Consider the following 288,358-nt stretch of genomic DNA (forward strand, 5'->3'; position numbering starts at 1 on the left):
TAATGGCTTTTTACCTGACGTTTATCAAATATGGGATGAAGTTACATGGCTAACTCCTGAAAAAGGACGTTTAATATCTACTGCCTTTATATGCTGGGAACAAACAGAGCCGTCCCCAAAAGTTAGCCAACAACTTAATTACAATGATTGGAAACAAATGGGATATTTGTCTCAGGAAACATGCAATGTAATCATTCCTGTGTTTTCCAATCCCAGTTCCGGTTCTCCCTTTGTCTGGCCAGGCACGAATTGGGACTGGATATCTCAGTCGCGCTGGCTTGCTCCAAACGGGACTTATTGGATATGTGGCTCTTACCTATGGGCATGGCTCTTACCTATGGGCATGGCTCCCCCCTGGTTGGATAGGGAGGTGCACCCTGGGTCTAGCCTTTACTCATGGCTTTATATTTTCAGAGCTTCCAGAAAAGCCTGCTAATTTACCCCACCTTAGAACTCGGTGGGCAAGGTCTGTATTTCATTGGTATGATTATTTGGCTGCAGCGTTTGTTCCCTCTTTGGGAACTACAGATGTTATGTTACGAGTGGATGCTTTGACTAATTTTACTCAACAGGCATTACAGGATTCTCAAAAGGCTATTTCAGCTCTTAATGCTGAACAAGCACAAATTAGAAAGGTGGTTTTACAAAACAGATTGGCTCTAGATATTCTGACAGCTGCACGAGGAACTTGTGCCATTATTCATACCCAATGCTGTACATATATACCTGATATGAGCACGAATGTTACTCATTTTACTAACCACATGAACACGATGATTAGGGCCATGGACACTCCTGAAGCCTCAATTGCTTCACTTTGGAAAACGTTAACTAATTCCCCATGGTGGACAACTATCTTAATTACAATAATTCTGGTTGTTTTGTTCTTGCTGTTTGCTCCCTGCATCTGTAATTGTATAACTGGATTTGTTTCTAGCCGCATGAAAGCTTTTAAGTTACAAATGGTTGCTCAAACTCCTGCTACTGCTGTAGCTTCCTCCAGCTACTATTTGGGGCCCCTGGAACAGATATCCTCAATATGAGGATTAGGAGAATATGTTGCCTCACCAATTTAGGGACAGCGCCCCTTATCAGCTTGGAAGCAGTTATGGAACGAGAACAACGCCCCTTTTCCCTAGGCAACATAATTCTCCTAAAAGAAAAGGGGGGAATGAGAGAGTCATTTCCTAGGCAGGTTGATAGGGAGTCTAGGGGTCCCCAAAGAGAAAGGGGTCTGGAATTCTCAAGGAGGAAAAAAAGGACAAACTTTTTTTCTTTCTCCACATTCCTTAGGATTATATACCAATAATGTATCCTGCCTAAGGACAGTCTTTGGATTCAACCTTCTGTTATTTTAAAAAGTTAATTATGGGAGTATACCTGGTCTTTACAAGGATGTATCTTGCCTGAGGACAGTGTTATCTTAAAATGTAAATTATGGGAGTAGGTCGGAGGAGGTCTTTACAACCTCCAGACATTCTTTGGATTATATAACCTCATTATTAACACTAGCAAGCGGGTACTCTTTCTGCCCCCTTCTGATGCCTATGTCAGAAGCTTTCTCTATCTCCTTTATACTTTAATAAAACTTTACTACACAAAAGCTCTGAGCGATCAAGCCTCGTCTCTGGCCCCGGATTGAATTCTTCTCCTCCGGGGGCCAAGAATCCCGGTGTATTCGCGTGATTCAACAACAACCTTTCAAACGTTGACATTCTAGCAATCAGTGAACTAAAATGGACTGGAATGGGTGAATTTAACTTAGATGACCATTATATCTACTACTGCAGGAATCCCTTAGAAGAAATGGAGTAGCCATCATGGTCAACAAAAGAGTCCAAATACAGTACTTGGATGCAATCTCAAAAACGACAGAATGATCTCTGTTCGTTTCCAAGGCAAACCATTCAATATCACAGTAATCCAAGTCTATGCCCCAACCAGAAATGCTGAAGAAGCTGAAGTTGAACGGTTCTATGAAGACCTACAAGACCTTTTAGAACTAACACCCAAAAAAGATGTCCTTTTCATTATAGGGGACTGGAATGCAAAAGTAGGAAGTCAGGAAACACCTGGAGTAACAGGCAAATTTGGCCTTGGAATACGGAATGAAGCAGGGGAAAGACTAATAGAGTTTTGCCAAGAAAATGCACTGGTCATAGCAAACACCCTCTTCCAACAACACAAGAGAAGACTCAACACATGGCCATCACAAGATGGTCAACACCAAAATCAGATTGATTATATGATTATATTCTTTGCAGCCAAAGATGGAAAAGCTCTATACAGTCAACAAAAACATGACCAGGAGCTGACTGTGGCTTAGATCATGAACTCCTTATTGCCAAATTTAGACTTAAATTGAAGAAAGTAGGGGAAACCACTAGGTCATTCAGGTATGACCTAAATCAAATGGGACCTAATTACCCTTAAAAGCATTGTAACAGCAGAGGAGACCATAAACAAAACAAAAAGACAACCCTCAAAATGCAACTAATATTTGCAAACAAAGACACACATGAGGAATTTATCTCCAAAACACACAAACAGCTTATGCACCTCAATATCAAAGAAACCACCCAATCAAACAGGGGCACAAGATTTAAATGGACATTTCTCCAAAGAAGACATAGAGGTGGCCAGGAAGCACATGAAAAGATGCTCAGCACCTGTATTAGAGAACTGTAAATCAGAAATACAATGTGGTATTGCCTCACATGGAGAAGGCGATGGCACCCCACTCTTGCCTGGAAAATCCCATGGATGGAGGAGCCTGGTAGGTTGCAGTCCATGGGGTCGCTAAGAGCTGGACACGACTGAGCAATTTCACTTTCACCTTTAACTTTCATGCATTGGAGAAGGAAATGGCAACCCACTCCAGTACTCTTGCCTGGAGAATCCCAGGGACGGGGGAGCCTGGTGGGCTGCCGTCTATGGGGTCGCACAAAGTTGGACACGACTGAAGCAACTTAGCAGCAGCAGCAGCAGCAGCATTGCCTTACGTAGGTCAGAATGGTCAGCATCAAAAAATCTACAACAATAAATGCTGGAGAGGATACAGAGGAAAAAGAAACTTCCTCCCTGTTGATGGGAATGAAAATAAGAAATTCACAAAGGAGATCAGACCAAAGGTTCGTTAAAAAAAAAAACCCTAACCCTCTTACACTGTTGGTGGGAATGTGAACTAGTACAGCCACTATGGAGAACAGTGTGGAGATTCCTTAAAAAACTGGAAATAAAACTGCCATATGACCCAGCAATCCCACTGCTTGGCATACATACCAAGGAAACCAAAATTGAAAGAGACATGTGTACCCCAAATGTTCATCGCAGCACTGTTTACAATAGACGGGACATGGAAGCAACCTAGATGTCTATCGGCAGACGAATGGATAAGAAAGCTGTGGTACATATACACAATGGAATATTACTTAGCTATTAAAAAGAATGCATTTGAATCAGTTCTAATGAGGTAGATGAAACTGGAGCCTATTATACAGAGTGAAGTAAGCCAGAAAGAAAAACACCAATACAGTATATTAACGCATATTTATGGAATTTAGAAAGATGGTAACGATGACCCTATATGCGAGACAGCAAAAGAGACACAGATGTAAAGAACAGACTTTTGGACTCAGTGGGAGAAGGCAAGGGTGGGATGATTAGAGAGAATAGCATTGAAACATGTATATTATCATATGTGAAATAGATTGCCAGTCCAGGTTTGATGCATGAGACAGGGTGCTCAGGGCTGGTGCACTGAGATGACCCTGAGGGATGGGATGGGGAGGGAGTTCAGGATGGGGAACACATGTACACCCATGGCTGATTTATGTCAATATATGGCAAAAACCACTACAATATAGTAAAGTAATTAGCCTCCAATTAAAATAAATTAATTTAAAAAAAAGAATGAGCATTGAAAAAAAAAAAAAAACTGAACAGAGAAGTACCATAGGACCAGCAATTCCATTCCTGGGCATAGATCCAGAGAAAACCATAATTTTAAAAGACAGGTGCACCCCAATGTTCATGGCAGCACTATGTACAGTATTCAAAACATGGAAGCAAACTAAGTGGATAAGGATAGATGAATGGGTAAGCAAGATGAGGTAATGCACACAGTGCCATATTACTCAGCCATAAAAGGATGACATCATGCCATGTCCAGCAACAAGGAAGGAAGTAGAGATGATCATACAAAGTGAAGTGAGACAAAGAAAGACAAGTATCATATGATATCACTTAGTGGTAAATTCTAAAAATGGATACAAATGAACTTTTCCAAACAGAAATGGCCTCACAACATAGCAAAACACCTTATGGTTACCAAAAGGGAAAAGTGGTGGGCAATGAGAAATGAGAAGGTGTTGATGAACATATACACACTACTCTTTAAAATAATCAACAAGGACCCCTACTCAATACTGCATAATAAACTATATGGGAAGAGAACCCAAGAAAGGACATGTACACATCTATGCATAAGTGAATCATGTTGTTCACCTAAAACAAAAAAACATACAAACACACTCTACAACATTGCAAGTCACCAACACCAATACAAAAGACAAAATACAAAAAGAGAATGTTGGCTCTATTCCCCTCAGGCCTTGGTGACCTGGGCTGATGTCACATCCCCGAAGCCTGGGCAGGCTTGGTTCCCAAGGATGGACTGTCATGGGGCTGACAGAGCTGGGGAGGGTGTGCCAGCCAATGAGCCCTGCTCCATGGATCTGGTGAGCCTGCTCCCCTCTGCACGGGCCCACCACCTCCAGATGCAGTGAAACTGGGAGGGAAGAGCTTTGAAAAGCCCTGTGGGCTTCCTTTCTCCTGGTGGTGGGGTTCCCACCACCTTAGGGTCTCCCCATCTACGGATGAAAGCACTCTCCACAGAGTGGTGTTTCAGGAATTGGGATTTGTCCAAGGGATAGGGGTAAAGAAGAAAGAAGGAATGGGACATAAGCCTTAAGTGTTTCTTCTGGCACATTCCACTCTAATTGACAATCCAGGAACACGACTTACCCCAAGGCTCTCTTTCCCTCAGTAACCAGAGTTCGGCATAAAGACATGCTGCCACCTTGTGGCCATTTCCCATAACACCAACTTTGAAACCAATGCTCATGGGCACTTAACATTCATTCACAAGACCTGAGGGGCTTAAGTGAAAAAACACCTGCCCTCAAAAAATGTCCTAGGGGAGGTCATCGGAAAAATATTAAAACAGAGAAGTCATTCAAGAAGCCTATTTGAATAAGTAAGTTTAACTCACACTGTTTTAAAAAATCACATGTAAAGACGTCAACATCACTAAATATGAGAGAAATGCAAATCAAAGCTTCAACAAGGCATCACCGCACACCAGTCAGAAAGGCCATAGACATAAATGCTACAAACAATAAATGCTGGAGAGGGTATACAGCAAAGGGAACCTTCCTACACTGATGCTGGGAATGGATATTGGGAGCAGCCACTTGGAGGACATTGGGCAGGTTCCTTAGCATGAAAATGAGAATGAAATTAAACTACTCCCTAACACCAAACATAAAAATATATAGCAAGTAGATTAAAGGTCTAAATAAAAGGACAGATACAATGGAACTCTTGAGTAAAAAAAGCAGAACACAATTTGACATAAAATGCAGCAAGATCTTTTTTGATCCACCTCTAAGAATCAGTACAAATAAAAGAAAAATAAACAAATGGGACATAATAGACATTAAAAGCATTTGCACAACACAGGAAACTATCAGTGAAAGAAAAATACAATCAGAATAGAAAAAAATTCATGCAAAAGAAAATAGCCACAGGAAAATTATCTCTACATATACAAACAACTCATAAAGCTCAATTTTAAAAAAATCCAGTAAAAAATTGGCCCAAGATCTAAATGCACATTTCTCCACAGAAGGCATAGAGATGGCTATGAAGCACAAGAAAAGATTTTGAGCATCACTAGTTCTTAGAGAAAGGCAAATCAATTGTCCAATGAATCAGAATGATCATTTCAAAAATGATATTCTGCAGAGAGAAGAAAACCCTCCCACCGTGGGTTGGAATATAAATGGGTACATCCACTAGGGAGAACACTATGGAAGTTCTCTAAAAAACTAAACATAAAAAAACCTAAGCACAAAAGTACCAAGTAACCCAGCAATTCATACCTAGGCATAGACGAGAGAAACCAAAATTTTAAAAGATACCTGTACCCCAACGATTACAGCAACACTAGGTACAATAGCAAAGATGGGGAAGCAACTTAATGTACAAGGACAGATGAATGGATACAGAAGATGTGGATACACACAATGCAATATTACTCAAATAAAGAGGGATGGATGAGATGACGCCATTTCCAGTTACAGGGAAGAAGCTAGAGATGAGCATACTAAGTGAACTAAGTGAGACAGGGAAAGACAGGTATCACAGGATATCATTTCTGGTGGAACCTAAAAATGGATACAAATGAACTTTTTACAAGAGAATCAGCCTCAGAGACTTAAAAAAGAAACTTATGGTTACCAAAGAAGAAAGTTGAAGGGGGCAGAGAGAAATTAGCTGGTTCAGATAAATATATATAACCATAAAAAATGTGCTGAAGGAATCTTAAGAGTCACAAGTCTGACAGGGCTGTAAACGGACACCCACCCTCAAGAAATGTCTTGGGGGAAATCATCGGAAAAGAATTCCAAACAGGGCCAACTTTCAGGAAAGCAGATTCAAGAGGTAAATTGTGCTCACAAGGTGTAAAATAACACAAGTACATGGAAACATACTTCACATCAGTAATTATTAAATCAATGCCAATCAAAGCTACAATGAAGTATCACTTCACACTGGTCACAATGGCCATCATGGAAAAGATCTGCAAAGAATAAATACTTCAGAGAAAGTACAAAAAAGGGAGTCCTCCCACCATCTTGGTGGGAATGTAAATGGTGAATGAAGACACTATTGAAAACAGCAAGAGTTTCCTTGAACACTAAACATACAGGTATCATATGATCCTGAAATCCCACTCCCAGGTTTAGATCTGGAGAAATTCATCACTCAAAATGACATGTGCACCCCAATTTTCAGGGTAGCACTATTTACAACAGCCAAGACATAGAATCCACCAAAATGTCCACTGACAGAAAAATGAAGACTATGTAGTATATCTATACACTGGAATACTACTCAGTCATTAAACAGGATGAAATAATGATATTGGCCACAGCATGGATGGACTGAGAAATTTTCATACCAAGTGAAGTAAGTCAGAGAAAAAGAAAAATATCCTAAGATATTATGTACAGGTGCAATCTATAAATTCATACCAATGAACTAATGTACAAAACAGAAATGGACTCACAGATTGTGAAAACCAAATTCTGATTATCAAAAGAAAGTTAAAAAGGAGGGATAAATGAAGAGTTTTGATTAATATATAAACACTGCTGCTACTGCTACTGCTGCTAAGTCGCTTCAGTCATGTCCGACTCTGTGCGACCCCAGAGATGGCAGCCCACCAGGCTCCCCGTCCCTGGGATTCTCCAGGCAAGAACACTGGAGTGGGTTGCCATTTCCTTCTTCAATGCATGAAAGTAAAAAGTGAAAGTGAAGTCGCTCAGTCGTGTCTGACTCTTAGCGACCCAATGGACTGCAGCCTACCAGGCTCCTCCGTCCATGGATTTTCCAGGCAAGAGTACTGGAGTGGGCTGCCATTGCCTTCTCTGATATAAACACTAATATTTATCAAATTGATAATCTAATAGGACCTACTGAATAGAGAAGGGAACTCTATTGAAAAAACTGTAATAGCTTATATGAGGAAAAAAATGGAAAAAAAAGAATAGATATACTTCTATATAAAATCGAATCAAGTTCCTATACACATAAAACCAAAGAAACAATGGAAATCAACTCTAGTCCACTATAAAATAAAAATTAAATTACAAAGTAAATTATCTGAGCTTGGTGAAGGGGAAATCATATAGTAGTGACACTATGAATTAGACATGTGATATGCTATTATATTAATATGACACCTCCAAAGGTTTTCACTCAGCAGAACACACAGCAGCAACCCACTAAGGTGCCTGACCTCATATGAATGCAACAAGATGAAGAAAAAGGACCACAGGTTAATCAGGGCAACACCTTCAATTCAGATGTTGGGAATCTCAGAGTGGACAGGACACACTGCAGGTAAAGACCAGATATGTGGTCTCAAGGTACAGGATCTTATCCCATGTGGAGGGGGTTGCTGCTGCTGCTGCTGCTGCTAAGTCACTTCAGTTGTGTCCGACTCTATGTGACCCTGTAGATGGCAGCCCACCAGGCTCCCCTGTCCCTGGGATTCTCCAGGCAAGAACACTGGAGTGGGTTGCCGTTTCCTTCTCCAATGCAGGAAAGTGAAAAGTGAAAGTGAAGTCGCTCAGTCATGTCTGACTCTTAGCGACCCCATGGACTGCAGCCTTCCAGGCTCCTCCATCCATGGGATTTTCCAGGCAGGAGTACTGGAGTGGGGTGCCATTGCCTTCTCTGTGGAGGGGGTGAGACCACACAATCCCCTGACTCTGCACCTGGGGTCCCACAACCCTTGGTTAGGACACCAGGACTCTGCTGGTTGGGCCCCTAAGGTGAAAACAAGTGGGCTCCTGTAACCTCCTGGGAAGGTGTAAAGTAGTGTAGAGTCAATCTCCTCTCCCCACATTTGTCCCAGGGAAGACCTCCTCTTTTCCCTTTGGTTCTATGTGATATTAACTGTTTTTATGGCTGTCATGATAATGTTGAACACACTACTTTGTTTCTGGCAGGCTCAGTCCTTTCTTGTTCTACTGAGGTGTTGAGAAGACAAACACGAGGTGCAGGGCTGGAAGACGAGGGGTAAGTCTGGTCTCTGCTGAGTAGGGATGGCCGATTGGAAGGAAATCACAGCAGCAACCTCACCTGCTGCCCATTGACTTTTTGCCTGATCCGTGTGCCCTGCAATCAATTCACCAGGTAAGCCTACCTCCCCGCCATGCTCATCCTGGTGAATTGGAGTAATTACCAGGTAGACATCTGAGGAAGCTCCAGGAGCCCCAGGGAGGGTGAACCTTGCAGGGGTAAAGAGACAAACAGGCACAGGCCTGTATAAAGTGAATACTGTAAAGCATGAATTCCTAAACACCAGTGAAGCTCTCGTGTATTCTTCCTTTTTCTTAGTTGTGTGTGTGTGGTCTCCCCATACATATAATCCTGACCCATGCAAATGGAATGAGGCTCACACAGTGCCTAGTCCCCAACCTGGGGTCACACATCCCCTTGGTTAGGACACCATGGCTGTGGTCAGTGGACCCCTAATGTGTAAACAAGCCAGGTCTCTGGGGCCTCCTAGGACCCTAGAAAGAAGTGTAGGGACCATCTCCTCTCCCCTCAATTGTCCCTGAGAAGTCAGGCCCCTCCTGTTTTCACTTTGGTTCTGTGTGATTTTTTGCTGGTTTGAATGCTCATGCTAGAGGTGAACACAGTACCTCGGTTCTGGCAGGCTCTTTCTTGTCCCGCTGAGGTGCTGAGAAAATAGGAGATCTGGGCTGAAAAACGTGGGGCAGCTCTGTTCTCTTCAGAGTAGAGAGTCAACTGGAAGGAGATCACAGCAGCAACCTCACCTGCTGCCCATTGGCTTTTTGGCCAATCCCTGTGCCCTGGAATCAATTCGCCAGGTGAATCTGCCTCCCTACTGAACTTGAATGTGCTGGAAAATTGAAATGATTACCAGGTAGCCCACCTGAGGGGTCTCCAGGAGCCCCAGGGAAATGAACCTGGCAGGGGACAGACTAGGAGCCTGACCGCAGCACTGACCCCCGGGAGGGCCAGGGAGGCCCACTCAGAGGAGAGCACGGTTCCCAGAGAGGCCCACCCTGGCCGCAGACCCCAGACATCTGAGCACTGACGCTCAGATGCAGGCGTGGAGTTTCCAGACAGAGGCCAGGCCAGGCCTCCACCTGGGTCTCCATGTCCCAGCACACAAAGAACAGTCAGGATTAAATGTCCTCATTGTAAAAAGTGCATGGTCAAGTCTCAACATCGTCAGTGTAGACTTAGAGAGGTCTAAATCTACCATGTAGATGGAACTTGGTCAGGTTCAAACTAGTTTAGGGCTGGTCTCCCAGGAGGCACAGGTCACACACATGCAGGGTCTCTCATCGTTGGACGGGGGATCACCCTCATGTGGGAGCTAGGATGTACATTTCTTGAAGAAGAAATCATCACTCGGCTCCACACTTCACCCACATCAGGAAACTGAAAGAATCTTGTCATTAAACATCTCAATAGGCAAAACAACATTACCAATTTCTCTAGCCACATGATGGTCAGAATCCAGGGGAGATCCAGGAATTTCTTAGAGTGCAGCCCAGTGTCCTGTAAAGACAGACAGGAAGTGACCTGATTCCAGCATCCCAGGCTTCCAGTAGGAGGCGACCACACTAGAAGCCTCTGGAAAAGTATATTCTTCGTCAGAATAAAAATATATTGTTGAAATTGCAAACATCAGTTCAGTTCAGTTGCTCAGTCGTGTCCGACTCTTGGCGACCCCATGAATTGCAGCACGCCAGGCCTCCCTGTCCATCACCAACTCCCGGAGTTCACTCAGACTCACGTCCATCGAGTCAGTGATGCCATCCAGCCATCTCATCCTCTGTCGTCCCCTTCTCCTCCTGCCCCCAATCCCTCCCAGCATCAGAGTCTTTTCCAATGAGTCAATTCTTCACATGAGGTGGCCAAAGTACTGGAGTTTCAGCTTTAGCATCATTCCTTCCAAAGAAATCCCAGGGCTGATCTCCTTCAGAATGGACTGGTTGGATCTCCTTGCAGTCCAAGGGATTCTTAAGAGTCTTCTCCAACATCACAGTTCAAAAGCATCAGTTCTTCAGCGCTCAGCCTTCTTCACAGTCCAACTCTCACATCCATACATGACCACAGAGAAAACCATAGCCTTGACTAGATGGACCTTTGTTGGCAAAGTAATGTCTCTGCTTTTGAATATGTTGTCTAGGTTGGTCATAACTTTCCTTCCAAGGAGTAAGCGTCTTTTAATTTCATGGCTGCAATCACCATCTGCAGTGATTTTGGAGCCCCCCAAAATAAAGTCTGACACTGTTTCCACTGTTTACCCATCTATTTCCCATGAAGTGATGGGACTAGATGCCATGATCTTCGTTTTCTGAATGTTGAGCTTTAAGCCAACTTTTTCACTCTCCTCTTTCACTTTCATCAAGAGGCTTTTTAGTTCCCCTTCACTTTCTGCCATAAGGGTGGTGTCATCTGCATATCTGAGGTTATTGATATTTCTCCCGGCAATCTTGATTCCAGCTTGTGTTTCTTCCAGTCCAGTGTTTCTCATGATGTACTCTGCATATAAGTTAAATAAGCAGGGTGACAATATACAGCCTTGACGAACTCCTTTTCCTCTTTGGAACCAGTCTGTTGTTCCATGTCCAGTTCTAACTGTTGCTTCCTGACCTACATACAAATTTCTCAAGAGGCAGATCAGGTGGTCTGGTATTCCCATCTCTTTCAGAATTTTCCACAGTTTATTGTGATCCACATAGTCAAAGGCTTTGGCATAGTCAATAAAACAGAAATAGATGTTTTTCTGGAACTCTCTTGCTTTTTCCATGATCCAGCAGATATTGGCAATTTGATCTCTGCTTCCTCTGCCTTTTCTAAAACCAGCTTGAACATCAGGAAGTTCACGGTTCACATAGTGCTGAAGCCTGGCTTGGAGAATTTTGAGCATTACTTTACTAGCGTGTGAGATGAGTGCAATTGTGCGGTAGTTTGAGCATTCTTTGGCATTGCCTTTCTTTGGGATTGGAATGAAAACTGACCTTTTCCAGTCCTGTGGCCACTGCTGAGTTTTCCAAATTTGCTGGCATATTGAGTGCAGCACTTTCACAGCATCATCTTTCAGGATTTGAAATAGCTCAACTGGAATTCCATCACCTCCATTAGCTTGGTTCATAGTGATGCTTTCCAAGGCCCACTTGACTTCACATTCCAGGATGTCTGGCTCTAGGTCAGTGATCACACCATTGTGATTATCTGAGTCGTGAAGATCTTTTTTGTACAGTTCTGTGTATTCTTTCCAGCTCTTCTTAATATCTTCTGCTTCTGTTAGGTCCATACCATTTCTGTCCTTTATCGAGCCCATCTTTGCATGAAATGTTCCCTTGGTATCTCTAATTTTCTTGAAGAGATCTCTAGTCTTTCCCATTCTGTTGTTTTCCTCTATTTCTTTACATTGATCACTGAGGAAGGCTTTCTTATCTCTTCTTGCTATTCTTTGGAACTCTGCATTCAGATGTTTATATCTTTCCTTTTCTCCTTTGCTTTTCACTTCTCTTCTTTTCACAGCTATTTGTAAGGCCTCCTCGGACAGCCATTTTGCTTTTTTGCATTTCTTTTCCACAGGGGTGGTCTTGATCCCTGTCTCCTGTACAATGTCATGAACCTCATTCCATAGTTCATCAGGTACTCTATCTATCAGATCTAGGCCCTTAAATCTATTTCTCACTTCCACTGTATAATCATAAGGGATTTGATTTAGGTCATACCTGAATGGTCTAGTGGTTTTCCCTACTTTCTTCAATTTAAGTCTGAATTTGGCAATAAGGAGTTCATGATCTGAGCCACAGTCTTGTTTTTGCTGACTATATAGAGCTTCTCCATCTTTGGCTGCAAAGAATATAATCAATCTGATTTTGGTGTTGACTATCTGGTGATGTCCATGTGTAGAGTCTTCTCTTGTGTTGTTGGAAGAGGGTGTTTGCTATGACTAGTGCGTTCTCTTGGCAAAACTCTATTATTCTTTGCCCTGCTTCATTCCGTATTCCAAGGCCAAATTTGCCTGTTACTCCAGGTGTTTCTTGACTTCCTACTTTTGCATTCCAATCCCCTATAATGAAAAGGACATCTTTTTTGGGTGTTAGTTCTAAAGGTCTTGTAGGTCTTCATAGAACCGTTCAACTTCAGCTTTTTCAGCGTTACTGGTTGGGGCATAGACTTGGATTACTGTGATATTGAATGGTTTGCCTTGGAAATGAACAGAGATCATTCTGTTGTTTTTGAGATTGCATCCAAGTACTGCATTTCGGACTTTTTGTTGACCATGATGGCTACTCCATTTCTTCTGAGGGATTCCTGCCCACAGTAGTAGATATAATGGTCATTTGAGTTAAATTCACCCATTCCAGTCCATTTTAGTTCACTGATTCCTATAATGTCGACATTCACTCTTGCCATCTCTTGTTTGACCATTTCCAATTTGTCTTGATTCATGGACCTGACATTCCAGGTTCCTATGCAATATTGCTCTTTATAGCATTGGACCTTGCTTCTATCACCAGTCACATCCACAGCTGGGTATTGTTTTTGCTTTGGCTCCATCCCTTCATTCTTTCTGGAGTTATTTCTCCACTGATCTCCAGTAGCATATTGGGCACCTACCGACCTGGGGAGTTCCTCTTTCAGTATCCTATCATTTTGCCTTTTCATACTGTTCATGATTTGCAAACCTAAAAGATTCTTAAAAGCTTGGCCCTAATCATTGCACTTCTCATTGGTTCCTTTGTATTCAGATTTTTTGGGTAGAAACAAGCCATCATTTGAAATTAGTTTCTTCTAATTCTGTTATTTGTTGTTATATGAATGAAAGGTCACATTTAAAAAAAAATAAGAATTTTTCTGCAAAAAATACTGACTCAAAGAGCCCATAAGCTGCATGTACTTTGCGTTCTAATAGTTTCATTTTCCTCCCTGAAGAAACCTGAACAAATATGCCTCCTGATTTTGTTAAATTTTATTTATTTTTTAATTGATGGATAATTGCCGTACAGAATTTCGTTGTTTTCTGTCAACTATCAACATGAATCAGCCATAGGTACTCAGATGTCCCCTCCCTCTTTTTTTTTTTTAATTTTATTTAATTTTTAAACTTTACATAATTGTATTAGTTTTGCCAAATATCAAAATGAATCCACCACAGGTATACATGTGTTCCCCATCCTGAACCCTCCTCCCTCCTCCCTCCCCATACCATCCCTCTGGGTCATCCCAGTGCACTAACCCCAAGCATCCAGTATCGTGCATCGAACCTGGACTGGCATCTCGTTTCATACATGATATTTTACATGTTTCAATGCCATTCTCCCAAATCTTCCCACCCTCTCCCTCTCCCACAGAGTCCATAAGACTGTTCTATACATCACTGTCTCTTTTGCTGTCTCGTACACAGGGTTATTGTTACCATCTTTCTAAATTCCATATATATGCGTTAGTATACTGTATTGGTGTTTTTCCTTCTGGCTTACTTCACTCTGTATAATAGGCTCCAGTTTCATCCACCTCATTAGAACTGACTCACATGTATTCTTTTTAATGGCTGAGTAATACTCCATTGTGTATATGTACCACAGCTTTCTTATCCATTCATCTGCTGATGGACATCTAGGTTGCTTCCATGTCCTGGCTATTATAAACAGTGCTGCGATATCACCTCCCTCTTGAACCTCCCTCCTACCTCCCTCTGCATCCCACCCCTCTAGGTTGTTAGAAAGACCCTGTTTGAGTTCCCTGAATCACACAGCAATTTCTCATTGGCTGTTTTACATATGGTATTGTAAGTTTCCATGTTATTCTCTTCATACATCTCACCCCTGATATTTTTGCTTCTCTGTTCAAACTGAGCTAAAATGAAATTGACATTCCTATCAACAAGAGTTTTTTAGTTTTGAGATGTCATACCAGGGTAACAGGGACTGGAGAAAATGGAACGTTCCTACGCTACTGGTAGGCAAACCACATCGTTAAAATAAACCTTTGGGTGTTGGTTCGAGTACATGCCAGAATATTGTCTGAAGTGTTAGTTGCTTAGTCGTGTCCAACTCTTTGTGACTCCCATGGACTGTAGCCCTCCAGGTTCATCTGTCCATGGGATTCTCCAAGCAGGAATCTTGGAGTGGGTAGCCATTCCCTTCTCCAGGGGATCTTCCAGACTCAGAGATTAAGCCCAGGTCTCCTGCATTCCAGGCATATTCTTTACTGTCTGAGCCACCAGAGAAGCCCAGAATATTGTGCAGACCCCAATTAAAACTGTCTAAAATTTTCACTGGCAGGGTCACCACCTTTGGGCATAAGGATGTCCTGCAGTCTTCTGACAGTTCCCCACAGCAGCAACCTTAAAGGTTTCACTTCTGAATACTTAATATTCACAAAAATTGCTGGGCTTTAAATGACACTTGATATCAAGAAGTCTCCAGAGCTAAAGAATAAAAGATGCAAAAAAAAGGTCAAACTATCAGAAGAAAATACCAAGAGGTAAATACAGTCTCTAAGTTTTTCTTAAGAAAGCACAGGAAAAGGTTCTCAGGTGAATAATTAGACACAGGACAATCAAAATGACAACAATGTATGGCCATAGAGAAGTCCAAAAGATCACTCTCAAAAATTTTAGAGACAAAGAATGCGAGAGTCCGGTGAAGAAAAAAGACCCTTAGATAGTGCTGGTGAATGTATATTGGTAATGTTCATTGGAGGACATATGTAGATGTGCATTTTTAACAGCTGAGACAGACAGACCCTATAATCTGGCAGTCCAACTGCTGAGAGTGTATGAGGAGAAAACCAGATTTTAGAAAACTCGTGCACATAAGCACACACTGCAGCAGTTCACAAAACAGCCCAGATATGGAAGTAAGCAAATGTACATGGACAGATGAATGGATAAAGAAAAAGGAATACATACATGCAAAGAAATATGGTTCTGACTTTAAAAAATGAGATAATGCCAACTGCAGGGACACAGATAAATCTAGAGGTAATATCATTAGGTAAAGTCAGTTAGATGGAGAGAGAGAATTATTATATGATATCATGTACTGGGAATAGGTACTCATAGCATGCGTGCATGCTAAGGCACTTCAGTACTATGTGCTTATTGACGTGTGAAATAAGAAACAGTCTTAGGCAATAAACTTATGGTAACCCATGGGGAATGGTGGGAAAAAAGGCATAAATTAGGAGGGAGGAAATAACTCATACCCACAAATACATAAAAAATAAGTGATCAACATGGGCCTACTTGAGAAAGTGTGTTGGACTAAACACACTGTAATAACCTACATGATAAAAAACACAAAAGATGAATAGATACAGAAATAAGTATAACTGAACAAGATTTTGTACATCTATAACATAATCTTGTAAGTCATTTTTAGTCCAATTAAAAATACATATTAGGGGAAACAAAAGTATTAAAGAGACCCAAGTTTGGGTGGCTTCTTCTCACATATTCCACTCTAGTTTACAACTGGGCTCTAAGACTATAACTCCGGCCTTGGATCCCATAGTAACAAAACTTGGGCATGAAGGTGTTCCTCTGCCTTGTGTCCATTTTTCAAAACAGCAACCTAAAACTACTGCTCTAAGTTACTTCATACTCACAAGCAGTGCTGGGATCTAAATGATCAGATCAGATCAGATCAGATCAGTCGCTCAGTCATGTCCGACTCTTTGTGACCCCATGAATTGCAGCACCCCAGGCCTCCCTGTCCATCACCAACTCCTGGAGTTCACTGAGACTCACATCCATCGAGTCAGTGATGCCATCCAGCCATCTCATCCTCTGTCGTCCCCTTCTCCTCCTGCCCCCATTCCCTCCCAGCATCAGAGTCTTTTCCAATGAGTCAACTCTTCACATGAGGTGGCCAAAGTACTGGAGTTTCACCTTTAGCATCATTCCCTCCAAAGGAATCCCAGGGCTGATCTCCTTCAGAATGGACTGGTTGGATCTCCTAGCAGTCCAAGGGATTCTTAAGAGTCTTCTCCAACACCACAGTTCAAAAGCATCAATTCTTCGGCACTCAGCCTTCTTCACAGTCCTACTCTCACATCCATACATGACCACAGAAAAAACCATAGCCTTGACTAGATGAACCTTTGCTGGCAAAGTGATGTCTCTGCTTTTGAATATGCTATCTTAGGTTGGTCATAACTTTCCTTCCAAGGAGTAAGCGTCTTTTACATGACCTTAAAAAATTTTCAAGGGAATCCCATCAAAACAAGTTAAAAGTTGGCAGACTTTCAAGAAAAATACTTTCAACTGTAAATTCTCGTCACACTGTTTTAAAAAAAAAACCCAAGTTGCTGAACATCGTGATCTATGAGAGATGTGTGAGTCAAGAGTATAATGAGGGATCACTCTGCACCAATGTGAAAGGCCATTGTGAACATTCTGCAGAGAAGAAACAGTGAAAATGCAGAGACAATGGAACCCATTTATGTTGCTTGTAGCAGGTAAAAGATAAAAATAGTACAGAGATGAAAATGGAACTGCCTTAAAAAAATAAAAATAAAGCTACTATAAGATCCTGCAGAAGCACTCCAAGGAATATTTGAAAAGAAGACAACATTTTGAAACGCACATGCAACCGAGTTTGCACTGGACTACACTTTACAATAGCCAAAAAATGGAAGTAAACATATTGTCAGTGGGGAGATAAATGGATAAAGAAAAAGAGACCCATGTACACAATGGAATATAACTCTGCCAGAAGAAAATTAAATAATGTAATTTTCAGGAACACTGAGTTTGCTCAGACTCATGTCCACTGAGTCGGTGATGCTCTCTAACCATCTCTTCTACAGTCGCCCCTTCTCTTTTCGCCTTTGATATTTCCCAGCATCAGGGTCTTTTCCAATGAGTTGGCTCTTCACATCAGGTGGCCAAAGTAATGGAACTTCAGCTTCAGCAACAGTCCTTCCAGTGAATGTTCAGGTTTGATCTCCTTGCTGTCCAAGGGACTCTCAAGAGTCTTCTCCAGAACCACAATTCAAAAACATCAGTTCTTCAGTGCTCTGCCTTCTTTATTGTCTAGTTCTCACATCTGTACATGACTACTGGAAATACCATAGCCTTAACTATACAGACCTTTGTTGGTAAAGTGATGTCTTTGTTTTTTAACACACTGTCTAGGTTTGTCATCGCTTTCCTGCCAAGAAGCAATAGGCTTCTAATTTCATGGCTGCAGTCACCATCCACAGAGATTTCAGAGCCCAACAAGAGGAAATCTGTCACTGCTTACACCTTTTCCCCTTCTATTTGCCATGAAGTGATGGGACTGGATACCATGGTCTTAGTGTTTTTAATGTTGAGTTTTAAGCCGGCTTTTTCACTGTCCTCCTTTGCCCTCATCAGGAGGGTCTTTAGTTCCTCTTCGCTTCCTGCCATTAGAGTGGTATCATCCACATACCTGAAGTTGTTGAAATTTTTCCTGGCAATCTTGATTTCAGCTTATAACTCATCCAGCCTTGCATTTCTCATGATGTGCTCTGCACATAAGTTAAATAAACAGGGCGACAACAAAAACAGCCTTGCCGTACTCCTTTCTCAGTCCTGAACCAGTCAGTTGTTTCATACAAGGTTCTAACTGTTGGCTCTTGACCCGCATACAGGTTTCTCTGTATGTGGAGACAGGTAAGATAGTCTGGTATTCCCATCTCTTTAAATAAGAGTTTTCCACAGTTTGTTGTGATCCACACAGTCAAAGGCTTTAGCATAGTCAATGAAACATAAGTAGACGTTTTTCTGGAATTCCCTTGCTTTCTCTATGATCCAGCGAATGTTGGCAATTTGATCTCTGGTTCCTCTGCCTTTTCTAAATCTAGCTTGAATATTTGGATGTTCTTCACATAATGCTGAAGCCTAGTTTGGAGGGTTTTGAGCATAACCTTACTAGCATGGGAGATGAGTACAATTGTCTGGTGGTTTTGAACATTCTTTAGTACTGACCTTCTTGGGGACTGGGATGAGGATTAACCTTTCCCAATCCTGTGGCCACTGCCACGTTTTCCAAATTTGCTGACATTTTGAGTGCAGTACTTTAATAGCATGCTTTAGGATTCTAAATAACTGCTGGAATTTCATCCCCTCCACTAAGCTTTATTGGCTAAAAATAAAGTGCTTAGTGCTTCCTAAGGCCCACTTGTCGACTTTACAATCCAGGATGACTGGCTCTGAATTCACAATCTAGGATGACTGGTTCTGAGTGAGAGACTACACCATTGTGGTTATCGGGGGTCATTAAGATCTTTTTTGTACAGTTCTTCAGTGTATTCTTTCTATCTCTTCTTGATCTCTTCTGCTTCTATTAGGTCATTATCACTTCTGTACTTTACTGTGCCCATCTTTGGATGAAATATTCCTTTGATATTTCTAATTTTCTATGTCTACTGACTAAAAAAAAAAATCACCTATCTATGTACCCACTAGATTAGGCACCAAGTTTGCCACAAAACTTCCTGTTTATAATCTAGCACTAGCCCCCAAAATAAAGAGCCTGTGAACATGCACTGCTACAGAAGAACAAAAATTCTGAGGTCAACACTTTATCCTTAAACAGTTTGCTCTAAAAAAATTCTCTAAAACATCCTTAGAAAGCCCTTTGTCCCAGATATATAGCCATGTGGCTGTCAGGTGTTCTCTATGCCTCCATCCTGCCCCTCTTTACACACAGCAGACACACTGTACTCAACCCCATTTCAGAACAGGAATAATTTATTTCTCTGAATATGACTTTAATAATATTCCAGAAGTATTCAGTAGTCAAAGTTTTCTCCAAATCAAGAAAAAAGAATCCAACATAATCAGCAAATATTTTGTGTGTGTATCCATGTATATACACACATGTAATTTAAAAAATCTCTTTCTGTAATTTAGTTCTGACTTCTAAGTGACAGAAGCAGTGAAAGACTCGATGTTGGAGCACCCTGTGATAAGGCTTTTTCAGGGTGATCAGTTTCTTGTGAATTATTCATTAGGCTTGCTCCAATTCCACAAGGACTCCACCACAGTCACTAGGATGGAGAAAGATCACTGGTTTTCCATGTGCTCCTATTTTGGCCTCTTCACTTAAAATACGAATCTTCTTTTCTTTCAAATCCATCACAGCCACATTTATATTATCCACCTTGAGAAAAGGAAATAAACAAGAACACATCTGAGATCATAAAAATACCAAACTATAGTATCGTAAGACATAGAAGAAACTTTGCAAACGTGTGTCTAACTCCTCTGCCTTTGGGCAGAACCATTCTTTAACCATCACAAAAATGAGAGTTTGCTAAATTTTCCTAGGTGAGCAACCATAGTGCTTAAGCATTTTCTCCATTAGTAAACATTTCTCCTTAGGACCTAAATGATGTCTGCTTCACTTCATGGCATGTTCTTGTTGCAGCACTATTGATGATTCTTCACAAGTTATTTTTCCTAAGAGTCTTGGCTTCCTCATTTACAAGAGAGAGATGAGGTCCACCATATATATAGCTAAGAGTTCAAAATGAGATAACAGATGAGAAGCTCTGAGCACAGTTTGTAGAAGGTACTCAACAGATATGAGTGCCTCCCTGATCTCCAAACCGCCCATCTGCCAAACTGTCTGATTATTACTTTTATTTTGGCCATGCAGTATGACATGTGGGATTTTAGTCCCATGACCAGGGATCAAACCTGTGCCCCTTGCACTGGAAGTGTGGATTCTTAACCACTGGACTACCAAGGAAATAACCGGTTATTACTTTTGAGATCAGAACTTCATATACATGAAAATCACTATTAAACTGTCACCAAAATATCTTTCACCATTCTTGAAAAATCCAGACATGTATAATTTTGCAAATCTCTTCTAAGCCATTTCTATTTTCTTCATATTTATTGGTAGTCTAGAAAGGATCAAATGTGTTTCTGAATACTTGATGGAAGAGTGGTTTTTCTCATTTCTGAGGGCTTCTCAGGTGGTGTTAGCATAAAGAACCCACCTGCCAATGCAGGAGACATAAGAGACACAGGTTTGATCCTTGCGTCCAGGAAGATCCCCTGGAGAAGGACATGACAACCTACTCCAGCATTCTTGCCTGGAGAATGTCATGGACAGAGGGTCCTGGAGGACTACAGTCCATAGGGTCACAAAGAGTCAGGTGCAATTGAGCGACTTAACACGTACCTGTCTTAGAAAGTCATCCTCCTAGACTGGGAACCCAGTAAGTAGATAGAAAAGGATAGTAAGAATCCCTACATTCTGAGGCAGTTCTACATCACCCTGGAGTTTAATGATCTAACAGCTTCACAAACAATTAAAAAAAATACAAAGCCCCAGAGAGGATAACATCCATGTAAACAAATATAGACTTAACAAATTTCACATTTATACAGACTTATTTTCAAAGAGCCAAGGATTACATACTGCCTTTTAAAACTGGTTGAACAATGGATGAGGATACCAAATGTTACTAAAAATAAACTATAATTTCTTCAAACAGAGTACATTCTTTCTGAACACAAGCACTCGGTGGAGGATATGCAGTAGGTTCTCTAATATGTTTGCAATGTGAACTGAATAAATACTTGTGTTCACGCTGGAATCCAAACCCCCTCTTTCCTGGACTGAGAATGAAGCCTAACTATTAATTATGTCATTTTTAAAATCAAGAGACCTATCCTACCAAAATAATGTAAATCAAAGCATAATTAATACTGCTGATATTCCAAAAGCAAGTTTTCAGAACATGAACATTTATGGATAAAGCCTCTCTAAAGAGACTGTTCTTGTCTAACATTTTTTTTCCCCAGAAATTGTTAGCAGATGCAACTGAGAAGATGTGAGAAATCACAGTCGGTAATTGAATATGTATTGCCTTTGTAATACAGGTCAAGTTATTAAAATTTTAAAGGTAGAAAATAATTATAATACTTAGCATGTATATGGAAATTCTTACTTTATAAAGTCTTGTCACTTGCTTCTTCTAATTGCCTTGTGACAAGGAAAACAGTGTATTCCTACTGCACAGAAGGTGCACATGATCAGTAAATACCATAGCAAGAACGCAAACCTGTTTTGGCCAACTTCAGTGGATGCTGCTGCTGCTGCTAAGTCGCTTCAGTCGTGTCCGACTCTGTGCGACCCCATAGACAGCAGCCCACCAGGCTCCCCCGTCCCTGGGATTCTCCAGGCAAGAACACTAGAGTGGGCTGCCATTTCCTTCTCCAATGCATGAAAGTGAAAAGTGGAAGTGAAGTCGCTCAGTCGTGTCTGACTCTTCGAGACCTCGTGGACTGCAGCCCACCAGGCTCCTCCATCCATGGGATTTTCCAGGCAAGAGTACTGGAGTGGGGTGCCATCGCCTTCTCCAACTTCAGTGGATAGTGACAGTTAAATCCAAACTTCAGTGAGACATATTTTCATTATGATTTGCAGTCTTCTAGAGGGAAAGAGACTATATCTATCGATCCATCTTTGAAGAGGACCAATATTACTATGATTTTTTCCAGTAGTCATGTACAGACATGAGAGTTGGACCATAAAGAAGGCTGAATGCTGAAGAATTGATGCATTCGAACCTGGATGCTAGAAAAGACTCTTGAGAGTCCCATGGACTGCAAGGAGATCAAACCAAATTGAAGAAATTTAAAAAACATAAAAGACATTTTAAAAGAGAAATTTACAACACCAAGGATTAAAGTAACTAAATACCTCAATGCAGACATGGTGCATCCCTCCAGCCTTGTTTTTCTTTAGGAATCCTGCAATTGGACTGTCACTTCCCAGTGGGTGCAGCAGCTCCATCTTGGTGTTTCCCAGGTTGACAAAAACGACGGACACTCCATGCTCTGGAAGAGGGACCGGCTCACCCACCTCAGCCCCCAGAACATTTTTGTAAAATGCTCTGGCCTTTTCCAAGTCTGGCACTGCGACTGCAACATGGTTGAGTCGACCCAGGTTCCATACAGGGCCAGCCCCTGGGTGTGAGGACAGTGACGCGGAAGTTCTTACTGTTGAAACTGGAGTCCGAAGTCTGGGGAAAAGCCCTGAAAAATTGAACTGCCATTGACATCCCTCTTTTGAGAATTGATGTTTTTCTAAAATTAATTTTTAAAAATACATGTAAAAATTATTTACTCATTCTTTTTAATTAGGGAAATTAAATCAGAGGAGATAAATGAAAAACGTACATCAGAATTATTCATCTTGCTCTGAAATAACTGTCTGGAATTAAAAGGCTAATTCTGAACTTTTTATTCACTGTTGCTTTGTTTTTGGCTGCACCATGTGGCTTTTGGGATCTTAGTTCCCTAACTGGGGACTGAACTCACAGTCTTGGCAGTGAAAGCACAGAGTCCTAACCACTGGGACACCAGGGAATTCCCTTCTGTGCTTTTTAGATTCAGGACAAAGGGTGACATTTTTCATAATAATTTATATTTACCAATAACACTTAAAGGAAAGCTGCATATCACAAACATTCATTTGTTACTCTCTGTATTTCATAAAGCATAAGTTTGAATGTAACAGTGAAATGACATGCATTTAACGATGAGAGCAAGGAATTTTCTTCTCTACCTACAACCAATTTTTTTGTCTTATATTCTGGAGTAAGTTAATGAAAGTCATAACTATAAGTACCTTTTAATGTGTACTTTATTTGGATGATTATCAACTAAAGAAAATATCTCATTAGGGGAAAAAACAGGCAAAGATCAAGAGGGTACTTAAATCTATGAGAACTTTCTCTGAGTCAGTTTAATTGTTCTTTTTATAATTTTGAAAGACTAGAAGCAGAAATGCCTCTAAATGTGAAGAAAATTTGCATCTGGAAATAGAAGCAGCCTGCAATGTGTTCTTCCCCAAACACTAGACTTAAAGAGCTGGACTCCCCACAAGAATGAAAATCACATGTAAGTATGAGGTCTAAATATAATCTTGCAAAACTATACCACTTAATAAACAAGTATGAAATAGCAAATTGAAGAACACGCATTTTATTTTTATTTATTAGGCTGCACCAGGTCTTAGTTATAGCATGCGGGACCTTTCATAGTTGCAGCATGTGAGATCTAGTTCCCAGACCAGGGTTCAAACCTGAGCTCTTTGCATTGGAAGCTTGGAGTCTTAGCCACTGGACCACCAGGGAAATCCCAAGAACACATAACTTAAACAAAGAGTTGTTAGTTTTTAATGAAAAACACTTTAAATAGTACCTAGTATCACAGAGCTTCGGCTAACCTAAAATTATTAATAATTTCCCTTTACTAAAATTTTTGATTAACAGGGAAATTAAAGTGGCACCATTTGATTTGATTGAGGACTGTATGGTCTTTCTTGTCGGGAAGGCAGTCTCCTCAGCCTCAAGGGGAGGGGCCTGGGCCTGGAATGCTTCACCAAGTGACACAGAGCCCACAGCCTGAGTCACTCTTATCACCTTGTGCGGCCTCTCCCTCACTCAGGATCAATGACTACTCCTTTGTTTCTGCTTAAAGTGTGACAGTCACACCTGTCCTCCGCAGGGAGGGGACAAGGTTCCTTGTACTGTGGCACTGTGGCAAAGGGGAGTGTGTACAGGCAAAGTGTTCTGCCCTAGCCACAGGGAGATAGACCTGCTGGCCATGGGGGACAGACATCCACTACTGACGTCATCTTGCTCTGTGTCTTCTCCACACACTGTCCCAACTGGTGCTCGTGTTCTCCTTGGAGACTCCAGTTCTTTGGACTCAGTGTATCACCATGAAATTCAATTGTGCTCCAAGCCAGTACACACATAAATATACCATTTAAAGCAAATTTCATAAAAAGAATACCTAATCCTTACTAGATGGGATGTGTTCTAATCTTTTCTCTTTTATTTTAGTTTAAAAAAAAATACTGGTCCTACCTGCTAAATATCTGCCTTGCTAGTGTCTTGTAAAAATTAGGTATTTGATGTAAATATACTACTAGCGCAAGACATATATAACTGGCAAACAATAAATTTGGCCATTCTTATTGTTAATGACACACAGTGACTGCTGGTTCAGTGGCAAGCAGGGTTCTGTGGAGACCAAGGAGCCATATGAAGGGCACAGTGAATTTTAAAAATGCTAACAACCAAGAAAATCATTGGTCAGAGTGCAGAAATGGCCCAGTCTCTACGCCTTCTCCACACCGCTGGGATCTTTCACCCGGACAGATCCCATGGTTTAACACCTCGCTGATTTGACCTTTCTCCCAATAAAGACCTACAGGTTATCTTAACATTAGAGTTATGCAACAATACTACCACACAATCTTGCCTAAGCAAATGGTGATCACAAATTCTGAAACAGGAGTGCACCGTGAGGTGGTCCAGATCTGCCTATTAGTTTTGATGGCCATAAATTAGAGAGAATAGTCATAGTTCAAGAGAGTACTTTAATAATCTTCCCACTTAGAGGGGGAGAAAAAAAAAAAAAACTGGTCTGATTTTCTTCCAGGTCACCCTGAGTGGCAAAGCTGGGTCTCAAGTCCAGGTCTGTCTGACAACAAAGTTGATATTGTTCAACCATGATGTTTAATTTTCCCATTCTACTAACATTATGTACCATTTTTTTTAGCTGAGCTGTGTGGCATGTGGGATGCTAGTTCCCCAACTAGGAATCAAACTCATGACCCGTGCATTGGGAGCATGAAGACTTAACCACTGGACTACCAGGGAAGTCCTTCTTTACCATTCTTTGATTCTCAGTTTCTAATATTGTTAGGGTAAATCCTATGAATAATATCTATTTTCTAAGAAATAGCTTTCTAAGAGATGAGATGACTGTTTTGTAAGTATTTTTTCATGTATATATCACCTCTTTAAACTGATCCAGGGGAGAAGGCAATGGCAACCCACTCCGGTATTCTTGCCTGGAGAATCCCACGGACAGAGGAGCCTGGCGGGCCCCATGGGGTCGCAAAGAGTCAGACACAATTTAGCAACAAGCATGCACACACATCCTTTAGGCCCAACGTGTGCAGTTTGGCTCATCTCATTAAAGATGCTTGATGTCATCATTGGTTAATTTCCTTTTATTTTCCCATAGACTTTTTCATAGATGCTATTTTTCAAAATCTGTATGGCTTTTTTTTTTCCTGCTTGTTTTGTTCTGCTATGAATTGCTTTGCTTTAGTGAACTTGTGCTAGTATACTTAGCTCACAGACGTTCAAGCCATTGTGAATTTTCCTCATCTCCATAAATAGTTCATCTGTGCTTCTCCCTAATGACGTTTTATTTTTACCCCCATAAGCAACTAAGGTAGAAAAATAAAATGTTTACCATGGAAAAAAAAAAAATAAACTGATCCAGGGCTGAAACAGTTACAACTATTACGGTGCACTTTGTATAGGGCTCATCTCTTAGATTTGGTGACTTGCAATGATAGATGTGTAAGACATTTTCTGACTGTAAGAAAGACTATGTTGTTGTTGTTTAGACGCTAAGTAAGTCGTGTCCGACTCTTTGCAACCCCATAGACTGCAGCCCGCCAGGCTCCTCTGTCCACAGAATTCTCCAGGCAAGAATACTGGAGCGGGTTGCCCTTTTCTTCTCCAGGGGATCTTCCGAACCCAGGGATGGAATCTGCGTCTCCTGCTTGGCAGGCAGATTCTTCACCACTGAGCCACCTGGGAGCCAAAAACAGTGATCAATAAAGTACTTGTTCAGTTAGAGACGGGGCTTTAAAGGACTTCAACTGTAAGTTTCAAGACAGCATTTTCTACGAGAGAAACCTAACATTATTTAGGGTTCATGCCCTTGAACACTTTTTGAAGGTGCTCAGCTTAAGTATTTGTCACGTATGTTCAGGAGTAACTCTGAGATATCACCACTTGGTAACTCGTTCCCATCAGGGAATTTCAGATTAAGAGAAATAGCTACCCCTGATGAAGGATGAAGAAAAAAAAAAAGAGGAGAAAGTAGATGAACTGGGATGTCAGAGAACTTGAGAGGTTTTGTTTCTTTTTTAATGGTGGTATAGAGAACTCAAGAAACCTTCCACATTCGTCTGCTGCTTTCTTCCCTGGCTTTAAACAAGATCGCGAATATCTTAGGGTACGTGGGAAGAAGGCACACACCTTCCATATTCTTTACACAACTGACCTTCCAGAGTGGACCGGGAGTTCAGCCTGCGTTTTCAGTGCTTCTTCTGGTTCCTCCCCCGTCTCTCACTGTCCCTCTGCCATTTACCACATTTTCGTCTGGCTCGGCCTGGCTGTCCCTTAGCCGGACGACCCCGCCTCCGGGACCACACAGAGAATTGCTGACCGTCAAACGCAAAGTTTGAAAGAAAGTGAAAGTGAAGTCGCTCAGTCGTGTCCGACTCTTTGCGACCCCGTGCACTGTAGCCCACCAGGCTCCTCTGTCCATGGGATTCTCCAGGCAAGGATACTGTAGTGGGTTGCCATTTCCTTCTCCAGGGGATCTTCCTGACCCAGGGATTGAACCCAGGTCTCCCGCATTGCAGGCGGACACTTTAACCTCTGAGCCACCAGGGAAGCAAACACAGAAGGAAATCCCCAGGCTAACCCGACGCGTCCCTGGGAAGCTCTAAAGGCGCTGACAGCAGCCAAGGAACGTGCCTCGGGGGCAGACCGCAGCAGACCCAGGTGTGCTGACCACACGCGGCCTTTTCACGCCCCGGCCTCCCTTCCCGCGAGCCCCCCCTCCTCGGACAGCCCCGATCCCGGAGTATTCACCTGCGGCGCTCGCGGCCGCCACCTTCAGCACTCGTGCCATCTTGGGAAGCATCTGCTAATTCCAGACTTGCAGTTCCGTGGGAGGGGCGACTGTGCGGCAGGGGGCTGGACACTCGTGTTAGGGGCGGTGCGAGAGGCCGAAAGGGCGGAGCAAACGAGGCTAGGGGCGGGGTGAGAGCCCGGAAGGGCGGGACAACCTGGCTAGGGGCGGGGCGGGAGACTGAAAGGGCGGAGTAGACGAGACTAAGAGCCGAACAAAAGCTCCGAGGGGCGGGGCAAAAGAAGCTCTGGTCTGGCGAGTGTGCGGCGTGTGTGTGTGTGCGGCGTGTGTGTGTGCGTGTGTGTGTGTGTGTGTGTGTGTGTGTGCGGCGTGTGTGTGTGCGTGTGTGTGTGTGTGTGTGTGTGTGTGCGCGCGCGCGCGCGCGCGCAGGGGAGCAGGCCCTCTGTTTTACAGCACAGCGTACTGAAGTCACCGAGTGTTTCTAAAGCAGAAACTTAAAAGGAGGACGCGACACCTCCTGTGGGCCCCTCAGGAATACAAAACAAAAAGTTTGGAGAAATTTCATCGAGCTGACCAAAGGCGACTTTCGGTTTCCAGCCCCGCCCCTCTACGCAATCCGGTTAAAGTTCTCGGGCCGTCATTGGCTGAGGCTGGAGGTGGGTCCGGAACCTGTGTGCCGCGGAACCTTCGTTTCCTGGCTTCAGCCGCGCGGAGGCGAATCTTTGCGGCCTGGTTTCCGGGCGGTGGCTCACTTCCTTTGCATGCGGCGCTGTGTACCGAGCGGCAGTTAGCCATGGCCCGGCCAGCCTGGCGTCGGCGGACCCTGGAGCGGTGCCTGAGGGAGGTCGGTAAAGCCACCGACAGCCCAGAGTGCTTCCTCACGTAAGTGCCCAGATTCCGGGCTCTGGTGCGGCGCAGGACTCCCGTGGGCGCGGGCTGCGGGCTCCCGGCAAGCTCCAGATTAGGAGAAGGGGAGAGCTCTTTTCCTTACGATTCAGGTAGTTTGCGCTCCCCTGGCCTGTCACACTTCTTTAGATAGTTAAGAGCTATGTTCTGTGGGTCTCCCACAGAACCACAGTTCTGTGCTGCTGAACTCAAACTAACCTGGGTTATTACAGTCTCGAGGTCTTCATGCTCTCACCCTTCACACAGACACACCGGGTGGCGTGCTCTTTCTTCCATCTGTTCCCAGAGCACCCAGTGCTTACTTACTCAACATCAGACTTTATTGAAAGTACTAACTTGCTTATCTATCCAACCCCCGACTGAGCCTGTTGAAAATTAGAATTGTCTTTAATCTCTCTTCCCAGCACGAGCTCTTGGTGTTTTTGTTCGAAGACTATATAGAGATCTTGTATTTCAAGCCCGACCTTTCCCTTGAACTCCAGGCTCACAGCCAACTAAAGCCGTACATTGAGCATCTTAGATTCAGTCTGTCCAAAATGAACTGTTGCTCTGTTTGCTTCCTATCCTCTGCCTTCCCTGAGATCCTTTCCCCATCCTCTCCACCTGCCTTCCCTATCACATTGTATCTTTACAGGTTTTCAGACGCAAACCAAGCCGCTTCCTCAGTGTTTTCCTTTTTCTCAATTCTACATCCAGTTCATTAGTAAATCCTGTCAGTTACATCTCCAAACAGTATTCCGAATTTGACTATTTCTCACCATTTCTGCAGCTCTGATCCTAGCACAGTTGTGCATCCTTTGTCTGCGTCAGCCTCCTGATCACCTTCATTTCATTCCTTCTTCTTGGCAGGCCATCTTTCCAAGCATAAGTCAGGTCATTTTGCTTCTCTGCTTTAAAATCTTTACTTTTTTTTTAAGATTTTAAAATATTTGTACTGTTTCATTTATTTACTTTTAATATTTACTTGTTTATTTGGCTGCACCAGGTCTTAGTTGCAGCACTCGGGATCTTTAGTTGCTACATGTGAATTCTTAGTTGCAGCATGTGGGATCAGTTCTCTGACCAGGGATCAAACCCAGGCCCTGTATATTGGAAATGTGGAGTCTTAACAAATGGACCACCAGGGAAGTACCCAAAACCTTCACTTATGAAAATGACAGCCTCTTATCTCTGAGGCCTGCATGATCTGGCTCCCACCCAGCTCTCTAACCTTCCCTTCTGCCTCCTTCACCACACTCAAGCCAAGCTGGCCTTTCTGCTCCTCAGATTCACCAGCTTCATTTCTGTCTTAGGAAATTTGTTCTTGCTGTTTCTTCTACCTGAAATATGTGTCTCCAGATTTTTTGTCAGACTGTCATCTTACAGATAGGTATCAGCTCAGATGTCACAGCTATTCTGTGACCACTCTTGCCACAGCAGGTGGACTGACTGAATGGAGTGGCCTGTGATATAGCAGAGTTGAGCATTTAAGGCTAAGATACACTCCATGCATGCTCAGTCGTATCTGACTCTTTTATGACTCTATGGACTGTAACCCGCCAGTTACATGGGAGTCCATGGGACTCCAGGCAAGAGTACTGGAGTGGGTTGCCATTTCCTCATCCAGAAGATTCACTCTTTATCTCTAGGCAAAGAGGTCTGTAATGGGTTCCCTGCCTGAAATCTAACAGATTCAGAGATACTGGGTTGTCACCTTTTATATACTAATGCAATTCTTGGGCAAGACAGTACGCTCTTGGGGGCCAGAATCTATATTTAAAATGAAGATTTCATCCTGCCATGTGCCGCAGCCTGGAAGGACCTAGAGAATATTATGCCTGTTGCAGTCAGTCATAAAAAGACAAATGCTGTATGTTATCATTTACATGTGGAATTTTTAAAGAAATATAGATGACTGTATATAGCAGAACAGAAACAGACTCACAAATATACAGAACCAAAAAGTGGTTGCTGGGGGCGGGGGGGCAGGGCGGAAGATGAAATAGGAGTGTGGGATTAAGAGATACCAACTACCATGTGTAAACTAGATGAGCAACAAGGATATATTGTATGGCAATGGAACAATGTTGGCCATTAGCTTCTAATAACTTAATGGAGTATAATTAATAAAAATACTGAATCACTGAAACTAATATAATATTGTAAAGCAGTACTTCAACTTTTTAAAAATTTGATTTTGCACAAGAGTTGGCCTTTTTTTTTCGTTTCATTTCTGAGTGCTGTGAACTTGTTAACTATAATTATAAATCTCATTTAACGCCTTCTCCCTGCCTCTTAACAGCATTCAAGATGAACTGGCATCAAAGTTTACTTCTTTAACAAAAGTACTTTATGACTTTAATAAAGTACTAGAGAATGACAGGAAACATGGGAGTCCTTTAAAAAAATTGATGATAAATAATTTCGATGATGAGCAGATTTGGCAACAGTTGGAACTGCAAAATGAACCAATTTTACAGCACTTCCAGAGTGCAGTTAGTGAAACCATTGAAGATGAAGACATCAGTCTTCTCCCAGAGAGTGAAGAGCAGGAGTGTGAAGAGGATGTGATGGAGCTGGAGGCTGCTGGCCAGGAGGACCTGGAACAAGATTTAGAGGAGGAAGAGGTGGAGGAAGCAGAGGAGGTGGAAGTGTCAGACCTGAGTGCTGATGATCCTGAAGCAGATGAGAGAGCCAAAAACTCAAGCAAATTGGATCTGAGGAAAAGCCCAGATTTCAGCGATGAGGACTCTGATCTTGATTTTGATATCAGCAAACTAGAACGTCAGAGCAAGGTGCAAAGCAGAGTGCCTAGGAAACCAACAGAAAAGTCCATAGTAGATGATAAATTCTTCAAGCTCTCTGAGATGGAGACCTTTTTGGAAAACATGGAAAAAGAAGAGGAACAAAGAGATGACCAAGAGGAAGATGATATTGATTTTTTTGAAGATGTGGATTCCGATGAAGATGAAGGAGGACTGTTTGGAGGCCAGGATCTTAAGGTAAAATTTGCGGAGAGGACAGAGTGTTCTTTCTGCCTCATCACATGAGATGGGTTTCTGTTTCTCCAGAAGAGGGTTGCTGCTAAGTCACTTCAGTCATGTCTGACTCTGTGCAACCCCATAGACAGCAGCCCAGCAGGCTCCCCTGTCCCTGGGATTCTCCAGGCAAGAACACTGGAGTGGGTTGCCATTTCCTTCTCCAGTGCATGAAAGTGAAAAGTGAAAGTGAAGTCCCTCAATTGTGTCCGACCCCATGGACTGCAGCCCACCAGGCTCCTCCATCCATGGGATTTTCCAGGCAAGAGTACTGGAGTGGGGTGCCATTGCCTTCTCCAGAAGAGGGTTAAATACTTCAAAATTCACCAGGGGATCAGTGAAATATTTAGATCAGTTTTTTAAAAAAAAGAAAGGGACTGGAGAAATTAAACCAAAGCCATCATTTCCTTATCATGAAACACTCCTTTGTAGCTTCAGAACCACAGTCACACATGTTACGAAGATTCAGAATTTTCCCTCAAACATGGATGTTCACCAAGCACTAAGAATAAGAATGAAAGAAGATATTTGTATACTTTATATAGTCAGGGATGTTTTGGAAATACTTGTAGTTAGAAGATTTGGAGAGAAGAATGTGGTGCTCTGTCCTACCAGTTATAAATGAATCTGTGCTTCTGTTCAGTTTGCTGTGGTCCAATAGTTTTAGGGTTTTGTAGTAGTGTTATTAGTTGCCGACTTCCCCTACACAGTATGCATACACATTTATGTGTGATTTAATGTATTTTTCTATCCTTGATTTAAGGTTTTAAAAGTATTTTTGTTTTAGTCAGGTAAAAGTTCCAGAAACCTGAAATACAAAGATTTCTTTGATCCAGTTGAAAGTGATGAAGACGTAGCAAGTGTCCAGGATGATGGGAATGAACTGGCTTCAAATGAAGAGGAAGAGATTGCTGAAGGAGAAGAAAGCATTTCTGAGACGTGAGTATTTTGAGTCCTTTACACTGTAAGCTGGAGCTGCCGATTCATCTGTGTACTACTAGTCATCAGATGTGATTGTCCTAAGAAGTGGGATTCTCTAAAGTCAGACAGTCTCAGAATAGCCAGAGGAAGTCACCAAATTTGAAGGGACGTCAGAAACGACCTAGTGTAAATCAGTGTGACTGGCAGTAGCAGGCAGACCTTCCTTACCAGGAGCTCTGATATGTTTTCTGTGCCAATAAAAATACCCTGTTGTTACTTAGGTGAGATAAGTCTGTATCATAGATTGATGAATAATTTGTTTTCTATATATTGGACACTTTGTTCTATTTTACCTAAATACTGGAAGTTCTGAATATTTAATTGCATTGTCTACAAAAAAGTTTATCTGCTAAGCTTGTTTCTTTTTGATTTTCTAATGAAAACTGGTATGTTTCCTTTCATAAATGTTTTGGTCTCATAGGGATGAAGATGATGACCTTGAAGAAAGTGGAGACAGTAAACAACATAAAGAAACCTTGAAAAGAGTGACCTTTGCTCTGCCCAATGATGAGGACACTGAAGATACAAATATCTTAAATGTACAGAAAGACTCTGATGAAGTCAAATCCTCTTTTGAAAAAAGACAAGAAAAGGTAATAATTAGAAAATTTAAGGGATTTTTAAATTATGTTTAACAGTGACTGTCAAACTCAGACTACTAACGCATGTGCCCTGGTTTTGTGTGTGTGTGTGTATGGCAGGAGGCCTTTTTTTTTTTTTTTTGATGGTACACCTAATTATCCTTTAAAAAAAAAAATCTTGTTGCTCTCTGTGGCAGTGCATAGAAATAACCGTGTGGGAAGCAGGCAATTTACAAAATTCAGTGCTGCATTTCCCAACCTGTGGCTTTCAGTATGGAGTCCATGTGTAAAACTTGTTTCTCTGTCCTTGCTGTCTTTATATCTGAGACAGGTTTTTTCCTAACTGGCTGTCCTATGAGCCTCTCCTGGTAATCGCTTCAACTGCTTATATCTGTGAGGTGCCGTTGGAGAAGGCAATGGCAACTCACTCCAGTACTCTTCCCTAGAAAATCCCATGGATGGAAGAGCCTGGTAGGCTGCAGTCCATTAGGTCGCACAGAGTCAGACACGACTGACGTGACTTATCAGCAGCAGCAGCAGTGAGGTGCCATGCAGCCGGAATTCTAATTAATACATTCAAACACATTTTCCAAAGTTGATAAAAATTATTTCCTTATGACATGCTGTCAGACAAACAAAATGTTGTTTGAAAATAATAGATATAGCCTGGCTCCAGACATTGGGCTTTATCTTAAAATGTCTTAAAATTATATCACACAACTTGAAATGAGAATAAGTAAATAACCAAAGATACCAAGGATATCAAGAGCATTATTTTAAAAAGAAAATCTGAGTTAAATGTATTATTATCGCATTGTTCCCTGAAGAGAAAGTCTTTAAGGAAAAAAAAGTGAAAGAAAATAAGAAACTTGTCCTTGGGTTAGTGACCTTCCCTCCCTACATTGCAAGTGGGTTTAGTTTACTGGGGAATTGTATCAGGCCTTCAGGAAGTGTATAATTTAGTACTGTTTGATCAGTTCCCACATCAGTTCCCACATATGAAGAGTAAAGCTTCCAAATTGTCTTCTTGTGAAGACACGAATGATTACACGAATACCCCAACCTGACAGGTAACATTGAAACATGCATAGTCTCACTTGTGAATAGTGATGTGGAAATGCAAAATAGTGCAGTGAAAGAGTAACGCTACCACAGCTGTGTAGGCCTCATCCTCTTGATTCAGGATTAGGAAATCAAGTTAGGTTAAGGAGAAAAATCACATAGTCACCTCCATATACATTTAGTAAAATTCAATATTCATTCCTAATTTTTTTTTCATTTCTAGCGAAATATAAGCGTATCTAGCCAAAATCTGCCATCCTGCTTAATGGTAGAATTCTAGAAACATCCCTTTAAAATCAAGAATAAGACTTATTTCCATTACCACTATTACTATTTCCACTGTTACTTAAGATTCTTATAGAAGTGTTACTCAGCCAGGGCAACTATGAAAGAAAACACTAATAAGAGATGAGAAAACTGAAATGAAAGCTTTCATATTTGGAGAGAGAACTAGAAAAACCAAACAGGTGAACTGGAAAGCTATTAGGAAAAATAATTTGGTAAGGTTGCTGAAAATACTGTCATCTTATACACCATGAAGTCATTATAGATGCCACCTCTTTAGACATTAGAGATAATTTGGATTGTGGGTGTGGATCAAGGGGGTAGTATATATGTGCTCAGTCGTGTGTGACTCTTTTGCCATCCCATGGACTGCAGCCCGCCAGGCTCCTCTGTTCATGGCATTTCCCAGGCAAGAATGGTGGAGTGGGTTACCATTTCCTTCTCCAGGGGATCTTCTCAACTCAGGGACTGACAGGTGGATTCTTTACCACTGAGCCACCTGGGAAGCCTGGAGTCAAGCGTTAGGCTCCATCAGATACTGATGCCCTAATAAAAAATTACTTAGTCTTGGAATGCTTAATAATTAAGTTGATAGTGGTTTGTGAATAAATAAAATAGGTCAGTTTCACTAGAACAGAGCCCAGAAATACACCCAAATGCTTCTGGGAGAAGTGAGTAAATAGTAAACATAACATTTCAAACGAGTGTGGGAAAGAGGTCATTTACAGCTCCTTATCCTACCTCCAGATAGGAGTAGAAGTCACAACTGCCATCCTTAAAAACATGCAAAGACAAAGCGGGATTTTATTCAGGAACAATGCATTTCTTGCTCTCCCCCTAGTAAAAGTATTAGTTGCTTTTACTCACCTGTATGTCTTAATTCTATTTCCAAACGTGTGGTAACTCTTTCTGTCTCTTGCTCAGATGAATGAAAAAATTGCATCTTTGGAAAAAGAGTTGTTGGAGAAGAAACCTTGGCAGCTTCAAGGAGAAGTGACAGCGCAGAAGCGGCCCGAGAACAGCCTCCTGGAAGAGACCCTGCACTTCGACCACGCCGTGCGCATGGGTGCGTGTGCCCACTGGGCTTCCACGGGTGTTCACGTACCCTTTTCGGTGGTTTTCATAGATTAGGAGTAATATTTCTTCCCCCCAAACTTTTTATTTTAAAAACTTGCAAACATACAGAAAAGTTGAAAACTAGTACGGTGGACAAATGTGTGCCATTCTCCTGGGTCTGCCGATTGTTAACCTTTGGCCGTGTTTGCTTTCTCCCCCTGTTCATGTGTGGCTGTGTGTGTGTGTGCTTTTTTCCCCCCGAGTCATTTGAAAGTAAGTACCCAGGATCATGACACTTTGGTCCCGAGTACTTTTACTATTTTCTGAGAACTAGAACATTCTCCTGTACAGCCACAACGCCACTGATCCATCCAAGAATTACTACTGTACTGGTAATGCCGAATGTGTCACCCATAATTAGAGTCCTGCTGCTGATCTGTTTACAGTGCCTGCTGTTACTGTCCAGTGATTAAATTGTCACTCCAGCCAAAATCTTTGACCATCTCATTGAATTCTTTCTTGTACCCATTATGTCAGAATGAATTTTCATTGTATTTAGTGCAAAAAGGAGTGCATCCCCAGGTGCACAGGTTAAAAGTGTTAGCACTTATCACTGTGTGTACTTTGTAGCTTTGTGGTTCTCAAATTGCAGGGAGCAATTGCAGAAAGGTTAGCTAACACACACATTAGTGTCCCTTTCCCCCATTTCTGATACGGGAGGTGTGGGGTGGCCCAAGAATTCACAAAACTATGGGTTCATTTCTATCTACCTAACAGTACACGTTCTGTATCCTTTAGCACCTGTGATCACAGAGGAAACCACTCTCCAACTAGAGGATATCATTAAGCAGAGGATAAAAGATCAGGTCAGTAAGAATGAAATTTAACTTAAAAGTTCACTGACATTTTTAGAAATAGAATATTTTGGGAGTAGGAATAGCACTCTCTTTTCCTAGAATATTTGTTCCTATCAAGTTTTTGTTTAAAAGCCCTAAGTCTACCTCAAAGGTATCCTTGACCTTTGTTGTATGAGATACTGTCCTTGCTAGCACCCCAGAAAGAAGGGTGTCCTTCCTGAGGAGAACAAAGTAGCCAGAGCCCCTGCCATCCCCCGCAACCTCCCATCCTTGCTAACCTTTCGTGTGGTGTGGGATGAAGCTCTGGAGGGTGACTGGGGTCGGGCTTGACATGCTCACACCCAGGACCCTTGGTCCAGGCACCGTGTCTAGTGTGACATATGAAGGGTCTAGGTTTCAAGTGTGTAAAACCTACCAAAGAGTTTTTGTTTAAAAACTGATCTTATTTTGTAAACTTAGAGTAAAATTTGGGCATGAGGCATGTATAGCAAGAGATGACTTTGTAAGATGTGTATGCTTAAAATAGGAAGGGTTTGAGGGATGGGTATGATACACAGAGGATCTTTTCCTTTGAAATGAAGCAAACTCTTGTCTTGACTGTTGGACAAACCACCATGGGGAGCTGTGGAATTCAAATTGGTAACCAGCATTTAAAACAAAAAAGGACACTTGAGTGATGCACTCTCTGCTTTGAGAAAACGCCTTTCTTTTGGCTGCAGTTTGCTTACTCTGTAATGATAATCGGTATTCCAGAGGAAGAGGCCTAAGGGACCCTAGAAAGAAGTTACAGATTTTGTCAGTCAATTTATGTTCCATGTGCCTTTCCTGTTTCAGGCTTGGGATGATGTCGTACGCAAAGAAAAGCCTAAAGAGGATGCATTTGAGTATAAAAAGCGTTTAACACTGGACCACGAAAAGAGTAAATTGAGCCTTGCTGAAATTTACGAACAGGAGTACATCAAACTCAACCAGGTGAGGAGGCCACTATGGCAAAGCCATTGCCATTCAGGGAGGAGATGTAGAGAACGAGTTCTGTGGGTTCTACCTACTGCTCGAGAGGTGTGAGAGACAGAAGTCCTGAGCTGGGGTGACATTGTGTAGTGTGAGGCAGCGTGGCTGTAAGAGCAGAAGGGCTGTAGTGCTCCCATGGAGTATCACTGGCTAGGGGTGGTTTGCAGTCACTCTTGGTCCCCTGGTACTCTCACAGCTAATTATTAACTTTCCAGCAATTATTACAGCTGAATAATACTCTGTTGTATGTGTGCCACAATTTATGGATCCAGTTTCAACAGTTGATGAGTATTTGGGCTGTTTCTGCCTCTCGTGAATAGTGTGTCCGTGGACATACATGTATATGTACTTAAATAAGTGTATGAGTACCTCCTTTAATTCTTTTGGGCATATACATAAACGTGGGGCTGCCAGGTCCTATGGTGATGCTCTGTTTAACTTTTGGAGGCACAGCCAGACATCTTCCTACTGTGATTGCACCATTTTACATTCCCACCAACAATGCCTAACTATTAAGGGCACAAAATTGTAAGTTCTAAATGTTAGCAGTTCGGTTGCAACAGTGACCTTACCTTGAGAAGTGTCTTTGGAGCTGAAGCCTGACGATGAGAAACTGGTGATGCCTTGAGTGTTCTGTCCTGTGTCGCCGCTTTAGTCTGATGATGTTGAACTGATTTCCTCAGCAAAAAACAGCAGAGGAAGAAAATCCAGAGCATGTAGAAATCCAGAAGATGATGGACTCCCTCTTCTTAAAGTTGGATGCGCTCTCAAACTTCCACTTCATCCCCAAGCCAGTAAGTGTGTGACATCTCAGGGAGTAGGTGACAGATGAGAGACGGGCTGTTTGTTTGGGTTCAGATGCACACCTGCAGGGTTTCCCATGAACCACAGGTTGGGCCTCCCATGGGGAAGGCTCGTGTCTGGTCCCAGGACGGATTTGGACCCCCCCAGCTGGTCCAGTCTGACTTCCATCTCCTTGGCGGTCCCTACCAGACCCTCAGTCTTAGCCACAGGCTCTCTTCCTCTCCCACCCTTCTCCCTGTCTGGTCTCTGGTTGTGTTTTCACTGTGTGATGGACTTGGGGGTGTGGGTGGTGTCTGTACCTGGCATTCATCAGTGCCTGCTACCTGTCGGGTTAGATCCTTCATGTCCACTAGCTCAACCAACAGACCTCACATCTCACATTTTAAATAATCTCCGTGAAGTATGTTATACTTCTTTAGGTTCACGATTTAAGTGTTTTACATGAGGACCACTTCTGACTTCCTATCAAACATGTTGTCTCTTTTCTAGCCTGTTCCAGAAATTAAAGTGGTATCAAATCTGCCTGCTGTCACCATGGAGGAGGTTGCCCCCGTGAGTGTCAGTGACGCAGCCCTCCTGGCCCCAGAGGAGGTCAAGGTAAGAAGCCAGTGTCGAAGTGTCTGTTTATAAATTGGTCGTTTATAGTCAGATCTCCATTTAAATAGTTTTCTTTGAGCTTGTAGTGTTTATTCTGACATATCTCAGCAGTTCCCACCTATAATCAAATTAGTAATATTATAGAATATTCAAATACGAGTTTTCTATAATCATGTATTATTATGAGATGTAGGTTTGAGAAATATTGTAAATGCTGATTACAAATATCTAGCATCAGTATCTTGTTATAATTCAGGTTGAATATTAGAAGTTTGAGGTTGTTAGATGTTAGCTAAGATGTTAGACTTGAAACAAACTGCATGTATTTAGCAGTGCTTTGATATTAGCATTTCTCCCTTTTGTTGTATCCATGTGAGGCTTATCAGTCCTGGAACCATGGTCTAGAACAGAGTGTGTGGGTCTAGGAAGAGCTAGACATACCCACCACACACAGGACACCCCTGCCTTGTGTACTTGGGAGCCCTCGCCTGGCGCGGGGGTGATGGTTTCTGCCAGGTGGACTGATTTCTGGCAGGGCCTCATCTCCCCAGCAGCCTGGCAGCAGAGCCCTCCATTTTTGTGCTTACTTGCTTTGCTCCACCCACACCCACCCTTCAGAGCCTCTGCCTCCTACCCTAGGCTGGGCTGGAGTAGAGGAGAAAAGGGAGGAAGTGGACCTTCACCAGCTAGATTTCCTGCCCTCAACGGCTCAGAGCTGGGCAGCCGTAGGCAGGTCCCTGGAACCCAGGATGGGGTCTGCCTGCTTCTCCAAGAGGGGAAGGCTGACACTCATGCTCTCCAGGCCACCTTTGTGAAGGAGTATGCAGAGCACACGTCGCGGGTCTTACAGTGCTTCCCGGGTCTTACAGTGCTTCCCGGGTCTTATAGTGCTTCCCAGGTCTTACATCGCTGAGTGGTCAGAGCCCCTCAGCCTGGGTCGGGTCAGGCTGCTTCTCACACGTGGGCCACAGTTCATGCAGTTGCTTCTCTTACAGTTTCCGAAGTCATTAGATTAGATTAATGAGTGTGTTGTTGGTGGTTTTTCAATAGGAGAAAAATAAAGCTGGAGATATAAAAACAGCTGCTGAGAAAACAGCTACAGACAAGAAACGAGAAAGGAGGAAAAAGAAATATCAAAAGCATTTGAAAATAAAGGAGAAAGAAAAGCGGAGAAGACTTCTTGAAAAGAATAACCCAGACCAGGCAGGGAGATACACCAAAGCAGTAGCCTCTGAGAAGCTGAAACAGCTGACCAAGACAGGAAAAGCCTCTCTGCTCAAGGTGAGGACGGGGAGGAGAGGTGTCAGGGGGCTTGAATACAGGGCCAGTGGCACACTTTAGGTGACCTGGGCATCTAGTGACCAAGCTCACCCACAGAGGGAAAGGGATGGGAGGGGAGGGAAGAGGCCTCTGTGGGCACTGGCTGTGTTACAGCCCAAACCTTGGATTTCAAGTGCAGGGGCTCATGGTCACCTGACGTTGTGAGACCACTGTAGTTGTATAAAATGTGTATAATACTTCTGCTCTAATTGGCGCAGGCTCTCATAATTCTGTCTAGTTCTTTTCCACATTTACACTGTGATGCCCTGTTGTAGTCATTTGTTTTTGTTCATCTTTAAGCATAATACCTTACAGCATGACCTTATGTTATTTCTAATTGCAGGATGAAGGTAAAGACAAAGCCTTAAAATCATCTCAGGCATTCTTTTCTAAATTACAAGATCAAGTGAAAATGCAAATCAGCAATGCAAAGAAAACCGAGAAGAAAAAGAAGAAAAACCAGGATATATCGGTTCATAAATTAAAGCTGTAATATATTTTGCATATAATGTAAATACTATTTACATGTGTAAGCTTATATTCTGTCATGGTTCAGTTTTGTAATAAAATTTTTGAGAACTTTTCTTCACACAGACTACAGATGTTTGAGAATAGCAAGCCTTCCTCTGGGTGTGTGGGGGGACCTCTCTGCCCAGCACCGTGTCACAGCCAGCTACCCACAGCAGAGGTCCTCACGTGTCTTGAGGGGGCCTTGGTTTTCTCCCACTGCCCTGCCATCCTTCCACAGGACAGTGGGGTTTCCATGAATGTATCTTACATCCTTCTCCTTGGGAAGTGATCTCATGTTGCGTGAGCAGAGGCTTGTGAAGGCTGGGGAGTCCCATCCCCATTCAGGTGGGAGGAGGCCAGTGATGTGGCTAGGAGAGAAGTGAGTGTGTTGGGAGGGCAGACCGGTGGCCACTGGAGCCTTCCATGACCACCATGCTGCTCCCTGTCTTGACCTCCTATCCAAGGAAGACTGTCTTTCATCTGTTAGGGCCTCACATTACCCTTTTGGAAGTAGAGAATGAGAACAAAGCTGACGCTGACGCAGCAATGAGCAGTGTAGGAGGGTTCCTTTTTCTCCATACCCTCTCCAGCATTTATTTAGTAACAACACTCTTAACCCTCAGTTCTGCCTCTCCTCTCTGCTCTTCATGACTAAACCTCTTGGAAGAGCCATCTAGAGTTTTTGCTGTAGAGGAAAAACTTTACCCTCATAGGTTTAATCCCTGAGGGCTGTGAATTAAACTGTCAATAGAAGACAGATTAACAGGAGAAAGTATTCATGTATTGTAGTTTTACAAAAGAAGCAGCTGGGTAAATGGTTAGAGATTTATACACCTAACTTGTCAGGGAAAAGAAAAGCAGGTAGGTGTCTAGAAGAACAAATGGGAGATAAGTTTGTGATAATGTTTGCAAATTCAGCTGCCAGGGGTCTTCGCATCTTCATAGCCATAAAATGCCCCCAGAGAGGGAATTTATGGGAGGTTTACTCTTGGTCTCCTTCCTGGTAGGAAAAGCTGCACTAAAGAGGGAATTCCTGCCTCCTTCCCCTCTGACAACTGTTGCCTGTTAGAGGTCAAGGCATAATTACATACGGTTTTGAGACACAGATCTGTACATTAAATGCTGTATTATTGACAGTTTACACATCTAGATTTATGAATGAGAGGGAAGTGGGTCATGGACCATCATGATTGAAAAGGAAGCTTATCTCCTAAGGACTTGTGACCCTTGATAAGATTAAAAAGGAGGTCTGATTAATGCTGATACAGAACACACAACACTAATGCAGAAGCCCAAACTGGGAAAGACATGTTTAAATTTTTCTCATCTTGCCAGAAAACAGGAATTTCATTTAATCTGTACTTGCCTTTTAAACTCTAATTTATGTATATTTTTGTTTTTTCCCTATCTTCCTTCATCAGAATGTATTTGCCACAAAGGCAGGATTTCCCCCCCCCCCCTCATTTCTGCATTCTTTGTTCTGTTCACAGCACCAAGGACTTTACCAGGCATGAGGTTGGCACTCAATGCCATTCAATTTGTCAGTGAATTCCCTGTTCAAGTCCCTTTTCTCTTTGTACATTTATTCATGCATTCATTCAGCACACATTTATGGAGTAATCACACAGTGCTGGCTGCTGCTGTAGGCAGTGGTAAGGGACCACAGACAGGCACCCCATCCTCAGAAAGTTTCCATTTGGGTCCCTTGGGGTATTGGAACCAGCTGATATCAGCACTCAGTTCAGTTCAGTTCAGTCACTCAGTTGTGTCCGACTCTTTGCGACCCCATAAATCGCAGCACGCCAGACCTCCCTGTCTATTACCAACTGCCAGAGTCTACCCAAACCCATGTCCATTGAGTCAGTGATGCCATCCAACCATCTCATCCTCTGTTGTCCCCTTCTCCTGCCCTCAATCTTTCCCAGCATCAGGGTCTTTTCAAATGAGTCAGCTCTTCGCATCAGATGGCCAAAGTACTTGAGTTTCGGCTTCAACATCAGTCCTTCCAATGAACACCCAGGACTGATCTCCTTTAGGATGGACTGGTTGGATCTCCTTGCAGTCCAAGGGACTCTCAAGAGTCTTCTCCAACACCACAGTTCAAAAGCAGTTCAAAAACAGTTCGGCGCTCAGCTTTCTTCACAGTCCAACTCTCACATCCATACACGACTTCTGGAAAAAGCATAGCCTTGACTAGATGGACCTTTGTTGGCAATGTCTCTACTTTTTAATATGCTGTCTAGGTTGGTCATAACTTTCCTTCCAAGGAGTAAGCGTCTTTTAATTTCATGGCTGCAATCACCATCTGCAGTGATTTTGGAGCCCCCCAAAATAAAGTCAGCCACTGTTTCCCCATCTATTTGCCATGAATTGATGGGACTGGATGCCATGATCTTAGTTTTCTGAATGTTGAGCTTTAAGCCAATTTTTTCACTCTCCTCTTTCACTTTCATCAAGAGGCTCTTTAGTTCTTCTTCACTTTCTGCCATAAGGATATCTGCACTCAAGGGCTGGCTGATAAACTTTCAGTAATTTTGTTGTTGTTACACATAGCCATTATGTTAAATTAAGTAATCTCATTATATTAAACTATTAGGACAAAGAAGAACTACATTTACAAACTACATTTTAATGTAAAAAATATGCAAACTCACCATTCCCTATTACCTATCAACACATTTATTCTTTTACCTTTTTTAATTGAAGTATAGTTGATTTACAATATTTCAGGTGAAGAGCAAAGTGATTTATAGATACAGATATATGTGTGTGCGTGTATTGTAGGGTATCTCAAGATATTAAATATAGTTCCCCGTGCTACACAGTAGGTCCTTGTTGATCTACTATTTTGCTCTTGATGAGATGGGGTGCGTTCAGTTCAAGATGGTATGGCCCTGGACTCCTGTGCTCCTGAGGTTTTGGCATCTCTTGCATCCGGCAGCAAACAGCATCTCTTCCAGGAACCTCAGCACACGCTTGCTGGCCAAGTGGACTCTTCGCCTGTGTTTCCTCCCAGGAGGCGGCTTCCTAGGTCACCGCATGCTCTAAGAACAGCAATTTACCCACCTTCCAGCCTGCCCGCCTCCGCCAGGTTGTGAAAGACAGGAGGGCGGACCTCCTCTGGCTCAGCCTCCCTGAACCGTTGGATGCCTTGAAGGTGAGACGGAAGGCCGATTGATTGCTCGAACCTCCGCTGGCCTAGTCTGTGACGGCCGAGCCCTCGGGAATCGGCAGGGAATGCCTGGCGCGCGTAACCCGTAGGAGGCGCGTGGCTGTAGGGCCTGGGTTGCGGGCTGTAAGAGGAGCGTTGGCTGCTGGCGCCGGCAGGAGACAGAAGGGAGGGAGGGAGGAGGGCGGCCGGGCTGGCGGCGGAGCCCCAGGTGCACCTCCCAGGTGCGTATCCCAGGTGCGCACACGATCCCAGGGGAGGGCTGGCCTGGCAGAGCTTTAGCCTCAGGAGGTTCGGCGGCCGGAGCTGCGGGATCGCGGGGAGGCGGGGCGGAGGGTGGACAGATGCCCGCGACTCCCGGCGGCCCTTCTCATTACAGGCCTGTGCGGTAGGGATAGGCGTGCTCTGCCCCGGAGAAGTTACTCGTGCGGCGTTTTTAAACGAAGACCTCGCGTAGTTAGATGTCCCTTTTTAGGGTGGCTGATTTAGATCTTACAGAGGAGTCTTAGAACTTATCCCCGCGGCTGAGGGACACCTTGGGGTCGCATGGACAGCCGGAGGATGGCCTTGGGCTTTTCTTTCCAAGGCCAGAATCTATTCAAGGCCCCATCCCGTGAGATACTATCGTTGATCGTTTCTCGCCTCTGTTGTTGAATTCATAAATATGTTCTTAATCCACATGTTTTGTTTCATAGGAAGAAGAAACTAAATGAATAAAATGAAGTCCAATAGGATCCCATTTTTTATGATTTCGAATCAGGGAAGTAAAAGTAAACCACTGGTATCTTTCCCAGGTCTTACTTTGTGTTTTACTACTTGAAACAAACACTCAGCTTTGCTTTTTTTTTTCCTTGGCTGCCCATCGGGGCATGCAGGGGCTCCCAGTTCCCAGACCAGGGATCGAACCTGGGCCCCTTGCAGTGCAAGTACAGAATCCAAACCACTGGACACCAGGGAAGTCCCCACCCAGCTTTCCTAACAATACTCATGATGTCTGTAGGCAAATCCTCCAAAAAAAGGCCTCGTACAAGTTTATCAAGCAGCAAAACTAAAAAAAATGAATCTAACTCTATTATTTCGTTTTTTAACAATGCACCCCCTGCTAAACTTGCCTGCCCTGTTTGTAGTAAGATGGTGCCAAGATATGACCTGAACCGGCACCTTGATGAAATGTGTGCTGACCACGATGACGTGACTCCAGGTGGCCCCAGGCACGTCAGCTTAAGTTCAAACGTGCCCACCATAGATTTGACCAATATTGCCTTAGAAGATATAACGCCGGAGAGGTCGTCACCATCAACGATAAATTTAACCCCTGGCCAAAGTGATTCAGCAAAAATGGGCAAAAAACAGCAGACCAGCCCCTACTTTAAAAGTAAAGGTGACTCGGTGTGCAGAAATCAAGACGAGCTGAGACATCATAATGTGAAAGTCATTTCTCTGGGAAGCCTGTCCTCTAAATTGTCCAGAAGATACATAAAGGCTAAAAGATCCCTGAATCAGAATGAGGAGTTCACTAATCAGAGTCTACAGAGGTCCTCATGCACAAGGGTTAAGAGCCTGGTTGATCAGCATTTGGAGGTGGAGGGCCAGGATGCACTTTTGGAGAACAGCTCTCAAAAGGAGAATGTGTTTACTGGTGATTCTCAGGAGGAGCTGAGTGCTCCAGCACATACAGTGGAAGGCACTAAGGTGGAGGAAGCTGAAGGCCAGACAGCTGCCCAGGAATGTGAGCAATCAGCCCTAACCCCCACCTGCACAGGTGATGCGCCTCTGTTGTTTTCATCAGATTTAATTCTCGGGCATAGAAAGCCTGCTTCTGAGGACCATCTTGCGAAGCAGGAGAGTATCAAAGGAGTAGATGGTGAAGTTACTGAAAAATGTGAGACAGGTCATTCTGAAGAGGTGAAAATGACTATTGTTTCAGAAGTGACAAATCAGGGCTCACATCGGGAGGCAAAACCTCCGAGTTCCACACTTGGTGCTTCTATACAGACCAACAGCCAAACTCTTCCTTCAGAACCTGACAGTGGCTTAGAGGATGAAATCACTCATCAGATGCCTTTGGAGAAGAGGTCAAGCTGTGATGTGTCCTGGGTCACAAGTCCAGAACTGCCAGACCATCCTTACTACCTTCGGAGTTTCCTGGTGGTACTGAAAGCCGTGTTCGAGAATGAAGAAGACAGGATGCTCTTTGATGAACATGAGAAGGGCATTGTAACTAAATTTCATCAGTTATCAGGTATCTTGAGCCTGTTTGCTTTCGAGGCTTTGTTTGCCATTTGCTGCCCTGAGTTGGTCTGGGATGTGATAGGCAGAAACCTGATGACACTGAGGAATAGTGGTTTGGGGAGCCCCCTGGGAGTACTCAGGGGACTCAGAGCCAGTGATGGTGTTCAGCTCAACAACAATGTGCCTTTAAAAAGAGATAAGATTTGGGGCCAGGTGATGCCTGCTTCTGCACTGTCATCCTTATAAACTGTACTTGGCTTGTAATGGAAGCAGTTGTTTGTCATTTATATGTATATTTGATGGTTGTAAAACAGCGTTTCCCAGATTAGGGGGAAAAGAATAGTGTGACTTAGAAAAGCATACCTTGCATTTCAGGCATGTAATCAAGCTTGCTGCTGTATTTGGTGGATTTGTTGTTTTTGCGGGCCATTTCCTCAAAAATGAAAATAAAATACAGGCAAATGAACAAACCAAGGGATACTGAGGCATATTTTTTTTCTCCAATAACATTTTAGTTGCCTGGACTCTGCCTTTTAAAGTAAAGGTTTGCAGGAAATGGTAGCTTTCAAGCTAAATTGGTACATTAATTTTTTTGCTTTTTTAATTTTATAAATTGGTACGTTTAAAAACATACATAAATTCCTTGGCAGCCAGCTATGTGGCTCAAAGCAAATAGCACAGGTTTAGAGCAAGAGCTCCGCACTCCCCACTGCCCCATCTCCACCCGCCATCAGCTGCTCATCCAAAGGACCTTGATGGCTATGTGCACGAGTCCCTCTCAAGCAGGAAAAGCTTCCTTGGGGGCCATGCTGACCACTAGTAATAGTAGTAGGTCTGACTCCCTGTCCAGTTACAAAAAAGAAATCCTGAACGTTACCAATAACGGGTAAAAGAAGAAATTCAGTTTTACGTTCACAGTGTAACTGTGGCCCTGCTTGTGTGAGTGACACCCCATCGACTCTTGTGTCCAGGGTGGTCACAGATCTTTGGTTGGTGTACGAGTGTTTATTGAAGTAGTTAGTAACCCTGGGCTGTGGTGTGATTGAGAAGTAGGAACAGTTTCCTAGTGTAAGCTCTGCAGATTCTTACGGGCTGCCCTCCACAGAGAATCATCTTTAGTGTCTCTGTTGTGAAAATAGCTACTGTGAATCAATTTTGCCTCTTTCAAGAGAAAAGGGAAATAACTGTAGAAAATTTAATAAATAAGGTCATATCATTTTATTTTCTAAATTTTTGGCCATACCATGCAGCATACAGGATGTTAGTTCCCTGACTAAAGATGGAATCAGTGCCTCCTGCATTGGGAGAGCAGATTCCTAACCACTGGATGGCCAGGGACGTCCCAAGACCACTCTAGAGTTGGAAACTGAAAGATAATTTGGGTAATAGGAAAACTTGAGACCAGGTTAATTAAATAGCTTGGTGGAGATCACTGAGTTAGAAATGGCCATTCTACCAAAGCCAGACTTTTTTGAAAAATCCTTTTTAGATGATTTTCAGCCTAAAATAGAATATTGCATATGAAACCAAAAGCAGAGAACAGAATAACTGGAACTCTCAGTGAGGGGGGCGGGGTGTGTTTCTCTTGAGGGACTAGAAATGTTGGTTAGAAAGTGGGGAGCCTGGATCTTACACTTTTATTTTTCATTATTTTTTAAGATATATATATATTTAAATAGATGGTATTATTTCATGTTTAATTTTATTTATTTAATTTTGGCCGTACCACACAAGCATGTGGGATCTTAGTTCCTTGACTAGGGACCCTGCAGTGGATGGGCAGATTCTTAACCACTGGACCACCAAGGAAGTCCTTTAGGTTTTTAAATGGCTAGTTATTATTACCAACTTGGAATGGTTTATACACTCATCTCTTTAATCTTTTCACTGGCTTTGGGAGGATGGTGTTACTGGCCCTCACTCCCACTTTTCATAACAGAAGAGAAGAGGGAACCTTACTTCCAAAGACTGTCACAAAGGCTGTGTGTCCTCTTGCTCCTCCTGTCCTGCACGCAGGCCAAGGAGACATTCCTATGGGACTTTGTATTTGAAATAAGTTCTGTCTTCCAAAGGAAGAAAATTATATTCTTGGAAGATCAGTTGAGTCAGCCTATGTGTATTTGTAACAGCATGTTTTACTCACTTTGGTTTACAAAAGGGAGTAATAGCGTATGTGGTTTTCGAGAAGAAATAGAATGTTTTTCACTGATGATCTTAACTTTGTCACAGCCAATGGTCAGAAGTTATACGTAAGACTTTTTCAACGTAAATTCAGCTGGATTAAGGTGAACAAACTGGACTATGAAGAGATCTCTGCTGACTTAACCCCCGTGGTTGGAGAGCTGACACATGCAGGCTTCCTGCAGACAGGTACGGTTTGTCCAGGGGAACCAAAGTGGAAACACGGTGAAGGGAGTTTCTGGAAAATAAGGGTGGTGCTAGTTTCATGTCATCTCCTGATTGGTGCCTGAGAAATAGTGACTGTGTGCATCTTTTAAATTGGTTTTTTTGGTTGTTTTTTAAAAAATTTATTTGGCTGTGTTGGGTCTTTGTTGTGGCATGTAAGATCTTTGTTCCCTGATGAGGGATCAAACCCAGGCCACCTGCACTGGGAGCTCAGAGTTAACCACTGAACCACCAGGGAAATCCCTAAATTGAGTTGTTAATCTTAGGACAACAAATAAGCTTTCTTCTTAAAGTATCAATAAAAACTGGAAAATAATAAACTTATTTAAAGTACTTTTTTTTTTTTTTAATATTTCAGAATCTGAGTTGCAGGAGCTCCCTGAGGTGCTGGAGCTTCTTTCTGCTCCAGAACTGAAAGCCCTGGCAAAGACCTTCCACCTGGCGAGTGCCCATGGGCAGAAGCAGCAGCTGGTGGACGCGTTCCTCAGATTAGCCAAGCAGCCTTCAGTCTGTACTTGGGGCCGGAACCAGCCTGGCATTGGCACAGTGATCCTGAAAAGGTTTTGTGGCTCTTTTTTAAAAATCATTTTATTTATTTATTTATTAACACCAAAAACATTTTGCATTGGGGTGTGGTCAGTTAACAATGTTGTGGTAGTTTCAGGTGAACAGCGAAGGAACTTGTTACAGTAAGAACATTTGAGTTGTTGGTTGGGCTTCTGTAGTGGCTCAGTGGTAAAGAATCTGCCTGCAATGCAAGAGGCCTGGGTTCCATCCCTGGGTCAGGAAGATCCTCTGGAAAAAGAAGTGGCAAATCACTCTGGTATTCATACCTGGAGAATTCCATGGTAGAGGAGCCTACAGGCTACAGTACATGGGGGTCACAAAGAGCTGGACATGACTGAACGACTAACACACACACACACACACACACACACACACACACACACAGCACATATTAAGGTCTTAAAACGGATGGTACGTGTTTCCAGATTGTGATTGTTTTTCAATTGCTGCCAGACTGAAAAGGCAGAGAACCTTAATGATCAGGTCTGGATTCTTTCTTGGGTTAGCTTTTGTAATTCTTGTCATACCACACTGATTTCAAGGACAAGAAAAACCAAGAGGCAAGAGGTTAGAGGCACTAGGCCCTTGGCATATTCTAGTATTTTATTACTCAAGAAAAATGCAGTTTTAACTACTCTCCTTAACAAGAGTTAAACATGAACTGTCCAGCCAAATTTTAATTTCAGTAGACTTTTTATTGAAACATAATCTGTCAGCAATAATATGCAATTTCTCTTGAGTTGAAACATAAAAATTTACCAGAAGCTGTGGATGGTTTCTTTTGTCCTTATAAAAGCTCCTGAACAGTTTCAGGTTGGGAAAGATCATAAAAATCTCAGAATTTATTTCTTATGCCCATGTTATGTCTAAAGTATAACCATATCAACCTTAGTCTGGGAATCCATTTTTCAGAGTTGTTGAAAATGAGATGAGATAGTGCTTTTGGCAAACAGTTTAAAGCAACATCATTGTTATTTTATATAATATGTGTGTGTGTGTAACTTTGAGCTGTTAACGTGCCAAGAGCCCATCCTTATTGGGAAGATACTACAAATATTAATCTTAGTAAAACACAGGTATAAATAAGGCATACATTATTAAGAAAAATGTGACTGTCAACACTTCAAAAAGTTTATACTGTAGATTTTCCAAAAGTATTTAACTAGATTATGTATTTATAGTTAATTGACTTATGGGTATAAGATCCTCATCCCTGTGGTTAAATGTCTTCTAAGTCTTTAATTCTATTTCTTAAGTATTTCATGGTATTCATGTATATAATATTTTAAAAAGTAAGTGAATACTAAATTAGCTGTTTCTTAGTGTAAGCACTGAGCATGTAGGAACAGAAATGGAAGAATTAAGATGAACATTTTTTATCACTGACATGAGAATTATAGAAAAATGAGAATCTTAGGACTATTTTTTAATATATATAACTTTATTTATTTATTTACTTTCGGCTGTGCTGGGTCTTCACTGCTGTGCAGACTTCTCTCCAGCTGCGGTGAGCAGGGCTGCTCTGATTGTGGTGTGAGGGCTCCTCATTGCAGTGGCTTCTCTTGCTGTGGAGCACGGGCTTCAGTAGTTGCAGCTCCCAGGCTCTAGAGCACAGGCTCAGTTAATGGCGGATGGGCTTAGCTGCTCGGTGGCATGTAGGATCTTCCTGGAGCAGGGATCAAACCTGTGTCTCCTTCATTGGCAGGCGGATTCTTAACCACTGAGCCACCAGGGAAGCCCGTTAAGACTATTTTAGTTTTTTACTAAAATCACTATCCTTTAAAAGCTTTTTTAATTGAAGTATAGTTGACATATTAGTTTCAGCTGTGCAGCATAGTGATTCAGTATTTGTACAGATTATACTCCCTTCAAGTTTATTACAAAATGATGACTGTATTTCCCTGTGCTGTGCAGTATGTCCTTGTTGCTTATCTATTTCATATAGGGTAGTTCATCTCTCTTACTCTTCTGTCTGTGTCACCTCTCCCTGCTTCCTTCTCCTTGCTGATAACCACTAGTTTATTTTTTCTAGCTGTGAATTTATTTCTCTTTTGTTATATACATTCATTTGTTTTGTTTTTGAGAGTCCACAAAGAAGTGATAACATGTCGTATTTGTCTTTGACTTGTTTTACTAAGGGTAAAACTCTCTAGATCCCTCCACATTGTTAAAAATGGAAGAATTCTTTTTTTATGGCTAATACTCCATTACATAGCACACCTTTATCACTTTGTCTATTGACGGACAGTGTCCTTTATTTCTTCATTAAGCTGTGGAGCCCAGGAGTGGAACCTGAGTCTCTGATGGCTCCACATGAAGGTAATACCTGGTTACCTTCCTCTGCAGAAAAAGCATCCTTATTTGCACTCTCTGAATCCTTCTGGATAGTGGCTATGTGTTTAGTCACACTGAATGTTTCCTTCTGCAACTTGGAGTCCCAGTCCACTGGACATGCTCGAGACTCTGCGTGGGGTGGAAGGCTGGGGGTGCTGTCAGGCTCTGTGGCTGTGTGGTCCTCATGTAGATGGTGGTGAGGTGGGAACCCTATCCCTGTGTCTTTGAAACTGTGCTGGGGGCATTGATCTCTGGACACCCCAGGGAGCCAGCTTAGTTTTTGGTTTCATAGCTTCTGGGCTGGTTAGGAAGGGTGAGGTCCTCCACTAGACTCCAGCTCTCACTGGGGGACCTTGACCTCCAGGCATGCCTGGCATCATCTGGAGGCATTCTTGTTGTGACTGAGGTGGGTAGTAGGTGCCACTGACATTTAGTGAGTAGAGGCTAGGAACACAGCTGAGCATCATCTAATGCACAGAATGGGCACCTTGCCCCTACCTCAGCCCCCAGAAAAGAATTCACGGCCCAGATGTCAATAGAGAAACCCTGTTGTGCATGGTGTCCAGGTTGTTAGAGCCAGAAAGCCTTGATTGTGACCTGCTGCCTGACCAAGAGCCTTTGATAATGACATTCTAAATAAATACCTGTGGGGCTTCCCTGGTGGCTCAGTGGTAAAAAATCCATCTGCCAATGTAGGAGATGTGGTTTCAATCCCTGGTCTGGGAGGATCCCACATGCTGCCGGCAACTAAGCCTGTGTGCCACAACTGAGCCTGTGCTCTAGAGCCCAGGGCTGCAACTACTGAGCCCACTCACCCTAGAGCCTGTGCCCTGCAACAAGAGAAACCACTGTAATGAGAAGCCTGCGCAGCACAACTAGAGTGTAGTGCCCACTTGCTGCAACTAGAGAAAAGCCTGCACACAGCAACAAAGACCCAGCACTGCCATAAATAAAGAAATCAAGTTATTTTAAATAAATAAATATCTGTTATTTAATCTAAATTGTCCCTGGAGTCAAGAATTGAGAGTTGCTAATGTCAAACAGGTAACACTTTGTGTTTCTCTGGTATTTCACGTGTTTGGGACCAGCGTAAACCTTACCCTGCTCTTTTATTGAGGCAAACACTATGTGAAGTCATCTGCAGGTTTAATTTCATTGAATCTTCACCGTGTTCCAAGGTGGGGCTCTGAGCTCCAGAGAGGTTAACTAATGCTTTAACATCACACAGCCGGAGGCCAGAGGTTTGCTTCAGGCTTGGAATAATGAATGCTGTTTAGCTTGAAATAATCTATAAAATCTGATGTCCAAATGCTTACAGACCAGCAAGTCTCTTCTATACTGTGTATTTTTCAGAGCTAAAGATGTGGCGGGACGTTCCCTGAGAGTCTCTCGAGGCCCTCGGGCGGTATTTTCCCGGGCCCTGCTGCTCTTCTCATTGAGCGACATGGTGGAAGATGAGGAGGCCGCCTGTGGGGGCCAGGGTCAGCTCTCCACTGTGCTGCTGGTCAACCTGGGCCGCTTGGAGTTCCCCAGGTACACCGTCAATCGAAAGACCCCGATCTTCCAGGACAGGGATGATCTCATTAGGTAAGAGAGTGGTTGCTCACTGTAACATCTGTGTATTTTTAAATTTATGCAGAAGGATCTATTATTGTTTTTTGCCATCCACAAGAGAAACATTGCTCAAAACCATTTTTTAAGTTTTTGCTTCCTGTTTAGTTTTTTACTCACTTGTATACTTTTCTAGGACTGTGAGGAGAATGTAGAAATGCAGTTTGATTAAGGCTGCCAAAACTCATGAGTTTTGAGTTAGAGCTACACAGTTTTCCCCTGGTTTATATTCCCAAATAGCTTTAGCAGGGGGAGCATTTTTTAAATATAGACATTTGAACAAACCTGCCTTGTGAGTATGTTGTTGGCATGAACAAGGCTGAATATCTTCCTGGTAATGATGCTTAAAATAAAGCTAATAACTAACTTGTGGACCATATACCAGAATCATGCAGACAATAGAAGTTTTCATGAATCTGTCTTGATCCATGGATTTAGCCAGTGCTAAGCAAAAGTGGATTTTGATTAAAAAAAAAATTGCATAGATGTTGCAGGTTTATGATTCAAAGTTAGCTGAAATGGTTTCTGATATTTGATTTTAGGAAAGATGTTTAAGTGTTGTCTAGTATGTGCTTTAAAAAATAAGCTATTGAAATGATTGGATCAAAATAGAGTCAATATAAACTGATTTTAGCCCATTTTGCCTTAGTTATTAGGAAGGTCAATATCTTATTTGTATTCAGTAGGAATAACTTTTTCAGTCAGATCTTCTAATTAGAATGTTTTCTCCAATTCCACTTTTCATTGCCTTAGAGCTGTCCAGTTGAGTATTAAAAGAGAGCTAGATGGAAGCGTGTATGAGCAAATCTTTACACTTAGAGGATTCTGTTTTTCGCTTATTTGACAGTTTCTGCACACAGTGCTAGAGTGTGCTTTTCTCTCAAGGGTGAGTCCAGAGCACAGTGACTGTGCACTCGGTGTTACAGAACTATGGGGCCCATGTCTTTGTTTTGATATCTAAAGACACGCCGAGAAGCTGTCTGTCTTCAGTTACATAAGTTCAGAACATTTCAGCATCGCCATCTCCCAGATACTGTCCCTGAAGTTGTTTTTGAAAATCCCAAATAATTCTCTTAGCTTGGGCAGTATCCCTCTGGCCATCTCTGACTTAGTGAGTAAATGACCAAACCTACACTTCCGTATAATCCTGAGATTGGTTACATGTTGTCATAGTTGCTCCCAGATTGTTGAATGGATGACTGAGTGAGTAGGCACCAGAGGTCAGGGAGGAAGAGCTGGTCAGTGTTGCATCATGTAATGGGACATGTGATGTGATGGTAAGGTTGTGTGTCTTCATCTTTCTGGCTGGGAGGCCTGTATGAACACTTCTAGGCTATTCGTGGAGTAATAGTCAAATGAATCCTGAGATAAAACGTAACCCTTGTGTTTTCAAAAGCAGATCTGAATGTGTTGGGTGGGATGTGGGGATGTGAGGTTCTGTACGTCAGTGCTCATCCCACCCTGAAACCTGAATGTCGTGGTTTCCCGCCTGTCCCCCCTCAGGTATGCGGTGGCCGCGCACACGCTGAATGACATCTCCACGGCGATGGCCAGCGGGGCCTGGGAGGAGGCTAGGGAGCTCGCTCGGTGTGCAAAGCAGGACTGGGATGGACTGAAAGACCACCCGTCCCTGAGGTGAGGTGGTTCTCTGGTGCCTGTGAGGGTTACCGACTGACCTAGTTGTTCTAACTGCGTAAGATCATCTTTTTCATGAGGAACATGCTCCTTTTGTTCCGTGGTGAGGCCAGCGTGTGTAGTTGAACTTCCTCCTCACTTTGCATGGAGTCAAAAGTATTGGGTGAGTAGCAGGGAGTGTCTGAAAGTTTGGGGTGATTTTTATACCCCCAGTCTGTCTGTGGCAGACAATGGCTTGCCACCTGCAGGGGCACTGGCCCATCTGGGGTTTGGTCAGCTGAATTACAACCCTGGGGGAAGCCTGGCCGCAGGACAGAAGCTGTCTTCTGGTGGAAATTCCAGGAGCTGTTGTTTTGAACAAGAAAATGAATCATACCTTAAAAAAAAAAAAAAGAAAATTAAATTGAACATTTACTTCAAGAGTTCAGAGTACACAGCACATGATCCTTCATTCTTTTTGGTTTAATAAATGTTCAACGTGTTTCATAGGGTTAAGAAACTTTTTCCTTCCTTAGTACAAAGTGATAAGAAAAATTAGTAGTATTGGATATCTCTTTCAGAAAAACATTTAGGACAAAAGTCTACACAGAAATAATACAAACTTAAAAACCATAGCTAAGAAAATAGCCTTTACTGTTAAGAAAAACAACTGAATATTTTCTCTGTGTTTTGTTTGGGAGTAATTTAGATAGAGTGAGGCATTTACTTACAGGCCTTTGTAGGAAGCAGACAACTAGTGTGTACAATGAGTGTTAGCCCGTGATGTGCATGGACCCTGGGGGATTTTCTTAAGTAATTGGGCAAATGTGTAAACATTTCTCAGACTAAACAGGAAAACAAATGGTTAAAACAAGTTAATGGATGATTTTCTTGGTTTAAAAAAAAAGATAAGACCTCATGGCCGGGAAGTTGGGTTCCTGTAAGACAGAGGTCAGTAGCCTCTTGCGTGGAGGCCCAGTGGGGCAGCGGTCAGGCTCGCCAGTGAATGGGCAGGACTGGCCCAGTGCAGGTGTGTTCTCCGACACCAAAATGTGTGTTTCTTGTAATTTTCACGTGCCACATGGTTTTTCTCCTTTTGACTTCTTTTAGCTATTTATAAACATGGAAACCACACTGGACTTGTATTAAAATCAGGTGGAGGCCCTGAGTCTGGCCTGGGGGCTGGCGTCTGCTGACCTCTGGCTCTCATTTCACATTGCCATCTGGTGACTTCAAGCAGGTGGCCATGAGAACATATATTTGTGGTGTAAAAAACTGCACACGACAGGCAGTGTTCAGAATGTATCTTCTTAGAATAAAGAAATTCAGTCTGCTTTGTCACCTCTTCAGTTCAGTTCAGTTCAGTCGCTCAACCGTGTCTGACTCTTTGCAACCCCATGGACTGCAGCACACCAGGCTTCCCTGTCCATCACCAACTCCAGGAGCTTGCTCAAACTCATGTCCATTGAGTCAGCGATGCCATCCAACCATCTCAGTCTCTGTTGTCCCCTTCTCCTTTTGCTTTCAATCTTGCCCAGCATCAGGGTCTTTTCCACTGAGTCAGTTCTTCCTATCAGGTGGCCAAAGTATTGGAGCTTCAGCTTCAGCATCAGTCCTTCCGATGAATATTCAGGACTGATTTCCTTTAAGATTGACTGGTTGGATCTCCTTGCAGTCCAAGGGACTCTCAAGAGTCTTCTCCAACACCACAGTTCAAAAGCATTGAATCTTCAGCACTCAGCTTTCTTTATGATCCAACTCTCACACCCACACATGACTACTGGAAGAACCATAGCTTTGACTAGACAGACCTTTGTTGGGAAAGTAATGTCTCCGCTTTTTAATATGCTGCCTAGGTTGGTCATAGCTTTTCTTCCAAAGAGCAAGTGTCCTTTAATTTCATGGCTGCAGTCACCATCTGCAGTGGTTTTGGAACCCAAGAAAATAAAGTCTCTCACTGTTTCCATTGTTTCCCCATCTATTTGCCATGAAGTGATGGAACCAGATGCCATGATCTTCGTTCTTTGAATGTTGAGCTTTAAGCCAACTTTTTCACTCTCCTCTTTCAGTTTCATCAAGAGGTTCTTTAGTTCTTCTTCACTTTCTGCCATAAGGGTGATGTCATCTGTGTATCTGAGATTATTGATATTTCTCATGGCAGTCTTGATTCCAACTTCTGCTTCATCCAGCCCAGCATTTCACATGATGTACTCTGCATATAAGTTAAATAAGCAGGGTGACAATATACAGGCTTGACGTACTCCTTTCACAATTTGGAACTAGTCTGTTGTTCCACATCTGGTTCTAACTGTTGCTTCTTGACCTGCATACAGATTTCTCAAGAGGCAGGTAAGGTGGTCTGGTATTCCCATCTATTAAGAATTTTCCACAGTTTGTTGTGATCCACACAGTCAATGTAGCAAAAGTGTAGTCAATGAAGCAAAAGTAGATGTTTTTCTGGAATTCCCTTGCTTTTTCTATGGTCCAGCGGATGTTGGCAATTTGATCTCTGGTTCCTCTGCCTTTTCTAAATTACCTCTTAGGATTGTCTTACAGTAAACACACCGAACCGCTAAACTGCTGGTGGACATCTTCGTTTTAGGTACCACGAGAATTTACCACTCTTCCTCCGGTGTTTTACTGTTGGGTGGGTTTACACGAGGATTTTGTCCCGAAACGTTGAAATACTGCAGAGACTTCACCTGTACGAGGTGAGTGCACCAGCCCTCTGCCCCTGGCTCTTGACTTCTCCCACTAATGTGGTCTGCTGAACTGAGCTGCTGTCAGAGCCCCTGTGTGATGGGGAGGGTCTCCCCACATCCCTGAGGTGAAAGCCTCACCTCTGCTCAAGTTCCCAGGACAGCAGTCACGGACAGTAACCTACAACCTAAGTCTGGAAATAACCTACAATCAGGAGTGAGGGCTCTGGTCATGCCCCTGCTCATACTCAGAGCTGTGAGGTTGCTGGGCTCAGCTTCTGCTGTGCAGACACTTCTGTATTGAAACTCAGTGTCTTACAAAGAGGCTGTGCTAGAGCTGGGCTTCCTCACCTGGGTCCATGGACCCTGGGCAGCTCCGTGGGACTGGCTTCAGCAGAGTCTGTGGACCTGCAGGTGCATCTCGGGTTTGTGCATTTTTCTCAGGAGAATCATTAGATTCTTCAAAGAGATTCAGGAACCACAAAAGATGAGCATGAGACATGAGCTATGAACATGGACCACAAAGTCCGCCTGTTGAGGTGGGGTCTTTGGGTGGAGACCCTGCCTCATAACTGTCCAGCCCCCTCCCCGATTCCTCGCACCTTTGGCCGTGTGGCCAGCTGGGTTCCCAGGAGCATGTGGACCTGCAGCCCAGCTGCTGCTCCTGCCTAGAGCCTGGCCCCGTGTGGCCTGTGCTGCTGACCTGGTGCACAGAGAGTGCCATGTGGTGTCACAGCTGCATCCACATGAGGTGGCAGGGGCCCTGCTGAGAAGTGGGCATGCCTCTGGAGCTCAGGCCACTCTCGGGGGATGTCCCAGGGCCCCCTCCTGGCAGTCTCAGGTCCTGGGCCTTATTTTAGAGTGCCAAGGATGCTGATATCCTTTGCCAGTTTTCCTGGCAACTCAGTGTAACAGCGGCCTTAGCGTGCAGGAGTCTAATGCACTTCCCTTCTTGTTGCCGGTGTAGGAAGCTGTGAAGGAGCTTGAAAATCTGTTGTCCCAGGACGTGTACTGTTCCGACAGCAGGGGCCGGTGGTGGGACCGGCTGGCCCTTAACTTACACCAGCACCTGAAGCGCCTGGAGCCAGTACGTAGCTGCTAAGGCCACCAACCTTTCTTCAGCTTCGCATACATTTAAACAGTAAAGCAAACTGTTAATACCTTAAGAGTCTAAATGTTGTTAGGGCGTTGATTTCTTTCTTTCTTTTTAAGTTTATATTTTATATTGGACTATAGTTGATTTAAAGCATTGATTTCTTACATATCCCTCTTTCTCTGTGTTCTGCCAACCCCACAAATAGGGGTGTGAGCACAGGGTGACCGTGGGTTCAGCAGGTGGATCATGTCAGGAGCTGGAGAGTTAGGTGTCCCTCACCTCACACAGGTGCGCTCTCTGGTTTGGAAACAGTGATTTTATTCACTCACTGCCCAGGGCCTCCTGGTAGAAAGACGGGTGAAGACGTGGCGTCTGGCTCTACAGGGTGGCCACCATCCCGTCTGGGCGCTGCCCTCTCTGGTAGGGACTTTGAGTCTGAGAACACTGTCGGCTGCCATCCACTGTGGCCAGCAGGGCAGGGCCTCACGAGGCAGCAACAGTAGCCCTCTGTGTGGCCGCCTGTGGTCCCCTGTCCCACTTACCCCGTGTCTCTGTCCAGTGGAGGGCACTGCTGCCCTGGGAGTTTTTATTCTTCTAGTGGCAGGTCACATGAATCCAGTGATAGAGGGTTGGAAAAGTTGACTCTGGGCCTGGACGATGACACGCTCCATTTACTCCCTGAAACTAAAAGGCGCCTTGTCCCCTCAAGTGTTTCAAGCCAGAGAAAACTGTTCTTCTCCTGGAGGTGGGCATGGTGCTCCCTGCCCAGCGTCAGGAGAGGCCCCTGCTGGCCCCCACCTAGTGTGGACAGAGGGCGTGTGCACACTGCCTCTCTCTCTCCCTGAAATAAAACTTCAGAGGAGTTTATAGACTTTCCCGTCATTCAGGTCTGCTGAGAGGACTATTCATTAATGCTCAGAGGTTATTTTTGACGTTGATAGAGCGTTGTTTTTTTTTTTTAGCCTTTTCCTAGAGGTCTTCCTGGCCACTCATAACCTGTGATTTTGTCACCATTCCTTCCCTCTGTATGTCAGTTTCCAGGGCAGGCAACAGCCAGCCTAGCAGAGGCTCATGTCCGCAGTTACCCAGCAGTCAGTCTGGCCAGGCTGAGCCCAAGGCTACCCCTCCCTACAGCCAGCCCGGCTCCGTTAGGGCTGCAGGGCAGCCAGCAGGGCCTCATTCTCTCTGCTGGATTCCTCTGGGCCGCTACACTCTGATGGTCTGATCTTCACTGACTTCTGGGCTTTTTTGTTCTTGTTACTTTTTATTTATTGCAGTAATTATATATAACAACAACAAAAAAAAACCTTGCGATTTTAATCACCTCTAGGTATATAGTTCAGTGGCATTAATTATATAGCTGATCCTAGACTAACTCAGAGGTTAGAGGTTCTGACCACCCCCCCACCCCCAAATGGTCAAAAATCCACATATAATTTTGCAGTTGGCCTGAGCACCCCTTGGGGCCCCGAGCATCCCTACCCCAGGTCTCTATCCCCAGTCTCCTCTGTCTCCTGAGGCAGTGTGTCCACACGTGTGACCAGGACGTGGTGTTGGGAACATGACTGCTCCTGCCCCACACCTTTGCCTCAGGGTCTGTGCTCCATCTATGCGTTGAAGGTGTCTGTGTGAGATGTACAGGAATAATGTCCTTGTCCCTGGAGGGTGGCTCTGTCTACTGCTAATTAGCAAAAGGAATGATTAATTGATGGTGGGGTTTCCATCCCATGAAATGGGGGTGCCGCTGCCTGGGCCTTACTAACACTGACAGTGCCATGCTCTCCACAGGCTGTCCAGTGCATCGCTGCAGGCCTGGCGGATCCTCATGTCCGGACAGGCCACCGCCTGGCACTGTACCAAAGGGCCGCACGCCTGCGTGCCTCTCCCAGCGGCCAGAAGTACATGCATCTCCTCCGCCAGCTCCCAGAGGTCACCGTGGAGGACGTCAGACATGTGCGTGAATATCCTGGGGGCACTGTGGGTGCATTTCAGGGGTTTTTCCTGAATGCAGCCTTAGAGCGGTTTCCAGCACACATTTCTCATAGACTCAGAAAGCCCTCTGGTTTGCTGTGGGCAGTGACCCAGCCTTGTTCCGACCTCAGCCTGGCATCGAGGTGTCAAAGAGGCCTGGTCAGCAGGGGCTGTGACTCTACCCCTGAGTCAGCAGCTCACAACCCTGCCAGGCCTCCTGCCCGCAGCCCAGTCAGGACCCTGAAGAGCAGCTCAGAGCAGCGCTCCTGGGCACCAGGCGATGACCTGCCCACATCTTCAAGACCAACCCGGTGCTGCACTAAGGACAGGTGGCCTTTCGAGGGCAGAGGAGAGTTTGTTTGGGGCTTCAGGGCTGGAGCAGGAGTGGGGCTAACAGCTGTTCCTCACCCCCCACCCACCCAGGTGACCGTCACAGGCCGGCTGTGCCCACAGCGTGGATCAGGGAAGTCTGTCTTCGTGCTGGAGGCTGGGGGGGCCTCCCCTGCCACTGTCCTGTGCTCCGTGGAGGAGCTGGCACTGGCCCATTATAGACACTGCGGCTTTGACCAGGGTAACTGGGCCATGTGGCCACGCTGGGGGGTGTCGTCACTCTATCCTGTCCCTGTGGGAGGCCCTAGAGGGCACAGGAGAGAATTTTATCACCCCAGTTCATCAGGGCCATGTGCTTCCTCATGTCCAGTGTTCACACCTGCCACCATGAGGGTGGTGTGTTCTGGTAGGGACATGAGGAGCAAGGGTGGCTGGATTGCTCTTAGAGATCTTGGGTCAGGCAGGTGGACAGGATTGGAGAGGACCACAAGATGCTGCCCATAGCCAGCCGCTCAGAGGTACTGCAGTGTGTGGAGGAGCACCGGGGTCTCGGGTGGGGGCATCAGGTGTGCCAAAGGGCCATGAGGGGCCCACTGGGAGCGGCCCCAGCCCTGGCGACCCTGCTTCACTGTTCACACGGCCTGGAACTGGGCTGGGCCTCTCTGAGGTCACCACCCCATCTTATAGTCTGGATGTGGGGTGGGGATAGGGGGTCTGGACTGGGTGGTCTCTGATGTGGAAGTTTTCTGTAAAACCCCGAGTCCTAAACCCCGGCACTGTGTGGTGTCCAGGTCGAGGCAGAGGAGTGCTGTGGAAGGAGGCGAATGGGGTCAGAGGCAAAGGCTCCTGGGCGCCCACCCTCCCCCGTCAGACCTCCTGTTTGTTTTTAAACATGTCCCTTAGGTTTTTCCACTCTGAAACATGCATTTGAATTTTGTCATAATTACTAAGACTTTCATCCTTAAGCAAGGCTTCTGTATATAAGCAATCTAATGTTAAGAAGATGAGCAGGGAATGGCATGAAAACAGCCTTTGCCTTTGAATCTAAAATATTTTTGCTAGTTTCTTCAACTTGAGCTGGCAGTAGGATATGGTGGTGTCTTTGGAGAGCAGAAGAGATGGATTTTTCTCGTGTGTGCCTTGTCTCAGGGATCCATGGGGAGGGGTCCACCTTCAGCACCCTGTTTGGCCTCCTGCTGTGGGACATCATCTTCATGGACGGGGTGCCAGATGCCTTCAGAAATGCCTATCAGGTAACGCTGGCCACGTTCAGACTGCAGAGCCTCTGCACACACACGTGAGTCACTCCCACCCTGGGACCCTGAGGTTGCTGCCCCGGAAACCTGCCCCCAGTTATACTCTTCTGGATCCTAGTGCTAATTTCACTCTAAGAATGGCTTTTAATTTTTAAATCTGATTCATAGAATTTAAAATGTAAGCTACTTTACTGGAATCATTCCTCTTGAAACTTTTCGTGTCAGTGTCTTCGGCTTCACCCTGGTGGGGCCCATGTACACTCATGTGCTTTGTCATACATGTCTGCTAAGAGCTCCACTGTGTGTGCATGTTCAGTCGCTCAGTCCTGTCCGACTCTCTGCGTCCCCATCGACTGTAACCTGCCATGGAATTTTCCAGGCAAGAATACTGGCATCTATTGCCATTCTTTCCTTCCGGGGATCTTCCTGACCCAGGGATTGAACCTGTGTTTCCTGCATTGGCAGGTGGATTCTTTACTACGGCACCACCTGGAAAGTCCAAGAGCTCCACCAGTTTAACCTAAGAACTCTTTTAGCAAATTGTACTTGTCTTTGCAAATTAGTTCTCTAAAAAATCAGTGTCATAAATTGCTTTTATATCAGGTTACTTGGGTGATTTTTATATATCTTTTGAGAAAAAGCCTGAGTCCACTTCATCAGAGTGGTCAGTTTCCAGATTTGATGGGCATTGGCTCCTCTGATGACCCCAGCCTCCCAGGCTTAGTGTGAGCTGGTTCTCCCTGCACACAGGCGGCCCCGCTGGACCTCTGCACAGACAGTTTCTTCGAGAGCAGGGCATCAGCCATGGAAGCCCGGCTGCAGCAGATCCACAGCGCCCCCGAGGAGAGCTTGCGGGCCTGGGTGGCAGCTGTGTGGCAGGCCCAGGAAGGCAGGGTGTCCTCCCTGGTCAGCTGGGATCGCTTCTCTTCTCTGCAGCAAGCCCAGGTGAGAGTCTGCAGCGGGGGTTCGCTCAGGAAGTGCCTCCAATGTGGGTTTCCTTTTGGCAGTTGTAACAAAAGACAAGTATGCACACATTCACATATATGTGTGCCTGTATGTATGCACACACCCATGTACCTGTGTGTATGTTATACCTGTTCATGTATATATGCAAGTACACGCATACATGTGTGTCTGTGCATGTGCTTGTCGTACCCCTGCCCACAGGCCTCTGTTCCTGAAGGGACAGTCCCAAGTGTGAACAAGCCCCAGTTATGCCTTCGGCCTGTTTGGTTGGCAGCCCCCTTGGCCTGGCCTGTGGCCCCTGGAGGGAGGACACTCTCCCTGTCCTGTGACCAGTGGCCTCCATGGGCCGCTGTTGCATCCTAAGTGCTCACCCCAAATCCTCTCTTCTTAGCTGCTCCTTGGATGTTCCTGACTGGGTGAAAGCTTGGTAACTGACCATGGAGAACGCATCCCCAGAGGCTGGGGTGCCAGCACCAGGGGCAGAAGGGCGCTTGGTGTCCTAGGACCCCATATCTACTGAATTGACACATGGGGTCTCCCCCGTCTCAGCATCACTGGGGGCTCCAGGGTCTCCATCCCAGGGGAGGGCTGACCGTCCCTGTATCTTCTGTCCAGGATCTTGTGTCCTGCCTGGGGGGCTCCATCCTCAGTGGCGTGTGCCGCCGCCTGGCCATGGACTTCCGGCACTGCCGAGGGGGCCTCCCTGACCTGGTTGTGTGGAGCTCCCAGAGTCATCACGTCAAGGTCAGTTGAGCTAGAGCAGAAAGTCATGTTTGTAATTTTATGATCAACTTAAAGGCCACAATCCAGGCATTTCTTGCTTGGTGATTGACAAGATTGAATCCCTCAAGAGCTGCTGGACTGAGGGCTAGGATTGTTCGGTGGCTGCTGGTAGAGGCGTCCACGGTGCTGACACCTGGGCCTCTCCCCATGCGGCAGCCTATTTGATCCGAGCAGGTGTGGGAGAAGGGCCAGGCTGTAAGCAGGACGGAAGTCAGTCTCTTTTTATCAGCTGAGCTGGCAGCGACAAACCATTGCTTGCGCTGTGTCCACTGTTGGAAGCAGGGCAAGGGCAGGGACTCTGCAGGTGTGAGCACCAAGGGGCCGGGATGGCTGGGGGTGATTTTTCTAAGCTCCGAGAGTGAGTGCCTGCTTACGTGCTGTAGGCTGGCCGCCACCCTTTCCTTACCTGGTCTCATCCTGCCTGTCACAGGCTAGTGGTTTTCTTAAACTACTGAATTTTGAGATGAAAAGAAAAATTATGGTACAGGTTCTTTATCAGATACATTTCATTCAGTGTGTGACTTGACTTTTCATTGTCTAAATAGTGTATTGAACAGTTGAAGTATTAAGTTTTGATAAAGTCCAGCTCATCTGTTCTCTCTGGGTCATGTTTCTGGTGTCATGTGACACTTCTGACTACAGTTGTGGATTTGGGTATTTTTCCTTTCGGTTTTGTCAATGTCTGCTTTATATATATTGTGAGGCTTTATTATTCAACATATAAACTTAGGATTTTCATGTCTCTAAACTTGTTTTTATATGAGTTTCTTATATTCTGTAGGAAGCATATATATGGGTCTTACTTTTAATCTAATCTGACAGCCTGTGCTCTTAATTTGTTAGTATTTGGAATATTACATTTAATGTGATTATTCATATCTGGCTTTAAACCTTTCATTTGTTTTTTGTCTCAGTTCTTCATTTTGTCTGAGGTTGCATTTTATCCTCTGTTGGCTTGTTAGCTCTGACTCTTCATGTGTTTTAAGTGGTTGGAGTTGTGTTTACAGTGTGTACTTAAACTTACCTACTTTCAAGTGATGTTGTACCAGTCCACATAGAATATAAAGAACCCTACAACAGTTTATCTCCTCTCTCAGCCCTTGTGCTGTGTTCATACATTATGCCTTGACATGTTATAAACCCTAGAACACATTATTTTGCTTTCTACAGTGGACTAATGAGCCTTTATAGTTACTCATATAGATACAAATTCTAATGGTTATTCCTTTATATAGATTCAGATTTCCATGTACTATCATTCTCTTCCTGACAGAACTTCCTTTCACATTTCTTGCAATGGAAGTGTGCTAATAATGAATTATTTAGGTTTTATATATTTTAAGACTTTAAGTTTTCATTTTTGAAAGATAGTTTTTCCTAGGCAAAGAATTGGCACCCCACTCCAGTACTTGTGCCTGGAAAATTCCATGGACAGAGGAGCCTGGTAGGCTGCAGTCCTTCACTTTCACTATTCACTTTCATGCACTGGAGAAGGAAATGGCAACCCACTCCAGTGTTCTTGCCTGGAGAATCCCAGGGACGGGGGCGCCTGGTGGGCTGCCGTCTATGGGGTCGCACAGAGTCGGACACGACTGAAGCGACTTAGCAGCAGCAGCAGCAGGCAAAGGATTCTTTTTTCAATGCCTTAAAATATTTGTCCACTGTCATCTAGCTTGTATTGTTTCTAGTGAGAAGTCTGTAGTCTCTCCCCTCTGGCTTTTGACAATTCTGGCTGCTTTATTAGATCCCCCTGCCCTGCCTTTTTTTTTTTTTTTCCAAACTTATATGCAATTTATGTTTCTTAGAGTCGTGTTCTTTAGGGGTCTGTACTTGGGAGTTCACCGAGCTTCTTGGATCTTTGGGTTTAAAATTTCCATCAACTTTGAAAAATTTTTTAGCCATTATCTCTTCAAATATTTTTTTCTCTCTGTTCTGCCCTTTGGGATCTCTATTAAGATCTCTCTAACTCCTGTTAGGCTGTGGAAATGCTTTATTAATTAAAAAAAAAAAACTTTTGTAGTTCATGTTGGTAGTCTCCATCGCTGTGTTTTGAATTTTGGTGCTCTGTGGTAGACAACACTGACGCAGTTCTGGTTCCATGGAGCTGATGTGTGGTGAGCAGTTTTATCTTACGACACACATCGTAAACAAGTGCACAGGAAAGGGAAGGACCCTTCTAGAAATGAATCTGAGCTGAGCATTGAGGGGGAAGGTGTCAGACACGTGAAGAGCAGGGAGACATGTCCTAGGTGGTAGGACTGGCAAGCATGGGCAAGGGCCCTGGCTTGCACGGGGAAGACACCAGGCCACACGGTTTTGTGGGTCCTGGCAAGGAGCTTGGGTCTAATCGCAGACACAACAAAAAAGTGATTGAGGGGTGCTGAGCAGGAGAGTAACAGTGCTGTGTGTGCTGGAAAACTATTTCAGCTGCCATATTACGTATGAACCCATTTCCTAATTCTCTGTGGAGGACAGTCTGGTTTCTAAGAATAGGGGACTTTCTCACTGAATTCATATGTACATGTTTAGTTGTTACAGACATGTAAGTACAGCAGTGCAGCTGGGCAAGCCTTCTAAATAAATGGTCGTTAGTGGGAACTGCCACAGCCCACCTGAATAGCCCTTCTGTCTCCCAGCTGGTGGAAGTGAAGGGACCCCATGACCGGCTGTCGCAGAAGCAGATGATCTGGCTGGATGAGCTGCGCCGGCTGGGGGCGGATGTGGAGGTTTGCCACGTGGCTGCAGTCGGGGCCAGGAGCAGGGGTCCCGACTGAGAGCCGAGGGCTCGGAGGCATCTAAGACCATTAGAGCGTAGAATGTCACTACATCCTATTTAATTTTGGTTTTGTTATTGTCATAATAAACCTGGCACCTTAAGGATTCATCATCGTACAGTGTCTGTATCACCAACCTCAGTGATTGGCTTCAGGACACTTACCAATCCCACACATTAGTAAAGAACTTCCAAAAAGGTCAGAACCTTCGTGGCTATTTCAGGAGCTGGATGCATTATGTTATTAAGTTATCTTTACAGAAAACTGGAAAACTGCAAAACAAGATGATTCACAGCTTTCAGTCTTTTATGAAAGCAGCATACACAATGTTTCTTTCTAAAAAATATATTAGATTCTTGAATTTATATATGTTTTCTGATTTCTCTGATTTCTTTAAGAATTAAGAAACACATTGTCATCAAGTGCCTTTTGGGCCTATCACCATGGAGAGGGACACTTGCTACCAAAGGCATTTAGCTGTCCCTTTCTGTCTTGACCCTTGGGTATGTCCCCGATGACTGAGGCAGTCTCCCACACTGGCAGAACTTGCTTTAATGTGAGAACACGCTGGCAGAACGCGCTTTAGCACTACTGTTTAGTGCAGATGCAAGGTCTGGAGCAGCCCTGGGTCGAGCAGGTCTGTCAGCACCATCCTTCCAGCAGTGCTCACTTTGGGTCTCAGTCGCATTCCAGTGATTCTCACAGATTTCAGACTTCTCTGTTATTATATTTGTTATGGTTTGACTTGCAGAAGGTTCAGATGATGGTTAGTATATTTCAGCAGCAAAGTATTTTAAAATATTTAAAGGTTTGTACACTTCTAGATATAATGCACGTTTAACAGACTATAGTGTACTGGAAGCATTACTTTTACATGTACTCAGAAACCAGAAAATTCACATGACTTGCAGACTGTGATGACACTCACTTTACTGTGGTTATGTGGAACCAACCTGCAGTGTCTCCAAGGTGTGCAGAGCCCTGGGCAGGGTGGGGAGGGGATGGACACAGGAAGGGACTGGTCAGGATGGGAGGCCTGGGCAGCTTGGCCAGGATCCTGCTCCCACAGACCTGATCCCTGATCTTCTTAAGGAAATATCACTCACCGGCTTTTTAATGTATACAGTGCAAGGCCGAGTTAGGGCCTGGTCCATGAACCCCCATGGCTGTGATGACAGCCCAGTTGTGAACTGAGGTTTAGAGCAGGCAGAGCAGCAGGGATGAGACACAAGCACAGCTAGAAGAGAACATCCCACCTCTCACATCAATAACAAAGGCAACCATTTCTATGGACATTTTATTAGCACTCAGCACTTCCTTCACATTCATCACTGCTGGAAAACAGAATCTCTCACATTCCTGCCCATCCTACTTTAATGCAAGTCACAATCAATTTTAGGCACAAAGGTTTTCATTTTCTTTCAAAATCAAGTTTCAGCTACTTGAGGTTACTGCTATAGCAAGAAGAGTTTGTTGAAGTACGTGTTGAACAGTTTTCACCCTCTGTTAGCACAAATTAATATACTTTCTTAAATAAAGTTAGACACTTTTGGTTTTAAAGTTGGTTTCCATCACGAACAACAGTAAGACACTTTACACCTTGAAGTCCGATCCGAGAGTCTGCCCGCGTGGCCCTGTCAGCAGAAGCTGGGCATCCATGTCCGGTGCTGCCCTCAGACCGTGTCCCCACATCCTCGGCCAGCAACGGGGCCGGTGGCTCTGCAGGGGCCAGGACTTAATGCTAGGATAGTTGTTGTTCATATTATGCACGATAAACTGTGGCACAATAATCATGATATAACAACTGTTCAGCAAAAATAAAATACTGTATTTTACATTTGATTATCATACAAAAATATGCATATTTTCTACTTTAAAACAGCATTAAGAGTACCTAATCATTTTAAAACTTGCAAGTTAAAAACATTTACTACAACGGTTGAAATAAATGTGATAGGGAAGAAAGCTATAGAGAAATAAATGCTCAACCCGAAAAAACAGTAACAAATTAGGACAATTTGTAATAATTAAAAAGCAGCCTAATGAAAAATGGGGAAGAACTGTTACACTTTCAGTGGCAAGATGGGATTTGGGGTTTTCAGGGGGCTGGAGCTGGTTCCAGTCAAGGACTATAAAAGTCCTTGTGGCAACAGTGCTACTTATATAAACTTATATAACTAAAAAAGCCCTTATTTTCTAGGCAGGTTGGGAGAAACACTGGGTTTATCCACAAGATGGACTTCCTTAGACACTGCACAGGAACTTCCATCCTTTTAAATCCAGAGACATTATCCAACAATTTTTTAAAGGCAAGTAATTCAAACAGAAATACCTGTTTGTTACATATGAAGGTAAAGCACTGTTTTGAAAAAAACCTGTTTTAGAAAAGGACATAATCTAACTGCACACTTTAAAACATTTTTTGAAAAGCGTAAGATGGCAGTTTAAGACAAAAGACAACGATATGACAGCTATATTTCAAACATCCATCTTTTCCCAAAAGTGAAGGCTGTGGTGGCTCTAACCGGCATAGCACCTGCCATCAGGAGCTCAGACAAGAGCACACCTGTCTTCGTCTGGCTCCTCAGCACTGCTGTCACAGGCAGGGCAGGGCAAGCGCTCTTGGTTACAATGGCAATACCCTGAGAGAAGTCCACCTCTACTCACCTGCCCTTCCTCCCCAAGTGCCAGGCACTCTGTCCTTCCCTGCAGGTGACCTGACTCGGGAGCTCACCACCCCTTTCCATGGGCAGGTGCCCAGAGTGGCTGGGTCTCAGTAATACTGCCAGTGCTGGCTCTGCTCCCCTCCGACCCCCAGACCTGGGGTGTCCAGGTGACTCTAGCTGGAGGCTTCATGACTAGCCTCCTTCTGATGTGTGATGGGACTCTGATATCCTAACTCAAATTGTTTTACTCTGTGCTATTCATATCTTAATAGTTAATAATCAAAGGCACTTCTAAGTTTAATTATATTATCTACAGCAAATGCTTTTGAAGTCAACAGTGCACATCATTTTAAAGTTAGCCCTAAGCAAACTCATGATTTTAAAACACAGTGATCTACGGTCCCAGACAGCAATCTAAAATAAATTACAGTGTGGGAACACACAACTCTCAGGTGAGTTCAACTAGAGATAATGAAAGTGACCAGAAAAATGCACGTATACCCATGACTACCCACTGGGGTCTTCTGGATGCTTCTTGAAAATACACCAGACACTAGTTCTTGACTCCCCTGATGGTTGCTGCTTGGGCTGCTAATCCGACCAAGGATCAGGGAAGCTTTAGTAGGTGGTTAGAAAGACAGATGCCACACACAAAACCTGATTAGTCTGATCACAGTAATAAAATCATGGGAATGTCTGCCTGCAAATGACCTAAAAACGAGCCTGACCCAGCATGACAGAGAGAGAACATAAATAACAAAAGTTAGGCCTGTCTTTTAAAAAACTGTGAAGAAAACATAATTCAACATGTTTTTAAGAATTAGTGCAAATTTCAGTTGTTACAGATAAATGATGAGTGTGTCCGACCTGTAGGGCAGCAGTTCTGCTCACCCCTCAGGACGTGCAGGAAGACCCCCTTGGTCTCCACGTTTGAGGGTCTCAGTGGACAGCCATATCTTGGCCCCACATGGGTCGGCAGTCCCGCTCGTCCCTCAGGATGGTCAGTCTTCATTGGCGAGGGTCTCAGTGGATAGCCATATCTTGGCCCCACTGAGAAACTTGCTCAGCGGTGTCCCCGAAATGCTCCGCCTGCACAGATTGCCCACCGGGGAGAAGGGGAAGGAGGACGAGAGGAAGTCCGGCGTGCCTGGGGCATCGTGTGGGCCGCCGGCACAGAAGTACAGCCTGCTTGGGGCCAGCTCGGGGCCGGGGGCTGGCATGGGGCCACCCCGGGGCTGTCGCAGCGCTCTGCTCAAGACATCCACCTCATCGGCCAGCAGTGAGAGCTTGTGGAAGGCCGTAATGAAGCCCCCGTGCTGGATCTGGGCCTCGGGGACCCAGCGGAAGTAGCAGAGTTTCCACAGCTTGATGTGCGCACCTGAGAGATGTGGCAGGATGGTCCCATGCAGGTCGGCCGGCCTGGAGGCCCGTTCTTGGAAGAACCGCTCCGCGCCCCAGTCCTGGCTGTCCCTCGTTTCTAGAGGCGCTGGCTTCACCTGCAGGATTAGTGAGTTTCTTCTTGGCCGTAACTCCTCCTCACTGATGATGCCGTTCTTTAAGGAGGCTGGCATTCCTCTCAGTGTGGAGCTGTAGCTTTTCTGTACAGAGAGATTCTAGCATTATTCTCCTGGAGCTTCCCCTTTCAGAGAGATGATAAAAGTGTGATGGTGAACATACACTCAGGTAGAATTTCAACCTTAAAGGACATTTTGTCCCTCCCTTGGTAATACTTGCTCCAGTCCTCCTCCACTGGAGTTGGACACTTGGGCCTTGACTTTGCCAGGCTGTGGCCTGTATGAGGGTGGAGCTGATATATTCTCTCCGTCATAGGCAGACCTCTGGGAGACAGTGGATTCGCGATAAAGCAAGTCACACCAGGTTTTTGGTTTCCCGGCACATATAAGTTATGTTTCCAGTATATGGTAATTTATTAAGTGTGCAACAGCATTATGTCTAAAAAGACAAAATGTGTACACCTTAAATACTTTACTGCTAAAAATGCTAACCCTCATCTGAGACCTAAGCGAGTTGTAATCTTTCTGCAATAGTGACATCAGAGATCACTGGTCACAGATCACCATCACAAATATAATGATAATGAAAAAAACTTTGGCTAAGACTCCTCCCACTCATTGCCAAGGGTACAGGTTCAATCCCTGGTTAGGGAACTAAGATCTCCTGAGCTGCACGGCACAGCCATAAAAGAAACAAAGCAAATGACCCCTCAAACCTGCATTAGCAATGCTGTCATGGGACGTGCCTGGACTTTTAATACCCTGTTCTGAAAAAGATGTTTTTGGTTATGTGTGTGCAAACACCAGGTTTCCACCATTAGTGCGTTTTTGTAGTTTACCTTTGTCCTTTTAAAGGACTTCACAGAACCATTCTGCACACAGGGCGTGCTCTTTCCAATGTAGAAGGGGTTGTGGAAAAGGGTACGATCCTTTGGTGTAAACTGGAGAGACCAGTCCCAAACGGAGGGGAATTTTAAACCCTTCTCATCACCCAGCTGGATATTTTTGCTTATAGCAAATTCCTGCAAAATAAAATATTTGAACATTTGTGAAAAATGCCAAACTCAAGATTTTCTCGTGGTAACTTCCTTTTTGATGAATTGTTCATCGTTATACGAGTGAAATTTTCTGAATGAGGGCGATTCCCACCCCTCTGGAGCAGCACACTCTGCTCCCCAGACGTTGCTGGCACCCGGCACGAGGAGGGCATGGCCCTTGCATGAGGAGGAGGGGGCCCCTGGGCAGTGAGCATGTTCATGAGTGTGAACTCGTGGAGGGAGCTCACCCTGGAGCAGTGGCCTGAACAAACCCTCCCCTTACATGCTCACACCCAGTCTTGAATAGCATGCGTCTTCAGGACGCTCAGCTGCTGATTTGAGGCAGCAGCTTCACAGATGAGGAACTCAAGACTCAGCAGAGTCCCAGCCCTGGCTATGACCACAGCTCACTGTGAAGGCAGCCCCTCTTGCAGTCTTTCCTGAAGACCCATGAGAGCGTCCTTCTGGGCACTGCAGCCTCTGTGGCTACACCCACTGCTCCAGACATGGATAAGACAGAACTCGTGGTTCCAGAAGGCTCCACCAGGGCAACCAGAAGCTGGTTTCAAGTCCCTCCCTAGTCATGGTTCTTCCTCTGGGTTAAGAGCTGGGACTGGAAGCTGACAGGCCTACGTAAAAGTGACTTGCCCCATGGCATCAGGGTCTGAGGACACTCGGGAAGCAGTGCCCAGTGAGAGTTCCAGTCTTGCATCATGCCTATGTTTCCTCTCAAATTCCTTCCCCATAGAATTCCCAAAGAAAAGTCATTTGCTTTATACCCCTTTTATTCTACTGTCCTAGGAAATAAATGTTTTCAAACAGGATCTTACCAATTACCCATTCAGACAGCTCAAATGTGAACGTATAAATACAAAAGTATATTTACGGTGGTTAAAATAAGCTGCATCTTTCAATAAATGTCAGAGAAAAAGACCTAGAATGCGCACTCATACAAATGCAACAGGTTCAAGTTCCTGGACTGTTATTCATCTGAAATTACAGCTTAAAATGGTATTCATAACTGAGACAGTTTAATAGGAACACAGCTACAGCACGTTGCCATGGTGGGTGCTCACCGTGCTCTGTTGCACACGCTGGTGTGGAGAGTTGAACAGGAAGGTGCCAAACAGGGCCACACGGGTGCTGTCGTGCAGCACCGCCAGGTAAGTCTCAGAGAACTCGAAGGCCGCCGGGCACTGCTCCAGCAGCTGCCACGTGGTGTCCAGGAAGAGCAGGAACACAGGAGCCTGGCATACACACAAGGAAATGAGATTACCCGCAGGGCCCATGTCTACCCCCAAACTTCTCACTGACATGATGGAGAGATTAGTAGACAGTGAGGCCTGTGTGCGTGGCCCCAAAGCTGAGCTCAGCGTACATGAGTAGACTAGACGGCCATGGCACCCTAAAACCAAGGCTGGCCTGGGACATGTCTCAGCACCTCTCTGCCCAACAAGTCCACCACGCTGAAGTGGTGAACTAGAAAGAGAGGCAGGGAATCGCCCTGTGAAGGGGGAACAGGGAAATAAGTGTTTAAGCCAAACCTGGAAACAGTTCTTCAGAACATTTAAAACGAAAAACATCCAAACCAAAAAGCAGCTTCTGTAACAACTTTTGGCTGACCCTGCAGTCAGCATCCAGAGACATTCCTGGGTTTCAGAGACTGGCTCGTGTGGCCTTGGGGTCCTGGGGCACACCCTCAATGCAGCAGCTGGCAGCAGCCCCAGCACCCACCCAGTGTGTCTTGATGAGTCAGAGTCAACACGGGAAGCATTCACTGCTGGGGCTTCCTCAGATGGCAGGGACTGTTACACGGGACAGCGAGTCAGCAGTGCTCTTAGGAGCCTCCCTGACATGGGACACTGCAGGGCTCACAGTCCCACAAGGACTCGAGGCCGTGCCAGCCTCGCAGCTCTTACATGTGCCCCCCAGCCTCTCTCCCTTAACACATGTACCCCATTTTAAGAAATTATAATACTCCAAAGCTGGTTTTCCAAAATACCTAACATGCCTATTGTCTGCTTACAGAAGACCTGCCATATTATTGGTATTTCTTCAAGCAGTTTTCAACTAAGAGAAACTCAACAGATTAATTTTTAGAGTGTTGCCTATCATACAGTTACGATAGTCTTCATAAACACCTCAACTTGAACTCTAATCCATGGGTCAGTCTTGGACTAAGAAGCTAGGATGTAGTGAAGGCAATGTTTTAAAAGCCTCCTTGTCCCCTTCTGCACAGAATCTCTCTCCCCATGATGACGGGGTTTTACCCTGTGCACGCTGAAGGACTGATGATAAGCATGAAGGCTTTGTTACCTCCTTCTCCGATCTCTTCAGGTGGTTGCATCTGTCCAGGAATGGATATCCGGCCATGACCCACTCTTTCTGTATCAGACTCTGAAACCCAGTGATGGTCCTGAAATAGGGGTCCAGCATCACTTGGACCAGAGAAGCTATGATGCAGCTCAGGTCTCTTCCCTCCTCCTCTGTCAGTGAAACGGAAAGACAACACTCAGTACACAGCAGAATGCTCAGAGAAGGACGGAATGGGAGGTAGAGCATACACTTCGGTGTTCTGTATGCGGCGGCCTTCGAGATCATCCTTGTTAGGACATTTCATTCAGGCCAGCAACTCTAAATATTACCTACAGATCATTTACACTCATGTTTAATGGAGAGATGGACTTTTACATATGAATGTTTTCTAGATATCAGAAGTGTAGCCCTCACTCTTTTTACATTTCAATGATCTGTGGTAAAAATCTCCCAAGAGTCCATTCTATTCCTGTTTTGGCAACAGTATTAAATATCCCACAATCTTTCCACTGATAGCTCGACAGGGTGACTCAGAGGTGAACGAGAGAAAGGGAACTATCCACCATCATCTGACAAGATGGCAAATGCTTCGCTCCCATCTTTCATATCTGATGTACTTTAATAATAAGACCAGGAATACTCTGATATCAAAGTCAGCCACAAAAATCAGAAGAAAACTATCATATAGTATCCATTATATGTAACGTCATCAACAAAGTATTAACAAACCAAATTATCTCAGGAATGCAAGAATTTATCCTAGAAATGCAAGGTTGGTTTAACACCCGACAAAGTAACACACCATAATAAAAAATTAAAGGACAAAAATTACGTGATCATCTCATTAGATATAAAAAAGCATCTGTCTGATTAAAATTCAACATTTATTCTGGATAAAAACTCTCAGCAATCTAAGAAGAGATTCAACCTGACAAGTGGAATCCACAAAAACCTACAACTAAATCACTCTTGCCAGTGAAATCCTGGACACTTTCCTCCTAAGATGGGCAGCAGGACAAGGATGTCTGTTCTGTCACTTCTACTGTATAGTGTCCGGGAAGCTCTACACAGAGAAGTCAGGCAAGAGAGAGGAATCCAAGGCATTTCAAACTAGAGAGGAACAAGCTATAACTGTATTTGCAGACAATGAGTGTTCATATGTAAAATAAAACCCCTGAAGAATCCATAAACCACTACTAAAACTAATGAATTAATTTAGTAAGGTTGTAGGGATTTTATACACAATGAGTACACAATACATCTGAAAATGAAATTTAAAAAGCAACTATTCACAACAGCATCAAAAATAAAACAGATTTAACTAAATAAGTTCTAGGGTTCTACACTAAAAACTATAAAGCTGACATGACATGAGAGAAAACCCACATAAATGGAGAGACATTCATTTCCTGGATCGGTAGATTCCATGTTAAGACAGTATTCTCCCAGTCTCTGGTTCAACATAGTCCTATCCAAAACCCAGTAGGCTTTTTGCTGATCCTAAAAGTTACACAGAAATGCAAAGGACCTAGAATAACCAAGACAATTTTGGTAACAAGGTTGGAGGACTTACATGTCTTAATTTCAAAGTGTACCCTAAAGCTACAGCACCCAAGATACTGTGGCCCAGAGACCACAGTGGCCAGAAGTGGTTACCTTGCAGCACTACAGACAGACGCTTGCTCTCTAGCACATACACGAGTTCTGCTGCATGTTTAAGAAATGCCCTGGAAACAGAAAGGGAAACACAATGTTAAAAACTAAACTTCCATTACAGATATATTGTTTAAAGTACTTGATGTCAAGCAAATCTAATCTCTCACCATACCCATTTGTAGTCTCTGTAACCTTTCTGAGTTTCTTCAGTATTTATATGAATACAGTTTGGTTTTTGAATCAGGGAATTCATTAACCTTTGCTGATTTACATGACCTTCTTGAAATCACCCAACTACAGAGACGAAGAAGAGATGAGTGGCTCCCAGGGGGCAGGGGTGGAGCTGTAGGGGATGGGGGCGCAGCCCTCCAGGGGTGGCAGGAGGGAGATGTAGTGATGGGGCAGTCTGCATCCTGACTCTGTTGGTGGTCACGTGGGTCTACAAATGTGATGAAACCACACATAAACACACGAGAACACCTGATTATAAATGCTGAACAGGGCCTAGCTTACACCACTGTCAGCTTCTCGGCTCCACAACCATCATCCAGTTATGTGAGCTGTTACCACTGGGAAGCAGGTGAGGAGTGCATGGCTCTGTAATATTTTTGCACCTCCTGCAGATATATAATTATTTCAAAATAAAGAGTTAGGAGAAAAAGAAAGCAGTTGTACAAACCTTACATATTCCAACCACCGTGTATTCTCCAGTGAAGACAGCCATTTCTCTTCAGTTTCTTCAAACGGTTCTGCAATTAATATAATTACATATGTAATTCTATATGTAACTCGTATATATATTCAATATACTACTTCCGGGCTTCTTAACATGATCAATTGAGAGTTAGATGATACATCACAGTTTCTAATACTTAAAAGTTGGCTTCAAGAAGTGTAATACATTTGCATTTAATGATAAAAACATTTAAGAGGTCGCACTACAGTTCTATAAGGAATGGAACCAAGCACTCCCCAGGCCTCCGTCTCCTCTCTGACTCTTTCGGGGAAATCTCGGAGACTCCAACCACCTCTGCCTCCTAGAGCTGCTGACCTGGCCTTCCCTGACTCTGGCCTTCCCTCCCCAGCCTCCTCACCACCGGCCTGGCCCTCCCTGCCTCCCACCCCTCCCTGCTGCCAGTGCCTGGCTGACATGGCCTTGGTGGCAACCCCTGCAGGGAAGGGGGCAGCTTCCTGGCAGGGCCTGTCCTGGCTCATCTCAAGCCCCTCGGCTCACAAACCCCATCCCTAGCCACCCCGAGGACTGGACGGCTGAAAGATACAGTTGCTGTGTTTCCAAACACACACTCCCACCCCAGCTCGCCTTCCAGTCCTGCTGCCTCTCCACACCCAGTGACGAGGGGTTCTCTGCGCACCCTTCACACCAAGGGCCCTTTCCTGTGAGTCAGCCATCCAGGGGCACATCGAAGCACCCCGTGAGCATGTGCTCCAGCAAACATACGTGAACTCTGAGGCTGCACACATTCTCATGTGGCTCAAAACATAACTCAGCACATTAGGGTCTTTGTTTGTTTGTGAGGTTACACACTGTTCTACTAGCAGACACTTTTCCTCCAAAACTAAACGCAGCTTAAACTTCATTTTCTAAGAGCTTCTGACATTCTCATATAATATTAATTTGTACAGGTATCTCAATGAGCCTTTACTTATTAACTATTTCTAAATTTTTAGGTAATGTCATTTTTCCTGACATGCCTCATAGAATCACCCAGTCACTGTTTACATATGCATATATATAATAAAAATAAAATTACCATTAACACACAGTTGTTTAAGTTTTACAAAAGCCACCTGAATATCTTGGATGTTGGGTAAGGTCTTGTCCAAATCTGACTTGTAGACATCATTTCTCTGTGGATGACTTTTAGTTATTGCATTACAAATCCTAATAAAGACAAAACCTTTGAGTCACTATTCATTCTTTTATTCAACATATATGTTTTGAGCACCTACTATGAGCTAACTATGCCACCATCTTGGTGTGACTTGATAAACCTAGGCGCATTGAACTATAAGAAAAACTTGATTCATTCTGCAGTGTCTTGCCTGGGAATCACTGCACTCTGAAAGTTCTTTAGAGGCAACACTACAGCAAGATGTCAGCAACAAAAGATCCTTGTATGCCAAAGAACTAAACTACGTTTAGTATAACCTGAGAGTTAATTTTAATACGTTCATATCCTCTCCACAGTGGTAATGCTTGTATGAAGTACATGGTGCTTTCTGACTCTAGCTAGAATGACAAAGATACCCCAAGCTCTGAGGGTGGTGGCCCACTTACCTCTGCTCAATCTTCCTCTGCTGCAGCACATCTCTTATGAGGGCTGTGCGCACGAGGGCACTGCCATTCGAGTGGCTCCAGCACCAGAACTAGGAGAGAAGCAGGGTCTTTACTTAACCGGCTGGAAAGTGGAACACAGTATTGGAGAGACCCAGCAGGCCTCACTTACTGGCATCCGTCTTCCAACAAAAGAATGGGAGAAGACCTTCAGGTCTTGATCTGCTAGCGAGCTCGGCACCACGAAGTACTCTGGAAGGCTGCAGATGAAAACACAAATCATGATGTGAGAGCTTGGCTTCCAGTGGGACAAGCATGCTCTGCAGACCCCACTTTAACTAATGTGCACCCCACCTGGTGAGCACTGTGGGTACACTGATGAGCCTAGACACAGTCGAAAACAGATGTGACGTGGTCAGTTATCCCAAAAGCTATATTATAGCAGAGAAAGAATCCAAAGGAAGCATTTGAAATATTGTCTAGAATGACTACTAATCAAACATGTATGCAATTTCTTAAAAAAAAAAAAACAAAATCTACCCTGGTCCTCTCAACAGGCTATGGGATAGGAAACACCAGTCACACCAACCCAACCTGACCCTCAAGTCTACCGAGAAGCATCAACTCCTTCTCTCTCCCTCTTGTCTGTTTCCCATCCAGTTACCAATGACGGTAGAGTCTGACAACTACCCCTAAAAGCGCCCCGGCAGTGAGCACCCTGCCAGAGCGAACTCACCACGTGGAGATCATGTAGCCCTCGTTGATGGAGCAGACCCTCCAGCCCGAGGCACCTGTCCTCTTCACCTCCCTGTCCCAGTCTGAGTACGTCTCGAACAGTGGCGTCTTCTGGCTGCCGCCGCCCCCAGCTCCCAAGGGTGCTCCATTAGCTTTGCTGGCTACAAGAAAAAGCAACAGTATTAAGCCAGCTCTGAATCCCCTCCTGCCTCCTGTCGCCAACACACTGTGATGTAGCATCCCTGTTTGTCTCCAGTCTCTCCAAGACCACCTCACCTGTCCTGGCCTGTCCTCACCTGTCCTGGCCAAGAGGCAGACCCTCCTCTCAGGACAGCCCCCACGTCCATTCCTGCAGCACCTCCATGCCCTGTCCACCCACTGGCTCTGCCTGCAGTGCCTTCCGGCACTAGAGAAGGCTCTCACATGGCCACCTGGACCACTCTCACTCTACATCACACACTGCCCGTTACATTCACTGACTACCTTCTCAGGGCATGAACAATGCTGCTTCCACATTTCCTCTCCAGTCATCACCTCCTCAACTTTCAACTGTTTGTGGTCACTCTTAACCCCTTGCCCCAGTCTGAAGCATGAACCCAGGTCACTGCTGGTTTTGCCTAGAGAGAGAATGCATCCACCAGCGCCTGCACTCTTGAGCCGTCCGGACCTTTCATCTCCCGGCTACTGACTTCTCAGCCCTTTCCTACTGTGACTCACTGTGACACTCTTGGTCTCTACTCAGCTTTCCTCTGATGATAAGCTCATGTGGACTCCTCACACTCCACTAGAGGGCCAGTGCAATGGAGGGTTAGAGAGGCCAGGACCTGACCTTCCCAAGCAAGGAATCTTTCCACTTGAGAAGTGCTGCAACCTGCTAGGAGCATGTGCATAGCCTCAGGAGGGCCTCAGAGGGACCAGAGGGAAAGAAGGGTCCACTCTGGGTGACACAGGGCACCCCTCTCAGCCTGGGCTCTCCCTACTTGAGCTGGACTCAGCCCAGCCAATTGCTGCCACAAGACACGCTTCCTGAGAAACAGGCTTTCAGGATGCTGCCCTTGCCCCAACATCTCCAACTGCATTCTCTTGAAGTGCCCTCGCAGGCCTGCCCTGACCCTTGTTGCCGAGTGCTCTCCAACTCCCATCCCCCTGTAGTTGTGAAGACCCTTCTCCATCCAGTGAACATGACATGCCCGTTCCCATGGACTACTTACTAAACCTGCTGTAAAACAGGTATTTTCTGAGATGTGACCACAGGCTAAGGCCTGAAAATGGAAAAACAAGTAAGGTTTCACCCCTACTTCAAGGTGCTTGTCAGTGCACTGGGTGGACGTGAGTGATGAGAAACAGGAAGCCCTGCGCTGTTGCTGGGGCCACAGGGTGGGTGGGGCAGGAAGGCTTCTGACCCGAGATGCTCTGAGCAGAGTCCTAAGGAACCAGCCAAAGCAAGCGCTGCCCAGTGGCTGATGAAAAGGAGAGGGGCATGCTGGGCAGAGCTGGACTTAAGAAATGTGGCCAATTTGTACACCATTGAGTACTGAACTACCTTAAGTGCAGTAAGGGTGCCAGAGGTGGCGGCAGGGAGGTTGGAGAATGCCCAGATGCACAGGTATGCTGTACCAAAGAGCAAGCACCAGCCACACATGCTCTTTACATTTCAACTGAAATTTAAGTTTAACCTAGATTTTAAATTCAGTTCCTCAGCTGCATTAGGCACATTCCAGTGCTCAACAGCCACATACGGCCAGTGACTTCACTACTAGACAATGCAGGGCACAGGACACGCCACCACTGGACAGCACTCATGACTCTAGATCAGGAAGGGTCTCAGGTGCCAGAATAGGAATTTCGGATTTTATCTTTTAAGTGGCATCAGAATTATGATGATCATGATTCTAGCAGAGCTTGTTAAAAGTTAAAATGTTCCTTCTAAGCCCACATCCTGGCATGCTGCTCCGTCTCAGCACCTGCTCTTAAGAGTGACAGCCACAGGAACATGCTGGGACCCATGACTGCTCTAGAACTCAGAACCCACATGGAACTCCCAGGCAATTCCCGCTTTACTCAGTGTTCCAAAACACCAAAACCCACAACAAGCTAGCCAATGTTAGAAAACCTAAGAATTTCATCATATGACCAAATTAAAGGGGGGAAAACCCTTCCAAGAACAGAAAAACATTTGACAGAGTTCGACACATGCTCGTGATTTTAAAAATAGCAAATTTTAGCAAATTAGGAATAAAAGGGGATTTCCTTAACTCGATAAAGGCTATTTATCAGAAACAAACACCAAACATCATCCACATTCAAACCAAGAAAAGAAATGCTGCCTTTACCACCACCGCACAGAGGTCCCCGCCAAGCACTGAGACCACCACCACAGAGTAGCTAAAAGAATACCGTGGACTTTCGCCAGGAGCTTGTAAATACTATAGCAGCTCTGCCCTAGCGGGGAGCCAGGACTGCATGCTTCTCAGTGTCCTGAGGTCGAAGACTAGGAAGCTGGGCTGAGAACACACTCACTGTCCACGTCTCAGCCGCCAGGATCAGGGATCTTGGACACTCGACATCTTCTCCAGCGAGAGCTTATTATGGGATGTGCAGCAGGTACTCTGTCACTAGCGAGTCTGGCAATTTTTATGCTTTCCAGGAAGTCCCAAGGCCCGAAGCCCATGCCTGTGTACAGGTGCCCAGGGAAGGCTGGCTGGGTTGGTCCTCTAGAAGAGCCAGCCACCCTGACGTTGCTGACTTAGGTCTCAGGATAGCCGTCCTCAGCCAGCTGACAGGGACAGGACAGGGAGCAATCCTGACCTTCACTAGCTCCTGTGACACCGTTCACAGGTCTTATCCCAGACTCTAGTCCTACAGAGTTTCCATGTAACCAGCCCCTCCATAGTTAGAATGGCCTCAAGCAACAGTAAAGACCATAAAGCAGTCAACACAGGAAAACAAAGCCCATCACTTCATTGACACTGCAGAAATCAGGGTCACACAGAGGGCGAGGAAGGGAAGAACAGAACCATGATCATGAAGAAGTTCCAGAGAGCTGAGTCAACAAAGTGGTTCGGATGCAACATTCAGACCTCATGGGCTGGGTGGCGCCAGTGTTACTGTCTTTTAAAAGCTCTCCCAAAAGGGATTCTGGTGTATAGGCTGACGCATTCCTACTGCAGAGACAGAGTACCAGTCACAACCATTCACAGCTACATGTGAATGTTGGAAGAACTGACAAACAACAAACTAAAACTTTCTACAGTTTTGAATGGAGTTCGTTCTCTGGCAAGTGGTTTTTCAATAAGCACCTAAAGGAACATCCAATGCTTATAAAAGGAGGATAAGATTGCAAAACAAAACGACGTCACAGACTTGACTTTCTTGCAGAGTTTACACTGCACCCCGAGATGTTCTTGTCCCATCTGTAAGCAGGGGTCTATCACAGGGTGGAACTGCTGATCCTGGGCCTGTCAGGAACCCGGGGTTCTCAATCTTTAGTCCAGAAGCACAATCTGACCTCTTGTCAATTTCATAACAAAGACGGACCTGTATCTTTTGGACGTTATTTGTCCAATTATACACTGACTGGTGAAAACAGCATCCTTGTGGTTGCTTTCAGGTTAGAAGAGGAAAAACAGAACTACTGTTTCTGTTTGTGCCTATGCCTCCCACGGTGTCAGCGTGGGGGTTGTCCCAAGGGATGTCCCACCCGCAGGTGCCGGGCATCTTCCCAAATATCAGAATTCTCCCAGAAGTATTCAAGTGATGCTGAACACAAGAGAAAACCTCAGAACGACTAAGGCCAGCTAAAAGGCTTTTAGATAACTGCTGGGCACATCCTCCTGCTGCTCGTCCCGGCTGTGAGAACAGCTTTGTTGCCTGCCTGCCTGTAGTAACAGCTTCTTTAATCCAGCTGCTGAATCAAGGTGTCATCCTGAAGGTCAAGGGTGGGTTACTGGGTATTCCACTCACAGTTTAATGGATTCTGACTGCAGTGTGTGGAAATTTCAGGCCTCCTTTGATCTTACAGATGCAGTGTACCTTCTGCAACAGCAGGGAGGGTATGAAAGGATGTTACCCTAAGAGGAATCTTCCTAGAACTCTGGCTGAGCACTACATGTATGAAGTGCCTGCCAAGGAGGAGGAGTCTGAAGGATGCAATATAAAGTGCTCCTAGATATTTTACAGGTTAACCGTCAATCATTACTTTCTCGACAAGTGAGAAGATACAGAAGTGATGGATGGGAATAAGGAAACCCAGTGGTAGAAGGGCTATGGACTGAATAAACTATTTAAAATATTAACATCCCAAACATGCCCACAAGGAGTGGATGGATACAACCGTGAGCAGTCAGGGAATCAGGCCTCAGGTCACCAAATGCATCAGACAGTTCACTGTCCTGGCTGAGTTCCAGGCATCACACTGTGCAGAACTTGCAGGTCCCTACATTGGACTCGTTCCTACCAGAAAAAAGGCAGCTGGTCTGTATCATGAACCGTAGGAATCAAAGGCCCTCCTAGGAGAGGTGAGAGTGTGATTGGGGCTAACCCTGAGGATCGCATCTGCAGCCTGATGATGGGTCAGAGGGCCATCTGTCTACCTCCTAGTGCAGACTTATAGCACCTCATCTTCAGACAATAAGTGGATTTTCTTTATGTTAAGAAAAGAAAAAATTATTTGTATTGTTCAAGCCTAAGTTAAAAACAGTTATATTTTGATACAAAAAATTAAGTTACAAACATTTTGTTATCCGATTTCTTCTAGTACAGTACCATAAGACAAAAACTATGACTTCCACCTGTCATCTCTGCAGTGTTTAGGAGCATCGTCTAAAGCAGTGAAGTACACTGACACCACATGCATCTGTGGGTGCTACGTGCTGCTCCTGCGTCTTAATGCAGTTACAACATGATACTGGAATACACTTTTATTACACACATTACTTAGATTACTATACATGTTCTAACAAAATGTAAAAGGCCAGTAAAATTAGTAACTTACAAGCTCCCCATCAGGACCATGCTGGCTAGGTGAAGGGACCTTTCACTACAAACATGCAGCTGAGTCTTCCTGCTCCCTTAAAGACAGGGCAAGCATGAGACTCAGCAAGCAATAGACAGATGGTCACTAACCTACGACGGGATGAAGTAACACATGACCTCATTGATTTTCCTCTAGCCTTTTATGAGGTTAAAAAAAGGAAACCGGTTGATCAAAATTACATTTGTATATAAAAGAACTCAGAATTATATGATCACTTACAATTTTCTTTGGTGGTGTCATCACTGACATCTATGTGAACAGAACTATTCACTTTTGTAAAAATGGTTTAAAATACACTGCTTTTTGTCCTTTGGATGAATGCTCATCTTCCTTTCATGAATCTTATTCATAATTATAAAGTCAATATTATGACTTAATGAAGTCCATTAAAGAGTTCAGCCACTTCAGCTTTTGCATGAAATCACCTTTCCAAAAAAGATTATGAATTTCAGATGTGGTTTAATTTCCTCCAGTTTTCTTAAAAGATTACTTTAACTCAAGCTACCAATTAATGGTGGAGAGGGAGAGTCATCTTCCTTCATCATAAAACACAAGCCACTGACTGCAGGTAAAACACTTGACACGCTTCCCATAAGCCTTCGTTACAGTTGCTTATAGGTTCTTCACTTTTAAAGGAAATAATCTGACAAATATTATCTCTTTTAGCACAGAGCACTTAATTCTCTTATAGTTATGAAGGTAATAATTCAACAATCATTAAGGCTCAGGTACTTGGAGGCTTCTCATAAAACATAAGAATAAAATTTAAGACAATGTAAAGTTAGTCACAGTAGTTAATATTTTCATATTTACCTGAATTGTGGTATTTTTTCCCAACATATTCAAATGCAAAGAGTAGCTGGAGGTCTGTTGGCTGGGAATAATGAGCTATTGCAAGGCATACCTAGGAAAAATTCTACATTTAGAATTGATTTCAACACACGTGGTTAAATGAAACGTACAACGAGGCCTTGGGTGTGGGGAGCATCATCTGAGGCAAGGTCTATGGACACATGTTTCCATGTTTTCCTGCTGACCCAGAGCTGGAATGGGCTCTCTCAGGCCAGGGACCTCATTCACTGCTGTGCCCCCAGACACTGTTCAATCTTCAGTGACTACACGCTAAGTGTTCAGTACGTGTTTGCTGAGCTGAATTTTAACAGGGAAATAATTTTACTCAGATAAACAAAACTTGGAAAGTAAATGAAGCATTCTCAAAAAAGGCAGTGACATATCCACGCCTAAAAAAAAGAGAAATTTTCATTTTTTATGGACAATAATTATTTAATACCAGCAATTCGGAAGGCTCAGTATAAGGGATGCCTTTTAATGTTCATACTCATTTTAGATTTCATAAAAATCTAAAAACAGAAAAGCTACAATTTTTTTCTTACAAAAAATAAAAATTAGTAAGAAACCCAAAAGTTCATGGGTGGTTAAAAGAGATACATTAAAAAAAAAAAACAAACAACTGTGTAAGTAAAATGGTTGAGACTCTGCCTGTGCTGGGAAAAGCATGGTCTTTGTAACCCAATGCTCAGGGCTTGAACCCAGCCCCACCAAGCACCTGCCAGGAACCTGTGTGAAGTCAACTCATTGCCTGGAGCCTCAGTCTGGGCATGTGAACCATGAAGATGAAATCGAGGCTGCACTGAGGATGGGTAACTCGAGCACATGCCCAACCTCAGGAGCAGCTGCACACGGGGGATATGGCTGCGATCAACCTCAACTGCTGCTGGACTGAAGGATGGTATTCCAGCTTACAGAATAAGCTCACAGAGCCCTGGACTAGTGACGGGAGATGGGAGAATACAATCTCACATGAGCAGACAGAGGAAAATGAAGACAGACGCAAGGAGAGAACAACAGACCATCTTACTTAAAAAGTTATCCTTTAGAAGAAAAAGCATTAAGCCAGAATGATATGCTTTTGACAGTGAGCAAGCAAGAAGTTTAGTTAATTGTTAGTCCTTGTCAAATTAGCCATGTCTGCGGTGGGCTGATGCAGATTCTATTCACTGGTAAGTATGTGTCAGTTGTTAGAAATATATTTTAGCAGACTTCTACAGAATAAATGCTTCCTGTCTTACTAAATTAAAACATAAAACTAGGAGAATGGTTATCATTAGTTTCAGTTTTGACAAAAAACGACAATAATAATGGCTCCTTCAAACTTACGAAATACCTTGCTGTTCTTAACACCTGTGGGAGAGCCTTTTCTGAGAGTCCATCCCACTTGGGAAGTTTAGGAGACAATGACCTGCATTTCCATCCCCTGCCTGCTCACCAGTCCTTAGAGCACTTCTTCTAGGAGCAAACTACAGAATCTACACGTTGAAAAAGTCCTTGTCACTTCCTACTCCTCTGGACACCGTGTTTAGTTTATAAGCTTTGTTGCACTTTTCTCAAGATTCTTTTTGCATTTTCGTCCCATTTTTCAGCACTACCAGAGCTACAATCTTAAGCCATACCTGCCTTATGGCATCTCTGTGGGCTTCCCTATATTCTAAAAAAAATTAAATAACACTTAAGGATTCTCTTCTAAAGATGAACTTTTGAGCAACAACTCTGTTCTCTGGATTATCTGCTGCAGTTACCAGATACCTGCATGCTGAATTAAATCTCACCCATCAGGCAGGCTCTACCAGCCCTCCTGTACCTACCCCCACCTCCCACCCCATCCCTCAGTAGTCTCTGGTCTGGAAGCACCTGTCTGAATATGGTCCGTCTGACTCAGTCCCAGCCACCTCCTTCTCCACACTTTGTTCAAGAAGCCCTTCCCCACTGATCAACCAACCACTCTTTCTCTGAAGCTGTCATCTCTGGTCAGTGCTCTGTAGTTAACTGAGCTTGCTCTGTAGTTAAAGAAGTGGTCCTTTCCAGGGCTTCACATACTAGTCATGAGCATGAATAAGGAGGAGGATACCGGGTTCTCTGTTTTACTTCTACTATGAAGTTCAATTCCTCCAGGGCAAACACCATGTCTCCTTCCTTCAACAGGTACTGTCGGAGCAGCCACCTGTCCTAAGCCCTGGGGACTCAGAATGAACAAAACAAACACAAACCCTGTGCTCACCCTGAGCTTACATTCTAGCGGGGAAGACAGACACTGAACCAGATCAACAGGAAAGTCTATAGTAAGAGAGACAAGTGTGAGTGCTAAAGGGGAAAGTAAAACGAGCAGGGAAGAGGATGTGAGGTGATAGAGTGAGGGAAGGAGAAAGCACGTTAGTTCTTTAGTAAAGACCAGGCAAGGCCTCCGCGCACATCTGAGGAAGCCCAGGAGACTCCACACTTCTGCCATCTCCTTAGTACTTTCTGGGGGCACTCTGCACTTCAGAACAGCTGCACTGAAAATACTAGTTTACAGAATGAGTTCCTAATGTAGTCAGGAAGTACTCCAAGCCCATCATACTAGTTATCACTTTGTCTGAGACCTTTAGAAAGCAGTCAGGGGCCGTGTTTACACAAAAGAAATCCACAGATCACTGATGATGGAATATGTTTTTTATGGCCACCAAGCCTATCTGCTAGGCAAAACCCAGCGCAGCCCATTTCTAAAAAGCCCTTAAAAATAGCACATCACATTTACAAAGGTTAAGAAACAAGCCTTTAAAAGCATTCGCATTTAAAGAAGACTACAAAAATAATACTGTGACACTGACTCAGTTTAATCTCCTGCTCTACAGTTGATTCTGGGGGAAGGAGACACAGCTGGATCTAAGCTGTTGGTGAGCAGTGTAACCACAAGTGCACATGACTCTGCTCAGGTAACCTCAGTCCGGGCTACCTTTGGGAACCCAGACAAAGGCACACACAACTGTGTCACACTCCCACTGTCACTGCAGGACACTCTGAGAAGAGCAGGAAAGCCAGGAGTCCTCTTCCTTCAGCCTTTCCACACACACTACCTAAAAAGCCTACGTCCATGTTCCTAGGCTCTATCACTAAGAGTGTAATAAGAGACTCAAAAAAGTAGGTCTCATTTTCATGTACAATTATTCCAATCTTAGGAATAATGTACAATGTACTCCCTAAGTATTAAAAAATTTTCAGAAAAACTCTACACCTTTGAAAACTGCTTCTGAAATAGTTCATTTGCCCTGGCTATTGTAGGAAATTGTAATTTTTTGTAATACTATTGACTGATATTTAGGCAATAACAAATAGACTACCAGAAGGCTTTGGAGCAATATTTAACAATATGTGAACCAATTTAACATTTCAAGATTTTGTAATTCAAACAGAAATATAACTGCTGTATTTCCAAAAATTATCAATGGTTCACACATCAGAGAACTGTGAACACGCATTTGGTCATTTTAAAACAATTTACAAAAATCAGAGTACTTCCAGAGAAAACAGTATTCAAAGTTTCCAGGAGGTAGAATCAAGCTGTAACTTCCCAACTGTGACCTAGTTTCAAACGAAAATTTTCACATGAAATAAAAGAGTATACTAGAATTTTTGTTTTAAATTCATGAAGACATTAAGCTTTGGCAGCCATACATGATTTAACCTCTGTGTTTGAAGATATGTAAATCAGGGAAAAAATTCTCCACTTGTATTCTTTTCTTCTGGCCGTACCACATAGCATGTGAGTCCCTGACCAGGGATGAACCTGAGTCCCCTGCAGTGGAAGTGCGGACTCTTAACCACTGGACTGCTAGGGAAGTCCCTCCATTTATATTCTTAATGCCTATGTTTCTTTCCTGTATTTCCCCTCTTATGATTATACAAAGACAAAAACAGTATTTCTTTTGTGTGTGAGGTAACTGCTTTTTATATTTTAAGACAGTGGGGAAAGGATTTTTGCCAGCAATCTGGTCTGCAGAAAGGGCATAAAAAACTGGAGCCGCCTGGTCAGTTTTGTGTAGATTATTCAGTGAGGCCCCTGAAGCACTTGCAAGCAGCAACAACAGATAAGGGATATTCTGAATTTCTGTTTCATTCATTTGGAAACTAATCATTTATGTGGAAATATGTTTCATGCTTCTACTTTGTACTGTTAAATTTAATTTTAATTTGTTCATGCTTTATTGCCTCAATTATACTTAGCAACAAGTATCCTAGATGGTGCAAGAAGAAGTCAGATAATTATGATTTTCAATGACTGACACAGTGTCATCTGAAACACAGAATAGAGGATGGGAGAAACGTAAACTTCCTGGAAGACTGTTGGGCCACTGTATCAATTTCTTACTTAAAAAAAAAAAATCCTGTTGTAACTCCATTCCCTCAGTTCCAATGGTGTCCCTACTCTTGACATGCTATACATCCTGAAGGTAATGTTTCCATAAGCAGATTCCTGGTGCTTTGATTAAACAACAACTATAGAGGAATTTTAAAAATTAACATGGTTCAACTATTTTATATGCAATCTACCACCTAATTAATTCTGAGGTCTTTCTACATAAGAACAGGTACCTCAAACTAGTAAAATGCCAAAATCACAAACTGCAGAACTGAATGGCTAACAGCAGCCATAAAAGTTATCTGGCTGAATTTCCCATCCTGCAGCATGCAGAAAGATGGTCTTAACACACTCTCTCTGAAAACTGGTCAGCCACAGACCCACCACCACTTCTGCTACCTAATCGAGCTGCAATGGCCAGGCATCTTCAGATATTCATTTCATGTTTGCCCTCCTGTAAAGAATCTGTTGACTCTGGTTCTAAAAATAAACTTATCACCTCCCCACCAAAGTACATGAAGACAGCTGCCATAAGATTCTTCCGATAGCCTCACTGATATCAACAGAAAATTAACTGCATTAAGTTTACTGACCATGGAGAACAAATGCACCCATTTCTTGTGGCCCAAAACTCCCTCATCACTCCTCTATTCTCAGTACACGAGAGCAAGGCTCCCCTGGAGATTCTGTTAGTAGATCCTACACTTGCTGCACCACAGACTAGCTGAGGTGGGAGGTTGCTTAGGACCAGCTTCACTCCTCTACTAAAGCCAAAATATGGACTCAAAGAAGGAATTTCTGCCCTTGAATCTCACTCCATGAGTTTGCAGTAAACATTTCCTGGAAGGCAGGGGAAAAACAAGGCAATTAAAAAGCCCTTAGCTTTTAGTTGCCCCTGTGGAATATCATTTAAATTCATTAAAATTTCTTTATTGTACTAATATTAGACCCCTCTACAACTACATATTTACCTAACCTTATGTAACCTCAGTCAAGCTTTTAGTTTGATAATAAAGCTCTGAGGTTCTGAATTAAAAGTCTTACCAAACCTCAATTACAATACAGCATACAGCATCATCTTTTCAATCTTTTTAACGAGAAAAAAACCAGATGGCAATGATCTTAATGTAAAAGGTACATGAAAGTTTTTTGTATTTTAGAAGTTGATTAAAAAAATTATGTAGAATAGCTTAGAAGTGAAAGGAAGTGAAGTCGCTCAGTCGTGTCCAACTCTTTGCGACCCCATGGACTGTAGCTTACAAGGCTCCTCTGTCCATGGAATTTTCCAGGCAAGAGTACAGGAATGGGTTGCCATTTCCTTCTCCAGAGAATAGCTTAAAGTAGCCATAAACTAGTCCAAGGAAACAGTTCTAGAAACATTCCTGACTTTCACTTTAACATAAGGAGACATCTAATAACTTCCTTTAAAAAAAAAAAAAAAAAAACTGAGCAGCTGAGAAATGAGAACTTCCATAAGGAACTGCAACTGGTGAACACAGTGCAAAAGTCGTGACAGAACTTAACAGGATTACCTTTTTGGCACTTTCAGGACCGGATTCATCAAAGCGAAATCTGACAATTCTGAAATCTTTACAGTAAATAATTAACTCTGTTGGATTAAATTTCAGCTTCTGGTTTGGACCCAGAACTTTCTGCTTCCTCTTGTGGTCATTTACTGAAAAGGAAAAAAATTTCTTTCTTGATACTTACTCTTTAGTATACTTTAACAAACTCTTGCTGAGAACAACTGAAAGATCACCCACCACTTGGGTACTGCTTCTCTGGAATCTTTCCTGTTCAAATATGATTCTGAGAACTTTGGGGGGTCAGTTTTAACCCTGCTTCTGATGATACCAAAGATATCTCTTTACACAAAATCTCTACCATTTATACTTAATGATTAAGGTTTTAATTAAAAAGAGGACAAATACCAGAAAATATAAAAAGCCATATATTTTATATCTCTATTTTAAAATAATTTACGGATTACTTTTTAATTAATTTTCCTGGGACCCAAAAAATAAAAATAAAAAAGGAAAAAACCTACAGAAATAAAATTCCAACCAAAGTACTTGAGGGATATAATTCTTCAAGTGAGAATTTAGCAACTGAGTGAAGAATAATACATACATGTGACTATTTGCTCAATACACGTTAAAGGCACATCATGTTCGCCAAGTAGGAGGTTTCTGTAATGGAATTTCTGAAATAAAAAAGTACGTTCATGTTAATTCTGTTAGCAATCACTTCCCAATGGTAATAACAAGCCTTACTGTTAGGTGTGATAAGCTCCAAGGACGCTCTCTGAAAAGAACAGAAAGCTCTTGCCTGTGTGTAGCTATGACAGTTGGAGAAGGCAATGGCACCCCACTCCAGTACTCTTGCCTGGAAAATCCCATGGATGGAGAGACCTGGTAGGCTGCAAGTCCATGGGGTCGGTAGGAGTCGGAACGACTGAGTGACTTCACTTTCACTTTTCACTTTCATGCATTGGAGAAGGAAATGGCAACCCACTCCAGTATTCTTGCCTGGAGAATCCCAGGGATGGGGAAGCCTGGTGGGCTGCCATCTATGGGGTAGCACAGAGTCGGACACGACTGAAGCGACTTAGCAGCAGCAGCAGCAGCAGCAGCAGCTATGACAGTGCTGGCACTGTGGCAGCACAGAACGTGTTCTAGTAGGAGTCAGGGGAGGAAGAGAGACATGACATGCCTGCTTCGATCACATTCTCTCCACCTTTCTCCCACGCTTTAAACAATAAAATTAGGGCAGATTACACACTACAGTGTCACTGTAACTTATAGGATATGTCACAGTATCCTGTCAATCACTTCACAGCAAACACATGCATGTCTAGTTCAGGTAAAACTGTCACTAAAATAGTAAAGAAGTGGGCCTTCAAAGTCATCAGATTTTAATGGGTCAAGTCATAGCCTGATTTTCACAATGGAGATTTTAGAGCAGAAGGTCTACCAGAAATAAAAATCTTTAGTCAAACTACTGCTTGTTTGTTAAACTTACTTTTTAAACACACTTTCAAACTAAGGGCATAGCTGATGCGATTAACCTTCTGTTGGTGGGGCACTGGCTAATTTTTTTCTGTGAGTGGTACTGGATTTAAGCTCTTCCAGGTATATTGGTCTCATTTACAGTGAAATCTGGGGCCAAAGATAGAAATAAAGCTAAAAACAAAAGGAAAAACCCAAGTTTACAGTCTAATAAGCTAGTGTCTCTACATAGTAGGTATCTCTAAATGCCTTAAATTTAAATATACCTACACACTGCAATAGACTGAAATATACTTATCCATAGTTACACACTTCAGTCAAAAGTTTAGAATTACATCCAAATACAACTATCACAAATAAAGGTCTAGGGGGTAAAGTATATAACACTTTAAAAATCAAAATAGAAAATGAGAATTGAGGAAAAGTCCAGAATTATTAAGTTAGTCAAATGACTGAACTTTTGAGAACTCAAATTATATGGAGCTACTCTTATCCAGTTAGAAAATAAAATAGCAAGAGGTTATTAAGGAAAAACTTTATCAATATTTTTCTTCATTCTTACTAGAAATTTGAAATAAGAATTTGACTTTTGAAAAATGCCAGTTAAAGATACTATGAAATACATAAAACATGCAGCATTTATGAGATTATTTGCTGTATACTTTTTTCTCTTTATGACCAGTCAAAAAGGATCTCTCTGTTTTTATATGTAGGTTAAAAGATTTAGAAGGAAATAATAGCTCCCTTATTAAAAAGGTTACATAAGCAAAGATCACAGAGGATAAATATAGCAATGTGACTTAAAACCATTTCACTAATTGCACTCGTCTCAACATTCTCCTTAAACTTTACTTTGAATTTTAATGTAATACATTCCTAACCTTACATTCAGTTCAGTTCAGTTCATCTCAGTCGTGTCTGACTCTTTGCAACTCCATGGACTGCAGCACACCAGGCTTCCCTGTCCATCACCAACCCCTGGAGCTTGCTCAAACTCATGTCCATTGAGTGAGTTGGTGACACCATCCAACCATCTCATCCTCTGTCATCCCCTTCTCCTCCTGCCTTCAATCTTTCCCAGAATCAGGGTCTTTTCCAATGAGTTGGTTCTTCACATCAGGTGGCCAAAGTATTGGAGTTTCAGCTTCAGCATCAGTCCTTCCAATGAATATTCAAGACTGATTTTCTTTAGGACGGATTGGTTGGATCTCCTTGTAGCCCAAGAGACTCTCAAGAGTCGGAGTCTCCAACACCACAGTTCAAAAGCATCAATTCTTCGGTGCTCAGCTTTCTTTTATGGATGTAAGAGTTGGACTCTAAAGAAAGCTGAGCGACGAATTGATCCTTTTGAACTGTGGTGTTGGAGAAGACTCTTGAAAGTCACTTGAACTGCAAGGAGATCCAACCTTACATTACTCACTTAATAATTTTATTGTAGTTTTTCCATATCTGTGCTTTGTGTAAGAATATGTATTGCTTAAGAGTATAAAAGTGAAGTCACTCAGTCGTGCCTGACTTTTTGTGACTCCATGGACTGTAGCTTACCAGGTTCCTCCGTCCACAGGATTTTCCAGGCAAGAATATTGGAGTGGGTTGCCATTTCCTTCTCCAGGTATAAGGTATAAGAGTATAAAGCCTTGATACAATTAAACAGCATACAAATCAAACGCACCTGTAATGGCATTGGATCATCCGTAATGAAGGAAATTTTGAAGTTACTGCATATCAGTTTTCCCCACAAATCGTACTGGCTTGTGTCCGACGCGATGCATTTTCTCACAAAATTGACTTCATTTACAACAATTTCTCCTTTACAAAAAGAAACATATCATTGTGCAAACTACAAACACACCATAAAATGTCAACAGTTGCTGTGTAACCTAGAAGGAAAATTTCCTGATGACACTAAGAAACACTGAGCCAGGACTCCACAACAGTAACAGCCGCAGTGGGGCGCTGTGCTACATTTGTGAGATACAGAACCTGAGGCACAAAGACCTTGGGGTCTGAGATGTTCCACCAGAGGGGCTGAGCTGGAGTCTGCACTGTCTACTGTGCTACACTGCCTCTCATTATTTATTGAAAGGCGTCCCAGAGAAGAAATGACCTCCCCAGTCTCCTGCAGAGTATTACTTGATGGGATAGTTGTGTTCTATTAACATGTGACTTGATCTCCAAGGCCCATGTCTTCGATTCCTTTCATAAGGGATGAGAAACAGTTCAGTGTTAATCTCAAGATTAAGAATGCAATCTATTTATCCTAAAATGTTAGTTGCTCAGTCATGTCCAACTCTGCGACCTCATGGGCTGTAGCCTGCCAAGCTCCTCTGTCCATAGGTTTCTCCAGGCAAGAATACTGGAGTGGGTTGCCATTTCCTTCTCCAGGGGATCTTCTAGACCCAGGGATCAAACCTGGGTCTCCTGCATGGCAGGCAGATTCTATACTGCTTGAGCCAGCAGGGAAGCCCATTTAACCTAAAATAAACCCACAAAGCCAAATCGAGTTTCCCTCTGCACTCACATGATAACTTAGTTGGCAACAAAACTTTAAAATATACTTTTGAATTAAAAGAGTTAAAAGAAATTAAGAAACCAAAACAAAAGTTATAACGTTCTTTGAAAAGAGTGATTTTCTGTAACTGATTTAAACCATGGTCATCATTAATCCTTCAAGTTCTAAAATACAATCAGACCCAGGGATATGTTTAAGTAATCCGCGTCTAGAGTCCTTGGTGAAAAGGTTAGGGTGCTGATCCATTTTGCCTGTTAAACCCTCTAACAATGATGGACAGAACTGTTTGCTGACAAGACCCAAACACCCACCAATTCACAAAGCACAACTTGTCTCAAAACAATCTTCTCTCTTAAATAAATTTGAATTGCAAAGACAACTTTCAAAATTCTTAAAATGCACAAGGCAAGTTTTAAGAACAGAACCCTAACATTTACTTGAGGATTAAATTTAAATGTGCTCATGTCCAATTCTTGGCTTGGACCAGTGGAGTAACTGTTCCTTCTAAGCAGATAAGCCTCTTCCATGTGGCCTGCCAGGCCCCTCGTGCCCCCACATTGTTCTCACACCCTCCCTCCTCTCCAGCCTCAGTGGGCTTCTAGTCACTCTCAGGGGCTGGACTACTTTCACCCATGGGGTCTTCGTACCCTGTGCCCATTCCCTGGAATACTCTTTCCTTCTCCATCAGTCCAATCGCTTTCTCAGGAATGCCTGAGAAAAACCTCTACAGAGATTAACTCCCTCAATCACAGCATCATCTACTTGTAATTCTCAGCCCTGATCACAGCTACTGCACAATGATGTACACTTTACATAAAGTCAGTCAGTGCCTGTCCCACCCTCAGGACCACATGCCCCTGGAGGCAGAGCACAGATTGATTTTTCTCCACTGCTGACAGTGTAGTTGTGAGCTGAAGACTGAGCACGGTGCTGGGGCCCAGTCAATGAGTGCTAACACAAGTGAATGAACCATTTCACTGCTCCGGGTTCACCAGACCAGCACCACCAATGGGGTAGGCATGGTTCCAACCAGACAGAAACCAGTGATGTAATAGGGCCATGTGCCAAGAGGGTCAGGAGATAAGTGCTAGCAGTAACCACAAATTTGGAAAACTGCCCCAGGCCATCCTGCTCGCCTACCACACCACAGAGAGCTGCAAAATCCTCTGGTGGGAGGTTCACAATGTTTTCCTATGTGGTTCTCTCAGCAACTCATCAGCTGAGAGAGTCAGATGAGTGACCTGGACCAAGAGAGAGACCAAGATCTTAAGTAAGCAGTATACCTGGAACTTACAAACAAGTGTTCTGATTTCAACTTGTTTCTTTATGAAAAGTATTAGTTGCTCATTCATGTCTGACTCTTTGCAACCCCATGGACTACAGACTGCCAGGCTCCTCTGTCCACAGAATTCTCCAGGCAAGAATATTGGAGTGGGTAGCTGCTCCCTTCTCTAAGAAGATCTCCCCAACCCGGGGATCAAACCCAGGTGTCCTGCATTGCAGGCTGATTCTTTACTGTCTGACACAGAATTATATGCTCTGTATCGAGACATAGCAGGAGGCACCAAACAGAACTACAGATTCAAAGTGCTAGCCATCAATATACACTGATTCTCACCAAATAACTCAAATACATAAAATTTAAATCTTCCATAACCCCCTGGACACAATGTTTACCAAATGCCATATCAGAATCTAGCAAAGGAACGCTCAACCTTTTCTCTCCACTAGAAAATCATAGCTACCAATCATAAGAGGGCAGTTAACCTGGAGGGGAAAAAAACCCCCAAAACTACAAGAGTCATTTCCTATGTGATTCTCTCAGCAACTCATCAGCTGAGAGAGTCAGATGAGTGACCTGGACCAAGAGAGAGCTCAGACAGTTTGAGGTGGCACTCCTGTAACACTGAGCTCTTTACACAAACTCCTGGCTCACTAAGCAGAGCCCACACCACTTCATGCTCTACCACTTTCCTCAAGGAGCCAATTCACTCAGAGTCTCAAAACAATGCTACAAAAACACACCTGGTTAACACACATAATTCATACACATTTTGGGGGTATGTTATACTCAGATAAAAGTTTGCTTTAAAAAAAAAAAGCCTCACCACAGGATTTCAAGATCCTGGGAAGTAGAGCAGGGATGATCACGGAAAGGAAGAGATGGTGGGCCTGTGGGACAGGACACATGACCACAGTAGTGCTGCTAGCCAACCGTGCTGATGACACCTGCACTCTCCTACCATGGGCACAAATACAATAGACGCAGTTCACCAAGGCACCAAAAATGAGACAAACATGAAAGGAGCAGAAGGCCTTTAATGGGTTCAAGGTGGGCCAACCCAGAAGGCAGCCCCCGGTTTTTGTAAATAAAGTTTTATTGAAATGTAGCCATGTTCATTCATGTGTGTACTATCAGGACTGCTTCCACAGGACAAAGGCAGAGCTAAGTACTTGCAACCAGAGACCTCATGGCTTGCAAAGTCTCAAACACTGACTGGGACTTCACAGAAGATGCTTGCCCAGCTCTGTGCTAGAAGATAGTCACTTAAGTGACAACTCTTAACATTAGTGAAATGAGGCTTGGAAAAAGCACCTGGGCACGTCCCGTCAGAAGACAGGCACTTTGAACCTGCAATGGTGCAGTGACCTCAGGGGACTCAGGAGGCCCACTAAGCAGTGCTGAAGATTCACAACTTCCCTTGGATGTGTCTGCCACAGCTGGGGGGTGGGGTGGAGGTGGGGGGTGGGCAGGGAACAGAGAGAGGGAGAGAAAGAGGGGGAGAGAGAAGGAGAAGAAGGAGGCGAGGATATTTCAAAAGGACATAGGAGCCAAGATGAAAGAATTCATGATCCATCAGTAAAGATGGAGAAATGGTCACAGACTGAAGCTAGGGAGCCAGGATAAACCAAGTGTACTATGGTGTCCTGACTAGAACTCTAAAACAGATAATAGCCATTAGTGGGGGAAAAAAAAAAAAAAAACTAGGGAAATGTGAATAAAACTAGCAGCTTAGTTAATAGTGCTGTTAATTTCTTGTTGTTTAGTTGCTAAGTCATGTCCAACTCTTTGCAATCCCATGGACTATAGCCTGCAAGGCTCCTCTGTCCAAGGGATTTCCCAGGGCAGAATAATGGAGTGGGTTGCCATTTCCTTCTCTAAGGGATCTTCCTGACCCAGGGATCAAACCTGCGTCTCTCTCATTGCAGGCAGATTCTTTACCACTGAGTCACCTGGCTGACTAATTAGCTTAATTTCTTAGTTCAGCTAAATTTATTGAAGTTATAAGATTAGGGGATGCTGGGTGAAGACTATGTGTTAACTATCTGTACGCTTTTACAACGTTTACTTTAAAATAAAACTATCAAAGAAAAGAAAATGGACAAGAAATACACAATACAAGCCAAAAAAAAAACAAACAAAATAAACTAGGGATCTGCTGGGCTGTGGTCCTTCAAGGAAAACTGTCCCACAACTTTTCAAGCGTGGAGTGGAAACGAGCCCCTGGCAGAAAAGGCAAGAGGGCAGGAGGGAGGTAGAAGAACAGGAGGGCACTTTCATGGGGAGATGCAGAGTAGGAGCTTCTTCTTGTGAGCACGTCATAAAATAAGCGCCAAGTTAACCTGGCTGGAGGCTTAGCTGATAACACTAAGTTCTGTTCACATAGAACCAAGCTTTATAGTACAAGGATCACACAGCCAGCTCTCTGCTCGCAGAATAGTCTTCTGCTCACACTTTATAAACAAGAGGGGACCCTGGATAGGAGCTATCCTCAGAGGCTGCCAGCCCTGTCCTGCAGTTGTAGGCCAGGAAACCAGCTCACAGACAGGAGAGAAATAGGGAACACAAAGCCCTCTTCCCAGAGGGGTCAGATACAGACACACAAGAGCCACCTGACTGTTCTTGCTACATTTTAAATTAGTGACCTTGAAGAGGAAACTCACAACAAAAGCTTCAAAGCTCCTGAGAACCTCAATGGTTTCCCAGAGACTGTCCTCCTGGGCTTTCCCTGAGGAGGGAGGCCGGAGTGCTGCCAGCCATGTGGGAGGATCCTCGGCCTCAGGCACTTGCCAGCACACCACGGGCAGGAAGCTACAGGGGCCGCAGGACAGGGGCCGCAGGAAAGAAAAAGTAGGAAATGAGCTTCGGTGCAGTATGTGAAAAGCACCAAAGAAAAATCCGAACCAGAAGATGACAGGCCAAGACGTTCTACTACAACCTGGTAAGGGATCAAGAAATCATCAAAGTTTGTTTTCTCAAGACCTTTTCATCTGTAAAGATAAATAAGGAAATATAATTAAAATTAGTAAGTCTCCAAATGGTACAGCTAGGAAAGCTTTTAACTCCGAGAACCAAAAAATCGTATCACATTATCTTTCATAATATCTTACAGGTTTAGAAAGTCAATACATATTTGATGAATTAAAATAATTTTCCCATAAATTTTAGTTTGAAAAATAGCTTATGACAAAGCCTCACTATACACAGAAGCTAATTAACCTATGGAATGTGCAGAGGCCCAAGGCAAAACTCCAGTCCATGGCCTTACATCTGGTGAGTGACTGTTCCAGATGGCCTGGGGCTGAGGATCCCTGGGTGTGGGACTTTGAACACTAAAGCCAGGACCTGAGGGTCCTGAGCCGCAGAGAAATTCAGGTCCTGGAATTAAACTGGCCTACCAGTTACAAAGGAAAGCTGAAACTCTGCACCAGCCATCTGAGGCTGCCCCTGGTTCTCACAGGGTCACACACGACACAAACAAGCACAGAATCAAGCACCAAACCCAGCAAGCGCTGCCCATGATGGGGGTTGGAGAAGGGCAGCAGGGCAGGCCTCAGGAAGAGGCAAATCTTGACGGCAGATGACAGTCAAGACAGAGAGAACATGTGATCACAGTCACCAAGGACTGGATAAGGAAAAAGTCATCTGGGTTGGAGAGAGACAGGTATCAATATTGGGAAGCAGAGCAGAGGTCAGCAAATTACAGAGATTAAAGACTTGGGATGGTCTCCTGCTTGAGCAGGACTTTTCTTGTGGAAGTTCATGAAGAGTTTCTGAGCGGGAGCCGCAGGGTCAGGAATGCCAAGGTGGCCTGAGGTCCTGCAGCAGGAGCCAAGGAGTGGCCGGCTCCAAATCCTCAGGAGGCTGTCCCAGTGAGGAACAGACCCAACAGGAGACACCGCAGCTCATTACGCTGCTCATGGTTCCGAGGAACAAGTAAAGGTCTTTGTCTCTCAAGAGCAGGGTATCTAAAAATTAAAATACTATGAAATTCAGTCTACAGTGAACTCTAAATCCTAGCTACAACAAAACAAAACAAACGACACCTGAAACTGACAGTCTTTGTTTTAAGGGATTCACAATTCGATAGAGGAAATAATACCTATAGTGAGGCAAAGAACAGCAATACATGAACGGTCCAAGCAGTGAATATGTTTTAAAAAAAAAAGCAAGTAAACCAGACAGCTGTCCAACAATGGCTATTTTCATTTCCGGATGGCCCAAGGTTGTACCCTTTTCTGATCTGATTATAAAGGACTCTGACAATCCACGCATTCATTATCGATCTACTGGTTAATCTTCTAGTGGAAGTGCTGCTGGCACTGCAGAGAGAAGGGGTAGTGGAGCTGATCCCTGGCCTGTGCACAGAGCACGTGCTCTCCAAAGCCCAGGCCTCCCCAGTCCAGCTCAGGTGCCCTTCCTCTGAGCCCCCACCACCTCCACTCCCTCCACTGAAGCCCCTCCTCAGTGGAATGAGGCTCAGGGAAGGACCCCCTCTCTGCTTGGTCCTCCTCTATAGGGAGCACACATGCAGCACCGGCTCCACAGTTCACTCCCTGCTGAGGGCCACACACTTCAGGCTTTCCTTGTTCCCAGTCTGCAGATCCTTAACAAGACCACATCTCAGACACAGAGGAGAGAGAACTCACCAGGCCCCACTCCTTTCAATCACCCCCCACGATGAAACCGATGGTGATTCACCAGCCTCAGCTCAGCTGGGCCAGCAACAGGAAGCCCACTGACTCCCCAGGCATCCCCTTTACTGGCAGCTGAAACCATCTGAAAGCTGCTTGTCAAAGTGGCTCAAAATCAGTTATGCCAGCAAGGGCAGAGCTGAGGATAGAACTCTTTATACCTCACCAGAGCACTCCCCCTAGGATAACATCCAAGCCTAGAGCATAAATCTGGAACTTGGTGTCAGCAGCTCAGTCGGACAGGTCCCGCTGCTTAGTGGTTATGGCACAGCCTGGAGTCCGGCTCATCACCCTGACCTTATTCTTGCTGGCATCACTGGGCAAGTTACTTATCCTCCACAACTTGCGGAGTTTTCTCATCAGTCGAAGGAAGAGAAGTTGGCGCCTTTTTGACGGGGTGGCTCTGAAGAGCAACCTGCAGGCTACATCATGTATGAGTTAAGGATCTTAATCCAAACTGTCAGAAACACGCATGGAACTGGCTTGGCAAGAAGAATTCTGTCTCTGGTGTCGGCTGGACTTCAAGGAGAAGGGAACCACCAGACTGCCCCCCTCCCCCACCTTGGTGCTCTGCCTCTGGAGTTCTCGATGTGACATCACTCTTTTGCGCAGGTCCTCTGGAGCCTCAGCTACAGGCAGCACGACCAAAAGGGAGCTCTTCCCGAAGTGCCCATCTGAAGATACCCAGAGGCAAACCTGTGCTCCTGCCAGCCAGTCTAGGGTTGGGGTATCACCCTCACTGGCCACACAAGAACGCCAGGCTGCGTGGAGTTGTGGAAGGAGAATTTGTCAAAAGAGAAAAGGTATGTTTTTCAGAAAATAGTGGAAAGACTCCAGGCAGACAAAGTAAGAGATGTTCTTTGGGTGAAAGGGAAGTCGCTCAGTCGTGTCCAACTCTTCGCGACCCCATAGACTGCAGCCTACCAGGCTCCAGCATCCATGGGATTTTCCAGGCACGAGTACTGGAGTGGGGTGCCATTGCCTTTGGGTGGGTGCTCATTAAACTGCACGTTTAACATAACAATAATTTTACAGAATGATCTCCAGCTCAAATTCCACAAAACAGGTACACTACAAAAATAATTTGGGGAAGTGACACAAGAGCTTACTTAAAAACTCAAAAAAATTAAAGTGACAGCTGCTAACAGAAGAACATATCTACACCAAAGAAGCTGGAAAGACATAATCTCAGAATAAAGGACAATCCTTTTAATCACATCAATTTAGCTTTATGGAAAAAAGCCCCATTTTCCCTCATTATCTCAGTTTGACCAGGGGCGGATAAAAACTCCATCCAGATATGATGCCAGTCAGGCCCTGAGGAGAATCTGGGAATCACTGGCCCAGGTCATCTTCGGCCTTGTCCACAGGCTGTGTGGAACTCACCCCAGCCCTGCTGCAATTCATGCCTCTCCTCCCCTATCATTGCAGCCTGGGTGCCTGGCTCCCAGGAGGAGCTCAGAGAGGGCATCCGCCAGCCCAGCAGCTAACAAACAGACACAACTTATATACGCTGGAACACACACACACATACACACACACACACACACATACACAAGCACACATGCAGTTTAAAATTCATACTCTCCCTGTTTTCAAAAGATTGGCGTGATTTTACACACACAATACAGTCATTAAGGATGCTGCTGCTGCTGCTGCTAAGTCCCTTCAGTCGTGTCCAACTCTGTGCGACCCCATAGACAGCAGCCCACCAGGCTCCCCCATGCCTGGGATTCTCCAGGCAAGAACACTACAGTGGGTTGCCATTGCCTTCTCCGCATTAAGGATGAGATTCAGGTAATGATGAATCTGGACATCGGGGCCACAAAGCTGAATTAGGTACAATCTTCACCTCAAGGAGTTTCATAAACTGGGCAAGCTGGGAATTATTTACATAAACCACCATCTAAAATTAAATTTCTAGTCAGTTTCTTCTGTTTCCTATGCTTAATAAAAGCTGAAGATCATTTTAGTATAGCCTCATTAAGTTCAACAGAGCACTCGGTAACTACACACAAATAAACAATTGATTGTGTGTTCCAATTTTCATCTGCTTATTGAATTAAAAGTTCAAACTTTGGGCAGCTGAAGTAGGATATCCTTGAACCCAAGGCACCACGCCAAAGCGTAATGTCCAATACTACATCTCTGAACAATTACTTCCTTGTTTCTTGTGCCTATGCAAAGCCACAGGTGACTTGGCCAAGTTTCCTCTTTTAAACTATAGTGAAGGCTAGAACTGTATTATTAAGCTCTCTTAGTAAAAGCCCTAAGCTAGCCCAGGTCTTTAGATTACCAATGCTGCAGTTACTTTCCATGTGTCTCCCAGGATTCACAGGTGGAGGGCAGGGCGGCCAGAAACAGAGCCGCAGAGGTTCTAGCGGGAGTCAGAGATGCAACCTGAGAGGTGAAGCAGGGTGGGGTAGCTAGTGAGGTGTGGGAAGGCCAGGAGAAGGTATGAACAGGAAGGGGAAGGAGGGCGAAAGACATGCTAATTTAGGACTAAGTGTTCTGTGAAGAACAGGTTAGGTGCGGACAGAAGGCTGGGTGTCAAGCCATCATGTGTGCACACACAGAGCCAAAGAAAAAAACGCTACCATGGCTAAGAGGATCCAGATTGAGCTGCGATCTCTAAGACAAGTAAACCACTGACAGTTAGGAAACAGGTTTCCATCTTCCCCATAAAACTCTGACTTTTTAACAGGAAGGTAAGTCTCTTGGACTACAAGGAGATTAAATCACTCAATCCTAAAGGAAATCAACCCTGAATATTCACTGGATGGACTGATGCTGGCTGAAGCTCCAATACTATGGCCACCTGATGCAAAGAGCCAACTCATTGGAAAAGACCCTGATTCTGGGAAAGACTGAGGGCAGGAGAAGGGGACAACAGAGGATGAGATGGTTGGATGGCATCACCAACTCAACGGACATGAGTTTGAGCACGCTCCAGGAGTTGGTGATGGACAGGGAAGCCTGGTGTGCTGCAGTCCATAGGGTCGTAAAGAGTTGGACAAGACTTAGTGCCTGAACCAGTTTTTAGTTGAACTCAGCTGGTAAAGAATCCTCCTGCAATGCAGGAGACCCCAGTTCGATTCCTAGGTTGGGAAGTTCCCCTGGAGGAGGGATAGGCTACCCACTCCAGTATTCTTGGCCTTCCCTGGTGGCTCAGACAGTAAAGAATCTGCCTGAAATGCGGGAGACCTGGGTTTGATGCCTGGGTTGGGAAGATTTCCTGGAGGACAGCATGGCAACCCACTCCAATATTCTTGCCTGGAAAATGCCCATGGACAGAGGAGCCTGGCAGGCTACAGTCCATGGGGTCACAAAGAGTTGCTCACGACTGAGTGACTAAGCACACAAAGTTCTTAGAGCTTACTGATATGTATCAACACATTCACAAGCATATCTTAAACACATAAGTTAATTACTGAAAATCAAGCTCTATCATTTGTAGCTAAGACCATGTGGTTTATTAGTGTCAAATCAAATCAAGTATTGGAAGCAGGGAATCAAAGAACAGGGCCTGCTCAGTCAGAGCAAAAGGAGCCAAAGTTCAGTAGCTCACAGGCTCTCATTCAGGATGAGCACTGCTTGCTGCAGGGACATTTAAAAGACCAGAGTGACTAAACCCAAAACAGATCACGCACAAGGAGCAAAGAATACTTATTAATTCTATTCTTCACTCTGGGGACAAGTGCAAAGGATTATTTAGTACATGCAGTTTGGCTAAAAAGCATTAACAAAATAAAGAGAAAATATTTAAAACTAACTTCCATAATTAAGTTGAAACAATTTTAAAAGTTAACATCTGTAACATGTTACCAAAGGTTGATGTTTTAAAGTTGTTTGTTCTACTTAACATTGTGGCTCAGCTGGTAAAGAATCCGCCTGCAACGTGGGAGATCTGCGTTCAATCCCTAGGTTGGGAAGATCACCTGGAGAAGGGAAAGGCTACCCACTCCAGTATTCTGGCCTGGAGAATTCCATGGACTATATAGTCCATGGGGTTGCAAAGAGTTGGACACGACTGAGCAACTTTCACTTTTCACTTAACATTTAAAATTTTACAGCACAAAATTTAAAGTTTCCGTATTTGTTCAGTTACTACTTATAGAGCTCTAGTCATTTTACCAGATTTAGCATTAAGTAATGACTGAGATTTTAAAATGTTGATAGTAGCCACACAGACTGGTATTTGATTGCATTTCAGGTTTAAAATGGGCTTTTCTGGTTACTTTCCCCAATAATCGAGTTAAACAACTGACTTTTCCTAACTATCATATAATGACTATACACTTCAAACTACCAATCAGATAAATATCTTATATGCGTTAAAACTAAAGCGTATAACAATTTACCATCAATTCTTAGTGATACCTCTAAGGTCATTTAAGGTCAATTTTGCTCTACACCAGTGCTTCTCCAAAGGGAGAAAGTTTTGCACTAAGAGCTCCCCTGACAAAACAGTTTGGCAAGACATTCTGGTTCTCACAAAAGGTAGAGGAGGGGGTGCTCCTAGCATCTGGGGGTAAAGGCCAGGGATGATGCTGAATACGCATCACGCAATGCACAAGACAACCCTAAAACAAAGAATGACCAGGCCCAAAATGTCTGGAGTGTCTCTGTTGGGAAACTCCATTCTAAATTGAAACAAGGAGATTTGCAAACACAGCCAGCTGACACCTTCAAAAAAACAATTGCCAAGTAAGTGATTCAAAGTGCACTAAGCTTTGTTATTAGTACAGAGACTCAGACATAATAAAAGTTGCTTTTCATTCTATTGAAATGACCTGACTATTAACCACAAACGCATGAAGTTGCAGATGGGTATGAAGGGCAGTGCCCTCTCACTACCTAAGCAATTCATGAGTGCTTAAAAAAAGAACATTTCAGGAGACAAAAAGAAAATGAGGTAATGACATTCTTGACAGTTTTCTATGATGCTTCAATTTTCAAGGACAAACATCAATTAATCATTACTTTTTGTTGCTGTCCTTTAGTTCTAACCAACTTTTCCCCCCTCCACAGTTGTTAGATGTTTAACTCGCTAAAGTTTAAAGTAAATGAGTAAAGTTAACCACATGATACTAGTTGGTAAAATAATCTTAGGCCAGTATCTGTCAAATAAAGTATCTGCCAGAACTCTCATGCTTACCTGGCAAAAGAACGGGCTCCAGTTTTTTAATTTTCGGTTCCGAATTAATCTTATCGTCAGTCTGAAACACATTAGCAAAAACAAATCAAAATAAAAATTCCGCCCCCACTCCGTGAGAGAAGGCAAATTTTTTTCCTAAGTGATGACACACGCGACAGGCACGTATCCCCCCACTTAAATTCTTTCATATTTTTACTGAACTCCTGTTCGTGAAGGTATTGGGAGTCGGACCTAAAAAGCACTATTGTACAACCCCCTGAGGCGCCTCCAGGTGTTCACATTTACAACAGGTAGGTGACCCCTCCCTCCAGAAGCCCGCAGGCGATGCAATCTCGCCGGCGGTCACAGCGTGGACAGCCGCTGGGCAAAGGGCTATATAAATCCCGGTTCGATCGCTCCCTGGGGTTCCGTCTCCGAGCAGACAACGGCTGCGGCGGAGTTTTGCAAGTTTCCACCGAGCCGGCGGGGCTCGCTGGAAGGTGGCTTCCCCGCAACGGAATCCGGGGCCGGGGTCCGGAGTCCGGGACAGCCTCCCGGGCCGGCCCGCGCGCGGCTCCCCGGAAGCGCGATGAGAGGGCGGCAGTGGGGAGACGGCTGTTTACCTGGGGCGGCGGCAGGAGGTAGGACCTGAAGGTGGGTCTGGGCGGCTTGAGCGAGAACATGATGCGGCCGCCTGCTCGGTCCGGCCCGGTCGCGGCCCGGGACCCGCCTCCCGACGCCCGCGGGCTGAGAGCTCCCGGTGCGACTGCCCGGGCTCGGTCTGCAGCCAGCCGGGCCGGGCGGGCTGACGGGCGGGGACACGGCGGAGCGCCCGCCCGAGCGGGGAGGAGCCCGGGCCCATCCCCGGAAGGGGCCCGGCGCCGCGCCCCGCCCCGCCCCGCGAGACGGCGCGCGCAGGGCCGGCGGCCGGCCGCTCCCGGCCTCTAGGCTGCGCGGGCGCCGGAATGCGAGGCTTGTGCCGAGCGCCGCTGCCCTGCCCTCAGTGAGTGCGCCGGTGGGGAGTGAGGCCCGGGAGCCATCTTGAGAGCGCGGCCCGGGCGGGGCTGGGGGCGCTCCTACGGCGGCCGGCAGGGTCCACGGAAGCCAGGGGGACGTACGGCGGCCGCCTGGGGTCACGGGGGCGACCCGCGGGGGTCACGGCGGCTCGCGGGGACGTACGGCGGCCGGCATGTGTCACGGACGCCATCCGTGGGGGTCACGGGGACGTACGGAGGCCGGCGGGGGTCACGACAGGTCCCTGGACGCCGCTCGCTACTTCCCCAGCTCGCGCGATCGGTGTTTGCCGTAGTCAGGAGGATCCCAGAGCGAGGAAAGGGGATCCTGTAGCCCGAGATCTACCGGTCACGCCGTCTGCGGCCAGCCTGTGAGGATCGGGCACCGGGGAGGCGGCCCGGGGCAGCGGGCAGTGACCGGGATCAGACGGTCAGCGCAATGCCTTCAAGGTGCACAGTGGGGGAGATCATCTCCCATCACCCAGTGTGTCTGTCCGTGCACGGAGCCATGAGCCTTAGGTGTCCTGCTGAATTGCGTGGGATGCTGAGGCTGTTGACAGAGGACGTTGCCAGGCAACCTGAACGCCTCCGTTTACTTTAACTTCTACCCTCTTTATCAAACTCCATATTAAGCAAGTTACCTTCCTTTCTTTTCTTGGCTATCCTCACGTGTAAAAATAACAGTGAGCAGATAAATGATCAAAAAGCCCAGCGAGAGGCAGACCTTAACTGTTTGGACCAAATAGGCTATGGACCCAATAACTGCAAAGAATCAGCTACCTTCAGCTTATGAAGCCCAGGGCATTTCTGAACTCTAGCATGTTTCCGAACTGGAGCCGCCTTGGGTGGAAGGCGACTGGTGATGTTACATTTTGATAAATTATTAATTGAAACTAGGTTTTTCTTATGTTTTAAAGAATAAATCCCTAATCTAGCATTTTATAATTAATGCCATAGGGAAGCTCCAATGAGGCCATCTGAGTCACAATCATTCTGACAAGTGTCCCTAATGGAAATACTAAAAAATTTAAGGGGCTTCCCTTGTGGCTCAAATGTCTGTATATTAAAAGCTATGGTTTTTACAATAGTCATGTACTGGATGTGAGAGTTGGACCATAAAAAAGGCTGAGCGTGAAGAATTGATGCTTTCAAGTTTTGGTGCAGGAGAAGACTCTTGAGAGTCACTTGAACAGCAAATCAGTCAATCCTAAAGGAAATCAACCCAGAATATTCACTGGAGGGACTGATGCTGAAGCTGAAGTTCTAATACTTTGGCTCCCTGATGGGAAAAGACAACTTATTGGAAAAGACCCTGATGCTGGAAAAGATTGAGGACAAGAGGAGAAGGTGATGACAGGATGTGATGGTTGGATGGCATCACCGACTTCATAGACATTAGTTTGAGCAAACTCAGGGAGATAATGCAGAACAGGGAAGTCTGGTATGGCAAAGAGTTGGGCATGACTTAGCAACTGAACAACAACCTGGTGGGTCAGTAGTAAAGAATCCATCTGTGATGCAGGAAATGTGGGTTCAATCCCTGGGTCGGGACAATCCCCTGGAGAAGAAAGTGCTACCTATTCTGATATTCTTACCTGGGAAATCCCATGGAGAGAGGAGCCTGATGGGGCACAGTCCATGGAGTCGAAAGGAACTGGACAGACTTATCGACTAAACAACAAAATTTAAATAAGACTTCAAAATTTACCTTTTTTAAAAAAAAAATTTATCTTGGATCCAGAACCCCAGTGATCTTTCTGGTTAACTTGTTTAAGTGACATACGATTCCATTTTGCTTGGGTACTACAACTGTACTTTAAAATATCAAGTCCATTGAATTATAGGTATTACAGATACTGCTGTACACATACATTTAACACCTTTTTATGAATTATCTGTGATTCATCTGCATTAAATAGATTAAAAAAAAAAACTAAACTCAGAAAAAAGAGATCATATTTGCGGTTCCCAGAGGCAGGAGGTGGGAGAGGAACTGGAGAGAGGTGGTTAAAAGCTGCAAACTTCCAGTTATAAGAAAAGTAAGTACTAGGGAAATAATATAATACTGCTGTATGTTATCAGAGAAGGCAATGGCACCCCACTCCAGTACTCTTGCCTGGAAAATCCCATGGATGGAGGAGCCTGGTAGGCTACAGTCCATGGGGTTGCTAAGAGTCGGACACGACTGAGCGACTTCACTTTCACTTTTCACTTTCATGCGTTGGAGAAGGAAATGGCAACCCACTCCAGTGTTCTTGCCTGGAGAATCCCAGGGACGGGGGAGCCTGGTGGGCTACCGTCTATGGGGTCACACAGAGTCGGACACGACTAAAGTGACTTAGCGTAGCGTATGTTATATGGGAAAGTTAAGGGAGTAAATCCTAAGAGTTCTCATCACATGGGGAAAAAATGTTTTTTTCTCTCTCTTTACTGTATTCATATAAGATGATGAATGCCAATTAAATTCACTGCAGTAATCATTCTACAATATATGCGAGTCAAATCATTAGACTGTACACCTTAAACTTGTGCAGTGATATATATCAATTATACTTTAATAAAACTGGACAAAATGGATTGTTTTCCCACACACGCTCTGCAAGGAATGTATGGATCTTTCTTTATGCTGAAATGGCTTACTGTGACTTGGACCTTGCCATACAAGTTTTAGGATCTACAACTCTATTAAGTGACCATACAATTAAAAAACTGAAAAACTGATTTCCAGATTTTTCTTGACCTACCCTAAATGTTAGGACCTTTTCAGATACCTAATTGTGTTAGTGTGTTTGGGTTGCCCTACGAAAACATCACAGACTAGGCGGCTTAAACAGCAATTTATTTCTCACAGTTCTGGAGGCTGGGAAGCCCAAGATCAAGTAGGAAAGATGGAATTCTGGTGAGAGCACTCTGGGCTTGCAGACAATGAAGAGAGCTGAGTGGTGGGAGGTGGGTGGTGGGTGGGTGCAGGGTGTCAGAACTCACTCTGGTGCCTCTTCTTTATTCAAGTTAATTTTTTATTGGGGGGTATAGTTGCTTTACAGTGTGTTAGTTTCTGCTGCACATGAATCAAATCAGCCATATGTTTACATATATCCCCTCCCTGTTGAGGTGGGCCTCCCTCCCACCTTCCCCATCCTACCCCCTAAGTCATCACAGAGCACTGAGTTGAGCTCCCTGTGCTACACACCAGCTTCCCACTAGCTATCTGTTTTACACATTGTAGTATAAATGTGTCAGTGCTACCCTCGCAATGCAGCCCACCCCTCCATTGTGTCCACATGTCCATTTTCAATGTCTGCGTCTCTATTCCTGCCCTGCAATGGGTTCATCTGTACCTTCTTTCTAGATTCCACATATAGGCATTAATATACAATGTTTGTTTTTCTGACTTACTTCACTCTATAACAGACCCTAAGTCCATCCATGTCTGCAAATGACCTAATTTTGTTCCTGGTGCCTCATCTTATAGGGACATTCATTAATCCTGTTGGATTAGGATCCCAGCCTTTATGAACTCATTTAACATTAATTACCTCGCAAAGATGTATCTCCTGCCTCCAAATACACTCATTGAATTTCAGCTTTAGTGTCTGAATTTTGGGAGAATCAGTGCAATTCCAAGCACTAGTCTTGGTCTCCTTGATACTCCGTACCTTTGAAATAGCTGCCTATCTCCTTCTTTGTCTCTAATGTCACTCTTTGTCCTCCTGTTTTTCTGACTCTGTTTCTTGTATTGGTTCTTCTATTGTGCAGGATAGGAAGATAGAGGGCAGGAAAAGAGGGTGACAGTGGATGAGAAGGTTGGATGGCATCATTGACTCAATGGACTTGAATTTGAGCAAATTCCAGAAGATAGTGAAAGACAGAGAAGCCTGGCATGCTGCAGTCTATGGGGTCGCAAAGAGTTGAATATGACTGAGTGACTGAACAGAAATGGTGGGGGATAGTGGTATTCCCTACAGACCATTTCCTTTTCCCTGTGAAGAGGGGAAGAAAAAAGCACTTAACACTTTTTGAATACCTATTATGTACTAGGTAATTTATATATTCATTCAGTCAGTTACCAAATTTGTATTGATTGCTACATGTGTATGCGCTTTATTCACTCAGTCATGTCTGATTCTTTTTGACCCCATGGACTGTAGCCCACCAGACTTCTCTGTCTGTGGGATTTCCCAGGCAAGTGGGGTGCCACTCCCTTCTCCAGGGGATCTTCCCGACCCAGGGATCAAACCTGGGTCTCCTGCATTGGCTGGCAGATTGTCTACCATCTGAGCTACCAAGGAAGCCCTATTGATTGCTAACTCTGTGTTAAAAACTACTTGGGTCACTAAGAAGACAGTTTCTACTTTCCTGGCACTTTCATTACAGGTGAAAAGATACACAAAATTAATGTATAACAAGTGCCATGAATTGAAAAATATGGAAAGAGGATGAGGGCTTTTTTTTCAATGGGAGATGGAGTGTGATCAGGGAAGCCTTTCTGATCAGATGACATTTGAGCAGACAGAAACTGAAGGGAGTGAAGGAGCAAGCCAGGTGGAAATCAGAAGGAAGAGGAGAGAGTCATGCAAATGCCCGGGGTTGAGATCCTGCCTGGTGTGTTCAGAGCAGCCTAATCCAGTGGGAGAAGAGGTCAGAGAAAATCAACGAGCCAGATCACATAGGTTCTGAAAGTTTAGGTGCTTTTGTGATGCTTTGAGTTGAGAATGACTTGATCTAACACTTTAAAATAATCACACACACACACACACCCTACTGTAGAGGTACATAATGGTAGAAGCTGTGAGACTGAATAGAAAAGGACCCTACATTGCTTCTCCCCGACCTCCCATGCCCTAAACCTGCCTCTTTCCTGTAGAAAAACTTGAGTCAAAGAATATATTTAATCAGAGAAGTGAGAAAATTCAGAAGCAAAGGAAAACAGTCAAACAGGACAAAATAATAACAGTTTAGTCATTAAGCTCAGTCAAAGACCTTTAGTTCATCCTCAGGGGCTATAGGTAATACTCTGAGCCATATCCTGTGAACTGTCTTCAGTCAGTCAGTTCAGTCACTCAGTCGTGTCTGACTCTTTGTGACCCCATGGACTGCAGCACGCCAGGCTTCCCTGTCCATCACTAACTCCTAGAGCTTGCTCAAATGCTTTAACTGTCTTACAGGTACTAAAACCCCCACGAGGCGGAAGAGGTTAACTATCAATACATGACAACCAGACTGTGTTCATGACCTAAGTTGCCACAATTCTGAGAACTGGGAACAAACCAACTCCAGGACTGAAGATTAATTGTACCCAAAATGATCAAGATGACACTGGTCAGACCACTGATGACCAATTTCAAGATGACTGTCAGAGCTGCCTGTGCTATTTCTGCATGAAGCTCCCTCCTTCTGCCTAGAAAAGCCCTTGCCTACTGATTGTCAGTGGTGGGAGTCAGCCATTGAACAGGAGTCTCCTCTCCCCCTGACCCCCTGCAATGTTGCCAGCTTCTGAAATAAAGCAAACTTCCCACCAACCTTGCCCCTTTACTGACTTTAGAGCAGCCAGCAGCCAGACCCCACTTTCAGTAACAATGCTAGTTGGGGACGGTTAAAAGAGTCCAGATAACAGAAAGTGATGGTGGAAGCAGTCGGGGAGAGATAGTGTATGGTGGTTATGTACAAGGAAATGACAACACACCCCAGTATTCTTGCCTGGGAAATCCCATGGGCAGAGGAGCCTGGTGGGCTATAGTCCATGGGGTCGCAAAGAGTCGAAAAACGACTGAGCAACTAAACAACGTCTACAAAACTATGCCATTACCTGAGTATATGGCCCTTGAAGATAACTATTAAGTCATTTAAAACATCTTTTTCCTGAGGGGGAATTCTGGGAAGATGACAACAGCAGCATAATTTTTCAGTTTCCCCAGGAAAACAGACAAAGGAACTATAAAGCAAAACCGAAGCCCCATGGACAACATTCACCACAAATCTAAGTGAACTGGTTTCCCCAAGATTTCCAAAATATAGGTAAGTAGGAGTAAACCACAGCACTTAGAAGATTTTTGTGATATCAGCAAAGGGAATCAATGAGGCATCTGGAGAATTCCCAAATAGCCAGAAGGTATTTACTGGCCTGGCCAGTCAAGTGGAGAAGAGCAAGTGAAGTAGAGAATGGTGTTTGGGAGTGCAGGGGCTCCTGGTGGTCTGAGGGGTAGAACTTTTGAAACTGCTAGAGGAACTCTTGAAACTGACCTACCTGGGCTTCCTTTAAAGAAAGGGAGCCACACCAAGGACAGACTGCTGGGCATGGAAACAAAACGAGCCAAGTCAAGACAAAAGAAAGGGAAGGTCCAAATAAAGATGGAGGACCAAGAATCTCTGAAAATAAGCCGACTTTACAATTTTTATGTTGTTTGCAGGGCATGTGGGAATCTTAGTTCCCTGACCAAGGACTGAACCTGTGCCCTGTGCAGTGGAAGCATGGACTCTTAACCACTGGCCCAAGGGGGAAGTCCCCTGGCTTTTACAAAATTTTAATGCCAGACTGTAAAAATAAAGAAGGTTCTCTTGTGAAGTTAGAAAAGCTATCCTGACAACTGCCGTCTTCAAAAAGTTTGAGAAAACCTATTTCACATAACAATAATCAAGGGAAAGCATGGAAGTTAAATCCCATAGACAAGTATTGTAATAAAAAAGAAGATCAGAATAGCATTCCTACAGACAGTAAAAGCACACCAGGAAGACACACCCTCCATACAGATCAAAAACAACACCCAGCATTTCATGGAGCTAAAAGACACAAAGAAGATCATAGGAAACATGAATAAATTAGGTAAACCAGAATTAGACATATTGCTTTCCAGGTGGCTCAGATGGTAAAGAATCCACCTGTAATGTGGGAGACCTGGGTTCAATCCCTGGGTCAGGAAGATCCTTAGAGAAGGGAATAGCTACCCATTCCAGTATGTCAACAGGAGACTCAGTGAGACTCCTGGGGATAGATTCAGGCCCCTCATCTGAAGCAAGGTAGGAGGGACCAAGAAAGGGGGGCTGTGTAATGAGTGGACAGGTGGAGAATTCTGATGAGAAGCTTTGCCTTCTTCAAACCTGTTCTCTAGTGCTGTCAGAGGTTCTCCAGCTTATTCTGAGAAATACTTTTTTTTAGGGTGTGGCAAAGGGCTTAAGAATTGATGCTTTGGAACTATGGTGTTGGAGAAGACTCTTGAGAGTCCCTTGGACTGCAAGGAGATCCAACCAATCCATACTAAAGGAAATCAGTCCTGAATATTCATTTGAAGGACTGATGCTGAAGCTGAAACTCCAACACTGGAGACTGAACTGAACTGAACTGAACTGAAAGGGCTGAAAGTTTTCTGGGCATCCAAAGCAAAGAATTAGGAATGAGGCCAAATAGAATGGGTTTATCCTTGGGTCAAATAACACAGGGAACAGGATTGATTGAACAGTCTTGATGTAGCAATAGATAAGCAGTTGTTTTATTTATTAAATAAATGTTATCATTTATCAAATAAATGTTATCATTTATTAAATGTCAAAGTCCCATCATCCATGCAATGGTGTAGCAGTGCTTTCTGGTAAATCCAGCCCAGTTCAGGGATTCTGATCTGCACATGAACCTCTTTAGCCTCCAGAGTCTCTCTGATCAGTATTTTTAGCACAACGGCACTGTGTCTCTCTCTCTACCTCTCTCCCCAACTCTTTGCCACTTTATGGCAATGTTATGTCTGAAATTCCAAATTGAGCCTCACCTTTTGTTTTTAGCTGTGACTCATCTTTGACACTCTTGAGAACTCCCACCTCGAACATGGATCCTTTAGATTTTAGCCACAGCTTTACACAGACCATTGCAATAGACAGAAGTACAATTAATTTGTATTTGGCATCCAGGACTATATGACAACAAGAAGATTCATATGGGACACAATTTTTACACATTAACAAAACTATTGGTCACCTTACCCTATTACAGTGTGACCTCTGATATAATCGTGGCCTTTTTTTCTTATTGTGTAATTTTAAAACATGAAAACATAAAACAAAAACCCATAAAGAAGATATGATACTTAAGTCCCCTTTCCAGTCCTCCCTTCTTGCACCTCTTAGTTTGTTTTCTCTTCCACCCTTCCTTTTCTCATGTTTGCTTTTTCTTTCATTTCCCTTTCTCACATAGCTGCTTACTCCCTTAAATAAACTATTGGTGACACCCAAAAGCATGTCTTTGGCTGTTTTTGGTCCTCAGAAACAGAGATTGTTGTAATTGCTGTTTAGGCGCTATGTCATGTTGGACTCTTTTGTGACCCCCGAGGACTGCAGCCCCCAGGCTCCTCTGTCCATGGGATTTCCCAGGCAGGAATACAGGAGTGGGTTGTCATTTCCTTCTCCGGGGGATCTTCCCGGCCCATGGATTGAATCTGGGTCTCCTACAGTGGCAGGTGGATTCTTTACCTCTGAGCCACCTGGGAAGCCCCAAAGAGATCATAGGCTCTTGCCTATTGATTAAGCAATTGGAGTCTTCACTTTTCTTGACCCTACTCCAACTTAAAAAAGAACTAAGTTTACTAACATATGCTACCAAACTATTACTTAAAGTTTAGTGCCTTTACATTTTAAATTAATCAAAATGTAAATTAAATTAATGGTCAAAGATCTCTAATGAAAATGTTTTCAGAAACTGATGATGTTTAGATGACCAAGATGGAACTCATCTGTGGTTCTGATGTAAAAACCAAAGAAACAAAACACATTAGCACTCTGTTTCTGAGGAAGTCTTCTCTTGCTGAACCTTGGGGTCTTCCATTGTAATTCCAGACACAACTACTAAGTTACTTACACTGCTGGCATGTCCAGGTCTGTGTAAGTTGCCCTGGAGGGCTTTCACACTCCTAGGACGGCCATGTAAACTTTTTGACCTTGAAGATGGGAATCCCAAAGTTTGGTGTGTTTTCACAGACAGTAAGTTTTCCTTGTCAGTTCTGTCAGTAACAGACAAGCGAGAGATCTGAGGGGCTGTTTTAAAAACACAGTTTTCATCTTCCTTGTCTGTGAAATGTCCACAATGCTCAGCCTGCAGTGCAGCTTCGGATGCAAAGGAAGGTATTTCCGTGCTCCGAGATCGCATAATCTTTTGAACTTCATACTTCCATTCCGTGGTCCACTGCTGAACAGTTGAGGGGCATGTTGGGTCCCCGGCTGTACCCCAGTTGTTAGCCCCACCAACCACCTTTCTTCCCCGGGAATACACAAAGCTTCTGGACTTTAGAGTTTCACAAGCGCTGAACGTCTCATCAGGGTAATAGTGGCTTGTCTTTGTTTCTTCCAAGGGATAAGAAATGGTGCTTTCTACCTTTGTGGTTTCCACTGTCAGCTGAGTGCTTTTTTGAAAATCCGACTTGTCTTCTCCATGTATAGCATCTGTTTGACTTAAATTTGGGGAAGTCATTTCTTCTTTTTTAGTGTCTACCTGCCTTTCATCATTTTCAGCTGAAATCCCAGTATCTGGACCTGACTTCGGTTCCGAGCTGCTCTTGCAGTTGTCGGAGGCAAGCTGACCTCGGTCTGGGGATGCTGGCGCGCCAGTACTGGGTGGCAAGCGAAGGCTGCCCTGGCGCTCTGGGGCCAGGTACGTCCTTTGGTCCTTCTCTTCCTTCCCACGGAAGGAACCGGCTTTTTTCCTGGACGCTGCCCCTGGCGGCATGCAGAAGGAAGTATCCTCATACAACAGCTCGTCCCCGTTAAAATGGTACCTATACAGGCTGTAGCCATCGGCGCTGCTGATGCTGCTCCGCCTGAGAAGGAACGTGGCATCACACTCCGAGGAGGCCCGGGACCGCGTCTGTATCAGGTCAGACTTGTCGATTCCCGCCAGGTTTTCCAGCGCATTCACCATTCTGTTAGATAGTTCTTCCAGTTGGGAGAGGCGAAGGTCCACAGTCTGTAGGGAAGTTTTCATAAAGTTTTCTCTTTCGTTGATTTCCTCCAACCTCATTGACATGTTTTCAACTCTAGTGAATACAAAGGGAAAGGTGTATTACACCGAGATGAACTAAAGATTAAAACCAAAAATTAACGTTATTGTTGTTGTATGATTTTTTCAGGCTTTGGGGAATCATGGGACTCAGGCATATTTTTAAACGTCACACACTCCTAATATAACCACCTAAAATTACCCTGAGGAACATCAGGAAACAACAGAAGTACAGTTAACACATACGGTGCTCTTTACCATTCATCACACCAAGTACCTTATATATGTATTAATACATACTCACCAAGGTCCTACTCTAGGCTTGTTTAATCTCACAGCAGCCCTATGAGGCAGGCAGTCTTTTCAACACCCCCATTTTATTGATGGGGCTTCCCAGGTGGCTCAGTGGTAAAGAACCTGCCTGACAGTGTAGAAAGACACAGATTGGATCTTTGGGTTGGGAAGATTCCATGGAGAAGGAAATGGCAACCCACACTAGTATTCTTATCTGGGAAATCCCATGGACAGAGGAGTCTAGCAGCTGCAGTCCATTGGGTCACTGAAGTGTTAGTGACTGAAGAACAACATTTTACCCATGAGGAAATAGAGTCAAGGAGAGGGTAAGTAATCTGCCTAAGGATGCACAGCGGGCAAACACTGGGGCTCCAGCATGAGCTCCAGCTCTGCTGTCTAAGCTGGCACATCACACTGCCTCTGATGATAAAGGAAGACACTAGCACTTAGGTTCGTGAGATTTGAGTATAGCTGTCAGCAAGGAATGGTTACAATGACAAAATAAATACATTCAAATCCTTATTTGAAATTCAGGGGATTCAGAAAATACATTGTTAATAGTTAAGTTTAGGTTCATCACAAATTATTAGAGGAATGCAAATCAAAACTACAATGAGCTATCTATCACCTTACACCAGACAGAATATCCCTCATCAAAAAGTATACAAATAACAAATGCTGTAGAGGGGTGTGGAGAAAAGGAAACTTCCTACACTGTCAATGGGAATGTAAGTTGGTGCAGCCACTATGGAAAAGAGTATGGAGGTTCCTTAAGAAACTAAAACTAGAGTTGCAATATAACCCGGCAATCCCACTCCTGGGCATATATCCAGAGAAAACCATAATTCGAAAATATATAGGAACTCCTGTGTTTATAACAGCACTAAAATAGCTAGGACATGAAAGCAACCTAAGTGTCCATCAACAGATGAATGGATAAAGAAGATGAATTACTCAGCCATAAAAGAGAATGAAATAATGGCATTTGCAGCAACGTGGATGGACTTAGAGAATATCAGACTAAGTGAACTGAGTCATATGGAGAAAGACAAATACCAAATGATATCACTTATATGTGTCATCTAAAATATGACACAAATGAACCTATCTATGAAATGGAAACAGACTCATAGACTTAGCAGATCTCGTGGATGCCAAGGGGGAAGGAGAGTGGGAGGGAAGGTTTGGGAGTTTCTGATTAACAGATGCAAACTAGTATATGTAGAATGTATAATTAAGGTCCTACTGTATAGCACGGAGAATTATATTCAATATCCTGGGTAAGCCATAATGGAAAAGAATATGAAAAATAATATATATATGTATATAAGTAAATCACTTTGAAGCAGAAATTAATACAATATTATAAATCAGTTATACTTCAATGAAATAATTTTTTAATGCAAAAATAATTAAGTTCAGATTATCAGATATTTTACTTCAGGGACAAGTAGTCATTTAGCTATCTGAGAAATACCAATGAACTTAAATTGTTAACTATATTTAATAATTGGTATTCCCTTATGGGATTGTAAGGAAGATCATGGCAGATTATAAATATCTGCTTTTGAATTTTCTTTTAATTCTTAGATGATCAGGCAATAGCCTGTGTTTAGTTCATAATGTTGCCTGAACTAAAACCTGCTAAGGTTCTACTTCTGTTGGCTGCATTGAACAGCTGTGCTCTCATGTGTGGGAGGGTCCTTGGATTCTATTCTTAATTCTTTTCATAGGGAGAGGACTATTTTTATGCCCCTTAGGAAACCACATCGTTTGAACAGGAAGGATCTGGCTTCCTGGAAGTTTGCCACCAGGAGGACCAATTTCACCAAATTCACCATGTATGAGGAGATGTGACTTCCTCCTTTAGAAGCTTCCCTACGGGGATTAACATACACACACTAGTGTATATGAAATAGATGATCAAGATAGACCTACTGTGTAACACCAGGAACTCTACTCAATACTTTGTAATAATCTCTATAGGAAAAGAATCTGAATATATATATATATATATATATATACACATATATAGCTGAATCGTTTTTGCTGTACACTTGAAACTAACACAACATTGTGAATCAACTATGGTTCAATAAATAAATAAATCAACAAATAAATATTAAAAAAAAAACCAACCAAGCTTCCCTACCATTGGGCCTCCCTGGTGACTCAGTGGTAAAGAACCCACCTGCCAAGCAGGAGACGTGGGTTCCATCCCTGGGTCAGAAAGATCCCCTAGAGAAGAAAATGGCTACTCACTTCAGTATTCTTGCCTGGGAAATCCCATGGACAGAGGAGCCTGGTGGGCTACAATCCATGAGGTGGCAAAGAGTTGGACACAACTTAGTGACTAAACAACTACAACAACCATAGGGAACCCAACTACAGTTTCTAAGGGTTCTCTCTCCTCCTGCATTTCAGGGACCAATAAGAACTTTTCACTCCTAATTTTCCATGACTTCAAGTCCAACTTAATTGTCTCTGTTAAATGTCATGTCTTCTCACGCCCTTCAAATCCATTGCCACGAGGATTCATTCTTTTTGTGTTAGAAACCATATTGCTTCTGGAACAGACTTGAGGTCCTTGAACAAACACAGAGTTTTGAGATAAAGCAGCTGTGCAAACTTTTAAAAATAAATAAGCTGGTAAAATAGAGATAAGTATCTTCTCAAATCTTTTCTAATTCTCTGCCTGACTTATCCCTTGTGTGACCTAATCCAGAAGACAGCATCATCAGCCACTTAGAAAAAGGAGACCTCAGACTCATCTGATTCTGTCACCTGACATCTCCCTAACCATCCCTCCTCCCCTGTGATGAATAGATAACCCCGCTGTGTGTAGGACGCCTCTTTAGGTGTCTCAGAAATGCCCCATCCCTACTGTAGCCACTCCCTTAACTGAAGCTGTGGAGGAAACAAAGCTTCAAGATGTGATTTAAGTTAAGAATATTATTTCAAAATAGATAACTGTCAAGAACCTACTGTACAGCTCAGGGCACTCTACTCAGGCTCTGCAGTGACCTAAATGGGAAGGAAATCCAGAAAAGAGGTGATATGTGTATACATATAGCTGATGCACTTTTCTGTACAGCAGAAACTAATGCAATGTTGTATAGCAACTATACTCCAATAAAAAAGTAACTAAATAGAATGTTATTTCAAGCTCATTTTTAAATAGCTACAGTATGGAGATGGCACATTTTATGCCAAATCAAGGGAAGTTGTATTGAGTTTTTAGAGCATGTGTGAAAGAAGGAAGAAAGAACCAGGTGACATTCACTTCTCTCTGAGATGATTTAACAGAAAGGACACTTGGAAAACTATTTCCCCTTCCAGCCTTGACTTGTAACTTTTGTAACATGATGACTTAAGTGTGTTTCACAAATCTTGACATCCATGTATGGAAATCAAGGGAGGGGTTTCCATTTCAGGAGGGGAAAGAGAAGGGATGGAGGAAATCACTGGGAAAGGGTCCCGTCTCTACACACTGAATGGCAGGAAAACATATAAGAAAAATCCATCGTTTATAACAGAACTCACAGTGAGATACGGACTTTCCTGACTTTTGACATCTTAATTGTTTTCTTTTCAGCACAGAACAAAAAACTGTTCTAGGTCCATGGCCTACCCAAGAAATAAAGTCAATTTCCTCTCGAAGACATATTTCCAATAATGTCATATTTCTAAGGTCATGTTTTCTGTTTAAAGCTATCATACAGTTAGTTGACTACTTTTTCTTTTGGTGTACAGTTCTTTTTTTTTTTTTAATGTTTATTTATTTATTTGGCTGCACCAGGTCTTGTTTGTGGCATGCAAGATCCCTGCACCCCCTGCATTAGAATTGTGGTTTCTTAACCACTGGACTACCAGGGAAGTTGCTGACCCATTTTTCACTGGATCATTTCCCCCTTATTATTGAGTTTTGAGAGTTCTTTAGATATCCTGTACACTAGCCCTACAGCAGATATGTGATTTGCATGTGTTTTCTCCCAGTCTGTGCCTCGTTTTTCATTGTCATAGCAGTGTCTTTGTAGAGCAAAAGTTTTTTCTTTTGATGAAATCCAGTCTATCACTTTTTCTTTTCTTTTATAGATGCTTTCTGTGAGTTGTACTTTCAGTTTAGTTTTAAAAACTTTCAATGAAAGGATTCCCTGAACTCTAGGTGCTGAACAGGTATAGAATGACATGACCATATGGGTAGAGGTGGTTCAGTTCAGTTCAGTTCAGTTCAATTCAGTCGCTCAGTCGTGTCCGACTCTTTGCAACCCCATGAATCGCAGCACTCCAGGCCTCCCAATCCATCACCAACTCCCGGAGTTCACTCAAATTCACATCCATCTATTCGGTGATGCCATCCAGCCATCTCATCCTCTGTTGTCCCCTTCTCCTCCTGCCCCCAATCCTTCCCAGCATTAGGGTCTTTTCCAGTGAGTCAGCACTTCACATCAGGTGGCCAAAGTATTGGAGTTTCAGCTTCAACATCAGTCCTTCCAGTGAACACCCAGGACTGATCTCCTTTAGGATGGATTGATTGGATCTCCTTGCAGTCCAAGGGACTCTCAAGAGTCTTCTCCAACACCACAGTTCAAAAGCATCAATTCTTCGGCGCTCAGCTTTCTTCACCGTCCAACTCTCACATCCATACATGACTACTGGAAAAACCATAGCCTTGAGTAGACGGACCTTTGTTGGCAAAGTAATGTCTCTGCTTTTAAATATGCTATCTAGGTTGGTCATAATGGTTACAGATCTTCAAATATTTTTGTCCGTATCTCAGTATATCTAATACCTAGAGGATTTAAATTTGAATCTTATACCACTAAACCTGAAAGCAGTTTAACCAAAATGCATTTTTGTTAAGGTTCTGTGAATAATGTTTTCCATTCCATTCACATAATAGGCACAACAATCTATAAATCAGTGGAACTTTTGCAGTAACTTGGGCTTCCCAGGTGGCACTAGTGGTAAAGAATCCACCTGCCAATGCAAGAGACATAAGAGATGCAGGTTCAATCCCTGGGTCAAGATCCCCTGGAGAAGGAAACGGCAACCCATTCCAGTATTCATGCCTGGAGAATCCCATGGACAGAGGAGCCTGGAGGGCTACAGTCCGTGGGGTCAAAAAGAGTCAGACTTGACTGAAACGACTTAGCATGCACCAACAGAATATATACCTAAGTAGGGCATAACTATTGACTTTCATAGACTCTTATCTATTAAATATAATGTCCAGGCTAGTGAGAAGCAGCTGTATAGCACAGGGAGTTCAGCCTGGTGCTCTGTGATGGCCTAGTTGGGTGGGATGGGAGGTGGGAGGGAGGCTCAAGAGGGAGGGGATATATGTTTACTTATAACTGATTCACTTTGCTCTACAGCAGAAACCAGCACAACATTGTAAAGCAATTATCCTCCAATTAAAAATAAAAATAAATTAAAAAATATGAGGTCCAAATTCATGTTCTCATGGTAAGAGTCCTGTGTGTCTTTGCAAAGGACAGAACACAGACATTGGGAGCTCTGTAGTAAGCCAGTTATTAAAACTCATTTTCTGTACAGTCATTTTTTTATGTGAAACAATCACCCTTTACCTGCAAGGCATCTCACAAATTATATGGGTATGTTTCCTTAATGATAGAGTTAAAAGGTAACATAAAAATATAATGTTAGTGGAGCAACCAGGTCCGGTTCCTACTTGACAAGACCCATGTTTCAAGATTGCATGGTCATCTATGTTGAGTTCTAAGACTATTCCTACACTGTCATTTCATTCCAGGTCTATAGATCATAGAGTTGTCTCATCCAGGCGAAATTCAGCTATTTTAATTCCCATCTGCTTCTTCGTATGGGGCTGCCTTTTAAGTTTAGTAATTGTAGGGAGAACACCCAGGGTGGCACCTGGTTGTGCTTACTTATGGAGTTTTTATATGTGAAAGACTAAACAAAGAACAATACTTGAGTCTTCAATCTTCTGTATTCATTCTTTTCAGTCAGCAAAAGACTTAGTAATCGCTGAAGAATATTAAGTTCTCTGGGATTCTGCCTCCGTGCCACATCATTTATACACAGCAACTTGGCCAGGCAGACCTCAAAGCTCCTTGGATTCTAGAATTCAGGTCATCTAAATCATTAACCTTTCCTGACTCTGTTCTCTGCTCTGGCCAGACTCTGGTCAGGCCCTCATTGAAGCTCTTATTGATATCCTAGGTTTTCTCTCCCTTACTTCCAACATAGCAGTGACAGTCCCTAAGCCTTCATCCATCATGACCAGGACTCCAGGGCTGGGCAGGGATAAACAGGGCTGGAGGTGATGTAATATGTTTTGCTGCCATTTGTGAACCCTGACATCACCATGGTACCCGCACTGACTGGTTCTCAGCAGCCCAGGCCCCCATCGGCCTCCCTTTTGCTGTACCTCAAGCATCATTCACTTTCTGCATCCTTGCCATCAGGTTGAGAGGCATGGAGCCACACTGACTTGACACAATAAAGAGTCACAACTGGGTTGTCATTATTGCCACCAGGAAATCTCTTGGTTTTATTGGCAGGAATATGGCATTCCTACCGTATTTCCCCTCAAGATGAACTCGGATCTTCCCTCTGGCTTCAAGTCTTTAATGTTGCTGGGTCATTCTTTCTCCCCATTCCTACTGCTGCTTTCTTACATGTCTGAATTTTCCATTCATATAAAACTCTTGGCCTCTCTCTAGCCTTTCATTTACTCTTGACAAAAACTGATTTTCTGGAGTGGGGACAAGGACATGAGTGTGCTTCTTTCTCTCTCTCTCTCTTTGGGAGCCCGCTGCCTGCGGGATTGTGGGTTCTCATTTTGTCAGAGTCATGGAGTAAGCTTAGCAGGGGAGAAGGCAGCGGGGGCTATGGGCTCCTGGAGCTGCCTGTGCCTGGGTGGGGACAGGAGTGTGTATTTGGCAAGACCTGATCCACATCCTCTAGCACAAAATGTATTACTAATAAAGCTGATGTTTTTAATCTCAGTCCAATGTCTACAATGACCTCTGATTTGGCTTTCAAAGTCACATAAGGAGTGAGATTGTCATTTACCAGGCACACTGAAACTCCACCACTTCATCCCACCCCTCTTCTATCATCTAAGCATCCTTGACTCTTATGAATTTATAAGATTAAGACTTTCAGGTAAGCTCTTCCCCCACCTTCCCCACTCCTATGTGGACAGCATACTCTCCATCAGAGGAATCACCACCTCTTTTCTAAGACTGATCATTCTTTCAGGTCTTTTTGCAGTTACTGTCTTGTTTCTCTTTGTTATGTCTTTATTAGAAGCATCTTTCTTACCAGCATCTTCTTTTCCTGGTACTTGGGAAGAGGATACCAAAAGATCAATTGCTAATTTCCTGTTAAGCCTACAGGAAACCCAAGACCTTCACAGAGATCCTCTCCCCACCCAATGCTCCCCAGTCCTGGTTAAGGGTGAAGGAAAGCCACTTTCTCCTGGACCCCCTCCTCTTTCTGTCTCTGGCGTCTACCTGTGATTCAGCCAAGAAAGCGTCAACAAAGGGAAGTGGAGGGGCAGGAATGTGCTCCCGTCACCCTGAGAACACAGCCAAGGGAAATGGAAAGCATTGTGTTTTTACTATCTCCCCACCCCCTGCCACCAGCCCCAGCACACTTTCATTCCTCTTACGTGTGCGAGGAGCCCCAGGAGGAAAACGCAATTTGGCAGCAACCTGATAATCACATTCCTGGAGCCTTGATCCAAGAATGGTAAAAATCCAAACAATGCTGGGAAAGGGAGAGGGGGCCAGGCAGGGTGAAAGAGCACTGTTTCCATGGTAAATCACTGCCTGTGATTACAGTCAAGTTAATGTATAACTAAAACGTGGAAATTAGGTTATAAGATGAGGCACCTTATCCTTCTCATACAGAAACCATTTTTTATAATCTTGAAAGGTTAGTAATTACCAGTAAAACAGCAAAGAAGTGTCTCAAAGTTTTATTGAAAAGTATGAAGGCCAAAAGTTGGTGTAGATAACCCTTGAGTTTGGCTGGTAGAATTATTAATACAAGGTGACTAGGTGTATGAGTCGGGAGGGGACAGAGCCCTGCAGCTGCCTGGGGCACCATCCCTCCTGTGGCCTGGGGCAGAGTCGGTGGCCTAAACACACACCAGGAAGACTTCATTGTGTATCATGTATTCTCTTGTAATTGCTAGGGCCCCTGATTGGGAACTATGTGCTGACATATTCTTTTGACATTGTACCATGTTTTTAAGTTTCTTGGTATACACATGTATATCAGACATGAAATACATGGTTTCAGAAAACTTAAATGCTCAAGACTCCAGGGTGAAGGGGACTTCCCCAGTGGTCCAGTGGCTAAAACTCTGCACTCACAATGAAAGGGGCCCAGGTTTGATCCCTCGTCAGGGAACTAGATCCCACGTGCCTTGATTAAGAGTTCTCGTGCTGCAGCTAAAGATCCTGCATGCTGCAATGAAGATCGAAGCTCCCCAGTGCTGCAACTAAGACCTGTTACAGCCAAAATAAAATAAATAAGTAAAATTTAAAAAGAATGATGCTCCAGAATCCCCTTAGGCATGGCTCCCTCGCTATGCTCATCCTTCTACGGACATTGTCCATTAAAGTCTTTGGAACAATGTCTTGTCAATTCTCATGCACTTTAACAAGCTTCAGTTGCTTTTATGAAGTGATCAAGGTTCTCAAAGACTATAAAATGCGAGAAAAAAAAAAAGTCCGTAGTGTGGGTTGATTGTTCTTGTCCACCTTTGCTAGTTGCTCTGTGGTGTGCAGCTGCAGGAAACGCAATGCTACAAAGCATGGAACAAGTCCCTCTCTGTCCCTCCCAGACCTGCCTTCCTCTGCTAATTGACTGACTCCCAAGCACAGGCAATCAGTTCATGTAGCTTGTAAGCAATGATGGTGATCTCGATGGGTAGCCAGGACAGATGACTTTGCCCTTCCTGTACCTCTGTTCCCTGAGGGTGGAAAGGTGATGGGAAGGAGCAAGGAGGGCACTAGTCAGGATGAGGAGGTCAAGCTGGGGACAGACCACCCTTGGCACATATGTCAAGGGCGGGGAGAAACGTCCCCAGCAGTTACACGGCACTGCAGCTGATGGTTCTCCCCATGTATTGCATTGTAAAGGCACCCGCTTTGAGGTTGGGGAACTGTCACAGTTTTGTTTGTTTTGGTTTGGTTTTGGCCTGGGATATTTGCGATAAATGTCATCGTTCACTTCTTATACAATGTATAAGCATCATTTGAAACATTCACACTATTTCAGGGAGGGAAACGCATTCAAAAGCCAAAGTTGGGTCAACAGGAGAACTGCAAGTGAATGTTAAATTGAACTTGATGTCCCCCTCTGCCCTGATGCCCCGCTCCCCCGGTGGCCACACCCCAGGTGCACCTCTCGCAGGTTACACGGATGCGTTCCTCGCTGGAAGACTGCTGCTCGTCCTCCTTCTCCTGGAAGTGCTCCCGGACGCACTGCTCCTCAAACTCGTGCAGCCTCTTCAGCTCCTCGTCGCTGAGAAACAGCTCTAGCATAAGCAGAAGAGGTTACCACGTGAGACATCAGCCAGGTAGGTGCGTCCTTGTGAATTTCACAGGCCACCTTTAATCAAGCTCATTTCCCTATCCCTTGCAGGCAGCACCCTACCTCCTGAACTGGTTATCACACAAAGACTCTTTGTAATATCAGTGATCATCTTTCCATTGGAGATGAACGGCTCACTTTTAATAAAAATTTTTATTGAGGTACGCATGCTAAGTCACTTTAGTCGTGTCTGACTCTTTGTGATCCTATGGACTGTAACCTGCCAGCTTCCTCTGTCCGGGGAATTCTCCCGGCAAGAATATTGGAGTGGGTTGCCATGCCCTCCTCCAGCGTATTGAGGTATAGTTGATTTATAATACTGTGTTAATTTCTGCTGTACAGCAGAGTAACTCAGTTATACACACATTTTTTTTCATATTCTTTTCTATTATGGTTTATCACAGGGTATTAAATATAGTTTCCTGTGCTCTATAGTAGGATCTTATTGTTTTTTCTATCCTATATATACCAGTTTGCATCTGCTAATCCCAAGCTCCCAACTGGTTCCTTTCACTGGAAGTTCAAATTTCAAGCACAGAGTGTCTGGCTGGGTCTGCTGGGTTGCATGACACCTAAACAGCTCACTTTTTAACACAACTCAAATTGCTGCTATTTGGAACGTGAAACCAAGCATGATTTTCTGAGAAATGTTTTCCATATATTTTATGGATAGAGGCAAGGTGGCAGGAATATTTTCCCATTCTCCTTAAGTGTAACACAGTAAAACATTTGGAAAGGAACAATGGGTTTATAGAGAAAAGTTATTTTCAAGAACTCTCTCAATTTTTCATCCCCTCAGGAGTGGACTTTCAGTGATATTAATTAGTAATAAACTAACAGGTATCCAACTGTAACTCTCTTTAGAAACTCGCCCAGGATAGAAACAGAAGAATGCTGCACATACTCAATCCACGATCCTGTTCGTCTTGGTCCCCTTCTCGTTTCTTCCTGCAGCTACGGCTGAGACGCATGATGATAATATAGATGTGGCTTAAAATGATCATTGGTGGAGGCAGGACAGGCCGGTCATGAAATGTCATAATTAGCTGATAACGCTGGAATTTCCACACTTGGTTAGATATTGACTTCACTTCAAAGAAGGTATTGCTTTAAAAAGAATACAGGTTTAGTTAGCTATATTACTTAAAAAAGAATTTTATCGTGACAAAAGTCATATAATATAATCATATTGGACCTAGAGTGTGTCATACAGAATAAAATAAGTCAGGAAGAAAAACAAATACTGTGTATTTATGCATATATGTAGAATCTAGAAAAATGGTACAGAGGAACCTATTTGCAAAGTTGTATTACTTTTTTTAGCACTAGAATAATTATTTTAATTTTAAAAATTGGAGTATAATTGCTTTACAATGTTATGTATACATGTAGCTGATTCACATTGCTGTCTAGCGGAAAATAACACAAAGTTGTAAAGCAGTTGTATTACTTTTGATTGTGATTTCTCAGAACAATTAGAGTTACTCACACTGAATTGAAAATATGCAATAAAATGGCCTTTTGGTTCCATTCTAGGAATTAGGGCTGACTTCTAGATGACCTGCCTTTTGGTTTATCTATCAGTGTGGCTTGTCTACATTGAAGGGCATTTTACTTGTATAAATAATTAAGAATGAAGGGTATTGAGATTGTTATCTCCTACTCTGTTGAAAAACCACACCATAGTCTACTGACTGCTCAGGACATTTTATTTCATATAGTTAAAGATATGAGCCATTCAACTAAGCATTTTGAAGTATTTAAACTTTCAATTCAGTCATAAAACTAGTTGACTACAGTTTTTTGGAACTGAGTTCATTAATTATTGAACATTTTGATTGAAGGTGCATTATTTTGGATATTAGGTTGGTACAATCTTTGTCTTCTTTTAGCTTCCAGCAGAAGGCAGTAAGCCTAGAATTGTTGGAATCCTGATCAAGTGTGTGGTCTACACGGGGTCCTTAGAAAACCCAGTTAACCTCTGTCAACCTTCATTTTCTCATCTGTCAAGTCAGGAGTGTAACCATGTTCTCTCCAGTGCCTTGGTCAGCTCTGAGAGTCTCTATTTCTGTGAGGGATTTTTGTCTCATATTTTTCATCTTAGAAGCTAAAATAGTTTTTTTCAACATTTATTAAACATGGTCACATCCTTAATGCATCATGCCAACAGGGGCAAGTTTTACAAGAAACTGGACTGTGAATTTTAAGCCATTTCTTTCCTAGGTCACTTTATCTTCTATTCAGTAAATGATAAGAAAAATATTTCATGTAAAAAAATTGTACAATAATTGTCATGGTTGTTCATTGGCTAAGTCATGTCTGACTCTTTGTGACCCCATGGACTGCAGCACTCCAGGTTTCCCTGTCCTCCACTATTTTCTGGAGTTTGCTCAGGTTAGTATCCAATGATTGCCACAGCCTATAAAATCAGCTTTGCTTTTGTGCCTCTGACCATGAATTCAAGACTCAACTTGATAAATCTTTCTATCTCAAGAGACTTTCATCTGAGGAAATACTTTCATTAGATTAAAATTCATGCCAAAGTGTTAAAATACAAACTAAGATTGAATTTAAATATATTTAGGTGTCAACTCTTTATTTAGGAATGCATGAAGTCTGATTGTGGTTGAACAAAAAAGACTGCAAAAAAAAAATTTGTATGCATTTGAAAGCCCTAGTGGATTCCATGTAAACGCCAGGCAGCCTCAGAGGTTTCTGAGATTAGACTGAAAATCTGTAAAGTAGTAAATAGTAAGCACATGGTCATCAGCTGTGACACGCACTTGAAAACGGCGATGAGCAGGTTCACAAGCAGGATGTTGGCCACCAGCAGGTAGCAGGCCATGATGGCAGGCGTGAGCCAGGCACCCGGGATGCAAGGGGGGAGCCGCTTGCCTTCCTCATCGTACTGGTTGTCACCACAAGGAGCTGAAATGAGAGTTTGTCTTTTTGTGCTTGATTTTCACATAGAATGGAAAGATTAATAACTGACCTATGCTATTAAAGGACCTATTTCTTTTTTACTGTGATTATTTTTTTCTGATTTCCTAAGCAGTAATTTTCCATGTGAAAGATATCAACTCATACAAAGGAGATAAGAAACTCATTTCTGCACTCAGAGTGAGTCATTCTTAACCTGTCATATTTATAAATATTTTCTCATTTCTGCATTATGTTTTTCAATCTACAGTGAAAATGTATAATGAAAAAATGTGTTCTTCATCTTTAAGCAGACACATCTGTCTTTATGTTTTGTTTTGTTTTGTTTTTACTGTTAACCATTAGAAAGTGATTGGGTCTTCTAATTATGTAATATTAACTTATGTTGTCTTCTTGATCATGAACTTTGAAAATGATTTTATTATGAGGTAGGAGGTAAGTATCCTCTCTAGGCTCAAGTTCATTAATTGACTATTCTGTGCTCTGTTTGAAAAAGAATCTTTTTTCTCTCTGCTCATTTGAAATGCTACTTTGATCCTATAGGACTTATTTTCTGAAGAAAAAGATACTGCTACTGCTGCTAGGTCACTTCAGTCGTGTCCGACTCTGTGCTACCCCATAGACGGCAGCCCATCAGGCTCCCCGTCCCTGGGATTCTCCAGGCAAGAACACTGGAGTGGGTTGCCATTTCCTTCTCCAATGCATGAAAGTGAAAAGTGAAAGTGAAATCGCTCAGTCGTGTCCGACTCTTTGCGACTCCATGGACTGCAGCCTTCCAGGCTCCTCTGTCCATGGGATTTTCCAGGCAAGAGTACTGGAGTGGGTGCCACTGCCTTCTCTGAAGAAAAAGATAGGATGATCCTAATAGTCAATGAAGTAATATCCATGAATTCACAGTCTACTTATTTTTCACTTCCTATTTAAAAAAAAACAACACTGATACCAGGAAACAAGTATTTGAAACCAGCATACAACTCTGGGTAATTAGCTGAGGAAGAGATTAATTAATACACACATTCCATAGACTAGAGTCATCAATTATGTGTAAACTTACGATTAATTTCCATGGCGTAGACTATAGAGTGATTGGATAGCAGCATTTTATTTTTTTAGTTTTGACAGGAAGGAAGAAAAGAAAATAAGACAGTTGAGAGAAATGTCAAACAAATGATGAGTAATATAAGAATTGTTTTGCTGTCAAGAAATGCAAAGTATTCAAGGGAATTACACATTTACACTTGGAAACAGTGATCTACTTAGGAGAATTGTGCACGTTATTAGTTCTAGGAAATATATGTATATATATTTCATGAATATTTATTTTATGATGTCATAAGCAATAGCTAAAGCTCACTAGTTAAAAAGACTTTGAAAAAGACATGAGGCTACTGACAGATGATCATTTTAACGTATAGGTTGACCAATCAAACATCCCCTGTATGCCAACCCAAATACCTTGTCAGCACAAATAAATGCAAAATTACTATGAAGTAATGAGATCAAGAATTGAAAATCTACATTTCCCACTGTTACTGAAAATAACCTCAAGTTTGCCTCTTCATTTTCTGTTTCTACCCAATTTAATTAAAAAATATTACAACTTATGTCTAGATCCAGGGACTTTTTCCACATTTATGTATGTTTACTGAAGCTAATATTCTTTTGAAACCAAATTAGATTTTCATGTTCTGGTTTACCAAGCTACAAACACATCCACTAATTGACTCTGAGATAATCATGATAAAAATGTGGTCTGAATCACATGACAAGATGCAGTAGATGGAAGGCATTTGTGTGAACTGGTTATCAGTCTCACCTAATGAAGATACACTGAACAACCCTGCATCTCCTACAATGCAAAGATGTTCAAAACCTTCTATTCTAAAGAAGCTTCTGCTTCTACTGGAAGTAGTAGCCATGGTACTGTACCTGGCACTTTTTGACAGAACACAATATGCAAATTGAAATATGTGGTGCGAATATGAATATGGGTCTGAAGATACTTGTTCACTGGTAATGCAGTAACTGTCCAGGTGAAATCATGTAAGCTCATTTGAACTTCACTTCCCTACAACACAAGAGACACTGTGACCTACCAACTCAGCTTGGGCAGAGCTGGGGCCTGCATTCCCCAGAAATCCATGTAAGATTGCAGCTCATCTCCTCTGCTAACATCCATATTACTGTTGATAATACAAAACTAGCACCTCAGGAGTGAGGAGGAGATGCACAGCTACATGGACAAGGAGTTGTGAAGCCTGAAGAACGGGATGACACAAGGCACTAGTCACCTTCATGCTCACTGTCTCATTTGGCTGAAATAACACCACAAGCTCTATCTCAGGGCAGAAAGAGATTTAGGTTGAAGAAAAATTAGAATGTTGGCATTGGGACCACATTCATGTGTAGAATGTGCTCAAGGGATGTGAGTCTCAGAATTCCAGGGAATGGTTCTCAGAGTAGAAGATTGGCATCTCAAAAAATTTGTATTTCATAATCTGCACTGATTTCTTCATAAAATAATTGGATGCCTATGACAGAATAAAAAATACTTTACTCCCAAATTAACACAGGCTCTTCCATTAATTTGGAACTGATCATCTGCCTTGGGAAGCAGGGAAGAGAATCTTACTATGAATTCTATTCTTACGGTCTATCTGGTCTGCAAACACCTCCCCGTAGATCATCCAGTAGGGCATGTAGAAGATGTTCCGGGCCAGTTTCCAAGAAGGCTCCTCGTCTGGATGCAAGATGGCTTGACGGGCTACTCCAAAACTCATCAGCACCACTAGCATGATGACCACGAAATACAGCATGTCAATCATCTGAGGAGAGAGGAAATGGGCCAGGTCCACCTGGTTCATTACTGTGTGCTCCCCTCAGAGACTTCATGAGTGCTTAATTAGGATGGAGGAAGCTTCTTTCCCCCTCTCCCTCCCCTCCATGGGCTACTAGTTCTTGTATTCCATGCAACACATACACCTTATTCTAGAATATTGCGATTCCCATCTCCTGCTCTCAATCTTTCTTCTCCTCTCTTGTGTGTGTGTTAGTTGCTCAGTCATTTCTGACTGTTTGCGACCCCAAAGACTGGACCCCACCAGCCTTTTCTGTCCATGGAATTCTTCAGGCAAGAATACTTGAATGGGTAGCCATTCCCTTCTCCAGAGGATCTTCCCAACACACAGGGATCGAACTCAGGTCTCTAGCATTGCAGGCGGCTTCTCTACCATCTGAGCCACCAGTGAAGCCCCTCCTCTCTTTTTACCCATAAACAAATTCCTCTAGTAACTACAACTGCAAGTAGAGAAAGGGAACCATTATGGGAAAACAGGAATTTGTAAGAGAAACTCAGGGGTAAGAAGAGGAGATGTCTAAGGGGATAACAAGATGGTGAGTTGAGAGTGTGTACTAATGTTCATTCATTATACAAATGGTGAGTCATTACAGTGAGTAATGCTCTGGTTACTATGGATACTGGCTTTGTGTAATTCTTAATTTTGAACATCCCTGAAGATGAGAGCCCTGACTGGGACTGCCTAGACTATATGTCCCTTCCCTCAAAACCACTTGCCATACAGAGTTATTCCTAAGCTTGAAAGATGTCCTGTCTTTTAGGACCAGTCCTAACACTGAGACTATTTTAAGTGATGTAAGGATGGTTCATTCTTAGTTTCATATTTTATAGCCTCTTCTGGATAAATGTTGCCATGGATTTGTCTTGACCTCATCACCTGCATTGCCTGTGTCCACTCAATGAAGAATCTGCCTACAATGCAGGAGATGCGGAATGCAGGAGATGCAGATTCAATCCCTGGGTTGAGAAGATACCCTGGAGAAGGAAATGGCCACCCACTCCAGTATTCTTGCCTGGAAAATTCCACAGACAGAGGAGCCTGGTGGGCTACAGTCCATGGTATTTCAGTCAACCAGGACTGAGCACTGAGCAAGTTATAGGTTACTCCAGTCTAGAGTGTGTGATCTGAAAACTGTCTGGAGCTGCGGTGGGGGAGTGACTGGACCCACTTGTTTGTCTCTGGCTTCTACAACATGTTAGGAGATTAACCATTGGGTTATTGACAGAAATATATATACATACAGTAGGCCCTTAACTCTTGTTTGTCAACTGGATTTAATTAAGTGATCATATATGTAGAAGAGCTTAAAGCAAAGAACATTTCCTGTAAGAAACCAATTGCTGGGGAAAGATCAAATGAAACATCACAGAGTCATGCCTGAGGCCTGGCCCCAGGTCCTAACCAACAGCCTCTGTGCTTGCATTTCTTCATGAGCCATCAGCACTAACCATCTTTCCGATCATCATCACGTAGGGTCCCAGGTACTTGTTGACACCAAAGATGTCCAGGACACGGATGTACCAGAAGATGATGTCCACGCAGTAGATCACGCGGCCGTAGCCCATGTAAGGCTGCTTCTGGAGGCGAAGGATGGCTCCGATCATGAACATGGAAATGGCCACAAGGTCTGTGATGTTCCAATACTCCTGCAGCCAAACTTTTATTTTCTGGCTTAGTTTACCCGGTTCTGACATGAGGATCTGAAAAGAAATGCCAAACAATGACAACAACAACAACAACAACAACAAAAGCAGGGAGAGTGGTTTTAGAAGCTTCACCTTAGAATCCTGGGTATGGAGGGCTGGAGCAGCATTCCAGGGGCTTCCCCTGAACCGTAGTGGCTCAGACAGTAAAGAATCTGCCTGCAATGTGGGTGAACTGGGTTCGATCCCTGGGTTGGGAAGATCCCCTGGAGGAGGGCATGGAAATCTGCTCCAGTATTCTTGCCTGGAGAATCCCACAGACAGAAGAGCCTGGTGGGCTACAGTCCATGGGGTCACAAAGAGTCAAACATGACTGAGCACCTAAGCACAGCACAGCAGCATTCCAGGGCATCTGGTCCCCTTTCCTGCTCGAGATTTCTAAGTACTCATCTTCTTAGGCAGATAAAATATCTAGAAAGGGAAATTCCACAAGACTCCTTTGGATTCCTAGTTTCACAAACTCTCAGGAAATGCCTTCTGAGTTATGTCCCTCTGGTCGTAATGAAAGCAGCTGCCTTTTGACCCCTTTTCCAATTCTCTGGACATGTGCCGGTGAGCCCGTGTTCCAGAGTTAGTCCAGGAGGAAAACCCTAGAGCAGAGATAAACCTATGTGGTCCCACAGAGGGGCGTCCACCCACAGGAGATGGAGGGACTGGGATAGAATGGGTAACTCAGCCCAGATTCCTTTGTAACTCGGAGATGAGAAGTCAGGGGAAAGCTGAGCTTCATTTTCTCCTGCTTGAGATCTTACCCTTTCAAAGTTACCGCAGCTTAAAAGAACACTTTCTCAGAGGCTTTCCTAGTGGCCCAAAGGGTAAGAATATGCCTGCAATGCAGGAGACACAGGTTCAATCCCTGGGTTGGGAAGATCCCCTGGAGAAAGGAATGGCAACCCACTCTAGTACGCTTGCCTGGAGAATTCCATGGACAGGGGAGCCTGGTAGGCTACAGTCCATGGGGTCATAAAGAGTTGGACATGACTAAGTGACTAACACACACACACCTTTGTCAGCAAAGTGATGTCTCTCCTCTAGTAAAACTGAAAATATTTAACAAGCAGCATGCAGGGGCACACACAAAGCAAACATAGGTGCAGCTGCGGTGTGCAGCAGGGTGGGGTCTTTAAAGGTGGCGCCCCTTTAGTTATGGAGTTTCTTGGTAGGTCCTGGGGACCCCAAGGGTGGAATGGGGTGGTGGCTATTCATAAGCCAACTCAGAAGGCATTCACTAATTTAAAAACTCATGTGCTCTGACTTATGCCTGCTGCTCTCTTTCCTATAACTGAGGGTGGGGGGCAAGGACAGTGGGCTCTTTGCAGTAAAGAACAGTGTCTTAGCATAGGGCTGGTGCTCAGTGAGCTCACAGTGGCACTAGAGATGGCACGCAGGCCACTTGGGAAGTCCCTGTTGTAGCATGCGCAGAGTTTGAATGAAGCCCAGCCAGAAAAAAAAAGAAGTTGTAACATTTTAGACCTGGCACTTTTCATTTGGGGCTGTCATCAGACTGACAGCATCTAATTAGCTCTCCTGGGAAGAAGTTGCCAGTAATAATTTTTCAGTTCAGTGAAAGGGTCAATACAAAAAAATATATTGCAAAATAAATAATACTGTTTCTCTATCAGTGGGAGAAAGAATACGAAATCTGCTGTGTGTTACCTCAAGTTCATTTCTTCTTGGGTGTATTGTTGCTATTTAGTCGTGCAGTTGTGCCCAACTCCTTGCGACCCCATGGACTGTAGCCTGCCAGGCTCCTCTGTCCATGGAATTTCCCAGGCAAGAATACTGGAGTGGGTTGCCATTTCCTTGGATGTAAGCTTTCCCTTTATAAGCTGATATAATGAGCTGAAACCTGTAGGTGATATTAGAAAGAAAAGGACCTGGCCCACACTTTTTCTGCCACCTGCAAAGGCTGCCCTCTCAGATACGTGAGTTTCAAGTCCCCGTGATATGAATCGTGCATGAACTGGTGTCTGTCCTTTTCCAACACTTAGTTGAAAACCCTGTTTCCTGGGTTTGCAGCAGATGTGCTGGAAGCCTACCCAGAGGTGCTGGAGGCTTCCTCTGGGTGGAGGTGCCCAGCCCCCACCTGCTGCAAGGGCCACTGTTCCCTCCCACCTGCCCCCTTGGGCAATGGGAGCCCTTACCCAGAGGCCCCGCTGGCTGACTCATGTGGGTATGAAACTCAGGTCCCTTTGGTCAAGATGGAACAGACTCTACAGTACTGAATACACTCAGAGTCCCCTGCCAATGAGGCCAGGGACAGATTCCACTGAAGCCACACCTCCCTCAGCCCTGTCCCCTCTCCGGCCTGACCACCCTGCTCCTTCTCCCCTCTCTCCTGAAAGCTCTCCTTTAATAAACCACTTGCACAAGAATCCCCACCTCAGATGGAGGGAGACCCAGCTAGGAGAGGGTGGTTCAAAGTCCTAAGTTACAAGAAAAATGTCATCTCCTACATCTCCCTGTCTACGTTCAACTCCCAGAAAATGGAGCCCCAATTTGTACCCAGTTGGAGTCAGGTGTTTATCTCAGGTACCTGGCAGAATTCCTGCTGCTTTTACAGGCCCTCAGACTTGTTTTTATCACTAAACACCATCTACTCTGCTTTGTGTTCTGATTTCCAAGTTCAGTTTCAGTTTGAAACAGAAGGCATATAAATCTGCAAGGGAACAGAATCAACTTGGGATTGTGACACCCGGAAAGAAAACATCCAGGGCACTTGGGATTTACATGACTCATTTTTGCAATAAGAAGCAATATCTGAGGACTTCTCTGGTGATCCAGCAGTTAGGACACTGTATTCCCATTGTAGGGGGCACAAGTTCAATCCCTGTTGGGTAACTAAAATCCTGCATGCCTTGTGGCCAAAAAGAATTCAAATAAATAAATAAAGAATCTACATCTGAATTGAAGTCATTGGTGGGTGGGGCTGGGACAGGTCTTCAGAGCATCACCTCGCGAATTTTCTCCAAGGCCAGGCTCAGGATGTAGGAGATGACGATCCACTCCTGGAGGCAAGGCCAGCGCTCCATCCGCACCAGGATGACGTAGTTGAACAGCAGTAGGTACCCCAGGTAGGATATCTGAAAGACAGAGATCGACAGCCCGGAAAAGCTCTGAAACCCTGTTTACAGGGGGACACATCTTCTAAAACAAATTTTCACTTTTAGGTGCACTGACTCTATTAGAGGAAACCTTCCACTCACATCACAGGTGCAGTCAGAGAACCTTAAGGCAGGTTGGGAGGCATTTTGTACTTTAGCATAACATGCACGCTGAAAGTCCATTCTCTAAATGAAAGTATATTTGTTACTACTGTTAGCTTCATGGGGCTTCCCTTATGGCTCAGCAGTAAAGAATCTGCTTGCCAATGCAAGAGATGCAGGAGACTCATGTTTGATCCCTGGGTCAGGAAGATCTGCTGGAAGAGGAAATGGCAACCCACTCCAGTATTCTTCTGTAGGAAATCCCATGGACAGAGGAGCCTGGTGGGCTACCATCCACAGGGTTGCAAAGAGTCATACACATACGCATGCACGCACATCAGCTTCATGGGGAAATTATGAAGTTGCACAAAATTATGATAAATAGAGAAACTTTGAGTAGTATACTGGTATGCCTTCTACATTCCTGGAAATTGGAAAATGTTACTGACTCCTCCCTGCATTGCTAATTTCCTTCTTGAATCTTCCCACTGCTAATGGACAGGGGAGTTTCAAAAAGGGGGAGGGTGACGATGGGGAATCTGCCCAGCACACCCAGCGGGTGGTCCTGAGGCCCCTTAATTAGCATCCATTTGTCTGTGGTGTGCTGCACCCACAACAGGGTCCCTATCTTTGAGGCACATAGAGTTGAGTGATACAGGAGTGAGGTACGAGGTTGAGGAAGGTAATCTGAAGATGAGTGAGGTTGATTCACTCCAAAGATGAAGAATCCAGCTTTAGCCCTTACCCCTCTGGTCTAGGCCCCTTCTGAAGTTTTGGTGGTGTGGGTAAGGTGTGTGCTAGCAATTGATCATTTGTGATTCCTAGTCTTTTTTTTTTTTTTTTTTGATGGCCCCTTCCTGATTGGTTTTTTACCAGGATACAGTCAGCATCCCATTTCTAGTCTTTGCAGGAGGATTAGAGCAAGAGTTCTCAAAGTTGAGTTGCATTGGGAACCCCTTGTACTCAGTCACGTCAGTTATGTTCAACTCTTTACAACCCCATGGACTCTAGCCTTCCAGGCTCCTCTGCCCATGAGATTCTCCAGGAAAAGAATACTGAAGTGGGTTGCCATTTCCTTTTCCAGAGGATCTTCCCAGCCCAGGGATTGAACCTGCGTCTCCTGAGCTGTAAAAGCATGCGACCCCCTCTCCTACATCTGCAGGCTACATTTAGAGGCCCTGGGGAGACACCCAAGGCTTGTCATCCTCCTGGCCCCACCCTCTTTATCCACTTGACCTCAGGTTCTGGGCCTGGGCTCAGAACCACCTGGGCCTCAGCTGGTTCTGACCAGAACAGATGGACAGCTGTGGCTTCAGGTGTGGCTACCAAGAGGTTGGGTGTCCAGGCTCTCACTGGCCTGGGTCCCCATGTAGCCCCGGGGGTGCTGTGCCCCAGAACTCTGCCTCCACCTTCTGCCTACCCACATCCATCGCCCTGTCCATGGCCTTGGACCTGGCTCCTCAGTTTCCATCACCTGCTCACACCCAGTCACTAATGGAACCACTAATGGCCAGGATCTGCCTGAGATGGGCTGTGCCCTGGTACCTGGGACTTCATGAGTAGTCTTGACCCTCCCGAAGACTGCAGTGATTTCGGGAGGCACAGTGTGCCCACCACCCCTGCTAGGACCACCCACAACCAGCCCAGTTTCCTTCAGAACCTTCCAAATTGCTCCAGTCTCTTTGCCCCACTTCTCCTGCCCATCTGCACGTGTAAGACTGGACCATTCTTGCTCCAGGCACAGTGCCCTCCTAGAGTCGTCCAGACAGTGGCCACAGATAGGGCTGGATGAGAGTATGTGGCCACAGTTCGGAGACCTTGATTCGTTCCTCAAATCCAGGATTTCATGCTTTGGATTCAACTCCACTTTGAGTGATCCCATCAGTCTTCTGAAAAATGGCATTTGTGAGCTTGCTGTCTCAATATGAGTCATCTTTATTCATTGTTGGACTAGAACTGTATTTTCCTAAGTGTGTATTACTATAAGGCATTTGAAAAATCCTTCTTCTTAAGGAAATAGAATATGATTATTTGGCTTTATGAAATGGTATATTTGGTCTAGAATGATCACATTCCTGTATATAAACATTATCTATCTAGGTCCAATTTTAGTTGAAGATCTGACTTAGTCCCACTTCATGTGCATAATTCATTTTAATCCACTGATTTTTTTAACTTTTTATTTTACATTGGAGTATAGCTGATTAATAATGTTGTGATAGTTCCAGGTAAACATCAAAGGGACTTGGCCATACATATACATGTATCCATGCTCCTCCAAACTCCCCTCCTATCCAGGCTGCCACGTAAAATTGAGCAGAATTTTCCCTGTGCTATATGGTAGGTCTTTTTTGGTTATTCATTTTAAATATAGCAGTGTGTATATGTCCATCCCAAACTCCCTAACTATCCCTTCCCCCGATCCTTCCCCTCTGGTAACCACAAGTCTGTTTTTTAAGTCTGTGGATCTCTTTCTGTTTTGTAAGTAAGGTCATTTGTATCATTTCTTTTTAGATTCTGCATATTAGGGATGTTATACAATTTAATTAAGGATCTTAGTCTCACTTCTATTTGCATAATTCATCTTAATCCATTGATTTTTTTAAGAGGACTTTTTTGAAGAAGAAGAATCATTCTTCTTGATTCTCACACATCTAAAACATGCTAAGGGAGGTCTTACTGTGTAAAACCAGAACTTGACGATGGGGGCGTTGTAGAATTCACAGATCTTGGTCCCAATGGGGACACTTCGTTGCTTTTTGTGTTCGTTCTCTTCGTCCCCCTTTCTGGAGCTGGCATCTGCATTCGCATCCTGAAAACAGAGCAGAGCACATGGCAAGCAGGCTGCCAGATGGGAAACTCCCGGGACCCTAGCCCCACAATCAACAGACAGGCACCTTCCCAAATCAAGGATTATAAAAATGTTCTATATTCTTTTTCTTTTGACATATTATTGTGATTTATTAATAATTGAATTTTTCCAATGGCTAATGACAGAAAACAACAAAATTCTGTAAAGCAATTATCCTTCAATAAAAAATAAATTAAAAAAAGAGAAAAGACGTAGAAGATTTGAATAGACATTTCACCAATGAAGGTATAAGGAAAACAAATAAATACATTACGATGTTCAACCTCAAATGTTCTGTATTCCTTCAGTGTCTAAATTCACGGCAAGAGAAATAGCAACCATTTTGAAGATGAGGGTTGATGGTTGGGGGTATCACTGACCATATTCTCCTCTTCTTTTTCTTTGCCATCCTCATTTTCCTTGGATGTCTGATAGAAGTCATCATAGGTGCGAAAGTCCAAAAACAAGATGGTTGGGGGGAGAAGAATCCCCATGATAACCTAGGTATGATGAGAAAAGTGGATTTTTAAGCTATGAGAACTCGTGAAATTTTTCCCAGTATAGGTAAAATTTTAAATGACGAGCTTCAGCATTCCTCAGTAAGCTAGCAGCCCTGTCTCTGCTCTGATGGTCTGTGGCTTATTCGGTTTGGTACATGGATAGAACTGCAGACACTGAGAAATGTGAACAACCACACATTGTTCAAGATGAACAGCAAGCAGGATGGTGTGGAATCCTAACTTAAAAAGTGAAGATCTTATATTGAGTTTCAAAGCAGGTAGTTTTTTAAAGTAAAATATAGTAGGTAAAAATTAATTAATTAGACCAAAATATTTTAAATAGAAATAACTTAGATGTGAATATATGGGCCAAGAGTTGGAAGATGAATGTGACTCCTGAAAGAAGGATTTGTGAATGTACTTAGTGCCATTGAGCTGTATAGTTAGATAAGGCTAAAATAGTATCTTTTATATTATGTGACTTTTATCACAATAATAAAAAACATTAAAAAACAAAAAAAGAAAAAAAAAACCCAAAGGTTTTCTGAAGAAGTAGGAATTCTGCCTCAAGAATGTAATATAGAAATCCTGATCTCTGTATTACAGATTCTGATTTACCAGTCCTCATTCTCAATCATGTGTGTTGATTCTATAAAATAAACAAATTGGTTCTGTTCTTCTGGGAAAATAAGAAAGAAGAACTTAACATGGGCTCAGCCTAGACAGCAAAAGCATCGCCTAACCTATAGATGGAGACCTCTGTCATTTTTTTTAAAAACACGTTTCTGTTTTTATTTTTTAATTTTTTAGCCATGCTGGGCAGCATGTGGGATTTTAGTTCTCTGGCCAGGGATCGAATCCCCAGCCCCTGTATTGGAATTGTGGAGTTTTGACCACTGGACCACCAGGGAAGTCCCACTCTTGCCATTTTTATCAGTGCTATGCTGTGTGTCTCCAATACTGAGCTGTTTCCAATGTTAAGTCCTAATTTTTTAAAAAAATTTCTCCTCAGCCATCCATTATTAAGAACAACACAAAGGGGCTATTTCGATCATATACTAAAAATTATATTATAAAACACTAATACTTAAAACAGTGTAGTACAGGTATATGAAGAGACCAAACAATGGAGCAGAATGGAAGAATCCAGAAAAAGATTCAAATTCACAAAGGTCATTACTTGTGAGACAAACACCACATCCAATGGGAGGAGTAAAGATGACTATTTAATGCATGGTATTGAGAATCTGTGTGATCATCTATAAAATAATTACTTAGGATCCATATCTCACACAATCACTAGAATAACTTTGTCTAGCTCAATAATTTCATGAAAGAAAATAGGGGAGGGGGATGCATAGAGAGACGATTAAACAACTAAGAATCATCACATGAGAATTCTTTCATAAATGGAGGAGAAAGCCTTTCTAATGATGCTCCCGAATCAAGACACAATCAAAGCAAAGATCAATAGATTTCATACTTAAATCACAAACTTCTGCACAGCAAAACACATCACCACCACAGTAAAAAACAACTCATGGGAAATATACTTGCAGCTCTTGACACAGGCAAAGGACGAATCTTTCTAATTAGAAAAGATCTCCTAGACATCCAGAAGGAAACTTCTAACAACCCAGCAAAAAAAGTGGGCAAAAGCAGTAAACTTAGGGACATTTGTATTTAGAGCAAATGGGTTCATTTTCACTCATAAGAGATACTCAGGGACTTTTTGGGTGGTCCAGTGGTTTGATCCCTGGTCAGGGAACTAAGATCCCACGTGCAGCGTGGCCAAAAATAAAATAACAATAAAGAAACTGATAGCATCTTTAAAGAAGGCGGGGGCGGGGGGGAAGACATTCAAAGAAACTATGCAAAGATCTCATTTTTTACCATTAGATTATAAAAATTCCAGTGTGTGTTCACACACCATATTGGTGGGATTGTGGGAAAACTCTCTGCGCAATGGCAGGGGGGACACTTCCACAGAAGGAAAGGCTATCAAGATCACAAGTCCATATCCCCATGGGGCCAACAGCTCCCCTTCTGAATGTTCACCTAGCAGACATGTGAGGCACGATGTGTGTCCAAGAGCAGCCATGGTGGCCATGAGGGTAGCACCCCCAGGGGTGAGTGACTTGCACTCGAGACTGGCCTGAGCTATGACAGTCACTGTAAAGGAAAACAGGGGAAGCAGGTAAGAATGTAGGAATGTTCTATGTCGTAATACAGAAAGAGTTCCCAGAGAAGTGGAAAAAAGGTACATAACAACGACTATGTCAACCTTTGTGAAAAAGAAAAACAGTAAGTATATTTAATTCACCACGAAAAGAAAAGACAGTATTCATATTAGCTTTACATATGGAAATATACACAAGAAACAAATATCAGTGGTTGCCACTGGGTGGAATAGGCCACATGAGGGACAGGAGTTAGCAGAGAGTCTTGTCACATTTTTAAACACTTTTATTTTTATTTTTTTGATGTGCACCATTTTCAAAGTATTTATTGAATGTGTTACGATATTGTTTTTGTATTATGTTTTGGTTTGGGAGCCCAGAGGCATGTGGAATCTTAGCCCCTTAACCAGGGATGGAACCAGGGATTGAACCCACACTTGAAAGGTGAAGTCTTAACCACTGGACTGCCAGGGAAGTCCCATAAACAGTTTTAATTTTTTAATATGTGCATATGATATGAACAAGTCAAAGAATTAAATTAAAAAAAAATCCTGGCTTTACAATAATTACATATTTATGTTGCAAATTAAAAATGCTTTGAAGGAAATTTGATGCTTACAAATATTTATACCTATGGATAGACATTATATCCAAAAAAGAAAGCATTAGATTAAAAAAAGAAAAGGAAGAGATTGCAAAACACCCACCAAATCTCAAACTTAGTACAGAAAAAGAATATAGACTACCTCATTAATGATATTTTTCCTTTTCAAAACATTTTGTACCTACTGGTTTAAATCAACATATTATTAAAATTAACTTCAGGACTTCCCAGGTGGTCCAGTGGCTAAAAATCCATGCTCCCAATGCAGGAGGCTCAGGTTTTCTCCCTGGTCAGGGAACTAGATTCCACATGCTGCAACTGAAAGGTCCCACATGCCTCAGTGAAGACTGAAGATCCTGCATGCTGAACTAAGACCCGGTGCTGCCAAATAAACAAATAAGTTTTAAAAGTTAACTTCAGCTGTTTCTTTTTTACTTTTTACAATGTACTTGAAAAACTTTTTATAGCTATTAAAAATCTTTTTGTAATGAGAATATTTAAAGTTTAAATTTAAAGCACATATGTGCTTTATTTCTGTTGGACAGTGCTGCTGAAGACAATACAGTTTAATCTCACTCTTTAAATTCTGGCATGTTTAAAAATTACTTTTTAGTATATATATTCAACTACTTTTTGTTTTTTCAGCTGTGCCAGGTAGCATGTGGGATCTTAGATCCCGACCGGGGATTGAACCAGTGCCCTCTGCATTGGGAACCTAAAGTCTTAACCACTGGACCGCCAGGGAACATATGTACCCTGTTTGTTTATGGGTTGAAGAGCTGGAACATATGGACCTGCAGACTTGATCACAGAGTGGACTTGGGGGTGCTCCTCTGCCTTTCTTATCTTCTGCCACTTGGCAGCTGCATGCTGAGGCTGGACCAGACCTTGGTTGTTTTTGTTTTTTTTTTTAATTTTATTGAAGTATAGTTGATTTACAATATTGGGTTTAATTTTTGCTGTACAGCAAATTGACTCTGTTATACATATATTCTTTTTCATATTCTTTTCCATCATGATTTATTACAGAATATTGAATATAGTCCCCTGAGCTATACAGTGGGACCTTGTTGCTTATACATACTATATAAGCTAGTTTGCATCTCCTAATTCCAAACTTCCAATCCTTCCCTCACCCACCAGCCCATCCCCCTTGGCAACCACAAGTCTGTTCTCTATGTCTGTGAGTCTGTTTCTGGTTCGTAGATATGTTCAGCGTAGAGGTTCTTCAATAAACTAAAAATAAAGTTGCCAAATGATTCAGCAGGCCCACTCCTGGCCATATATCTGAACAAAACTATAACTCAAAAAGATACATGCACCCCAATGTTTGTTCATTGCAGCACTATTAACAATAGCCAGGACATGGAAGCAACATAAATATCCATCAACAAAAAAATGGATAAAGAAGATGTAGTACATATATACAATGGAATACTATTCAGCCATAAAAAAGAATGAAATAATGCCATTTACAGCAACATGAATGAACCTAGAGATTACATGGGCTGCTCTGGTGTCTCATCAGTAAAGAATCTGCCTGCAACACAGGAAATGTGGGTTCTATCCCTGGGTTGGGAAAATCCAGTGGTGAAGGAAATGGCAACCTGCTCCAGTATTCTTGCCTGGGAAATGCTATGGACAGAGAAACCTGGTGAGCTACAGCTGTAGCTACAGCTACAGCTACAGGGAACTATGCTCAAAAACCTATAATGGAAGAGGACATAAAAAAGGAATATGCTGCTGCTGCTGCTGCTAAGTTGCTTCAGTCGTGTCCGACTCTGCGACCCCAGAGACAGCAGGCCACCAGGCTCCCCCGTCCCTGGGATTTTCCAGGCAAGAACACTGGAGTGGGTTGCCAAAGTACTTGCTATCATTTTATTATTATTTTTCACTGAAATATAGTTGATTTACAATGTTGTGTTAGTTTCAGGTATACAGCAAAGTTAATCAGTTATATTAGTTTCAGGTATACAGCGAAGTGAATAACTGATCACTTCGCTGTATACCTGAAACTAACATATATATATATATATATATATATATAACTGATTCACTTCACTGTATACCTGAAACTAACATATATATATATATATAACTGGTTCACTTCGCTGTATACCTGAAACTAACATATATATATATAACTGATTCACTTGGCTGTATACCTGAAACTAACACAACATTGTAAATCAACTATATTTCAATGAAAAATAATAATAAAATGATAGCAAGTACTTTCAGAGTCATAAGGCAATCTATAGACACAGAGCTCAGGTGCCTGCCTTAGTGGTGAGTGGATGGCCAAAGGTGCACAACTCATTAGAGTGGACTCCATGCCCACAAGCTAGTCTTGCTGCAGATTGGGCTCTGGTGTTAGACCACCCGTGTTTAGGTGCTGCCCTTCACCTTACAGCTGGGATCCTAGGTGAGTCATCTCAAAGGTTCAGGTTCTCCATCTGTAAGGCAAGGATTGCCACAGGGTCTCCTTCCTGGGGTTGTTCAGTCATGGATGAAACAATCCACAGAAAGTGTTTAGCTCAGCCAGGCAGAGAGTCAGAGCCCACAGGTGTCACTTGACACTACCTAGCCACGTCACAGGTACCTTCAGGCCAGGGTTCTTCCTCATCCGCAGCCTCCCCATCCACATGTCCGTCAGTAGCATCTGGCTGCAGGTGTGGGCGATGAAGTCCCGGTGTTTGGCTGCCACAGCAAGTTTGAGGCAGGTCGAATTGCTCCAGTTTTTCAGCTCGTACGTCAGTAGTTTCATGGCGATCTGCTCATCGTGCTTGTAGGACTGGTCCAGGAGCTCCACAGCCAGCTGGCCAAAGTCTCTGCCGAGATACAGATGGGAGCGGGTGAGGCAATGGCAGCCACACACTTTGTTAGACAGCCGTGTCCATGGGGACATCACGGAGCCACAGGACACAGAGTCCGTGACTCCCTGTCCTCTCCCAGCAGGGAGCTCCTGGGACATCCCCAAGGGGACAGCCAGGGGCCAGGGTCCATGCTCAGCCATGTTGGAGGCTGACTTCCGGAGGCCCCATGAGGACAAGTCGGCAGATTAATAAGTCTGGGGAGCCCTGGCTTAGAGAAAGAAGTGTGTCCACGCTTTCAGGAGTGTTACCTCCAGGTGCCCCACCAAGTTCTCACAGGGAAGACAGGAGGAGAATCCCCTCATGCTGCCAGCCTGGGGAGGGTCCATTCTGAACTATGCCCAGAGCACTCTGTTCTTCCTAACAAAGCCTGCCCTGGGGAAAAATAGTTAACCAGAGTTCAACCTATTGATGTTTTATCAGAGCCGGACTGAGCTGAGGGTAGGGAAATACCTAGCTCCAGCCCCCTGTAGCCATCCTGTCCAACTGTCCTTGGGAAGGTCAAGTCCAAGGGCATAGATTCACTAAGGCTGTACTCCTCTGAATGTGTTTCCTTATGAAAATCTGTTTTGTTGTCTTTGCATTTAAATTGTATTTCCCAGAAAAAGAATCATGGACATAGAGAACACAGCAGTGATTACCAACTGGAACTGAGGAAGGGAGGGGGTGGGTAGTTGAAGTTAGCAGATGTAAGCTTTTTTATATAGGATGGATAAATAACAAGGTCCTACTGTATAGCACAGGGAACTATATTCAGTATCCTATGATAAACTATAATAGAAAAGAATATTAAAAAGAATCACATATATATATGTATACACTTTGTTGTACAGCAGAAATTAACACAACATTGTAAATCAGCTACATTTCAATAAAGATATACTGTCTAAAATTGTTTTTCCACAAATATCATGTATTAATGCATATATGTGGAATCTAGAAAAATGGTATAGTTGATCTCATTTGCAAAGCAGAAATAGAGATACAGATATAGAGAAAAAATGTATGGATGCCAAGGAGGAAGGGAGGGTGAGATGAATCAGGAGATTGGGATTGACATATATACACCAATAGGTATAAAATAGATAACTAATGAGAACCTACTGTACAGCACAGGGAACTCTACTCAGTGCTCTATGGTGACCTGAATGGGAAGTAAATCCAAAAAAGAGGGGATACACGTATAAGTGTAACCGATTCTCTTTGCTATAAAGCAGAAAGTAACATGACATTGTGAAGCAATTATACTCCCATAAAAATTAATTAATGAAAAATTGCATTTCCATAGTTTGCACAAGAAGACAGTCAACAAAAACAATGACAGTCCAGAAATGCCTCAGAAAGACAGAAGGAAATATATTGACACAATGGACAAAGCAGAGATGAATAAGCTTTAAATGTGATGATACTTAAGTGAGAACCACATTTGCCACCCTTCCTGGAAAAGGGGTGGTTCTCAGGACAACCAGGTCTCCCTGAGCTCTACATTCCCTCCAGACACTCACTTTGAGTTGTTGTCCAGGTCCTGGGAGATGTCGTCCACCAGCTCACTCTCGGAGGACTCGTGGGCCATGGACTTGTAGAGCTTGCATGCCACCAGGGCCTTGGCCATGCTCTCCTCCCCTCGCTGCCAGAGGAAGACCGCCATCTTTTGGCGTTTCATCAGCACAGCCCACACCATCAGCTCGTGGAAGGGGTACTGGAATCGACTCACGGCCGGGTCGTCCACATCAATGTCCAACTCCTCCTCCTTTTTCTTTTTCTTCTTTTTCTTCCCTTTGGCTGGCAGCTCGTCATCCTGAGGGGAGATAAACACCCTTACCGTGGTCCTGCCAGTAAAGGGTTTCAGGACCAACTGGAAGAAGGGAAACCTCTCTGTCTGCAGGAACAGAGAGACTTCTTAAGTACATCTATGTGTCCACCCATCTTATGAATTCTTTTGAAAAGATGCACATGTTTATTATGAGAAGTAAACCACTGAAAATCAAATGAGCTGAAAAGGCATACTACTGTTTGAAGCTTATACTCCTGGGTTGGCAGGTTTGTTTGTTTGTTTGTTTCCATAAGCCTCTAAAAATTGAAGAGAAGCTGCAAAACTGAACACAAAGAAAACACTTCAATCCAAATCACCCCATGGGAGAGATAAAGCGCAAAAGTGATTTCCTGAGGGATGTCTTTAAATACCAACACTCTGAACCAGAGATTAATAGGAAAGATGTAGAAGGAGGTGGAGGAAAATTATCTTGGTTTTCTACCAATGGTTTGGGCTTCCCAGGTGGCTCAGTGGTAAAGAATCCACCTGCCAATGCAGGAGATGCAGGAGACAGGGGTTTGATCTTTGGATTGGGAAGATCCCCTGGAGGAGGAAATGGCAACTCACTCCAGTATTCTTGGTTGAAGAATCCCATGGACAGAGGAGCCTGAAGGCCTACAGTCCATGTGATCTCAAAGAATCGGACACGACTGAGTATGCACACACGTCTACCAATAGTTTAAGGAAGCAGGAGTTCTATTTTGAAAGAGATTTGTCTTCTCATGTATGTGTTACAAATGGAAGGCCAATGCTTTCCATTTCCAAGGGATTATGAGGGGTCATCCTAATAATAGAGCAGAATCCTAAAGGAAGGCATTCATGACTGGAAGAACTGGTGGTGAAACATGCATGTGGCATGTAATCATTCAGAAAACTAAGATCATGGCATCTGGTCCCATCACTTCATGGTAAATAGATGGGGAAACAATGGAAACAGTGACAGACTTTATTTTGGGGGGTTCCAAAATCACTGACGATGGTGACTGCAGCCATGAAATTAAAAGACACTTGCTCCTTGGAAGAAAAGCTATGACCAACCTAGACAGCCTATTAAAAAGCAGAAATATTTCTTTGCCAACAAAGGTTCATCTAGTCAAAGCTATGGTTTTTCCAGTAGTCATGTGTGGATGTGAGAGTTGAACTATAAAGAAAGCTGAGTGTGGAAGAATTGATGCTTTTGAACTGTGGTGTTGGAGAAGACTCTTGGGAGTCCCTTGGTCTGCAAGGAGATCCAACCAGTCAATCTTAAAGGAAATCAGTCCTGAATATCCATTGGAAAGACTGATGCTGAAGCTGAAACTCCAGAACTTTGGCCACCTGACTCATTTGAAAAGACCCTGATGCTGGAAAAGATTGAGGGCAGGAGGAGAAGAAAATGACAGAGGATGAAATGGTTGGATGGCATCACCGACTTGATGGACATGAGTTTGAGTAACCTCCAGGAGTTGGTGACGGACAGGGAAGCCTGGTGTGCTGCAGTCCATGGGATCGGGAAGAGTTGGACACGACTGAGTGACTAAACTGAACTGAACAGACTATTCCAGGCTGAGGACCCAGTACCCAATAGGATAACAGAAATGGATCTCTGCTTTTTTGCAAATAGCTTTCTCATCAGTGACCTTCTTTTATTCTCACAGATCCTGAGGGGTTGTTAATGTCTTCTAGTCAGTCAGATGAGGAAGTTGTGGCTTAAAGTCTGAATAATTTGCCCATATTCACATGAGGCTGGGCATGGGGTGGAAAAGGGGGTGGAGCCTGAGTCTTCAATTCTTGTGGCAAGTAGTTCATGACTAAACCAAGTTTTATAACTTCGTTATGAGGTGTTCTGATATTTTTATTGAAACTATCATATCTTGCCTGGAATTTAAATGTTTTTGTTCTAATTTGTCCCAGTAAAACTGCAGTTTCAGTCATTTAGGGAATATTGAAATTAAAAAAGAAATGTAGCTTTATTTTCAAGATTATATCAAGTCAAATAAAAATCCACTAAGGACTAATGAAATATTGTAAAACAGAAAGCTTTTTTTTTTTTGCTACACTACAAAACATTCAGGACCTTAGTTCCCTGACCAGGGATCAAACCTATGCCCCCTGCAGTGGAAGCGCAGTCCTAACCATTGGAGTCTGCCAGGGAGGTCCTGAATGGAAACCCCGTTAATCCTACCTTTCCATAGTATGTTATTAAAATATGAATTGTATGCAACTTCTCATAAAATAATTTTAATATTGCTATAGACAGAAAATAACCAACAAAGGGTTCATTTCCCTAAAGTGCATGAACAGACACAAAGCAACAAATAAAAGAGAAGCAACCCAATAAAATAACAAAAGATATGAACTGGAAGTTAAGAAGAAATGAATCCATTCACAATCACAAATCACAGTAAGAGCCTCTAAACACAGCTCGGTGAGAAATTAACTTGAAAATATTAGTACATACAGAAGCAAATTGAATAATAAAATTACTAAATTTGATCTGACAGCATGCTGAAAGCGAAAGTCATTCAGTCCTGTCTGACTCTTTGTGACCCCATGGACTATACAGTCCAGGGAATTCTCCAGGCCAGAATTCTGGAGTGGGTAGTCTTTCCCTTCTCCAGGGGATTTTCCCAACCCAGGGATCGCGCCCAGGTCTCCTGCAGAGAAGTACATAATTGTGCCCAACAAACTGAGAAAATACATTTGTTTCCACACATATGAATCATTAACAAAATTCCACCTGGCATTATTCCCCAATTCTTTTGAGATTTTCAATCTCAACAAGTTCTAGATATTGGAAATCATATAGTCTACACGCAAAGAGTAACACTAGAAATCAATGAGACTAATATAACCACAATAACAAAAGTCTGTATCTAGGCAACTTAAAATATGCTTATAAATAACTCTTGGATTAAGGAGGAAATTATAAACTGTTTAGAAATGAATATCAATAAAAGTTCTACTTACCAAAACCTGTAGGATACCATGAAAAACAATGCTCAGAGAAAAACGTATACTCTTCATGAATTTATTGAAATACAAGGAAGATTGAAAATGGTCAAACACTTCCAAATTGAGTCAATAAAAATAACACAAAAACCCCATACAAAGTGTATGGAAGGAATGAATGCAAATTAAAATATATTAATAAAATATAAAACAGAAAAAAAGAAAGTTGCTGAATTAAGCAAAAATACCAATGAAATCCAAAGACAGGTATGGTTAAGAAAAAAGGGAGAAGATATAAAAAAAAAAAACTGGAATAAGAAATGGCACACAACTAAAGATACTGAGTAGATTGAAAAAATTAAAATACTCTGTAAAGGTTTATGGGGCTTCCCAGGTGACTCAGTAGTAAAGAATTCCCCTGCCAATGCAGGAGACATGGTTTCAATCCCTGGGTCAGGAAGACACCCTGGAGAAGAAAATGGCAACCCACTCCAGTATTCTTGTCCAGGAAATCTCATGGACAGAGGAGCCTGGCGGGCTACAGTCCATGGGATCACAAAGAGTAGGACCCAACTGAGAGACTAAACAACAACAAAGATTTACACCAGTGAACCTGAAAGTCTAGACGAAGTAAATTGTTTTCTATGAAAATATAACTGACCAAAGCTGACTCCAGAAAATAGAAAGCCTCGATGAACTCCTACTATTAAAGTTATTACTAAGGTGGTGAAAAATGGGCCTCTCACAGCAAGACTGGACAGGCTATTATATGGGAGAGTTCCACCAAGGCTTCACTCAGCAGATAAACCCTATGTGATACAACCAATCTGAGAGACTAAGGGATTATGCAACACTGACTTTCATAACCCTTCTAGTTATGCTGAAGGTCAGTGTCAACTGTGAACAAGAATCAAAACCTTCTACCCTGAATCCATACAGAAATTGGAATGCTACTTAACTCATGAATTTATTTGAGAAGAATCTTTACAATACTCAGTCTTAATATTGTGTTATGGTGCTTCTTCTACTCATTTATGTATTTTAATGTCTAGTGATTTGTTCTTAAGTTCCCTTGTTAGGTTATTCTGGATATTTTTGTCCCATTATGAGGAAACTTTGTTGATTTTCCTGGACTTTCTAGATACAAAATATTTTTCTGCCAATAATAATTTCCTCCTCCTTTTATATATTCTTCCTTTATTTATGTTTTCATGTCATAAAATTTCCAGAACACTTTTAAAAACCAGAGGGAATAATGATGCCAACAATAATGGGTGAGCCTGATTTATTCTTGATTTTAATAAAAGTCAGTTGGGTGGCTTTACCTTTTAAAAAAATGTCTATGACCTTTGAATATAATCTGACTAAATCATCCAAGTAAATCTTGGTGTGTGGTGAAGTGGATTTATTCATGGAAAACAAATTCAATCAATTTTATGTTAAATACAAAATGAAGAGGCTCCATGATACCATGAAACCACTGGAACAAGTCCTACTTACTTCCATTCCCAGAAGTTTGAGAGCTTTTGGCTGCATAATGAAAAGGGAGGGGAAAAAAATTCAGTGGAATCAGATAACTGAAGTTACAATACTGTGAGTTGTACATTATTGATATTGCTAGTAGATTGATAATAGATTAAGAAGTACTTTGGGTAGGGAGGTTCAAGAGGAAAGGAACATATACATATACCTATGGTGGATTAGTGTTGATATATGGCAGAAACATTGTATTGTAATATTGTAAAGCAATTAATACTGTACAACACAATATTATAAAGTAATTATCCTCCAATTAAAAATAAAATTTTAAAAGTACTTTGTATAATTAATAATGAAGGACAAACCTAAGGAAAGCATTTGTCCTTCACAGTTAATGATATAAAGTACTCTTTTATCTATTAAAATCTATTTTCCTTTCCTCTGTTTCTGTCAGTCCAGGTCAGGTGAGGAGAGAGACATGCAGACATGGGACCCCCCACCCCAGGGAGAACCAGAGAAGTTCACCCACAGAAACGCAGACACAGAGCTGTGGGGCTCTGAGTGGGGCGAGAGGAGGTCTTCATGGGAGGTCTCACACATGAGCCGGGCATGAGATACACATGGGGTTTTGAAGTGGGGAGACGTGGCTGACACATTAGTAGAGTTTGTTCTGAAAGTGGTACATGGTCACCCACAACAGGGTGTGGATAATGAGGGAGAGCCTTAGACGCTTCGATCATGAGCTTGACAGTGATTCCTCAGGCACTGGGGAGCCTTGGGAGTTTGTGAGCAAGGAATGCCCCATCAGGTTCCTCATTTTGGAGGATCAGGGTGGTTCCAGTGGTAGGATGCATGGAAGAAAGCAGAGACAAAGGATCCCAGGAGGAAGACAGTTGTGGACAAAGGATGGGGAAGACTCAAGTGCTGGGCTGTGGGCCCGATGTGTGGAGGGAAGAAATGATGCTTCACACCGAGAGCCACTGCAGGAAGATTGGAAGATGTGTAGGGGGATGGAGTGATGAGCTTGGGTTTGAACAGGCTGAGTTACTGTGGAGGTGAGCAAAGAACCATGTGTGACCCCGGGAACCACAGAAGACTGTGTGTCCACTGAGCTCTACCCTCTTGGGTCCAAACAGGTTGTTGTAGAGGGTCCGGAAGCTCTTGCGCGTGTAGTTGCAGCGGTAGGCACCACCCATGAGGTACTCCAGTACGAGCCCAATGTCTATGAGGCTGATGTGGTAGTCAGGAGGAAGGTTACCCTGTAAGGAAAGGAGCCATGTCTCAGGCCCTGTGAGAAGGTACCTGCAGCCTGGACTGCATCACACACATTGGCGTCGTGACCATCCCTGTTGGTGATGTGGGTGTTAACGGAAGCAATGGGGCATTAAACAATCTTCTATCTGTTACCACAGGATGGAGGGAGATAAGAGGGTGAACCATGTTCCAGAAAATGGGTTAAACTTCCCCATGAGATTAGTTAGAAACCCACAGGGCTATAGGGGAGAGGCCTGGGCTTGTCTGTGGGCTTGGACAGAATGACCAGTAATGTGCATTTAAACATAAAGGAAAGAGGGACCTTCCCAGTGGTCCAGAGGTTGAGACTCTGCCTTCCACCACAGGAGGCGCCAGTTTAGTCCCTGATCTGGAAACTGAGGTCCCACATGCAACAGAGTAAGGCCAAAAAATAAAAACAAAGAATATATATACATATATATATATATATATATATATAAAGAATATATATGTATGTATAACTGCATCATTTTGCTGTACAGCAGAAAATAACACAACATTGTAAATCAACTATACTTCAACAAAAAATTGATTAAGGGAAAAAACCATTGAGGACAGATGGTGTAGCTGGTACAAGCCTTCCTTGATGTGAGTAGATTTGCCCTGTTGAGAAGGTGCTTTGACAGCTGCTTGTAGGGGAGAAGGTGTCTTCAGGGGCTGGTGTCCAGATTTTCTACAGAAGGTGGGCATGAGCATATGATGGGCAGGAGGACTCTGTGAAAGGTAGGGGGAGGACGGGACACTCCTGGGACTGGGGCCTTCCTGGAGAAACCTCCACGTGGTGCCCCAGGATTTTCTGAGGGACTCTGAAGGTTTCAGTAAGAACACAATCTCCCTGAGGTGGCTGGGAGTTGGTGAAGGGGCAGAGTTCTGCTGCAGAATGGATGAGGCTGTGTTAAGATGAAGGCAGGGTGTGGGCAGAAGGGAGAGGGACTGAGGGCATCCATGCACCTGTAAGCCAGTCACTCATGCCCCTGGGCAGCTGGCTGATCCAGGAGGCAGAGCTGACCCATCCATTATAAGGATGCTATGCTATGTGCTATTTCTGGCTTAGTTAACTTCCTGCAGCTGAAATGATGGCGGAAACCTGGGATCCATCCCATGGAGACTCTGTTGTTGTTATTTAGTCACTAGTCATGTTTGACTCTTTGCGACTCCATGGACTGCAGCCCACCAGGCTTCTCTGTCCATAGGATTCTCCAGGCAAGAATACTGGAGTGGTTGCCATTTCCTTCTCCACTCACGGAGACTACACTTTTTGAATGTCCTCCTTTTGCACAGGGACCTCATCCTTCACTCAGCCTTTGCAAGTTTGTTCAGCCCTCATAGTGATACTTGATCAAGTCAGGGATTTCACATGAGGGGACAAGATACAGCTCTGCCTCTGTGAGCTTGTTGTTTGTGGCAGGGGAGGGGGTTAATGGCCAAGCCACCAAATCTCAACACAGCAGCATGTTCAGACCCCCACTCTGCCTGTGTGGGCAGGTGAGAAAGGGCTTCCTGGGGAGGGTGACACTGAGGCAGAGCAGGGGCTGCTGCAGCTGAGGGCAGAAAGCACTGCAGATATGACCATGCTCGGCCCAAGACAGAACACATGAGCGTGTGGTGGACCGTATGGTGGGCATCTAATGGGCCCAGTGGATGCAAGTGTCTTAGATTGGAGCCTTAACTTCATGAGATGTGGGAGGCTTTCAAGTGGGGGCATCCTGTGTCTGGGGAGGGCGGGAGGAGAATGATTGAAACCACTTAGGTGAGACCCAGGTGGTTGGGTCTACACTTGAGTAGCAGTGGCTTTTGACTCTCAGCGCTTCCAAAATTAAGAAATCTGGGAAAGTGGGAAACAAGGGCATGGCAGTCCCTGGTCCCTCTTGGTTCCCAGACCCAGTGATTCTGCTCTGATCCAATGAGCATTTGTGAGATACGCTGGGACCAGGGACCCTTCGCTGCAATCCTTGCACCTGGACACACCTCTCCTTGAACAACAAAATACAAAGGAACTGTATGGGACTAAAAATAATCGCATGCATGTGCAGTTGGGGCAAATTCTGGACCCAAAAGATACAAAGAGACCAAAAATTGCAACTGCCTCTTTTGAGAAGCCTGGGGCAAAATCAGGATACTGCCCTCTTCATATAGCACCATGGTTTTTCCAGTGGTCATGTATGGATGTAAGAGTTGGACTGTAAAGAAAGCTGAGCGCCAAAGAATTGATGCTTTTGAACTGTGGTGTTGGATAAGACTCTTGAGAGTCCCTTGGACTGCAAGGAGATCCAACCAGTCCATTCTAAAGGAGATCGCCCTGAGTGTTCTTTGGAAGGAATGATGCTAAAGCTGAAACTCCAGTACTTTGGCCACCTCATGCGAAGAGTTGACTCATTGGAAAAGACTCTGATGCTGGGAGGGATTGGGGGTAGGAGGAAAAGGGGACGACAGAGGATGAAATGGCTGGATGGCATCACCGACTTGATGGATGTGAGTTTGAGTGAACTCCGGGAGATGGTGATGGACAGAGAGGCCTGGCGTGCTGCATTTCATGGGGTCGCAAAGAGTCGGACACGACTGAGCTACTGAACTGAACTGAACTGAAGAGGTGAGCAAACCACCTAAGTCACCCTTCCAGCCCAACCCTGGACACACACCTACTCTCACTCCACTGCTTAAGGAACCAGCTTGCCCTTCCTCAGGGAGCAAGCAAGGGAAACTGTTGTTTGTTCTCACTCCCCATTGCTGCAGCAAGAACCCCAATAAAGCCTCACCTGAATTCCTTGTCTGGCCTCTAGTCAATCTCTATTGATTGGGGAAGTTCAAGAAGCCAGGTTGGTAACATTTGTAGTAAAAGCCACATTCTCACATCAGTAGAATCAGACACCTGTTTGAAGTCTAACCAGTCTTTCTGGGACTCTGACTGAGGGCCCTTTTCTCCCGTTTGAGTTGTTCCCTCCTGCTCAGAACATGAACACCCATCCTGCACTCCTCATGCCAGGCATTGCGTTCTGGCCTCATGAATCATTCTATGTTAACCTGGTCTGATCCTCCAGCCTGTGGCGGACAACAGGACCCGAGAAACTCCACGACAGAACAGGGAATAGATGGGATCCTACAAGACTGTAAGGGGTTTAGTGCTGGAAAGGACGATGGGGCCGTGAAGTGGAGGTGTCTATCACTGTCTAATGAGGAAACAGGGCCAAGAACTGTTGCGTGGGACACGCAGAATGACATGAGGCCTGTCCTGCTAGGACTTCTGGAAAGAGGCACAGGGAAGGAGTCAGGGGAAATCTGAAACCTGTAGAGCATGGGGGCCCTGGGCAGCAGAGAGGAACTTGCTATCCTCCCCCACCTCCACCCCTGGCTGGGGCCAACCTACCACCAGTCATTTAGCGTAAGCCGATTGTGTGTGGGATGAACACCACACTTGAAGAAGATGACATTTGAAAAAAGTAAACTCTTTTTATGGAGAGAGGAATTCATGATTTCTTATGCCTCCAATAAAATGACACCACATTTGGAAATTTTAAAATTGCTTTAGAAAATGTCTTATTGAAAGAAGTCAACAGGTAAAGGACTAGAGAACAGCAGACTGAGACTTGCCTGGTGGTCCAAGGGTTATGACACCAAACTCCCAATGCAGGGGGCACAGGTTCAATCCCCCATCAGGGAATTAGACCCCACGTGCTGCCTGGCATGCAGCCAAAAATTAAATAAATAAAACAAGTAACGTTTGAAATAGCTCATTCAAAATATATATATACATATATATATATAAACAAAAGCAAAGACAAAAAGAGAATACTGACCTTTTTTACATCCCTCACCAGCAAATGAAGTGTATTGGGTGGACCCAGTCTCTGAAAGAGAAGCATTCAGCCATATTAAATATGTTTTTCTCTTCAACTCTTAGAGCAAAATCCGACTCTATAGAATTAATGGATTTGTGAAAGCTGGGATGTCATCCACTATCAGCCTGTGTCTTTACAACACAGGACTGGTCATGGGTAAGAAGTATCCCGCACGTTCAAAAATATGTTGAATACCGTTTATCAAATTATTTTAAAGAGAATCTCACAGGGCACCATATCGTCTTAAAAGTTCACCAAGTTTTAGCAAGTAACCTCTCAGGACCACTTCTACGTCTTAAAATTTTAGAACAGGAGAGAGAATGTACATCTCAAAATTCATATGGTAAGAATACAAGCCAAGAGGATTTCATCCAAACACTGTGATTCTCATGTCAGGCGCTCCTTGTTGTGCAAACTCAGTTTTCCATTTTTATCAAAGCCTCATAAAAAGTGGTAGTCCCCAGAAACAAATGACTGCTTACCCTGGGAACTTTTCACTCTGCTAATGACTCCAGGAGCTGGACTCTTCCTTTGTAGAAACTTGTCCTCATGCACCATCCCTGAGTTAATGGTACAGATGGGGCGGGGGGCTGGGTAGCCTGGCAGAGGTGGGTGAGAATGGGACCCTCGCCGAGCCCACTGGTCAGGCGAGAACACCGGCCCTTAAATGATTCATGCTTAGACACTCCATCATGTCTGACTCTTTGCAACCCCTAGGACTGTAGCCCACCAGGGTCCTCTGTCCCTGGGATTCTTCAGGCAAGAATAGCCGAGTGGGTTGCCATTTCCCTCTCTCTTCCACTAAAGCCGTGTTCTGATGGGGCCAGCTCCCCTCCACTCTCCCTCCTTCACAATCACTCACTGTGTTATAAAGCTCTTCCAGCCTCGGGATGGTGAGAAAGTGTTGCATGTTGACTCCATTTTCAATCAGGAGCTTCACAAAGTCCACACGGTCTAAGACCAGTGCGTCCAGCATGGCCTGCTCCAGAGCATTCACCTGCATGAGCCCAGGGGAGGGGCATGAGTACCTAGGGGGTGCTGGGTAGGGGCAAGTTCACAGGGCAGCTGAGGAGGCAGTGAGAACTTGACCTTCCCCTCGAGGAGGATGACTGGCTCCAAGGACCTGTGAGCCCAAGAAAGGGACCAGAGCCATCCCACCTACCCAGTTCAGCAGCTCAAGCTTCCGGGGGTCAGTTTCTTCCTCTACCTCCTCCTTCACCTTCCCTTTCTTCTTGCCTTTTCCTTTTCCTCTTCCCCCCTTGGTGGTCGCAGCGGGCGGCTTCTTCTCCTTCTCCGTGGCCTTGCTATCCGTTGGGGGTGCCAGGCTTCCCAGGGGCTGCAGTTCAAGCAGGCAGGGTTGGGAAAGGGATTAAAGCTTCCCCTTGTCCCAGGACCAGTGCCTCCCCTCTGCATGCACATGTGTGCACACACACACACACACGTCCAGGTACACAGGAGTGCACACATGCATGCACAGATACACAGACACATACAGGTGCAAGCATGAGCACACAGACTCAGACATGCACACAGGCAACACAGGCACACATACTTGTGAGCACACACACACACACACACACACTTAGCTGTCACAGGCCAGTTGTCTGGTGGCAAAGACCCTGATCTCGTGACCCTCTATTACTTAAATGCTTGAAGTACATTCATGTACTTTAAGTGGCTGTTTCAGTTGACGTGTGTTTTTGTCAAAGGAAAGGGTGCTGAGAGGTAAATTCAAAGGCACCAAAAAGAAGTGTCTGTGGAAAGTGATGGAAACGAGAGAAAACAATTGTGAGGGGCCGGAGATGACAGGTGAAATCACAGATGCTTGTGTGGAGAGAAGCCTGGGCTGAGGTCTCCTGGGTGTAACTGACAGGCACATGTTTCCAGAGAAACAAGGGCCTTTGAAAGATACTACAAGAAAGGGAATTCACTCAATGAACAGTAATAAAAGAATAGATAGTCTTGATGATGAAAGGAATATGCTAAGAAGAAAAGAGAGAATCAATTAGAAATGCAAGGGAGGGGCTTCCCAGGTGGCTCTGTGATAAAGAATCTGCCTGCCAATGTAGGAGATACAGGTTTGATCCCTCGTCCAGGAAGATCCCACATGCCGCAGAGCAACTAACCCCATGTGCCCCAACTACTGAGCCTGTGCTCACAGCCCGTCCTCCACAACAAGAGAAAGCACTGTAATGAGAAGCCTGTGCACCACAGCTAGAGAGTAGCCCCCACACGCTGCAACTAGACAAAGTCCACGTGCAGCAGTGAAGACCCAACACACTCAACAAGCCATAAATAAATAAAATTATTCTTTAAAAAAGAAATGCAAGGGAAAGCAAACATCCATCTATTCAAATAAGGCAAGGTCCAAATTTAATTTAAATTTCGCATAATTTAAACAATGGATGGACTGTAAGAACCTTCATGCTTGTTGTGTTTTCCTTTGTAGGGCCCTGGTGACTCACCCAGGGCTACCTTTCTTTCTCTTTGAGTTCAGCTGTAATGTTAGGCTCAGCAGTGAACAATCTGTACAGAATCACAGTAAAATCTGCTGGTTTTTCCATTTTTAGAATTAACATAAAGACCTAGTATGGAGGATGGAGGAGGCCGAAATGAATAAAGATTATCGAAAGGTACAAACTCCCAGTTATAAAATAAATGCCATGGGATGTCATGTACAACATGGTGACTACAGTTGATAATTCTGTGTTGTATATTTGAAAGTTGCTAAGACAGTAGATCTTAAGAGTTCTCATCACAAGAAAAAAATTGTAACTGTGTGTGGTGACAGATGGTAATTAGATTGTAGTGATTTTATAATATACACATATTGAATCATTATATTGTATACCTAAAACTAATATGTCGTATGTCAATTTATCTCAATTAAAAACAAAATATAAACAAGGACCTAATATATAGCACAGGGAGCTATATTCAATGTCTTGTAATATGCATTAAATCTTCCCTGGTGGCTCAGCAGTAAAGAACCTGCCTGCCAATGCAGGAGATATGGGTTCAATTGCTGGGGCAGGAAAATTCCCTGGAGGAAGAAATGGCAACCCACCCCAGTATTCTGGCCTAAAAAATTCCATGGACAGAGGAGCCTGATGGGCTACAGTCCATGGGGTTGCAGAAAGTTGGACATGACTGAAGCCACTGAGCACACATGCACACACTGATTGCTTAAATTCTTCACACTAATTGGATAAAAGATAACTGTGAAAATGAAATGTACTTTTAAGGTACGTGCCAGACCTGTTTTGAGAAATAAGGTTTTTAAAGTTCGACATGAATCCTCTAGATATTCCAAACCCCCTTTTGAAGCAGCAGAGCCCTAATTTTGCAAACAAAAAATTTCCCCAAGTCCCAATACACAAAACCTATCAAAGAAGCTGCTTTTTTCAAAAAAAATAATTTTAAAAAATATAAGTATAGTTGATTTACAATGTTCTGCTAATTTCTGCTGCTGCTGCTAAGTCGATTCGGTTGTGTCTGGCTCTGTGCGACCCCATAGATGGCAGCCCGCCAGGCTCCTCCGTCCCTGGGATTCTGCTATACAGCAAAGTGATTCAGTTATAAATATACACATATATTACATTTTAAAAATTCTTTTCCATTATGATTTATCCCAGGAGATTGAATAGAATTCCCTGTGCTGTACAGTAGGACCTTGCTGTTTATCCATCCTAGATATCACAGTTTGCATCTGCTAATCCCAAACTCCCAGTCCATCCTTCCCCTACTCCTCTCCCACTTGGTAACCACAAGTTGTAAAGAAGCTGCTTTGATTGAAGGAGCAGGAGGTTGCTGAGAGCTGTTCATCATGCTTGCTCATATCTGCACACACACACCCCCACACCACACCCAGGTACAACCACACACATACACAGATCCCACAGACATACACCGTATGCACGGTAAACCACACACCACACATCCACACATACATTTCACACCCTACACACATACTGCACATAGATACACATATACAATACACCAAACCACATCCACACATACCACACCCCAAAGTCTACACACAAAGGTCACACACACAGTCCCCTAGCCCTCTGGGGTTTCATGGAACATAGTTTAAAAATCAATGCTTTCAATGCAATCATTGTATTTCATTTTAAAGAGCAATCTTCTTTCTTCTTCTTAAAAGGGTAAAAACCCATGTTCACCAGCAATGATAAAATATTTAGTGCTCTTTATTCAAGAGCACTGGTTTGAATCTGAAGTTAGTGCCAGGAGCTCTTATTTCTTGCTGGTTCTTTGAAATGACACAGCAACAACTCCTAATAATCCTAACAACTAGACACTGTTGGTGTTAGTCGCTCAGTCGTGTCTGACTCTGCAACACCATGGACTGTAACCTGCCAGGCTCCTCTGTTCATGGGATTCTCCAGGCAAAAATACTGGAGTGGGTTGCCGTGCCCTCCTCCAGGGGATCTTCCTGATCCAGGGATCAAAACACATCTTGTGCATCGCAGGCAGATTCAGTACCATCTGAACCACCAGGGAAGCGACCAGACATTGGGTCATCAGAAACCCCAGAAGATTTTCTGAGATCCACAGCACAAGGGAGCTTGTACTAATACACCCTCTGTACAAAGTCATGACAAACAGTATAGATTGAAAAGACTTAGTTTCACCGGCCAGCGGGGCCCAAAGACAAAGATCTGACTCCGAGCTATGTCCACACGGTTCCAAGCCAGCGCCAAGCTCAGCTGGTCCGGAGCCGATGCATTTGTTCCTGGAAGGCAAGAGACGGGGCAGTTCTCACCTCACGCCTGGACTGTGGAGGGTTGTGGGGGAAGGGCCTGGGTGGGGGGCAGGGGCTTCCATAGGCTGGCTTAGCATCTCACCCTTTTCTCTGGTCCCTGAGTGACTCAGTATTTTCAAAGAGCTGGCTGGGAGGAGGATGGAGGCAACCTCTTTCCATGTCAGGAAAGAGGTTTCTGTTCCCAGGAGGAACAGAGGAGGAAGCCAAGGACCCCAGTTTCCTATTCTGCAAGAGGGCAGGAGCCCTGGGGCCACCCAGACACCTGCCAGGCCAGGTCAAGGGGCTCTGCTCCTCCAGATCAAAGGGGAGCACAGTCCAGAGTACCAGCCTCTACTGCAGGGAGACCAGCTCAGTACCACCAGGAGGCTGACCCAGTGGGGACCCCTGCCCCTCACTCCTCCAGCACCCTCCACTTCGCAGTGGAGGAGGGAGGTGACCCCTCAAGCAGCCAGGTGGCAGCCTATCATTAGGAGAGTCTGCGAAAATTGATGGAGCGCTGTGAGATGCAGGGATCACAAATGAAAAATCATTTCATGCTTACCCTCTCTGAGCTGAAACCTGTCATGAACTAGCTACCAGTGGAAACTGGTTCTTAGCCATCAAGAACCAGTGGTCCATTGCTCCCTCCTCCCAGAAAAGTCCCCTCCAGAGAACCCACTTGGAGCCTCATCTACCACGGCTTTAGACTACAATAACTCTAGGCAGCCTGGCCAGCTCAGGGTTCCATCCCCAGCAGACACATTTCCTGGCGGAAGGAGGTTGCAGGGGGAGGGTTTCCTGGCCAAGAGTGGGGCCTGGGGAGGCCAGCACAGAAAGGACAGGAGGGGCCATTTCTAAGAGCTCACCTTTCAGCAGGGCAGTTAAAATCGCCATCTCGATGTCTTGCTGACCCTCAGAACCCATCCTAAACACAGTGACCTGAAAATAGATTAATCGTGAAAAGACTGAATAAAGCAAAGTGGAAATTTAGAGGGAGAATTAGAGTGTTGTTTAAAAAAGGGACCTCAGAGGCCAATGCTAATACAACCATCCCTAGAGCAAGGGGATTTTCCATCAGGGCCTTCTGATTTCCAGAAGGGACAGCATTTGGAATCCTCACTTGGACTTTATTTTATTCTTCACCCCACCTGGAGCTGAGGGAGCCCATGCAGGACATGCCTGCTGATATCTAAATGGCTACTGAAAGTGACAAAAGCCTCTCTACTCAGATTTGATACATTTGTAGGAAATTTGTAGATTTAGAATTTTGAAGAGTGCCTGTCTAACAAGAGTGCCTCTTCCTTATAAGAATAATTAAGGAGGTAAAAAATCTTCCCTGGTGGCTCAGACTGTAAAGAATCTGCCTGCAAAGTGGGAGACCCAGGTTCTATCCCTGGGATGGGAAGATCTCCTGGAGAAGGGAACGGCAACCTATTGCAGTATTCTTGCCTGGAGAATCCCACGGACTCAGGAGCCTGGAAGGCTACAGTCATGGGGTCACAAAGAGTCAGACACAGCTGAGTGACTAACACTTTCACTTTCCCCTTGAAGGAGGCAAAGGGTAGAAAATAATGAGGGTATTTTGTAGAATTTTCTAAGCACATCTGCAAGCATGGTGTATGTCACTCCTCAGTGCTTTATTTAATTTTTTTTTTTTTTTTTTTTTTTTACTTTTTGGCTACACTACACAGCATGTGGGATCTTAGTTCCCTGACTAGGGATCGAATCCAACCAAGCCCCCTGCAGTGGAAGTATAAAGTCTTAAGCATAGAGATCACAAGGGAAGTCCCTGTGACGCCAACACTTTAAATCTCATTGATGACATCAGCCTCAGAACTGGTGGGATGTGGCCTGAAGTGCCCTGACACACACAAGATCCGATGCATCTGTATCCCTACTCTGAGGAGAACCTGCCTGTGCTTTGCCTGCTTCCCTCACATGGACAGAATTGCCAGCTGGGTCAGGATCTGTAAACTGCCTCTTGGAAAAGCCTGAATGAAAATAGGAACAACTTCATCCTGCACACATAGGCAGCATCAGAAAGGAAACAATTCTCTCTGTGGAGCTGCCTAGAGAATCCACTCAAGACACTTACCAGTTCTTTCTTCTTCATGCACTCCATGATCATTGCAAACAGCTGATGTGATTGTGTCTTGTTGTAATTAAACGTTTTTTGGATGGTGACTATAAGTTGATCCCTGAGGGAGTCATTGATTATCCTGTTTGAAGGGGATGGGAAAAAGAAGAAAACACAGGTGAAATCCACATGAATAAATCTGTATGAGTCAGGGGTCCCCAGCTTCCAAGACCTAATAATGCCTGATGATCTGAGGTGGAGCTGATGTAATAAATAATAAAGGGAACAATCAACATGATGTGCTTGAATCATCCCAAAACCATCCCTCTGTCCCCTGTCCGTGGAAAACTGTCTTCCACAAAACTGGTCTCAGGTGCTAAAAAGGTTGAGGACTGCTGAATGTGATACTGTCTGGTATCTTTGGTTTGAAAATTAACCATTGGAGGATATTCCAGGATACCAGGATAGAAGACCAAAAGGGACCACAGTCAACAGCTGCATTTACACTTGTCCTAAATTTCAGGCTGTGTGAGTGCTTAGTCGCTAAGTTGTATCTGACTCTTTGTGACCCCATGGACTCTAGCCCACCAGGTTCCTCTGTCCATGGGATTTCCCAAGCAAGAATACCAGAGTGGGTTGCCTTTTCCTACTCCAGGGGATCTTCCTGACCCAGGAATTGAACCTGAGTCTCCTGCATTGGCAGGCAGATTCTTTACCACTGAGCCAGCTGGGAAGCCCCAAATTTCAGGCTATTAGGTTGAAAAGCTTAGAAGGGAAAATGAAGTTGGGAGAGAACGCATACCCTCCCCCCACCCAAGAAAGAATCCATAAGAAACATTGCTTCTGAGAGCACCCTCACTTACTGACCCTGGGAAGTGGGACAGGAGAGCTAGAAAAACTACCTTCTCTTATATTTTTGGGCTGGCTAGCCATACCACGATTCCTTCTGGCCCTCACAAGAGGCAGTTCAAACCCCACCCCCCTTCCTAACGTGTCAGAGCTCCTACCCTCCTTCCTCCGAGTACTTGTGGGCAAAGGACAGGATGTCTGAGGCCCGGCCACTGCCATCGCAGACCACCACGGGGACCGGGGGCTCTTCTCGGAGATATTCCAGGACGATGGAAACCACGTTCGGGCCCCCTTCCACCACAAGGCCCACGAGGGGCACGCCCTGCCCCAGCCCTGAAACACATACCACATCCAAGTTCAGACCACTGTCAAGGCCCTATTTGACCCCTTGCTCTGATTCCTGAAACATGGGGAAGAAGGAAACCCTTAGGCCTGGACGTGCGCTTACAGAGGGTTAGTTTTCACTGGGAGAGTTGAAGGCCCTCAGGATGTGATGACTGCTCATGTTCTTTTATTCAAAGCCCACATCATAGGCTTATTGGAAAAAACAGAGCCTTAAAATGACGAACTTGACAACACGTATGTGGTTCAACTGTATGTATCACCCACGTAGCTTACAAGATGCTTCAAGGTGAGATGCAAGAAACATGAAAGATTCTTCTTGCTATAAGAATACTTCCCTACTGCCCTGTCCTGGGTGATGTTCCCACTCTGGATGGGTGTCCCTTCAAGAATGACACTGCAGACGGTGTCTGGACCCGTGCTAGGAGAGCTCTGTTCTATAATACCAGCCTCACGTGAATTAGCCTTATGACCTGGGACTGGTCACCAGGCCACCCTGAACTGCAGTAAGAGGTGAATCACCCCAGGGCCTCCTCTATCTCCTGAAGGAGCAACGGATGTAAAGTATAAGAAACTGTGAGGCTGTCAAGTCAAGGTGTTCTGTCAACCTCAAGTGGTGTCATGATGTGCAGTGTTGTTATAATAGGTATAGCAGCTGTTGATTAGCCTCCAGTGCCTGGAATAGGCAGTGAGTTATCTAGGAGGGCAAAGCCATGGACCATCATTAGCTCCCCAGTTAATAACTTGTTCCCATAAAGAATCATATATATGTGTGTGTGTATGTATATATATATATATGTATACACACACACACACACTTTGTTGTACAGCAGAAATTAACACAACATTGTGAATCAGCTATATTTCAATAAAAATATACTGATTAAAATTGTGTTTTCACAAACATCATATATATGTGGAATCTAGAAAATTGGTACAGATGATCTTATTTGCAAAGCAGAAATAGAGACACAGATGTAGAGAAAAACCAAGAGGCGGGGGAGTAGGATGAATTGGCAGATTGGGGTTGACATATATATACAACTAGGTATAAAATAGGTAACTAACAAGAACCTATTGTATAGCACAGGGGACTCTACTACTCAGTGCTCTGTGGTGATCTGAATGGGAAGGAAATCCAAAAAAAGAGGGGATACCTGTATACATATAGCTGATTCACTGTGCTGTACAGAAGAAACTAACACAACCTTGTAAAGCAACTTCACTCTCATAAAAAATTAATTAAAAAAATAATTACTTCCCCCAGAGTCCTCCCTCTGCCTCTATGAGATGACAGGACTCTTCTGAACATGGTAGGACAAGCCGACTCTGGTGGCAGAACCAGAAGGTGGGCTCTGGGAAGCAGGTGGTAACAGGAGGGCCTCAAGAACCCAGGATTCTGGGTGGGAGGGGAGATAGTGGGAGTGAAGGAGCAGCTGCTGCTGCCGCCGCTGCTAAGTCGCTTCAGTCATGTCTGACTCTGTGTGACCCCACAGACGGCAGCCCACTAGGCTCCTCTGTCCCTGGGATTCTCCAGGCAAGAACCCTGGAGTGCATTGCCATTTCCTTCTCCAGTGCATGAAAGTGAAAAGTGAAAGTGAAGTCGCTCAGTCGTATCCGACTCGTAGCAACCCCATGGACTGCAGCCTACCAGGTTCCTCCATCCATGGGATTTTCCAGGCAAGAGTACTGGAGTGGGTTGCCATTGCCTTCTCTGAAGGAGCAGCAGAGACCCATTTTCCTACTTCACAATTTTACCCTCAAACTGGCCAGGACAGACTATGTTCTGAGCATGTTTCCCCAGTGTCTGTTTGTTGTGATGGGAGTTATCTGATCTTGGTGAATAAGTTAGTGAATAGAAGATATGTCCTTGGTCTCACGGTTCTGAAGGACTTTGGATAGGAACTGCCAGCACAGTTGGGAAAAGGTCTAAGAACTTCAAGCAGGGGAATTGAGTGTTTCTGGTTTGCTTCCACAATGCATTTCTATAGTCAGTAACTCTTAAATATTTTGAACTTTTTTTTTTTTGCCTGCACCTCAAGACATACAGGATCCTAGTTCCCTGACCAGGGCTAGAACCCATGTCTCCTGCAGTGGAAGCATGGAGTCCTAACTGCTGGACTGACATGGAAGTCCCATTGTGAACAGCTTTGCAGTATCCTACCAGAGTAACCTCAGTTATATTCATTTCAGAAGCTATGTGTTGAGGGTCTGGTATGTACCAGGCAGGCTCTCCAGCCAAAAGATGCTGGAGAAATGGACCAACCAAGAGATGCTGGAGAAATGGATCAACCAAGAGATGCTGGAGAAATGGATCAACCAAGAGATGCTGAAGAAATGGACCAAAACTATGTGGACTTGCCCTTCAGATTTCCAGCCTCTGCAAGGCTTGAAATTTGAGATCTTCAGGACTCCAGGGACCCAATCACCTTCTTTTCTAGAACAGAGGAGAGCTGGTTCTTCATGGTTCAGGCTGGACTACTGAAGCTCCATGCTGTGGGAGGTGACGACTGAGCACCCCTTTGCTGTCCCTGCCCCACTCAGAACCCTGGGCAAAGGATGACAAAGGGAAGCCCACAGGTCACACAGCCAGGGGAGGTTGGGCGGTGTGAACATGCACGTGGCCAGAACAGCAAAAATGTGACAGCCATCAGCCAGGCAGCTGCTCCTTGGAAATCCACAACTTTTCATAGCACGCTGTCTCATTCCAACCACACTGCAGCCCTACAGACCCTTTAATTATGATTTACAATGACCATTTCTAAGATCTAGACTGTCTTCTGCAATCTTACCAATAATGGTTACAACAAAATACCCTTTAAGATCATTTGATCATTGTTTGACATTAAGAATCACTGCAGTTTGAACAGTCAATTTGCTGTACAGAAGAAATTAACTTAGCATTGTAAATCAAATATACTCCCCCCAAAATTAAAGTAACTACAGTAACTCATTACAAGAAATGAGAACCACTGACAACATAGTGGGGAATGCCATCACTGTGACAACGGCTGCGGGGCTGTTTATCAGGTCCACACTCCTTGTGAACTTGGGGCAAAGCATCCTAGTGCAGTTCAAGGAGTGGGATTTGGTTGGTGGCCAAGGAAAAGGGTCTTGCTATGGTCAAAGAGGAGTCAGGGGAAGACTGTAAATGCCTGCAGACAGTCTCTTCTCCAGCCCGGTTTGCAGGACAGCCCTGAGCCCACAGAACAACTTACTCGTGTTGATCTTCTGCAAAGAAATGTGCTTCTCTAGCTGCCGTCTCAGCATCACCTCGGCCCCGTACTTGCCCAGGGTGCCATTGTCGGCCAGGATGAAGTGCGTGTGAGAGTTGTTGAGCACGGAGAGCTTACTCAGGGGATTGGACATGGTCTGGTACACCCGTGTCACCTGATTAAATGCACAGCACAGGTCAGAGGTGCAGAACTTTGACAGTAAGACTAACAGGAGAAGCAAAAGCACTCAGATGTGGAGCTACGGCTTCATCTAATCATACACTTCAACCTGCTCTGCCTTCCCTAGCCTCTCTATTGAAAGTTTGTGGGGTTTTTTTTTTTGCAATTTTTATATTAAATTAGAAAAAATACTTTAGTCATGACAACCCAGTATCTTAATTCTGCAATTAAAAATTTGTTTTTCATATTTTGGCCGCACCTCATGGGATGTGGGATTAGTTCCCTGACCGGAGATTGAACCCACACCCCCTGCAATGGAAGCATGGAGTGTTAACCACTGAAGCAACAGGGAAGTCCCGACATCCCAACATTTTAGATCATGCCCTTCTTCAGGGGATCTTCCTGACCCAGGGATAGAACCTTCATCTCCTGCACTGGCAGGTGGGTTCTTTACTGCTGAGGCACTGAGGGGATCAGAATCCTGCTTGAAGTCTTGTATCATCATTTTGCAAGATGTTACTGCTGGGGAAAGGGAAAAGGCTACATGAGACCTCTCTTTATTATTTCCTACAACTGCAGGTGAAATCTACGATGACATCAAAATAAAGGCTTCGATTTTTTAAAATTGCACATCTCTGGGAAAATACTTACATCCCTTCCAACCAGGTCTTCTTTGTTCTCCACAATGCCCCAGGGAGCGATTCCTATAGCACAGACCCGGCCTCTGGACTTGGAGGAGTGGTCCTTCAAGGCATCCCCCACATGGCTGATGACACCTGTGAGCAGCCGTAAGTCATATTTGCAGGCCCCATGCTGCTGCTGCTGCTGCTAAGTCGCTTCAGTCGTGTCCAACTCTGTGTAACCCCATAAACGGCAGCCCACCAGGCTCCCCCGTCCCTGGGATTCTCCAGGCAAGAACACTGGAGTGGGTTGCCATTTCCTTCTCCAATGCGTGAAAGTGAAAAGTGAAAGTGAAGTCACTCAGTCGTGTCTGACTCTTAGTGACCCCATGGACTGCAGCCCACCAGGCTCCCCTGTCCGTGGGATTTTCCAGGCAAGAGTACTGGAGTGGGGTGCCATTGCCCTTTACCTCCCATCAAATCACTTTTCAGGAACTTTAGGGCTCCCTGCTCTGAGACGCTCCACTTCTTGCAGAACAGGGTTGAATCACTGAAAGTCTGAGCGCATAAAAATTAGTCATCCTGCATTAGCTCCTAGGAAAGGGAAAATAAAAACCAAAGCAACTGTACAGGAACTTTCTTCACAAGTTTCCAAGACCTAAGGATGGATGAAGTAAGGGTCTCCCTTTGTCTGCATTCAGCTAAAGCTGAGTCAGATGGCCAGGTGTGTTTCTCAACCTCTCTGGGCCTCAGTGATGGGAAAAGGATTGTCAGAAGCCTCAGTGAAAATGAGGTATTGTCCAGTGCTCATGTCAAAGAATGGCACATAGTAGGTGCTAGAGATGTTGACCATTATCATGATCATACCAAAATAAATACCAAGATACCACATAAAAGTTTCATTTCTGCCGTAAATATTATTGTTACCAACCCGGGTTCTTGGCCTTCCCCCATCAATAGAGATTGACTAGAGGCCAGACAATGGCAGCCCACTCCAGTACTCTTGCCTGGAAAATCCTATGGACGGAGGAGCCTGGTAGGCTGCAGTCCATGGGGTCGCTAAGAGTGGGACACAACTGAGCGACTTCACTTTCACATTTCACTCTCATGCATTGGAGAAGGAAATGGCAACCCACTCCAGTGTTCTTGCCTGGAGAATCCCAGGGACAGGGGAGCCTGGTGGGCTGCCATCTATGGGGTCACACAGAGTCGGACACGACTGAAGTGACTCAGCAGCAGCAGCAGCAGCAGCAGAAGCCAGACAAGATTCTGGCAAGACTTTATTGGGGTCCCTGCTGCAGCAGGGGGGATAGTGAGAACAAACAACAGGTGCCCTTGCTTGCTTCCCAAGGTGGGGTGAGCTGGTTCCTTACATGGAGTGAGGATCAGGAGTGTGTCCAGGGGTAAGGCTGAAGGGGTGACTTAGGTGTTTTGCCCACCTATTAGGTGGTGCTGTGTGCAGGGGGCATGCACAATACTCTATTTTCGCTCCTGATCCACTGCTCTTGCTCCATGCTCTTCCGAAGTGGCAGCTGTTTTTGTTTTTATTTTTGGTCTCTTTGTATCTTTTGGATCCAGAATTCATCCCAACTGTGCATACACATAGATATTTTTTAGTCCCATAAAAGTAATTTTATGAGACTCTCTCTTTAGTTCCTTTGATTTTGTATCTAAAGGAGAGGTGAGTCCAGGTGCCAGCACTGCAGCGAAGGGTCTCAGGACCCAGCCTGTCTCAATCTCAGGATGCAGCATGTTTTGTTTCTTGATCTTAATTATCCCAAAGCTTCTAGGGAACCACAGTGATCTCGGGGTCTGCACATTCACAGCCAGGGAGAGGGTCGACACTTACCCGTGCTGACGCCCCCGGTGAAGATCCAGGCCCCAGTGGTCATGGCAGCCTTGATCAGGCCTTTCCCGAAGACCTGCTTCAGCTTGGGCTGCATCTCAAAGTTCTGAAGGCCCCCATGCACGGATATTAAGAGCTTGGGGAGCTCCAGCTGCCAGTCTCTCACCATGAGATGAAGCAGCGAGTCTGGCTTGGTGTCGTAGGAGACCCGGATATACTGCAAAAGAGGGTGTGGCCCTCAGCACCCTTTCTTGGGTCTGACTCTCATGTCACTGTCACTCCGGTTCAAGTGACAGCCTCCTGCCTTTCTCTCTGGCAGGGATCTGGGGCCCTCTGTGCAAGTCCGTGGCCACACGATGGGAAGGAACACTGGAGGGTTGCCAGATTCAGCAAGTAGAAATATAGAATGCACAGCTAAAATTGAATTTTACATGAACAATGGAACATGTTTTAGTATATGTGTGCTTCCTGCAATATTTGGGGCATCCTTAAAAATTACATGTTATCTATCTGAAATTCAAATGTAATTGGGAGTCTTGTATTTTACCTGGCAAACCTTATCTTTTATTTTTTCATTGCATTGTGCTGTGTGAGTGTTAGTAGCATCAGACTCTTTGTGACCCCCTAGACTGTAGCCCACCAGGCTCCTTTGTCCATGGCATTCTCCAGGCAAGAATACTGCAGTGGATTGCATTTTTCATTGCCTTAGGATGATTTATTTTGTCAAAGTTCCCAGCCAATTTTCCTAGTATCAGAACTTCAGTAATGACAATAATTAATACTGAGAGTAAAAGGAATCCTGAAATTGTCCAATACTGAAAGATGTTACTATTAGCAAAGATTTATTTTAATTATTTAACTAGTTTGTTAAAAATTATGTGCATTGCAAATAGGTTCATCTGTACCATTTTTCTAGATTCTACATATATGCATTAATATATGACATTTGTTTTTCTGTTTCTGACTTATAGCAGAAAATAACACAATATTGTAAAGCAACTATACTCCAATAAAAAATATTTTTAAAGTACATAACCCCCAAAAAATTAAGTACTGTCACACACATGCACAAATATCTGCAAATTAACAAATTTGTCAGAAATTTGTAGAAAATTTGTAGAAACAAATTTGTAGAAAATTAAACCAAAGTTCAAAGGAAACACACTCTAAAATTTCAAAGCAAAGACCATGCATAGTTCTAAACAACAATTGAAATACTTCTTCACTGTATCTAGCATTCATAGGAGCAAGAAATTACTCCAGATTTATTTTTTTTCTGGATACTTTTTGTTCATTGGAAACTTCTAGGAAATATGCCTGCTAGGTTTACAAAAATTTTAGAGCAACTTAGGAATTTATCTACTTTATGTAAAGCTTTTTAACAATTGGTCATCATTGGGCTATATTCCCTGTGCTCGTGATCAGTTGCTAAATTGCATTGTTCAAGCCAGGGATTCCTCCAAACCCATGCAAGAAAGTGAAATCCAGTCTAATCCAGTGATAGTCAACTCAATCCCCCTCCCCTTCCCCCCCCACCCAAATCCCAAATCTCAGTCTTCCTGGACCATCTCTCTTTTACTATTGAATCAAAAATATTTATAACAGGTCAAAGCTGACTGCAGTAAAGTTCTGCGCATGCTTATGTGCTCAGTCACTCAGTCGTGTCCGACTCTTTGCGACCCCATGGACTGTAGCCCACCAGGCTCCTCTGTCCATGGGATTTCCTAGGCAAGAATATTGGAGTGTGTTGTCATTTCCTTCTCCAGGAGGTCTTCCCAACCCAGGAATCTAACTTGAGTCTCCTGCATTGCAGGCAGATCCTTTACCACTGAGTCACCAGGGAAGCCTATAGAATCCAAGGTGTGGGGGAGGGATAAATGGGGAAATTCCAGTTGACATTTACACACAGTACTATACATATAATAGAGAACTAATAAGGACCTCCTGTATAGCACAGGGAACTTGCTCATGGTCTGTATGGGAAAAGACTGTAAAAGATTGGATATACGTATATGTATAGCTGATTCACTTTGCTGTACACCAGAAACTAACACAACATTGAAAATCAACTGTAGTCCGATAAAATTTTTTTTAAAAAAGGTCCCAAGCTGGCTCAGCTGGATGCGGGACAGGATGTCTTAGAGGGGATGGGTGCTGGAAATGGGGCTTGTAACTGATCTCGGGGCTGGACCTTTCCCTCAAGGTGAAGAAGAGGTTAATGAGTCCATGCACTGGCCCCTGTGAAACGCCTCTTTGTGTCCTGGCCAGTAGACAGGGCGCCCTTCTGGAGGACCCAATGCTATGGTATTTGCTTGGAACACTTCTGAATTTTATCTGAACAATGATGTTGGGCCAGTGAAATAGAATAAAATAGCAAAAATGGCCTGACAGGGACCGTGGGAGTATTATTTAGAATGGGCTGAAAGGGATCCCAGTGCTGCCGCCTCCCCTCTCTGGCAGGGCTCCTCAGAAAGGCAGAGGGCACTCCCTGTTTACATGCAAATGTGCAAGGCTGCCGTCTTCTTGTCTTTTCGGACCAGCTGAATGCCCGCCAAGGGAGGCTGGGCTTGGACTTCAGAGAGAAATATTTCCAGGCGCTCCTCACCCATGTAAGGGTGGCTCAATGCCTGCAGTTATTTAATAGAAAAGACAAAACAAAGCCCCAAACAACCCTAAAAACCAAATGACATAATTAGTCTCTTATCCCTGGAGATGGAACAGTGTCTTTGTAGAGTCCGGCTGGACTGTGATTCTTGGTATAGATTTAAAGCATATTGTGTTTCCCTGGTGGTTCAGTGATAAAGAACCCGCCTGGCAATGCAGGAGATGCATGTTCGATCCCTGATTCAGAAAGATGCCCTGGAGAAGGAAATGACAACCCACTCCAGTACTCTTGGGACTTCCCTCGTGGCTCAGACAATAAAGAATCTGCCTGCAGTGCAGGAAACCTGGGTTCAGTCCCTGGAGGAGGAAATGACAACCCACTCCAGTATTCTTGCTTGGCAAATACCATGGAAAGAGGAGCCTGGAGGGCTACAGTCCAGGGGATTGCAAAGAGTCAAACACAACTGAGCACAGCACACCATGTGTTCTTTATCATAGTGCCCAGTTTCCAAATTTCATGGCTAAAAAGTGGAGTGTGCAGATATATTTCTTGTCTTTACAATGAAAACTCTAGGAAGATTGCATCACACTCTTGAAAGAAGACCCAGCTATCTTCGGTCTCAGAGTCTGGGAGGCTGGGCCTCTGATGGAGGCTGTGGCTTAATGACACCCCTTCCCAAGGCTTCTCTTACCATGGCTTTGTTGGAGTATCCGCCACCCTGGAATTCAAGAATCCCATAGGAATCTGTGGGGTAGCTCTGGGTGTGTTTGCCAACAGACCATTTTTCAGGATGAACTTCCACCAATTTGTTTTCCTCTCCATTTTTGCTGGCTGTTACACTTGGCAGAGGAGGGATGTGTTGGTTGGTGAGCTGGCCACAGCAACACCTGAAAACAAAGACAAAGCTTGGTCTTTCTAGAACATTCTCCTCCTAATGATGTGTTAACCTGAATAGAAGCAGGCTAACACCTTCCTCATCCAGCTTTAAATGGGGACAGAAATACCCCTTATGGTGTCCTTTTCCAGATAATCATTGCATATCTATTTTAAACATATTGGATGACCACCCTTTCTTACTGAACACATCTTAATTCTTTTTTTTTTTTAAGGATTGTTGTATTTATTTTAAATTTTTTATTTATTTATTTTTGGCCATATTGGGTCTTTGTTGTTGCATCCGGGCTTTCTCTAGCTGCAGTGAGCGGGGAGTACTCTATAGTTAAGTTGAGCACTTCTCATTGCAGTGACTTCTCTTGCTGTGGAGCATGGGCTCTAGAGCACAGGCGCAGTTAGTTGTAGCACAGGGATTTAGTTGCCCCACGAATGTGAGATCTTCCCAGACCAGGGATTGAACCTGTGTCCCCTGCAGTTGGCAGGCAGATTCTTAACCACTGGACCACCAGGGAAGTCCTTTAATTCTTTTTGGTGTCTTGACAACATGATTACGGCCACCAATCACTGAGATTCTGTGACAAAGGACACTCACTCTCCACCCACCCCCCCATATAGAGTTGACCCTCAAGGATGTTTCAGTATTGCTAAATTCTTCCATTGCTTTAGTAAAACATTTCTCTACACAAGTTAACATTGAAAGTGTATTTCTTTTGCTGCTCATACTTTCGGTGTCAATTCAAAGAATCATTTGCCAAATCCAAGGTCATAAAGATTAACTTCTATGTTTTTGTCTAAGAACTTTATAGTTTTAGCCCTTACATCTGATATGTGATAGATTTGGAGTTAATTTTTATATGTGGTGTGAGGTAGGGGCTTAAAGCCATTCCTTTGCACCTCGATGTCCAGTTGTTTCAGCATCATTTGATGAAGAGACTAATCTTTCTCCATCAGGTTAGATAACCTTGCCAAAAAATCATAGACAGGTCACAGACAAGTGGGTTTCTTTCTGGACTCTCAGTTCTATTACATTGGTCTTTATGTCCACTGTAGTATTTTAGTACTACACTACCTTGATTAGTGTAGAACTGTAGGAAGTTTTGAAATCAGGTAACATGAGCCTGGAGAATCCCAGGGACTGGGGAGCCTGGTGGGCTGCCGTCTATGGGGTCACACAGAGTCGGACACGACTGAAGTGACTTAGCAGCAGCAGCAGCAGCAACATGAGCCCTTCTACTTTGTTCTTTTTTATAAGATTGTTTTGGCTATTCTGGATCCCTTGCAATTCCATGCCAATCAGTTTGTCGATTTCTATAACGAAGTCAGCCAGAACTCTGATAGGGATTACATTGAATCTGTAGGTCATTTTGGCTGTCTGCATCCTGACAGGAGTTTATAGCCCAGGTGACTCTCTGCTTAATGACTCACATGGAGAATAAGTTCTGGGCATCCTTGACTCCTCCTCCCTTTCCCTCAAACACCAGAATAGTTGCTGGCAGCTGGTGGACAAGGGATATTTTGAATAACGTCTTAATTATGGCTTCCAATTTACCTGTTAGGGTCTTTAGTGCTGGGAATGACAAAGATACATTCTCGTTTGCAAAAGGTTTTTTCTATCCAAGCTTTCTGTCCCTAGAAGAGGAAAAAAGTGGACATTAGACTGAGATATTCCCAAACCAACCTCAGAATTCATTATTTTACTTTTATAAAATGAATAGTAACGGTGAGTCTGCCCAAAACATCTGAATAAACACCTCCAAGAACGGTGAATGCAAGCCTTTCAGGATCTTACCTCTGGTTCCTTTTAAGAGAAATGGCTCAGAAATATGCTTTTGTGGTTTCCGTAGGGCTAGGAAACCTGTGCTTTGCATGAAAATCAGAGTCTACAGAAGGGGAATGATGGTGCCCCTAGAGCCAGCCAGTGCCCTGCGGAGCCTGGTGGGACCTGAGTTATTGGAAAAGCTGACAAAATTGTCCAGTCTCTGATCAGGTCTTTGTTTTGTTTTGTTTTTCCTTAAGATGTGTGTTTGTGTGTGGACCATTTTTAAAGTCTTTACTGAATTTGCTACAATATTGTTTCCATTCATGTTTTGGTTTTGTGGCCACAAGGCATGTGCGATCTTAGCCCCTGAACCAGAGATGGAATCCATGTCTGTTGCATTGGGAAGCAAAGTCTTAACCACTGGACCATCAGGGAAGTCATTCTGATCAGGTCTTCGATTTGCTGTCAAGAACCTGGTCTTCTCTAGACTCCCAGGCCCCATTGCACTATAGTCATTTTATAAGTAATATTTCTAACTGGTGCTCAGATTCACCAACTGTTATTTTTATAATTAAAAATATTGAAGATTGTGAAGAACTGGGGCCTCATGTAACATTGATGCTGGGGCTGAAAACTGGTACATTTACCATCAAGGGTAATTTGGCAATCATTTGTTGCAGTTACAAAGCTTATATGTTTTCACTCGCCATTTTTTAGGATTTTATTCTGCAAATGTGCCTAAACAAGCTGACACAGGCCCAAGGCTATTTACTGCATCACTGTCTGTGATATCAAAAGGCTGGGAGTCACCTACTGCTTATCAGTAGGGGATTATTACCCAAATCATAGAATAGTCATCAATGCAATTCTTTGAGAAAACAAAAAAATTTTTTGAAAGAGAATAGGATGTTCTTGTTCTATCGATAGGGGAAAATCACTGAGCTATGGTAAGTGAAAAAGCAAGCCACAGGATAATTTCTAGAAAATAGACACCATGTATGGGAATGATACCCCACGAGCAGCTGGCAGTGGCTCCCCCAGAGGGAGACCTAGAGGCCTCAGAGACCTGGGTGGAAAGGAGGCGCCCATAGCCTGGTGCCCTACTCAGTTTTTTTTAAGATTTTATTTTTTGTTAAGCTTAGTGAAGTAAGCCATAAAGAAAGACAAATATCGTATGATATTGCTTTTATGTGGAATCTAAAAATGTGATGCAAACAAACTTATTTACAAGACAGAAATGGACTTACAGACACAGAAAACAAATTTACGGTTACCAAAGGGGAAAGGTTGGTAGGGAGGGATAAATTCGGAGCTTGGGATTAGCAGATGCATACCACTATATATAAAACAGATAAAAGATAAGGACCTACTGTATAGCACACGGATCTATACTCAATATCTTGTAATAATCTATAAAGGAAAAGAATGTGAAAAAGAATATGTGGAAATTCCCTGGTTGTCCAGTGGTTAGGACTCAGTGCTGTCACCGTGGGACCTGGGTTCAATTCCTGGTCAGGGAACTAAGATCCCACACACTGCACAATGTGCCAAAGATACATAGATATAGACACAGATAACTGAATCATTCTGCTGTACACCTGAAACTAACACAACATTGTAAATCAACTACACTTCTATTTTAAAAATTTAAAAATTAAAACTTTATTTTTTTTAGAGCCATTTTAGGTTTACAACAAAATCGAAAGGGTGGTACAGAGATTTCCCATAAACTCCCTGCCCCCCATCCTTATCAACGTTCTCCACCAGGGTAGTGTGCTGCTGCTGTTGCTGTTGCTAAGTCGCTTCAGTCATGTCCGACTCTGTGCAACCCCATAGACGGCAGCCCACCAGGTTCCCCCGTCCCTGGGATTCTCCAGGCAAGAACACTGGAGTGGGTTGCCATTTCCTTCTCCAATACATGAAAGTGAAAAGTGAAAGTGAGGTCGCTCTGTCGTGTCCAACTCTAGCGACCCCACGAGACTGCAGTCTACCAGGCTCCGCTGTCCATGGGATTTTCCAGGCAAAAAGTACTGGAGTGGGGTGCCATTGTCTTCTCCCCAGGGTAGTGTATTTTTTACCAAAGTCGAATCTACATTGACAAATCATCACCACCTGAAGTGGATAATATGTGTTATTTCACTCTTGGCATCGTACAGTCTATGGTTTGACAAATTAAAATGACTTCTATCCACCATTATAGTATCATACACAGTATTTTCTGCCCCCAAAATCTTCTGTCCTCTGCCTATTCATCCCTCCCTCTTCCTAATCTCTGGAAACCACTGAATTTTTACTTTCTCCATAGTTGCACCTTTTCTAGGACGTTGTATAGTTGGAATCATCCACTCTAAAGTCCCTTTAGGTTGGCTTCTTCCACTTGCATGCGTGCTAAGTCGCTTCAGTCGTGTCTGACTCTGTGCGATGCTATGGACTATAGCCCTTCAAGCTCCTGTATCCATGGGATTCTCCAGGCAAGAATACTGGAGTAGGTTGCCATGCCTCCTCCAGGGGATCTTCCTGACCCAAGGATCAAACCTGTGTCTCTTATGTCTCCTGCATTGGCAGGCAGGTTCCTTACCAAGCAGTGTCACCTGGAAGCCCCTTCTTTCACTTAGTTGTATTCCTTTAAGCTTCTACCATGCCTTTCTGACAAATAACTCTTTTTTTAGTGTTGAATAATATTCCATGGTCTGGATGTACCACAGTTTATTTACCCATCTACCCTCTGAAGTTGGTTGCATCTAAACTGTGTCAGTTCCAAATAAAGATGCCATAAACATCTGTGTGCGGTTTTCTGTGCAGGTTTAAGTTTTCCCGTTTAAAACTCTGAATGATGGAATGTATGACCTTGGTGTGTGGCCATCCCTCAAGTGTGCCATAGACCCTCCAGGACCTGTGACTAATAAATCTTATTCCTCCAAGTTCCCTTGGTCTTGGCTGAAGTGTATTTTGCAATCAGAATAAGAACCACAAAGGCTAGGGCAGCCACATTAGTCCCAGAGGGGTGATGTCTGTGGGGCTCCCTGTGGTGAGGCCTGGGTGAATGCCCTGGGCATGCCTAGCCAGGCTTCATTGTCTACAGGCTGAGACCAACATGGTTACACAAAGCACAGAGTTCAGGAGACTGGGGATCACTGGGGATCATCGGCTGACCACACATGTACATATATGTATATTTATTTCCTGGTTCCATCCACCAAAAGGGCCTAAAAACACTCTGACAGAAATGAATATACTTAGTGTGCAAATATTTGTTTCTAAACAACATTCTCCACTAAAAAAAGCCAGGGCTCCTAGGACAAGTGACTGAATCCAGATCTGGGGCAGAGAAAGTACAAGAAGAACTTGGAACATCTTGTGCCAGAAAGTAAGGAAGTGTTTACTTTCCACTTGGGAACTTGTCAGAAAACACAGAACCCTCTTTGAAAGGGTTCTCACTGGCTTTATCTGGGATGTGAGCATGAAACTAAATGATCACAATAAAGAACTGTAACCCTTTGGCTGAAATAACGATCCATGAACTCACAATGGCATAAATTTATACACAAATAAATGTATAGGGGAGATGGGAAATCTGTTTCTTGCATTTTTTAGTCACCCTCCCAATGCAGGGGGCCCGGGTTCCAGCCCTGGTCAGGGAACTAGATTCCACATGCCACAACTAAGACCTGGCACAGCCAAGTAAATAAATATTAAAAAAAAAATAAAGAAAATAAAGAAAACCAACATTGGGCAACTGTCAAGAATCTTTGTTGAAATCTACATGCCATGGGTAAAGGACTGGAAAGTAACGGTACACTTACATAATCTCAAGGCATCTCCCACAGAGATTTCTTAATCACAAAGGGGAAATGAATAACCTGACAGGTTGGGGAAATGAATAACCTGACAGGTTGGAGAAATCTGGTGAATACCACCTAAAATAAAGTGAGCTGTTACCAGCAATGAAACGAATATTCACCATGAGCCTCTAGATGAAATGCAGAGAAGAAAAATTGCCTAAAATGCAAAATCTGAATCTATAGGGAGGAAACTTTAGACAACCAAATTGAGGAGCATCCTGGAAAATAACTGAAATCACTGACCTTCAAAACTCCAAAGGCCATGAAAGACAAGTAAAGGCTGGGGAATGGTCACAGGAGCTATAGAGACATGACCTTGGAACACCCTTCAGTCTTTTGCCTCATCTTCGGCCCTGCCCCCTAGTCCCGCCCACCCTTTCTGGCTCCCACCCTCTGATCCCTCTCCAGGCCCCACTCCCTCTAATGGCTCACTGACCCTTCCTCCCAGTGCCTCCACCCCACCTCTGCATAAGAAACCAACAAGTGGGCCCTTCACAGAAAACTGTTAATGACCAGGTATGGGAAATCAGGGGAGCTTCCCAGGTGGCACAGTGATAAAGAATCCACCTGCTAATGCAGAAGACTCAGGTTCGATCCCTGGGTTGGGAAGATCCCCTGGAGGAGGAAATGGCAACCCACTCCAGTGTTCTTGCCTGGGAAATCCCATGGACAGAGGAGACTGGTGGGCTACAGTCCATGGGGTCGCAAAGAGATGGATACAACTTAGCGACAGGGCACACATGCATGCATGCATGTGGGAAATCAGAAAGCCAGGGTCTAGCCCCTTGGAAAACTAGGCTCAGGACCCTGTCATCACAAGGTGGACGAGCCATCTGCCCTGCAGGGTCTCAAATGCTGAGGTGGGTAAGGAACTGGGCGGGCAGTAACATGCCTCAGACATAGTCACATCTATTCTGTCACAGGCAGTATTCAAACGCCCCCACCACCCAGTGCCCCAGGCACCGTTCCTGCAGGTGCAGGGCATCTGTGGGCCTCCAGGGGCATCAGCCTGGCATCTGCTCCCCCAACTCAGGAGGGGGCTTTTCAGGGCTTTTCAGCCCAGCACTGACTCTGCTTGTAGCCATGGGCGAGGGTAGCAACTGGTATCCACACAGCTCCAAGCTCAACCCACTTCCCTCTGCTTCACCAAAAATCCATTCTTTTTCTAAGGAAAAAGCTAGCATGTGATTACCATACTTTCCCTGAGGAAAGAAAGGCTTTGCTTTAGTATTAACTCTGAATTTTTCCTGTTCTTTTTTTAGTTTAGTTAGGAAGAATCCAGTTCCAAAATTCCAGTTGCTGCTTGTTGTTGTTGTTCAGTCACTCAGTTGGGTTCTACTGTTTACCACCCCATGGACTACTGCAGCATTCCAGGCTCCCCTGTCCTTCACTGTCTCCTGGAGTTTACTGCAGGCACTCCTGCAGGGGACGGAGCAGGACTGTGGCTCCTGTGATTTTTGTGGGAGATTCATATCCATCAAGTCTGTGGTGCTATGTTACTGCTTAGTCTCCAGAAATGTTCTAGAATCTTCTGAGGATGAACAAGAGGTCCCGGAAGTCACTCACTCTATGCAGGCAGTCATGCTTCACAGGGTCTAGTTTCTGTCAAGAGGCCCGGGAGGGAGGCTCTCTGGCTCCCTGCTCCCCAGCCCCTCTGGCAACCTATTCCTACACACCCTCCCTCTCTCATCTGACCCTTTTCCTCCCACAAGAATCTCAGAAGCCACAGCCCTGCTTGGTCTCCTGTGGGAGTGCCTGGTGGAAGGGTGGTGTTCACTGTCCCCTGGTGACTAAGGGGTGATTCAGAAGCCCAGGTGGAGTGTTGCCAGGGTTGCGGGCAGCAGCCCATCCCTGGGCCCCTGAGGGCAGCTGGGCACACAGAGCAGGGAGTCACCCAGGTCAGCTCACGTTGCGCGAGCTCAGTCTCAGAGGCAAATTCAGGTGAGAGGCGATGGGTGGAGGGCCCCTCGGTAAACAGTCCTCCCAGCCCTCCAGAGGATGCCCCAGGCTGAGTCAGGCCAAGGGATTAAGGAAAGGCACGTGGACCGAGATGAAAGGAAGCAGAGCCTCCTGAGGTTCATTCATAAACCCTCCAAGTCCCCCCAGCCCCTAGGCTAGATCCCGCTCACTCATCTGAAGTAGTCTCTTCCATCACAAATAGTTATTTTATTTTATTTTTTTAACAGAAATTGAGAAGCATTTTTTTTTCAGGGTAGAAGTGGTTATTTGAAATGCCTTGGAGCAGGGTAATAGGAACCCCTGTCCTGGGGAATTGGCTCCCATCTGAAAGAGCGCAGGAAGCTGAGTAGGGGAATGTGGGAGCACTGCCCACCACACTGAGCTGCAACTTTCCTGTCTCTGAAAGGGACACTGCTTTGCATAGTTCTGAGCTTCAACTGGGATGATATTAGTGCAGTATTTGGGAAGTCCTACAGGAGACGCAGGTTCAATCCCTGGTTCAGGAAGATCCCCTGGAGAAGGAAATGGCAACCCATTACAGTATTCTTGCCTGGAGGATTCCATGGACAGAGGAGCCTGGTAGGCTACAGTTCATGGGGTCACGAAATAGTCGCACATGACCAAGCAACTAAAGGGGCACACACACACACATAAATGGAAATCCTGGTCATTCCAATAGCCCCCCCTCCCTTATCTACAGAGGTTACATGCTAGGACCCCAAGTTGATGCCCAAAACCCAGACAGGACCAAATTCGGGATATACTATGCCTTTTCCCATACATACACACCTATGATAAAGTTTAATTTATAAATTAGGCACAGTAAGAGATTAACAATAACTAATAATAGAATAATAACTAATAATAAAATAACACAAATGAACAGCAATTCCTAATAGTAGAAGAAAAAGCCTTGCCTGGTCTGTCCTCTAGTCAATTTCTCTTACTTGAGGAAGAAGGTTCAGTAGCAGGCAGATGGAATATTTGGTGGTGCTGGCGGGGCTGGGAAAGGACCTGATGTTAATGGGGATGGAGGAAGGGGAGGGGCCTAATCGCGAACCTAAGTTCCTGACTGGTGGAGCTGGGTGGCTGGGGGTGCAATTTATGGAGGTGGGGCCACGCAGGCCCAGGCCTGAGGAAGACAATCCAGCCCCCTGCAGTGAACACCTCAGGCTCCAGGCACCCACTGGACCTGCAGGGAGGGAAAGGGGTCATCTGGTTGCATGAATGAGACCCAGGGTATAGTGATATCTAGATAACTCTAGATAATGGGAATCAGAGAGATTGCTGATGGAGAGACTACAGGAAGTAGAGAGGAAGGCGTCTGGCATTGAGTCCCCAGGAGCAGGGGAGAGGGCTGGGGACACAAGGTCTGGGCGGTGGAGGACAGACACAGTGTCTCAGGGGCCTGCTGAGGATCATGTGTCCTTGATGGACTAACCAGGTTTGCGGGAAGGAGGTCAGAGGCAGGCGGGTTGATGGCCCTGCCAGCTCGTCTTTTTGTTTTGTTTTCAAAGAAAGGAAAAAAAAAAAAGTATCTGCTATTAACAATAAAAAGCCCCAAGTAACGTTTGTACAACCTGGGGAGTAGCCACCAGATCTCATGATCAGGACATTTGCTGGACTTTCATGTGGATTTAGAGCCAAGTCCTGAGGCCAGCCTCACCCTGCACCCCCACCCCCATCCAGAATAGGGGTGGCATCAGGACCTTCTGGAATGGGTTCATGTGGATGGGGAGGGGCCTCTGGGGAGGTGTAGGTGGGAGGAGCAGGGCAGGGCACAGCCTGGAGAAGGCAGAGCTGAAGTGGGGGTGCCCAGGGAAGGTGGGGAGGGTGGGGCTGGGGCGACAGGGCAGCCTGGTCTGGGCCTCAGGAAGTGGCTTCAGAACTAAGAGCTGGTTTGCTGCTGGGTGAGTCTCTGTTTACTCAGTGGCCCTGTTTCTTGGGCCAAAATTAACAGCAAAGGCCACAGTGAAATGGTGATTTGTGGACCAATTTAGCCAAAAGAAACCGCTGGTCTCATGTGTCTATTTAGAGCAGACGTCTTGCGCTCTCATCCAGGGCTGCATGGGGCCCACACGTGGACTTGGTTTGACCTTTGTATCAGGAGGAGAATTCGCTGCTGTTATTAACTGCGAGAGAGGTCCCCGTGTGAAAACCTTGACCTCTGGCTGCCCTGCACTGCCCTGGGGATGTGGGAACTCAGGCTGACAGACCTCCCGCACAGCTGCAAGAGGTGTTGAGTCCCCCGACACAGGAGAGGTGAAGAAAGTGCTCTTGAAGAGGGGACAGCAGGACAGGGAAGAATGCCAGGACTCCCTTCTCTGCTGTGATGGGCACAGTGATGCCCGCTCAAACCTGGATGCATTTGGGGTGGGGGCCATGCAGAGACCATGGGCTCCCTCACTGTGGTTTCACAGATGAGGAAACAGGCAGTGGAGGAGTTAGGACTTTGGTAGGGGCTCTGGGAGGTGATGATTGGATGACTGACTCAATGACTCAATGGACATGAGTTTGAGCAAACTCTGAGAGATAGTGGTAGACAGAGAAGCCTGGCATGCTGCAGTTTATGGGGTCACAAAGAGTTTGACACGACTGAGTGATTGAACAACTGGGAAGTTAGGGGGCATTGAGACATAAGACACAATGACATGGTGAAGCCACAAGCTTGGTCAGTCTCATGGCCAGGTGGCCGGCCTGACTCCCCTGCATGGCTCTGTCCCACATCTGTCTTCTCTGGCAGATTCAAAAGTTTTTCTCCAAAATGGGCAGATGCTTTTGAGGTCCTCCCTTTAAGGAGGATAGAGAACAGAACTATCTCTATTTTGAATCAAAAAAAAAGTTGTAATAAGATTTTTCTGGCACGATCTAGCTGTGCAAGAACCAACCTTGAGGTGTAAATGTTGAGTTCAACATGGCAGTCATAGAACATCTTAAATCTGGCTGGTCTGAGTTGGGATATGCTGTGAATTTATGTGTAAAACAGCAAGTTATCATTTGCCATGTCTAACAATGGACCTTAGAAAGAAAAGTGGGGACTTCCCTGAAGGTCCAGTGATTAAAACTTCACCTTCCAATGAAGGGATGTGGATCTGATCCCTGTTTGGGGAGCTAAGATCCTATGTGCTTTGCATTACTGTCACCCCACTCCTCCCACCCCAAAAAAGAAAGAAAGAAAGAAAAGAAAAAGTGTTTGGGAGGATTTTTTCCAGGTGGCTCAGTGGTAAAGAATCTGCTTGCCAATGCAGGAGATGCAGGAGAAATGGGTTTGATTCCTGAGAAGATCCCCTAGAGAAGGGAATGGCGACCCACTTCAGTATTCTTGCCTAGAGAATCCCATGGACAGAGGAACCTTGCAGGCTACAGTCCATGGTGTCTGTGAACACAACTGGACTGTTGTTTCTACACAACAGTCAGACACAACTGAGCTACTAGGTAGAAACGCATTCAAAAACAGACAAAAAGTATCTCACTAATACGCTTTTTATGTTGACCACATTTTGAAATGATCATATTGGGGATATACTGAGTTAAATATGTTTTTATATTTCACTAATTTTTTTAACATGGCTCATTTTTGTTTGGATACAGCTACTCTACAGTGTACAATGATGTCTGGGGACAGATCTCTCTGCATATTAATACATCCCTGGTGACTGTCTTTTTAACGGAGGTGTTTAAATGTTGATTGCCATTAATGTCTAGGACAAGGACTGGGTCTCATTAGTCCTCTGGATGAGGGCTTCTATTTTCCCAGATCTAGAACTTTAACACACACACACACACAAACGTGCACACATGCACACAAAATTATAGGACATCTTTAAAACATTTTCAAACAAAGTAAGAGAGAATTTTCTAAGAATACCTAGTGCTCCAGGTCAAGAGGACTGTAAGTTAATAGAAAGTCTGCTTTGTTTTCACTTAGTTCAGAATGAAGACCAACCACTTAAATGCCTGCACATCTTTCTGTGCCTTGTACTTATCAACTTTGCAAAGTAAATAAATGAAGTTTCAAAGGAGCCAAACCCAACACAAGCCCTGACTTATGCTGAAAAATAACTAATAAAACATAAACCATGACAGCAAATACCCTCGGCACTGGTTGACATTTCCAGTTACATTTTCTGGGGCCTAAAATACATGGCAGGGAATGATCACTTTATGGGACAAATATCACTGCAAATGCCATGAATCAAAACTGCTGCTTGAGGGGCTTCCCTGGGGGTTCAGTGGTAAAGAATCCTCCTGCCAATGAAGGAGACATGGATTCGATCTCTGATTCGGAAAGATCTTACATGCTGTGGAGCAACGAAGCTTGTGCTCTAGAGCCCAGGAGCCACAATTACTGAAGTCTGGGTGCCCTAGAGTCCGTGCTCTGCAATAAGAGAAGCCTGAGCGCCACAACTAGAGAGTAGCCCCCACTGGCCACAACTAGAGTGATGTCCACACAGCAATGAAGAGCTATCACAGCCATAAATAAACAAATCAAATTATATATATTTATATATATATTATATATATAAATATTTTATATAAAAATATATAAATATATAAATATATTTTTATATATTTAAATATATAAAATATATTTAAATATATAAAATTATATATTTAGTTATATTTAAATATATATATTATATATTTATATATATTATATATATATATATTCTTTTTTGCTCAATAGTTTGCTTTTGCAAACTAAAAATTACATTTTTGTAATTTGGTGAACATTCCCAAAGACAACCCTTTCCCAAAATCAGACCTGTATTACTAAGGTCCTCTCCCATAGAGGCCGATCGTCCCTCTTAATTCCTCCATAAATACTTACTTCAGACTCAGCAAATCTGTCTTGTCTTTTTTCTCCTGACCTCTCTCTCTTCTTTTATTCCCATCGCCTACCCCTGGTCAACCGAGAACAAATCCTGTAAATATTTTCAACCTTCCCCACATTCCCACTATTTTTGCTAATATTTGCTAAAGTTTACAAATTTTCTGGTAACAAAAGGAAAATGTATTTGTTATTGAATTTTGTTAAAGTAAAAGAAAAAGAAATGTACAAAGGAATAAATAAACATCACACATACTAACTGCATTTAAAATAATGGCTAGCATTTCAATGTATTCCTTGGCTTTTTCCTATGAATAGATAAGATGTGTGTGTGTGTGTGTGAGCGTGTGCACATGTGTGTAATGAAAACTATGATTATCCTGCTTTGTCGTTATTCATTCTTCTCTGTCGTTTAAAAAGTTAATACATTACAAAGACTTCCCTGGTTGTCCAGTGGTTAAGACTTCACTTTCCAGTGCTAGAGAGGAGAGTTTTATCCCTGGTCAGGGAGCTAAAATCCTTGATGGCTCAAGGCCAAAAACCCAAAACATACAACAGAAGCAGTATTGTAACAAATTAAGTAAAGACTTTAAAAATGGTCCACATCAAAAAAAAAAAAAAAAGACTACATTTCACCTTGTAGATAGACCATGATTATGTGTCCAGTCCTCTATTTCCGCGTTTGTTGTTCCCTGTGTCTTACTGTAGTAAACAGCGCTCTATAAATGTTGGCTTACATCTACATTAATCCATCAGGATTATTGCCTTAGGACATATCCTTAGTTGTGCAGTTGTTGGACTTGGGCGTGTGTGCATGCTAAGTTGTGTCCAACTCTTTGTGACCTCATGGACTGTAGCCCGCCAGGCTCCTGTGTCCATGGGATTTCCCAGGCAAGAATACTGGAGTGGGTTGCCATGCCCTCTTCCAGGGGTCATGCCCTTCTCCAGGGATCAAACCCACGTCTCCTGGATCTCCTGCACTGGCAGGTGAACTGCCTTCTAGAAGCCAGTTCCCATTTCCCACCCCCCGCCCCCTAGCAGTGAGAAGGAATCTCCATCTTCCTTCACAGCCAATCAATCTTTCCACCGAGGTTTTAACTAACAGCTAAAATGTCAGCTAATAAAGGATTACAGGGACATCCCGGCCAAGAGGAAGACGCACAGATGGACATTCTGCAGGAAGCAGGAAACCAAGGTAAGATGCTAGGGAGTAAAGGCCAGGAGGCCAAGCCCTGGAGCTGGAGCTTCTCAGCAGAACCCTGGCATCTGCATTTAGACACTGGAGCCTGGTGGTGGCCAGTTCCATAGGCTTGTCCCTTCAGGGAACATGGATTCACTGGCTCTTCCCACATGACCTTGTCCAGCCAGGGTCCACAGGAGAGGAGCTGGAGGCCCCAGGAAGCTGAGTCCTACACCTCCAACACTTCCCCACACCTGAGCTTACCTGCCCCAACGCAGGGCCAAGAGGGTGCAGCTGGCCTCTTTCCGCCTCCTCCTCTGGCCAGGCAGGAGGCTGGCAGAGGAGGGCCAACCCTTTAAGAGGGGGCGTCCACATGAGGAGCACGTGAGCCCCCATACTGAGCTCTCATGATCCCCATGAGGCTTGTGACCTCGCTTCCAGGCCCAAAAAGGAAGCCAAAGCCCAGCCCACCAGGCTGTTCAATGTCGATGCCACAAAAGCAGCCTTGGGGTTTGGGGAGGCGGGAGGAGGGGAGCGAGAACTTTCCCTTTGAAGTGACCCTTCCCCCCAGCTAAAAATGTCAGCACTATTTGAATAATTGAGACAATTGGACATAACTGGCTCTTTCAGCAGACTCTTGGCTTGAAGGCAGTGCCCTAATTACCCTAATCCTTTCACATCATCTGAGGCTGGGCCAGAGGTCGAGGTGGACGTGAGTCCCATGTGACTGTCAGCCTTGTCTTGGTGCCTCTGAGCCCCAGGTCCCCACTCCAACCACAGCCCAAGCGACCTATGTCCACAGTCACCTGACATCTACCCTGATGAGAGCTTCTAAGGTTTGCTGTAATGAGTAGTCCAGTGATCAAGGAGATCAAACAGGTCAGTCTTCAAGGAAATCAACCCTGAATATTCATTGGAAGGACTGATGCTGAAGCTCCAATACTTTGGCCACCTGATGGGAAGAACTGACTCATTGGAAAAGACCCTAATGGGGGGAAAGATTGAGGGCAAAAGGAGAAGGGGACAGGAGAGGATGAGATAGTTAAATAACATCACCGATTCAATGGACATGAATTGAGGAAAGAAGAAACCCGAGCCCTGAAATTCTCCCACCCATGGCCTTCCACACAAGGAACACCTCCCCAACAGAGAAGGCTGCAAGTCTCCTCAGCCTGGGTTCCATCTGTCATCACAGAGGAGCCAACAGAGATGCAGGCAGACTGGAACCGAGGGGCATTAGGGGAGTTCCCACTTTACAGATGAGTAGACTGAGGATCATGTGAGTCAAGAGGCTGTTTGCCCAGACTTTGTAAGAGGCGGGCAGGACCCTAACTGGCCCAGGCTGTCAGGTCCACCCTGTAGAGCTCCTGGGACCAGGCCAAGCCTGGGACCAGCCCCCACCGCCAGCTGCAGGAGGACATACCCACACCTGGGGGATGCCCAGAGGCTTGGGGAGCCTCTGAAGTTTGGAGGTGGATGCAGGATTGTGCAGGGGGCCTGGGGAGAGGAGGTCTATCCTTTGCTTTCAGCAGCTTGTCTCAGGTCTCTCCCCACTAAAGGTTGACAGCTTTGTCCCAGCAGAGTGGGTGCCAGGGTCGGGTAAAGTGTGACTCCTGCCAAGCTTTGCCCATGCACACAGCCTGGAGTGAGTCGGCAGTGCCCGCCCTGAAGCAGCTCTGGCCTAGCAGCAGGGTCCTATGCCCTGTAGACCACATCCCTGATGGGCTCACAGCTTTTAGCAGGAGTCTTTTTGGGCAGAAGGTGGGCTGCAGGTGGCTGTAGGTCTGACTGCATGGCTCGAGGCAAAATTATGGGTGCTGGGCGCTTCTGGGGCATCAGGAATCAGACTGGAGCAACTAGGGAGGCCTCCCGCCTTCCCTGTGGCTGCCTCTATGGTCAGCCCCACCATGGCTGCAGAACGTGAAACCTGGTGATCAGTGTCAAGGACCAACCCCATCCCAGCCAGCCAGTAAGTGGCTCTCCAGTCAGTGGACACGACTGTCACTGGTCATTTAGGCCCTTCTCAGGGTCAGATAAGATGGAGAGAATGGGATCGATCCCCAGACCTCTGCAAGCCAATGCCCACCCTCCCTGGGACCAGTGTGCTGAGCCCAGCCCCCTGGGACTGCCACATGCAACACAGTGGCCCCAGCCCCATCTGCCTGCTCACTGAGAACATGAAACATGGCCCGTTCAATTTGAGATGAAATCTATGCATAAAACACATGAAATGGCCAAGACTGGTGATCGTATTTTTTACTGATTGCATGTTGAAATGATATTTTGGATGTTTGCAGTTGAATAAAACATTATTTAAAAATATTATTAATATTTTAATATATTCTATTTTAATATTTTAATTTTCAATATGATTAATACTAGGAGGAAAATATGAGTAAGTTTTATGTACAGTTTGATTCCAGCTATAAAAATATACTTAGAGAAAAAAGGACCAGAAAGGAACATGATATGCTAACAGGTTATGTTAATAAAAACATATGTGATTTTTATCACATATATTAATTTAGATAATATACATAAAAGAAAATTCATCATGAGTTCATACTGATAATTTCCCATTCAGATTTAGAAACTGATTTTCTTTAAAGTTCTTGATTTTATATCTATGTCTCTTTCTTTATGCTCTCTTATCTTCAGGTCATTGACAGTTTCTCTTTTGCTTTAACTTAGGTAAAGTTTCAGAGCAACAGTATTACTGTGACCCGTAAATTACCGAAAGCAGTTTAAAATATTGTTTTATTTTTCTTTTTGGTCTGAGGTATATCCCATCAAGGACTTCCCAGGTGGCTCAAGTGCTAAAGAACTCACCTGCCAATGTGGGAGACAGAGAGATATCAGATCTATCCCGGGTCAGGAAGATCCCCTGGAGGATGGCCTAGCAACCCACTCCAGTATTTTGCCTAGAGAATCTCATGGTCAGAGGAACCTGGCTGGCTACAGTCTATGGGGTCCCAAACTGCTGAACCCAACTGAAGACACTTAGTACACACACACACATATCCCATCAGGGTTTTCACATTACTTAAAATGATTCTGCCTTGTGTGGCTACTCAGCAAAAATGATACATAGTTGGATTCACTTGAGGAATTTTCCCCTGGGTTTTTAGAGATTGACTTCTCAATTTAATTTTGTTTTATAATTATATAAAATAGGATTGGGGGCAGGAGGAGAAGGGGACGACAGAGGATGAGATGGCTGGATGGCATCACTGACTCGATGGACATGAGTTTGGGCAAATTCTGGGAGTTGGTGATGGACAGGGAGGCCTGGCGTACTGCGATTCATGGGGTCGCAAAGAGTCAGACATGACTGAGCGACTGAACTGAACTGAAAATGATTACATTATTGCAAACTCAAAACTGCAAAGAAGGTTTTTTCTTTGTGTCTGGCTACTATATCTATTTTCTCCTAAAGTTTATTTACTTTAAAGTGTAAAGTAAACTTTAAAATATTTTTTGTTTAATCTTTCTCCTTTTGAATATTAGTATATAATATTAATTCTGTGTCTATATAGACACATGTATTTTTTTTTCATGGAACTGGTAGAGGACTTTATACACTTTTTCCCACCTTGCTTTTTGTATTTATATTCTCCACTTTGGGGAGGCATTACTTAGCTGTGTCTCATTTCTTTTTTGTAGCTGTGTATTCTGAATCCTTCAGTGAATGCATGAAAATTGATTCAACCAGATGGACACTTGGGTGAGTTTTGGTCTTTACAAATCACCGAGCAGCAAAAAGCCTTGCTGTGTGTCCTTTTGTATTTTGCCAGTCATCTCTAGGCTAGTTTCCTAGAAGTGAAATTATTGGAATTAAGGGTAAATGCACACATAATTTTGCTAACGTTGCAAAGTTTCCCTCCATAAAGGTTGCTGCTGTGGCTGCTGCTAAGTTGCTTCAGTCGTGTCTGACTCTGTGTGACCCCATAGATAGCAGCCCACCAGGCTCCGCCATCCCTGGGATTCTCCAGACAAGAACGCTGGAGTGGGTTGCCATTGCCTTCTCTGCCATAGAGGTTGCACCATCTTGCATTTCCACCAGTATTTTATGAGAATTGTTTCCCCGCAGCTTTGTCTATATAATGTGTTATTAAACTTTTGGATTTTTTGTTCATCTTATTAAGAAATGGTGTCTTAATAAGTATAGTTTTCATTTCTTGCAATGCTTTTGTCCAGTTTTATTGTTTGTTTGCTTGTTTTTTAATCAGGATAATCCTGGCTTCACAGAATGACCTGGGAAATGTTTCACCTTCTATTTTCTGTATGAGTTGGTGAAAGATTAGTATTAATTCTTCTTTACAAGTTTGATGGAATTTACAAGTGAAACCATCTGAGCCTGGGGTTTTCTTTGTGGGAAGTTTTAAAGTTAATAGTTCAAGCTCTTTGCTTTTCATAGATCTACTCAGACTATTCTGTTTCTTCTTGAGGCAGTCCCAATAATTTGTATCTTTTCAGGAATTTGTTCATTACAGCTGGGTTTTTAGTTGTTATACACTACAACTACACTGGCATGTAGTTGTTTATGGTTTTCCCTTAAAATTATCCTTTTTATTTCCAGAAGATCAGTGGTGGTATCCTGTCTTTCACTCTTGATTTTACTAACTTGAGTCTTTTTTTTTTTCTTTGTTAGTTAACTAACTTAACAATGGTGTTCATCTTTCCAAGAAAACAGCTTTTGGTTTCATTGATTTCTTCTATTGCTTTCCTATTCTCTATTATATTTCTTTCTACTCTAATCTTATTTCCTTCCTTCTGCTTGATTCAGGTTTAGTTTGCTCTGTTTTTGTTTTTTTGTTTTTTTGTTTTTTTTAGTTTTCCAAGGCTGAAGATTAGATTATTGACTTGAGGTCTTTCATTATTAATACAGGTGTCCAGGGAGGGATGAGAAAGCCCTGGGGAGTGCCAAGTGCTTGGGCCAGCACTGGCCATTTGTGAATCTTGACCTAGAGGTCTGTCCCAAAGGCCTTCTTCTGAAAGTCTCATTTGATGCAGGACTTGTACCTGCTTGACAGACTATGCTGCTACTGGAAATGGCTGCAGGAGTGAGCATCCACTTTCAATATTTCTGAATTATTTACATACATTTTAAAACCAGGTAGTGTTGGGCTGCAGTCCATGGGGTCGCTAAGAGTCGGACACAACTGAGCGACTTCACTTTCACTTCTCACTTTCATGCATTGGAGAAGGAAATGGCAACCCACTCCAGTGTTCTTGCTTGGAGAATCCCAGGGATGGGGGAGCCTGGTGGGCTGCCATCTATGGGGTCACACAGAGTCGGACACGACTGAAGTGACTTAACAAGAGCAAGCAAGAGCAAGTGTTGACTTATGACCTATGACCCCATTGGCAGAATCTTTGAAACAAAGCTGAAATGGTAGATTTATCAAACAAATATATTTGCTTTGTAAATTAAAATTCACATGTCATCAAACAATGCCTGTATACATGAGGAAGGTCAGAGTGGACTTGAAGGCCTTTGATACTGAGATCAAGGATAGTCATAAAAATAAATGGAAAACTTGATCAGGCAGAGACTGACAGGTTCATCAAAACCTTTGATCACCATAAACTCTGACTCCATGGCTCTGGAAATCCTCCACCAACTGACAGAAGAATAAGGAAGGTTTTTCTACTTTAGGGAAAGAAGATCCTCAAACATCTGGGACACAAGCCTGGGAAGCTCACCCCTCTCCATCTGAAAAGCAGAGGGCCTTTCTGGTGAATCTCAGGGGCCACATAGACCAAAATGCATAGGTCATTCTCCAAAGGGTGCTTCTCCGATCAATAGTTGAATATTGGCAGCAGCTTTTTTACATTCCCTCCTCCTCTTCACATGGCTCTAGACTAGTGAAGACAGAGCTTTGGTCATTCTTCAGTGGAGGACACAGGCCAAGAGGGTCCAAATGGACAACAGCTTCCTATCTAATCCTGGGCGCTTTCTCTTCATTTCTCTTTTTCTCTTCTCTTTATTTATTTTGGCTTCTCAATGGGTTATGTTGCAATGCTGGCAGATGATATGTCCTGGAATCACAAGCACATGGGCAAAAAAAAAAAAAAAAACATTGACTGTATTTTAGTTTCCAGAATAATCTCTGCAGTAAAAAGAAAGCTGGTGATTTTGTGGTGGAAATGACCAACTGCCTCAGAGCTTTGTAGGAGCCTCACACTGGTGTGGTTGTTGTTCAGCTGCTAAGTTATGTCCAACTCTTTTCAACCCCAGGGACTGCAGCATGCCAGGCTTACCTGTCCTTCACTATCACCTGGAGTTTGGTCAAATTCATGTTCATTGAGTTGGTGATGTTATCAATCCATCTCATCTTCAACCGCCCCCTTCTCCTTTTGCCTTCAATATTTTCCAATGCGTCAGCGCTTCGCATCAGGTGGCCAAAGTATTGGAGCTTCAACTTCATCATCAGTCCTTCCAATGACTATTCAGGGTTGATTTCCTTTAGGATTGACTAGTTTGATCTCCTTGCCGTCCAACGGGCCCTCAAAAGTCTTCTCCAGCACCACAATTTGAAAGCATCAATTCTTTTTTTTTTTAATTGGAGGCTAATTACTTTACAATATTGTAGTGCTTTTGCCATACATTGACATGAATCAGCCATGGGTGTACACGTGTTCCCCATCCTGAACCCCCCTCCCATCTTTCTCCCCATCCCATCCCTCATGGTCATCCCAGTGCACCACCCCTGAGCACCCTGTCTCATGCATCAAACCTGGACTGGCAATCTATTTTACATATGATAATATACATGTTTCAATGCTATTCTCCCAAATCATCCCACCCTCGCCTTCTCCCACAGAGTCCAAAAGTCTGCTCTTTACATCTGTGTCTCTTTTTCTATCTCACGTATAGGGTCATTGTTACCATCTTTCTAAATTCTATATATATACGTTAATATACTGTATTGGTGTTTTTCTTTCTGACTTACTTCACTCTGTATAATAGGCTCCAGTTTCATCCACCTCATTAGAACTGATTCAAATGCATTCTTTTTAATAGTTGAGTAATATTCCGTTGTGTATATGTACCACAGCTTTCTTATCCATTCATCTGCCAATGGCTAGATTACATCTAGGTTGCTTCCATGTCCTAGCTATTGTAAACAGCGCTATGATGAACATTGGGGTACACATGTCTCTTTCATTTCTGGCTTCCTCCGTGTGTATGCCCAGCAGTGGGATTGCTGGGTCGTATGGCAGTTCTATTTCCAGTTTTTTAAGGGATCTCCACACTGTTCTCCATAGTGGCTGTACTAGTTTACATTCCCACCAACAGTGTAAGAGGGTTCCCTTTTCTCAGCACACTCTTGAAAGTGTCAATTCTTTGTACTCAGCCTTCTTTATGGACCAACTCTCACATCTGTACGTGACTGCTTTGACTATATGGACCTTATTGGCAGTGATGTCTCTGCTTTTTGATATGCTGTCTAGGTTTGTCATAGCTTTCCTTCCAAGGAGCAAGTGCCTTCTAATTTCACGGCTGCAGTCACCATCCATAAATTCCAGGAACTGGGGTGGCCAGTCTGGGCACAGGAGAGTGTGTGCCTTGTCCTTCTGGGGGCTGGCCTGCTCATGGCTGGAGCTTCTGGGAGTCCCCAGGAAAGAACATTTTTCTGAGCTGGTTTTTCTTCTCATCAAATTCCTGACATCTAGTTAATCTGCAAACTAATCAACCACATGTAAGAAGACCCACTGTGTCTCGGTGGTGGAATCACCACACGTCTAATTCCACGATGTCATCTTCTGCTCTCTGGTGGGACTGAGGAGGGCCCTTCTTACAAATTCTGAGCACTGGTGGTTAATGCTTCTTCAGCCTTCACTCTGGAACAGTGGCACATCTCCCGAAATGTGGGTCCAATTATGTGGAAGTCAATGTGACCTTGTCTTCTTTTGAGATGTCTGTGTTTCAGAGGAGATGTTTGGGCAGGAACCATGCAAGAAGTTGTTTTGCCTCCGTCTGACTTTGTTTATAGCAGCTGACTGCAACAGCACAGACTCGCTGGGAGACAAAAGGAGGAACTTCAGCCTCAGGAAGCCAGCTGTATCTTCTCACTGCTGGGCCCTGAAAGATGTCTTGGAACACAGACACATTCTACACATGGGGCTTCCCCCGGCCACCTGGCACCTCGGTTGTTTCTACCTCACACCTTGTTGGAAAGGGAGTGCTCAGAATGGTCTTCATCAGCGTATCTCCTACCAGCCTCATCTCTTCTGAGCAATGCTTCACAGCTACTAAAATTTGGGTTTCACCCAATTTGGTTGCAATAATCAATGAAGAAAAAAAATACACCCAAATAAAAATTTAGCCACATCCTGTAAATCTCAGTGAGGCTTCAAACAAAACATTCTGGGAATCAAGTACTCATTGTCACTTGAATCATGTTTCCATTAACAGTGACTCTTTGATTTTTAATCGTTTGATGAAAATCTCCTGAAAAGTATCTGAAAAACAGGCCCAGGCAGGATGGTCTGGAGGAAAGTGGCCAGTGTGAGAGCACAGAGCTTATGGTCGGTAAGGTTCGGTTCTAGAAACAGCAAGAAAGATTCTGGCATTTTACTTTTAAAAAATTTTTAAGTAGACTTTAATTTTAAAAACAGTTTTAGATTTATAGAAAAATTGAGAAGACAGTATACCCTGGACACGACTGAAGTGACTTAGCCGCAGCAGCAGCATACCCTGGATGGGAGGGGGATTGGGGGAGAATGGATACATGTATATGTATGACTGAGTCCCTTCACTGTTCACCTGAAGCTATCACAACATTGTTAATTGGCTATACCCCAATACAAAATGTTTTTGGTGTTAAAGAAAATAAAATGTAAAATAAATAGAAATAAAAAGAGAAAAGACAGTATAGATAGTTTCCATCTCCCCTATACTCTTTAATAATATTAACATATTATTATGGTCCATTTATACTAGAATATAAATGTATATATGTTGTATACACTGTTGTTGTTGTTGTTTGTTTAATTGCTAAGTCCTGTCTGGCTCTGTGTGACCCCTTGGACTGTATCCCGCCAGGCTCCTCTGTCCATGAGATTTCCCAGGCAAGCATACTGGAGTGGGTTGCCATTTCCTTCTCCAATACGTTATTCTAGTAGCATATATACGACTTAATGACTGAACAACAACAACATGTACTATGGTGTTTGTGTGTGTGCACAGTCACTCAGTTATGTCCAACTCTTTGTGACCCCATGGACTGCAGCCCACCATGTTCCTCTGTCCATGAGATTTTCCAGGCAAAAATACTGGAATGGGTTGCCATTTCCTTCTCCAGGGGTTCTTCCCAACCCAGTGATCCAAGCTGTGTCTCCTGCATTGGCAGGTGGATTCTTTAAAACTGCACCACCTGGGAAAGCCCCATATACTGTGGTATATTGTTACAGTTAATGAGCCAATATCGACATATTATCACTAACTAAAGATTATGCTTTATTCAGATTTCCTTAGTTTTTTTAATTTTAATTTATTTTTATTGGAATATAATTTCTTTACAATGTTGTTAGTTTCTGCTGTACAACAGCGTGAATCAGCCATATGTATACATATATCCCCTCCCTAGTGATCCTCCCTCTCACCCCACTCCCTCCTCCCACTCCTCTAGTCATCACAGAGTACCAAGCTGAGTCCCCTGTGCAAAAAAACCAAACAACCCAATCAAAAAATGGGCAGAAGACCTAAATAGACATATCTCTAAAGAAGACATACAGATGGCCAAGAGGCACAAGAAAAGATGGTCAATATAACTGAATATTAGAGAGATGCTAAAGCTGAAACTCCAGTATTTTGGCCACCTCATGCAAAGAGTTGACTCATTGGAAAAGACTCTGATGCAGGGAGGGATTGGGGGCAGGAGGAGAAGGGAACGACAGAGGATGAGATGGCTGGATGGCATCACTGACTCGATGGACGTGAGTCTGGGTGAACTCCAGGAGTTGGTGATGGACAGGGAGGCCTGGCATGCTGCGATTCATGGGGTCGCAAAGAGTTGGACGCGACTGAGCGACCGATCTGATCTGAGAGAGATGCAAATCAAAACTACAATGAGGTATCACCTCACACCAGTCAGAATGGCCGTTATCAAAAAATCTACAAACAATGAATGCTGGAGAGGGTGTGGAGAAAAGGGAACCCTCCTACACTGTGGGTGTGAATACAGCCAGGCCGTGTGGGGCCACCCAAGATGGCCGGACGGGTCGTGGTGGAGAGGTCTGACAGAATGTGGTCCACTGGAGAAGGGAATGGCAAACCACTTCAGTATTCTTGCCTTGAGAACCCCATGAACAGTATGAAAAGGCAAAAAGACAGGACACTGAAAGATGAACTCCCCAGGTCGGTAGGTGCCCAATATGCTACTGGAGATCAGTGGAGAAATAACTCCAGAAACAATGAAGGGATGATGGCATCACCGACTTGATGGAAATGGGTTTGGGTAGACTCTGGGAGTTAGTGATGGACAGGGAGGCCTGGAGTGCTGCGGTTCATGGAGTCACAAAGAGTCGGACACGACTGAGCAACTGACTGAACTGAACTATAGAGAACAGTATGGAGTTTCCTTAAAAAACTAACCTTAGGTTCTTTTATCTAATTCCTTTCTCTGTTCCAAGGTCTCATATTATGTTTATTTTTTCCAACTTTATTGAAATAATTAACACACAACATCGTGTAAGTAAGTGTTGATCTGTTACATTTATAAATTGCAAAATGATTACCACAATAGTATTAGCTACCATCTCCACCCTCTTCTTCTCTCTCTCTCTTTTTTTTTTTTTTTTTTTTTGTGGTGATACCACTTAAGGTCTATTTTCTTCCCAATAGGCAGGCATGTAACTCAGTATTATTCCTCTAATCACCACGCTGTACATGAGATACTCAAATGTGTTCATCTTAAACTGAAACTTTCGACCTTTCAATAGCTTCTCCCCATTCCTGCCACCACCCAGCCCGTAGTAACCACCACTAGGTTTCTCTGAGAGTCTAAAAATTCCACATATAAAGGAAATCATACATTGTCTTCCTTTATCTGACTTATTTCAATTATTTCACTTAGGGCAATTCCTTCCAGGTCCGGGGAGGGGAGAAATCATGAGATTTCCTTCTTCTCAGGACTGAATCACTCTATTTTTTTCAGGTCACCATTTCTCTCCCAGTTGATTCAGAAAGCAAGCAAACAACAAACAACGCTGGCTGTGAGATTGTTAGCAATGAGTCCGGAATTCCCCCTAGTGCTGGGAAACTTTGCTAGCTGAGATTTCTCTCCCCATCACACCCAGTTCCCTCCTCCCAAGGTACCAATTAAACTTTTTTTAAGCCCCTGAGATGAAGAGGAATATCTCTGCTGTGAGGAGTTCCTAATTCAGTGATGCTGCTTCTTAGAGAATCAAGTCTGCCCAGGAACAACATTCCCTAAACTTCTAAACTGGGCCCCTCCGAGACTGGACATTCTCAAAAAATGGTCCCACATGAATTAACTGAGACCATTTTGCAGATTGTATTTTCCTTTTAGAGATTCACATGTTAGGATGTAGAATGGTTCTGAGAAGTCCTACAACCAATAAATGTCTTTAATTTTACATAACCCAGTGTTCTCCAAACTCATTGGCCCTTAATCCCCCTTTTTCTTCTGAAGTACCTCCAAGTGTATCTCAGATCCAAAGTCACAAGGGAAGGTTTGGGAAGCCCCCTCCCCAAGTACCAGGAGCTTAACCATCTGGGGGGCTGATGACTGTTCTGAGGCAAACTGCCCCCTGCCCAGGTCCATCTGAAGGTCTGGAGATGGGATGCTAAGGATCCCTATAGAAACCTCCTTGGCTTTGGTGAGATGGGATCATCTCCCAGTGTGGATTCTGTCTGAATCACTCCCACTGTCACCCACCTTCAGTTGGGTGACAAGAATGGTACCTGATGAAAGTGTCCCAGCTAAACCAGCTGGAAATGGAGGCAGACCCCTGCCCTCTCAGACTCCAGGGTCTGCCCCCTGAACCCCCTGCCAGACAGGACCTGGAGAGTCGGGGGCAGAGGGTGGTCTGGTGACTGTCCTGTGGCCAGTTGTCACGCTCAGCATTCTGTGCAACCCTGGCTCTGTGGTCCTGCTCCCACCCTTTTAGACCAGGCAACTCTGCCCTCTCTTTGCCCTCCTTCCCTCCTTCTCTTTCTTGCCCTTGACATTTTATCCAGCACATTTGTGGAGCACAGGCCCCACTTTCTGTCCCAAGCTCCACAAAGGGCCAACTTCTCCAGTGGGACAAACTCCTTCCTGGGTGGTCCAGCCTGGGGACTCTGTGTCCTTCTTGGCTCCCTAGCACCTTCCATCCCACCTGGGATGGGAGCAACTGTGCACAGGCCAGTGCTCCCTGCCAGACATGACTCCTTGGCTTGGGACATCGTCATAGCGCAGGAGTCCCCGTGGGCCTGATAGGAGTTCTCCTGAGTGTTAAATGCCCTGCGGGCCCTCACAGGGGCTACCAACTCTACACCATGGCTGTGCTCTGGGCTTCTACTTTTCTGCTGCGCCCACACTGCTGCAGCCCTTCCTGGAGTGCCCTCCCCAGGGCCCTGCTCTGGTTGTGCTCTTGGAGTCTCTAGCCACACCTGGCAGCCTTGTGTCAAAGCTCCTCTGAGGCCCCTGCCTGGTTCCATTGCCTCTGCTCCACTGGGGGCTACCCTCACCTGCCTCTGGGTCCCCATCTCTGCCCCTCCGGGGAGCTGCAGAAGGCCTGGGGTGTTTCCCATTCTCCCCCTCATCTGTGGTGCCCGAAGACACCCAAACCAACTGAGGACACCAGTCCCCAGATGCAGAGTCAATGGCATCCAATTAATGTCTTTGTTGTTTTTAAAGAACACACATAAAATCACTTTTATTTGTTGTTCATTTGCTAAGTCATGGCAGACTCTGCAACCCCATGTACTGCAACATGTCAGACTTCCCTGTCCTTCACTATCTCCCAGTTTGCTCGGACTCATACACATTGAGTTGGTGATGTCATCCAACCATCTCATCCTCTATTGCCCCCTTCTCCATCTGCCCTAAACTATATATATATATAACATAAAATTTATAATTTTAACCTCCTCCAGTCTTCTTGTCTTGTGTAAGTGGGAGAAGAAAGCTGAGATGCACTTGTGAAGGTTGGAGCCCAGGGCACAGGCTCACTAAGACTGAGACCTGATCTTAGGGTAACAGAATGCTCCTGTACACCCACTGGCCCTCATATCTTCCCACGCACCACAACAGAGCTCCTGTGAAATAGAAGGGCTACAGCTGAGTGGATCACAAGGCTCAGATGCTAAGGACTCTCAAAGGAACTCAAAGACCAAAAAAAAAACACACTAGACGAAAGTAAAAAATACACTGGATGAAAGTAAAGCCTCAGACATCTACAACCACAGTAAAGAGCAAACACAGTGTAACTGCTAGCCAAATAAATATAAAGCCTCCAACTAAAGTCATATGAACCTCAGTTCTCATTATCCAATATAACATGTCTCGCTTTCAACAATTACACGGAGTGCTGAAAGACGAGGGAAAACAGTCTGAAGAGACAAAAGAAACAACAGAACCAGACTCAGATTCAGCAGAGATTTTGGAATCATCAGACCAGGAATTTTAAACAATTATGATTTTACACTAAAGGGTCTAATGTGAAAAAAGATGACAAGCAAAAATAGAGGGGTAATACATGCAAAGAGATGAAAGCTCTAAAAAAGAAAAAGGAAATCAAATCAATCGCACTATAATAGCAATGAACAATGCCTTTGATGGGCTCACTGGCAGACTAGACCCTGGAGACTCAGTGATTTTGGAGATGTCAAAGGAAACTTTCAGTGGGGAATTCCCCAGCGGTCCAGTTGCTAAGACTTTACCTTCCAATGCAGGGGCTTTGGGTTCAATCCCTGGTCAGGAACTAAGTTCCCACATACAGCAACTAAAGATCCTTCATGCTGAAACTAAGACCCAGTGCAGCCAAATAAAAATAAATAAACAGATCTTTTTTAAAGTTACAGATGGAAGATAAGGAAAACACTTGAACACACAGAAGGAGAACTGTGTCTAGAGTGGGTTCTGCAGTAATGGCCTGAGTCCAGTCCACTGCTCTGTTTCCCCTTGGGAATGTGAAACAGGGCAGAGCCAGCCGTGATCCATTCTGCATGGTCACAGAAGGGTCCCTGTGATTTGCATTGTCTCCAGTCATCCCACAGGCCTGGTGTTTGTGCTTCTGTGGGCACCCAGAAGATGGGCTGAACTGGCATGTTATTCAAGGGGACCTAGATTAGAGGTAAATGTATACTGCTGGAGTAGAAGTGGGCAACAAAGGATGAGATGGTTGGATGGCATCACCGACTCAATGGACATGAGTTTGAGCAAGCTCTGGGACATGGTGAAGGACAGGGAAACCTGGCGTGTTGCAACTCATGGGGTCACAAAGACTCAAACACGACTCAACGACAAAACAAGGCAAAATCTGTGGGATGTAGCAAAAGCAGTGCCAAGGTGGAAATATATAGCCTTGATGCATTTATAATTAAAAAGAAAGAATATAAAAAGTGAATAGTCTAAGCTTCCACTTTAGGAAACCAGAGAAAGAACAAATTAAGCCTAATACAACTGCAAGTAAAGAAATAATAAAAATTTGAAAGGAAACCAATGAAATGAAAAACAGAGAATCAACAGAGAAAATAAATAAAACCAAAAGCTGGCTGCCGGAGCCAGTGGTTCCCTGCTTCCAGAGCCTTGGAGCCACCGCAGAGATGGATATGGAAGGCAGCTGCCCCCTCCAGAAACCCCACTTGGGACAGGATTAGGGCTCAAGAAGAAGCCAGAGGCAGCTGGCTTCGCGCATGTGGGCCGGAGCTGTGCCGGCTCAGCTCTCTGCTGCCCCCTCCTGGCCGCCTCTACAGCCCATCTGACCACACAGTCGGAGATCTGTGTGGCTCTAAATTGCCGACTCCCTGAAGCAACATGAAATTGCCGCTAGTTGGCTGATTTTGACCCATACAAATGGCAAACTTTCAGTGGTCCAACCTCATACCATGGATTAGCAGAGTCTTACTAAAAGGAATGAAGGGACATGGGTAAAAGGGTAGGGTAAAAGACATGAGTATAATGAACAATCCTACAGGGGATGGGGGGAGGGATAAATTGAGAGATTAGAACTGACATATGCACACTACAATGTATAAAATAGATAACTAGTAAGAACCTACTGTACAGCACTGGGAACTCTGCTCAATACTCTGCAATGACCTATATGGAGAAAGAGCCTTTTAAAAAAAAGTGGGTATATGTGTATGTATAACTGATTCACTTTGCTGTACACCTAACACAACGTTGTAAATCAACTATACTCCAAAAAAAATCTTGAACATCTCCCCTCCCAAAAACAAAAACAGAACAATCGTGAAGTACAGCTTTAGCACTTGCTCAGGAGGGGCCGGGAGTTTGTCAGCTCTCTGTGGTCGCCCTGGGGGCAGTTCAGACATTGGCATAGAAACTGACTGCCTGTGGGGAATGAATGGGTGCAGCGAGAACAGCATCCATCCCCCTGCCCCGAAGACCAGGAAGGGGAAAGAGGAAGGGTGTGCTCAGTGAGTGCAGCAGCCAGGCGCCCCTGGGCAAAGACAGGCAACTCACTGTTCTTGGGAGAGAATCAGCAGGCTCCTCCTGTGAGGACAGGTGGGCGGGAACAGTTGACATCTGGGTGGGGCGCCTCGCCTGGCCCAGAGGTTAACCAACATTGGAGGATGAGTGACAGCTGCCTTGGGGCAACGAGCCTTGGTTGCAGCGGGCCAATTTGGCAGAAGGGAAAGGACATGCCAAATGCAGTAAGTGCCTGGTCTGGTGGGAACACTGGATGGTGCCAATGTCCAGAGCCCTCTGAGCTTGAGTGTTCTCACCTGTGATTTTAGGAACCAAGCACCTGCCTCCTGCACAGGCAGGTGGTCACAGGCAGGGCTGGGCTTCAGCAGGAATGCACTTTCAGATGGGAAAACATCAGGATGCCTCTATACAGGTTAGGAAATAGCCATTGTCCAGAGCTGCCCAGGCATCCAAGTGCCTCTCCTGGGACCCTGGGTACTTCTCTATGACCCAGCAGCTGAAGGGTTGGTTAATGCTGGGCACACCTGAGACCGCGGGGACCTGCCTAATGCCCTGCCTGGCATCTGATTTGTCTGCACCAATCCTGCTATTTACCGGGTCCTGGTGAAATGCAAATCGATCACATGCAGAGGAAAGACATGTAGATGATGCAAAGGCAGAATGCTCCTGGTGTTACCACTGGTGCAGCCTGGAGCCATCCAGGTGGGGCAGGAGACCTGTGAGCCCAGACAAGAGGCAGTGAGAGTGTACTTGGGGCCCCAGCACCAGGCTCCCTCCTGGCCTTCTTTCTGCTCTCTCCATGAGTTCAGAGCCCCACGTCTGTTATTAGTCAGCTTTTAGTATTTCTCAGATGATGGCTTGGCCACTGTCCTCAAACAGTTGTGCTAAAATGTAAGTGGATGAAATACTCCCTGCTCCCAGCATAACCCAAAGTGATGCTCGCGGCCAGGCTTAGCTGTGGCACCCACTTTCCCGGGCTCAAGGGTTTATCCACAGCCATTAATCACACGAAAGCAGATACTAAGGAGCATTAGCCCTCCAGCTGCCGTCCTGCTTCCCAGGCCATTACTTGGATTACCCTTGAACTGCACCCTCGCCCCCATCTCGGGATTGCTGGGATCCTGCAGCCCCCCAGGTGGGTCCACGACCCCCCACCACCCACAGCTGCGTGGCCTCCTTCGCGCTCACCCTTCCTCCCATGGCCAATGAGGCTTCACACAGTATTAGAATGGCCACTGGGCAGCAAATGAGCACTCCCAAATCTACAGCCTCTGCCTCCTTTGCTATTAACCATGACCAGCAGTGTTAAAAAGCACATATTCTTCCATGGGCCTGAGGGGATAGGAGACCCTGGGGAAGGAGGCATGACTGGTTGTAGCATCGCTTTCCAGGAGAGATCTCTGGCTCCTCAGGTTCCTCCCAGTGGCCCAGGGGATTCAAATGCGGGTACATTTTGCTCCTTTTTGGTTCCAGAGTGTCTTTAACCACAGAAGGACTGGAAAGGCTGATGGTGGGAATCTGGCTACAAAAAGAGGCAAGGAGGGGACTTCTCTGGTGGTCCAGAAGTTAAGACTTCACCTTCTAGTTCAGGGGTGCAGGTTCAATCCCTCCTCAGAGAGCTAAGATCTCACATGACTTGCAGCCAAAAAACCAAAGCATAAAACAGAAGCAATATTGTAACAAATTCAATAAAGACTTTTTAAAATGGCCCACATTTTTTAAAAAAAGAAAACTTAAAAAAAAAAAAAGGCACTGAAAGAAAAGAATACCAAGGAGTACAGTGTAAAGTCAGACCCCATGAAGGGCTCGTCTTCCACTACAGGCCCAGAGAGACCCCCTCACCACTCAGGCTGCAGTTTTGCGGAGCTAGGACACCTAGGTGGATGGAGCCCTGCTCTCTGGAGCAGTCACTCTAGTCAGACTTAATGTGAATGAACCAGCAGATTCATCATGTAAAGAGGGAAAATTAAGGGCGTGGCTGCCACAGATGGGGTGTCTGAGGGAATGAATGAGTGAGGCTTCTGGGAAGGGCAGCCCAGGGTAGTGGACAGCCAATGCAAAGCCCTCAGGTGGCGGGACCAGTGGGCCGGAGGAGAGGAGCACTGTGTGTGGCTGGAGAGCTGAGGGGAATGGGGTGGGGCTGGGTCTTGTCGGGCAAGGGAAGCCCAGCCAAGTCCAGCAGGTCACCTTTTCTGGATCTGCTGCTGCTGCTGCTGCTAAGTCGCTTCAGTCGTGTCCGACTCTGTGCGACCCCATAGACGGCAGCCCACCAGGCCCCGCCGTCCCTGGGATTCTCCAGGCAAGAACACTGGAGTGGGTTGCCATTTCCTCCTCCAATGCATGAAAGTGAAAAGTGAAAGTGAAGTCGCTCAGTCGTGTCCGACTCTTAGCGACCTAGGTTTTTTCAAATTATTTGGGCTGATTTCAAGAGTTTTAAATCATCTACGTCCACAAACACAAAGAAACATTCATTTTCATCCCATCTTTAGAAGTAAACACTGACAAAACCCCGAGATACATGTATTCGTTCTGCATCCACAGACTCTACTATCTGTTCATTGGAGCACAATGATCATGATGCCGTGTTACACACACATAGCGAGTAGACAGGGAAGAGGAGGGGAGAAAAATGAAAGACCCCATTACAGGTACACATATATGGATGAAATACCCAGAAATGCAAGATAGACTTAGCTCTAGATCTGCTGGCTTATAGGGATGCTGCTGAAAGAGTACATGGACCGCTAAAGGTGTGAGTGATGAGAACTATGGGATTCTGTTTGAGTAAAGATGGCTTCCCTGGTGGCTCAGACAGTAAAGAATCTGCCTGCAATGCAGTAGACCCAGGTTTGATCCCTGGGTTGGGAAGATACCCTGGGGAAGGAAATGCCTGAAAAATCCAGTATTCTTGCCTGAAAAATCCCACGCACAGAGGAACCTGATGGGCTACAGTCCAAAGGGTAGCAAAGAATTGGACATGACTGAGCAGACACACACACACAAGGATGATTCCATCTACTAACCCCTCCATGTGTGTGTACATTCCAGTCTGAGTGTGTAGAAGCCAGTGGGGTACCAACCACCTGCCAATTATCTCCAGAGGATGGGAGGGAGCAGGGGCTTACACTGCTTCCTCTGGATGTGGGGTAAGGGAGGATGGGCAGCAGGGGACTTGTGGGTGCTGACAGACTCTAGGATGTTCAGGGGAGCAGGCGGCCCCAGTGACTGCGACACTGGCTCTGTTTCCCTATGTGTTCTCCTAGCCTGCCAGGGGAACATACTATCATACCTGACAGTGTGAAATACATGTCACAGCACCATGTAAAATTCGAAGGCACTGAAGCACTGCATTGTTCAAGCCAGGGGTTCTTCCAAGCCCATGGAAGAATGTGAAATCCAGTCTAATCTGGTGAAATGCAGCTCAATTCCCCTCCCCTCCCCTCCCCCCCTGCCCAAATCACAAATCTCAGTCTTCTGGACCATCTTTCTTGTACTATTGAATAAAAAAACCTTCATAACAGGTCAAAGCTGACTGCAGTAAAGTTATGTGCATTTATGTGCGCTTAGTCAGTCGTGTCTGACTCTTTGCGACTCCATGGACTGTAGCCTACCAGGTTCCTCTGTCCATAGGATTTCTCAGGCAAGAATACTGGAGTAGGTTGCTGTTTCCTACTCTAGGGGATCTTCCCGACCCAGGGATAGAACTCAGATTTCCTGCACTGCAGGCAGATTCTTTACCTTCTGAGCCACCTGTCCTTCAGGCCTTGCTCAGTGCCTCCTTCCCTGGGGCCAACATAGAATAGGAGCCTCTGCCCTGAGGCTCTGCCCCTCCTGCTGCTGTTGTGCTTTCATTAGCTGGCACCTTATTCGGGTGACCCTGCTGGATGTCTGCCCCTGATGTTCTGATTTGCCATCACTGGCTCCTGAGCTCCAAGAGGTCCCAGGAGCATGCAGCAGGGCTAAGATGTCCTTGCTAGGGAAGGATGGCATGCACCTGGCTTTATTAAAACACCACGGTGGGTTTGCAGAGAACAAAGAATCATGACATACTTGCACCAACAACTTCCTAGCTGATCATAATGGTGTTTTGTTTGCCTTTCAGCCAGTGTTCTAAAAATTAAACCTGTGACATGTTACAAATTGTTGTTGTTGCTGTTTTTAATGGCATAAAACATATAGAAAGTAAGAAATTTTCTAGAAAAGTCCCATCCAAAACCAGCTCATCTTTCTGATGAGGAAACCAAGGCCCAGAGAGGTTAAGTGGCTTCCCTGTGGCCACACAGCAGAACTAGGATTTGCACTGAGGCCTCCCTGGCTCCAGGCTGTTTTCTAGCATTCTAGGCTGCTCTAGAGCTGAAGGTCAAGTGTGCCAGCGAGGCCCTACTGCTCAGGGTCACGTGAGCCTTTTCCAGACACTTACCTGCATTCAAAAGAGGAAATGTGTCTCAGGACACAGAAGGGCTGATGTGGGGAAAAGTATGACTTTTCTTAGCAGCTGAAAATCTCCTGGGGAGGGAATTTTGAAAGAGGCCAGGGGAGAGGGGCCGTGGTTCCAGGGAGGTGGGGGTCATCTGAGCTGCTTTCTAGGGATGGGGGTTCTGGTGAAGGGCTTGGTTTGTGGCTTGATCTGCTGTGTGCACTGAAGCACAGGCCAAAGGGTAAGGGGAGGTCAGAGGTCACAGGGCTGCCACTGCGTCCCCAGCCTTCCCCTTGAACTGCTCCAAAAATGGTGACATAAAAAGGGTTTTGGTGGGGTGCTCTGAGTTAAACGGAAGTTTCTTTCATGCAAGACTTATCAGAACCTTTAACATGGCGGTGTGCACTGTGAATCTCTAACAAGGGACGCCTTGGTCCCTCTGGTTTGGGGGCTGCTCTCTCCAGGCTGTTCTTGATGTTAGGCTTCACAGGGTCCTCTTGGGGGTCATGAAGCAACAGAACATCTTGGTTGCCTACAGCCCCTCCCAACCCATCAGAGATTTTGACTCAACCTTGTGATGGCTTTCCTTCATTCTCAGGCCAACTCAACAAAGCAACCAAATGTTTCCCCACCGGCCCGGCCAGACTCCTCCTGGAATGTACAGGGGTGCCTTGTTTGGAATGCCTTCCAAAGGTCTCTTGTTTGGCATCCCCTTTACACTGGGGTGGGGGTTGGCCTGCCAGAGTCATACCTCCCCTTGAGTATTTGCCCAAAGCAAGGGCGGCAGGCTGGTTGGACAACACAGCAGTCGTGGTGGGCTCGCCAGGTCTCAGCCCCTGCTCAGCCCAGGGGTGCCCCTCAGCCCAGCCTGGACCCAACATCAGCCCTGGGGGCCTGTGAGTTATCGGGCAATGTCAGACCTGCTCGCCCCTCCCGTACTCCCCCTCCAACTTCCTCAAACACAGACCCTGCAGCCCAACCAACTCCCTTTGGCTCCTGTCACCCTGGCAGCTTCTTTCCCGGGCCCTTTCTCTGATACTTTGGGGAGGGGGAGTGGCAGGGGCAAGGAGGGGCAATGTCCTTTGAGCAAGTGACTCCAAGCCCATTCCCTGCTCTCTCCCACCCCCAGGGTTGGATGGCATCACTGACTCAATGGACATGAATTTGGGCAAACTCTGGGAAGCCTGGCGTGCTGCAGTCCATGGTGCTGCCAAGTCAGACACTACTTAGAGACTGAATAACAGCTCCCCCACCCAGGCCTCTCAGAGTGAAAGAACCAGGCCTGTGACCTTTCTGTGTCTGGGCGAAACGTGAGGGCTACCGAACAGTGAGGAGTCCAAGTGAACCAGAACTAGGACCTGCAGGCAAGTGGGCTACCTGACAGGCCCCAGAGAGCGGCTGGACCCCCCATCCCTGGGAACACCTGTTGTCACGTAGGTGAAGGGTGACTGGACTGTCCACAGGCTGGGGGCACCTGTGGCACCTTCTCCCAAACTCAAGGGCTCTCTGCCACATCACCCAGGCCCTTCTCCCATGGGTGGCTGCCTGGGGAACTCTGCTCAGGTTTGAACACGGGGTATGGAGCCTGTTCCTGGGCCTGGGGATCCCCAGAGCTCCATATTCACACAAAAGGGAACTCCCCTGCCCCGTTCAGATGCTAGAGAATCAGGTACCACAGCGCCTGGGGAAAGACAGGGCCCAGATTGAGTCTCCCCTGGTTCAGCTCTGCTCTGAGAATCTTCCTCAGCCTCAAAGGGGACCACAGCACCTGCTCCCTGGGGTAGTGGCAGGGATTAAAGGGGTCGTGTAGTCTCCTGGACCCTTGTATTCAAAGTGTGCCCTGAGCACGGGGCTGTAGACCGTAAGGGCTGCCACGAGGGCCATGCCAGTGCAGCTATTTGAAGGAGTCAATGGATGTCTGTTACAGTTAATAATTTTTTAAAACCTTAAGGCTTGAATTTTGTATCTCTTTTTAAAATTTCATCACTTAATAGTTCATTTGTATTGCATTCTATGAAAGTATCAGTCTATAATGGGTTGAAGATGTAACAACTGGCTATTCACAACAGTCAGATTTCAGGTTTTGTCCCACAGATGATGGGGCAACCGTGGAGAGACGGGTCGTGGTAGGAGTCTGTTACCTCTATGGCCTTCATGACAGAGGAGTGGGGAGCTGGGCCCCTCCTTGCTTGGGGATGGGGATGGTTTGGATTTACATATGGAATTCTGCTGGAGGAAGAAATGGCAACCAATGGCAACCCACTCCAGTATTCTTGCCTGGAGAATCCCATGGACAGAGGAGCCTGGCAAGCTACAGTCCATGGGGTCGCAAAGAGTCGAACACAACTGAGCAACTGAAGACACACGTACTTGGAATTCTGTAAGTGAATTCCAAATGCAGGCTATGTGGGTATGCATGACACCCTAGGTTCTAGCAATGCCCTCTGAGAAGTAGGGGAGGCAGAAACCCGTGGGGCACTGGATCTGGTCATAGTGCCAAAGGTCTGCCACCGCTGCTCAAGGTGAGGGGCGGCAGGATTGCAGGAGGTGAGACTGGTGGCAGTGACCCCAGCCTGCATGGTGACCTCGAGAAGGAGGCTCAGACAATCCTGGGGGCCGCTTTACAGGAGTCCCTTCTCAGCCTGGCTTTGTAATGTGCTTTGCCCTCACTCACAATTCATCCTCCATGCGCGCAGCTGGGACAACCCCAGGTCAGGACACCCGGGTTTACCCTCACTGCCCCTGAGGCCTACTTTAAAGGTATTAGCACAGTTTTTGGTTCCCTTTTGTCTGGAATGTTCTCTCAGCTCTCTGAATAGCTGAATCCTTCTGAAACTGAAGGCATGAGTATAAATGCCAGCTATTTAGACACTATCTATAAATTAGATGGCCACCTACCCAACCCTATCTTTCTCTATCCTACCCCTGTTTACTTCCTACCACATTCTGTTGTATTTCATCTCTTCCACTGAAATATCAGCTTCACAAAATCTAAGTCTTTGTCTATTCACAAGTCCTCACACTGTGTCTGGCATGGACTAAGCTTCCATGAACATTTGAATGAATTAAAGAAATAAAATCCTATGTTGTGACATTTGGAGAAGGCAATGCCACCCCACTCCAATACTCTTGCCTGGAAAATCCCATGGACTGGGGAGCCTGGTGGGCTGCCGTCTATGGGGTCGCACAGAGTCGGACACGACTGAAGCGACTTAGCAGCAGCAGCAGTTGTGATATTAAAAAGCAAGTATTAGCATATTTTTTAAAAAATCATGAAAACATGGTTCTGATTTCAATATCAGAGATACGGCTAATACAACAGATAAGCATAGACCCACAGTCCTGCTGTTACAGGTGTTTTGAATTTCCATATGTGCTTCGTATATTTTTATTTTCTTTAAAAAGAGGGAAGGAGGGGACGAGAGAGCACACTACAGATACAGCTAACCACCCCCACACTAAAGAAATATGTGTATTTATGTGGAATTTTCCTGTGTTCTAGAATTTCAATAAAGAGTATGCTTTCAGGGTTTGCTTTTTTATTCAGTGCATCCATGCTGAGATAACTGGCTTGGTTATTCAAGTGCTCTAGAGTGTTCCATTGTGTGAATAAACAGAAGCTGATCCTTACCCTCCTAGATGGACTGTTTGGTTCTTTCTGATTTTCCACAGCACGCAATGCTGACGCGAGCATTGTGTACCTTCCCTTGAGTACATGGACTACAGTTTTTCAAGGTTGACTCTAAGATATAATCACTGGGCCAGACTATTATTTAGTTGTGTTTAAGACCTTGGCCGTGGACTCTAAATGTCCTCTGCATCTTTCAGCTAAAAAAATGTAGACGGAGACAAAAGTACAGACAAGGAGTTACATACAGAAACATTTTCTATTTCCCGTGTGAACACTTGAGGCTTTTTCAGGAAGAGAGACCATTCTGCCAGGCAGCTGAGGATGGAGCTCCAGGGGCTCCAAAGTCCACCGAGTTTGGGTCATTGCCCAGGACTGCATGCCGGCCATCTCTGTCTGTCTAAGACCGTAGGAAGAGCCTTAGAGGTGAGAAGAGCTGGCCAGACAAGGACTAAAGGCCAAATTTGCCTTTGGCAATGGAAGGTCCAGACGAGATGACCCCAGGGAGGTTGTGCATGCTGTACCTTGTGTTGGTCTTTTTCCCTTTGGGACCCCTGGTGTGTTTCAGTGAACACCAGGCAGAAGAATGTGGGTTTGGGTTAGGAAATAGGGACCTGGCCCTGAGCTAGTGATGTCAAAGGAGGGCCAAGTGTGTAAAAAAATAGAATGGGCACAGTCCACTATCTGCCTGTGTGATTTTGGGGGTGTTTCCTAGCACCGCTTTAAAGAGTGGCTTCCTTAAAAGCCAGAGGTGTTGTTGTTCATTCTTCTGTCAGCAAGTGTACTTCTCAGTTCCAGACCCAAGGGTTGTAAATAGGGCAAACGATGACATTAAGACTTTTCACCTTAAGCGGCTTTTCTAGGAGTTTGGCACTGTCTGCTCAGAAATGAGGAGTGGGGCTGAGATCTTTGCTCTTGGACTTGTCACCAATGGCATGTCTCCTACAGCGAAGGTTGGGAGCGTGTCTATATTAGTTAGGTGCTTTTCAGTCTTGAACAAAAGATGAGCACTTCCCCCTCCTCCCCTCTTGCCAAATTCCCTGAGTCTAGACCCCATCTATCACCATTTGGGACTTCCCCTGCTCCCATTCCCTCTCCAGCATGAGGCACAGGTCAAGAAGAGATATCATGTTCAAGAACAACAAAAGCCTGTTCCTTTTCAGAGTTTATCAGTGAGAACAGAGTGGACGCTTGGTTTGGGGAGAAGGGGTCACGTGGTCCCAGGTTGCACATGAGTCTCATTCCTGCCAAATGCTGTGGTGGGTTTTTGGATGTTGATTTTGCACAAGACATGGGTGCTCACTGTCCCTGAAAAGAACACTGACTCATACACGCATAAAAGCAGAGAGATGCCCCCACAGAGCCCCCAAAGGACGGATCTTTCCTATTTCTGAGACAAGTGAATTTTAACTCTTTATTTAGAAGAGAAAGCCTTTCATTTGTTTCATCTGAATCTTCAGGCTCATGGGATGTGAGAGACTGATCCATACCTGCCCACCCAGTTTGCAGCTGGGAGCCTGAAGCCTGGGGAGCCCCAAGATGACCCCTCTGCTTCCAGCCCAGGGGAAAGGCCTTTCCTGGCTCAAGTCCCAGGCCCTGGAGCCCGCCTGCATGTGGGTGCTAGTGAGGGCTCGTGGGAAAGGGGTGTCCTCGCCGCCCACACAGGGCAGGCCCCTGTTTGTGCACTGTGGCACCTCTGCTGCTTCCCCTACTCCCTTCCCTCAGCGGGCATCCCCAGGGAAAACAGAGATTTCCCCCTCCCTGAGCCTCTGAGATGAGATGTCCAGAGGCCCCCAGAATGGCCCAGGCTGGGTTCCTGGCTGGATCTCACCACCCTCTGAATGGTAAGGGTTAAGTGCTGGCCTGTCCAGGTCCCCTGAGTTCAAAGAATCATTTAAGGCCCTGGGTGCTCAGGCCCCCAGTCCAGTCACCTGGGAAAAGCACAGGTAGGGTTCAAGTCAGCACACCTCTTTGCAAGGCACTGTACGGGGCCCAGGGGCAGGCGCATCACAACCTCTTTCCATCAGTCTGCTTTGAGTCTCAGGAGCCCCCTGGCCCTCCCGGGGCCCTCTGAGGCATCTCTGATCTTCACTGAGGGTTCCCCAAAGTCCTCACAGTTATCCCGCAGACATGTGATGAGGAACGAAGGTGAACTTTGAGGCAAGACCCCAAGAGCTAAGGGGGTGACATTACAGTGGAGGAATGGAATGTGAGACCCACACTGTCTGCACGGCTCACACTCCTAGTAGCCTCCTCGAGAGCCGTGGGGGATATGTGCATGGTGGGGGCAGCTGGGAGGGGTGGGCGTTAGATATACTGGCATGAAGGGTGAGGAGCAGTCCTGACACAGGAGCTCTAGTCTCGGATGCCCACCTCCACCCCCCAGGCACTCTGAAAGAGGGCAGTGGGAGACTAGCATCCCCTCCTCACAGGCCCTCTGCCCACCCACTCACCTTCTGTGACCCTGACGTGGAGCTCTTGAGTGAACCCCTCTTGAAGGAGCTGCTCATCTTCCTCACGGAGCCCATGAGCCTGCTTCTCGTGTCCTGGGATGGGTGGAGGCACAGTCCCTGTGGGGACCCCCGAAGGGCTGGTCAAAGGGGTCCAGAGTCTGGTCAGCCCAGGAGGAGCAGGTGCGGATTCCAGCTGCCCTCTTTCCAGACTCCTGCCTTGGGGCTCCGGGGCGCTTCTATAACATCTGTAATCAGGCTTAATCCCTCCATCCCCCCAAGGTTTAGAGGGGGCAGATTTAGCAAATGGCGATTGAAAGTAAATCCACTTTGAGAAAGTGGTGGCTGCAAAGGGTGGTCACACGGGAGGGATTTGGGTGTGCAGAGCGGAAAGGCTCAGATGGGGGCAGACAGCCCACAGCTGCAGGGTGGGCCACCCCCACCAAGGGCAGCACCCAGATTCCCCAGTCTGGAAGTAAGACCAGCACCAAGGCCTGGCCCCTTGGGTCATGGCTCCTTCCCCCAGCTCCAGGCACGCTCTCTCTCCGCTGTTAACCTGCCATCATGGCCTGTTACAGACATCCTTGTTGATGGTCTATCCAGTCTGGGTTGGGGCTCAGAGTGTTCTGTGAGTGCCTCTCTGTCATGGCTATTTCGGGAGTGCCGGTCTGGCCCCCCACAAAAGGGCTCAGTTTCTTAAGGGAGGTGGGGTTGTAAGTTCTGGCCCAGAGCTCCAGGTGGGCACGTGGTGGGTGTTCCCCATGGGGTGCTCTGTGTCAGCCTCATCACCCATCCGGCTTTCTCCTCTGTGGGCACGGGTGTCATCACTCCCTGCAGACGTGGATAGTCTGTCCTCTTGAACCCAAAGACTGAGCCTCAGAGGACAGTGACGTATTCCCAAGGTCATAGGTGAATTTTTTAAGGACAGACAGGCTTTAGCTCAATAAATAAATGGTAGCTGCTGGAGCCTGCACAGCACTCTAAGCTGGACTCTCTGCTTTGGCATTTCCTTTTCCTATTAACCTCAACATGTGTGTGTTAGTCGCTCAGTCATGTCCCATTCTTTGCTACCCCATGGACTATAGCCTGCCAGGCTCCTCTGTCCATTGGATTCTCCAGACAAGACTACTGAAATGGGTAGCCATTCCCTTCTCCGGGGGATCTTCCTGACCCATGGATCAAACCCTTGTATCCTGCATTGCAGGCGGATTCTTTATCATCTGAGCCACCAGGGAAGCCCTAACCTTGTTAACCTTTAGTGAATTGTGAACTGCTGCAATCACTGCTGAAATCTGAGACTCACTCATCCTGACCCCTCTCTGGCTTCCCCTTGAGAAGGAATCCTGGAGCAGCACAGCAGCACAGCAGCAGCAGAGGATAGAAGGGAGACAAGGAGGGGGGCTGCAGGAAAAAAGGGGATGGGTAGGGAGAATGAGGAACAGGCCAGTGTGTTGAGTCAGACTCCTGGGGTATCACACACTCCTTCTTGCCCCAGGAGGTTGCTTGACCTCGGAGACAGGACCTCTTCCTCTTAGGGGGCTTAGGAGCTTGGAGAGGCCCAACTCTGGCATCTCTTCAATACACTCCCCACTGTCTCAGTGTGGACAAAGCTCCCGGGAAAGGGATGGTCTAAGCCGTACAGGAATGTGGGAGAAGGCTCCAGGCCCAGGGAGCAGTCGGGAAGAGGGGGTGAAGGGGGGAAGGGGGGTGTATGTGGGGGGATGTCTGGAAAGAGGAAGAGCCAGGAAGCATAGGTGGCTGGAAGTGGGGTCAATGTGCAGTGGGGATCGTGGAGGCCCTGGAAGCCTCCTAAGGAGCTATAGGGTTCTCTGAGCCATATGGCCTGATTTGCAGTTGAAAAAGACCCCTGTGGTCCCTGGGAGGGCTAGCTGGGGGGGCCAGGGCAGAAGGGGAGCCCAGTCACTTAGAAGGCAGGAGCAGGGTGGTGAGTGGTGGTCTAACCCAGAAGATACAGTGAGAGCAGAGCTGAGGGGCTGTGTGAAGGGCCAGGCCTGGGGATGACAGGGCAGGAGTGGGGACGCAGTAGAGAAAAGTCAATGCGTAGCAGGCTCAGGACCACAGATATTGGAAGGCTGGAGTTGCCCTGGGTGACACAGAGAAGCCTGTGGGTGAAATGGTTTTGGAGAGACAATCCAGGACTTGGTGTTGCTAAGCCCTAGCCCTTTTTTTTTTCTTCAGCTGTGCCTTGCATCATGTGGGATCTTAGTTCTCTGACCAGGGATCAAATCCAGACCCCCTGCATTGGAAGCACAGAGTCTTAACCACTGGACTTACCAGGGAAGTCCCCCAATAGCATTTTCAGTCCTAATTCTCCCTGATCTTGCAGAAGCATTGGGTGCCACATCCCTATATTGCCCAAGAGTTCTGCCTCGTGCGTGCGTGCTAAGTCGCTCAGTCGTGTCCAACTCTTTGCAACCCTATGAACTGCAGCCCACCAGACTCCTCTGTCCATGGGATTCTCCAGGCAAGACTACTGGAGTAGGTTGCCATTTACTTCTCCAGGGGATCGTCCCAACCCAGGGATCAAACCCACATCCCTTATGTCTCCTGCATTGGCAGGTGGGTTCTTTACCACTAGCACCACATGGGAAGCCCCAGTGAGAAAAAAATCCCCATTAAATTGCTAAAGAAATAACAAAACACCCATCAATAAACCTAGCAACAAGTTTGTAAGTTCAATGTGAGGAAATTATAGAATTTTACTGAAGAACATGAAAGGAGATCTTGACAAAATGTATATTCTCATTCATTGCTGCAGTACTTTTTGGAAGTCAAACTAGCTATACTATTCAAATAAATAAATAAAATACATTTAATATATTATTTTAAAAGTACACTTACTTGTTGACTAGTAACTCCTCTATGGGCTCTATCTCACAGAAATTGAAGCTCTATGTAATGTAAAGATATATATATATATACATATATATATCTTTTTTTTTTTGCAGCTTCATTGTGACTCTTAGCTAAGAGTAATCGGTTTCCATTCAAGGGAGGAGCAAGGGTATGATTCTGGTAACACCAGCATCTATGTATCTTTTCTATATGTATATGTATGGGCTTCCCTGGTGGCTCAGACAGTAAAGAATCTGCCTGCAATGCAGGAGACCCTGGTTCAATCCCTGCATTGGGAAGATCTCCTGGAGGAGGGCTTGGCAACCCACTCCAGTATTCTTGCCTGGAGAACTCCATGAACAGAGGAGCCTGGAAGGCTACAGTCCATGGGGTCGCAAAGAGTCAGACACGACTGAGCAAATAACACTTTCTTATATATGTATACGTACACATATGTATACATATGTATATATCTGTATACATATTAAATACACATTTATGTGTATATAAGGGGCTTCCCTGGTGGCTCAGAGGTTAAAGCATCTGCCTGCAATGCGGGAGACCTGGGTTTGATCCCTGAGTCGGGGAGATCCCTTGGGGAACGAAATGGCAACCTACTCCAGTATTCTTGCCTGGAGAATCACATGGAACGAGGAGCCTGGTAGGCCATGGTCCATGGGGTCCCAAAGAGTTGGACATGACTGAGCTACTTCACTTTCACTTTCATGTGTATATAAAAAAAAAAAAAATATATATATATATGTATTTAAAGATGTTAACTACAGCATTTTTGGTAGTAGCAAAAAACTAGAAACAAAATCAGTGTCATTCAAAGGAGAAATAAGTAAATCATGGTACAATATGCATACCATCATTAAAATAACCTTTGTATGGGTTTTTCTGGTTGTTGTCATGGCAACTGTCAACTGTCTTGGACTGGTGGGTGTGTCCTTTAGAGAATGTGTCACAGTGAGCCTATGATGAGGCTCAAGCTCTACTGCAGGTTGCCAACTTGGACCTAGTTGGTTCCAACCAGCTTTTATTTTTGTTTTTTTTTGGTTTTTTTGCAGCTTCATTCTGACTCTTAGCTAAGAGTAATTAGTTTCAATTTGAGGGAGGGGCAGGGGTATGATTCTGGTAACACCAGCATCTGTGTATCTTTCCTATAAAGTAATTTTTGCAGAGAGAAGCCCTCTAGCCTCTGACTTGGGTGGATGAGCTTGACCCCTAAGGTTCCCTGAGCCATGGGAGGAGAGGTCCCGAGTACTTCACATCCCCTGTGTCCTGGGTCCAGAATGGATCTCGTACCCTGGGCTGTGCCTGGGGTTCCCACATCCATGGGGCTCATGGATTCAACCTCTCCAGACAGCAACTTCACCTCCTGCTGAAACCATGCAATCCAAATTGGTCTCTTAACTGAGATCACACACCTGGCCTCAAGACTTAATGGAACTCAGGTCCTTGATGTCTCTGGAGGATTGAGTGACAGACACAGTGATAGGTAATAAGTGCATTTATTTAGAGAGAAACACACTCCTCATAAAGAGTGTGGGCCATCTCTGAAGAGAACAGCCCTTGGTTACTGGGTTGTCAGTTTTTATAGGAGTGGTTAATTTCACAGGCTAATGAGTGGGAGGACTATGCCAGCTATTTGGGGGAGGGGTGGGGATTTCCAGAAATTGGTCCACTGCCCATTTTTTTACCTTAATGGTTGGCCTTGGGAATGTCACAGCATCTGTGTGTGTGTCATTTAGCTAATGTGTTACAGTGAGCATATACTGAGGCTTAAGGTCTAGTAGAGTTGACCCATTTGCCATCTTTGACTTTGTTGTTGCTGTTCAGTCTCTCGGGACACGTCCAACTCTTTGCGACCCCATGGACTATAGCACACCAGGTTTCCCTGTCTTTCACTATCTCCTGGAGTTTGCTCAAACTCATATCCATTGAGCTGGTGATGTTTGTTTCTAATCAGTTTATGTTGTGCCCTTGGGCTCTGTCATTATTTTAAAGGTTGTACCCTCTCCCCCTTCCCTCCTGGTTTTACTACCAGGAGAGGGACGGGAAGTCACTTGAGGGGTGAAGGAGACAACCTGGAGATTCAGTTGCTTCTTAGGCTGACTTGCAGCTGCTGCTGATTTCATATTTTCCCAAAGGATCTCAGATGCCCCCCAATACTGACATTCCTGGGGTCACTGGGGGCAAATCAGCCTGTGTGCTTCCCACTGAAGGCAGCTAGGTTTTAGCTTCCCCAGCCTTGCTGAATCAAGGTCAGCAGTCAGCCCAGCTGTTTTCCTGCTTCCCAAATGTCCTGGGCATTTCTCAAGGGCTGTCCAATATTCTGCTGAGCTCTTTGTCACTTAGGGATAATGCCTTTGTCATCCATTTACTGTCATTTTAGCTGAGTTTGGGGAGGGAACAGAGGTTAATGCAACTTTCAATTCAGTATGTTTAACCAGAGGTCCATATTAGATTAAAAGAGATTAGGGAAGTGGGGAATTGGAAAAGAGAAAGTCAGAAGAAAAACACTGCATTTAAAGGATACTCGAGTTTTTTATAATAATGAATGCTGAAGAGACGCCACTAATGTAAACATGTGTGTCTGTGTGTATGTGTAAAAAATGATAATGCTTATTATCTCAGATTCTTGAGATTTCAGGTGCTATTTATTTTCTTTTTCAAAGATTTTTGGAGGGGAAAAATTTTTACATAGGCAAAGAAATTTGTTTGGTACAGAAAGCCAATGGCTGCTTCTATGAATATTCAAAATCCACTTCTTGGCCATCTACCTTCAAGACACATTTGTCCACATGGACGCAAATGCCTGAGTAAGATTCTCGGAGCAGTTCTCTCAGGGTTACTTGAAATGCTGCCTTCCGGGTTTGAAGTCTTAAAACTTCCTGCTGAATAAAACATAAGTCCCAACTTTTAGGTTTTGAATATTTTTTAAGTCAGCAGTGTGTTCCTTGGCTTGTCAGGACTCAGAAAGTCTTCACTGGCTTGGGGCCAGTGAGGGAAAATGTCTCCTCATGGCAGCACCCAAAGGATGGTCAAGGCTGCAAGTTTGGCAAGACAGCTCTTCCCAGGTGGGAGCAGCTTGAGAATGGCCGGGAAACCTGCTGCTAACACAGAGCCTAGGAGAGCCCATGTCCTTACATGTGCCGGGAGATACCTGTGCTTTCCAAAATCTCCAGACCCCAAAGAGTGGAAAGAATTAACTTCCCTCTAAGCCCAAATGTTATTACTCCTGCCCCATTCACCAGGCTTACGCATCCTGCATTGGGGTGCATCCTAAATCGGGATTAAAGGGAAAAGTGCAGGGCCAGGCAAAGCTGAGACCCTAAACGTAAGCCCGGATGATCACCTGTATTGAGAATGCAGCCCAGGACAGCGGGGTGACTTTTGTCCTCCCTGTGGCCCATCTGGTCACCCTCCTGTCCACGTGTCACAGGGAAGACAGGTGGCCCTGCCCTCTGCCAAAGCCTGCCTACTTCTCGACAGAAGACCTGGCAGCTGTGAGCCTTTGGGAATGTTTATTTCCCACAGCATGAAAAGCCCCAGCAGTTCCCAGTCCCTTGTAAATGGCAGAATGCTCCACCATGTAGGGCCTGAGTTATGGCTGCTGTGATGGAGTTTTTAGGGTGACGAGTGGGGACCACAATCACCTATACACACAGCCTCCTTCACTCTGCCATTTTCAACATCTATTTGTTGAGCATCTGAAATCTGCAAAGGATTGAGCACATTTGCCATTTGCTGGTTATGAATAGAAAGCAGAGGGGAAGAACAAGGTGAATTTAAAAGTGTCCCCAAAGCCAATGACAGTATAGTGTGCACAGGGCTGACGTTTATGAACAAGACAGGGAAGGACCAGCCAAGGGATCTGGGGGAACCCCTGGGAACAGCAGAGGTGAAGCTGCAGACAGAACTCTGCGTTGGGGTCCTCGTCCTCTGTTGGGCCCATGGGGTTACTGTGATGTATCTTTCTGTTGAGAAGGGGATGCTGCCCAAGGGGCCATTGGTGCAGAACTAACAGATGAGGCCCCTGGATGGCCTCAATTACAGGCCAGGGGAGGGGGGCAGGGCAGGGCAGGGTAGGGGATGGCCCAACGTGTCAAAAGATCATCCAGGAACTAGAATAATTTGCTATGGCCGAGTTTAGGGTTGTGGGAAAAGGCTGAGCAGCCTGGAGAGACATCCAGAGTTCAAGGTTAACTGACAAATTCAGAGACGATCGTCGGACTTATTTCTGGGAGGTGGAGTCGCTGGTAGAACTTTCTCTTTTGTATCCTGATATACTTCAGCCACCTCATGCGAAGCGTTGACTCATTGGAAAAGACCCTGATGCTGGGAGGGATGGGGCAAGAGGAGAAGGGGATGACAGAGGATGAGATGACTGGATGGCATCACCAACTCGATGGACATGAGTTTGGGTAAACTCTGGGAGTTGGTGATGGACAGGGAGGCCTGGCATGCTGCCATTCATGGGGTCGCAAAGAGTCGGACATGACTGAGCAACTGAACTGAACTGAACTGATACTTCTACATGGGCTCAGTGGTAAAGAATCTGCTTGCAGTGCAGGAGACTCGGGTTCGATCGCTGGGTTGGGATGATACCCCGGAAGAGGGCATGGCATCCCACTTCAGTTTTCTTGCCTGGAGAATCTCTTGGACAGAGGAGCCTGGTGGGCTACAGTCCATGGGTCCCAAAGAGTTGGACACAACTGAAGCGACTTAGCACACATGCATGCATGCTTCTAAATGTTTACAATAAATGTGTGTTTTTTTAAAGTAAAAACAACTCATAAACATGATAAACGATCAAACATCAAGGAAGGATTTAAATTGGAAAGGACCCCTTCCCCGAGGCACCCACTATGTCCATCTGGGAGTGAACCCTTCGGGGAATGTTTGCCGCTTATGCAAGCTTCTTGTTTGTAGAGCTGCCTGGACGGAATTAAGAGCTCCCAGGTGAAGCCAGCTTTCTTCACTTATCCAGATTGTTCTGACATCTTCACCCTGTCAATCAACATAATTGTGCAATTCTCTTTAATTACATGTGCAATGATATTGTTGCAATTTTCACACTTTGGTGGCCATTTTCATTGTGTTCTTTGAAAGAATCTTTAAACTACAGCACTATTGCACTCATCTCACACACTAGCAAAGTAATGCTCAAAATTCTCCAAGCTACAACACCACCTGGCTACATGAACCGCGAACTTCCAGCTGTTCAAGCTGGATTTAGAAAAGCCAGAAGACCCTGAGATCAAATTGCCGACATCTGCTGGATCATCGAAAAAGCAAGAGAGTTCCAGAAAAACATCTATTTCTGCTTTATTGAATACGCCAAAGCCTTTGACTGTGTGGATCACAACAAACTGTAGAAAATTCTTAAATAGATGGGATTACCAGACCACCTGACCTGCCTCGTGAGAAATCTGTATGCAGGTCAAGAAGCAACAGTTAGAACTGGACATGGAACAACAGACTGGTTCCAAATCAGGAAAGGAGTACATCAAGGCTGTATATTGTCACCCTGCTTATTTAACTTAGATGAAGAGTACATCATATGAAATGCTGGGCTGGATGAAGCACAAGCTGGAATCAAGATTGCCAGGAGAAATCTCAATAACCTCAGATATGCAGATGACACCACCCTTATGACAGAAAGTGAAGAGCAACTAAAAAGCCTCTTGATGAAAGTGAAAGAGGAGAGTGAAAAAATTGGCTTCAAACTCAACATTCAGAAAACGAAGATCATGGCATCTGGTCCCATCACTTCATGGGAAATAGATGGGGAAACAGTGGAAACAGTGTCAGACTTTATTATTTTGGGCTCCAAAATCACTGCAGATGGTGACTGCAGCCATGAAATTAAAAGATGTTTGCTCCTTGGAAGAAAAGCTATGACCAAACTAGATAGCATATTAAAAAGCAGAGACATTACTTTGCCAACAAAGGTTTGTCTAGTCAAAGCTATGGTTTTTCCAGTAGTCGTGTATGGATGTGAGAGTTGGACTATAAAGAAAGCTGAGCACTGAAGAATCGATGCTTTTAAACTATGGTGCTGGAGAAAACTCTTGAGAGTCCTTTGGACTGCAAGGAGATTCATTGTCAATCCTAAAGGAAATCAATCCTGAATATTCATTGAAAGGACTGATGCTGAAGCTGGAGCTCCAATACTTTGCCCATCTGATGGGAAGAACTGACTCAATGGAAAAGACCCTGATGCTGGGAAAGATTAAAGGTGGGAGAAGGGGATGACAGAGGATGAGTTGGTTGGATGGCATCACTGACTTGATGGACAAGAGTATGAGTAAGCTCCAGGAGTTGGTGATGGACAGGGAAGTCTGGCGTGCTGCAGTCCATGGGGTCGCAAAGAGCTGGACACGACTGAGCAACTAAACTGAACTGAACTTCGAAAAAGTTTACCAGTTCACAGGGACCAACATATTCTTGTCTAAAGAGATAAGTTGTTGCTGCTGCTGTGTTGTTTTAGTCGCTAAGTCATGTCCAACTCTTTGGGATCCCATGGACTGTAGTCCACCAGGCGCCTCTGTCCATGGCATGTCCCAGGCAAGAATACTGGAGTGGGTTGACATTTCCTTCTCCAGAGGATCTTCCTGATGAGATCTGCTAATTTCTTTCTCAGGAGCGTGTAGTCTTGCTCCCTCTGGTGTCTGCTTGTAGTACTGCACGTTCTCTGGAGCAGTGTCAAGCTGCTGAGCTTTCTCTGTGGCCCTGGGGATCTGAGCTCTCTTAGTTCCATCACTGCTCTGAGTCAGCAACGACAGAAACCAGTCTCTTGGGCAGCCCCCTGAAAAGTTGAAACACTGGACGTATGTTCTGCTCTCTTCCTCTCAAAGGAGAAGCTGGGAGTTGCACTTTCTCCTGATAGCAAGCTGTGCCTGCTTGGGGAAAGGGTTGATGTGGTTTAAATGAAATGGATTTCTCTTCCTTGTTTCAATGCAGCTCTTCTTAGCTTTCAGCTTCCTAGGATGTTATGACTTCCTAACTGGCTTATGGAGTTCTCTGAAACACTTTTTTGAACTATTTATTGTTGTTAATCTCTGTATTTGTGTCTTCCTATTACATCATCTTGCTGTCACTTCCTGGTTTGGCACCTGTTTACACAAATAAAGTTTTATTGGAACATAGTCATGTTTCTTTATTTGCACATCATCTAAGACAGCTTCCATGCTGCAGTGGCAGAGTTGAGTAGTCGTGACAGACACTCTATGGCCATGAAGCCTGATGTATTTACTGATAGGTCTTTTACAGGAGAAGTTAGCTGATCTCTGTGCTATATAACAGAGATTAATCGTCTTTTAGGGCTTCCCTGGTGGCTCAGATGGTAAAGAGTCTGCCTGCAGTGTGGGAGACTCGGGTTTGATCTCTGGTTGGGAAGATCCCCTGGAAAAGGAAATGGCAACCCACTCCAGTATTCTTGCCTGGGAAATCTCATGGACAGAGGAGCCTGACAGGCCTATAGTCCATGGGGTCGCAAAGAGTCGGACACAACTGAGCGACTTCACTTTCACTTTCTAATCATCTTTTAAACTTTATACAAATATATGACAAAAGAACTGCCATATAAGAAAGTCTAGCCAAAAATGTAGAAAAACAAATACTATATAATTATGTCAGGAAGTTAATTTTTTTAATGTTATGTTATATTTCTGGGTTTACAGTGTTTGGGGCATTTTTCAGCACTTTAAAATTTCTGATTTGTTGTGATTTATTTTCTCATTCTAAATATTCACTTTTATACCTAACTTGGTTTTTGCAACATCTAATTCTTACAGGAGTCTCACAAGTCTATAATCTTCAGACCTCACAGAATCCAGATCCACCCTGTCTAAATGGCTCTTAAGACCTAAGAGTATGCAGTTACATTTTAGAGAATAATAACTATATTGCATCAGGGAAAATTGTGTATTTCAACTGATCTTGCTTGCAAGGACTTGAGTGTCTTATTACTGCACTAATGACAGCACCTGAGAGATTTAAAGTTGGTGAAATGTGAAAGTAGCTATTCAAGTGACAATGAATGACAATAAAGCCATAGTGTAGCTGCTCAGACCCAAGCAAAAAGTCCTCAGAACTATTACAACTGCTCTTTATTTCTTGAGAACTCTGTCCCCTCTGCTACTGACAAAATGACCAACCTTTGGGTTTGTAAAACATTTTTAATAACAGAGATATATTTTATGCTATAAGAGTGCACACAGTCATAAAAAACTTAAAAGCAGTTACACACAAACAATACTCCATTTTTTTCTGTTTTCCACTGTGGCTGCACCATATTATTTACCAGTTCTGTACAAAAGTTCCCATTTCTCCACATTTATATGAAAATGGGGGAACTCTGGATATCGTCCATATCAAAGGTTTGTAGTCAATTTGGTAGGCTTTCATAACAGAATTATGGTTATATTAAAAAGGCAAAGGGCTTAGGTTTTAGGAATATATCCTTATGGTTCAGTTTAGTTCAGTTCAGTTGCTCAGTCATGTCCAACTCTTTGTGACCCCATGAATTGCAGTACGCCAGGCCTCCTGTCCAACACCAACTCCCAGAGCCCACCCAAACTCATGTCCATTGAGTCGGTGATGCCATCCAACCATCTCATCTTCTGTTGTCCCCTTCTCCTCCTGTCCTCAATCTTTCCCAGCATCAGGGTCTTTTCCAATGAGTCAACTCTTTGCATCAGATGGCCAAAGTATTGGAGTTTTAGCTTCAACATCAGACCCTCCAATGAACAACAGGACTGATCTCCTTTAGGATGGACTGGTTGGATCTCCTTGCAGTCCAAGGGACTCTCAAGAGTCTTCTCCAACACCACAGTTCAAAAGCATCAATTCTTCGGCACGCTGCTTTCTTTATAATCCAACTCTCCCATCCACACATGACCACTGGAAAAACCATAGTCTTGACTAGATGGACCTTTGTTGGCAAAGTAATGTCTCTGCTTTTTAATATACTGTCTAGGTTGGTCATAACTTTCCTTCCAAGGAGTAAGCGTCTTTTAACTTCATGACTGCAATCACCATCTGCAGTGATTTTGGAGCCCAAAAAAATAAAGTCAGTCACTCTTTCTACCGTTTCCTCTTCTGTTTGCCATGAGGTGATGGGACAAGATGCCATGATCTTAGTTTTCTGAATGTTGAATTTTAAGCAAACTTTTTCACTCTCCTCTTTCACTTTCATCAAGAGGCTCTTTAGTTCCTCTTCACTTTCTGCCATAAGGGTGGTGTCATCTGCATATCTGAGGTTATTGATATTTCTCCTGGCAATCTTGATTCCAGCTGTGCTTCCTCTAGCCCAGAGTTTCTCATGATGTACTCTTCATCTAAGTTAAATAAGCAGGGTGACAATATACAGCCTTGATGTACTCCTTTTCCTATTTGGAACCAGTCTGTTGTTCCATGTCCAGTTCTAACTGTTGTTTCCTGACCTGCATACAGGTTTTTCAAGAGGCAGGTCAGGTGGTCCAGTATTCCCATCTCTTTCAGAATTTTCCACAGTTTATTGTGATCCACACAGTCAAAGGCTTTGGCATAGTCAATAAAGCAGAAATAGATGTTTTTCTGGAACTCTCTTGCTTTTTCAATGATCCAGCGGATGTTGGCAATTTGATCTCTGGTTCCTCTGCCTTTTCTAAAACCAGCTTGAACATCAGGAAGTTCATGGTTCACGTATTGCTGAAGCCTGGCTTGGAGAATTTTGAGCATTACTTTACTAGCATGTGAGATGAGTGCAATTGTGCGGTAGTTTGAGCATTCCTTGGCATTGCCTTTCTTTGGGATTGGAATGAAAACTGACCTTTTCCAGTCCTGTGGTCACTGCTGAGTTTTCCAAATTTGCTGGCATATTGAGTGCAACACTTTAACAGCATTATCTTTTAGGATTTGAAATAGCTTAACTGGAATTCTATCACCTCCACTGGCTTTGTTCGTAGTGATGCTTTCTAAGGCCCACTTGACTTCACATTCCAGGATGTCTGGCTCTAGGTGAGTGATCACACCAATGTGATTATCTTGGTCATGAAGATCTTTTTTGTACAGTTCTGTGTATGCTTGCCACCTCTTCTTATTATCTTCTGCTTCTGTCAGGTCCATACCATTTCTGTCCTTTATTGAGCCCGTCTTTGCATGAAATGTTCCCTTGGTATCTCTAATTTTTTTGAAGAGATCTCTAGTCTTCCCCATTTTATGGTTTTCCTCTATTTCTTTGCATTGATCGCTGAGAAAGGCTTTCTTATCTCTCCTTGCTATTCTTTAGAACTCTGCATTCAAATGGGTATATCTTTCCTTTTCTCCTTTGCTTTTCGCTTCTCTTCTTTTCACAGCTATTTGTAAGGCTTCCTCAGGCAGCCATTTTGCTTTTTTGCATTTCTGTTTCCTGGCGATAGTTTCGATCCCTTATGGTAGACTGCTGCAGTAACAGCCCCCAATAAATTACTTCCCCTGTTTCTCCCTCCTTGTATATCTCTCTTCCTCTTCCGTGTTGATTCTGGGCAGGGCTACACAAGACCTGTTTTGCCAAATGGGACTTTAGCAAACATGACACAAACAGCAGGCTTGGAAAGTAACTTCCCATTGAGGTTTGCCTTCTCTTGCCGCTGGAAACTCATGGAACGCTGCAACCATGACAACAAGCCCGAGCTAGCCTAACTGGAGGAGCCACGTGGACAATGGAGGCACCTAGGCCAGCTGTCAGACGCATAAAGCCATCACAGACTGTGTGGCCACAACCAATACACCAGCTAACTACTTTTAACATGAGAGAACCAGGCAGCATCAACAGAACAGTCCAGTTGGTCCCAGCCAAAACTGTCAAGCTACGCCATCTTAATCTAATAGAGTAGTGCTGTTTCAAGCAACCAGATTGCAGCGATAAATCAGATAATCCTGAAACGTATATAGATGAAATTACTGATGTTTAGGGATTTGCTTCCCAATAAGCTGGAGGGTATGGAAGCCCCAGTGGTTTATAGGTAAAGAACCCGCCTATCAATGCAGGGCTCGAATCCTGGGTGGGGAAGATCCCCTAGAAGAGGAAATGGCAACCCACTCCAGTATTCTTGTCTGGAGAATCCCATGGGCAGAAGAGCCTGGCAGGCTACCATCCATGGAGTGGTAAAGAGTCAGACATGACTGAGTGACTGAACACACATGCACAAGTTGGGGGTGGGGGGTTGAGTGGAAGCAAAGATGAAATAAGATGGGTTCTATGATGGTCACAGTTGAAGCTGGTGAGGGGGTACACAACGGCTTATTATTTCTTCATTGTTCTCTCTACAATTGGTTATCTTTGAAATGGAAAGTTTCCATAATAAAAAGTCACAGGAGGACTTCCCCCATGCTCCAGTGGTTGGGAATCCTCCTTCCAGTGAAAGGGATACAGGTTCAATTTTTGTTCTGGGAAGATCCCACATGCCGAGGGGCAACTAAGCCCATGTGCCTCAACTACCGAGCCTGCGTGCCCTAGAACCTGGGCTCCACAACAAGAGAAGCCAACGCAATGAGAAGCCCAAGCACTGTAACAAGAGAGCAGCCCCCACTCACTAGAGAAAGTGTGTGCAACAATGAGGAGGACCCAGCGCAGCCAAGAAAACCCAAGAAACAAACAAATCAACCCCCCAAAAATGGAAAACAAGGAAGGGGAGGGAAGTGAAGGAGGGAAGGAGAAAGAGAGGGAAGAAGGTAGATTTCTCTCTTGTCCATTAACATATAATGCAATTGAGACCAGAGAAGGACAGCTATTTCTGCAACATAACACAGACAGCTCACAGCCAAATTCGTCACTAAACATCCTGACTCCTCGGCCAGGCTCTTTCCATTCTCCCCATAGAGTCAGAGGCAGGAAAGTTCCATAGAAGAAGCAGTACAGGTAGGCGTATTTTCTCCTTTTACTTGAGAAAAAAAGCCTTGTGGCAGGTCCAAAACAGTCACACTGAGATCTTTAATGACAAAGGATCCTCATTTATGGTGTATGTTGTTTATCTAGTGTTTGAGGAAGAAATATGTCCTGCTGTTGTGTGTAACATTACATATAAGGCAGGCTGGGAATACCTCCCTCCATGCCCCATTGTACCGTCTGGCACCAAAAATCTTTTCTGTTTTCAAAGATGTATAGTAACCATTGCAGGGGCAACCCACACTGTATCACACTCTCAGGACAGCAACACCAACAAGTTTTCAAATCCAAATACTAACATCGTCTCTTTCCCACAGGTACAAAATGAGCAAAGCCTTCCTTAATCATCACATGGGAAAACGAAGCACTGCAATTATGTGTCTCTCGCCCCAGGACATGTTGGGCATTTAATCAGACGTTGCTACGTGGAGCCCGGCAGTAAACAGACATGAAAGGAGGGTTACTTCATGAAAAAAAAAAAAAAAAAGCCGCTTCCAAGTTTTATTAACCAGTGTCTGTTCCCCTGAGAATTTCAGAGCCTCAGAACTCAGCAGGAGTTGATGGGAAGGAAGATCCTCAACGGTGATAACCTGCCCTGATAACCTGCCCGTGACCAAAGCTTCAAATAAAAACAAAACTAAACTGAATCCAAATCTGTTTCCTAACTGAGTGGGCAGGGCCCACCCTGGCTTTTCTTGAGCGCTGTTTACCAAGACAGCCGCAGGGCTCCACAGATGATTTGTCTGAAGGTGGTGCAGTGGTAAAGAACCTGCCTTGACAATGCAGCAGAGGTTCCATCCCTGGGTCTGGAAGATGCCCTGGAAAAGGAAATAGCAACCCACTCCAGGATTCTTGCTTGGAGAATCCCATGGACAGAGGAGCCTGGCGGGCTAAAGTCCTTGGGGTCAAAAAGAGTCTGACATGACTGAGGACGCCAGGCAAAGTCTTTCAAACCTGGAGCCCTGTGAGGGCAGGGGTGGTGGGGGTGGGGTGGGGGATGGAGTGGGGGTGGATGGACTCTGGCAGCCTCTGACTCGGGCAGGCCTCCTGCTTCCTATATGAGAAGCTCATCTTGCTGGGGTTCACAGACACCAGCCTCCCTGACAGGCCAGCGCTCAGCCTGGTCACTGACAGATGCAAATTGTGGATCCCGGGAAACAGGGCAGGAAGCAGCATTCTGGCGACAGGGTTTGGAACGGTTCTGGGTTAAGGTGACCCACTGGTCAGGTGAACAAGGAGTAGGGCTTTCCAGGATCAGGCTTAAATCCAGGAGGAATCCAAGGCCTAGGCTGGAGAGAATTCAGAATGAGTGTACTAGGAGGTGGTAGAGCTGCGATGCCCACTGGAGAAGTCTCAGGGCAGTACAGGAGGCAGTGAGGCCCAGGGTGGGAGATTGCCGCGGAGAGACCCCAGGGCTGATGCCTGGGAGGCCAGGTCACCTCCATGGTCCCATAGCTGGTCCCCGCCGCAGGGCAGGGACCTGGATCGGATCTGCAACGGGACTTTCGGGATGCTGGGCTAGGGTGCGGCTAGACAGCGCTCAGCCGGGCTACAGGCGGGAGCACCGCCCGGAGTAGAGGCGAGAAGGCCGCTTGGGGGCTTCCTCACAGAGCAGACCCAGGGCCCCGCACACCTGGGCAGAAGGGCCGGAGTCTGGGGGCGTCAGACAGATGCTCACAGGGGCGTGCTCCAGGGCTGGGCTCCAGCCTGCGCAGTCCGGGGGATGACACTAGGGGGCAGCGAGGGGTAGCGGGAACCACGTCCTGGAGGGAAGACCCTCCGACCTGCCAGATGAAGTGCGGGCGCGCTGGGCGCAGCGGCCGGGGTATCACGGAGGGAGGCAGCCTCCCGCGGGCTGAGGGGGCGAGGAGGGGCCAGCGGGCCCGCATCCTCGGCTACGCAAGCGGGCGCTTGCCGCTCCCGCGCCGGCAGAGGTCCCGGGTCCTCCATCTGCTTCCAAGCACAGGCGCAGCGGCTCCGCGTTGACCCACATTCCCTCCAGCCGCGGAGCCGGGGGCGGGGAATCCACCGGCCGCGGAGCAGGTGCGAGCGCAGGGCGGGGCCCGAGCCCGGGGCCACCCAGCACGCCCGCCTCTGCTTGTAGGGGGAGGGGGCGAGGGGTGGACCGGAGATGGGGAGGATAAAAGATAAAGGCGAAGGAGGGTCGGGGAGAGGAGAGGGAGGAGGTTTGGGAGGGACAAGAAAGGGGAGAAGAAGCAAGGGGACAGGAGCGGAGAGGCGGGAGGAGAAGAAAGAAACTTAAAGGGAAATGAGAGAGAGCGAGGGTTGGGAAGGGCAGGAGGGGGAGGGGAGAAGCGGGAGGAAGCTGGAGGTCGCAGGCCGCACCCCTGCCTCTTCCCCGGGCCCTAGGCTAGCCCTGCAGGGAAGTATGATATGAATGAACGGTGTACCTGCCTTCCAGGTCTAAGGGGTGCAGGGTACAGGCTGTACCACCCTCCTCGTGTCTTGACCCCCGTCCCCCGCCTGGGGTCAGCCAGCAGCTGTCCCGAACAGTTCCTACACCGCTCCTCCCACTAAGTTGGGACCCTGGACCTTCAAGAAGGCTGTGCGTTTTCCGATGAGATCACTGTCCACTCACTGACTGTGTCCACTGGGGGGACTTGAGCCCTGGGACCTCATGGATCGAAGAGCGGGACAGAAAGGCGAGTGGCGATGATGAATGTCATGGCCCTGCTCTGTGCAGTGCCCCTTCTCCAGGGTCCACCCCCAGCTCCACCCCCCACCGCATTCCTGGGTGTCTCTCAGGGACCTGAAGAGGCCTCAGGTCCCAGGGCTCTGCCTGCGTTGTCCTGTTACATCCATTTGAGTACCTGTCACCTGTATACTTACTTGCCTACCTACAGGAGTTAGTACTTTTTAGAGGAAATTGAAAGGATTTATCCATAGACCAATGACCAGTAGACACCGTATTTGTTACGGGAAGCACACTGACTGAAACTGCCCACTCTGGTCAGGCCCTTTAAACCATTCACATGAGTTGTTTTATGACAGGAGATCCTGGTAAGGAATACTGAACTAATAAGCCACCACCAACCGGAAGAGTTCGGGAAAGGTCAAAAGGAGACACCGCGAGTCCGTCCACTTCCCAGAATCCCTCTGGCTAGCATCCATCTTGGCTGAATGATGCGTGTGCCACCAGGAAAGACTCTGAATTACAACAGTTGGTCAAAGACAACCCGGAAACTAATCCCATCACCATAAAACCCGAGACTGTGAGTCACATGGCAGAGCAGTTCTCCTGAGTTCCCTTACCCTACTGCTCTCAATACAATCTCTTGCTATGTCAGCACATGTGTCTCCTTGGACAATTCATTTCCGAGTGTTAGACAAGAGCCCAGTTTCGGGCCCTGGAAGGGGTCCCCCTTCCTGCAACATATTGACCCCCTTTCTCCCTCCTCACTCCCACTTCCAAGGTAGCCACTGTTCATGGCCAAGGAGGTACAGCTGGATCAATCGGCATTCATGTGTTTTAATGTGCTTGGTGTAGAAATGAGATCAGGATAGTATAAGACCTACTGGGCAGTGACTGGTCCCCAAAAGCCAAGCAGCTCTGAGCGTTTTGCATGCAGTAACTCATTTGTTCCTGTAGACTTAAAAAATAGTGACAACATAAAGTTTGACAGTTATGTTTTATTTGGTGGGAATTTTTAGGACTGACTTCCCTGGTGGACTTCCCTGGTGGCTCAGACGGCAAAGCGTCTGTCTACAATGCGGGAGACCTGGGTTCGATCCCTGGGTTGGGAAGATTCCCTGGAGAAGGAAATGGCAACCCACTCCAGTACCCTTGCCTAGAAAATCCTATGGACGGAGGAGCTTGGTGCAGGCCACTGTCCATGGGGTCGCAAAGAGTCGGGCACGACTGAGCGACTTCACTTTCACTTTCCCTGGTGGCTCAGACGGTAAAGCGTCTGTCTACAATGCAGGAGACCTGGGTTCGATCCCTGGGTCAGGAAGATTCCCTGGAGAAGGAAATGGCAACCCACTCCATACCCTTGCCTAGAAAATCCCATGGATGGAGGAGCCTGGTGTCCATGGGGTCGCAAAGAGTAGGACACAACTGAGCGACTTCACTTTCACTTTCACTTTAGGACTTTAAGACAGGGAGACACGGTTTCAAGTGACCCTGAGAGAACTGCTTCCAGGAGGTGAGTGGGGGAGGAGTCAGGTTATATAGAAGTTTTGCAATAAAAGGGCAGGTGGTCTGAACATCAAAAGTGAAAGTAGCTCAGTGATGTCTTTCGACCCCATGGACTATAGAATTCTCCAGGCCAGAATACTGGAGTGGATAGCCTTTCCCTTCTCCAGCGGATCTTCCCAACCCAGGAATCAAAAACTGGGGTCTCCTGCATTGCAGATGGATTCTTTACCAGTTGAGCTACCAGGGAAGCCCTGAACATCAAAAGATGATTGTTAATTAAAGAAAACCAGATATCCCAAATTAAGGAATTTGGCACTTTTCTGTGTATGGGAAGATATGCAAAAGTCTGGGCCCACTGAAATCATTCCTTTGATGTCCACCTTAGCTACCTGGGGCCAGCATCCTGTGTTTTCTTTTTCTGGAGGGGAGGGGCAGACCTATAGAGTCTTTATCGGGGGTGAGGAGGGCTAGGAGAGGAGCTATCCTTCCTTTCTGGCTGCATCCCCCACCCCTAAGGGCCATGCCTTGAGGTAGCCTGGTGGGGTGGCTCTAGGCTGTGGATCCCCCACAGAACCCGCTCTCAGACCAACACATGGGAGCAGAATGCTGGGAGGGGGCCACTTTGAAGAGACAAAGCCTCAAACCTTTTGTTCTCACGCTGAGAAGGCCTCTGACACAGGGACATTCTGCCTCTCATTTTGCTACAGTTAAGGGATAGTGGCCCTGCTCCCTCTCTGGGATGCCCCTTGCAGCCCCCTGTCCTGTTGTAAAGCTGTTTTCTTTTTTTTATTACTATTTACTTTTGGCTGCATTAGGTCTTCGTTGCTGCTTGGGCTTTTCTCTAGTTGTGGCAAGCTGGGGCTACTGTTCGTTGTGATGCTTGGTCTTGTTGGGAAGGGCTTATTGCCGAGCATGGGCTCTAGGCACGGGCTTCAGTAGTTGCAGCATGCAAGCTCAATCAATAGTCATGGCACATCTTTCCTGGTGACTCAGAGGGTAAAGTGTCTCCCTGTAAGGCAGGGACCTGGGTTCAATCCCTGGGTCGGGAAGATCCCCTGGAGAAGGAAATGGCAACCCATTCCGGTACTCTTTCCTGGAAAATCCCATGGATGGAGAAGCATGGTAGGCTACAGTCCATGTGGTCGCAAAGAGTCAGACACAACTGAGCGAATTCACTTTGACTTTCACAGGCTTAGTCGCCTTGCAGCTTGTGGAATCTTCCCAGATGAGGGGTTAAGCCTCTGTTCACCCCTACTGATAGGCAGATTCTTATCCACTTATGCATATTTTATGCCTCTAGAGAAGCCTCTAAAACTGTCTTCTGACTTTATCCCCTGGGCAAACAGGAAACCAGCTTGGCTGCCTGGGTGGCCCTTCAGGTAACTCTCCCCATAGATGTTTGTGGCCGTGCACCCCTCCTCCCTTTCAGAAGGTGGTCCAGCCTTGTGGGTCCTCAGGGATGTTAGGTTTCACCACTAATCTGACCTCTTCTGCTAATTCTCCCATGTTCTGGTCTACTGGTGGCACTTTTTCTAGTTTTCCACGGCATCTGGGTGTTTTTTTTTCTTATTTTTATTGGAGTGCACTTGCTTTACAATGTTGTATCAGTTTCTGCTGTACACTAGAATGAATCAACTATATGCATACATATATCTCTTTTTTGGATTTCCTTCCCATTCAGGTCACCACAAAGCAGTGAGTAGAGTTCCCTGTGCTATGCTGTAGGTTCTCCTTAATTATCTACTTTACACATAGTATAGTGTATATATGTCGATCCTAATCCCCCAGTTCATCCCACCCCTCTCCCCCTTTGGTGTCCATGTTTGTTCTCTACCCCTGTGTCTCTATTTCTGTTTTGTAAATAAGACCGTCTATACAAAGGATTTGTTTTTATATTTATCCTGCTATTTCAGAGGGTCTGAAATAGAGAGTTGGATGTTGAATGAGTCATCTTAAGTCCAATGCATGAATGAATGAATGAGCAAGGGCTCCTGGAGGAGTGGGGGTGTCGAGGAGGGCCGGGGTCTGTGCAGACACTCCTCTGAGGCAGGGATGCCATGAGGGTCAGAGGGCATGCAGTTTGGATAGGAAGTCCCACCTGTGTAAGAGCAGCTGTACCTCAGGTGAGGCCAGGGTGTTCCCTGACCCTGTCTGTTGTCATCCAGGAGCTCAGCGATTGGTGGAAATGCTACAGGTCCCTGTGGGGGTGGGGGGCAGGGATATCAGCCCCTCCTTTGGGCTTAATTTAAAAGATGTGTTTAAGCCAGGGGAGGGCAGAAATAATCGCTAGAAGGAAAGAAAAGGTGATTCCCACAGGAGATGGTGAGGGACAGGGAAGCCTGGCATGCTACAGTCCACAGGGTGGCAAAGAGTTGGACACGACTGAGCGACTGAGCAGGAACACCCTGGTTTCGGTCCAGACTCTTCAGGAAAGGTCCAGCTGTGTCTCTTGGGCACCAGGCCCAACATGAAGAGGGAGGAAAGAAAAAGCTGGGGGCAGGCCAGAGACCCATCTGACCACATGCGGGGGATGCTGAGTGGAGGCTGGGAGCAGCGCCCCCCCAACATACTCACACACATACACACTCACACACCCGCCCTGGGCCTGATTGCTTATTAACACCCAGTGGGTCCCGGCTGCCTCCTCAGGAAAAACAAACCTTTAAAGATGTGGTCCCGGCAGCTGCAGGGGGCCGGGGTGGCCACGGAGCAGATCAGGGAAGGAACCTTAGATCAGCTCATGTTTTATTTCAAACAAAACACTTTCCTCCTGAAGCCAGAGAGCTCCGTGCCTTGGCAAACTCATAAAACCAAAGCTAACGCTGTGAGGCTTCGTGGGGGAGTCTGGCCACACCCTCCGGATATGGGAAAGGCTTTCTTCTCTATTTCAAATGACCTTGTTTTGCCTCTTTTAGATGCAAATGTTTATTTGGTCTGACTTTGAAATACCTCAGTGCAGCTGAAATAATTCGAGGCAGCCCTGTGAAAAGGACCACTTCCTGATCTCCTAAATACAGACTCTTTGCAGGGACCACAGAGGGGCGGGCAAGACACCAGAGGGGCGGCACCAGCCCCCTCCCATCCCACCTCAGCAAACACAGAGGTCACTGAGTGTCTCGTGCAGTTGGGCTTTCCTGCAGGCAAGCAGTTTCAGTCCCAAGGGAGCCAGCATTTGTCAGGAACCTGATACACTTGTGCATGTCACCACCTCTAGGAAAGGGGCAAGGGACTCACCTTTCTGGTGGTGAACAGGTGCAATTTGACTTTTACCCCTAGTCCTACCTAGAGCATCCTCCAGGAGTGGGGGCGCTTGGTTCCTGGTGGCCCAGGTAAATCGTGGAGGTTCAGTTGTTGTTCAGTTTCAGTCGTGTCCAACTCTTTGCGACCCCCATGGACTGCAGCACGCCAGGCTCCTCTGTCCTTCACCATTTCCCAGAGTTTGCTCAAACTCATGCCCATTGAGTTGGTGATGCCATCCAACCATCTCATCCTCTATTGCCCCCTTCTCCTCTTGCCCTCAGTCTTTCCCAGCATAGATGTTAGCTGTGCTGAAATCTGTGATGGAGAGTTTCTCCATTTGCAGAGAAAATGTGATCCTGGATGAGTGTGTGTGGGAGGGGTGTGCACCACTGGGCTGGTGAGTGGGATCAGCTCCGCCCTCCATCTACACTCACTGAGCAGTGCTCACAGATCCAAGGATTCACATGGGTCACTCCTCACCCATCTCAGGGGTTGCCATAGCATTACGCGATGTTTATAGATGAGAAAACTGATAATCAGCTCTAAGTCAGAACCAGAGGCTGAGCTGCCAGCCCAAAGAGCCTGGCTGGTCCCCAAAGGCATTGGGGTCGCTGAGGTCCTGGATGGGCACTGCCCTCCGAGGTGGTGGGGCATCCCTGCTAGTCTCGCCCGGGGGTGTGGGGTGCCTCCAGCTTGGTTTGGCTGGGGGGTGTTGATCCCATGGGGTCTCTGCAGTGTGTTCACGGTGGGGAGCAGCCCGGGGTCTGGTCCCCGGGTCTGGCCTCATCTGCTGCCACCTGCCTCCTGTCAGCTTTCCCTCCCAGATTCCGGGCAGCGCTCAGTGCAAGCCGCTGCTTCCCTCAGCTAAGCAGGGCCCTAACCTGGTGCTGGGAGCCTGCCCTCTGCAGACCACCAATCTCCACAGTGCAATCGTCCCAGCCCCCAGGGCAGGCCCTGACACGAAGAAGCGGCTCACTACAGTGTTTGGCAGTGTCCCGTGGGGAAGGATGGAGAATGCTGGGCAGGAAAGGCCAGGGACAGGCAGCTAGGGTGGCTGTGGACACTTCCAGCCTCGGTGGAGTGTGTGGGACCCACCCACCTGGCCTCCCACCTATCCCTCCGCCTTGAGCCTTTCTTCCTCAGCTGCAGGGGTGCTTGAAGCTGGCCTGGGCCCCTGCTCTGAGACAGTCACACCATGACGGGAGGCGGTGGGAATGCTTCCATGTGGATCAGACACTTTTTTATGTGGCAACTTTCCCATCTTAGGGACACCACTTCACAGGGATACATTGGCCACCGCCATGTCTTGAAAGGGGCTCCTGGGCTTGGAGGCTTATGTTACAAAACCCTAGGCCATAAATCACATCACTGATACCAGATAAGAGCCAGATATTTCTGCTTGGCAGAAAACATGAGATTAAAGTAGAAAGGCAACTTTCAACTAAGAATAAAATAATGGGTCAATCCTAAAATGGAATCATCATGCAGTCATTAAATGAACAAAGTATATTTATGTCTGTAATATGAAAACAGTATCATCTGCATAATAATATACACAATTTATGTCACAAGTGCGGGACTGCTATAAATCAATACCAAAAAAAAAAAAAACAGGGAAGGAATTGAAAAATGGACAGAAATCCCTCACAGGAAGGGAAAAGGCTTAAGAGGCTTAATCTCACGGTAAAAGAGATGCAGACTGAAACACCTGGGAACCTTACTGTAGACCTAAATCAGATTGGCCAAACTCCAGAAACTTTGATAACTGCAATGCCAGAGGGACAGGACCTGGAAGGTTTGGGCCTTTATGTCAGAACCACCGGCCCAGCAAGCTCGTTTTCAGACTTTGTTCTGTGTGTGTTCTCAAGTACCTCTGCAAAGATGTTGATCACAGGCTCATGGAAGCATTGCTTATGATTGTAAAAGGGTGGAAACACCTTGTTATGGTTCAGCCGCTCAGTCGTGTCCGACTCCTTACATCCCCATGGACTGCAGCACACCAGGCTTCTCTGTCCTTCACTGTTTCCCGGAGTTTGTTCAAACTCATATCCATTGAGTTGGTGATGGTATCTAACCATCTCATCCTCCTCATTTAAAGAACCTAAATACTAGCAATAGTAATATTAATGAAATTATGGCACATCCATAGTATGGAATTATCAGGTTGTTTTTTTTTTAAGGTGTGTATATAGCCTAGCATGTTGCTGTCTGTGGGTCACAAAGTTAGACATGACTTGGTGACTAAACAACAGCAAATATATAGGTCTGTGATATGGACCAGTCTTCAAAGCATATACAAGTATACTCATGAAAAAGAGGAAGCTAGAGACAGTGTGTGTAGAATCCTTTCGTGTGTGTGTGTGTGTGTAGAAGCATAGAAATTAATTCCTGGCAGGATACATAAAACATGGACACTGGCATCATGGGTTTCTCTGATGTCTTGGGCTAATCGTTTTTGCCCCACTCTCCCATTCATATACTGAAATCCTAACTCACAGGTGTGAAAGTGAAAGTGTTAGTCACTCAGTAGTGTCCAACTCTTTGTGACCCCATGGATTGGAGCCCTCCAGGCTCCTCTGTCCATGGGGATTTTCCAGGCAAGAATATTGGAGTGGGTTGCCATGCTCTCCTCTAGGGAATCTTCCCGATGCAGGGATCAAACCCAAGTCTCCTGCACTGGCAGGCAGGTTCTTTACCACTGAGCCACCAGAGACCTTCCTGCCTTAGAAGGAGGCCATTACAACTAACAAATGCTTTTCTTCTACCAGCTGATGTAGGTTAAGTTTGTATTTTCCTAAATTAGCCTCTGAAAATGTCCAGGTCATCAAATGAATGACCTCAAACCCTAATGACTTCCCTGAAATACACATGTGCACTGTGACCACATACTATGGCACAAGACAAGCTTGTCCATGTGTCTGGCCAGGCCTCCGGGCATCAAAGGCTCCAGGCAAGGCTTCCTGCCTCAACAGTCCTGGTCAGGGATGGGAGGTGGGCCAACCTGAGTCACAGGAACAGACCCAACCTGAAACAACCTGTGTCACCAACCCCTAGTGCCCGTGCTCTGCCAGGAGCCTGCTGCAACAGACAAGTTAGACCCCCACAGAACAGAACTAGGACTGCTCTGCAAGCTTGCTTCGCCCTGCAAGGGAGGGACACACATCTTTCCCACTCTGGCAATCACTCTTCCTAAAGTCAGACACCATTTCGAAGGTGGGTGAAGGTAATTTGAGGAGTAGGTGGGCAGATGGCACAGAGCTGGCTCATTCTTCTTTCAGACCGTCATTAGCCATGCAGGTCTCAGCTGCCAGCTCATGTTCTTGTCATGGTGACTTTGCACTTCTTCACATTTCTGTCTGTGGGTGTGGAGGGAGGGGGCTGAAAGGAGACTTTGGGGAGGCTGTGAAACAGCCAACGTGGCGTCACTGGGTGGCACACTTGGCTGGGGGCCGGTCCTGCATGGATGGGTAGGGTTGAGGGCACGTGGAGGAGACAGTTTTCCTGGCTCTGTGCTTCCCATGGTCCCTACATGTGACTCCTCTTCCTGGGCCTGTGTGGGAGAAACAGAGTGTGCGCCAGGGACAGAGCTCACCCGAGGGGCTGCCATCATGGTCATGGTGTTTGTAGGAAGGGAGACCCCTTCCAAGGTCTGAGAGGGGGCTCTTGGCTTTCACTCAGAAATGAATTGTCCAAGGAGACACACATGCTGACTAAGCAAGAGACTTTACTGGAAAGGGTGGAGAGCAGCAGGGTAAGAGAACCCAGGAGGACTGCTCTGCCATGTGGCCCACAGTCTCAGTTTTATGGTGATGGGGTGAGTTTCCAGGTTGTCTCTGGCCAGTCATCTGACCCACGGACGTTGCTGGTGCTGTGTGCATCACTCAGCCAAGATGGATGCCAGCGAGGAGTATTCTGGGAGGTGGCAGGACACGTGGCGTCTCCTTTTGACTTCCGCAAATTCTTCCGGTTGGTGGTGGCCTGTTAGTTCCTCATTCTTTACCAGGACCTCCTTTCGTAAAATAACTCACGCAAACAGTTACTATGGTGCCTGGCCAGGGTGGGCTATTTCAGTCAGTGTGCTTCCCCTATCAATGGCACCATGGTGACCTCATTTCTGCCTTGCGAGAGCATGGGGGAGGGATCTACAGCTACCTCTGCTTTCCCGATGAGTAGGCTGAAATGTGAGGGGGTAGGATGGAGAGGAGGTAGGCTAAGATATGAGACGGTAGGATGGAGAAGAGGAAGCCAGGACCTAAGGATATGTGGGGGTGAAGTGGAGTCCACTGCCAAGGATCAGGTCTGTCCACTCTGGAACCCAGGAGCCTGGACAGTGGGTAGCAGCTGACATCACAAGAGGCAGATGATGTAAGGGTGGTCAAGGCAAGAAAAAAAGGGAGGGGTTGATTCAGACTCTGTCCAGGAAGCAGGTGGGACCCCAGGTTTCCTCTTCTGCAGTCTCCAGACAAGTCTGAAGTTTTGCTCTTTGGAGAAAGTGGAGAGGGGTGACTCTTGTCTCAGGGACTCCAGGGACAGAAGGAGGTGGGTATGGGATTCTGGACTGAGAAAGGCGAGGGTAGAAGAAGAAAGACTTCACACTAAGAGAACTGACAAAGCGCCTTCCCAGCTCTACATCCAGGAAGATGGCAGCAGGACCTCCATGCTTCAGGGAGAGCACACATCCCTAGAGAAGAGACCTGGAAACGCTCACCTATGAGGTTACCCCATAAGAAATCTGCTCTTCCCACTAGCATAAAGCCCCCTCCCACCAAGAAATCTTCAGAGGGCACTTTAGTGCTACTCTCTTGACTCTGAACAGATTGCCCAGAATCCCTGACCATGTGAATGGATGTGCCAGTGTGGAACCAAACAGAAAACAGGCATTAGAGGACTTAGAAAGGAGCAGAAGAGAGGCTCTTAATGAAACTGTCATTAATATTCTCAGGGATGTGAGAGAGGATATTGCACCCAAGAGACAAGGAAGAGGTCATCCAAGCACTTGGATTCCTAATAGATGAGGTAGAAGGCAAGGTGGAGGAAATGTCTAGACAGAGAGAAAATGTCTATGACAGAGAGAAAAGACAACTAGAAGGTTGGTCCAGACAATTCAGTATCCTACTCTTGGAGTTGCAAAAGGAGAGAACAGAGAAAGGAGATTCATTTGCAAAGAAATAAGATAAGAAACAGAGAAGGCAATGGCACCCCATTCGAGTACTCTTGCCTGGAAAATCCCATGGACGGAGGAGCCTCGTAGGATGCAGTCCATGAGGTCACTAGGAGTCGGACATGACTGAGCGACTTCACTTTCACTTTTCATTTTCATGCATTGGAGAAGGAAATGGCAACCCACTCCAGTATTTTTGCCTGGAGAATCCCAGGGACAGAGGAGCCTAGTGGGCTGCCGTCTATGGGGTCGCACAGAGTCGGACACGACTGAAGCGACTTAGCAGCAGCAGTTGCTTTACAGTGTTGTGTTAGTTTCTTCCGTACAGCAAAGTGAATCAGCTACACGTATACATATTTCCCCTTTCTTTTGGATTTCTTTCCCATTTAGGTCACCACAGAGCATTGAGTCGAGTTCCCTGAGCTGTACAGCGGGTTCTCATTAGTTATCTGTTTTATACATAGTACTGTGTATATGTCAATCCCTATCTTCCAATTCGTCCCACCTCTCTACCCACCTTGGTATCCATACATTTGTTCTCTACATCTGGGTCTCTATTTCCATTTTGAAAATAGGCTCATATCTATACCTCTTTTCATATCTATACCAACAAAGGTCTGTCTAGTTAAGGCTATGGTTTTTCAAGTAGTCATGTATGGATGTGAGAGTTGGACTATAAAGAAAGCTGAGTGCCAAAGAATTGATGCTTTTGAACTATGGAGTTGCAGAAGACTCTTGAGAGTCCCTTGGACTGCAAGGAGATCCAATCAGTCCATACTAAAGGAAATCAGTCCTGAATATTCATTGGAAGGACTGATGTTGAAGCTAAAACTCCAATACTTTGGCCACCTAGTGTGAAGAGCTGACTCATTTGAAAAGACTCTGATGCTGGGAAAGATTGAAGGCAGGAGGAGGAGGGGACGACAGAGGATGAGATGGTTGGATGGCATCACTGCCTCAATGAACATGAGTTTGAGTAAACTCCGGGAGTTGGTGATGGACAGCGAGGTCTGGCATGCTGCAGTCCATGGGGTTGCAAAGAGTCAGACACGACTGAGTGACTGAACCAAACTGAACTGATACCACTTTTCTATATTCAACAATATACATTAATATGTAATATTTGTTTTTCTCTTTCTGACTTACTGTATTCTATGTGATGGACTCAAGGTCCATCCATATCTCTGCAAATGGTACAATTTCATCTTTTTCTTGATCGGGTAATATTGTTGTATTGCATATATGCTGCATCTTTTTTATCCATTCCTCTGTCAGTGGATATTTAGCACAGTGCTTTTTATGACCTTTTCTTGGAAATGTTATACCCTCACTTCTGCTGTGTTCTGTTGGTCCTGGCACAGTGCAAGTGGATCCTACACGAGGTTGTGGCCACCAGGGAAAGGATCCTGAGGGCCATCTCAGAGGCTGCTCCCATGGGCAGTCATGAGCACCTACTGTACGGGAGACCCTGAGCTTCGGGTTGTGGCTATCACCAGGTCTTGAAGGGGACACCAGCTCCCACGAAACTGACACTGTTAGTTTCTGATTCCCTCTCTCCCTGCCCCAACCCTAGTTTCAATAGTAGGATCACTAGCTCATATCACCTTCTCCCTTTTCAGGCTTACCTCATTCACATCCCATACTAAAGTCTCATGATGCTTCTGCCCAAGCTGGTTGGATTTGTAAATTGCTTGTCACTGCACAGAGAGGACTTCCCAGGTGGTGCTAGTGGTAAAGAACACAACTGCCAATGCAGGAGACATAAGAGATGCAGGTTCGATCCCTAGATCAGGTAGATCCCTTGGAGGAGAGCATGGCAACCCACTCCAGTATTCGTGCTTGGAGAATCCCATGGACAGAGGAGTCTGGTGGGTTATAGTCCATAGGGTTGCAAAGAGTCAGACACGACTGAAGTGGCTTAGCACGCGCATACACACATGCACTCACAGAGAAGTCCATGCAGTGAGCTTCTAGATGAGGGACAGTGAACAGAGCTGGGGGCTGTGGGTTCCCCACACGCCTGACTCTGATGGTGACATTTCACTGATGTCACCATCATAGGCTCCGGGGACAGGGCAGAGAGCTACAATCCCTTCCAAGTGGAGCTTATGGTCCAGCAGAGAGACAGATGTTAGTCCAAGTGCCTCAGAGATAAATTTGAGGTCACAAATGACAGACACTGATATGAGAGAGACTTCGGGGTGGAAGGAGGTAAGGAGCCGTGCTTGGCTTGGGGCCCAGGAAGTACCTCTGAGGAGGAGGGCGGGCTGTGAGGAATAATTCCTGGTTGTCAGCAGGATCGCAGAACAAAAGAGGGCCCAACCCTCTCATTTATGCTTCAGCTAATATTAGCTTGAGAGACAGGCAAATAATTTACTTTTTCTCAGAAATGCTGTGAATCCTTAAGGGTAAAGAGTAAAAAATGGAGCCCCCAGTCGAACAATAAAGACAGCCCTCAGGGCTGCGTTTCTGCAGCAGGCGTGGTGTCTTCTCTTGGGAAGTGCAGAATCACCCAGAAACAAGCGTCTAATTATAGCAATGCCTTCTGCAGCACCAAAATAGGGGCGATCATCAACACTATCTTTCAGGGTTTTCACTAAGTCAGAACAATTTGCTAAAAATAATCCGTACTGTATCCGCAACGCCCCCAAACAGTGTGTGTTTTCCCATCACCGCCGCCGGCCCACTGCTCCCCAAGGGCCCGGGCCCAGGGAAAGGAGATGCCGCTGACAGCAGTGTCCTTTGATTGGCTGGCTTTCGCCCCAGGCATGGCCACTGGGGCAGTTGACTATGGGGTGGATGGGGTGGACAGAAGTTAAGACTGGGTCGCAACCAGCAAGGGAGAGTCACTCAGACCCTAGGATAGCAGGAGGACTTGGCGGGAGGGAGCCGGTTCATCTCCCGAGGGCCTGCGGGGGCTTCAGGGCCCAGGGTCAGTCCTCAGTTCCTGGAATCTTACTGGGTCCAGGGAGGCCGACCTCCTCCCCCAAAACACACACTCAAGGGCTACAAGTATAGTGAGTAGTGAAAGTAGCTCAGTCGTGTCTGACTCTTTGCCACCCCATGGACTGTATCCTGCCAAGCTCCTCTGTCCATGGGGTTCTTCAGGCAAGAATACTGCAGTGGGTTGTCATGCCCTCCTTCAGGAGATCTTCCCAACCCAGGGATTGAACTCAGGTCTCCTGCACTGCAAGCAAGCTCTTCACCATCTGAGCCACCAGGTAAGAGCCCAAGGGATATAAGTCAGGCACCAATTCACTTGTCCATGGGGAGGTTCCCTTCTAGGTCTCTGTGCCTCTTCCCCAGATCTCCTTGCTCCTGATCGGTCCAATCACACCTCCTACCACCAGCCCTGGCTGCCCTTCTGATGACAGCCACCACCCAGCTTCTTAAGTAGGCCAGTGCCTCCTCTCTTGCCATGAATTCCTTACCATCTTGGCAAGTATCCTCCAGACCTTCCGAGGAGCAGAGTCATATGCTGGGTTTTCCAGTCTTGTAGAGCAGACCAGTTCTTTTTTCTTTTTATTAAAGCATAATTGATTTACAATGTTGTATTAGTTTCAGGCGTACAGCAAAGTGATTCCATTACACACACATGCAAATATATAGATATTGTTTTTCAGATTATTTTTCATTATAGGTTATTAGAAGATACTGAATATAGTTCCCTGTGCTATAGAGTAGATCCTTGTCATTTATCTGTTTTATATATAGTTGCATATATCTGTTAATCCAAAACTACCCCCCTCCCTGCCCCGCTTTGCCTCTTTGGTGACTGGAAGATTGTTTTCTGTGTCTGTGAGTCCTACAGGCTGCTTCTCTGAGGCACTGATCTTTCCTCCACAGTCTGCTTTGCAAGTTCCAGCATTCCTTTCCAATTGCCCTTCTCTTAAAAAACTAGGCCATTCACTGCTTTTTTTCAAGCTTCCAAGAGCCACCCAAGAAGGAATCCTCCTAGGACACATTCCAGGATGCTGCGTTCTGTGTGAGGACAGAATACCCACATATCAACAGGTCTCTCTTACTTGCCTACACATCTGTCCCCTTTGGCTGGAGCCCCGGGTCTGTACTAGGCAGGTCCAACAGCAACTTGGGTGTGGAATTTCTCTCCTTCCCATGCAGGCCAGCAAACCTCAAGACCCAGATCAGGAAGGGCAGCCTAGGATGGGGAGATTGGGCCTTGACAGCTTTGAGCCCCAGGACCCCTGAGCCCCTCCAGGGCTCCCTCAGGTTTCACTCCCTCTCATTGAAGACAGAGCCCCCATCCACTGCTTGAAGACTGCATGCACCTCACAAGTGCCTTCTAAGATTAGGCTGGCTTCCTGGAGACCAGCCCCATCTCCCCTCCTGGGCATCAGACAAATAGAAAGCCTGGCAGCAGGCAACACAGACCAACTAGGATGACTCAGCAGAAAGGGCCTTAACTTGAAGGACACCAGGCAGCAGAGCCAAGCTTGGAAACCACCCAGGAGCCAAGAGAGCGCAGGGCAAGCACATGTGTGTGGCTGAACCTCCAGCACCGGCCAGTCAGGGAGCTGCCGCTGCTCTAAGTTCTGGCCAGCCACCGCCCTCCCAGGTGGGAAATCTAGCCATCCCTTCTCACTGCCTCCTCTCACGGGAGCCCAGGAACATCCGTCAGGTCACAGGCCCATGCTGGGTGGGTAGACTGCTGAGGAAGGACAGTCTTGGTACTTTAGCTCCAAAAGCCATCTCTCACCAAACTCCCACCATGGGGGTTCCCTGCCAGGGCAGGAGATTTGGGTCATGGTTAGGTAGGAACAGATGTCCCTTACCAAAGGTTAGGTGTATGCATCTTCCCATACATAGAAAATCGATAAATTCCTTACTTGAACTATCTTTAATTAGCAGTATTCTTTTGATAAAGAAAATGAAAATATGAGTGCTGAAGAATTGATGCTTTTGAACTGTAGTGTTGGAGAAGACTCTTGAGAGTCCCTTGGACTGCAAGGAGATCCAACCAGTCCATCCTAAAGGAAATCAGTCCTGAATATTCATTGGAAGGACTGATGCTGAAACTCAATACTTTGGCCACCTGATGTGGAAAACTGACTCATTTGAAAAGACCCTGATGTGGGGAACAGATTGAAGGCCTAAGAAGGGGACAACAGAGGATGAGATGGTTGAATGGCATCACCGACTCTATGGACATGAATTTGAGTAAGCTCCAGGAGTTGGTAATGGACAGGGAAGCCTGGCATGCTGCAGTCCATGGGGTTGCAAAGAGTCAGACAGGACTGAACAACTGAACTGAAATGACTGAATCTTTTGATGTTCTGACTACCTGATCTTTTAAAAAAATTTTTTATTTGTTATTTTATTTTTGTTTATGTTGGGTCTTCATTGCTATATGAGAGCTCTCTCTAGTTGAAGCGAGCAGGGGCTACTCTTCGTGTCAGTGCACGGGCTTCTCATTGCAGTGTCTTCTCTTGTTGTAGGGTACAGGCTGTCTTCTAGGGAGCGCAGGCTTCAGTAGTGTAGGTACACAGGCTCAGTAGTTGTAGCACACAGGAATGTGGAATCTTCCTAGACCAGGGATCAAACATGTGTCCTGTGCATTGGCAGGCAGATTCTTATCCACTGTGCTACCAGGGAGGACCCTGACTACCTGATGTTGGTCGCAAAAACTCTGCTATATCCTGGCTCTGTCCCCACCCCACCCTGGCGTCTCTGGAGCGATCCCCTCAGAGCTGTCTGAGTTGCTGTGTCCTAGGCTTAAATCCTCAGTTTTGTCTGCCAAATGATACATTACTTTTAAGTCATGAATACAATTTTAGTCAACAACACTAAAGTCTTCTCAGCACCTGGAGTCACCCCACAGTTGGTGGCAGAGGGGGGAGGTGGGGACTCCTTACCCTCTTTGAGCCCGAGGCTGGTCCCTCTGGACACTTTGCTATTGGGTTAGATGTAAGCAGACACACACTGCCCTTGGGGGCTCCTGCAGCTGGGGGTTCAAGAACGCTTCTATGTGGGGTGTCCGGATGCATCCCCTTTGCTTTTGGTGTCAGACGAAATCAGCCAGGTGTCAGCACAGAGTAGGCTGGAGACTGGAGCTCTATACTGGGTGGATAGACACTTTTCTCTAGGTTAGTAAAGTGAAGGTGGCAACATCCACTGAAATTTAGGGAAGGAGTGTCTGCCTTCAAGACGCCACCAATCCCCAGCACTGTGGGCTTTGCTGGGGAAGCATCAACAGGGCGGCAGTTCCTGCATCCTAGAGGAACACTGGATTCTGTCTGTGAAATCTCCTCCCTGCACAACTGACAGATCTGCACTAAGGCTGCTCCAGGCTCTCTCAGAGAGTCATTGAGGAGAAGACAGGCTGAGAGCTCACGTCCTCTGACTCCCTCCAGAGCCTGTGTCCACCCCACCACGCTGAGAAGGAGAAGGTGACTTTCACTCTGTCCAGTGCTTTGTATGGTTGGCTGGCGTCACCAATTCAAAGGACATGAGTTTGAGCAAACTCTGGGAGATGGTGGAAGACAGGGAAGACTGGCGCGCTGCAGTCCATAGGGTCACAAAGAGTTGGACATGACTGAGTGACTGAACAACATTTACTTTAAACTTATAACTACGTTAATAATCCAAACAACACATCCTGCCTGGAGCACACTAAGCCTGTTGGGATCTTGCTGAACTTGATCGTCCACGACATGTGACACGGCCTCCTCTGAGAACCCATGGATGGGCTCCTGCACAACCTTGCCTGGTTGGGTCAGGTTTCCTCTCCATCCTTTCCCTAATAAAGAGACTGAACATGGCACCACTAGGCTGGCAGATGGTAGACTGGTGCCCAGAAGGCTGCCTGATGCTTGTTTTGTGGGAGCCAGAGGTGTGCTTGTTCAGTGAGTGTATGGGGCACCGACTAAGGCTGCAGCTGGGAGGCAGAGGGTGTGCTCTGCTGGAGAAGTTGGCAAAGTGAGGTCTTCAGGAGAAATGAAGAGTGGACTGCAGGAGGCCTTTGTGCCCTGGGGGTACCCCCAGCTGTCCCCTCCTCATCTGCTGCTTAGTTGCTCTGCCAGACTCCTAAGGGAGGCCTTTCTCCCCACTCCTTCATCACTACCCCTCCTTACCCTTGCCTGGTCCTACCCCAAGCACCCCAGCATGCGTGCTCAGACACTTCAGTCATGTCTGACTCTGTGTGACCCTGTGGACTGCAGCTCGCCAGGCTCCTCTGTCCATGGGATTCTCCAGGCAAGAATACTGGAGCAGGTTACCATGCCCTCCTCCAGGGGCTCTTACTGACTCAGGGATCGAACTCTCATCTTTTGTGTCTCCTGCATTGGCAGGCAGGCTATTTACCACTAGTGTCACCTGGGAAGCCCCTCCTCCTCTGAGTACTCCAAACAAAGCACCAAACAGTGTGCTGAGTAGAGAAGCTTCTGGAATCCTCACCTGCCCTTGACCATTCCAAACTGACCTTGCATGGCCAGGCAGAGGCACAGGCTGGCTGCACCTGGGCTGCTCTTGTGTAGCCCCTATAGTCTGTAAATTAGCTAAAAATCAGACTTTTCCATATTTAAGAAAATTGACTTTCTAGGCTGTCTAGAAAAACTGGAAAATTTGGCGTTCCCTCGGGCAGCCACTGGCAGAAGCCCCGAAGTCCCAGATTCATCAGAAGAGTAACTGATATTTTGAATTTTATGCAGCTGTTTTGAGGTGGTTCATTATGTGGTGATAAATAAATGTTACAACCACCAAAGCTGTCTAGAACTATCTTCCCCCAATTTCTTGGCAGGTCAGGGGTGATCCCTCAAATTGCCCTATTCGTGTTGGGGTCTGCCCAACTCCCCACGCAGCAAAGAAGCAAGGACAGCGTCTACCCTGTGATCTACCAGCTGAGACAGTAGGAGATTAGGGAATGCGATTCCCAAGCAGAGTCCCGGCTACTGCTGGGCTTCTAACTGGGCATGGGTCCCTGCCCTCCCATGTGCGGGCTCTGGCAGTCAGTAACCCAGGACCACCCACACCCTTTCTCTCCCCCTCCCCCCAAGCCTGCTTTGCCAGTTCTGAACGGGGCCCCTGTGTTTGATCCAGTTCCAGGGGCCGGCAGGCACTCTCCTGTCTCTCCTTCCCGTCTGTGATCACTTCTCTAGCAGCACCATCCCGCCCCGCAACCCAAGCCCTTGGCAGTTTCCTGGCCCTAAATTGATCTTAAGAGGATTTGGTCCAAAGACCTTTCGGCTTTGCTGTACTGCCCCCTGCTGGAGGATCTTGTGTGGCCAGCCCACCAGCTGAAGGGATGTGGTGAAAATCAGCAGAGCCCAGGGTGTGGGTTCTGGGGTCCGGATGCTGGACCCATTGGGCCTTGTTTGGACCGGTGCTTCTTTCCCTCTCGTTCTAGCAAGCGCTGCACCTGTGGGACTCATGGGTCTGGTGTGCATCCAGTGAGACAGAGATTGTGCTTAGTCACTTAGTCATGTCTGACTCTTTGCAACCCCACAGACTGTAGCCCACCAGGCTCCTCTGTCCATGGGATTTTCCCAGGCAAGAATACTGGAGTGGGTTGCCATTTCCTTCTCCAGAGACAGAGCTTAGAGGACACCAAGAAGTGAGCACCAGATAATGGCCTTCACTTCCCTCTTTTCCTGCAATGACTGGCAGCAAATATTCTCCCCCAGCCCCAGCTTCTCCCCCAGCCTCAGCTTCTCCTCCATCCCATCGAGTTGAGTGAAGCTCCTACCTTAGAGTATGGCCTTCATTAGGCCATGCTCATATTCAAAATCGGCAAAGTTCTTTAGTAACGGTAGTTACTTTTGGGGGAGTGGGCCTAGGCAAAGTGTCTGGGGTGCTGGCCATGTTCTGTGTCTTTTATAAAAAATTAATTTTTGTTGAAGTAAAGTTGATTTACAGTGTTTTTAGTTTCAGGTGTATGGCAAAGTAATTCAATCGTACATACAAATACATTCAAAATAGATCTATTTTCTCAGATTCTTTTCCCTTTTGACAAGTTTTTATGAAATACTGAGTGTAGTTCGCTGTGCTATACCATAGGTCCTTGATCATTTTATATATAGTAGTGTGTATCTGTTAGTCCCAAGCTCCAAATTCATCCTTTCCTAACATATTCTGTGTCTTGATCTGCGTGTGGATACACAGACGTCTTCACCTGTGTGCCTCTGACTACACTTTGCATTTGTGTACTTTTCTGTGTTTCTGTTATAATTCAATAACAAGTTTATCAACATTTTTGAAACAGGGAAGGCAAGGGGGGAAATAGTGTATATACAGCAAATATTAATGAGAAAGAGTATGTGAGTAGATTTTCATTGCTATAACTAGTCCTGAGACCTGTGGCCAATTAGGACCACCCCTCGGGGCTCTGAAGCCACGCAGATCCACAAGGCAGCTGACAGGGCCCTTTACCCAGGAAGGCTTGTCTCCTGCTATGGTTGTTGTTGGACCTTCTCCCTGACTCTGTGGTTGGACAGGAGGCCCTTAGAGGTGCCCTTGTCCCTAACCAGTCCTGCCCACCTCTGTGTGTAGAGCTCCCAGCCTCCCCTTGGTGATGGGAGTGGACTACCCCATAGAGTAGCAAGTCCCCTCTTCCTCCCATTGTCTCAGGAGCCTGAGGAATCCAACACAGTAGTTAGTGTCAGTCTCCACTTCCACTCAAGAGGACTCTGGTCCTCCACCTTGGAGGGGGAGTCCCCTCATCCCCAGGGACCAAGACTATCAAACCAATGATGATCCAAATTGCAGGGGTGGGCAGCAGACACTTCGTAAGGTGAGTGTTTCTGGCATTACACTTTGAGGAGCCCCCCTCCCATGCCCATTCCCACTCTGAGTCCTGGACTCAGTGGAGAAGCAGGACTATATTAATACACCAGTTGGAGGGTACCTCAGGACAGACATGCGCTCCTGCTGGTGCCAAAACTATGTCTTTGGAAGGCTGTCACCATTCTTCCTGGCCAGCAGCTTCCAGAGTTTTCTCTGCATTTGCCTGGCACTTTCTTTCAGAAGTCATGACCCCCAGGAATCCTCTCAGTCCCAGCAGACCAGATGGACAGTCACCCCAGACACCTTCCAAGCCAGAGTCCCCCAGGGGTAGGACCAGATCTCAGTGGTCTCTGTGTGCCCCTCAGCTGGCCCAGTGAAGGCGCCCAGGCTCCAGACTGCAGCAGAGCAGCTCAGCCACAGGCTCTGAAGAGTTGGGTGAACCCCCACTGATGTGACCCCAAGAAGTGGCAGCCATAACACATGTCTTTGCAGGACTCACAAAGCTGGGCACCATCCATCTCTCAGGTTTCATTGTCATATTCTGTGCATTTTGCTAACTTGAGTGGCTGCTCTAACAGGGTGGACGCGGGAGTAGGATGACTATTTGAAAGGTTATCTGCAGACTAGGCTCAGCGGTAGAGAATCTGCCTGCAATTCAGGAGACCTGGGTTCCATCTCTGGGTTGGGAAGATCCCCTGGAGTGGGGCATGGCAACCCACTCCAGTTTCTTGCCTGGGAAATCTCATGGACAGAGGAACTTGGCGGGCTACAGTCCATGGGGTCGCAGAGTCGGACACGACTGAAAGACAGACATTTCTTTTATAGACTTTTTAGGGCTTTCCTCGGCATTGTCTGGTTGGCTGTCACCCAGCTCTGTGAGGCAAGCAGTGTTGAGGCCAAGAGGGGTGACTCAGTCTTCCCAAGGACCCCGAAGCCCCTGGTGTTGGAACATGCTCCACCCTCTTCTCTCAGCCTTGGCCCAGAGCCCTTCCCCACCTTTTGTGCCCCAGGGTCCTGCACACAGACTTTCTAAATACCTTTCTGTGTACAAGTCCACCAGGGCTGCCATAACAAAGTGCCACAGGCTGGGTGGATTCACCAACAGAAATTTATTTTCTCACAATTTTGGAGGCCAGAAGTTAAGGTTAAAGTGTCAGCAGGGTTGGTATCCTTGGCTTCTCAGAGATGGCCTGTCATCTCCCTGCGTCTTCACATGGTCATCCCGCTGCATGTGTCTGTGTCTTAATCTCTCCTCCTCATAAGGACACTAGTCAGAGTGGATAAGCCCCACTGCAGTGACCTTATTTAACCTTAATTTCTGCTGATGGCTCAGTGGTTAAGGATCTGCCTGCCAGAGCAGGAGATGCAGGAGACTCAAGTTCAATTCCCTGGGTCAGGAAGATCCCCTGGAGGAGGAAATGGCAACTGACTCCAGTATTCTTGCCTAGGAAATCCCATGGACGGAGGAGCCTGGTGGGCTATATAGACTATAGGATTGCAGTCAGACACGTCTGAGTTACTGAGCACACAAGTCCTATTAAAAGTCCCCATTCTCAAACACAATCATGTCCTGAGGTCCTGGGGGTTGAGACTTCAACTTCAGTAGATGAATTGGGAGGGCACATAATTCAGCCCAGCACAACTCATTTAGCCTGTAACAAGCCTGGGTACCAGGCAAGCTCAGAGGAAGTAGGCACAGCGGGAGTGGCAGAGGGGCAAGGGTCTTCTGGGAAAAGGAGAGACCAGGCACTAGGGTCTTAGGGGAAGTTCATCTTGGGGTGGTGGGGAGGGATGAGCTCAGTTTAAGGGCATGTCCCGTGCAGAACTGACTCAGCTGTGAAGATAGTAGGTAGGCCCTCGACAAGCAGCACAGACATGGCGTCTGGAGCCCAGCCTCCCTGCCTAGGCGTGTGGCATTTTTGCACAGCACAAGGGCTATTGTAGGATTCCCAGGAGCTAGAGACATGGTTAGAATTGGCTAAACTGGAGGACTTGCTCAACTGTGAGAGCCTAGAGACCATGGATGAGACCCAGGGCTTGGATCTTCCACTGACCACCCACAATTCATGCCGCTCTGGACGGGGTGGTGCAGAAACTGAGGGCATTAGAGTCTTTTTTGTTAAGTTGCTAAGTTGTGTCCGACTCATTTGAGACCCCATGGACTATAGCCCTGTCCATGGGATTTCCCAGGTAAGTATACTAGAGTCGGTTGCCATGCCCTCCTCCTAGGGTATCTTCCCAACCTAGAGATCAAGCCTACATCTCCTGCATTGGTAGGTGGATTCCCTACCACTGAGCCACCAGGGAAACCTGTTAGAGTCTTGGGCATCTGGTTTAAATGTCCTGCTCAGCAGTCTACCAGCTGTGTGACCTTGGGGACTTGACCAGCTCCAGGCTTTGGACTCTTGGTTCATAAAGATGCTGATTATTATAGGGATTCTTTGGTTAATGTAAATGAGCTGACACATACCAGAGACACTGGTCCCATTTGCCTTCTTTTCCTTTTGCTTCTCTGTAAATTGTTTCCTCGGTCAAACTGCTGGAACGTTAAGAAGACCTGCATGGGCCAGAGATGGTGGGAAACCAGGAGAACTGTGGTCTATGCATCTGGTCCAGGGAGGGGCGAGCTCTGGGCCCCCAACCTGCATGGGTCCAGGCTGAAGGAGGCTTCTGGCAGGGGCAGGACTGGAGGTGCTGTGAGCTATCATGGTGGGCATGCATGCCCTTGACCCCAGTCATCACTCCATGTGCCTCCCAGAGCTGCCATTTCCAAGCCCCTGCTCCTGATACTTAAGATCCTTGCAGACCCCAGGGAGGCTGGGGTGCCTCCTGGGACCCAGGAGACATGTGTTGTTGAAAAAGAGGTGGTGGCAGCTGGGACAGGAGGGAGGAAAAGCTCTCACGGGAACAGGAAGACCTGTTTATTTCTCAAACGGGCTCTGAAGGTTTATTCAAGATTCATGGAGGGAAGGAGGTGAGCATGGTGGAGCCTGGACTCCAAGAGGCCATCTGCCTGCTGTTTCCAAGCATGCCCCTGGCATATTTAGAGTTTCAGGTTAGGATTTTGTTTCAGGGATGTAAATAGTTCTGCGGTGAAGACAGTAACATCCTTACTGTATAGCACAGGGAACTATGCTCAATGTTATGTGGTAGCCTGAATGGGAGGGAAGTTGGTGGGAGAATGGATACATGTGTATGTATGGCTGAGTCCCTTTGCTGTCCACCTGAAACTATCACAGCATTGTTAATCGGCTATACCCCAATACAAAATAAAAAGTTAGAACAAACAAAAAATATATAGTAATGTCCCCAGGGTGCCTTTGTCCCCACACCAGCCATGCTGATTGGCCTGGGGACAGGCACCGGACCCAAGCCAGGACCACCAAAGCCCCCTCCTTGGGAGGACAGAGCCGGCCTTGGGGGATCACAGCAAGATCTGCAGAAATATAGACATGAAGGTGGTCATTTTCCATGGTAGGATGTGGGCAGGCCACACCGTTGCAAAGAGATCCCAGAAGGGGTGAGGGGACCCTGTACCACATAATGCTCCAGACCCCAGTCCAGAGCCCACCACACCCTGTCCTCGGGCTCTTAAGAACTCCAGTACTGCTTTCCTGTTCTGAATTCCTCTCTTTTGTGTGTAAAGCCAGATAGAATTGATTGTTTGCAAAAGACCCAAATCAAGCAGACTTTTTTGCAGAATTTCTCTTGCTCTGGAAAACCTGGCCTAAGCACAAAGACCCCTGGGCTGTTTACCCTGCAGCACATTCTAGAGTGTCAGCTATATTCCTCACCCAGCAAGCGTGAAAGCCTGGGACTGCATTCCTACCTCTCTATAAGCTGACTGTCCTTCCTGGATCTCTTCATGCAACTCCACACTGACTCCACACTGACTCCACCACTCAGAAGGGCCATGTGAATCCCCCTAGTAGGCAGTCCCACCTTCAGCTCCTTGCTTCCATGTGCTGGCTATTGTAAACACTGTTGCAGTGAACATAGGGGTGCATGTTTCTGAGAGACTCCCTTTGTACATAATGCTCAGACCCCTGCCCTGCGCCCTCTGAGCTGCAGCCCTGCCTGCCCCACCCTCTGTACACTCCCCCATTCCCTCCCAAGCCCGTGGAAGCCTTGGCCCCCAGAACCTCCCTGTGCCCTCAGCCCCCAGCTGACAGGTGGCACACTGGAGATCCAGGGAACCATTGCATCCTAGCAGCATCATGCTCCTGTTCCTCTTGGCACCTCCCCAGGGTAACCACTGTACTGGCACGGAGCCAGGGTTCCCTAAATGCTGACTGAACTGAAACCTCACTGCGGTTGCTGGTTCCAACTCCCTGTCATGGGCAGGGGCGGAGGGTGCCCAGGCTCCCTTAATGGTGGCCCAGGCGGAGTCCTCCTAGAGGGGTCCATCTGGGCAGGCCTCTCTTGGCCCACTCCCATGGCTGCCTTAGGAACAATGCATGCGGCCTGAAGCTTAAATTCTGTTGTGGGCTTAGGATCACAGGAAGAACTCTGAGAGGGAGGACCCAGAACATTTGGCTTTGAGAAGGAAGGTGGGCGTAGCTGTGAGGTCCGGAGCTTGGGGCCACATAGGGAGGGAGTGGCATGACTTCAGGAAGCCCCTCTCACTGTCCCCAGCCTCCAGCAGGGGCGCCCCACCCAGGATGGAGCACGTGGTGGGGCCTCTAAGTGCTGCAGTGCAGCGGGGAGAAGCCTCTGGGTGACCCTGTGTGACCCTGGGGGAGGGGAACCGTTCAGGAAGTGCCCTGCACTTTGATGTGCTGTGCTTACTCTCAGTCATGTCCAACTCTTTGCGACCCCATATAGCCCGCCAGGCTCCTCTGTCCATGGGATTCTCCAGGCAGAAATACTGGAGTGGGTTGCCACGTCCTTCTCCAGGGGATCTTCCCTACCCAGAGATGAAACCTAGGTCTCCCGCATTGCAGGTGGATTCTTTACCAGCTGAGCTCCCAGGGAAGCCCAGCTTGTGCTGTGGCTGGTTACCAGTAACCAATCCTGAAAACTCCAGCCCCGCTGACTGCTGCAGACCCACCAGAAACCCAGATCCTGCCTATTCTCTCCCTTACTTTGTAGACTCTGGGCCAGAGGGGTTGACAGGGAGTGGGTGGCAAAGGGGCTGTCAGAGGCCCGCATAGTCTCAGAGGAGACCCTGCTCAGATCACAGCTGGTGGGCTGTTCACACCCTCAGGAGGGAAATGCATTCTTGAGGCCTTGGGAGCAGGGGAGCAGAGTCAGAGGACCCAGGCCCCCTACTCTGCACTCCTGGGGCTCTGAGTAGTCAGCACAGCGTCACCTGCAAGAACAGATGACCTGGCCGAGGCTGAGGGAAGCTGTTTGCCTTGTAAAAGGAGGCAGAGGCAGGCAGCATGGTGGTGGTCCAGGCTTCCAGTTTCTGAGCATCCCTGGGCCTTCCTCGCCCACCATGAGGGCTCCAGAACAGGCCTCGAGTTGAGGAGTAATGGAGGGGTCAGGACTGGTCAGCTGCAGGGTTCTGGTTCTATCAGGAGAGCAAAAGACCACAGAGTCCGGGCTTAGGGTCCCAGGGCCGCCCGCTATAGGGGAGGCTGGGAAACTGGAACCACTCTGAGCCTGGCTACCCCCAAACAATGCCTGGCCAAGGGCCAGGATGCTGGGGGCACAGCCAGGCAGGGAGGGGTCTGGTCATGCAGCTGGAAGACCTAGAGAGCCCTAGGGACCTACACTGGGGGATGGGGGGGACTAGGGCAGCCTCGGGGAGTCTGTTTGAAGGCTGGGTCAAGGTGAGGAGATGCCTCTCAGGCTAAGGAGCACACTCTCCTGGTGTGGGGGCCCCGAGGGCTGGCAGGGGTGCAAGAGTCCAGGGCCATCCTCAGACGATGCCAGGATGCTCATCAGCCCTTGGCAACGGTCCCTCTTCACAGCTTCCCATCGCCCTGCAGTGACCTCCTCAGTCTCAGAAATGAATCCACAGGTTGGGGGAGCATCTGGCACCTGGAGGGCCTCCCTGAGGATCCTCAAGGAGGGGGTAGGGTGAAGGATGGGAAGAGGAATGGGGTGGGGCTGACTTCCAGAAAACCAGGATGGGGTCCCAGGCAACCCAGCCAGGCTGGATGAGAGAGGCTGTCTGCTCAGAGCTGGGGGACCTTCTTTCATCAAGGTGCTGGTCTCTCCCAGGAGTGCTGGCGCTGTGTTTGGCGTTCACTGTGTCCTAATCTTTCTAGAACACGCCCTCGGCAGCCTCTCCCTCCGCTCAGAGGCTTCGAAGGACACTGGGGGTCTCTCATTCCTTCACTCAGAGAAGCCCAGAGACCCAAGGGCTGGTGCAGAGCCCCTCCCCCTTCCCCATCAGACTGTGTTGATACTGCAGAGAGAGGCCCCGTCGGTTGTTGTGCCGAGAAATGAAACATTGCTTAACCCTGAGGAGAAACCACAAGAAGAGAAAAACACCGCTCAGCTGCAGCTGGGCCTGAGGCTTCAGCCTTTATCTCCCTTACTGCCTGCACAGCGGGTTTGTTTACATTACAGGCCAGGAGGGAAGGTTTGCCAGAGTGGGACTGCCTTCCAAGTCCCCAAAGACCCCTCTGACAGAGAGGAATGTGGTTTAGGGACCGTGGCTGGGCCGACACCTGCGCTGAAGCTAGAGGTGGGTGGGGGGCAGAGCAGCCCCCGGGGCGGGCTGCTGCCGTTTCACCACAAGGTTTATGGGTGCACTGGGAACCCAAGGCTGCTCTTCTTGAGGGCAGACCAGGGCTCCCAAGAGACAGGAGAGACCCCGCTGGTGGGGAGGTGGGTGAGGTGACTGCAGAGGGAGCTCCAGAACTCAGGGGGTCTCAGGAGCTGCTGGTACTTCCGCAGACGTGCCTATTTTGTCATTTGTCGGGGAGAGCCCCCAGGACGAGTACTCGTTACATTGTCTGAAACACCATCTACCATCAGTGATGAGTTCCTCTTATAAAATACTGTTCTCTTTCTAAAGGCATAGTGGTGGAGGCACATTCTGGGGACTGGGGCTGCTTGACACAGCAGGCCAAGGCAGCAAACACAGTACGGTAGACAGCACTGACATGGGTAGGACACTGCAGAATGCCAGTTTCTGAAATGGTCCCCAACATTCCTGAGTCTTTCCTGTCTTTTACTCTGGAGGTCCACAGGTTTCCTGCCTTTTACCCTGGAGGTCCATAGGTTTCCACTGTTGGGGTCAGTGGGCCAGGCCACCTATCACAGGCTCAGGTCTGGCTCCCCTTCTTCTAGGAGGAGGACTTCTGGTCCACCCCGCTGCCCACTACCACCCTTAACCAACGTTTCAGGAAGCAAGGCCACTGGTGGGGTGGGTGCTGCAGATGTGCTGAGGGCCCGCCTCTGCCAGAACCAGGAGGTCACCCCCGCCTCCCAGGGAGGAACGAGACCTCTAGAAGGCCCCCGCCCCCAGGGCTCCTCACGTCCCCCTCCGACCTCTCAGAGATGTCAGAGCAGCTGTCCTCATTCCCACGGCCCTGTCCGCAGGTACCTCTCCTCTCTCAGCCTCACCCAGATCCCTGAGACCGGCAGCCACCTGCCAGGCAAAGCTACCCAGCCCCCAACGTGAACATCTGTGTAACTGCACACACAGGCACACACACGCCAACATGCGTACACCCAATATGCACACACATGTCTGCACATACCCACACACCGGGGCTTTCCCTCCCCAGAGCTGCCTGTGCCCACCCCACAGGAGATGGGGCTGCATCCTTGCTTCCATAATGAGCATCTCGTGTCCACACTCACTTAAGCTCACAGTCCCTGAGAGTGGTGGCCACCAGGTTTCCACCTAGTTTGATCAGATTGACTCCCTCCTCTTGGCCCCAAGTCCCATCTCCACTGGGCATCTTCAAGCTGAAGCCCAGGAAGTGGCGTTGGGGGCAGTGAGGACCTGTCTATTCAGGTCTTGGACATCCTGGCCCCAAGTCCAGCTGCCTTGCATATATGAAGGTGGCCCTGGCCTAAACCCATGCCTTGAGCAATGGGCCTGGGAAAACCACACCAGTTCAGGAGAATCTGGTCAAATGTCTGCACCATGACTATTTTGTGCCTAGAGAGATGGAGTCCAGTCCTAAAGAAGGTTTCCTTTGAGAAAAAAAAAATGTCAAAGGAAAAGTTGCATTTTAATTTCAGAAGTATTTTGCAAGAGCACGAGGGTCCCGCGGTCTGAGCCTCACTGCACTTCCCTGGGCTGTGCTGGGGAAGCTTTCAGTTCTGTGACCCACAGCGATGACATAGCAGAGTTCTATGTGTCACCAACCCATGTGCAGAGGTTCCTTAAAGATGAGCCCAAGGGACACCCTTAGGACAAGTGCAAGAAACAGCAAGACCCCAGCCCCAGCAACCAGCAAAGATAAACAAAGCCAGAGACCAGCCAAAGTCTAGGCATGGACAGACTGTATTCAGGAGTAACTATTGCTGGAACTTCCGTGGTGGTCCAGTGGTTAAGGATTTGCACTTCCAACGCAGGGAGTGTAGGTTCAATCTATGGCTGGGGAACTAAGATCCCACATGCCACACTGCAAGGCCAAAAAAAAAAAAGAATAACTGTTGCAGAAGACAAGAGGATTCAGTGCAAATTCAACTCAACTTTGAAGAGACACGGGCAGGAGACTGTGTAAAGGCCAGAGGGTGCTGGGGGCAGGGCTCAGGCCACTGGGTTTGTCAGTTGGTGCTTCTGTAAGCAGGAAAGGATCTCTTGTGTCTTCAGGAGGAAGAGGCAGTTAGAGCAAGGTGACTACCCACTGCCCTTACCCTCTCAGGGTGGGGGGCCTGGCTGGGTGAGGAGGGACTCCCAGAATGCTTGCATTTCTAAGAGACAGCTCCTAGGTCCTGGTGGGTACAGTCCTGGGTGGTGGGTGATGGACATCTCAAAGGACAGAGGATGTTCTGAAGTAACTGGTCTCACAGAGTTCAGGGCCTTTCTGCCTGTCACCAGGGTTTGACCTGGAAAGACAGATTCTCCCAGGGACGCTGAACGAAAGCTGGAACTTGCGCCTTCATCTTAGGGTTGCAGCCTTGAGCTGTTAGGAACTAGCTGGGGTTTAGTCAAGACTCCCTCTCTCTCTCTTTTTTAAAAACATATTTATTTATTTATTTGGCTCCGCTGGGCCTTAGTTGCAGCACATGGGATGTTAGATGTGCGTTGCACCATGTGGGATCTTTAGCTGCGGCATACAGTCTTGTGTTGGGACATGAACTTGGTGTGGGCTGAAAGCTGGTTTAGCCCTCCCAGAAGACACTAAAACCATTTAAGTCTTGGGAGTCGATCTTCAGAAACAGAGCATATTTAAGAACTCAAAACTGAAGCTGAAACTCCAATATTTTGGCCACCTGATGCCAACAGCTGACTCATTGGAAAAGACACTGGTGCTGGGAAAGATTAAAGGCAGAAGAAGAGGGTGACAGAGGATGAGATGGTTGGATGGCATCACCAACTCAAAGGACATAAACTTGCACTCTGGGAGATAGTGAGGGATAGGGAAGCCTGGCGTGCTACAGTTCATGGGGTTGCAAAGAGTCGGACATGAATGAGTAACTTAACGACAATAAAGGACTCTAAGGTCCTTAATTCTTGGGAGAGTAGGCTGCTGAGAAAATGAACGAGTGATCTGGGCAAGGCCGAGGCATGGCTCAGGTGGATGGTTCAGCACCCCACAAGGCTGACCCCAGATCAAAGGCAGCAGGTAGCTGTCCAGGGTGTCCCGCTGGGCAGGGCTGGTGCCAACGCTGGCCTTAGGGTCCTGGGAAAGAGGCAGGCAAGCCTGTTCTAGATGGGACCAGATGCTTCATCCACCAGGGCTATCCAGGGCTGAGGCCTGGATGCTTTCCTCCTGTTGATGGTCTGATTCATGGGTATTAAAGCACCGCCGCTTGCCCGGCCCTGGCATCTGCCCTAAGGCAGGGGTAGGGGTGAAGATATCCTCTCCAGAACACTTGGTTCTAGTCTGGAGGTCCAGATATGGCTGGGCTGGCCCAAGAACAAGGGGATAGTGGGCTGCTCACCTGTTCCACCCGCCCAGATTTCAATCCAGCTCTGGTGTTCCTAGGTTTTTGCTTTGGCTTTAGAAACTCCAATGGCAAAATGAAGCTACTAAAAATGCCAAGGCCAGTTTGGAGGACAAAACGGCCTATGGGCCCTGATGGGGACTCCACAGTGGTGGCCAGGGCTTGAGGGGTTTGGGCCGCATCAGTAACCCCCATTCTCAGCAGAGGGTGGGAGCAGGAGGGCCTCCTAGTACAGAGACAGGCCAGCTCCAAGGTGGGAAAGGAGCAGAAAGAAGGGAGCTCTGCCTGCCAGTTGCTGCAGCCCATTTGGTTTGGCAGAGCCAGGGAGGCCCAGGTTCTAGAAGGGACCTGGCTGCCAGGCCAAGGACTTTGTACTTGCAGCTATAAAGTGCAGTCTTCAAGAGGACTCCACAGAGGGCTGCACTGTGACTAGCAACTGAAAGAAAAAATTAAACCCCCTGTGCTGAGAGGGTGTGGCTTTTGATAGAAGTCCAGGCAGGATCCAGACAGTGGGGCCACCCACCGGGTGTGTCCAGGCAACAAGACCCCGGTGCATCCCGCCCCAGGGCCTCCTCCCTCTCTCCCAGGCCCTGGAATCCAGCTCAGAGGTTTCCAGCGATGCTCCACGGCCCCCTAGGGAGCCCTGCCCGCCCTGATGGCTCTGTCTAGGAACCCGTGGGCACATAGAGGGGCCTCAATGCTGCTCCCCTCCAAGGGAATGACACCCTCTGGGGTTCAGAACCAGTCTGAAGGAGTCTCTGCAGCCACCCTGGAGCTCTATCTGCTCCGGGAGGCCCTGCAGGCCCCTTCCTGCCTCCTACTGCCCAGTCAGATGGTCCCTAGAGTCCAAGCACTGGCTGGGGAGGCCTCCTGGGCAGGCCTCTGGGCTCCCAGGCCAGCACTCTACCCAGACGGAGCTCTCCTCCTGAGCTGGGAGCCTTGGTTTTGTTATCCTGCCTCCTCCCTACAAAGGCTTCTCTGGTATCTCAGATGGTAAAGAATCTGCCTGCAATGCAGGAGACCCAGATCTGATCCATGGGTCAGGCAGATCCCCTGAAGAAGGAAATGGCAATCCACTCTGCTATTCTTACCTGGGAATTCCCATAGACAGAGGAGACTGGTGTGCTACAGTCCATGGGGTCGCAAAGAGTCGGACCCAACTAAGTGACTTTCACTTCACTTTCCTCCTTACAAAACCCTGGGGTGTACATACGGGTTCTTAACCTATTTCCTAAATCAGGAAGCTTCAGTGTGCAGAGCTTACCCTACTGCCCCAGCACATGGAGCCAGTTAGGCAAGGTATGAGGATCTGGAGCCAGGCCTCTCTGTTCAGACCCCATCCTCAGCTTCCAGCATAAGAACTGCCTCCCGGGCCTGACGGAATCCAGGACACTTCAGGAAAAGTGAGCAAGCAGACCCAAAGCCCCAACCAGGTGCTCACAGAGCAGGTAGAGAACCCTCCTCCAATGCCCTGACCACTGGGCCCAAGACCCAAGCTGTTCACCCTCCTCCACTGCGAGTGCTGCCTGCCTCGCACATCTGTGAGCTGCTGATCTGTCCTTAGTGCACAAGCAAAGGCTCTGTGATGCCCCCAGAGACCCTAATTCCATCCCCAGGGCCACTCTAGCCAGGGGATCCTCCCCTGCAAACCTGGGGTGTGTGAGGCTCCCTCCTGCCTGGGGCTCTTCCTCCGTTCTTCTATCCCTCCAGCTGCACAGGCCATGTGGGCTTGTCCACCCCATGACCTGGGATATTCTTTCCAGGATATGGCCTCTCTGAGCCTTAAGTGTACAGGACACCATGGAGAAAATGCTCAGTAGAGCCTCCTGAAGCTTTTGGACAAAATGAACTTGACACCGATGTGTGAAAGAGTAAGAGCTGGAAGTTCCCTGGTGGCCTGTTAGTTAGGATTCAGCGCTTTCACTGCCACAGTCCGGGTTCAGTTCCTGGTTGAGGAACTGAGATCCCCCAAGCAGCTAAAATAAAATAAAATTAATTTTTTTTAAAAACGTAAAAGCTGACATTAAGGGAACATGCATCAATTCGTCCTCTTAATGTTTACTCTTAATTTCAAAAGATCACCTTCTAAAACATACAACAGAAAGGTATCCTGGGTGTGGGCTTGCTCCAGGGGTCCTGGGGCCTGGAACCCTCCCCTTGGTTCTCCCCTTGCTGAGCCACTGAAGGTTCCAGAACCACCCTGGGTTGACTCCTGACTCCCTGGTGTCTCTTGGCCCCTGGCGGCTAAGAGTCTTTGCAGACCCCACTAGAGCACTGAGACAAGAGGTCAGTGCCCCCTGGGGGCCAAGGTTGAGAGGGCTGGGTGCTTTCCACACCTCACTCTCATGACACCATATGAGATGGGTGACAGTCAGAGACCTGGCAGGAAGCTGGGGACCTGGGGGGCACACTGGAGACTGGAGAAGGGGTGCAGAGAACATCCGCAGATGGGGTAAGGGAACCAACGTCCATGCAGCTGCCAGTCAGAGATGATGTGATTGCTTGTGGCCCCTCCTCCCTTGGCACCTCCTGTCAGTGACAGGGGCCCATTGAGGCAGGAGGAAGTTCCAGAGCAGGTAGAGAAGGAACTCCCCTGCTGTGAGCCTCATCACCTCTCCCCTCCCACTTCTCAGAGCCACCATTAGGCCTGGAGGCTAGTACAGGCCCATGGATCCCCCAAAGGGCCGGCCACTTCACTGTCTCTTGCTCTGTTCCCAAAAGAAAGAGGTAGAAACGCATTTATTGTCCTAATATCTGGCTCTGGAATTCCCCACTAGAAGATGCAAAGGCTGGATGAGCCCCAGGCTGCAAGGTGGCAGCTGGGCCAGGCTCCTGGCTGCTCTGAGCCACCTGCAGAGTGCTTCTGTTGGGGAGGGTGGGTGAAGGAGAAGCTGTCCCCCTACCCTGTCCCAAAGGCCCAGGACACAGACAGGTGGGGCTAGGAGGCTGGGAGCCTGGGCAGGGATGGGGTAGAATTGCTGGGCAGGTCTATCACACCCACCCCACCTGGGGCTGTCACATGAGCACTTGCAGAGCAGAGGGGCTGCAGTGACAAAACAGCAGAGACAAGGCTGGGCTGTCAGCAGAGGCCCCTCAGAACAGGGCCCAAGAACCTCAGGAATGCTTCAGAGTCAGCAGTGAGCCCTAGGCCATGCCCTTGTGGGGGTGCTTCTGGCGTGGATCCTGGGAGCCACTGTACTAGTTGAATCCTACAAGGACTCTGCCTTTGGGGTCTGTGCTCTGAGATCAGGCTCTGGGCATGGGGTTCCGTCCAGGCTTCCCCACTCAGACCTGTCCACAGATCCCCCAGGCTCTGCCCGGTGGGTGTGCAAAGTGATCCCACCTGTGCTCAGGCCTGGACCAGCGCCTGCCTGCTCCCTGGCCCTGCCCACCACGGTGCCCTATCTTCAGACCCTCACCTGGGGATCCTCTCCAGTCCTGCCATCAACCCCACCCCCTCAACCCATCCTCTCTCCCAACCTGAGGCTGCTTTCCTGTCGCCGCCTCCAGCGAACAGGCCACCTGGACCCCCTCTCCCTTTCTGCAGTCCCAGCATGCCTCCCCCCTTTGCCAGCTCCCACCCACCTCGGAGCATGAGTGATTCTTATCCATCTTTTAGATTAGCCAAGAATGACCAAGTCTGTGACCAACCTGGAGGACAAGTTGTTTGCGGAAGAACTTAATGTATATGGATTGTCTGTTCATGACCAGACAGTCCAGGCCTCTTTGAATAAATGTGTGATGCTGTGGTGGAGCTAATGGTAAAGAACCTGCCAAAGCAGGAGCCATAAGAGACTCAGGTTCAATCCCTGGGTTGGAAAGATACCCTGGATGAGGGCATGGAGATCCACTCCAGTATTCTTGCCTGGAGAATCCCATGGACAGAGGAGCCTGGCGGGCTACAGTCCATGTGGTCGCAGAATCAGACACATTAGAAGTGACTTAGCACACACACACACACACACACTGTCCACCCAACACGAATGCAAACTGCCTCTAAGCCCCCTCATGCAGGGATGGAAAGGACCACCTTCCAGGTACTTGAACCATGTCAGTCTGCTCTGTATGAGATAGGGCGTCTGACCTGCCACTGCTTAAAGAAGTTGGTGTGGTACACTATTCCGGCTGCCCCATCAGAATAGCACAGACTCTTAGCTTATACAAGAGCAATGCGTGGTCTCACATTCCGGAGGCTGGAAGTCTAAGACCAAGGTGCTGCCGGGTTGGTTTCCCCTGAGGCTCTTGGGCTTGCAGGCGGCTCCTGGCATCATTGACTCAATGCAAGAGTCTGAACAAACTCCAGTAGATAGTGGAGGACAGGGAAATGTGGCCATACTGTAGTCCATAGGGTTGAAAAGAGTCGGACACAATAGAGCCACTGAACAGCAGTGAACACTGCTGAACACTGAACAGCACTGAACAGCAACAACCCTTCTCACTGGGCCTTCCCAGGTGGTGAAGTGGTAAAGAAGCTGCGTGCCAATGCAGGTTCCATCCTTGGGTTGGGAAGATCCCCTGGAGGAGGGCATGGCAACCCACTCCAGTATTCTTGCCTGGAGAATCCCATGAACAGAGGACCCTGGCAGGCTACAGTCCATGGAGTCGTAAAGAGTCAGACACGAATGAGTGAATGAACATACACAGATGTGCACCTTCTCACTCAGTCCACAAGGCCCTGCTCTGAGCACAAGCAGAGACAGATAAACTGCTGGTGTCTCTTATAAAATACCAGCCCTCGTTCAACCTTGACTCCCTTATTAAAGGGCCCTCTCCAAGCAGTCACGTGGGTGGTTAGGGCTTCTGTACATGAAGTTGGGTGGGGGGGACACAATTTAGTCCTTAATATGGCAATAACCTGCCATCAGATTTAGTTTTCCTAGGCTCAAGATCTATGAACTAATGTTGATATGATGGGACCCCCACCCCTGGGTTATTGGGTGAGTCATCTTTGCCGTCCCCTTGGGATGGGGTGTTGTTTTTGATCTCATATCCTGACCAGGGAAGGGCAAGGGCCAGATGCTTCCCCTTGGCCCTCTCCTGTCTTGTAGCTCTTTTTCGAGAGGTTAAGGAGCCCATGTGGAGGTTCTGCTGACAGCCAAGAGGCTCCATCCCAATGACCCCATTAGAAAGTGGGACACGGGTCACTGACACAGAAGCCAGATCTGATCCTTGATCCCACCTACTCCTCCCCACTAGGGGGCTGTGGTGACCCCTGGGTTCCACTTATTAGTATCAATTCAGAGACTGTGTCCAGTACTCCTGAAAAGTCTCTGTGTTCCCCTCCCCTGTATGGAGTCCCCCAGTGAAAGGCTGAGCTTCCTTCCAGGAGACCTACACCCACCATGGGGTGGCCAGGCCTCCCACTCAGAGCTGGTGACTGAGTGTGACTGCTGGCTCAGTTATTATGATGTGGCTACTCCCAGCCTCTTGATCTTCTGCCCCCAGTGTTATTTACTCTAGAAATGAATCAGGACCCTTGCTGACTGCCCATCTTGCTGGCCTCAATGGATCCAGGTCCCAGGAGCCATCTACTTGACAGACAGGCCCACAGCTGCCACTCTGATCTTGGAATCACTGAGATCACTGCCTTCCCCTTGCTCTGACCCCACCATCTGTCCTCAGTTCCACGGAGACCCTGCTGTTCCCATCGCTGTAGGGTCCTGTAGCAGCCTCCACCACCAGCCCTGACCTGCCAGGAACACACACAGAAATGCACTGTGCCCCTTGCCAGCTGTGTCATGTGGATAAGCAGGGCTACATCAGCCCTTCCCGGGTTTTCCAGCCTCTATTTGAGCCTTTCATCCCTCGGTCGTCTTCCCTCCCTCCCCACCTTCTAAGAGCTAGACCGAAGGCACAAGGTAGCACCGGCCTTCTGGATGGTCCCCCCAGGGTGTGAAATGTAAATCACAGACAATATGCCTGCGTGGACAGCTCTCCTTATCCGAGTTCTGCCCTCCTTACTCCCGCATCCTCAGGACCCAGTCCTGCCAGGTCCCACCTGAGCCCAAGTTTGGCAGAAAGCCCCTTCCCCCCGTTCTGACACCTGCTCCAAAACAGGTGAATCTGGAAGACCTCATGCTTAGCAGAGATAACCCAGGCACGAAAGGACAAACAGAGGCTGCTTCCACTTTATGTGAGGTCTCTAGAGCAGTCGAATTTATAGCAGAGAGTAGCCGGTGGTTTCCAGGGGCCGAGGGCGGGGGCAGGGAGCTGGTGTTTGATGGGGGCAGGGTTTTCGGTTTTGCAAGATGAAAAGTGTTCTGGAGAGGGCGGTGGTGAGTTTCACAACAGTGTGAGCCTACATCACACGGCTGAATTACACACTTAAGGATGGTTCAGATGGTAACTTTGTGCTGTATGTGTTTTACCACAATAAAAAACAACAATTTAAAAGCTCTCCCCTTCCTCAGCGGGTCCACGCCTCCCCAGCCGGCTGGGCTGGGATTTAACACCAGTCAGACTGCCAGAGGGAGGGAGGGAGGGTGGAGGTGGGTCCCCAGGGAGCCACTGTCTGGTTAGACACCTGCCACACAGCGTGAGCCTCAAGCAGGATGCAGGTGGGGGACCACTAGAGCCTGTAAGGGGAGCGGTCATCCACACAGTCCTTCAAGTTCACGGGATCTGAAGTTCCAAGTTCTCATCTGCATCTACCCAGACCTCCACCACGCCCCTCACCAGGGTCCCACCCTTTCAGGGCCCTGACCTCGTGGAAGTCTCCCTCCAAGGTCGAGAGCTTCACCACTCCTAGGAAAAAAAACCCAGCCTCATTTACCCCTCCTTTATCCACCAAACCTCACCACCCACCAGAGATCAGGGCTCTTGAGACGCCCCAGAGAGGCCTGCTGGCCTTCACCTCTTGGGCTGAATTTGTCTGTCGTGCCTTTCTTCCACAACCAGCAATCTCAGATCAGCCAGCCCCCACCCCCATCCTAGGTCCCTGACACCTCCCCCATGCAGCCGCCAGGTCCCTTGTCTATCCGCTGTGTCTGGGCTCAACCTTGGTGAAAAGGCTGAGCCCCACTTGGCTATGTCACATTTCACCCACTGCCTGTACTCAGACCCTCTGTGCCAGCCAGTGGCAAGCAATTCCATTCAGGGGACACACTCCAAAAGTGTCAGGAAGGGAAGAGGGCAGGACAGGGCAGAGGGGGGAGGAACCCAGGATGTCACTGCCTCTGAGGCCTCGGCTGGCCCTATAGGCACCCCAGGGCCTTTGGAGGCGCCCTAAAACAGAAGGGTGCCAGCTTCTGTACCCATGTGGCAGCAGGTCTTTGGTGGGGTGGGGGTGGGGCACATGGTCTTGGGTAGTCTTTTTCACAGCTGGTGGGTGGAGGTGGGGCTCTCCAGAAGGGATCTGAACAGAACTCTCTGCTGTCTGTTTCCAGGTCAGCACAGCTTTCCCTCTGCCTTGAACTTGACTGTCCCTGCTGGTGTGGCTGCCTCGGGCTGCCTGGGGTAAAGGCTTGACCCAGACCCCCCCAGTTCTGCAGTGGTTCCCCAGGCAGGGCGCCCAGCACTCTTAGTCTTAGAAAGGCCCCATTAGACAGAGCCAGTTGGGTGTATGCCACCCCTGCATGGGCCCAGAGCTCAGAAGGGGCACGCAAGCTTCTGCAGTCATCTTCTTGAAATCCTTAACAGTTTCATTCTTGAATTTGAGTTTTGCGAGTGAAGTCAGTGGAGGATGTCAGGTGCTCACACCCTGGGAGGCCCAGGCTGGGTGTGGGGAGGGTGAGGCATACACACCCCACACACAGATGTGCAGAGTAGGGGCACCTATGAGGGTCTGCACTCCCCCCACAAGTGCAAGGTCCAAGGGAAACCAATATTAAAGAGAAAATTCTTAACCATGACAGGGTGACAGAGGGACCGTGGAAGAATGGAACACATTTTCCACTGCTTTTTGAACAAAGGGTCTGCTCTTGGTGGTGGTGGTTGTTTTTGTGTTCTGTTCTTTTTTTTTTTTTTTAACATTTCCACCTAGGTACCATTTACTTATTAGGTCGATACATTTTTGTTTTTAATTGGAGTATAGTTGCTTTACAATGTCATGTTGGTTTCTGTTGTACAAGGAAGTGAATCAACTATATGTATGTACATATATCCCCTCCCTCCTTTCCATCCTTCCATTCCACCCTTCTAGGTCATCACAGAGCACCGAGCTGAGCTCCCTGTGTTATACAGCAGCTTCCCACTAGCCATCTATTTTATACATGGTAGTGCACGTATGTCAATCCTAATCTCCAATTCATCCCACTCTCACCTACCCACACCATATCCACACGTCCATTCTCAGGGCCTGCACTTTGATTTCTCACTGGTGATTTCTCGCTGGTCCCTGCTCTGAGCTCTGCACCCAGGTCTGGAAGCCCACACAGCCTTCCTCACCACCCAGGCTGGGTCTGCAAGCTACCAGAGGCAGCCAGCACAGCCCCCACACCTGGCCGGAGAACCTCACCTTCCTTCCAGGATGTTCTCTTCTTCATCCAGAAAATGCATGGAGCATGTTTATCCTCTGAACCCCAAACTTACTAAAATGATTCCAGGACCCCATGCTCTTCACCTGGGAGTGTGGAGCTTAACTTGGGCTCACCAAGGATTTCTGCACTTTTCTGATATTAATAGTACAGATGACTGATCTGGGAAAACTTGCAGGGAGCCCAGCCACATCCCACCCCGCCAGTCCTGTTCCTGCAGCTTCAACGGTGACCAGATCATCGTTGATGCACACGTGTACATCAACACCCACGTGCAAACCCCACCCCCACCCCAGCCCAGAAGTGCTGTCAGGGCCGTGAATGCCAGCTCACAAAATGTCTATCACTGGTTCCCTGCTCTTGGAACAGTGTGTTTGGAGTTCATTGACTGTAGGTTTTCCTTCAGGGTGTGACAAATGAGACGTAGCCCCCAGTACCAGAAGTCCAAACAGGGTTGGATTGGGGGCTCAGCAGGTCCTGAGGATGCCCCACCCTCTTCCCCATGTACTCAGAGCCCCTGGGGCCCCATGTTTGTTTGGGTGAGAGCTCTGTGTTTGTCAGGCGGTGCAATAGCTCTGAGCAGAGAAGGCAGTGCCAAGCGGGTAGCCAGCAACAGCTGGGCACATGCTCCAGATGACACACGCCAGGCGCGGGTGGGGGTGGGGGTGGGGGCGGGAAGCCCTCCCCTGCTGCCGTCCTGTCCTGGGGGAACCGCCTCCCTGATAATCCCTCCCGCGGCTCCCCCGGGAGGTGGGAGAACACAGGACGATTGTCACAGATCATGTGCTGGGGAGAGAGCCACGCAGACCTGAGGCGGGGGAAAGGGGGTGATGAAAACAGCCTTTGTCCTGTGCCCGTTCCCTGCACACTGGGCTTGTGTTTCTTGCTTTATGACAATTGGGTGAAACATTAGACCCAGGCATCAATTATTCAGATTTCACCGCGAGGTCAGAACAGCAGCCCTGTCCTGCCCCCTACTCAGAGCCATGGGATGGGAAAGCACAGGCGACTGGTTCCAGGAGAGAGGCTGTGGGGCTTCAGATAGACTCAGGCTAAGGGCCTGAGCCCCTGCACCCCCAGGTCTCAGCTGGCCACCCCTATCCCGTCTAACCCTCTTCTGCCGACTCCAGTCAAACCGTCGGTCAGGCTTTTCTAGGCATTTGGGTGGCAGTGAACTCCAGAAAGCATGACTCCATCCTCAGACGCCAAGGGCTCATCCCCACCCCCACCCCTGCCCACCACCAGGAACCGGCTCACCTCTCTGGCTCCTCTATTTGTTCAGGACACTCTGTGTCAAACCCCTTACTCTGCCCAACCTGTGTCATCCTTACCCTCTCCCAAAGTTTCAGGAATACAGGTGTCACCCACCCATCTCCTTTCTTTTTTTAAAACTTTTTAATTTAATTTTTTTTGGCTGTGTCCTTGGCAAGTGGGATCTTAGTTCCCCAACCAGAGACTGAACCCTCACCCCCTGCAGTGGAGGCATGGAGTCTCAACCACTGGACCACCAGGGAAGTCCCCACCTGTCTCCTTTCTAATACAAGTCTTTAAAGCCCTCAGTTTCCCTCAAAACACTATTTATCTGTCTCCTAAGATTTTTGATAGATTGTGTTTTCACTATCATGCTATCCAAATGACTTTTTAATCCTCTTCTTATTTCTTCTTTTTCTGGTGGAAATTTTAGGAGTGTCCTGTGAAACTTTCAAATTTGGGAACTATCCAGACCCTTTCAAGTCATTGATTTCTAGTTGAATTCCACTGTGGTCAGAGTACTGTAGTACTACCTTACATTTCCAGCTTTTTAAATGTACTGAGATCTGGTTCATGACCCAAAACACCATCTCTTTTGCTGAATGTCCCATGAGCACACAAAAATAATGTGCCTTCTCCAGTTGAATGATTATATGTCAGTTAGGTCAAGTAGGTCGATAATGTTATTCATGTGTTCTGTATCCTTAATGCTTTTCTGTACAGGTGGTGATGAAATCTCCCACAAATAAGAGATTTGTCTGTCTCTCTTTTCAGTTCTCAGAGAAGGCAATGGCAACCCACTCCAGTGTTCTTGCCTGGAGAATCCCAGGGACGGGGGAGCCTGGTGGGTTGCCGTCTATGGGGTCGCACAGAGTCAGACACGACTGAAGCAACTTAGCAGCAGCAGCAGCTTTTCAGTTCTATATGTGTTTGTCTAGTATAGTTTGAGTCACTCATTGTGTGCACATGCATTGAAGTCTGCCTTAGTCTGCTGGGGCTGCATCACAAAAAGCACAGACTTGGTGCCTTAAACAACAGACATTAAATCTGGAGGCTGGAAAGGCCAAGATCAAGCTTCATCAGGGTTTGGTTTCTGGCAAAGACTCTCTCTGCTCAGTCATGTCCAACTCTTGTGACCCCATGGTCTGTAGCCCACCAGGCTCCTCTGTCCATGGGATTTCCCAGGCGGGGATCTGGAGTGGGCTGCCATTCCCCTTCTCCAGGCTATCTTCCTGACCCAGGAATCGAACCCATGTCTCCTGCAAGTCTCCTGCATTGCAGGAGGATTCTTTACTGCTGAGCTACTGGGGAAGCCCAAAGACTCTATCCTAGGTAGTCTTCCCTCTGGGCACATGAAGATAGAGAAAGAGAGAAAGTACTGGTCTCCTCCCCTTCTCACAAGGTCCTATGGGATCAGGGCCCCATGGTTATGACCTCACTGAAACTTTTTTTAAGGATTTTCTTGATGTCAACAATTTTTAAGGTCTTTATTAAATTTATATTATTGTTTTTGCTTTATATTTTGATTTTTTGGCCACAAGGCATATGAAATCTTAACTCCTAGACCAGGGATTGAACCCTCAGTCCTTGCATTGGAAGGAGAAGTTTTAACCACTGGACTGCCAGAGAAGTCCCATGACTTCATTGAAATTTAATTGCCTCCTAAAGACAATCTCCAGATACAGTCACACTGGGGGTTAAGGCTTTGATTTATCCATAGTAGATGATTATATCTTGTAAATTGTCAACTTCTTCTGAAGAAATTTTTTCTATGTTCCCTGGCCCCCAGCACTTTAAAGACATTCATCTGAGTGTCCTCTACTGTGCCTTTATTCTGATGAGCATTGTTAACTTTGTTCTCCAAACATAGTGTGTCTTTTATTCTTTGTTGATTTTAAGATTTTCTCATTACAGGTTTTTAGTGATTTGAATAAAATCATCTTTGCTGTGACTTTCTTTGCACTGGCTCGTATCAGTTTTCATAGCACTCTTTAGGTTTGTGTGTTTATATTTTCCCTTCAGCGTCCTATTGTTGTCCAGTCCTACCCATCCTCCTTCATGCAGGTAACGCCCATCCACAGATGAACAGGGACCATGTGGAGGTTTCCAAGTTTCTTTTCTGCCTGGATCCCTCCTACTCAGATCTCCACCCCACAAATTCCCGGCTTCCTCAGCCTCCCCAAACTCCAACCTTTGTCTCCTCAGCTCAATGGGACTGCTGTTCTCTGCTGGGGTCTCCTTTCTGCCCTAGTGTCCAGTAAGTGACTACAGGCAAGAAGCCAGGTAGATTATGTGACTCATTTTATTTGTTTACTTTCTCTGAGGGATCACATTTCCTCTCTGCTTGTTGTCCAATGTCTGCAAACACTGGTTTTATGGGTTTTTTCCCCCAGTTTTCACCTTGTTTGTAGCAGGAGGGCTAGCCTGCTACCACACGCTCTGTCATATCTAGAAGTGAAAGTCTATTTATTTCCAGTGGAATGATGGAATTATCTCACTGCTTTGATGCCACGTAGACAAAGCTCTCAACAGTTTTGTTTTTTTTCTTAATATTTTATTTATTTATTTTTGGCTGTGCTGGGTCTTTATCTCTGTGCATGGACTTTCTCTAGCTGCAGAGATCTGGGCCTACTCTTCACTGACTATACCAAAGCCTTTGACTGTGTGGATCACAACAAACTGTAGGAAATTCTTAAAGAGATGGGAGTACCAGACCACCTTATCTGCCTCCTGAGAAATCTATATGCAGATCAAGAAGCAACAATTAGAACCGGTCATGGAACAATGAACGGACTGGTTCTAAATTGGGAAATGAGTACAACAAGGCTGTGTATTTAACTTGCTTATTTAACTTATATGCAGAGTACATCACATGAAATGCGAGACTGCATGAAGCACAAACAGGAATCAAGATTGCTGAGAAATATCACTACCTCATATATGCAGATGACACCACCCTTATGGCAGAAAGTGAAGAGGAACAAAAGAGCCTCTTGATGAAAGTGGAAGAGGAGAGTGAAAAAGCTGGCTTAAAACTCAACAATCAAAAAATTAAGATCATGGCATCCGGTCCCATCACTTCACTGCTCCAAAATCACTGCAGATGGTGACTGCAGCCATGAAGTTAAAAGACACTTGCTCCTTGGAAGGAAAGCTATGACAAACCTAGACAGCCTATTAAAAAGCAGAGACATTACTTTGCCAACAAAGGTCCGTCTAGTCAAAGCTATGTTTTTTCCAGTAGTCACGTATGGATGTGAGAGTTGGACGGTGAAGAAAGCTGAGTGCCGAAGAATTGATGCTTTTGAACTGTGGTGTTGGAGAAGACTCTTGAGAGTCCCTTGGGCTGCAAGGAGATTAAACCAGTCAATTCAAAAGGAAATCAATCCTGAATATTCATTGGAAGGACTGATTCTGAAGCTGAAGCTCCAATACTTTGGCCACCTGATGCAAAGACCTGACTCATTAGAAAAGACCCTGATGCTGGGCAAGATTGAAGGCAGGAGGAGAAGGGGATGACAGAGGATAAGATGGTTGGATGGCATCACCAACTTGATGAACATGAGTTTGAGCAAGCTATGGGAGTGGGACAGGGAAGCCTGGCGTGCTACAGTCCATGGGGTCGCAAAGAGTTTGATATGACTGAGTGACTGAACTGAACTGAACTGAGGGTTACTCTCTAGTTGTGCATGGGCTTCTCATTGTGGTCACTTCTCTTTTTGAGGAGCAGTGGCTCTAGGCACATGGGCTCAGCAGTTGTGACATGTGGGCTTACTTGCCCCCTGGCATGAGGGATATTCCTGGATCAGGGATCAAACCCATGTCTGTTGCATTGCAAGGTGGATTCTCAACTACTGGGATACCCAGGGGAGCCCCGTCAACAGCTCTTTTAAATGTTACCCAATGAAGGAGACAGTGTCAGAAATTTAACTGAAGTAATTTTTGTGCAGTTGGGTTCCACTGTAAGAGAAATTTCTGGCTTATCCACATGGAAGTGTCTTATGAAGACCCAGTGAAGCTTTTGGTTAGAAAAAGTTTGCCATGCCCTAAGCAACTGCTCTGTCATAATATTTGCAAAGGGGATGAAGAAAAAACTTGTATTCCTTATTGTTATTACAAAAGTAATACTTGTTCATCTCAGAAAATTTAATGGTAATCAAAAAATAAAAGAATCAGGACTTCTCTGATGGTGCAGTGGATAAGAATCTACCTGCCAATGCAGGGGACGTGGGTTTGATCCCTGGTCTGGGAAGATTTCACACACCTAGGAACAACAAAGCCTGTGTGCCACAACTACTGAGTCGGCATTCTAGAGCCAAGGGCTGAAGCCCACTGCTGAAGCCATGTGCCCTACAGCCCATGATCCCCAACAAGAGAAGCCACCACAATGAGAAGCCCCAAACTGGAGAGTAGTCCCTGCTCTCTGCAATTAGAGAAAAGCCCATGTGCAACAAGAAAGACCCCGCACAGGCAAAAATAAATACAATTTTTAAAATAACAAAAGAATCATTCATAGTCCTCATCATTTAGCAACTGTCACCCTATTGTAACGAACAAGCATGTGTACTCTATCATCTATATACCCATACAATTAGGTTTGGTTTTTGGTTTTTTGGCCACACTGTACATCATGTGGGATCTAGTCCCTGAGCAGAGATCGAACTCTCTCCCGCTTGCACTGGAAGGCAGAGTCTTAACTGGACCGCCGGGGAAATCCCATCCAGACAAATAGCTTTATATTAAAGTTGACTTCCTTTGTATGAATTGTGCAAATATTTTTGAGGTTTTCTAGAAAGATGGATCTGATGGAAGAACTGGGGAGAAGTTTGTCAGCAATGCCAATTTGCCAGCAAGTTATCGCACTGACTTGAAGTGGGTTGTGCCTGCATCTGGGTGGTGGCTGGATGCTTGTCAAGAGCGGATGAGTTGACTGAAAAGCCACTAGGACTGAGGTCACTGGGGTGGCAGGGGAGTGTCTCTCCAGGGCATGCGGCAAGGCACAGAGACACAATCCTTAATCATGTCAGCCCCACCCCCGTCCCCACCCGCCAGGAGGCAGGAGGGCAGACGGGGACACTTAGGGACCATCTGTCCCAGCAGTCTCTAGAACCCTCTGGATTCACTCATTTGTGATAAGTTTATACTCATTTTGCCTAAATAACAATGATATTAAGTAGGTGAAATTCAAATCAAAGACAAATTCAAGAAAGCTATAGGGCACAGATAATTTTTTAAAGGCAAGTTGTAAGAAGACATAGGAAATAGCAACTCACTCGTGTTCTTGCCTGGGAAATCTCATGCACAGAGGAGCCTGGAGGGCCATAGTCCATGAGGTCACAAAAGAAACAGGCACTGACTGAGCAATTGAGCATATGCACATAAGAAGACAGGATAATTCTACTTGGAAACTTTACACAAAGACTAGCTGCTGTGAGTAAGTATAATCACTTAACCCTGACCTTCTTGGCAACCAGGGCAAAAAAAGGAAAATAAAGCATATTACAAAGTTCCTGCTGTTTATCACAGTTCCACTGCTGCTTATCAGAAGGCTTGGGGAAGAAGGCTTTTCTGAATTCAGAACATATGAATTTTAGACCAGGAATAACACGCATATGCTCTATGTTAATTTACACCCTTACAAGATTTAAGACAGCAACCCATTATCAAGTGCATTTCTATATCCGTGGTGAAATTTACCCATTTCTCACTCTAAGACATTAACAGACCTTAACGCCTGACCAGGGCAGGTTTTCCCACCAAATGAGTTGGCCACTAATTTATGAGGAAAGTCTTGATTTTTCAGAAGTATTTAGACTTTGGAACGGTGCGTAAGAGACTATGGGCCTATGACAGAAGCTGTTAATTAATCTCTAGAGATAGAGAGGAATGTTTTCCTAGCTCAGAATTCTAATTCCGCATGGATCTCAAGGATGTTACCCAACAAAACAGGCAAGTTTGCCCATGGGTGTTTTACAAGAAATGCATCCTTCCAGCAAACTCTACTGAACACCTTGGAGGTGTTTGGTCTTCAGTCTGCACTTGGGAGGCAGGGGTGGGGGAAGGCAGGGCATGGAATAGGTGAGAGATGACCTCCACCCTAAGGGATGCTTTGGGGAGGTGGGTGGGGCTGATCCTGGGAGGGGGCAGAGCTACCTGCAGAGTATGCCCGGGTTGCAAGTGAACAAGACCCAGGCTCAAGCTGGAGAAAGTGGCCAGAGATGGACTATTTCATGGCAGGAAGTACAGGGAGAGGCAGGAGTAGCAGTGAGCACCTTATGCCAAGCCCAGTCCTCCTCAACTGTGGCTTCAGCCTCAGCTGGTAAGAGATGTGACATCCTGACATGGCAAGTTCTGTGAGGCTATTTTAGCAGAGAAGCCGCCTTCCCTGGGGACTCCCAGGAGACCTGTACTCCTATCTCACTGGCAGGACAGAAAGGGGCTGAGGGTAGGATGGCTGCCATGACCCTCAGGGCCGACCCCCGGGTCACCAGGGAGAGGAGGGGGACCCAGATCAAAACTGGCTTCAACTGGATGGTAGGCAATCCCTGTGCCCTCAAGGGTTGGGGAGGACCAAGGAGGAGGTCACTTCTAAAACTTGATGACAGTGTGCAAAGGCCTGGGGTTAATGTGCCTGGAGGGCATGAGGCAGGTACAGGGGCCGGCACCAGGCCCTGGGGCTCCAGGCTGGAGCTGCTCCTTCCAAGTGCAAAAGAAGCCTGGTCTGGCCTCAGTGTCAGCACCAGGGGAGGAGGGCTGGGGAGTGCAGCCCACGGCTGAGGCAGCAATGCCGAGGGAGAGGATGGGCTTGCCAGCTCTGCATCCTAATGTGGAGAGTGACCAGTCAAGCTGGGTACACTGTTTTTTTGGTGGAGGTGGGGGTTATTTTTTAACTGTTTGGCCACTGGAATCTTAGTTCCCTGACCAGGGATAGAACCTGTGTCCCCTGCCATGGAAGCTCAGTTTTAACCACTGGATCACCAGGGAAGTCCCCAGACACACTGTTGATGAAACACCTTCTACTCACTCACCTTGACATACAATTGCCTGGATGGCCAGGCCCAAAGGGAGCACCCTGGACACCCAGCTCAGCCCAGGGAAGCAGCCTGGCCTGGCCACACCTGCTTCTGATGGCCTGGGAAGCAGGTGGGGATGTCTGCCAGGGAACTTGAAGGCCCTGGTGCTGATTCCAAGGGGTGCAGGCTCTGGGTGGGTGTGTCCGCCGCAGAGAGGGGCCCAGCTGGAGAAGAACTCAGGAACAGGGTCCTCCTGGGGTTCTAGGTGTGTGGGGCACTGACCTCCATACAGTGTGTGACAGAGCAAAGAAGAAGAGGAGGAAGGGTGGGGGGCAGAGGAGGATGCACCAGGCCAGAAGGAGGGCAGTAGCCTCTTCACCAAGACGGGGTCTTCAGAAACATAGCTGGGGGTGTATGCTTTTCACATTGGTTTGTATTTGTTTGTAAGTGCTTTTTCAACAGTGTAGTATTCCACGGTGGGAAGAGGTTTCGATACACCAACTGTCCCCTCATCATTCCAGAGTCTGGAAAGGGAAGGGCTGCTGTGGCAGGCATACACACCCTGGGCTCTGGAGGAGTCTCTGCCTTTTGGTTGGGGTATTTGGGGTCCGCTTGCTTTTCAGATGGTGATCACCCCAAGCAGCTCTGGGGGCTCCCTGCAGGGGTCAGCAGACACAAGCAGAACTGTCTTGGTCTTTTCTGTTGTGTGGAAATCGCATTCCTGGGGGGTCACCTCTGAGGGGGCCCCGAGTTCAGGGGCTCTGTTTCCTTCCTGTCTGCTGAACATGGCACAGGCTGGAGGCCCTGGGTCAGAACCCCTGTGCCCTGGGAATGGGCAGGCTTGTGCCCACAATGGACCCTTGGTGATCCCCAGCCCCGCTCTGTACCTCAGGTCAAGGCTCTAAGGGTGCTAGGCTCAGAGTCCCTCTCATGGAGAAGGTGTCAGGGTCAGAAGCCAAAGGACAAGGCCCAGATGAAGTCCAGGTCCAGGTGCTGGGCACACCGCAGGAAGAATCCCTGTTCAAAGACTCTGGACAGAGGCCCTCCCACGGGCACAACGACTCTGGGTTTTCTCCTGTCTCCATGGCCCCCGGCCAGGGCTCCTGCCTCATGGGGTCAGATGCAAGGAATCAGGGTCCAGACCTGGAGGAAGGCCATGGGGCACAGCCGGAGGGCCCACCGCCCACCCTCCACCGTCACGTGCTCGCCCACCAGGCAGAGGCCCACAATGCGGCTTTGTGTGGCAGCTGGCTTGGTGCACAGGCCGCGCGTCTGGTGCAGCCCTGGCCAGCAGGCGGTGCCAGCCTGAAGTCCAGAGATGCCAGGCTGGGGAGGGAGGGTGTCTCCTGCTCAGTCCTCCAGGGTCCCAGGCCAGGTACCATCCAGAAAACACCTGGGCTGGGCCTTGCTGCTTCCCTGGACCCCTGGGATCCTGGGACCCCAGGGCCGGGGGGCAGGGGTCGAGGTTGCATCCAGGGAGTGGGCAACCGCAGCAGAAGCCTGGTCATCAGTCCTTGCAGGCAGGGCCTGCAAGGCGCCCTGGCACCACTAGGCCAGCTCAGCCTGCCTTGGGGACTCCCGACAGAGCTTCCTGGTCTTAGGGGAAGAGAAAACCAGGCCAGCCTGGTCAATTTTTATAAAGCTAAATGTATCTATTTAAAAAAAAATTTTTTTTAAAGAGAAGGCAATGGCAACCCATTCCAGTACTCCAGTATTCTTGCCTGGAAAATCCCATGGACGGGGAGGCTTGGTAGGCTGCCGTCTATGGGATCGCACAGAGTCGAACACGACTGCAGTCCCTGGAGTTGGACACGACTGAGCGACTTCACTTTATTTTTTCACTTTCATGCATTTTTTTCACTTTATTTTTTCACTTTCATGCATTGGAGAAGGAAATGGCAACCCACTCCAGTGTTCTTGCCTGGAGAATCCCAGGGACAGGGGAGCCTGGTGGGCTGCCGTCTATGGGATCGCACAGAGTCGGACACGACTGAAGCGACTTAGCAGCAGCAGCAAGAACATTCTTTTTTTAAAAAACCATCATGGTAGATAGAGGCTGTTTTTGTCACAATAACTCTAATTGACAACATAAGAAGTTGGCAAGGACTTCCCTAGCGGTCCAGTGGTTAAGACTCTGCGCTTTCACTGCCGAGGGCATGGGTTTGATCCCTGGTCAGGGAACTAAGATCCTACATGCTGTCCAATGCAGCCTAAAAGAAGAGGAAGAAAAAGAAACTGGTGACTATTTTCATGCCTTAAAAAAAATAATTTGGTTCACGGAGGCCCCAAATACTGACCCCACAGCACTGGCCAGACCTAGGTCTTCAGAACTGGTACTGGGGGAGGGGTGGGGGTCTCTTGGGGCCCCCACTTTTCTTCCCTCTTGACCAGGGAGAGGGTTTACTGTTGGGGTTCCTCAGTGACGACTGAATCTCTGAGCAGGGCTGGGTGTAGACAAAATATGTGCCTAGGGGAGACAGTACCCGCTCTGCTTCCTTCCCTGCCCTCACCAGCCTCCATCCTGTGTGGGGCAAGTCTGGGAGCTGGTCAGAGCCAGGGCTCAGATGTCCAGCCAGCCCAGCTCTCAGGAACACCCTGGCCAGGGGGACCCCTTAGAGGACAAAGGCAGTACTGGTGGGCTGCTCACGTTGTTCCCCCTCCCCTGACTTGCCTGGCTTCCTCTTTAAGTGGAGCAGGGTTGGGGGTGGGCAATAGAGAGATGCCTTGAGGCTGAGAAACAGCCTGGATCTGAGAAACTGCCTTGCCCAGTGGGCCCTGACTGTCCCCCTGCCTGCTGGGTCTGAATCTGCAGGGACTTAATAGGACCAAACCCACCACCCAAGACCTTATCAGAGCTGGAAAGGGTCCCACCGGAGCAGGCCCTCAGCAGGGATGGTGGAGTGCAGGGTTCTCCATAGAAAGCCTGGCAGAAAACCAGCTTTTCATTCACTGAAACGTTCAGGAAAGAAATGCAGGGGCACGTTTGTTCTGGTTCCACCTCTCAAATGACATACTCATACGTCAAACTTCATCTAAGAAGGAATACCCTCAGATGTTTTTGGATTGGATTTGCATCAAGCTTTTTAAAAAAAAATGCAAAAAAGGCCTTTCCACCTGGGCCTGAGTCTCCCAGAGATCTGAAATCATTTCAGTTCTGTGGATGTTTAGGAGGGGACTGGCTGCTGAAACAGACTTCCCCAGCCCTGAGGGCCCCTCTCCCTAACATACACACACAGCACAGAGTAGCAGCCCCCCTAGTCAGGGTGAGGTAAGTGGAGAACTGCCTCTGGATTTGAGGCACCCCCACCCAGTCCAGGCCATTCTGTGTGCCTGGCGAGGGGGTGGGGGAACTGTGGGGCTGAGGGAGCTGCCATGAGCCCTGAGCTGAGACCACATGCCCAGCCCAGATCCCAGGAAGTCACAGCCTGGGAGGAACCTGGGGAGCAAATGAACAGAAGACACTCCAGCTTGAAAGTCACAGCGAGAGGAGTGGGCATTGAAGGCCCCAGAGCAGAAAAATATGCCCAGGTGTGCCATCCTTCCAGGCCAGGAGGAGAGTCCCTCATCCCTCACTGACACAGCCAGGCTCCAACCCCCAGAGACTAGTCTCTGCAGAGCCAGGTTCGCTGGCTCCTCCCCGAGGGTGGAGAACCTGGGGGCCAGGGGAAGGGGGTGTAGCCAGCAGGTCAGAAGCAGCCACGGGTCCTCTCTCTGAGCCAGTGTTCTCCTCTGTGCCATGGAGACCCCTGGAAGCAGTCACTGGGGTCTCTACTGGGAGGGAGGGGAGAGGTGTCATGCCCTCAGGACCTGGGTGGGAGGTGGGGGGCAGGGGAGAAGAGAAGGAAAAAATGAAAGACATTCCCCTAGCCTGGGTGGAGGAGGTGGACCTCCAGTGCCTAGCTGAGCTGGGGTCTGAGCCCACTCTCTGGAATCTCAGATAGGGACTGGTATGGCCCAGAGAGACAGAACACTCTTCCCAAAGCTGTGCAGGGTCACACTGCCCGGTGGCATTTAGAATGAAAGGAATATAATCTTTAAATAGGTTCAACTTAAAATAGAGTCTTATCTCTAAATGACAGATGCTTCAATACACAGTGTCTCTGTCATTCGCTCACGGCAGATAGTCTCCGTTTGTTCAAGACCATGGGGATGTTTTGTGATTGCACAGTGTAAAGGAAATCAATCCTGAATATTCACTGGAGGGACTGATGCTGATGCTGAAACTCCAATGCTTTGGCCATCTCATGCAAAGAGACAACCCATTGGAAAAGACTCTGATGCTGGGAAAGATTGAAGGCAGGAGGAGAAGGAGGTGACAGAGGATGAGATGGTTGGATGGCATCACTGATTCAATGGACATAAGTTTGAGCAAACTCCAGGAGATGGTGAAGGAGACAAGGAAGCCTGGCATGCTGCAGTTCTTGGGGGTCACAAAGAGTCAAACTCGATTGAGCGACTGAACAACAACAGTATAAAGGGACCAACCCTGAAATATGACTGTGGGCAGCCCTGGCCCAAAGCCAAGCCCATGGGAATCACCCCCACTCCAGGAGTGTGTTATGCCAACAGCCCAGAGCCCTGTGCCTCACCAGAGCCCACCTGGCTGGGAGAGGGGAGTGAGGGTCTGACTCCACCTGGGGGAAGGTGCAGATTGGGGGACCTCAGGCTGCCCCAGTGGCCAAAGCCTGGCCATTCAAACCACTCTCCAGGCCAGAAACCCCTTTGAGAAGATAAAACTTTTCCTGCACTGACTGGGGATCATGCACTAGTACAGGTGTCTGTCCATGTCCCACCTTGGAGGCGGGGGTGGGGAGGGGCAGCAGGGAGACTGTTATTCAAACCCATGCCCCGCCAAGGGCATCCTGCGAAGCCACCCGCACAAGGTGACACTTGACCTAGGACGCAGTGTGGATTTTCCCCATTTCTCATAATCACTGTAGGAGCTGTTGCACACCAGGTGTGGCCCACTGTCCCACTATCCTGAAACAGAGCTGGAGATCTAAGACCCCACCTAATTCCAGCCCTGGTGCCTGTGTGAGTGAAGTGAGTGGGGAGGAGGGTGGGCACAGGGTGTGGTGGGGGGGATGAAGGCAGACAGTCTTGATAGGCTGATGGGCAGGCTGTAGGGTGAGACAGCCGTGAAGAAAAAGGACTGGGAGGCTATGTCTGCAGCCAGCCTGCTCCAACCAGGCAGGGGTGGAGGGGACAAGGCACCCACCCCCACCCCAGAGATGGAAAAGCTGCATTAGGAGGGAAGTAGACAGGATATCCCCCAAATCCTTGCCTGCTCCTGCCCGCTGTGTTGATCTACAGGGCTTCTCCATGGGGAAAGAGCTCTGTGTGTCCTGGAGACAAAGGAGAGGCTGCCCACTGGACTGGGGTCACCATGCCCAGGGGTCAAAGATCCCCTGCAGCCCTTCCCAGCAGGATCAGACCTGGGAGATGTTGAAAACTAGAATCAGACCCCTGTCCCCACCCCCACCCCCCATATGGCTTGTGATGTACCAGGGGAGGTTGACTTCAGGCCATGAAGCTAGACAGGAGTGGGGTGGGGGAAGGGTCACCTCCTGGGGAGCCAGGGGCAGGGAGGTGGGTGAGGTGGTAGGATGACTTTGCAAACAGATTCAAATCTGAAAGGACTAGGGTGGGGGTAGAGGCAAGGGGCTTGGATTCAGGTAGCAGCCCCTGTGGGCGGCAGGGCCAGGAAGCTCCTGTCCAAAGCCGTCTGCCTTCTTCCTCTCTAGTCCTTATTTATCTGGAAGAGGCTCTGGGGACAGGAACTCAGGGCTGCACACAGTCCTCTTTCACGAGGGCGACGGGGGACAGAGTGTGGCTGAGCCCTCCCTCTGGGCCTGCAGTGGGAGGCTGACAGCCCTTGCATCCATGGAGCCCTGCATCTGCTCTCAGGCCCACTCCCGCTGTTTCCTGAGGTGCAGAGGCCTCACGGGTCAGATCCTCATTTTACAGATGGGGAGTCACACCGCTGTGGCCACATACACATCCAGGGTGAACCAGAGGCAGCCCTGCTGGGGCCTGCAGCCTCTTCCTGGGCTCAGGGCCTGCCCGCCTTCTGAAAATTACAACTGCCCGCTGTTGCTATGGTGACTGGTTGCATCAGCCTAGCACTGCAGAGCTGGGTGCGCCACTTTGCCCCCAAAACGGTCTGTTTCTGCAGGAGAGACTCTCAACCTCCAGGTGTGTGTGTGTGTGTGTGTGTGTGTGTGTGTATGTGCGTGTGCGCCTGTGTGTCCACTGTCCTGGCCCTACACGCTACCCTTTCCCGGCTCAGCTGCCCAGCTCCCTGGGCCGGTGGACCCTGGACCCCTGTGATGCTGGGCCTCCTCCTTTCCTAGGGCACTGACTTTGCTGTGCAGGGCGAGTGCTCCTACCAGCACACAAACACACCCCGGTTCTTATTTCAACTGAAAGAAAATGAAAGTGAAAGTCGCTTGGTCTCTTCCGACTCTTTGTGACCCCACAGTTTGTGACCCCATGGACTATACAGTCCATGGAATTCTCCAGGCCAGAATACTGGAGTGGGTAGACTTTTCCTTCTCCAGGGGATCTTCCCAACCCAGGGATCGAACCCAGATCTCCCACATTGCAGGCGGATTATTTACCCACTGAGCTACAAGGGAAGCCCAAGAATATTGGAACTGAAGGGGACTCTTTCAGGAGTTCCCTGGTTAGGACTCTCGCCACTTTCACTGCCCAAGTCCAAGTTCAATCTGTGGTGGGAAACTAAGGTCAGATAGCCATGCCCTGGCCCATCCCCGCCAAAAGAGGACTGTTACATGAGTGGACAGATCATAATCCATGTGACTGATCCCTGGAGGTGGACACTTGGGTAATTTCCATTCTCTGACTGCTGCAAACAAATCTGCAAAGAATACTCTTGAATGTGGGTCATTTTGTACACATGAGGACAATCTCAGGATAAATTCCTAGAAGTAGTATTACAGGAAAATGGGTGTTTGCACCTCTAAGTTTGATAAATATTGCCACATGTCTGTCCATCATTATCAGCCACTGCGTGCCTGTTGCGTGCTGGGCAATGAACTCAATATTTTATCTGGATTGTCCAATTTCATTTCACCAGGATCCTGTGATAGAAGCTATTCCTATCCTCATACAGCAGGCTCAGAGAAATTTGGAAATTTGTGAACTCACCCTCCAGGCTAGTGTGTGGTGGGGCCAGAGGGTCCCCTGACTGTGTCGATCTGGTGTTCAGGCCCTTCCCTTCAGGCATGCAACCCCGGGGTAGGGAAATGGCCCTCCTCCCACCAGCTGTCTCCTCCTAGGACTGGCCATCCCACATCAGGATCTTGTCACATGCTGTACCTCTGCCCACAAGGCTGTCCACTCCAGATGCTGTCCGAAGGCTGGCCAGTGTGGCCTGAGCCCTGCCTGCACAGAGGAGCCTGGTCTAGTATTTCTGGCCAGTTGTGTGGTTCCCTTGCCTCCACTTCTTTTCTCTGGTCCTGGCACCTCCCGGCTAAACCCAGAGTCCCTGAGAGCCAGGGCCCGGTGGCTCAGGGACGCGCTGGACAGTGGTCACTAAGCCTGGCCGGGAGGGTGGGGGGGGAAGGGCAGGAACAACCTGCCTAGCACGGGAGGTCTTGCTCTATCTGCATCACAAAGGGGCAGGGGCGGGGAGGAGAGGGAGTGTGTGCTTCCCTCCACCCACCGCCACCACCACATCTGCATCACAAAAGTGGGGCCCGAAGTGCCCAGCGGCTTTGTTGAGAGCCCACAGCCAAGCCTGGGTGATTGTTCCCTAGCCCAGGTTGTCCCGAGCCACACAGCCACCCTGGCTGACAAAAGCCACATTGTGGGGCAAGCGGCAGCTGCCAGCATCTGCTCCCCGCGCCACCACCCAGGGGCCTCCCAGCTTCTCTGCGGGGCAAACATGGCCCGTGCAAGGGACACAGCCAGGGTCAGACCTCAGGCCCAGGGCCAGGGGAGGGGCTGACCTTGCCTGATGAAGTGAGGTCCGGGTCGTCTGGTGACTCAAAGTAACCTTAGACTCAAAGGAGGGAGGAACATTGCTCTGAGACACTCACCTGCCACACCCAGGCTGGAGCACGGCAGTATCTGGAGCCCACTCAAAGCAGCCTTTTCAGATGGGGAAGCAGGTTCAAAGAGGTTCACTGGCCAGCCTAGTGTCACACAGCAGAGCCAGGGACCCAGTCCCTCAGTGGATGGTCCTCTCAGCTGCCCCCAAGGCTCCGGGCCCCTCCTCCTCCTTTCCTGACCTGACCTCTCAACCTTTTCTCTCCCTCGCTCACCCCTCCCTCCCTAGGGAGGCAGCTGCCTGGGCCAGCCTGTGGACTCTTCTCGGAGCCCACTCCCGCCCCAACCCCTGCCTGTGTGGATCCCCTAGCACACGCCTCTCTGCCCTTGCCAAGCTCTTTAGTGCCCTGCCATCAGCAGGCATCCCCTGCCTCCTGGAGCGCTGTTCTCCAGCCAGGCTGAACCTTCCTGCCCCTCAAGTTCCTCTCTGGTCCTGGGCTGCCTCTGCCATCACCCGCCAACCTTCCGTCCTTGGTGGACCCACCCGGCCGCTGCACACATCTCATCTTCCCTGGGGGCTCCTCTGGCTCCCCGGAGCTCAACTGCCTTCTCCTACTCAGGGCCTCCTGGCCTGGCTGTGAGCCTCTGTGCTTTGGCGCCCTTGGTGCTGAGCCCGGAAGCCACACCTCAGTGCCTACCCTCAGCCAACATTCATGGAACTACATCCGCTTCGCAACTGTATCCAAAGGAGAACATTGCAGCTACACTGTGGGCAGCTCCGGCTAATCTGGAGGGGTGAGGGGCGGGCTGGCCACTGAGGGAAACGCACCCACATGCCTGGGAGAGCGCATGCGGCCTTGACAAGGACATGGGGCAGGGCATCCCCTTGGGGAAGTAAGAGCAGGCAAGGTCCTCCTGGGGCATGGGCAGTGCCTGGAACTAGGAAACAGCTGAGTGGAAAGGGGCTCCCTCAAAGCTCTGTTGGGGTCCAGCCAGTCTGCATAGACTCCTGGGGAGGGCCCCTCCTCTTCTCTCCCTGTCATTTCCTTCTGGGGATCCCCATAGTCCCAAACTGACCAGAAGCCCAAGGAAGGTGGAGGGGGCCTGGGATCCCGGGGCCGGGGGAAGGTGGGGGACCCACTGGAGGAGTCCCAGAACAGGGCCCCCTGTGAAGGCCTGAGCCCAGCACAGCCGACTGGATGACAAAAAGATACAGCCACAAAGGAGATAATGCCCATTGGTCGGGGAAATCAGGGCTGAGCCTGGGTCTCAGGAGGAGAAATGGGGGCCAGAGAGGAGCAGAGGCAAGAAAGGAGGTGGGGGCGGGGAGGCTGCAAGTAGAGGCTGCAGGTGGGTTGGGCATGGGAGAGGGCTAGCGGGCTGGGGAGCAGCGGGTCACCCCAAACCTCAGTGTCACAGTGGAAAGGTAGCGTTTTGAGAAGCCTAGTCCCTGGGCCAAGAACTGAACTCTCGCCAGGGTGATCCCGTGTAACATCATTCATCTTAGCAGGAGAAGGCAGGCCGTGATGCATAATTAAAGGAAGAAAGACCAGAGAGTCCCCTGGTCCCCTCGTGGTTCCACCCACGAGGAGGCTCTGAGGGGTTCCAGCCACCTTGGCCAAGTCCATGGAGAGCTTGAAAAACCCTCCAACAAACAAAAAAACCCTGAAACATCTAGAGGTGGGTCAGAGGTATGGAATGAAAAACCCTCATCCTCTGTTCCCTCCCCCCTAGGAAAATAAGCATCATACATCAAAGCAGGCTCATTTGTTAGAGATCCAATTAAACCTTACAGGCACTGTGAATTTCAGTGACTTCCTGGACTGTCCCACCTGGTAAACACCCTAAGTCAGAAAGCAAGGTCTAAACAGGTGCTGGGATGGCGGGGGTAGCGACACAGGTGCCCCAGAGAATTGCTTCCTCAGTTTACCTAGAACTGGCATGGCTGGCTAAGGTGAAGCAGAAATCCTACAGGTCCTGAGGTTCTGCCTTCTTCTTCAGCCCCTTAACCAACTTCTAGCTCCAACTGCAGACCTAGAGCTTTG

At 46.1% G+C, this 288,358-nt stretch overlaps 5 protein-coding genes and 2 long non-coding RNA genes across 10 annotated transcripts; 4 read left to right on the plus strand and 3 right to left on the minus strand.

Annotated features, from left to right (window-relative positions):
• Positions 1-19,561: 19,561 nt before the first annotated feature.
• MCEE (methylmalonyl-CoA epimerase) lies at positions 19,562-27,665 on the minus strand. The gene is made up of 3 exons (XM_027521252.1): positions 27,550-27,665; positions 22,554-22,888; positions 19,562-19,994 (listed from the first exon to the last, which is right to left on the minus strand). Exons 1-3 carry the CDS (start codon positions 27,599-27,601, stop codon positions 19,842-19,844), a joined length of 540 nt encoding a protein of 179 aa, XP_027377053.1. The 5' UTR covers positions 27,602-27,665; the 3' UTR covers positions 19,562-19,841.
• A 161-nt stretch (positions 27,666-27,826) lies between these two features.
• Positions 27,827-40,616, plus strand: MPHOSPH10 (M-phase phosphoprotein 10). The gene is made up of 11 exons (XM_027521251.1): positions 27,827-28,432; positions 30,738-31,437; positions 32,261-32,412; positions 32,876-33,047; positions 35,307-35,448; positions 36,237-36,304; positions 37,130-37,267; positions 37,990-38,100; positions 38,600-38,707; positions 39,758-39,988; positions 40,371-40,616. Exons 1-11 carry the CDS (start codon positions 28,344-28,346, stop codon positions 40,518-40,520), a joined length of 2,061 nt encoding a protein of 686 aa, XP_027377052.1. The 5' UTR covers positions 27,827-28,343; the 3' UTR covers positions 40,521-40,616.
• A 3,186-nt stretch (positions 40,617-43,802) lies between these two features.
• On the plus strand, positions 43,803-66,455 carry FAN1 (FANCD2 and FANCI associated nuclease 1). Of its 3 annotated transcripts, none has more exons than XM_027521425.1 (14): positions 43,803-43,930; positions 44,402-45,948; positions 48,168-48,308; positions 48,703-48,904; positions 52,599-52,832; positions 54,360-54,491; positions 57,073-57,181; positions 58,137-58,256; positions 60,054-60,218; positions 60,660-60,807; positions 61,716-61,863; positions 62,573-62,767; positions 63,404-63,532; positions 66,208-66,455. In XM_027521425.1, the coding sequence occupies exons 2-14, from the start codon at positions 44,694-44,696 to the stop codon at positions 66,218-66,220; spliced, it is 2,991 nt and encodes a 996-aa protein (XP_027377226.1). In that variant the 5' UTR covers positions 43,803-43,930; positions 44,402-44,693; the 3' UTR covers positions 66,221-66,455. The 3 variants fall into 3 exon arrangements, with proteins under 3 accessions (XP_027377226.1, XP_027377224.1, XP_027377225.1); XM_027521423.1 differs by having other exon boundaries at positions 61,716-61,819; XM_027521424.1 differs by having other exon boundaries at positions 43,805-43,943; positions 61,716-61,819.
• Positions 66,456-67,626: 1,171 nt separating this feature from the next.
• Positions 67,627-106,259, minus strand: MTMR10 (myotubularin related protein 10). Of its 2 annotated transcripts, XM_027521427.1 has the most exons (16): positions 106,051-106,246; positions 105,449-105,509; positions 93,475-93,611; positions 90,925-90,997; positions 90,327-90,469; positions 84,414-84,504; positions 78,567-78,726; positions 78,003-78,090; positions 77,834-77,922; positions 77,307-77,437; positions 76,214-76,283; positions 75,535-75,605; positions 73,879-74,048; positions 72,639-72,809; positions 71,365-71,547; positions 67,627-70,609 (listed from the first exon to the last, which is right to left on the minus strand). In XM_027521427.1, the coding sequence occupies exons 1-16, from the start codon at positions 106,108-106,110 to the stop codon at positions 70,013-70,015; spliced, it is 2,295 nt and encodes a 764-aa protein (XP_027377228.1). In that variant the 5' UTR covers positions 106,111-106,246; the 3' UTR covers positions 67,627-70,012. The 2 variants fall into 2 exon arrangements, with proteins under 2 accessions (XP_027377228.1, XP_027377229.1); XM_027521428.1 differs by lacking the exons at positions 84,414-84,504; positions 90,327-90,469; positions 90,925-90,997; positions 93,475-93,611 and having other exon boundaries at positions 67,629-70,609; positions 106,051-106,259.
• LOC113879717 lies at positions 105,516-111,959 on the plus strand. Its single transcript, XR_003507437.1, has 2 exons — positions 105,516-105,738; positions 111,606-111,959. It is a non-coding gene; the product is annotated as an uncharacterized LOC113879717 (long non-coding RNA).
• A 2,900-nt stretch (positions 111,960-114,859) lies between these two features.
• TRPM1 (transient receptor potential cation channel subfamily M member 1) lies at positions 114,860-188,731 on the minus strand. The gene is made up of 27 exons (XM_027521187.1): positions 188,600-188,731; positions 176,314-176,393; positions 174,562-174,757; positions 171,269-171,482; positions 169,451-169,575; positions 168,623-168,794; positions 165,221-165,395; positions 164,232-164,355; positions 163,003-163,075; positions 162,027-162,127; positions 158,534-158,707; positions 158,234-158,368; positions 157,330-157,380; positions 153,361-153,501; positions 152,264-152,293; positions 147,525-147,817; positions 145,749-145,977; positions 140,243-140,362; positions 139,692-139,823; positions 136,760-136,888; positions 133,551-133,802; positions 131,895-132,069; positions 130,299-130,319; positions 129,088-129,232; positions 127,209-127,411; positions 126,116-126,248; positions 114,860-116,450 (listed from the first exon to the last, which is right to left on the minus strand). The coding sequence occupies exons 1-27, from the start codon at positions 188,729-188,731 to the stop codon at positions 115,193-115,195; spliced, it is 5,013 nt and encodes a 1,670-aa protein (XP_027376988.1). The 3' UTR covers positions 114,860-115,192.
• Positions 188,732-212,301: 23,570 nt separating this feature from the next.
• On the plus strand, positions 212,302-229,885 carry LOC113879769. The gene is made up of 2 exons (XR_003507453.1): positions 212,302-212,438; positions 229,556-229,885. It is a non-coding gene; the product is annotated as an uncharacterized LOC113879769 (long non-coding RNA).
• Positions 229,886-288,358: the final 58,473 nt, after the last annotated feature.

This window comes from Bos indicus x Bos taurus, chromosome 21 (genome assembly GCF_003369695.1).
Source record: "Bos indicus x Bos taurus breed Angus x Brahman F1 hybrid chromosome 21, Bos_hybrid_MaternalHap_v2.0, whole genome shotgun sequence".
In the NCBI taxonomy this organism is placed as follows: domain Eukaryota; kingdom Metazoa; phylum Chordata; class Mammalia; order Artiodactyla; family Bovidae; genus Bos; species Bos indicus x Bos taurus.

Excerpts from the sequence above, each read along its gene's own strand:
- MCEE (XM_027521252.1), bottom strand. The coding sequence starts at position 27,601 with ATGCTTCCCAAGATGGCACGAGTGCTGAAGGTGGCGGCCGCGAGCGCC. Across the intron at positions 22,889-27,549 it reads GGCGGCCGCGAGCGCCGCAG|GGCTTTTCCCCAGACTTCGG; the intron begins GTGAATACTCCG and ends TCAATTTTTCAG. Across the intron at positions 19,995-22,553 it reads TGCACCATGTCTGCATTGAG|GTGGATAATATAAATGTGGC; the intron begins GTATTTAGTTAC and ends CCTTTTCTCAAG.
- MPHOSPH10 (XM_027521251.1), top strand. The coding sequence starts at position 28,344 with ATGGCCCGGCCAGCCTGGCGTCGGCGGACCCTGGAGCGGTGCCTGAGG. Across the intron at positions 32,413-32,875 it reads GAAGAAAGCATTTCTGAGAC|GGATGAAGATGATGACCTTG; the intron begins GTGAGTATTTTG and ends TTGGTCTCATAG. Across the intron at positions 38,101-38,599 it reads TCCACTTCATCCCCAAGCCA|CCTGTTCCAGAAATTAAAGT; the intron begins GTAAGTGTGTGA and ends TCTCTTTTCTAG.
- FAN1 (XM_027521423.1), top strand. The coding sequence starts at position 44,694 with ATGATGTCTGTAGGCAAATCCTCCAAAAAAAGGCCTCGTACAAGTTTA. Across the intron at positions 48,309-48,702 it reads TGCAGGCTTCCTGCAGACAG|AATCTGAGTTGCAGGAGCTC; the intron begins GTACGGTTTGTC and ends TTAATATTTCAG. Across the intron at positions 58,257-60,053 it reads ACCTGAAGCGCCTGGAGCCA|GCTGTCCAGTGCATCGCTGC; the intron begins GTACGTAGCTGC and ends TGCTCTCCACAG.
- MTMR10 (XM_027521427.1), bottom strand. The coding sequence starts at position 106,110 with ATGTTCTCGCTCAAGCCGCCCAGACCCACCTTCAGGTCCTACCTCCTG. Across the intron at positions 105,510-106,050 it reads ACCTCCTGCCGCCGCCCCAG|ACTGACGATAAGATTAATTC; the intron begins GTAAACAGCCGT and ends AATGTGTTTCAG. Across the intron at positions 90,470-90,924 it reads TATTGAGCAAATAGTCACAT|TAAATGACCACAAGAGGAAG; the intron begins GTATGTATTATT and ends TTTCCTTTTCAG.
- TRPM1 (XM_027521187.1), bottom strand. The coding sequence starts at position 188,731 with ATGGGGGCTCACGTGCTCCTCATGTGGACGCCCCCTCTTAAAGGGTTG. Across the intron at positions 169,576-171,268 it reads CACCGGGGGCGTCAGCACGG|GTGTCATCAGCCATGTGGGG; the intron begins GTAAGTGTCGAC and ends GGCTGCTCACAG. Across the intron at positions 165,396-168,622 it reads TTTGCAGAAGATCAACACGA|GGCTGGGGCAGGGCGTGCCC; the intron begins GTAAGTTGTTCT and ends TATGTGTTTCAG.